The 265,233-nt window shown below is 41.6% G+C and overlaps 2 protein-coding genes and 2 long non-coding RNA genes across 8 annotated transcripts; 1 reads left to right on the forward strand and 3 right to left on the reverse strand.

Annotated features, from left to right (window-relative positions):
* Positions 1-24,618: 24,618 nt before the first annotated feature.
* On the forward strand, positions 24,619-140,655 carry KCNJ6 (potassium inwardly rectifying channel subfamily J member 6). Of its 3 annotated transcripts, XM_088667908.1 has the most exons (4): positions 24,619-28,771; positions 78,169-78,231; positions 119,069-119,986; positions 136,165-140,655. In XM_088667908.1, the coding sequence occupies exons 2-4, from the start codon at positions 78,207-78,209 to the stop codon at positions 136,488-136,490; spliced, it is 1,269 nt and encodes a 422-aa protein (XP_088524034.1). In that variant the 5' UTR covers positions 24,619-28,771; positions 78,169-78,206; the 3' UTR covers positions 136,491-140,655. The 3 variants fall into 3 exon arrangements, with proteins under 3 accessions (XP_088524034.1, XP_088524035.1, XP_088524033.1); XM_088667909.1 differs by lacking the exon at positions 78,169-78,231; XM_088667907.1 differs by lacking the exon at positions 24,619-28,771 and having other exon boundaries at positions 77,952-78,231.
* On the reverse strand, positions 57,480-59,600 carry LOC148685943 (uncharacterized). The gene is made up of 2 exons (XR_015949568.1): positions 58,474-59,600; positions 57,480-58,242 (listed from the first exon to the last, which is right to left on the reverse strand). It is a non-coding gene; the product is annotated as an uncharacterized LOC148685943 (long non-coding RNA).
* LOC148685944 (uncharacterized) lies at positions 61,475-83,153 on the reverse strand. Of its 2 annotated transcripts, XR_015949567.1 has the most exons (3): positions 82,962-83,153; positions 75,492-75,671; positions 61,475-61,932 (listed from the first exon to the last, which is right to left on the reverse strand). It is a non-coding gene; the product is annotated as an uncharacterized LOC148685944 (long non-coding RNA). The 2 variants fall into 2 exon arrangements; XR_015949566.1 differs by lacking the exon at positions 75,492-75,671.
* Positions 140,656-157,705: 17,050 nt separating the features above from the next.
* On the reverse strand, positions 157,706-261,602 carry DYRK1A (dual specificity tyrosine phosphorylation regulated kinase 1A). Of its 2 annotated transcripts, none has more exons than XM_035116837.3 (12): positions 260,904-261,602; positions 220,994-221,075; positions 174,074-174,273; positions 168,094-168,186; positions 167,499-167,687; positions 166,868-167,015; positions 165,341-165,627; positions 164,467-164,613; positions 164,071-164,211; positions 162,667-162,973; positions 162,187-162,311; positions 157,706-160,948 (listed from the first exon to the last, which is right to left on the reverse strand). In XM_035116837.3, the coding sequence occupies exons 2-12, from the start codon at positions 221,001-221,003 to the stop codon at positions 160,328-160,330; spliced, it is 2,268 nt and encodes a 755-aa protein (XP_034972728.1). In that variant the 5' UTR covers positions 221,004-221,075; positions 260,904-261,602; the 3' UTR covers positions 157,706-160,327. The 2 variants fall into 2 exon arrangements, with proteins under 2 accessions (XP_034972728.1, XP_034972729.1); XM_035116838.3 differs by lacking the exon at positions 260,904-261,602 and adding an exon at positions 246,814-246,832.
* Positions 261,603-265,233: the final 3,631 nt, after the last annotated feature.

The following is a 265,233-nucleotide window of genomic DNA, read 5'->3' on the forward strand; positions in this document are numbered from 1 at the left end:
TTTTTGTATTTTATAAAACTGAAAATAATAGAAACCTTGCATAGGGTAAGCAGTGATCAATTATGCAGGAGAGACAACTAACAATCAATCTTTAGAATCACGAATGCTAACGCAATACTTCTTTATCGCTGGACTAAGGCAGTTAACACAAACAATTAATTAACAGCTATAAATAATTAGAGAACAGAGAAACAGATGAACCTGACACCTTTTAATTACTTGACAAAAGTATTGTCAAGATTATTCATTACTAATTGGATAGCAGACAGTCTCTATAGGAGAAAGTGTTTTAATAGTTCCTTTTCTCCTGTTCCATGTCCATAGTTCTTATTTCTGATGGTCTTGCTCTGTTTTCTTCTCATCACCTTCTCTCATCACCTTCTCTCACACATTCAAGGGTCGACAAATTTGGGCTGCCCTTGGTCACCAGAACATAGCTGCCAAGTTATCCCTTATTTTAAGGGATTTTCTCTTATGCTGAATAGGCTTCCTCGCGAGAAAAGGGAAAACTTGGCAGCTATGCACCAGAACTATCTCCTTTCCTCTTGTTCCCCAGCTCACAGTATCTCTCCCAACACAGTGTGAATTCAGAGATAATCCCCTACTAAGCTTGAAGCTGAGGAGAGGGGGGCAGAGAGCTCCCCACAATGCAACACAAAATTCTTTTCTTCCCTATAGTGCAGGTGTGGGAAAGCTTTGGCCCTCCATATGTTGCTGAACTACATTTCATGTCAGCCCCAGTAAGCCAACAGTCACATATGATGGAACTTGTAGCCCAGCAACATCCATAGGGGGGAAGGATCCCCCATACCTGCTATAGTGAATCAGATCTCATCTCTGCCATCACCTATGCTGGTTCGGCTTCAGCAAGGCTTATTCTTCTATATGCTTAGTTACTTTATCATTCTTCCACCCACACCTGGCTCTCCTTCCTAAGCCCCATGCCCTGATAGCCCCAGATCACTCTGGGCTTCACAACCCAACTTGAACAATACCTGGATTTCACTTGAATCAGCCCTACTAAAAAACTAGATTTAATGCTATCTGTTGATAATATTGTAGAGCTCCACATGTGTACTCTGAACATTGTAACTCTTGAGGATATATTTATATGGTTCAGAATATTCAGGTTGGAATGTGACTCATATCTATAATGACAGCTTTTCCTGTTCAGCTGCTCTGTAATATGAGTGTCAGGTATCCATTCCAGACTAATAATTGTAGTCTTGCAGCAAGACATAAAGGAATACAGTGACTTGTGTCTGTGCATCCAAACAATATTGTGTAGTGAGCAAATCCCTATTCAGCAACCTAAATCTTGAATCCCATGTAGCACTAAGAAACTGTTGGGAATTTGATATAAGATAAACACACAGTGGGGACGCGGGTGGCACTGTGGGTTAAACCACAGAGCCTAGCGCTTGCCAATCAGAAGGTTGGCGGTTCGAATCCCCGCGATGGGGTGAGCTCCCGTTGCTCGGTCCCAGCTCCTGCCAACCTAGCAGTTCGAAAGCATGTCAAAGTGCAAGTAGATAAATAGGTACCGCTACAGCGGGAAGGTAAATGTCATTTCCATGTGCTGCTCTGGTTCACCAGAAGCGGCTTTGTCATGCTGGCCACATGACCTAGAAGCTGTACGCTGGCTCCCTCAGCCAATAACGTGAGATGAGCGCCACAACCCCAGAGTCAGTCACAACTGGACCTAATGGTCAGGGATACCTTTACCTTTACACACACAATAGAAGTTGGATCTCGCTTGCAGTACCAGCCATCACACACAAGCAGAAGTTGTAGAAGTAATAGGCCCAGCGAACTGTTGTTGTAGAAGTAATAGACTCAGCAAACTGCTTGTAGGCTTTTTGGATACAGATTTATATACATATATGCAGAGACGAAGTATCCCTGTTGCTCTAACTGACATCTGCCAACCAAGACACAACACTGAGCAACTGAACTAGCTGACATATATTAATCACAAATATAGTCAGGGCTCTGAGTCGTTACTACAGCAACTGGCTCCTTTGACCTTGCACCTCTGATTACCTCGTCCATAGCATGATTTATGCTTATGAAGGAAAACAACCCATTCCTATGTCCAGCTACGCCAACAGTAACTTCTTCCAATAGTGCAAGGATTGGGCCTCAGCACCCATGTGCCCCCTAAATCTGTGCATGCACACACACACACCTCTCCATCATCCCGACCAGCAAGCCATTGTCCCAGTACAGGGACACATTCCAGGCCAATAAAAACCTGTGAAGGGAAAGGAAGGGAGTGGCCTCAAGAGGTGTGGCCTAGAGTCCTAAGACTTGGAGGAATGCATGGCCTCTGTCAGGCCTCATATTCCACACCCCTTCTTGCCCTTGAAATTCTAGTCTAAGCTCTGGGTCCTCACAGTCTTTGCCTGCAAAGTCTTTCTTAATGCACAGCAGTAGAAAAGAAACAGATGGCAGAACACTCAATAACTGTGATGCACTGAGATGAACTGAGTAGTGGCATTATTGTGCCAAGATAAAAACTTTATACTATCCAGTTATACTTTGTTCTATTTAGGAGCAAAGCCAATGTGAAATAAATCCACTTCTCATTATGGATGACACTGGTGCATAATTTCCTGAATAATATACCCAGGAAAGAAGTACAACTTCATTTATTAAGATCATTGTTGTAATGTTGCCTGAGCCAAACCAGGTTAGTTTCCGCCAGAGAAAAGAATTTAGCAGCACATAAAGCCTGTTTAGTGGTAATTGAGAACCTTGATTTATTCTGAACCATGGCTCCTGTTCAAAATAAGAAGAAATGGCCAAAAGGCATTGTATGGTTGTATGATTATTATTCTTACCATGATAAACATCCACCTTTCAATGCAGGAAAATTCTTATTTGTGTTCTTTGGCCTAAGAGGGGACTTCAAATGAATGCATAAACTTTTTGAAGATATACCGCTGAGAGTTTCCTTAATATGGAGGCAGTGTTAATTGCCTCCCCCATGTGAAAATAATAATAATAATCCTATATACCACTGACAGGCTAGCTTTCTACAAGCCTGGATTTTTTGGCAAGGAGAAGCAGTCAAGCTTCCAGTGCTGTAACTGCGATCAGAAGTAGTCTGGTGCTAGAAGCGACATACCACATAATAACCCTCTATTTGTAGCTTGGATCCTATATTGTGGATTCTAAAGTGGGCCTCTACCAGTACAAAAAATTATATGCACACTGCCCATTGTATATTTCTTTTGTGCGTGTAACTTCAGATGTGTTGTAGTCATAGAAAAGCACATAAGAAGATGTGTTTTAGTGAGAACAAGATCTTCTATCTCTTTCTACCACTCTCTTCTATCATTTATCACTATAAGAGATAAACAACCAGTATGGTTCCTCATCCCACCCAACCAAGACCTTTAGCAGGAAGAAGAGGAAGAGGAAGGAGAAGAATGCTAAAAGTTCCCTTTTTGGTACTCAAGCTTAGCCAGAGGCTGAGATACAGAATTCTCAAATTGGTTGTCTGTATTATCTAAATATCTTTCTTATTAATTAGACAAGGCTTACACACAATCTGCAGTACATGCTTAGCATTCGATTGGTAGTTACAGGAAACTAGAAGCTTCAGTCTCAGAAGAGCAAACCATACATTGTTCACCGGCTCAAGACTGCCGGATAAATAATAAATCATAAGGCACATAGACTCTCACGTCACCATGTTTGCTTATTTAAGCCCATGTCACATTTACTGAAGCAATAAATTATATTTAAATTATTGGCTATCAAGCACTAGTGCCTAGATTTTATGTTTCTGCAGTTTGTAGCATATCTGCAGCTACTGAATCCCTAAACTATATTCAGAGATGCTTCATACTTTGGGATGCCTTTAAAGGATACGGGTTCAGATGTCAATTTGTCCATTGCTACTCTGGAGTTATGTAAACAAATGGTCCTCCTTGCACTGAGAGTTACCAGGATTGTCAAAGGCAAGTGGTTGTTTATCCTGAAAGCCTATGATCACGCTGTTCCCATTAAAATAACAACTTGTCGTAAGAAGACTATAGCCACACACTTCCCAGGCAGTTGCTAACACCCTGTCAGTCATTCTATCTGCTGCTTCCAAAAACGGCTTATAACCATGGAGAAAGAAATCAAATCTTAGGTATTGAGCCCCTTTTGAGAATGTATCCTGGTGACTTCTTTAATCAAAATATGCTCCACATCGGTGGAGAATAAAATCAAGAATGGCAGGATGATGTGTTGAATCACTGTTGGGAAAAAAAACAGTTTCTTCCAAAGGATAGGCAGTGTAAACCTTGCTACTCCTGAGTTGTGGAACTGAAATTAAAGCCTTCCGAGCCAGGTTTTTATCCACATTCATGTCCCTGGTTATCACTTCATGGATGAGATAATCTGTCCATGCAAAGTGTTTCCCCACATCTATGGATAATATTCATATGTTTGTTTTGTTTTGTTTTGTAAGTGTTGTTGTTGTTTAGTCGTTTAGTCGTGTCCGACTCTTCGTGACCCCATGGACCATAGCACGCCAGGCACTCCTGTCTTGCACTGCCTCCCGCAGTTTGGTCAAACTCATGTCCGTAGCTTCGAGAACACTGTCCAACCATCTCATCCTCTGTTGTCCCCTTCTCCTTGTGCCCTCAATTTTTCCCAACAGCAGGGTCTTTTCCAGGGAGTCTTGTCTTCTCATGAGGTGGCCAAAGTATTGGAGCCTCAGCTTCACGATCTGTCCTTCCAGTGAGCACTCAGGGCTGATTTCCTGAAGAATGGATAGGTTTGATCTTCTTGCAGTCCATAGGACTGTGTATCCTGCCACATATAATTCATGCAATAATAGTGGTGGATTTATACTGAACCGTCCACACACTATTCCAGTTTATTAGTTGTCCTATGATGCTTCTCCAACTTTATCACATCTGGAGGTACACTCTTGCACTCTGATACTAAAACAAAAGCAGGATGAAAATAAATAAACCAAGACATTAGCCAATAATGCGAGATGAGCGCGCAACCCCAGAGTCGGTCACGACTGGACCTAATGGTCAGGGGTCCCTTCACCTTTACCTTTTAAGTTACTATTATCTCATTACAAACTCATGCTGCTGCATTTGTCAGACAAACCAATGACTTGCACCCAGAATATAGGAACTCCTTCTGTTGAGTAAGAAGTCATGACTCTGATGTTGCATCTGTAGTTTCACACATTCAGGTCATCCCTTGAGGCTGTAATCACATACCGGTATGTGTGAATTCACCCTCAGTACTTAAAGCACATCAGAGTGATGAGGGGGGAAAGGTAGATCTTGCCAGATTTTGCAGCTGAAAACAATTGACTCTTTGTCTTCCCACCCACCTATTCCAAAACGTGAATCAGGGACTTGTGTTCTTTGTACCATCAATCAACAATGCCAGCACTGATGTAACCTTTCCTGTGATTTCATGTTTGTGGGAGTGGGAGCAGAGTGTGGCATCTCCATTTTTCAGGTCTGCATCTGGGATTCAGGTTTCACTACCAACAGTTCTGAACCAACGGCAGGTTTATATAGTACCATAATGGGTACTAAACGAGAAGAAATATGCAAGCCAAGCCAGCGGTAATTAAATCAGGCATCTAACATATACAACAGAACCTCACTAATCCCTTTTAATGGGTGGAGGATGAATTGCAAATGGCTTATCTTGTAAATTGCTGAATAAACGGTCAAGAAATAAGCAACTGTAATGCGACACATAATGTACTTTGCTCCTTTCTTGTGACAGCCATTGTTTAGCTTTGCTATTTATGTCACTTATCTAGAAGACTATTCTAAAAAGCACAACATAGCACATTTCATTTTTAACTATTTTAAACGATAGACCTCTTGTTGCTATCATAATGTTTTGTTACATGTGGGGAAAAGTAGCCTGGAGGCCTCCTTAGGTGGTACCGCAGGAGATGTTTGGGGCAAGTGTGCCTCCCCACCCCACAAGTGTCCCATTAAAAGATGTGTAACAAGTTAGCCATGACTACATTGCCCCATTGTTTTCAGTCCTAGCAATACTTATCCAGGTGTAATCCCAGTTGAACACACTGAGACTTACTTCCAAGTAAACACCACCAACCATATGCATATTTCCTCAGAAGCAATCCCAGTACAGTGGTACCTCTACTTATGAATAACTCTACTTACGAATGTTTCTACTTACGAATAGAGCTCCGTCCGCCATCTTGGATGCGATTTAGATAGGATTTTTTCTACTTACGAATTTTTAGATAGGGTTGCTTCTACTTACGAATTTTTTCTCCCGATGCATTCCTATGGGATTCGACTTACAATTTTTTTTGACTTACAAATGTGCGTTCGGAATGCATTAAATTCATAAGTAGAGTTACCACTGTATGTTAAATGGGGATTGTACCCAAGCAAGTGATGCATAGAATTGCCACCTTAACCATAACTAACTTGAACTGGATTGGGGTTATCCAGTTCACTAGCTCTGAAAAGTTTCAAAACTAGAAAAACTTCTACCTGCAGTTAATCTTATACTTACAACACAGCAATAAGCGCGGAGGTATTTAGCTGCCACTGTATTCATTTACCAACAGCTTTCATTACCTCACTTTAAGGTGAATGTGTTACAAATTGCTGTAATATTCTGCACCTCCCACACTGTAAACCGAGATACTCTGAAGACTTTGTTTGTTTTTCCACTTCCCACAGCCACATGTTGACCTCAATAAGTTAGCAAAGCAGTATTAAAGTTGGTAAATCATCACTGGCAATAAAGACACTATGTAATTAGTAATTCTAGACGGTTTGTGAGCAGCAGATGTTTAATCTCCTATGAATTTATCCATTGGCTAAGATTCTCACTTAAGTCTGGCTCTGAGCCAAGGTCTTCATCTCAGCTATTTCACCACTTTGTGCGACATATCCTAAAGATCAAATTCAATTTCTAGGGAGAGAGGGGTTATTGCCTTTTAAATTCCAGGTAGCCAAGTATTTCCTCCATTTTTTTTAAAGGGCTTGACACTTCAGTTGGTGGGTTGGCAGGCCATAGCCATTTGCTGGTGTTCCCAGGACAGAATCCTCCTGGGAATTATACTAAGATATGATGCAGCATCATTATGATGTAAGGCGTTATTAGAAGCAGGGAAGGGGCGGCTTCTTCCACAGGACATATTAAGCTCAGGGCCATTTTGGGCCCCATATCATTCTCTCAAAAAACCATTTTGAGACACTAAGCTGAATTCAGAAAGCATGAACTGCGTAGGCACTGTGCTGAATGGCACTGCCTCCAATGTCATACAGTTCTGCTTGAGCTTGGGGCTCACAGGGGAGGGAGAAGCAAGGAAAGGTGGGGTATAAATGCAATAAAGAATAAGCAACAGGTCAACTAGGTCAAGTCCAATCAGACAAACAGGTCAGATCAGATCAGGCAAAAAGTATCAAAGTTAGCCCATGCAAAAGGTCAAGGCAAGTCTCTCTAAACAGATCAGGACCTTGGAGAGTTCCCTGTTGGCTAGGCATTGCTACACATTGACTGAGCCAAGAGCTGGGGCCATCTGAGGCCTTATGTAGGCTGGCAAGGCTTCTATTAGGGTTTTCTTGGGTCAGCATGGGCTACAACCAGGCCTGTGCAGAGCTTGTCTGACACCCAGGGTGGAAGTCTTGTTCTTGGCATGACAGTGTAAATCCAGCAGGCCCCTGGCAGGGCCCCCCAGCTGGCTTAGCCCTCCAAGGCCCAGGGCAAGGGTACCACCCCGCACAGGCCTGACTACAACTCTCATCAATCCCAGCCAGTTTAGTCAATGGTCAGGGATTACAGGAGCTGTACTCCAACACCATCTGAAGATCCAAGCTGAATAACACTGGCCTATACTACCACATCAGCAAGGTCAAGAAGAGGGAGGTCTTGTTGTCTGGGCAGCCCAGAACCTCTATACACATTGCCCAGGCTTGCACCCCAGGGAGAACACTTCAGTGCTACTATCACAGTGGTTTGACTTAATCCCCAGAGGCACACTCCACTTTCTCTCGAGACAGACAGATGCCAACAACAATTCTACAGTGGACTCCACTTCTTTGAAATGCCAACCGTGCTGACTTAAAAGGACCCTTCCCTGATTCCACAGACACTGACTTCTGCAGTGGTAATTGATGGGGTTGCTATTGGGGTTTGTGTATGAGGCAAGTGGTAGAGCTATATCTCCTGGCTAGGAGAGCCCAGGGGATAGTGCTGAGGAGCAGCTTGTATTTCCTTCTCATCTGTATCTTCCCCAGGGTAAGGGACAGTTGTGTGAGTTACTGGTCACGACAAATGTCCCTGCCTGCTCCACCCCAGCTTTTCCCTGTTGATATTTAGTGGCTGAAGGGGATTGCTAAGTGTGATGAGACAGGGTTGCTAATGATAGTGAGGCTTTTAAGCTTCCGACCAAATGCACTTAGAAGCCCCCTTCAGAGTTTCTTGTTCAGTGGTGGAGGTGGCAGGCATGGGGACAGTGGGGTCAGAGTGGCATTTGACCAAATGAATGGGCAGGGCTTATTTCATCAGGAACAAGATGAGACCTGCCCTCAGTCCCCTTGCTATTTGCCACTTCTCCTGCTGGAATAAAGGAATGTGCCTTATATTGAGTCAGACCATTGGTCCATCTAGCTCAATATTGCCTGCACTCGCTGGCGGTGGCTCTCCCAAGATTTCAGGGAAGGTTCTTCCGCAGCACTACCTGAAGATGCCAAGAATTGAACATGGGACCCTTCTCCATACAAGGCAAGATGATCTACCATTGAACTACAACTGCCACACACCCACACCCCAATAATGGCTGCCTCCAGGATGCAAGCATGTTGCAAAGGGGGAGAGAAGCAGGCCAGGATTCTGCCTTGGCTTGAGACAAGATGTATCTTTGCACTCTCCAGGCTCCACCTCCTGCTCTGCTACCCGTGTCACCATGACACCAGCATCTCTGCTCTGCTCCTCGTGTTTCTGCTGGCTCTCAATTCCCACCCAAACATATGCTGTGACATTGAAAGATGTGGCAGACAGGACCAAAGAGGCAGCAGAAATGCAAGGAACAGGGGACGGGGAAGAAAGAAATTTTATATATATAATCGCTGAAATGTGGAAAAAAGCAACGTGCCTATTTAATCTAGTTTTAACCTTGTTAAAAGAGCAGAAAGAAGATTTAACACTGAACACTGAGTCAGACAGCTGGGGGCAGCCGGTTTCTGCAGCTGCTGTTTTCCCTGTCTTGCTGCCTACACATAGATTTGAATTTTAGACATGTGAAACTTTCTGATTTTAATAGTCCAAGTAACAATACTTTGAGAAAAAACAATCATTAAAAGAAAAACCCATCTTCCCACAGCAGGCTGCTCTTCCTAATTTGAACTTTGTTTACTTTTATTTGTTTGGGATCTCATTTTTGTTCTAGCTGACAAATACGTAACAGGGACAACCATATCTTTTGCTATGTCTTATGCATAAGCTTCATAAATGCTTACCAGAAAACACACAATTGTATTGGTACCACTCCAGTCCCAGTTGGAGCTGGATGTTTCCAAGCTAATGAGAGTTGGCTTCCAAGAGATATGCCATTATTTTTTTCCCTTCCAAACGTTTGGAACTCTGTTGTTTATTGCAGTGTGAAATTTTCAGCACTGGAAATCTAATTCATAAATTAGATTCATAAACATCAGCTTTCCAGTAACTTTGTAAAATGTGTACAATATATGCTCAAAAAAGTACTATAGGTCCCATTTCATGAAGGTGGGGTGGTAAATGCTTCTGCATTGTGTAAGAAAACAAGTTTTTATGACTTTCCTCTGGGATCTGCAGCCTTTACTTTCCTCACAAGTTTGTTGATAGCTCTTCTCAAATCTGTTTCTTGTATTCCAGAGTTAGCCAATGTGATGCTCTCCAACTAGAGCCACCATCACTCCTGTCCATTGGCTGATGCTGCCTGAGGCTGATGGGAGTTGTAGTCAACACCAACTGGCACACACCACATTGCTTATCCCTGTTATATTCTGTTCTAACATGAGCACAACTAGGGGCCCCTCCAGACTGTCAATATTTTGCAAGAACAATTCAAATATATACTGGGAAATTTTGGTTTGCACAGTTAAAGTGGATTAAAGTGGTCTGTCATCCTAGCACAAGAAATCCACTTTAAAGAAGAAACTTCTTGCCATTAGGAAAATGACGGGGAAATGCATTGAAAAGGTTGGAATGATTAATGGGAAGACTTTGAAACACCTACAAGCAGATGAATGCAGGATGAATGCTCACTGCCATATAACTGTCCTGCAAACAAATCAGATCAAGTCCTCAATAAAGAGCAAATATAATCTAACCTCCACAGAGTTGTGCAATCAAATTGAGTGCTCAGCAAACAGGTCACCTGGAGGGGTCCTAAGTCAATCAAGCTTTCACACCATAGTCTCATTTTGGTTGATGTCACACCCTCCCGAAGAAGATGCTGGTTTCTCTTTGCAATGATAAGACAAGTGGTGGATTAACTGGCGAGGTTTCAGTTTCCTCCCAGCTTCACAGTGTGCAGACATCCACACCAAGCAATCATATGCTAAGTCATCTGTCAGTCTCATCCCTCCCACCCACCCATGGTTCATGCAGGCTGAACTTTTTTTGCTTTTAAAAACACCAAACGAACATTTATGCATGTGTTTCTTCATATATCAGCAGAGTAATTTCAATTAGGAAATGTTTTTAAAGTACAAAACTGCTGCAGGGATTGGGGAGTTCACATCACAAGGACCTACCAACCAGTGCTGCATTGCCAGTTTTTGCTTTAAATTGTGTCAGGCTGTTGGTCCACCAAGCTCAGTATTGTCTACACTGGCAGCATCTCTCCCGGTCCTATTTACACCCCAGCCACTCTGAATGGCTTCCAGAAGGATGTTAAAATACAACAATCTATTAAATATTAAAAGCTTCCTGGGCTGCCTTCAGATGTCTTCTAAAAGTCTGGTAGTTGTTTTTCTCTTTGACATCTGGTGGGAGGGTGTTCCACAGGGCGGGTGCCACTACCGGAAAGGCCCTCTGCCTGGTTCCCTGTAGCTTGGCTTTTCATAGTGAGGGAACCGCCAGAAGGCCCTCGGTGCTGGACCTCAGTGTCCGGACAGAACGATGGGGGTGGAGACACTCCTTCAGGTATACTGGACCAAGCCTGTTTAGGGCTTTAAAGGTCAGCCGTCTGCTTGCAAGGCAGATGTTCTGCCACTGAGCTGTGGCCCTTCCTTATGGAGTTGCCTGCTTGTGTGCAGCCTGCACTTGAACAGCTGCTTGCAAATAGGCATGTCAGAGAATTCTGATGGAAACAGGAGCAGAAATTGATACTCTTAGTTTTTTTTATCCATGTCTGGAATGAAAATCAATCCAATGAATGCAATCAGTATTCACTGTTGATGCTGTTTACAGCCTACAGACAATATGTAATTGATTACCCCACCACCACCACAATGCATTGTGTTTTCCTTTGAATGAATGGTGTGAGGTAGCATAATGATGAATGGCATCACCTTTGTCAGAAGCCAAACTGCAGCAGAATGGAAACAGCACTTCATGCAAAGAAACTGATTCCTTCTTACATCCCTTGCAGTTGTTTTATTTGCAGGTGGCCACAGAAATGTGTGTATATCTAGAGGGGCCAGACAGTATGCTAAACACTAGGCGCAGCACCAGGAGCCTGGTCCTGCTAACCAGCACTAGCATTATGCCCCCTTTATAAGATGTGAAGAGAGCTATTTCCCTTTATTGGGCATGGGGAGCTCCATGCCGTTGCCACTGTATGAGGTGAGAGAAGCGTTCCTTACTGTATATTGAGGCGGGGGGGGGTGAAGACTTGCATCTGGTTAGCCACTCTGTAAATCCTGCTATGGTTCTTAACCTTTAAAGGTGTTCTTATCTAATTTATTGTATTGGCTCTTTATCCCATTGACTTCTGTGACTGATATGTTATGCACTCTCAAAGAGAGAGAGAGAGTGAGCCTTACTAGAAAAGAGGATGTTTTAAATCCTGGCTGAAGATTGAAAGTTAAATTTTTAATTCTGTGCTCTCTCGCATTGGGTATTATTTTTATTACTGCTGTAAAAAAAAGTTTCCTTCTTTTTCCTGACTAGAGCATATGTCTAAACATGCTTTACAATGTGCACATTTACAATCAGCAAAATGACATGTTTCCATATAAGCATTTCTTTAATTACAGGCACACTTATGCTGAATACAGTGGTACCTCGGTTTGCGAACACAATCCGTTCCGCGGAGGCATTCACTCACCGAAGGTATGCTTCTGTGCGTGTGCGAAGCACTGATAGAGCGCTTCAGCGCGCGCACACGCTGCTAAGATCACTTCTGCGCATGTGCGAGCTGCACAGATCGCGTCTGCACATCTGATGCCGCAGAACCCGGATGTAAACACTTCCGAGTCTGCGGCGTTCGTAAATGGAGGCGTTCCTAAATGGAGGTAGTGGTAAACCGAGGTTCCACTGTATGGATTTCAAGACTAAGAAACATTAGTGACCCCTTGCTCAAATGAATCCATAGGAGAGAGCCAGTGTGGTATAGTGGCCATGGTATTGGGAGACCAGGGGTTCAAATCCCCACTCATCAATGAAGCTCAGTTGGTGACCTTGCACCAGTCCCTGCCTCGCAGCCTAACCTAGCACACAGGGTTGTGAGGATATAAATAGTGTTCTTCTTCCACTGTTTAAGGCAATATACCTCTGAAAGCCATGTTCTGGGAATCACAAGTGAAGAGAGGATTGATGCATTCAGGTCCTGCTTGTGAGCTTCCTGCAGGCATCTGGTTGGTGATAGTGAGAACAGGATGCTGGGCTAGGTGGACGATTGGCCTGATCCAGCAGGGCTCTTATGTGGAGAGGGAAGCCCACGAACACCACCTTGAGCTTCTTGGAGCAATGGTGGGATAGAAAAGTATTAGATTAATTAATTAAGGGCAAATGAAAATTGTGGCCTTATTATTGACATGTTGATAATGATGGTAGTCAGAACTCTAAAGCTCTATAGGGAAAGGGTGAAGCTTAAAAGCTAAAGGTCTTCAAGAAAATTCCCTTCTGCTGCTGGGGATCAATCTGAAACTGCCGGTCCTTTCTTGCAACAACAAGAAAAACCAGCATATAGATAAGATTCTATTTCAAATAACCCTTTTTTTTGTTTCAAATTACATTTCTAAAGCCAAAGTTGAACAAATTGTGTTACTGAAACGATCCATAAAATCTTTGACAAAAGTGGAGCCAATAAACCCTCTATTTTTATGTAAACACACTCTGTGGTTCTGATTCTGCTGTCAATAATGCAGAAGACTTTCAGCACAAGAGTTGCAGAGGGACCACTATAAATCTTTCCTTGTATGATAACAGGAATACAGGATTAATATATGGGAGGAAAAGAAACAGCCTAATAGCATTGTGTAATTTAATTGCTAGGGCTCTATTTACATGAAACACAGCCCTGGAAGCAATCAGATTTAATCAAGCTGAATCACGAGTGGCTCTCATTTTATATGCCAAAGGTAATTAACAGGGGAAATGATATATAGATTCATGCTTTCGGGAATTCAAAATGTTCAAATATCAAGCTGAGCATTTAGCAGTTTAAATAGGTTTTCTAATCTTCTTTAAATAGGGAATCGCATATTTTCAGCCTAATTCAGTTGGAAACCTCATCCTTATGCAATACAATCAATGGCGATGAAATTCTGAGAACTACCTTATCTTTATTTACATAAAAACAGAAATGTAGATGAGATTTGTGGGGTGAGTGCTTTGCAGACCCACTTCAGTTGAAAATGTTCCCCATCAACCCTCTTTGCACACATTCCCTGTGGTTGTTGTTTTTGTTTAAAATAGACAGTCAAAAAGAAATGAACTAAGAATAGTCTTCTCAGTGTTTTGTTCCCATTCTACAGTCTAATTAGTATAACCTTAGTAACAGAAGACCAACACTGATATGAATGCAAAATTCCTATGGTGATCATTAGGATAAAATCTGGCACTGTCCCTAACAGTCAGTCACAAACATTTAAAAGCTGGTATATTCCCCTCCAATAGGGTGTGAAATGTCTCATACTCAAATCAAGTACAGCAAAATAAAGATGTTAAATAAATGGCAATTTGTGTATGAAAGGCTGTGTCATTTGGGGTAATTGGAGCTGGCAAGCAATTCCCCTTGGTATATCCAGTTAACAAAAGGGAAAATAATTCAGTTTTCATTCACTATGTATATGACAGTAAATCCACAAGGACTACGTGTTAACATTGCATATGAACATTTATTTATTTCCAACTACAATTTATTTCAAACGACCATTTCAGAAAATAAGAAATAGATTGCATACACATACTGAGCAATTCAGCATTGTCATTGTGACTCAATATCTGTTATGTAACAATCTTGTATCTTCCATTTTAATGGAAGCTCATAGCAGCAGGGGTGAAACAAATTTTTGCTGCAACTTAAAATTCGTTATCTGGTGGATATTGTCCCTGGGAGACTCTGCTGGGTGGGTTGTTGGTATCAACCAATCTTAGCAATGATGCAGTGTTGGGTGACCAGGAGTTTGCAGCCAAAGATTTCACTGATTATTCTCAGATAAATATGTGAATGCTAGCCTCCTCCCTTCAGCGCCTTGTGATGTGTACCTCTTTATTCTGGCCATTCCCTCTCCCTGTGATGGCCTTAGGCACTGAATTAGACATCAACTCAAAGGACAAGCAAGCACCATCTCCACTTCCCAGCCCATACCAGGGCTCCAATTTGGAAGACTAATTTGGAAGACTCCATGACTGCATTCACATGACAGCTTATTCCATTTCCCCAATGTTTCCCTGCCTGTTAATTTCTGCATTATATGTGAGCTTTCACATGATATAAAAGCTACTTCTGGATACATAGTGCAAATTTAGAGCTCATTTCTGCATTACTTGCCCCCAGAAACTTTCTATTTGCAAATAACACAGAAATTAACACCCAATGTGCTATATTCTGTTACATTTCCAGAAGAGATTTTTACATTACATGAAAGCTCACATATAATGGGGAAATTAACTGTTAGGGAAACACTAGGGAAATGGAATAAACTGTCATGTGAATGCAGCCTGTCATTCTCGTCTACCTCCACAGTCACAAAGAGGCTTGTCACTGGGGTGTAACATTTTACCTGTTCATTTGTTTAGTTATTTCCATTCATTAATTGCTTCTCATAAAATACCTCAAAGCAACTGCACACAAAAAATGCACTAGCTATAACAACAATTATACTATTTTATAAAAACAATTCTAACAACTTAAAGCAATAAAAATATTCATATGTAAAAACAATTAAAGGCAATTTTCTTTGTAAGAGCAAATTCAAATCCAATATTGATTTGGACTGGAATAAAGATCTCCACTTCAAAGGCTTGGTGAAGAAGGAAGGTCTTCAACAGACAAAAAAAACCCAACAACACAGACAGTACCTTTCTGATAAGTATCTGGAGGGAGTTCCAAACGATGGATGCTATCAGATTAAAGGCCTGATTTCTGGACCTGTTGAGGAGATGGCATCTGCAGGAGAATTTCTTCTGAAGAGCATAGTGATCAGTTGGGTATTTAAGAGGTGAGACAATATTTTAGGTATCCTGGTCACATTCAAAGAGGGCTGCCATTCAGTTATGGGTGCTTAATGAAGTTTATTAGAGTTTTAGCCTTAATAATTTTGGTGCTGTATGTTTGGGTTGTGCTGCTACATTCAACTCTCTACAAGCAGTTCCATTTTTAAAACAGAAGAACCCAAGCCCCCCCCCCTAACAATCGCTTTCGTAATGGAGGCTGCCCCTCTGAATGAATTGTTTGAACATTGTTATCTGGGTAGAAATGAAGTTTGGAAACAGCTCAGGAAAAGATTGTTTCTGAAGTGAAGCTCCCACCAAACCACAGATTGTAGGCACATTTGAAGTCTGTGAAGGAGGCTGAATCCATAGCTGGAACAGACACAGCCTCTTCTTAAGAGATGGGGTGAAACGCCAGTGACTAGAAGTTCAACTCTACAGAAAAGGTCAAAGAAACGGATGAGAGCAAAGCAATAAACCCAGCTAAAAAGGAAAGCTGCTTCCCATATTACAGTTTAGAAGGCAAAGTTACACTCTCAAGAGTTTTATGTGCCTAAAAACCATGGCAACCTCATGCCAGGCCTGTGAAAAATCTGTCTATTATGTCTGTAAGACTCCAGAATTAACTCTACATTTTCTCACAGGAGTAATTCATGAGTGCATAGCAGAATCACTTATGCCAATTCTACACATGGGGCACCAACACATGCACATTTGCCCATTCGTTTCAATGCTCCTTTCAAAGAGCTTTGAAGGCACCACTGATCTACTGCTCAACGGTGCCAGAAACCCCCTTTTTGGCCCATGTATGATGTCATGGGCTGAGCGGGTGGGTGTGGCTTGTCCAAAATGGCCTAGAGGGTCAAATGGAGGATCCAGGTGGGCCTAATTTGGCCTGCCAGCTGGAGTTTCTCCAGCCCTGCCCTAGAAGGACTGTACAGCTATGCAGCCATATTTAGTCTGCTGCAGCAGAAACAATAAAGAACCTTGTGGCACCTTAAAGACTAACAGACTTTATTATGGCATAAACCTTTCATGGACTGTAGCCTTGAGGCATGCATGAGCCCCAAGATTTGCCTTGTATTCATATCTGTATGTGTGCAGGAGGGCTTTAAATTCCCATCTGTTTCTGAGTTGCTCTTAGCAGTCTCCACTTCTATTTGTCCTCTATGTTCCAAGCCACTTTATGTTTAATGAAGTTCACTATAATGAGGAATCTTCAAACTACTATATATATTTTCCCTTTTGACCAAACTGGATAAACTTTACAGGCACAGGAGTCCCCCCCCCCCCATAGTGGATGAAACCTGCCAGATTGCTGGCAAATAGGTCCTGGGGCTTTTTGCAGGAAAAGAAAAAGGAATTCACTCTCCTACAATCCCTCATGGGAAGGGGTAGCCGGGGGGGGGGGGTTGTCTCTATTATGTATTCAGTGGTCTGTGTTTGCCTGAGCTTGAGTCTGGACTAAGGAATCTGAGCCCCTGTGTTCTGATTTGATACATGATATCCAATCACAGAACATTTCAGGCCCTTAAGCTCTGAGTTGTGATTCACAGTTTGGGAGTTTAGACAGCCAATCACTTTGACAGTGGGAGTGGCCCAGGCCTTCAGAAATGTATATAAGCAATTGCTTTGCCCCTGTTGTCCAGTTCTGTTAGTTCAGTAAAGGTTCTTGCTGTTACCACTGTGTCTTGCTTTGAGGGAACCCACCTACACTTCAGTCTCTTTCTTACCTTAGATAGGTAATATTTAAAACCTGCCTGAGTGTTGTGCAGCTCACACCAGCCTTTCTTTCTGATGTTTGTTTGTTACAGGTCTCTAACAGGCCTTACAACATGAGGCTGTCTAGAATGCTGCCCAATGAGTTCTTAAGAGCTCTGGGCTTTGCTTAATTTTTGTTAAAGCAGAGCAATGTAGGCTTCTGAAAGCTTTTTAAGAAGCTTAAATGGTGCCTTTGACTTCATTTCAGTGCTTTATCAACAACAACAACAACAACAACAACAACAACAAATCCAGAGATCTTATGTGCATCAGCAACATTTTGGACAGCCTCACTTCTTCCACAGGCCTAAATAAACATAGATATATATGAGAAACAGAGTGGTGAGTTGCCCTGGGGCTTTGTGAAGCTCTGATCCATAGATGTTTATTGGCATCATATTTCAACTCAGAAAGGAGAGAGGCTCCCCCATCACCCCAATTTTCCTCATTTAGCTAACACAGAGAGCCAAATGCACACACCTACTGAAGTCCACTTCATTTGATGTATTTCATGTGACCACAATCCATGAATATGATGAAAAGTCCATGGAAGCTTACTACAAGTCCTGCAATTGTCTGCTTCCCCCACCCTCTTACCATTGCTTAGCCTCATGCTGCACAGAAAAGCTCTGCAAAGCGCCCACTAAAGAACTGCAAATGAGAAAAACAACAAAAGCAACTGCTCGCATCCTTCCGAGCGATTCGCATGATTGAAAAATCAATACGAGGATTGTCTTGGAGGTCTCCTTCATGATGGCTTGGAGGGCCACTCAGGTGCTTTTTGCAGGCCATCGCAAATGAATCAAGCAAACAGAAAGCTGAAACCTGAAAAGTTGAAAGCAAGCAAATGGGTTTTTGAGAGAGATTGCATTCACCAGCAGCCTGTAGCAGGCATATTGCAGCACTGTGTGGGCGGCTGCCTGGCTGGCTGCCTCTTTTGCTTTCCTGCCATCCCTCACACACAAGCTGTACAATTCAAAGTCCCTAATACAAGGTACTCATGCTGAGTGACAGAGATTGTTACAGACTTCAAGGAACCTGTACAGCTTCACTGGGCTGGTAGACAGTTTGCGTGTCTCTGTGCAGCTGATTTGGCCTGCATTTTTATATAACCTCATTGATGAGGCTTCTGCTTTTTTAAAAAAATAATGGCTTTGCTCAAAGGAAGTAAAAATAGTACTTCATTTCCAGGAGAGAAAGGAACATTGCAATAAGAAAACATTATTTTTGCAACACTATAGCTTTCTTATAGTTGGCACTGGAAGACTAAAGTGTTCCCATTATGAGACATTTGCAGCATTACAGCTCCTCCTACTTAGGTTTTCACAGACACGCAGAGAATGGTATTATGACTAATTCAAACACAATGAACCAAAGAACGGCCCCTATTGGATCAGGCCAAGTTCTATCTAGTCTACCGTTCCATCTCTGATAGTGGTTGGCTCAGTGCTTCTGGACTCCTAGTGAAGTGTGTGTTGGTGATGGTGGTTACTTCTTCTTATTTACTCCCAAGTACAGTATGTGATTGTGCAAATCTGCCCTATGAATACATTTGCCAAAAAGCCCTGTGTTACCCATTTTTAAGGAAGGGGTGATAGAAATTCCTACCCTAGCTTCTAACATGAAAAGCTATGAGATTTCAGTTCATCCTTATTTTCCCATAGTAAAGCTGTCTTGGGATGTATCTCACATACAGTGAAATCTAATATTTAACACATCTGGGAAAACATCCCTCCCCTACATGCAATGTCGGGCATAAGAAAGCCCATCTACAGGCTCTGCTCAGTTTACATTTAGCAGGCTCCCATGCATAGTAAGGGAAGAAGTAGCAAAGGAGAAAGAAAATGCAGATCCCTCTCTCCAAGGTAGCACTTAACCCTTGTCTCACACAGGATGGAGACTCTTCCAGCTCTCACCTGGGAGCTTTCCCAATCTCTCACCCTGGGAGCTCTTCCCCTCCCTGCCTCTCACTCATGGTCCTTCACCAACCATCCACTACTTTCCTATGTGTTTGTGTGTTGACCTGCACACAGACTATAGAGCCAGAGGAGAGCTCTAGGAGTTCATGATTCTCAGGAGCGCCAGGGAAGGAGTCTAAAACACCAGAACGATCAGTTCTAATGCTTTATTAAAGAAGAGAAATAGACTTACAGCATCATTAATTTTTCCGGCACCCCCAGAAAAGCGGTGTGGGATTCTTGTGCAAATAGGGTTTTGATCTACAAAACCCTCTCTTCCGAAGTAGTGTGGAGGGGGAGGAGAGATCCCCTTGAACTAAGGCTCACATTCTGAAGCACAATGAGCACACGAGTTATTTGGACAATGAAGTGTGTGAACCGTTTGATGTGCTTCTTTTTCAGTAAGGCTAAATGAAGGCTTTCCATCACTGGAGCCATCAGTCTCTCCTCCTCTGGAACTCATTTGGAAGGAGAGAAGGCTGCTGATAGCTCTCAGTGATCTTTGACCATGCCACTTTGAGTTTGTGATACCTGCGGAAGGGAGAGTGAGATCATCCTATCCCTCTCAGCTATGGGTGGGGAAGAAATTCGGTTCGGTTCACATTTTAAGGCAAATTTGCCCCAATGAATCCTCCCTGAAATGACACAAAATGCAGCCATCCTTCAAAAGGGGCACTTCTCCAAATTTGGCAGGGCCAAGTCGTGTCTACCAAAATTCATATGCTAGGAGAAAGCATGCATAAAAACATGTATCTTAGTGAAAATAGCGTCCCAAAATGCATTATAGTAGGGGAAATTGCTGGAAAAAACATGCATATTATGCAGAACTGAATTCAAGCTAAATTCAAACTAAAATGATGAATTTTCCTGAGGGGTGTGTGTGTGTGTGTAAATGTGGAGAACTGAACTTACGATTGTAAAAATGAGAAGCAGGCTGCATACGCAACCATACATTTAAAGCACATTGCTTCCCCCACCCCATTGTTGGAATTATAGTTTATTAAGGGTGCTGGGAATTGTAGCTCTGTGAGGGGTAAACTACAATTCCCAGGATTCTTTGGGGAAAGCAGTGTGTTTTAAGTGTGCTTTCAATGTTTCATGTGGATGGCACCATGGAGAGAAACCAAAACTGACAGATTTGCTCACCCCTACCCTCAAGACATATGCACATTGTTAAATGTTAGAGCAGATGAACCTGTTGTTTCTGAATTGATCTGGTGGCCAAAAAAGAGAGAGAGAGAGAGAGAGAGAGAGATTAGGAAGAATGAACTGGATAAAATTGCCATAAATCGTAAGGGGGATTTGGAAGTCTAAACTGAAACTCAGTTAGTGTAGCCATGGCCGTATCCCTGTTATTGATTATCTCGCAACATACGGTCACTGTTTTTATTTGCAGCTGTTTGAGTTCTATTTTAAGCCAATTGTATGGATTTGTCATGGCCTGTGGCAAGTACAATCCATTTATTGATGATGATTACCTGACTTTTGAATTAGCCCTCTCACCAGTCCCTTGGTGGTCTAACTGGGATGCTTAAACCCATTTTTCCACTTGCCTTGAACATTTCATAAGGTTGGCTGGGAGCAATCCCATCATGTGCATTTTTACTGCATTGTGCAATACAGTGGAGAAGAGAAGTAATCAGCTCTGGCTGCCTCACAGCTGCTTTGGGGTGCAGAACCTCTGGAGCTCAAAGGCTAGTCTCATTCAGGAATGTTTCTGGGCTGGCTTTCCTTTTGCTTGGCTCAGGACTTAGGGAGGGGAAAAGATCACAATGAAATTACTATAACAAGTGGTAGGAAGAGAGGACATGTAATGAAAGGGTCAAGCGTGAACATCCCCAGCTATGTCACCTGCATGAAACAATGACTCCCTCCCTTCCACCAAAGCAATTTCCCCATTTAAAAAAATTAAATCTAAATCCAATTCAGATTTTATGTGGGCTATTTGCTTTAATTGAAATGCCCACATGAAGCCTGAATGCCAAATGGCCCACATAAAACCTGAAAGGAACTGCTGCAAGTTTGCAGAGGGCTCCTCATTCAACACATACCGTGCTTGTTGAGTTAGATCAGGGGTCAGCAAACTTTTTCAGCAGGGGGCCGGTCCACTGTCCTTCAGACCCTCTGGGGGGCGGGACTATTTTGGGGGGGGTGAATGAATTCCTATGCCACACAAATAACCCTGAGATGCACTTTAAATAAAAGGACACGTTCTATTCATGTAAAAACACGCTGATTCCTGGACCATCCATGGGCTGGATTTAGAAGGCAATTGGACTGGATCCGGCCCCCGGGCCTTAGTTTGCCTATCCTTGAGTTAGATGGTTGGGGTGTTTGCAAAGGGAACTGTAATGTGTGTTTTTTTACGCTGCGATCACATGCCTCTGTGTGCATATATGCCTGTACTGTTCATGAGTGTGTGGGCACAAGGGGGTGGGGGGGTGGCAACACCAACTGAGGTCATGTGGTCCCCAAATGGTTGGCCAAGGGTGAATGTGGCCCTAGGCCTGGGGAGTGGGAGGTTAGCCACCTCTGAGCTAGACAGTATATATAGCAGAAGTAATTTCAGGTTTAGGAATGGTTTTTACTTTTTTCCAAGGGGGTGTGCGGCGGTCATCCCTCACCCTAACCCCAAGGCTTCATCCCATGATCCTCCAATAAATTTAGAGTAAAAGGGGTGGCAGGAAAGGAACTAACTATAAGGTTGCCCAGCACCGCCCACCAAGAGTAGAATGCCTTACTCCAGGAGGGAGATAATTGGCACAGGAAGGAACAACTTTGTTGGCTCAGCCCATGTGATCTCCAATTCTAAGTTTACCAGGGAACAGGAATATTGAGCTAAGGAGGCATTATCAGGCATGCCAGTCTATGACGTAACAACTAGCCCATAGTGACTAGTCAAGCCATTATGGACTCTGGTGAAGTCTTTCCCTATAACAGAGAATACAGCAGGATGCAAGCTGATGGATTCCTTCTGGGTAAGTATTAGCTTATCCTACATCAGGCATCCCCAAACTTCGGCCCTCCAGATGTTTTGGACTACAATTCCCATCTTCCCCGACCACTGGTCCTGTTAACTAGGGATCATGGGAGTTGTAGGCCAAAACATCTGGAGGGCCGCAGTTTGGGGGTGCCTGTCCTACATAATGTTTCAGATATGTTTGTGCATGCTATTTCTTTTTGAATCAAATAAAACACTCGAACCATATCTTCTTACATCATCTATTATATACTTGGAGCCTCACCAAGAAAAGGAAATAAGTTTCCAAGTTTTATGTGGCAACAGATTAGTGGAAGGGTGAAAGGTAGCTGCTTAAAAGCATAATTATCTGTTTTGACTGCTTTCTAATTGCTACATTTGAGGCACTGCTTATGCAGTAATTCCTTTTATTATTGATTTCAGATTTCCTGGTGGTTAGAAAAAGAGGCTGTTTTGATAAGGTGTGCACTATCTGTGGTTTCGCACACATCTGATAACAATTTTAAAAAGTAGGTGGCAGTGGTGGCAGCCCAATGATCTGTGTGTTTATTTGGAAGCACATTGCAGTGAGTTCGACAGAGTTTACCACCAAGCTGGGGAAGGTGCCATTAAGAAGACATGCAGTGCACCAAACAGCCATCTTGGGGGCAAATCACCACCATCATCCAATGAATGCAGTGAGTATTAGTAGTTGTATTTTAATTTTATTCTTTTTTCAATGTGGCAGGCAGGACCTAAGGCTTTGAGCCCCCACTGTTAATATGCTAGTGCATGATGAACCACAGAACAAGAAATTAAGTTGGGGGGTGTGAATGTCTGGGAGTCAATAAATTAAAGGCGAATAGATTTGGGGGGAATAAATGGGAAATTGAATTGGGAGGGTTTGAGTGGGATCTGAATGTTGTGAGGGTTAAACTAGCAGAAAGTGGATAGCTATGGGAGATCTGGTGGGCTCTGAATGCTTTAGATACAATTTATTGGAAAGAACTTTGTTGGTGGCTTAGGGAAAATATTTGGGAGCATCTAGATGGGCTTTGAATGGTCTGGTGTAAATTGATTGAAGGGGAATTGATTTTGGAGTTTGGAACTCGGATGCAGCATTAAACTTGCCCTCAGTTTATGATTCCGTTTCAAACAAGTAACCAGCAGATGCCTCTAGGACACTGACAATAATGGCATGAAGGCACCTAGTATACCCCCCATTCAGTGATCTACTGCCCCTGATCGTGAGTGGCAATATTTTGCTATCATGATGGTGAAGCCAGAGAGAGCCATAATGGGGATTTCAACTGAGAAGTTACAGTAAGAACAGGTAAGTTGAGAGAGAGAGACAGTTAGATAGGGAGCTGCAGAATTAGTACTGAATAGTCAATAATAATAATAATAATAATAATAATAATAATAATATATTATTTATACCCCGCCCATCTGGCCGAGGCTCCCCTGCCATTCTGGGTGGCTTCCAACAAACATCAAAATACATTAAAAAACCACAGACTAAAAACTTCCCTAAACAGAGCTGCCTTTAGGTATTTTCTAAATGTCAGGTACAGTAGTTGTTTATCTCTCTGACCTCTGATGGGAGGGCATTCCACAGGGTGGGTGCCACTACCAAGAAGGCTTTCTGCCTGGTTCCCTGTAGCTTTGCTTCTCGCAGTGAGGGAACCGCCAGAAGGCCCTCGGCGCTGGATCTCAGTGTCCGGGCTTAACGATGGGGCTGGAGACGCTCCTTCAGGTATAGAGGACCGAGGCTATGACTTAGTGGACTTCAATAAAGTTTATAGGGAGCGGGGATGCTGCAGTTAGGAATCTAGCTACAGAATAATGAACCAATGCACCCTAAATGTGCACACTCTTCCGGCATTCACATCATCTTTGTAACAATTGGACAAGATGAGATTTTTGATAATTCATTCTGGTTACAGATTCTGATCAACAGGGTTATTTTCTCCCTCCCTCTCCCCCATATAGGTTAATGAGGTTGTAAATTAGGGAGACAACATAATCTGATTATCATATATCATAAAGCAGTCGCATGGCACAGCAAAGCATAGTGGCAACATTTACAGCTGCCTTTCATGGGAGAGATGAGCCAAGCATCCAGAAAGCGGTGAAAATGGAGGCAGTAAAATCAAAGCAATTTGGCGTTTTCTGTTGAACGATGATAGCCATTGAACACTACAGCCCACAACCATCTCCCTACATATTGCCCAGTCAAATTCATTATTGAACACAAGATCTAAGCCAAACACCTGCCATTTAGAATGAGATGACATGATGCAAGGAAAAGCAACACAAGGGCAGGGGGCTGATATAAAAGGAATGTTTCATTGTGAAGTTCATATGTAAATATATGGGAAAATATGGGAAAAGTTGTGTACTGGATTTAACATAGGAGAGAGGGAAAACAAAGAAAGATTTATTCTAGACATCAGATAGATTTTTGCAGTTGAATTACAGCAACAACTCCACAACCTTTTACACACAGAGAACCTTTAGTTAACCAGAGGGTTTCCCCTCTCCCCTATTATTCCATATATCCAAATGCAGCAGTCCTAAATGTAGACCCTGGCAGCTGTTTAAAAATTGAGGATTTGTGATAATTACATATCTTAATTAATGTCTGGAAGAATAAAGGCTGTAATGCAATTTATTGTTTGCTACATAAGTCATTCTGAGCAGCACCTCCTTGGGATTCCTGACTTAAAACCTCTCAGCCTTGGAAGTCTAGCTGCCAAATACCACAGCAGCTGGAAAAGAAATACTGAAGGAAGGACAAGGGGAATTTCCCTCTGGTGTGACTCAAATAACAAAGCTTATTTAGCTAGTTTCCACCCACTGCTGTCTTTGTTCCCCTTTCTGGGTCTGCAGCTTGCTCTGAAAATTTTCCAAACAGATGGCATCTCATCTCCACGAGGCATAAAATATTCTCCACAATAGCAGAATCTGGCCCTTTAAATATCATATGTAAAAGTTGCTTGCCATTTTAATTCCTTGTCAATTTTGAAAGGGAACTAAACATGGCACTATTAGAGGTACTGATGAATGGCAGCATTTAAAAAAAAAACCTGTCACACTTTCTTTCAGTGCAGTGGAACGCGAGTATTATTTGCAATCAGAGAAGAATCTTGTTCAAAACCCCGTGCTTTTCATCTGAGCAAAAATAAAGAACTTGTGGGTCAAGTCCCAAGGCTAATACAATGTTGTAAGATAATAAAGGCAGTGATCACTCTTCGTTTATCATGAAAAGACCAATTCAACATGTAATAGAGCATCTCGGCTAGTCTCTAAGGAGCGTTGGTGGAATATCAATCTTGGGTTGTATTATGTTCATGTTTTCCTATTAAAAGGTCCAGATTTGCTGTTGAAAATCTCCCCTTTGAATGCACAAATCTCAGAGCCAGCTCACTCAGCCAAACAGTTGCTGCATGAAAATGTGGGAAGATGGACCTGTACAGAGTTCAGTGCATGGTGAAATAAAGGTGAATATGTGAGCCACTTTGCAGCACACTTTTGTGAGTACGGCAGCCAATAGTGCAACAAATGTAAGTTGCGGCAAGCGGGATGTGTGTGTGTGTGCGTGCAGCAAATTCACTGGACTCACATTTATGTTCTTAACATGCCACTTGAGTCATGTGAATTGGCTGTTCATATTACTGATATCCAACTGAGATGCATTTTCCAAACACTCATTTTAACCATCCTTTCAATGTCAAATATTTTAGCTAGGGACTGTGGTCGCTGGTCATATAAGCCAACATTCTCCCTGACCTCCTAACTAACAGAAACTCTGCTTTACTATATTACTAAAACCAGAGAAAAGCATCAGAAGCCTGTAGACAACACTTTCCCAAGTGTCTTTTTTTTTTTAAGCCATTACTGTTTAGAAATTGCAGGTCTCTAGTTCCCGAGCTGCATGTCAGCGCTACATGCTGGATGTAATCAAGGCCCAGAAACATCCCACATGGACTATAACAAAGATCAAATCCAGGGTTCACTGTACCGATTCATTGACATAAATACTAGACTTAGGCCAAATTTACTCAAATATTCTTCCCCATTTTTCCGCTAATAAAGTGAAGACCAAGACAGTGGTATTTGTTAGCTGCAAATATACTGCACACCTCCTTCAGGAAGCTTGGAGTTAATTACATGGAATCACAGGGCAGTTTCCCATCTAGAATTTGCCGGTATTAGAAGTGTCCGGCTTTCACAGTGTGGCAGTTTCATGTGCTCTCGGACCATGCCCTGGGCTCAGAAGTCTCTTTTGGTCTTGTTTAAGCAATGGAGAAGAATAAACAGGAATATGAAAGAGCAAGTCTGGTGGTGGTCAAGCATACACACACACACACACAGAGAGAGAGAGAGAGAGAGAGAGAGAGAGAGAGAGAGAGAGAGATATGCCTCCACATTAAGAACAGGATGCTAGCCTGCAATGGTCATCCACTAACCCCTGTAGAGCAACAGCTTTGGCTGAAGCAGTCAACACACCGTCAATAATTGCCTTGCTGAATATAGTGAAGGACCAGTTGGGTCCAGAGTCAAGTGAAGCTTGCCCTACCAGTCACAATGAGCATGAGCCACCACTGGGCTTGCCTCTCTTCAACCAACCTCAGACAGCCACCCTTTGGAAACTCATGAAGCATGATGGAGCTCACCAATCTTGCTTGTTGCTTGTCCCCACCCAGTATCCGGTGATCAGAGATGCACTGTCACCAGGGACATTGCTAAGGGGTGGCTTGGGGGAAGGCTGAGCCCCAGGTCTTTTGCAGTGGCCCATAGATCTGCTGTCCCTTGCCCCAAACATTTCATCTTTTTTTGTAAATAAAAAATAAAAAAAATGCTTGCAGTGTAGTTAGGCCTACCTCAAAGTGCTGCACTAGTGAGGACCCCCCCACACACACAGACACCATATTGATTTGCCCAGAGGGTAATACATGTCATGGGCTTCCACTCCACATCTGTTAAGTTCCTACCAAGATCACTAAACATGGGGGGGGCCCTCTATCCTCATCTGTACCCCCCAGATTAGAATCCCAACAGCTGATATCATTAGGGAAAGGACCATGGCCCAGGGGGTGGAGCACAGGTCTTGCATGCCCACGGCCGCAGGTTCAACACCCAACACCTGAAACCCTGGAGAGCTGCTGCCAGCCAGTGGAGACAAAACTGAGCTAGAATGGTGGATAATTTGACTCAGTATAAGGCAGCTTCCAATGTTCCTGTATCATTTTTTGAATCTACACCACTTTGCCCTACAAAGTCTCATTACTATCTTCTCCTTTTATAGCCAGAAGCTTTCTCTAAATTCCCCATTTATAGCCAGAAGCTTTCTCTAAAATTCTTGCTTGTTGTTATTCAATGTGGACCTTGTCAAGTCAAGCAAAGCTTCAAAATCCTACCACACAGCGTGCAATTCGCCACAGCCAATGTGCTTATGTCTCTCAATTTCTTTATCCTTGCCAAAAATGTTCCTTTTTTCTTTGCCAAAAGGGATAATCCACACAGCCTTTTTCAGAAAGAGAGAGAGAAAAAGAGGAAGGAAGGAAGGAAGGAAGGAAGGAAGGAAGGAAGGAAGGAAGGAAGGAAGGAAGGAAGGAAGGAAGGAAGGAAGGAAGGAAGGAAGGAAGGAAGGAAGGAAGGAAGGAAGGAAGGAAGGAAGGAAGGAAACTCTCTATGAATTCCACATGTCCCCCTCCTACTTCAAGGAATCTAGCGTCTGTCCTCCTTTGCCTCAGCTCAGGAAAATAAAAACCTGCTCCCAGGAAACGGAGCAGGTTGGTTGCACACGCAGTAAAGTTTCCATTTAGTCTCTTCTAAGCTGAAAAGGAAACAATCTCCACTCTTTAAAAAAAAAAAAAAAGCGGTCGTGGGGAGAACCTGCCATAGCTTGTACTTCTTCGGTTCGGCACTAGATGGCGCTGAACGAAGTTTTATCTGCTCTTGTTTTGTTCCAGTGACTGGAAACCCAGGCTGGGATCGAGCGGAATTCATTGAAGCTGCGGGCTTTCGTGACGTGTCCCTGAGCGCTCCATTACTTTGCTCGCTGCCAGCGCTTTATTGTTCTTGCTCCACTCCGATCTTCTTCTTCTTATTCCGCCTCCCCACCTTCCCTCGTGGTGCCCATCGGATGCCTTCGCCATCCCTCTGAACTCCGCCTGGGCGACGAGCGGGCGCCCGCTCAACTCCAGCCCTCTCGCCCGGCTGCGCGTGTGGAGAAAACCACAGGGATCCAGAGGCAGGTGAGCAGCGCGCAGGATGGGCGCCGCGGAGAGCAGCGCGGGACCGCTGTAGACGCGGGACGCCTCGCCTGCCCTTTCCTTGGAGACGGGCTCGAAATCGACCTTCCATCCTCAAGTGAGCGACCAGCTTCCCCAAAAAAGCCACCCACCCGCGCCCACCCTGCTCGATCTCGGAGGGAGGAATCATGATCGAGTGAGCGAAGCCGTGCGCCGAACAGGTAAGGCAATGCAGCTTTCTTCATTCTCGCCGTGCGCGAAGCCCAGGAGGGATCAGCCCTCGCCCCTCCCCCCTCTGCCCTTGCCCACCCGAGCAGATCCCGTCCCAAAGTTGTGCTTTTGGGAGACGGAGGTGCCAACGGCATGGCAACAAAGGGACAGTCCGTTTCGCATCCTCTTCTTGCTTCGCCGGTGAAAAACCTGGAAAGGCTTGGCGAGGTGATGGAGGGAGGCTTGAAACGCAGCCGGCCACTTCTTCCAGATCTGTTTCTCTCTCCCTTTGGGTCGGAACTCTGGGTACGTTGGTGGAGAAGGCTGTGGGGAAGGCGTGTGTGTCAATTGTTCTCTGATCCTGTTTACCAGAAAGAGAGGGAAGGGGCGGGTATCTTCGTTGGCTTGGTTTCTGTCCATGCAGCCAGATGTGCTTCGGGAGGAGAGCAATAATTGGATAGTAAAAGTCACCCAGCCCCGAGATCCTTGAAAGTTGTGTCTCTCTTCTCCCTTCCCTAGCAAAAACCTCTTGGCTGAAATCAGACAAGTTACGAGGCTGTGGTGGATTTTTAAGAATAACCACATCTGGAGAACCTATTTGGATCTATTTGTTTGTTTACTAAGAACAAAGGATTGCTAGTTTGTTTCATGACGACAGGGAGACAAACCATTATCTAATTATGTAACTGAGCAGGGTACTTAATCCCACATTTCAAGCTCTGCGAGGCTGGTGTGGAGAACAGTAGAATGCTCCAAACAAAGACCTGCATGGCAGCATCCAGGATATATGGAGAGAATATTCCCACGAAGCTTGAACGGGGAAAGGCAGGGCTGAGAGTGCCAGCTGAAACCCATGGCAGGATTCTGCCTGATTTCACTGGCGCTGGATGGCACCCTGAATTTGCATCATAGCAGAGCAATGGTCACATTAGAGTGGGGGGTGTCATTAAAAGAACAAGAGATCTGTGGCACTGTGACGCAATGTCACACAGTCATGCGGTGCCACCCATTTCCCTCCTGAATCTTTTGAGGAGCAAGAGAGTTCTGTGATGTGCAAAGCAGCAAGCGAAAGAAGTCTTTAGGCTAATGAGGTGATGCCTAATTTGTCTTGCTCGAAGGAACAGAGCTCACTATCACCATGGCGACTCAGGGAATATTAACTTCAGTTCCATAGAACATGTGGAGTGGGGGGTATCTTTCCCAGTTGTAAGTGGGGGGCGGGGTGGTATAATGAAAGGCTTGCCACCACTGATTTAATAGAGAAAGTTTGTGGCTTTGGGATGATGTCTTGCAGCAAGATCAAGTTGCCCGCCCTCTCTCTTAAACTGAGCATAGGATGCATAAACCATGCATGCATCAGCACCATGGACAGTGCAACATGGAACAGCCACTCGATTCAGCCCTGTGAATGTGGTGTTGCTTCCTGAAACTTTTCCAACTCTCTTTGGTCAGTTTAAAAGTTAGCATTCTAGTGAAAGGTGTGAAGTGGGGGAAGAGAGAGGCTTATTGTACATATTACAGCATGCAAGTCCTTTTTGTCGGGGGGGGGGGGGGTAGTCTGCTTTGTGCATAGCAATGCAGCATCAGAAGAGTTTTTGGGAATGAAGAGCAGCTCCAGTAGCTGGAAAGTGGAAACAATAAAGCAATTTTTAAAAGTGATAGGAAGAGAAATGGAGCTGTTTTTTCCCATGCTGGCTTATCTCTTGAACTTTTCAGGGCCCAATATAATAGTGAAGAAATAGTTTTGCGGCATGCACTGTACAGACATAGTGCAGTCTGCATAAAAAGCACAGCTCTGCCCCAGTCTGGAAGATGAAAAGGGTAAGTGGGTACCACTTAGTTAAGTTCATGAACGCCCAGAACTGGAAAACTTACATTTTGCTTTTATTCGGTAGTTGTAGAGCAACGCCACTAATTGGATGGTGCTAAAATGACAGTTCCACAGGGCTAGGAGGGACTCTAATGTATTCTATTCTTAAACCATTGCATCTGGGATGGGACGGAAACTCTCTGTCCAATATACCTCACATCAAAGTCGCTAACATTTATATTACACTCTCCCACAGGTAGCAATCTTGACCTGACAAAAGTGTGCTATAGATGAATTCCTAAAGAAGAAGGATCACAAAGTGTGAAGCACTAATTAAGGCTTGCAAAGAGCCTGTGTATGGTTTCCCAAGTGTGAAAATGGAATAGAATCATAGAATCTTAGAGTTGGAAGGGATCCAAGGGTCATTTAGTCCAGCCCCCTGCAATGCAGGAATCTCAGCTAAAACATCCATGACAGATGGCCATCCAACCTCTGCTTAAAAACCTCCAAGGAAGGAGAGTCCACCACCTCTCATGGGAGTCAGTTCCACTGCTGAACAGCTCTTACCTGTCAGAAGGTTTTTCCAAATGTTTAGTCGGAATCTCCTTTCTCGCAACTTGAAGCCATTGTTTCGAGTCTTACCCTCCAGAGCAGGAGAAAACAAGCATGCTCCCTCCTCCATGTGACAGACCTTAATATATTTGAAGATGGCTATCATTTTCCAGGCTAAACATACCTATCTCGTTGTTGTTTTCCCTTTAGGAGTTCTAACAGACCTTTTGAAGCAATAGACTTCAAAAGCAATAAACCCATTCTCATTCCCAAGGTTTACTTGTTGACAGTTACAGGCATAACATCCTAACAGAGCAAACCTCTACTCACCTCACACACAGATCAGAGACACATTGGTGCTCTGCTGGCAGATTGGCTTAATGACATCAAATGCAGGCTCAGCCTGACTTTTTTTTAAAAAAAATGCATAAATGTTTCCAGGATCCTGTACCCACTAGTAAGGGACTGGGCTGGCAATGGAGCCCAACCTGACACCCACATCAGAGAAAGCTAACAACTCCTGCACACTTTTGCCTGTGACATAAGGGCGGAGTGCGTAAAACATGGGAGACTTCTGTAGCAGTTAGGCAGGACACACACACACCCCTTCCCTTGCTTAGCCATACGGGATGCTCTGTTCTGGTACTCCCAGAACTTCCCTCTGATATTTGTATGAAGGGTGGTATACAAATTTAATAGATCATCAGCATCAGCACCAGTTGTTGGAGTGGAATTTGGTATTATGTGTTTGTGTGTGGAGGAAGTCAAGAGCAGGATGCCTATAAGAGATCTAACGAGGCTAGCCTGCTTTGCCCAGAGTGCTCCCTTTGTGTGCAATGTATCCTTTCTCCATAGTTTCTCATCCCCAGAGTTCCCTTTGTGAACCCTTAAGTGTGTGCAATATGGGGCCACACACTGCATCCTATCACCTCAGTTATGGTCTCCCTGTGTGGGGTTTATAGACGGGTGGTAGTGTGGTTGGGTGCTGAGTTACATCATAACCTGTGCTTTGTCACTGTGATGTGTGTGGGGCCATCACTGATGTAGGGTTAGCTATTTTTTTAAAGAAAAAAATATCACCCCACTGAAATCAATGGGAGGAGTTGCACTGTCAATGAGTTGAAGAGGTAGAGAGGATGCAGCATAAATGTGCTCCTGCTGTGTGCTGCCACCCATGCCCCACCCACAATGCTACCCTGTTTTAGCCATTATACCAGCATGACCTGTCATGGCAGTTGCATATCAGATGTTCCTCCAACATTGCTGTGCCCCTGTCAAATACTTTAGCCCCTCATTCAAGGATTTGTCAGTACAGAATTGTGCCCTGAAAGTAATCAAAATGAAACCACCATTTCATTTTGGTGTCCTCTAGACAGTGGCAGACCTTGGGGTCTCAAATTTCAGCAGCACCCCCTGCCTCTTGTGCCCTATTCTAAATCATAGTTGCCGTGTCCCCTGCAGCACCCCCGAGGCTCCACACCCAGGGTGGCCAAACCGGTCACGCTCTCCCTAATCCACCTCTGCACCAGACTGGGGCTGATGGGCGTTGTAGTCCCGCAAATCTGGAGGGCAACAGATTGGCGAAAGCTGCAATAGTATTTTATACAAATGGGAAAGGTGGGTGGAATGGTGGGCATGTTTGGGGGACTGCAGCTACAGTCTGCAAAGCAATCTCATTCCAGCACCACAGAAATCTAAAGAAATCTATGGCCACACCTACTCCAGATTTAGCATCTTACGAATAAACTAAAGGGCCTTCTGGCACAGATTAAACATTGAATGTCAAACAGTTATCAAGTGGCATATGCAATTGGATCAAAGATTGCAGCCATAATCCTTCGTACACTGAATTTGGAGTAACTTCCAAGTAACTCTGCACTGGGTCACTCAACAAAACTGTTTGGTTGGTGACTGCTCTCAAGTGGTGACAAGAAGCAGGAGATGGTAGCAGGAAGAAAGGCAAATAAATGATCTTCATGGATTTCCAAAGCGCTAGTGCGTACTCTGTTCTGCATACGATTTGAGAGCCTCCCTAAAATACAGCCGTGTACATAAGTATCATTTCACATTGACATTGCTAGTTCTATTTCTGTTTCTTGCTACCATTATTTCTATCTATTGTTAGATATACAAGACAATCAAGAACAGAAAGGAAAACAAGAAAATAATAGTGTTCAGTTAGGAAAGAAATCTTTCGATGAGTCATTTTGATTCTGTTCCCTGTGCAAATGCATGTGCGTGTATTGTTTTGTTTTTTACATTTCACAAACACACTGCCTTTTAGTACTTTACGTAGTCTTCAACAGACAACAAGCAGTAAATACACATATTTTTTTGTGGAGGGGGGAATAAACTGAAGATTTATATACCTGGAGAAAAATTTAAAATATGTATTTGTAATCAAATGTCTTGTTTTTATAGGTCATTAAGTTATCTCACCCTGTAACTTAGTGAAAATAATCGAAGACGCAGGGAGGGAGGGAAAAAGAGGTGGTGGGGCAATCAACTAGAGACTACACATGTCCTTGTCTGTAGAAAATAATGAATTCTGTAGAATATTGCAAGTAGAAACTCCAGATTCTATGACCAGATTATAGTGTGTATATTAGTTACACATAATTCCGACAACAGAATATATATTTTTTCAGATCATGGAATTTGGAGGAAATGGTGAGGATTAAGGTGAAAGGAGGAATCGGGATTTAAAATGCATTTGGGCAGCAGAATCAAAAGGAAGAATTACTGCATCTTCTCACTGTCCGCAAGTGCTTGTCTATCTGTGACTGCTGACCAGCTTTTCCCAATGAACTCTGGTTTTTCTGTGACACCTTATGCAATAGCAGAATGATCGAGCCCGGAGGGATGTTGCTTATGCCCCGTCAGTTCTTCATCCCACACTCTGCCGAGACCAAAGAATGCAAGTCAACGTTTTGATTTGACTAAAATCAATGTCACACAACAGTCCTGGTCATCCTCAGAAACATGCACAATCAACTGGGTTGGTGGTGGGGTGATGAAATGCTCACATTGCACACAACAACACATACCTCAATGTAGTGCAATGTCAGGATTCCTGGGGGGTTTTCCCATTTGTACCCCACCCTTTCTCAAAAAGACTGAGTAGCTTACAGATGGTTCCCTGGTAGTCTCACATCCAGGCAGTTGCCAAGGCCAGGTATGTTCATGCTGTCCAGCACACTTGTGTAAATCCAAGATTCAGTTCCTTACAGCAATATAATTTCTGCATCAGCATAGCAGGTATAACCAGTGCTTTTTTTCCGGGGGGACGCAGGGATATGCATACCCCTAAACATTTTGTGGGTCTAAGTTTGGTCTCATTGAGGGGCAGCATTTCAATATGAATAGGAAAATAAGAGTACCCCTTAAAAAAGGGCTGGGTATAACAAGGGAAGGAGCAGAAGCCAGCACAGCATTTAACCACACCAGATCCATACATTGCTTTGGAAGGGGAAATTGGCCAAAGCTTAGTTGTGGGGGGTGAGGGGTTAAGGATTCATCTTCTAACACTGTCATGGGTATTAAATCTCTGCTGCCCCTCCGCATAAACTAGGTTGTTCCCTGCAAGAAATAAAGAAACAAACAGAAAATAGCACTTTAGGCAGATTCTGGGGCCTAAATCCCTCCCCAACCCAGTCCAACATATGGACCTATACCTGCCAGCCAACAGGACTGGGCTGCCCAAAGTTTGAAATCGATATTGCTAGCACAGTTTGTTACTTCCTTTATAGAAAGCTAACAGTTTGCACCTCAAAGGTACTGAGAACATGAAACTGCTGTCTGTAAGCCTAATTATTTGGTACTGAACAGCGTGTCTTCTTGTGTATGAAAGGGGTGGGTGGGAAAGAGATAAGACACAGCAGCTAAAAATATTGGTCTAGAAGATATTGGTTCCCATGGCCTCCCTCTCCATAGAAGCTTGAAAAATGAGAATGAAAAAGAGCCGTCATAAGCACTGATAACAAAACTATTCAGCATATGTGAGAATGTTTATTGTTACATAAGCTAATAGGCCAGTGACAAAAATTATTCAAATACAGTTTAAATGCTATTGAAATGGAGGAAGGGAGGAAATAAATTGCTTTAGCCATCCAACCTCCAAACTGGATGATGGGCAGAATTCACTGATACTTTTCTTTAGGGGGGGGGGAATGTTTTTGATAAGTCCAGCATTTTAACTTTCCAAGATAGGAATGATATTTCACCCTCCTACAGATGTTCAAATCTCTTTTCAAAATGAAATCTTATTACACTGTTCATTCGGTGAGAAATTAGGATTCATTTCTGGAGACAAATCACTCCAAAGACAAAACAATTAAAATTATGTCTGAGAAATAGATTTCACCTCGTCTAAATCTCTTAACATTGCCCTCACATCAGATCATCAGATGCTTGGCCAGATGAGAACTAAATGAAAATTATACTCTGTTTCGGTTAACTATATTAATCATAATAATAAAAAAAATCCTTCCAGTAGCACCTTAGAGACCAACTACGGTACGTTTGTCGTTGGTATGAGCTTTCGTGTGCATGCACGATACCTGAAGAACTACGGCAGACCAACACGGCTACCTACCTGTATACCTACCTGTATATTAATCATGTCTGTAAGGGTCAGATGGCACAGTGTACCATTAAAACATCACACTTACCCAGGAATTATTTCCATGTTTTGAATGATAACTACCGTATCTGAAATGAGAGGTAAATGTCACTTCCCATTGAAAGTAATAGTAATAAAGTAAGCTTTGCTTTGAACAATTTTAGTATCACAAACGTTTGATAGAAGGTGCTTTAATTTTTTTATTATCAATTGCTGATGTTTTACATCTTTAATTAGCTTTTATTGTTTTATTGTTTGTGTGTATATTTATTTTTAATAGTAATAGTAATAGTAATGTTCTGTTATTAGCCACCATGGAAATTTCATACTCAAAGGAGAAGTATAAGTAAAATAAAAATAAGATAAATAAAATAAACAAACCAATTTATTACAATTGGTGAGTGGTGAGAGGAGCAGGCAAGTTGTGGCCCCTGTAGCAACTTTCTGGACAGTTTATAGACAGTTTCTACCATCTCTTATTTTCTCCTGTGAAATGCTTCAGGGGGGGGGGGAGTGGAGTAAACTCTGACCAAAGCTATATGAGCTTCTGTGACATTATAAGACTGCTCTGTAGTAAAGGGGCTAAGTGGGAGAGAAATTACCACCTCAGGGAGAAATTGCCATACTCTTGTCTCACCACAAAATTGTGGGGGACAAGGGCAGGGTAATTTCCTACAAAATTCCCACAAAATAGGTGGGAGGTTGTGCCACAGCCAGCAAATCAGCATGGCTTTTACTGGGTTGGAAATTGATTTCTTACTTATTTAATGCATTTTCATTATGCTCTTCAGCCAAAAAAAGGAGGGAGGGGCATCAGACCACTTACAAATGTCAAGACAGCCCTCAGGCTCATAATCTAAAAATACCCGGCACAAAAGGGAAATGGATTGGGAGGGAGGAGGAAAAAAACAAACCTCTGGCACTATATTGGAATGACCAACTGGAATGAAAATATTTCAAGGTGGAGAGAAACTAAAAGTTGCTAGTATTTTGACAGAGCTGGTAGACATGCCATACAATTCTATCTCTGCCCCGCTCCTATATGGAATGGATGCAGTAGATGATAGCTGAGGAAGGAGCAGGGCCATCTTTAGCAGATGCGGCGCTGGGGTGCAAATATCCACCCAGTGACCCCCAAATTACCACGGATAGTGGGGGGGCGAAGCTGCACACTGCCAGCCATCGGGGAGCGCAACTCTCCCCCATGCCGCTGTGGGAGAGCAATCCCCACAGAGGCTTGGGAAGGAAGCTGCACCCCAGCAATCATATGGCTGCCAGATATGCAGCTTCCCTCCCAAGCCTCTGCGGGAGGATAGCGCAGCCTAAGCCTCTGTGGGGATCACTCCTCCCACGGAGGCTTGGGAAGAAAGCTACACGCCCGCCAGCCATATAGTTGACGGGGCGCAGCTTCCATCCTAAGCCTCTACAAGGATCGCTCTCCTCCTGCAGATGCTTGGGAGGCAAGCTGGTGGGCATGCATGGAAAGGCAAAACCATGCAGCTCCCCCACTCGCTGGAGCGCCCTTGAGAGGCCGGCGCCCTGGCGTGATGCACCACTAAGCCCTATGGGAAAGACGGCTCTGGGAAGGAGCCTGGTGGAGCCAGTGTTTCAGCAGAGCAGATAAAGAGGCCTTGCAACGGGTTCAGGGAAAAGCAAGTACCAATGGCAGGTCATTCCAGAACAAAAGTGGAAGTAGGTGAATGAGGACATCCAAATCTGGTTCTAAGAGGGAAAAACAGCCTGCAGATGCTCAGAACAGAGAATGCCTTTCCCCCTCACCCATAGATGCTGAGTGCCTTCTTTCCTGCTGAATTTCCCATATGTTTCTTCCTATAGAAACAATGATGTATAGATTGAAAGAAGAAAGCCGAAGGCTGGAAGGAAAAACAAAATGACAAGAAAACGAGCTGCTAATTCAATGGTGTAATCAACTGTGTTCTGCAGTATTTAATCAGAGGATCCCTCCATTCATTTATCCAGCTCGGGCTTGTGCTGCAGCATTGCAGGACATCTTCTGCCCCCCCCCACCTCCCCATGAGGAGAAGAATTTTTTCAGTCACATAAGAAAAAGGGAAATTATGAGGACCATTTCATACATTACACAGAAACATACCTGGGTTTGCCACTGCAGATCTGTGTCACAGGAATCAACCGCCAATTATGGTTTAGACTTGCATGATACACATTTGCTGTTGTCACCTCCCCACCTTACGTATTTACAACTACTGCACTAAAGCTTCTTAGGAAACAGAGCTGTGTATCAACCCTCGGTATGTGATTCTTCCTAGATTTAACCCTATTAAGGGCCCTTTCAGCTCATTGAAATTTAAGGGCCAAAACAGATCTGAATAAGGATATAATGGATTACGATCTCCTGTGGTTCTTATGTTGCTATTGGGCTGCCTTCAGAAGATTTGCTTTGAGGATCAAGGAGATGGTGCTCTGAGAGAGGGTGAGTCACCTTTTCCTTCACTGCCCTTTACCAGATATGACTCCACCAATACCCTAAGCATCTGTCAATGTGTTTTCTCCCTGACAGCACTAATAGCAGCTCTGGGAAAATAATTCTATAGGCTCCTTGACTTCTCTCTGACCTAGCTGCTTGGGGGAAAGATCCATTGCTATGATATAATTGCATGTCCCTGTGAGCACCTTCGTTGGGGAGAGCCTGGCTGAAGGGGGACCATCTCAATCAGAAATAGCAGGTTGCTCCCCTTCCCCATCCTCTGTGGAGGTGGCTGAGGCCAGAGCCATGCCATGCATCTCCAGCACATGTGTATGACATTCCCCAAAGAATCCTGGGAACTTCCCCCTCACAGAGCTGCAGTTCTCAACTCCAAGGGTTCTTTTGTGGGGATTAATATGCTTTGGATGTGATTTAAATGTATGGTGTTGATTGGCCCTCTGGGGCATTTCCTGCCAGATCCTTGTGTTCCCTGTCTGCATGGGAGAATCCAGAAAAATGAAGTGGGGTCCAGATGACCTCCTCTGGTCTAGGGTCCTGTCTTCTGGTGAGCCACAATCTTGTAGCTGTGGCCAATAAGCCAGTGCCTTCATTATTGCAGTTGAGCATGTTGAATCCGAAGTTGTTCTTCTATTTGTGGAAGGAGTTTTCCCTGAGTAAAAGGACCCAATAATCTAATTTGGATCCAGACCTGGACATTTTGTGATCATCCCTTGGTCTCCAGCCATCTGTGGAGGACAATAAAGATTCCAGCTTCTTTCTTGCAGGATTATGTTGGAGAGGTTGTAGTGAGCAAGCATTAAAAACAAGAAAAACCTCATTTAAAATATTATTTCCCTTTTAATCTTGCTGTATTTTGATATCTGAATATTAACTGTTATTCAAGGCTCATGTAGTAACTTTGTTTTGTGCTAAAATTCTCATTGGATAGAAACTTGGCCAAAAAAAATCAAAGCTTGAGTGAAAAGATTTTGGGGGCAGTGTTTGTCTCTAGGTGTTTTACACTATATTTTGTGAATAGTTCTCTAATTTGGGATTTTGCCTGACAGAGAGGAAACCTAGCCTAGCTTTCAGATTTTACTATCTATTCTAGAGAAAAGGTACCTGCTTTTTTAAAAAAGCCTTTTAGTTTATATGATAGACAGGTGACAATTAAGATGCAGAAAGTCTTGTTTAGTCACTACCAAACAGGGCAACTGAATTGCTGTGTAAATGGTCCCTTAATAAAGGCATGCAATCTCCCCCGACTTTGATTTACTAGTGGTCCTTGCGCGACAGCTTTCTAAAGAACGGAAATCAGTTCCATCAGCTGTCACCCAGTGTCATTTTGCTGTTGTGCTAGAAAGCTTTTCATTGACTTATACTGACATTGTAGTAGCTCTGCAGAAACTTCTGCTATGTCCAGTCAATCAAAGAGGGGCAGCAATGTCAGGACCTCTACACAGCTCTTGCTAGTTGCCTTTGGCTTCTCCCTGTTCCCTCGCCACAGTAGCCTCTGTCTAGATCACTCTGAAGATGACGCTGAGGACCAGCTCAAATTTATACACTTCCTTCTGGATTTCATTGTGCAATCTGTCCTGGATGTCTTCGTCCAGGGCCGTCTTAAGCTCATTGGGCGCCCTGGTGCAGGGATCCCTCGGGCGCACCCCCCCTTAAAAAAAAGGAAAAAGGAAAGTTCTTACCTTCCCTGGAGGCGCTCACGCCGGAAGGCCTCAGGGCTTCCCGGAGCCCTCCCGCCGGCAGTGGAGGCCAGATGGTCACGCCATGGAGCCAGCAGAGAGAGCCTCCCTGGCACAGCGTTAGGGCCTGGCATGCCGGGTGGCGGGGGGGCCTCATGGCGGCCCCCGCACCTCACAGCGGGGCCGCGCTGTGCCAGAGGCCACCCAGCAGCTTCTCATGGCCCTGTCTGTCTCCCGTGGGGCCGGAGATGCCAGATTGAGTGGGGGAGGGGGCGCCACTGCTCCACACTGCCTTCTTCCCTTCTCCCAGTGGGCCGGGGTGCCTGGGCAGGCCCGGGCCGCACCAGGGCCTTCCCGGCCTTCTCCTGCGACTCCGGTGCTTGCTGGGTCCACGTGGCCTCCCCACTTCTGTGGGTGGGCCACAGGGGCCGGGTGGGTCCGGGCAGTGGCAGGAGGCCTCCTGGCTGTTTCCTTGTGCCAACAGGGCACGGTGTTCCTTCCCGCCAACAGGGCGCTGCATTTCATTGGTAGAGCTGCTGCCATGTGGTGTCGCCTCGACCAATGAAACGCAGCGCCGGGGTGAGGGATGACCCTGGCGCTGCAGAGCGGAACAGGGTCCTAGTGCCCCTGTTCCCTGCTCTCCCCTGAGCGGCGCGGTTAGCAGGTGTGCAAGACTCAGAGGAGGGAGGCCGCCGCGCAGCTCCTCCAGTTGCTGGGGCGCCCCTGAGCGCCCTGGCGCCCTGGTGCCCCGCACCACTTGAGCCAATGGGCGAGCCGGCCCTGTCTTCATCTGCAGCAGAGATGTGGAATCTGTGGCTCTGTCAGTGTCACTAGACTGCATTTCCCATCATCCATGACTGTTAGCCATGCTGGCTGATGGGAACTGAAGGCCAATACCATCTGAGGGGGGACAGGTTCCTCACTTTTGGGCTATAAGATTGCCTGGAGATTATTATATGCTGCTGTTTCATTATATTACTTTTGTGGCTTGGAAAATGTGTTATGCTAGTAGTCTTGCATATTATTCAAGGGTATGTGTGTGTTATTTAGTAAGTTTTCTTATGGTGCTGAATTATGGTGCATTGTGTTGTCTTTATTCTATAGTTCTCAGCTTCCTTGACCAGGAAATTAACATGGATCATAGGTATTGATAGACCTACCCTCTATTAATTTGTCAAATCCCATTTTTCTCCAACTCAGAAGTCATCATCACATCTTGTGCCAGCAAACCACACAGTGTTTGATTGACTATTAAGTTAAGCATGCATTCTATGAAGACATGATTTCTTTTGTCCATCAGTTTCGTTAGATAATCCAGAATTCTAGTGTTATGAGAGAAGGAGGTGTTTCCCCCCTCCCTCTACCCACTTTCCACACATCATCATTTTAGTAATATCTTTAGTTGTTGTTGTTTTTCTACATTAGAGAGCCTCTAATGCTTTATCCTCCTCCAATCTGAGCATTTTGGCTGCCCCATTTCTGCAACTTTTCCAGTTCTACCATATTCACTGAGATGGGGAAATTAGAGATGCAAAAAAGAGTAATGGCATTTTTTTCCAACACTTTTTGCTGCTCACCCAGCACCAAATTTTCCTTTGTCACATCCACTGCACACTGAGTTCACATTTTCATTGAGATCTCCACTGTGACCACAATATGGTTGTCCCAGTTAGTCACACTTCAGACACCATCAATTTATATGTTGTATATCCCCCAATTTGCATAGTTTTACACTGAAGTTACACTGGACCTAACTAGCCGTCTTGGTGCCTAGTCAGCCAGTGGAGAAATCCTGTTGCAATTCTTCCCTCTCTGCTTGGGTTTTCACCAACCTATTTCCATATAATCTGCAAACCTGGGACCCTACGAGCCATACCATTTTCACCCTGACTGCAGTCCATTTGTACACAAAATACTTTGTTATTTAAAGTCATGTCATCCTGCTCTTCAGCTCAAAATTATTCCCAGAGCAACTTACAAGGATCCATAATAATACAGTCTCTGATCACAGGTTGACAATGTAAAAGGAATGGCACAAAAGGAAATGGAATTGGGAGGGAAGAAGAAGAAAAGGCAGCACCAGGTGCTACTGGTAGGTCTTGGTTACAAGAAGGAGGGAAGTGAGCTCCTTGAGCTGGATGGAGGGGGGCAGGCTGGCCTCCCCCTTGCAATTTTGTTATTCCCTGGAGGCAAGGGAAGGAACCTAACAGTGATCCTCCTTCCTCCAGCCAATGGTAGAGGCCAGAGCGTGCTTCCCTTCAGCTTTGCAGTCCCTGGCGCAAATTAAATAGCACCAGCCCCAACACAGGGCTTTGAGGTGGGGGGGGGGAATGCTTTTCTGCTTCTTCAGGAACTGTCCATTTAGTCCGGCCATTCAACCAATACCTTATTCTCAAAAGAGGAGCTGTCCCTTAACCCCCGGCTGTAAACATTGCAGGTGAGGGATTTCATTGAAAGCTTTTTGGAACCCCAAGTATGTAATGTCTTTGGGTTGAGAGAACATGTTTGTTCCCTATATTACGGACCATCTGGACATGTTGTCCTAACAAGCAATCCAAGGCAGGTGACTGACTCAGGAGGACTCATTTTAATTGTCACACTCCCAAGCTGAATTTGTGTTTGTGAAACGGTGCGAATTGCTTTGGTTCTGCTACTGCCTCCCTCTTCCTCCTCCTCCTCCTCCTCCTCCTCCTCCTCCTCCTCCTCCTCCTCCTCCTCCTTTTCCTCTACATGCTGTGCTGCTGCACCATTATATAACCAGCCATGTGTGGAAGCTGCATGCAGAAGCTTAAGAGCCAAGATTAACTTGTTAGTTCAGTGCAACAGAAGCAGAGCAGGAAGCTTTTCTTTAAAATATAAGGAGGTGGAAGCCAGCAGCCACCCACTGACCTTCACTCACTGTAAAGTAATGATGTTGGCATTCTGTAGGATTGATATCCTGCTGTCTGACATCTTGTGCCAGTATTTACTAGAACCACAATATTCTTAAATCAGAAGAGTATGCACTGCATGAAATAGAAAAAAATGACAAGCCCATGTTCTGATATAACACACACACACCCCTGATTTTGATGGACATATAGGTAGTCAACAAATCAGTCATAAGGATAAATTAATTTTCTGGCCAATTTAAATGTTTTCCTCAGTTCATTTAAAATAGGATTTCAGACATCTATATTAACACTATATTAATGCTTGAGGGGCAGAATGATCACTCTGGAGAATCATAAGAATGTTCAAAGTACAGAAATATGTCATTTTGGGGGAATATGGACATTGATCCCACATTAAAGAACTCCGCTCTGATCTACCAATGCAAGTGGGTAATTTACCAATCTAGCAGCGCAATCCTATGCATCCCACTCAGAAGTAAAGCCAACAGGATTTGCTCCCATGTAACTGTGTAGGACTGCAGCCTGCATTCTTTCAAAGCTTATGGGAGATGTTAACATCAACCTCTTACTGATAAGGATATATATGTTTTCAGTGTGGTAAGCTCCTCTCCATTCCTCATTTTACAATTTTATTAGTTATCCATTTAAAGCATTTTTTTATGCATTCATTGCCAAAGGCACCCAAACTAATGCATGGTTAAAATGTCATACAAACCTAGTTTAAACAAAAAATAAAAAAAATTCCTTCCAGTAGCCCCTTAGAGACCAACTAAGTTTGTCATTGGTATGAGCTTTCATGTGCATGCACACGAAAGCTCATACCAATGACAAACTTAGTTGGTCTCTAAGGGGCTACTGGAAGGATTTATTTATTTATTTATTGTTTCGACTACGCCAGACCAACACGGCTACCTACCTGAAACCTAGTTTACTTTTTCATACTCACAATTTATTTTCAAACTTGGGTTGCTCAAAGCAAAATCATAGATCTTCCTTCACCCAACTCATATTTATTATGTTCTCCTGTTTCTTTCCTCAGCTTTTCTTATTTTTGAAATGAATTGGCATTTAGAACATGAATGACATGCAGCACCATTGTACAGTATATATGTCTACCCAGAAGGCCCAGGGATTTCAATGGGACTTGGTCCTAAGTACATGTATAGAACAGGATCGGGGAACCTCAGACCCAGAAGGGCTCTTCAGCCCTCTCTGTTTGGCCCTCAGGATTCTTCCTCAGGATTCTCCCACATTCTTGGCCACACCCCTTTCTTGGCCACCCACCTTCCCCAGACCTTACCCTTCACTGGACCTGGCCCATGCCAACTTTATATGCTTTTTGTCTGGCTGGAATGATTCTGTGGACTGTGATCCTTCCTCTAGCTTGCTTGGATGGAGAAACTTGTGTGCATGCCAAAACCTTTGACTTTCATGTGGGGTGGGATGTAGCTTACCCTACAAAGGCGAGACCACAGGCATTGCTCTGCTCACTTTTGACTCTGATCTTGCCCACCACAGGCTTGCAAGGGGCCCTGGAAGGTTGCCCATGAGGAAATTCGGCCTTCAGGCTGAAAAATGTTCCCCACCCTTGGTGAATAGGACTGCCGCCTTGCAGTGCAATTGTATGCATGTTGACTCAGAATTAAGTCAGTATAAGATTCCTATGCTCCTAATGTTGCCTACTTCCTAGCAGGCATGTTCAGGATTGGAACCGCCATCAATTACAAATGAGGAAAAGGTTTTGTAGAATATATTACATGTGCTCTTGATATCCTTCTCTGCTAGAGTGTGGCCTGAGGCTTGAGTTGAAAGCCCCACCAATGCATCCCTTCCCACCATCCTGGGATGTAAATAGACCAGACAGGCACTTGCTTATTAGGACAAGAATGATTTATTCTCTGTATATATTCATGCTTTGCCTCTCTACAGAGCCTTCCAACAAAGCAAGCTCTGCTAGGCTCAGAAGTAGGATGAGATAATTCAACACATTTAACTTAAAATCAATCTTAGGTAGGGGGGGCTTTAGATATCACAGCCAAGGGAGATCACGTTCTGTAGAAGCAGTCTGGTTAAATCTAAACTAAGTATCTAAAACCATAAATATGGAACTCCTGATTATTTCTGTACCATGCATACTACTGGAACTCAAAAGTCGCAATCTGATTTTCTCTCTACCAAGCTATATAATTTGCTGGCTCAAGTAACTTCATCTGCCCTCCAGGCCACATAGTCACCTAATTTGGGAGGATGAACCATGTCTGCAGTGAATCAAAGTGTTCAAGTAAAGCTTTCCATCACTTCACACCTCTTATCCTTGCATAACAGCATCACCGATAAAACACACATGCAAACCCAAAGGCACTCTTTGACCATATACTGGGAAATAAAGTCGGCTAGGGAGTGTTCTATTGGCAGCGTTCTTCGACCTTAGATTCTATTCAGAAATACTCAGAAATAAACCCCAGTAGGTTTAGTGGAACATACTCCCAGGTAAGAGAGTATATGACTGCAGACTCAGGGGGAAAGCATTATGAACTGATGTTTAGTCAAGCATCAGTACTCCTTGCACAGAATCCTCATAATGGAAGTCAGTGAGGGGTTCTATTCCAGTGGTCACATTGTCTAATTTGCCCCAGTGGCCCAAGAGAGCTGAGCATCATTCAGTGAAAACATGGCGTGGCCCAGGAAGCAAGGTTTCCCCTCACACACTCCAAAATCCTTTTCCCTTATGGTGTCCTTTTCCATCTTGCTCATTTGTTTCTTCTTGTATCATCAGCATTTCTTTTACAAATGCATTTATGAGAGAGTCCAAGCAGAGTTTGGGAAGGCAAGGAAAGTCATTTACAGGAAAGGAGCGAGGAAAACAGAAATCTGGTGCCTGTGAATTAAAACTAAAACAGCGATTGACAAGTTACAGTAGCGTGTGGTGTTATCTGCATCCACAAGCAATATAAAATCAGCAGCCATTGCAATTTCCTGATTGCAGTGCCTCGATGTTGTCACTCGTGATTGCTAGATCCTTATAGTTCCCCTTGAGGCAAATGGGAAACATGAAGAGTGTAATTGGATTCAATAGGGCCACAGCTTTATTTGGGTGGAATCTGATCTGCCAAAAGCTTCCACAGCTACCTCCCATGGCAGATCTGCCATTTCATAGCACTCTCCATCTAAAAGCTCCTGCACCTGCTTTTGACTCTTGTGTCTAAGGACCTTTCATTTATTAGTTGAAATATGCCACTTTTGAGTTATGCAAGGCTTATGGAAGTCTCCATGTATTTTTGCCTATTTTGCTAGATTTTTTTTCTAACTAAAAAAAGGGGGCTCTTCAGGTATGCACCGAGAGTTATCAACTCCTTTCTGATAGGCTAATGAACAAGAAAAATCATATGGTCCACAAAAATATATCATGAACTTAGCCTCTTCACAGAGCTCCCAAAGGGACTGTCAATTGGGCAATGTTCCAGAATTATACAGGCATGTTCACTCCTTGTGAATATATTTTTAAAAAAAAAAAAAGAGGAGAGGGGAAATTCCCCAACAACTGTTGTAATGTAAAATCCACCTCACAGAAGCTTTATGCAGAGAGATCACAACTTGTTTTGGTAAAATGAATGTTCTAAAGGAAAATAAAAAAAGATCAGGGCATGTAACGCACGCTGGGTATATTTTAAGGGTCTGTCTTTCTAAACACCCATGCTGAGCCATAATGGAAGCACAGCTAGTTAAGGACCCTACCAAGAGCTTATTGAAATCAATGAAAAAATCTCCCATTGATTTCAATGAGCTACTCATTTTTTATTTTTTATTTATGCATGTGAGGGCAATGCACCGGTGAATTAAGTATCACCAGGACTCAAAGAGTGACAGTCCGGGATTTAATAACTAAAGAAATTGTTGAATTGGAAAATAAGCATAAAAGAACAGTCAGCAACAGAATATATAGGAAGCTTATCAGCAAGAGGCAGGAATTACAGGTAAATAAAAATTAACATAACCATGGCCAATAAATACTATGCATTTGGGAATAGACATCCTAAGCCAATGCTATAAAATGAAAACATTTTTTAAAATACTGTAAAGAAAAAAAAGGTCTGTAGCCTCCATAAGTGGAAAGAAAGTGTACACTGCCAAAAACATCAATACAGAATTATTCACCCAGTTGGTACTTCAGATGCACCTGATGATAGGGATAGCCAAGCTTATTCACACAAGGCATGGGTACAGCCTTTAAAACCCAAGCACTGTACTTTCTTCTGTAAAAAAACAACCCACCAAGAAAGTGAATGAATTCTTTCCAAACTTAAAAAATCAAAAATCACCAGGGGCTCTTCTATTTTAAAAAATACATGTGTATTAGTCTCACATATGGCTTATGCTGGAAAGTGGGTAGAACCCAGAAACTCAAGGCCGATGATAGTGCCGAAAGCTGGGCAAGATCCAGAAAATGTGTGGGTGTACAGGCCTATATAGCTGTTCAGCCAGTTTCATGGCACCCTTGCAACTACACCAGGGGTAGCCAACATGGTGATCACGAGATGTTGTTGGACTACAACACCCATCAGTCCAAGCTAGCATGAGCAAAGGCCAGGGATGATGGGCATTGTAGTTCAACAGCATCTAGAGGACATCACGTTGGCAACCGCTGACTGAGAGCAAGTCGTTTTATCTCACACTATGTGCAAGCTGAACAAAACGGCTTTATACCAGATAGAAAGATTGTGAATCCTCTAAGACAAATGTCCTGAATGCCAGTAATGCAGAAAAGGGGGAATATGCTAGTTTTTGTCTTTAGATGCCCACAAAGTAATCACCTAGAATGGTATTTCTTACTGACAATGCTAAACAAAATGAAGAGGGTGGAAGCAAAGCTGTATGAGAAGAAGCACATCTCTATTAGGGACCTGCAGCAGTGATCAGAATGAATACCATGAACTCTTTTTGTCATGCAGGGGAATGAAAGAAGACAGCCTCTTGTCTCCACTTTTGTGTGCACTCTCTCTGGAGCCCCTAGCAGACACACTTGGAATTAGACATTGTGCTGACATTCAAGAGGTTAACATCAACCGGAAAGGCTCTGCTCATCAGAAGGTTTGCATGTGACACTGCACGCATCATCATATCCAACCCAAATAAGGCAGCCTTGGTGCAATTTTGCAGGTGGGATTCATGCCAGTAAATCCAGGTTGTACAACTAAACTGGTTTTGGTGCTCTTGCACAACAAGCTGCTTCCCTAAAAGATACCTGACTTTTTGAAGAAAGGAAAGTGATGGGGGGGAGCACTGGGTGCTTGTTGTTTAGTCGTTTAGTCGTGTCCGACTCTTCGTGACCCCATGGACCATAGCACGCCAGGCACTCCTGTCTTGCACTGCCTCCCGCAGTTTGGTCAAACTCATGTTTGTAGCTTCGAGAACACTGTCCAACCATCTTGTCCTCTGTCGTCCCCTTCTCCTAGTGCCCTCAATCTTTCCCAACATCAGGGTCTTTTCCAAGGATTCTTCTCTTCTCATGAGGTGGCCAAAGTATTGGAGCCTCAGCTTCAGGATCTGTCCTTCCAGTGAGCGCTCAGGGCTGATTTCCTTAAGAATGGATAGGTTTGATCTTCTTGTAGTCCATGGGACTATGACATCATATAACCTTCCCATGAACAAAACAGCTGTCATAGTATCACCTCCATGCAAATAATTAGTCAGAAAGCAGCAGGCAGTGCATATTAAAATATCTAGGGATGCATTTTCCCAAGAATCCCAGCCCCTGCATCCTTGCTGTGAGACATGTCTGCCTCCATCCCATTCAGGAAAGACATCACTAGTCTCTTGGTATGGGGTCAGCTTTATAAGCCATCCACACCACATCCCCTTTACCTAGCTTGGCACTCCACCCCTTTTGCAGAATGGGAATAGCCAGCTGCCATTAGGAGCTGAGTAGGAATTTTGGGGTGGTCTCCAATTGGCCTTTGAGACCATCCTTTCCCACCTACTCCATACAGCCAATCAAAAATGTCATGTGAAGTCAGGAATGGTGGGACTTGTAATCTAATAACATCTGCAGAGCTGCAAGTTGCCCATCCCTGGCTTATACCAGAATTATTATTTTTTAATTTCTATATTTAGTATACTACTTATATGCCAAAATGGCTTCTAATCAATGCGTTGGCTTTGTAAACTTTGTTGTTTTTGCTACAACAGACGAACACAGGCACCCCTTTGGAATTTGTGGCTTTATTGATTCATTTCACCTGACCGGCAATTCTTCTCTGCTATTGTGCCGTTGTTCTGTTGTTTTAGCCTTCTTATCTCCTGCTCCAACATCCTGGAAATCTCAAGCTTGCTGCAGCATTCTGGCAGGGGAATGAATTGTCTTCCTCAAACCTAGGTATGTCATGCTAGTCAGAAAGCAGAAGCAAAAACAATGGCAAATGTATTCAGCATCTTAAATACAGACAGTGCAAACACTCAAATAAATGACACGCCGTACGGTATCCTTCTCAGCCATTATTAAAGTAGCTCTCTACAGGAATCAGCCATTAGGAAACAAGACAGGTAAAGAAACAAAGGCCAGCAATTCAGAATTAGAAATATGCAGATTGCTGTGCCTTGGCAAGGGGAAACACAACTCTTCGGTTGAGCAAGCATCAAAAAAAAAACAAAGCTGTTGTGCTGTTTATTCTCATAGCCCTCCTGCATGTCCTATTTGGATTCAGTACATGCATTCATGTGTCTCCCTTAGCAACATAGGAAGCTGCCTTATACTGAGTCAGACCACTGGCCCATCCAGAGCCGTATTGTCTACACTGAATGGCAGCAGCTCACCGGGGTTCTGGACATTTACAGCCCTACCTGGAGATGCTGCGGACTGAACTTAGGACCAGGCACTCTATCACTGAGCTACAACCCTTCCCCCTCATTACTAACAAAACAAATGTGAGCAAGTGCAGGGTGGCTTTTCCTGGTTTCCAAATAGGAAAGTTGGAGTTTATTGAAAACAGAGTACAGAAGCAAAGTCAACAATAGCTCTTTCCTTCAAACGCATCCAATTATTATCACCAAAAAGGGGAGCGGGTAGTCAGGTTACTAGGTATTCAGGTTACTAGACAATGCATTCATGTTATATAGATGTAGAGTAGAGAAAAGGAGAGGAAATGTTTGTTTGATCTATGTTTAGCCAGTCATGTCTAATCTTTACAAGCCTGTCTATATTTGGCAACAAATGAACACGTAGGGACATTGGCTCAAAAGCTTTATAGATTGTTTTGTGTGTTCGCTAATTTAGAAGCTAGGAATAGACCCAAGGGAGATGGAGTCTGGGTTTGGTGTTTCTCCTATAGTCTCTAATATAAGCCACTGTGTTGCTTTTCAGTACCATTTACTAATGGTAAACCCACTATGGAGACTTAGGATGAAGGGTGGGCAATTAATAATAACAATAAATATTATCAAATCCCCTAAAGACACTGAGTGCAGGGCAGCTCATGAATAAAACTCACCGGACCCTATCTGTAAACTCTCAACCTCAAACAAGTTAAAGAATTGCCAGAGACAGTTGGTCTATACTACCTCAACTACTTATTCCCATAATGATTACTCACCCGAGGAACCTGCTGCAGATCTAGCACTTGCTTCCAGCCACATGCTCAATGGTATTTGCTCCATGGTTCAGAATATTTGCATACAAGGAACAGTGCTGGATTTATGTATAGGCTAAGTAGGCTGAAACCTAGGGCCTCTAAAGCTAGGGGGCCTCGCCAGCCCTCCCACTCCACAGCGGGCAGTCTCCCCTTTCCCAAAGTTGCAAACCCAATACTTCATGTGAGGACAGGACAACTTGGGCCTCTAAATCTAGGGCGCCTTGCCAGCCTGCCCACTCCCCAGTGCCGCAGTCAGGGCCGGCTCTAGGTAGAGTCCTGGTGGCGCGGAGTGCAAGGGCGCCGGGCCGGCAGGTGGGGCGCTGCGCGGCAAAGCCGCGCGGAAGCCATACTACACGCTGCGAGGGCGGGGGCGCCGGAGCGATCTCCGCCCCTCAGCGGCTCGAGACTGCCCTGGCCGCAGTCTCCCTTCTCCCAAAATTGTAAACTCAAGACTTCATGCAAGGGCAGGGCGACTCAGGCCCAGCAACTATTAGACTCAGGGCTAGCCAGTGGGGCCCAATTTGAAGCAGTGGGGCGCAACTTGAATTATTTTTTTTGCAGGGCCCCAGTTCACAGCCAAAGTCTGCAAAATCTTATAGATATAAATAAAATCCATCTAGATTGCCCTGGTGCAGGGGGCCCCCTAGGAGCGGCCCACGGGGCCCAATTTGGCCCCATTGCCTTAAGGTCAGCCCTGATGAGACTGCGCAGGTGTTGGACTGACAAGCCCTGCATCTTCTAGGTCCCTGGTGTCACCATTCAGAGTACAGACTCAAGGACTTGTTATGGAAATAAAGGGGGGACACTTATTGGAAATCAGTTTTGTCACTTCTTCCCACCCAAACCCCAAGACAATGAGCCCAGCCACCTTTTATTCACAGTCGCATAAGCCCTACACTACAGCATGGCCATAAACCTGTACGTTCAACTCCTGAAATATACACCCAATATGTAGCAATTGAGATTTATGTTACTGCTTTATGAATGAATGCCGCGTTTTATGAATGGACTCTGTATTTTGTGAATTACCTAAGAGCCACCAATAGGGAGCTCTAGAATCTGACAGCTAACCGATTGGGTACTACCAAACAGTGACCCCTATTGCTGAAAGCAGGTAACCAGCAGGGAATGCTTCAGCTCAGCCTTTGCACTGTTGATTGAACACCCCCTGGTGTGCAGATAATGGAGAAAGCTCATAAATTGTATCCCTTCTGGAATCCTGGCCAATTTTATAGTGCTGGTGTAAGCCCTGGTGCACCAGAAGCACAGAATAGCAGCAAATAAAATCCACTCATACATCAGCAACTGATAAGACTCGTCAACCAGTTCTTCCAAAGTCTTCCTAAATTATAAAGCTCCAAAATACAGGCCAAAAGAGAGCAGGTCTGGGAAGAGCGAGGCATACAATGGGTACCACCAGTGAAAAGGCCCTGCTCCATGTAACACCTGCCCTGTCATTTGATAGAGTGCCCACTTGCCCTCCTTCTTGACATGGAATGCTCTCTATTGGAGTCTCCAGGTCCAGTACAAAGACCATAAGAAGGGAGAGCAGGGACCTTGAAGTTCCCAACAGCTGTTAATCAAGCAAGCAAGCACACAGGTCACCTTTGTCACAGTCAGGACGCCTATGTCCTCCCCAGGCCTGCACCCAATCTTGTTTTTGTACAAATTTGTTTGTCCTCAGTAACCAAAATTATATTATAAACATAAACAAGCAGTAAAGTTATTTTCCTTCATTTGCAAGGAATCGTACAAAACAAAGTGGCACTAATAAAGAAAAGTTCCAGAGTAGCAACAGAAAGCAAACTAAAAATGCTTTTGCAGTTCATCAAAACTATCCAGCAATATCAAGTTATAGGAAAACTGGTGCTATTAACAGTAATCCTTCTACAGTAGTTGGTTAATTGGTTCGGCAACTTCCATGCACATGACGTCTGATGTTAATTATTTCCCCCAAGAGCTATGTGATTCAGTTGAGGGCCAGATGCCTTGTCAATCCCAGCAGGTATGTAAGAAGACGACCCAGAACTCCTTTTTTAAACTTAAACACCTTTGCAATGTTCATTTCTAAGTTGTTATCAACAGACTCCACTATACTTATTGGGTTAACAGCAGAGTAGGGGTGTCAGAGGAATTCACTGAAAATGGACTGTCAAGCAGATTGCCTTCTATCTGCCCCCTTCACAGCAGAGACTCTTGATACAAATGCTCTATGCCAGGCATCCCCAAACTGCGGCCCTCCAGATGTTTTGGCCTACAACTCCCATGATCCCTAGCTAACAGGACCAGTGGTCAGGGAAGATGGGAATTGTAGTCCAAAACATCTGGAGGGCTGCAGTTTGGGGGTGCCTGCTCTATGCCTTTGTTCTGTACAGCAAAACGTTTTTCACACAAACACATTATACATAAATACATAGGTAAATCGCTTTCCAATATACACATTCCATTGGTGAATCTTGAAAACCAATGGAATGCATTGTTGCCCCACTCCCAGCCAAATCCCCATTGCTTTCCTCCCACCACCACCGCACCCTGAAATTTTGTTGACTTATGTTGTTCTTTTCTAGAGGCAGCCCTTAGTAGAACACATTGTTCTTTTTCACACAAAAAGAATACATTGGCACAAACAAAACAGAATTGAAAACTGTCAAACACTAAATCATGTTTACTACAAACATTTAAACATAAATTAGCTGGAGCAAACACACACAGACGACCTCCTTCTGAAAAAATAAATGTTTATGAAAGAATATGTTGCCATGAAAAAAAGGACTTTTATGTGCTTGAGTGGCACTACACTGAGTGAAGAAGTGGTTCCTGCCATCCAGGACACAAAGAGCAAAATATCAACAGGGTGTCAAACTGTTCCTCCTTGATGCCTGAATGAAGAGTGACAAATTTCTACTGGAATCAACCTGCAACCATAACCCCACTTACCTGGGACTTAGCCCTGCTGAGGCTTACTTCTGAGTAGACTCAGTTAGAACTGCATTCATAGATGACTTTGTGATAATGGGACATTAGTCGCTTCATTAACTTTGGCATTAAGATGCCACAAGATAATTTGCCATTTTTGGTGCAAAAGTCTAACAGGGCTACCCCTCTGGAAATTCATTAACTTTGAAAGTGAACACAAAGAGACGATAATTGATCTGTAAATGTCTGTTGGTGGCTGAATAAAAAATATGTATACGTCAACATCAGCAGATGACGAAATGGAAAAAAAAGACTAGTGCAAAATAAACCCATGGCCGCGGAATGGAAAATGCCAAATCAAAGAATGAACAACTGTTGGAAAAGTTCTAGCTTTGTCCTCTAAGCTGTCTGTGACACAGCCCAAGGAAAGGAAGTCAAGTGCAGTTAGGGTTTGGCTTTTGAAGTTTGTTGAAAGGTTCTGGGTGAAAAGGCCAATGCCTATGATCTTCAACCATCACCGCTGCCATGAGGAAGTGTAAACAGCTCAGTGTTCTGTCAAAGGGACTAAACCCAAAGCTTAAACCCAATTTTTGAATTAAACTGGGTTATGGGCTGGATCCTAAGGTTGTACAACTGCCACCTTGGCCCACAGCAAGTTCTGAATGCGAGTGATGTCAAGGCTTGAGCAGCCATCTAGCTCTAATCAGAAGAGGAAGTGACAGGGAAATCAGCCTGTGGGGAAAGGAAATCGCTTTTTTAAAAAACAAAAAACTTTTATTTATGCAATTTTAACAGCCTTTATACACACATTGTACAGTATCCACCACTTATCTCTTTTCCTAAGACCTCCCAATCCAACTCTCTGTGGAATTCTAGGGGAAAGAAATATAACTGCTATTCACTGCAGGTCCCAGAGGTATGAAAGCTTCCAGGTCAGATTAGCTTAAAAGAAACAAAAAGAGCCTGCTCTGTGTTTTCCACATAGGAGATCACCCTCATCTCTGTCTCCTGCTAGCTGTGGCAGGAAGCCGGTCTGACAAACAGAACCTGAAGCACGAACTCATCTGACGACGCTTGCTCCACTCATTAGATTCCAGATTCATCTAGTACACTGCTTGCTTCATTTACATACACCTCTGCTGTTAGGATGACTCAAAGGAATTACTTTAACAGAACTTCAAAGTATTGCAAAAATTGACAATTTAGGGAAACAAATTGATACCATGGGATTATACTACAGGTGGAGTAGAGACAGTGTTGCTATCATTTCCTCTGTCAGGCATATCAAACAGTCACAATCAATACTCAGCCTTTTACAGTAACATCTTCATTAGCTGGTGCGTTCAAATAGATCAGTTTTGGCACCTCAACAGAGATGTTCACATCTACTGACTCCAAACTGTAACATTTTTCCAACTCTATTATTTTGCAGTGCCAAATTCTGGGTAAGGTATGCATATATTCTGGCCCTGTAGGGAGCCTTCGTGCCCAGTTGAAGCTTGGTATAATCAGCTCCGACAGCACAGTTTACCTATTGGGAAGGGGTAGAAATTTTTTTATTCACTGTTTTCGTATGGCCACCCAACAGAATAAAACACAATATTAAAAATATAACACAGAACAATAAAAGCAGCACCAAAGCCTGATATTTTGGGCAGGTATGTGTGAAGTCCAGATTTAGCTGTTAGAAAGCTCTGGGTGAATAAAAGGATCTTGAACTGAGGTTGAGAATACCATAAAGATGGCGCCATGCAAGCCACTCTAAGGCTGCTGTTCAATAACTAGGGTGCCACCACCAAAAGGCCCTCTCCTGCCTGTCTCAATTCATTTGGCAGGTGCACTCAGCAGTGGTCTAATGAGGATCCGGCAGGTAGGCAATTTTTCATGTAACCTGTCCCAATTAGTTTCAGGCTTTAAAGGTTAAAACCAGCACTTTAAAGTAGGCCCTGGCTGGGAGAGCATCTGAGTCTCTCTGCTGTGCTTTAGCACCATTAGAGAACTGCTTCTCTTCAGAATCTCCACGACGTACTCTCTCTTCTCTGCATCTGCCTCAAAATTCCTTATCCATGCCCTGGTTGTTTCTCACCTTTTTTTAAAAAAAAATACAAAATACATTTTTGCAAAACATGCACAAATGCCAAATAAAAAATTGTCCGAGCAAACATATTTCTGCTAGGGCTGTAAAAAACAGTGATTTAACAAAAAAAAAATGCACAAAACTGACCCACTAATAGAAGGGAGAGATGAATGAAATTGTCCTTGCAGCTTAGTTTCACTGAATCATTTTGCTGATTTATCAGCATATTTATTGGGGAACAAATCCCATTTAACTCAGTAGTAGCTAGACTCTAATCCTAGCCCCATTTACCTGGAATTATCCCCACTGAATTCAACAGGATTTATCTCAGAGTAGACATGGTTGGGATTGTGCAGCTACTTCTGATTAGACATTCACAGGGCTTAATCTCTGCTTTCCCCTTCACACTCACACCAAAAATAGCATGGGATGCATAATAAACCTTTGTCTTTGCTTTTTGAATAAAGCATCTGGGGTTTTGCAAGACTTTTCTTATTTTTAAAATGTAAATATGAAAAATTGTAGCATTTCAGATTTAAAAATAGAATTGCATACAATGGCACACTGCTAGTTAATATTTTTAGAAGGTTGCTTCAATTAGTGGTCTTTCTTTGGACAAGTATTCAACACTGTACCTCTTGAGTATAATGAGCTAATTAAACTACAGTTCGTCCATATAATGAGCTACTTGAGGTACAATTCTTCCATTCTGTAAAAGCACCATATGTATTCAGTTGCTGTCCAATAAAATGATAACCCATCACACACACACACCCCAGTAAGTGGCAAAGGAGGCAGATTTTTTTTAATGAATTTTCCAAAATTCCAAAAAGTACCTAAGAGCTGGGCATCCTGGCAGAAAAAAAGGCAACATGCCAGGTGCTCTGATTCCATTTCCTACAAAAGAGTTTTAGCTCATTCACCAAGATACAGCCAAAAACCAAGCAACTCATTTCCAGGTGAGTGAAAAAGTTGAGAAATGGCCATTCTCTGTTTATTATACTTGTAATTTCCACATATTAAGGCAACGTGTGGGAAAATATAACTCTGGTGTCTCCTAGCTCTCCACCTCCTCAAACCATACAATTTACCAAAGATCAAGGCAGGAAGCCTTTGGACCTCATAACACAGAGATCACATAGGATTCCATCTATGGTTCCAGGAACCTGACAGCTCTCGTCTCACTGAACTATGCCAGGGCTCAGTCTCAGAACACAGAAAGCAGGAAGAGGTGAAACTGCCCCCTGAGCAGCTATCTGGTAGAGGACTGAAAATAAAAGATATAGTTCTTCATGCAGTGCATCATCTAATGGAATCTGCTGCTGCCACAACATGTAGCAATGGTCAACTTAAATGACTTTAAAAATGGGTTGTAATTGAGGAGAAGCATGTCAGGGACCTCTGAAGTTCAAAGGTCATATGCCTCTGTGAATAGCAATTGCTGGGGGGGGTAGCCAAGGGGAATGGTAATTGTCTTTCTGCCCTGATTGTGGGCGTAGAAGAGATATCTGGTTGGCTACTGTGGCAACTAGAATGGTAGATTTGATAGGTTCTTCTTCTTAGAGCAGTGTTTCTCAACCAGTGTGCCTCCAGATGTTTTGGGACTACAACTCCCATCATCCCTAGCTAGCAAGACCAGTGGTCAGGAATGATGGGAGTTGTAGTCCCAAAACATCTGGAGGCACACTGGTTGAGAAACACTGTCTTAGAGTGCACTTCACAGGTAACTATAGTTGCAGACAAAACTCAGTTTTCGATTGTCCCAGCTGCCGAATGTTTAGGAAGCCAAACGGCAAAAACCCGGACGTGAATGCTTCCGTTTTCGAACGCACCTCAGAAGTCAAATGGCTTCTGAGGTGTGTTTCTCCATATTTTTTTCCAGTGGATTTTGCTGCCAGCCCTTTGATCCTCGGTTTCTGAACGTTTCGGAAGTCAAACAGACTTCCGGAACAGATTACGTTTGAAAACCAGTACTATAATCTGCACGTATAAGAGATTAAGAAATAATACTTCTAGATAGGTGACATTTTCCTCAGGCAGCTGAACTCCAGCATTGTTTTTCTAGAAATTAAGCACACTGCTTACATTCCACAACTGAATTCCACATTTATTCAAGGGAAATTCAAGGGCATAATATTTTTAAAGGATAATGATACACTACGTGGACTGCAGAGTATACATTACACTTTTCTGAAGTGGTGCTTTGACATGATATATCCATTAGTTTTCTAACTCTACTAATTGTAGATTCTATCACGCTGAAGTGATTATGAGAGCCAATTTTAATAATATCTTCCCCCCTTTTATGCATAATAAGCAATTTTAGAAATCATTAATAACTTGTGAATAAAGTGAAATGAAGCCCATAAACATTAAAGAAGAGTCACAACTGGGCAAAGGACTAAAAATAGTTCCAAGCCACTGGATGTCACAACGGATTGGTAATGAAATAGAACCCCACTTTTATAGGATCTGGCCAGCTGAACTGAAAGCAATTACAGCTTGACAGCTTGCTAGGTACATAATGAAATGGTGGATTTTTACGGGCAGGTGTCAGCATTAGGAAAACTGTCAGTTTGGCGCTAATTGGTACCCTGGATGGAACTCTCATTAAAGAGAGATAGGAGAGCATGGCCAGGGTGCTGCTAGTGATGAAAACTGCTCACACATTCATTTTAACATGCAGGTTTGGTTTTTCCCTTTAGGGTCTCTAACAGGAGGTAGAGATGACCGTGATGAGAGATCATTCCCTGTGAAGAAGAGGCTACGTTATCTTTGTATAGCTTTGCTCATGTACAGGCTGAAAAGGAATGACACAGCTGCTGCAGCCAGCTCAAGAGTACCCTGTTTCTCATATTTTAAGACATACCCATAAAATAAGCCATAGCAGGATTTTTAAGCATTCAAGGAATATAAGCCATACCCCGAAAATAAGACATAGTGATAGGCGCAGCAGCAATGCTGGCCACGGCAGGAGGAGGAGGAAAAAAATAAGACATCCCTTGAAAATAAGCCATAGTGTGTGTTTTTGAGGAAAAAATAAATATAAGACATGTATTATAATATGAGAAACACAGTATCTCATCCTTAAGCAGACAGAATCATAATGGGCACCCAGCACTCTTGTTCGCATGTGAGGGCAAGCCAAGCCATGGCTTCACACAACTGAGCAAATGTTTGGGCTTCTGGAGAGCAGACTGCGGCTCCTTTGCTCCTCCCTGGCCATTTTGAGGCAATGCTCTGCTCAGCCATAGTTTGCCTGGATCCCTAGCTAACAGTGGTCAGGGATGATGGGAGTTGTAGTCCCAAAACATCTGGAGGGCCGAGTTTGCCTATGCCTGCCTTAGTGTGTCTGAACCTGGGATTTGGCTCTCTCCAAGACAAACCATAAGCTGTAACACCAAGACTTGTCCTTATAGTTTACAGGTCATGTGAATGGAGGGGATAAAACCCATCAACCCAGGTTTGGCCAACACACTAAGCCAATCCATAGCTTAGCAAGATGACCATGGAGGAGCAAAGCAGCTGCTTTCTCCTCTCAGGAAGCCTGCGTGTTTGATCATTAGCACTAAGCTGTGCTTTGGCTTATTAGCATTGCATCCAAACCAGATCAATATATGCCGGTATCAGTCCCAGACATGCTCCCCACTGCTAGGACTGATTTGTCCTCCTAAATCTCTAGTGTCTGCTCTGACTTGGAGTTCCTCTCCAGAGTCTTAGGCACAGGCCTTTCCCATAACTTGCTTTCTTTGCTTAGGCATTTGTAGTTTGCTCGTTGTCAATACTATGTGAGATGACATAATGTTTCTGTAGTTTTAACCAGTTGGCTTAGTCATATATTTATCTGCTCTCGTTTTTAGATTATCATGCTTATGCTATTTTTATTTTTACTGTGCCATGCCCTGGAGTAACTTACAGTAAATGGTGGCTTAGCAATATTTTAAAGAAATAAAGAAATTACTTGCTACCTGTTCTGTTTAACAGGATATGGCAGGGATTGAAGCTAGGACTTTTTGCAAGCAATGCATTTGCTCTGCCCCTGAGCTATCTGTGACCCCTCTCCTAAGAAGTAAGTGGCAGCAACACCAGCCAAGCCAAAACAAAAACAAAAACATGAAAGGTAGTGGTACAGCGTTTCTGATTCAGCTTCCACCTCTCCACACAATTTGGATGCATGCCAGGGGGGGCAGTAAGATGGTGGAAAGGGCCCCAGCCTCCCTCCCCCACTTCCATAGCTCCAGCACTTTTCAAGTAGGGAAGGGGTGAGAGATTGACAGCATCTCTAAGATGGTCTTGACTCGTAAGCCACCAGCTGCCAAACACTATTCTAGGGTATTATGCAGATTAAATAGGACAATCACATGTTTCTCGATAGTCCTGTCTTAAAGCAGTCCAAATAACAACTCAGATGATTGAATAAATGAGCAGTGTGGTTTTCACATCAACGTGAGATGATTCAAACTGATGCTAATAATAATGGCCCCACAGTACAACCATCCGATGACTAACTACTGTTGCTGGTAAAAATCTGTTATGATATTTAGCATCTGTATCCTTAACCCACAAGAGAAATACTATTTACCAATACAGAGCAGAAGCTAAAAACTCCCTGAGGACACTAGGCACAGTTCTACGTAACCAACCAACAACGGCAGAGTCAGTTGCAGTTCAGCAATTTAAAAAAAACACAGTATCGTGAATTTAACTCTATTCAAAGAAACCAAAACAGAGCAGGCCTAGTGATCCCAACAACTTTTCCCAGTAGGTCTTGCTCCAATGAGGCAGTTGTGAGGACTGAAGGTCCCCAACTTCCCCCAACTTCTTAGTCCACTCCTTTCCCCACGCAGTCATAGACTGTGTCTGCACACAATCTCTCCTCTGTTCTTTCCATTTCTCTGTGTGTTCTAGGAGACCAGGGGGGAGGGGAGTTGGTCGCAGCATAAGGGGGAGACTCCCTGGATTCTTCAGCAGCCTGCCTCATCACTGCCTCTTGCCCCCCCTCCTCTCCAGCCTCCTCTTCTGCCTCTGGTTCTGGACTTATTCTGCCACAGCCCCTTCCTGCTCACTAAACCCTGTTGCCCCTTCAGTTTCTGATACCTCCTCCCAGTCTTCTCCCTCTTCTTCCTCTGACCACTCATCACCAGTCCCCTAGCTCTGAGCCTTCTTCCCCTGGGGGTTCATGTGGGGGTTCCCAGCTGGTGCCTTCCATCACTACTCTGCGTCCAGCCAGTCCATGACAACCTTTTTGGTGCTGGCAAGTGGAGATGGAGTTCTACATACAATCACCATTCTAAGCGAAATAAAAAAATTCCTTCAGTCTTTAAGTTGGTCTTTAAGGTGCTACTGAAGGAATTTTTTTATTTTGTTTCGACTCAGACCAACACGGCTACCTACCTGTAACATTCTAAGCGAGTTTCAGTTTGATTTATGCCTGTGGCGATTTCCCATATTAGCTGACTGTAGAACCTGAGATTGATGCCTTTAGGGGGAACTAAGGAATGGTATTTGGGACTGCTTGAAAACAATAAATTGACTCTTGTTATTTTGTGGAGAATTGTGGGCCATGCATGTCTGTTCTTGTAACTTGCATTTTCTAAATGCGTACATCTTGAAACAAGACCCGCCTGGCCAGTCCGATGACCCCAAAGATGCAGAGGATGCCAGTGGCATTTGATGGGCTAGAGTTGGAATAAAATTCTCCATTTTCAGCTCAATTCCAGCATAATCCAAATTCTCTCTTTATGAACAAATAACTATTGGTGTTTTAGTGCCTTGGCAATTAATTGGATGAAATGTGACAGCAGAGACTTGCCTCATGTACTGACCATTTGCCTCTGACCGCTAAGTACCGTATTTCAGAGTACTATCAATCTAATTAATTGAAAGGCTGAACAGCACCCTGTAGACACCTTTGGCCTTCTTTATGAAGTAGACAGCCTGGAGCCCTTACTACAAAATGGCATATTTAGTTTGTAGCAGCAGCAGCAGCATAGATGCCTCCTGTTTTGATTCATGTTGGTTCCCACTCTTGAGCTCCCCTGGAAACTCCACTTTATTAATGCCATAAATCTCCATATACAGAGCAACCTATTTATTACCACAGAATATAACTGTCTTACAACACCATGAAATGTTGATTTCCTCTAAGTTCAGGCTGAAGCTATAAATCCGCCTCCAACATTGTAAAGATCAGGCTAGGTTTACTGTTACGTCTTCTAGGGTGTCCTCCTGTATTGGTCCTCGAGTTATGAGGGATTCATAAGATCTCCAGCAAACTAACGCTGACAATAGGAATCCTTGAAGGCATCGTGAGCTTTAGATAGATTTCATGAACCAAGGTTGTGGTGGCCTCTAGATATCATTCCTCTTTGTCAGTGACGTTCTTTTCACCACCACTGGTGCTGAGGACCACATAGGCAGGGGGAAAGGAAGGAAGCATGAGAATTTCAGGCTTGGCCGTAAGGGAAGTCGTTGCATTAGAAGATTTATCTATTGGATGGATTTGTATTCTGATAACTTCAACTCTTCGTGTTCCTAGGTCAGCAAACAATAAAAACAACAAAAACAAAAACATTCAAGAATTAATTACAATAACAACAACCAAAAAAAATCTCAACAACAACAATAAATCCTGCTGCTCTGGTTTTTGCTTTTGTTTAGTTTGTTTTTAACTGACAGAGATGATAAAAGTAGCAAATCCCAGAGAGAATGAAGACATCTTAACTGGGCACCAAAAAGACATCAGCATAAGTAGCAGCAGTTTAGCTGGGGAAAATATTCCAAAGGCAGAGGCCACCACTGAAAAGGCATTGTCTCTCTATTTCTCTGTTTCTCTTCATCTCATAGCAATTGGTCGCCTAATGAGAGTTTCAGGGATCGAGCTAGATCGAGCTAGATGTGATGTTAAACATGTATTGCATTTAAAATCCATATTTTATTTTATTTTAAATGCAGTTAGAAACTGTGTGTAAAGGATAATTATTTAGATCACAGTAGGGAGGGAGGGGGAGTTTTTCCTCCCCAGCTGTAATCCTGAAAATGTTGGGGGGGTATAAATCACCCAGTGGCAGCTTTAGAGATACAAATTTTGTCAGAACTGAAGTATTGAGAGGGATGGGTTAAACTCCCCTGCTCATCTGCTGCAGTCGTGATATCAGCCCCTGCTGCCCACTCCAGCAGGTGCTGGTTGCCTTTTAAAGTGGTACCTCGGTTTGCAAACGCAATCCGTTCTGCGGAGGCGTTCGCTCGCTGAAGTGTTCGCTCACCGAAGGCACGCTTCTGCGCATGCACGCGCTGCACAGATTGCTTCTGCACATGCGCGAGCTGCACAGGTCGTGCCTGCACATCCAACGCCGCGGAACCCGGATGTAAACACTTCGTTCGTAAACGGAGGCTTTCGTAAACAGAGGTAGGCATAAACCGAGGTTCCACTGTATGTGTGTTAAATGCAAGGACCCATTGGGGGTCACTTCTCATTTGATCTTCGGATGGAGATCTCAGTGACCGGGTGAATCGCAGAGTTCATCCCTGTGATTCTTGAGCAATCCAAACACACATATGGCTGGGTATTTTGATAGCAAAGTTGTTATTTTATGATTTGGCAAGGAACTGTTTTATATATGCTATAGGGAAGCAATTTGAAATCGAACGTTTTAGAAACAGTTAAAACAAAAAACTTTTGTTAGCTTATATGGTATCTTTGTTACTAAAGAATGTACAAAACAGCAACTGTTGTTAGCTGTTGGATAATTTCGAAGCTCAGTGAGCTGTACAGATTCATAGTAATCTTCTTGCTTCAATCCAGACTTTTCCCTAGCCATCTAGCCTCCCATTAACAAGTGTAGCCTAAGGTGGGGATCCAAATGTTAATAGACTCCATCTCCCATTATCCCTTGGCGATGCTGGCAGAGACTGATGGGAGTTGGAGTCCCAAAAAGGATTTGAAAATACTTGAAAGTTGAGGCAAAGGCATATTTTAAACTAAATTCTTTCAACATCTTTTTGTAAGTTATGCTCATGGTCACATGACCAAAGAATCCATCATATTTTGCCTTTCCAGAATTGTTGAAATCCCTGTTGTAGGAAACCCTGCAAGAAATTACAGAAATGAGAGGCTTCATCCATCAAGGAGCAGAAGCATCTATACTCATCAACATGGCATTGTCTAGGGAAGAGTGAGATGTTTTCTATGTTTTGACAAGAGCAGATGTGAGCATATTCACACAATATTACAAGGGCCTTGGGGCATCAGACTGAACCTCCAGGTGTTACTAGGGCTTTGGGGATAACCAAATAAAGGTTCTCTTTCACAGCAAAGACACAACTACAGTGGTACCTCGGTTTACCAACACAATTGGTTCTGGAAGTCTGTACTTAACCTGAAGCAAACTTTCCCATTGAAAGTAATGGAAAGTGGATTAATCCGTTCCAGACGGGTCCACGGAGTACTCAACCTGAAGCGTACTTAACCCGAGGTATGACTGTAATTGGTTCCGGAAGTCCATACTTAACCTGAAGCGAACTTAACCTGAAGTGAACTTTTCCATTGAAAGTAATGGAAAGTGGATTAATACGTTCCAGACAGGTCCGCGGAGTACTTAAACTGAAAACACTCAAACCGAGGCGTACTTAAACCGAGGTATGACTGTAAATGCATCTGTTTTTTAAAAAAGGAAAAGGCGTGATCATGTATATTTTAAAACTTTTGTTTTTTTCTCCCTATTCTGCATCATATAACTTCTCAGTCATCTTCCAACAGGTAACCTTGACTATTTCCTTTTAAGTTCTTTTAAATTTGTTGGCTTCAGAATCATGCAGGCTTGTATGTTTACTCAGAAGTCAGTCCAGTTCAATGTGGCTTACTCACTAGTAAATGCATTTAGGAATGCATTCTGCTTTTACCATGCCAAAGTCTCTAATTTTATGCCCATGAAGGGCATCCCAGTCACCATTCATTTACAGTAACCAGTGTGTTGGCTGGGCCTGATGGGTGTTATAGTCCAAAACATATGGAAGGCATCCGGTTAGAAAGGGCTTATAAACACACATCCAAAGAAAGTCTCTTCCACCATTATTTCCTGTGATATTTCTGTGAAAAGTGGGCCATTTTCAGGGTCATAAAAAAAACATTTGCTTTGTACTTTTGCTAGCATACAGTGTGGGTAAATGCCAGGATCTGTCCAGGTCTTCTTAGGCCCCTATGCCTGGGCAGGACGTCTGGAACACCTTCAGCATACACCCGGGAATCATGGACTCATAACTGGGCTTTATGAGCACCAAATCAGCAGTGAACAGCAGAAGCATTTGTAGAGGTTTCAAAACATTCCTCATTTATTTCTATTAACTACTGCATATTTACAGATCTGGCTTTGTGAGTGTTACAGCCTCTCACTTAGCCATCTTGTCTACAGAAGATATTAAACTGCACACAGCACACAGCAGAGAGCAGAGTCAGGAATGAAAAACAACAAAGTAACAATTCCTAACTGTTCCCTCCCAACAGCAGATATCACCAGATTTTCAGAATGGGAGGGGTGAAAATGCTCACAACCTCCCCCTTTTCATTCTGACCATTATGAAAATCTAGCACAAAAGCAATTTCTTTACATATATACCAAGTTGTTCCTTATTAACAGCTTTAGTCAAAGCATCAGCAGGTATTTCTTTCCCTGGCATATATGAGACTTTTACAACTCCTTTCTGAATGCATTCTCTGGCACGGTGCAATTTGATTAGCAAATGTTTTGTTCTTTGCTTGCACCCTTCTGAATGGATTAGTTCTATGCAGGCTTTGTTGTCCTGATAAACTTGAACTGGACAACAAATTTTTACTCTCATATCCTCACATAGTTGCAACAACCACTCTACATTCATGAGGGAAAAATTTAAAGCGTTGAGTTCTGCTTCACATGAACTCATGCTTATTGTTGCCTGTTTCTTACAAGACCAATCAAATAGGCACTGATTGTACAAATAACACACACCTGAGGTGCTCTTGCCATCAGTTGTATCACTACCAAAACTGGCATCGGCATAGATCTCAAGACCTCCAGATTTTTGGCTAGTAAGCTTCAACCTGTAATGCATAGTGCCTTTTAAATACCTAACTATGCGTTTCAGTGCCTTCCAGTCTTGCACTGTAGGTTGATTTACATATCTGCTGAGCAAATTTACGCTAACAGCAATGTCTGGTCTTGTGCACCTTGCTATAAAACTAAGTTTACCCAAAACACTTCTGAACAATGTAGTGTCAGGAAAAACATTAGCATTAGTATCATGTTGGTACCCTGTGACCATGGGGGTGTCTACAGAATTGGCATCTGTCAGATTTAATTTTTCAATCACATCATTGATCTTACGTGATTGATGCAGCAAAACATCACCTTGCTTATTTCTCTCTACTTCCAGTGAGAGATAATTGCTGACTTCCCCTAGGTCTTTCATATCAAAATGCTTTTGCAGTTTTGCAAGAGTGGTTTTGTAAATATTTGCATCCTTCCAGAAAAACAAAATATCATCCACAAAACAAATGCAGTACAATTTGTGCTGGTTAGATTCTTTAACAAAAACACAAGAATCAGCCTTTCCTTGCTGGAAACCTAAGGAAAACAGCACTTCTGTCAGCTTAGTGTGCCAGCATCGAGCACTTTGTTTTAGACCATACAGGGATTTTTTTAATTTACACACCATTCCCTTTTTTATCTGCACTCCGTCTGGCGGTGACATGTAAATACTCTCATTGAGAATTCCGTACAAAAACGCAGTATTTACGTCGTGATGAGATATGGTCATGCCCTCTTCTGCAGCAATTTTCATCAACAGCCTAACTGTCTCAAATTTGACTGTCGGTGAATATGTCTCATGATAGTCCTGATCAGGAACTTGAGAAAAACCACGTGCAACTAATCTGGCTTTATATCTGACCACTTTACCAGTCTGATCAGTCTTGGTTTTGTAAATCCACCTGCTGTCTACAAGTTTCATGCCTGGTTCTACTGGAACCAATTCCCACGTGTCATTTTGCTTTAGGGAATTCAATTCAGCTTTCATGGCATTAAGCCAAGGTTCGGCATCTTTTTCAGGTAAATTTTGAACCTCTTTGTAGTTAGTTGGTTCAAAAACTGAGTTTGGATTGCTAGTGGCAGCCATATCTGAAATAGCAGCTTTAGCAAATTCTTTAGAAAATCGTTTAGGTGCTTGTCCCTTGGTAGTTCTCTCAGATCTACGCAATACTCTGGGATCCTCTGGGTCTGGTTCCTCCTCCTTGGGAGAATGGTGACCTGTATCTGGCAAAGATTCTACCTCTAGATCAGTGTCAGACCCATCTGATTTCTTAAAAGAGGTCTTTTCATTCTGATCATCTGTATCAGTGTCAGAATCTGTGCTACCATCAGCATCAATTACAGGTTTTGCCTCTTTGTTAATTGGTTTCACCACCTCATCATCTGAAATGGGATGACATTGAAAAATGCCAACTTTGTCCCATTTTGGATTACAATCCATGCTTCTGGTCAGCCTAATTGTGTTTGTGTCTGTCATCAGCACACGATAAGAACCTTTTTCATAACCTAGAAAAATGCCATGTTGACCAGATTTGCTCAGTTTGTCACCTTGCAGAGTGTGCACCCAAACTTCAGAACCGAAAATTTTTAAATGTTTTACAAACGGTTTCCTTTTGAACAGCATTTCGTATGGGGTGCAATCAATGGCTGATTGATATCTGCGGTTGTAAATATAGGTGAAACACGATAGAGCTTCAGCCCAAAAGGGGTTGGGTAGGCCTGAATCATGCAACAGAGTTTTAATTCCTTGTTGCAAGGTCTGGTTTACTCTTTCACATAAACCATTCTGCCATGGAGATCTGGGCGTGGCAGTCATGTGCTCTATGCCCTGTTCTGCAGTAAAGTTTTCAAACTGTTCTGAACAAAATTCTCCACCCCTGTCAGTGAAAAGACAACGTACATGCTCATCGTGAACATTCCTGAGCCATGCACAAAATTTTTGAAACTTAGAGAAGGCTTCAGACTTCTTTTGTAACATATAGACCCAAACATATCTAGAATAGGCATCTATCAGAACCAAAAAATAACATGAGTTTCCTCTAGAGAGCGCTAGAGGTCCAACCAAGTCTGCATGCACAATCTCATAAGGTTTCTTAACCTCCCTCCCAGATTTTGTACCTTTGGGAGCTTGCTTAATTTTGTTCTCTGCACATGAGACACATTTCATATGATAAGGACACTTTTGAACTTTCATGCCCTCAACCATATTTTGCATTTTACCTACTGCCTGGAAATGCAAATGACCAAACAAACGATGATAATCATGAATACAATGGTTATGCAATTTCTCATTCTTATCTACTGATATATTACAGCACGCCTTTTCAGTTTCTTTAGTTGCTCCAGCAGCTGTACCTGTAACAAAAGGCAATACATATAAACCATCAACACACTTAGCATAAAGAATGAGTTTGTTGTCTCGAAGAATTTCACACCGAGAGTTTGCAAACACCACTTTAAATCCTTGAGCGTCTAGCTGAGAAACACTCAAGAGATTATCCTGCAAATGAGGAGCATACATAACATTTTTAACTGTTGCATTAAGGCTCTGCAAAGAAACCGTTCCCTGAGCCAAACTTTTAATAGTCGTTCCATCCGCTTGATGAATTGCTCCTCCCTGTTTCTCAAGATGAAGAAAGAGATTTTTATCATTGGCCACGTGCCTTGTGGCTCCTGAGTCGACAACAAAAACAGAACGTGTGAGTTGATTAGAACTGCGTGAAATCAAAGCCTTTGATGCAGCTGGCCCTTGGGGTTTTCGGCCTCCTCCCCCTTTGCCTTTGAAGTTGCCCTTCTTCTTTGAAGAGTTTTTACACTGATTTTTAAAATGGCCGACCTCTCCGCAAGAAAAACAGCGGCGCATTTTAAGAGCTTTTGCAACACTTTCACTTTCCCCTGTTGAAGGCTTGTAGGCATTTCCAACAGCCTTGTCCCTGCTTTCTCTAGCAGTCTGTCTGCGATCCCACTCATTCAAGAGCACGCTAGACACATAATCTTCTGTTAGACGGTCATTGGGCAAAGACGACAATTGAGCAGCTACAGCATCATAAGATTCATCCAAACTGTTTATGATAAGCATTGCAAAAACAGCTTCTGAAATATTTAAGTCTCGCTGGACAAGATCCTGTCTGAGACGTTTTAATTGGGCTAGATGGCTGGGCAAATCACCATCTTTCTGCAATTCCAGCCTACACAGCTTTTTAAAGAAAAGCACACTGGATCCTGCATTTTGTCTTAGATGCATATCTCGAAGTTTATTCCAAACAGCCCGTGCAGTCTGCTGGTTCTCCAAGTTGACCAACAACTGGTCCTGGACACTCAGAATAATTGTCCCCCTGGCTCTCATGTCTGCCTCATGCCACGCTGGCCATCCATCATCATCCTCATTAGGGGGGTCATCTTCTATAATATGGTAAAGCTTTTCCCTTTGTAAAAGTGCTTTCATTTTGACCTGCCATGTAGGATAGGTCTCTGGTGTAAGGAGAGGAAAAGATAGAGACATCTGGCCAGAATGTGCAGAAGCCATGCCTGTGTTTAGTTAACAGCAAGACACTTCCCTTCATGCACCCCAAATACTCTTGACTCTCTCAGCAACTTCTCTCCCCACTCAGCACAATTAACAGGCAAACTGGAAAAGCGTCTCTGCTGTCTTCCTGGCAGCCAGCAACATACCTTTCTGTAAATCAAACAGCAGCTTGAAAAACAGCTTCAGCTCACAGCTCAACTCCGATGTGCAGCATCAGATGGAAATGGATCAGAAACATCCAATTATCCAACCATCAATAGCCATCTGCAACCACCAGTCTGCTACCAGCAACCATCCGCCTGCTACCATATGTGGGTAAATGCCAGGATCTGTCCAGGTCTTCTTAGGCCCCTATGCCTGGGCAGGACGTCTGGAACACCTTCAGCATACACCCGGGAATCATGGACTCATAACTGGGCTTTATGAGCACCAAATCAGCAGTGAACAGCAGAAGCATTTGTAGAGGTTTCAAAACATTCCTCATTTATTTCTATTAACTACTGCATATTTACAGATCTGGCTTTGTGAGTGTTACAGCCTCTCACTTAGCCATCTTGTCTACAGAAGATATTAAACTGCACACAGCACACAGCAGAGAGCAGAGTCAGGAATGAAAAACAACAAAGTAACAATTCCTAACTGTTCCCTCCCAACAGCAGATATCACCAGATTTTCAGAATGGGAGGGGTGAAAATGCTCACATACAGGACAGGGAGAACAATATGTACTGAAAATAATAATTACAAACTTTGGATCAATAAAAGCACACTCAAATCCACCCTCTATGTTGCAGGATCAGAAAATGCTACTTGCAGTAGAAAATGAGTATATTTAAAGGTATCTAGCAATGAAAGAGGAGCTATATAAATTGATATAGAAAACAATTTCAACCCAATCACTTAACTCAATGTTGAAGTCAGGAAGACTGCAACGAGCTGTCAAAAGGTATTTCTAAATTATATTTTGTCACTTTCTGGACAGTGCACTTGGTTCCCCTCTTTAATTTAAAGATAAGAGAAAATCTCCAGGTTTGATTTTAAAAAGGGTTTGCAGCTTACTGTAATCAGATCTTGCTTGGAATTATTGCCGATGTCAAGACTTCCAACTTTGTAAATAAATACAGTGGTTTACTCCCTATATACAAGATGCGGCTATTGCCTCTTATTTATTTTTTGAGCAGTGTAGTGGTGTCTTCATCATCCTCATCATCTAAAGCCTTGCATGCAATGGACATATCAAGTTGTGTGTACCTCCACTGGCTCTATGCACCAGTGGAGCTTGGTGCCAACTGAGTCTAGTGGGGTGGAAGGCAGATAAGCCAACAGTAGGTGGAGTGTTAGGGGAGGTGTAGTACCTTTGCTGGGGGACATGTCGTGCTGCTTCTGGGGTAGTTTGTCCATCTTTGGTCCTCACACTGTACTCAGCTCTCACCTGTGTGCTCCTAGAAGCTGTCAGTATGTGACAGCGGCCACACCCCAGGAAATAGTTTTGACTGGCTGGCTAAACCAGGTGAGGAGAGCTGATGGGTCTCAAACCCTTGGTGAGTTAGGGACTTCCCCTGCATGCAAAGACAGGATCCAGCAGATTGAGCGGACTAGACCATTAGTGGATCCAATGGTCAAGAAGGCAGTTTCTGAACATGTTGTAGAGGGACATGAGGAGCAGATGAGGCTCATCAACGTGGGAAGATAGCCCATCTAGGAGAAGGAAAACTCTAATCCTAAATCTCCTCTGCCTTGTGAGGTATCTTAGGGAGAAAAAAAGGCTAAGGAATAACCCTACACAAATCTGGGGTAGAATCCCTAAGGTGGTTGGCTGGTGCCTTGTACACCTCCTTCTGGCATCTCCTGGCAACAGCTGGTACCAAATGTATTGCTCTGCTTCCTTTTGGACCACATCAACAAAGTTGAGAGAGGAGTCTTGTTGTCTGTGGAGCCCAGGACCTCCATACACACTGCCCAGGCTTGCCACCTAGGCAGGTCACTTCGGTGCTCCTAACTCAGTGGTTTGACTTCACCCTCAGAGATGTGCACTCCATTGTCTCTGGTCGTATCCAAGAAGCCTCTTCTCATAAACGCCCATAGTATTTGGTTTTTCTTTCACTATTCACAGCCATCTAAAAATGTAATGTTCTCCTGTCCTTCCCCACCCCGATGTCCAAATTGGAAATGAGATATTCTTTGGCAGTATATTAGAAATCATAATTATGGTACCATATTTGGGGGGGGGGCAACCTAATAGCTTAGCCAAAATCTTCTCCTACTCAAATAGGGCTTTACTTTCTACAGCTGTGTGTAGGCTATTGCTGAGTAAGACATAATGATGACCGTTGCATTTGCCTACACACCGTCACTGAACATTCTCTATCAAATTTGTTATAAGTAAGTATTTAAGGATATCTTGAGCTTGAAAGCTGCTATATAACATGAAACTCTATTATTCTCTCCTGATAGCATATCAAGCATAACACCATTTCCATGCAGTTTAAGAAGCAATTTAAAAATCCCAAGACAGTGTTTTGTGCAATAACATTTCACAGGAGTCTCTCTTCTTGCTACAAACCATATCAAATTAGAAGCTAGTGGTTGAATTCATATTGCCAGAGAGAACATCCATGGAATGACAGGGCATTTGCATTAAAATTGCTTTGGAAAGTAACTAAACTACATACTGACTGGAAAACATATATTCATTCCCAGACCTTGAAGTTCCTGAACAGTAGTCAGTTGAGGGAATATCGTTCAGAAGCTTTAGCGCTGCATGTTTACAAGGCAACCTCCAGCTGTTTAGACCATCTCTAGATGCTGGATAAATCCTATCATGACATATGTATCATTTTATGCATTATCTAACCAATCCTTCTACACAACCTGCATGGCAGTAAATCTCACTGAAATCAACAGGATTGCATGGTGTGGGTTGTAGTCACAGTGTTCTAAACTGCTAATTCTAAAGTAAGAAGAAAGCTTTATATTCTTGCAAATAATGTTATTGTTTTACATACTTCTGCTTTACATTGCCATCGCGATGGCAAAGAGGGCTTATGTCATCTTTGCCAGTATAAACAGTGGAGTAATGAGTAGGTGTTCGGGGGAAATTATTTTATCTCTACATGGCACTAGTTAAATTGTTGCTGGAATAATACATTCTGTATTAGCAAGCACAGTATGAAAAAGAATGTTGGAATATGGGGCTGAGAAAAGAAAGCAGTTGCAGGAATAAAATGTTGGAGGGGGAGAAGGCTTGTGCTGAGAGAATGAAGGAGCTTGGTATTTTTAAATGCTGTTAAGTATTGTTAAGTGAGCTTATTGGGTAATGCTGAAAAACATAGGAAGGTGCCTTTTACTGGTAGTGCATCTTGCACAGTCTTTTTCACACTGACTGGAAGTGGTTTTTCAGGGTTTCAGCACTCCCTGGAAATGCTAGGTATTAAAGTTGGGATTTTCTGTGTGCAAATCATGTGCTTGTCTACTGCAAATACTGTGTGCGAACCATGTGCTTGTCCACCAAGCTTAAAAGCATGGAGAGACCTGGTCTGAATAAAGACATTAGATTCTTATCTCATTATACATGATAAAGCTTTCTTCAGCCATCTCACCCCTTGCTTTTTCCTGCAAGACCAATTGCAGTCATTAACAGTCATTAACAGTTGTCAACAGGTTTACCACTCCTATCAGCCAATCACCTATTCCCATCACCCTTCTGAGTAATACCCCTCCCCACCCTCTGACTATACATAAGGGTGTGGTGACTTCTGTTTCAGTGTATCTGAAGAAGTGTGCATGCACACGAAAGCTCATACCTATGACAAACTTAGTTGGTCTCTAAGGTGCTACAGGAAGGAATTTTTTTATTTTTTGTTTTGGAGTGGGAATGTTATGCTTGCTGTTAAACAAAGAATTCACCGAGGATAGGCTTAAGAGCTCTGTAGTGGGAGGAAACACCTGCTTCCCATAATCCAATATCAACTGCAATGCACTTCATTTAGAAGGCTACAGTCATATGGATATAGTCATGCTACTGTGAATAGGATATACCCAGGCAAGCATTCTGCAAGTGGTTAAGAGCCTGAGCTACAAACCAGGAAATTCCTGGTTAATTCTCACCTCAGCTATAAACTCACTTGGTACATTGGGGCTTCTTGTATATGTGAGAGGTCCAGCATGCGCATGAAGGTCCTGAGCTTGTGCAATCTAGGGAAAGCATCCCGAAACACTGCCATCAATGTGAGGGACATGTTCAATGAGAGATCTTGGGGTACATTGGACCACCCAGCCTTTGATCAAACTGACCAAAACTTTATTGCAAGCTTACGTTGGGAGCATTGTTTTATTTCTTTTCATTGATAAGTTGTTGAAACGAAAATATTGAGCGTCTCCAAGTCAGAATCTTCATAAATGATTGCGCAGTTTAAATTCCAACAGCTGAATGAAATTAAAGATCTGGTAGCCAAACAACTTTTATCTGACATTCATTTACTATGCTAGAAAGCTCAATCGCTGCTGTGCAAGGATTTATGAAGGAAATCTTAATTATTTTCTGTAAATGTAAGAAACAAGTTTACCACATAAAACATTCCTAAGGAGTGGTGAAATTGATATAAATTCCACAATAATGCCAGTGTCTTGTGAGTAATGCCCCCTACTCCAGGCAACTCTTTGTTACACTATAATGAAGCTACCCACAACATCGTTGCAGCAAAACATACTTTTTGTATTCATAAAAACAGTCCACCTTCTTAATCTGTCCAAACATTATCAGGCCCATCGCCAGGAGGCAGCACCATAGGGCTCCCAGGAGGACCCACTGCTTGAACCACACAGGCCCTGTGGTCCTTTTAGCACTAGACTTGCTAGCTAGACCACCTTTTTGCTACTGTGCCTTCTGTTGCCTACCTTGAGGGATGATTACCATCATGAAGAGGCCCCATCAAGCCTGATATTGACCCAGAATATGATCAAGTCTCCAGTTAGAAATATCTATGCCTTTCTTTGGGACCCAGGTGGCGCTGTGGTTAAACCACTGAGCCTAGGGCTTGCTGATCAGAAGGTCGGCGGTTCGAATCCCTGTGACGGGGTGAGCTCCCGTTGCTTGGTCCCAGATCCTGCCAACCTAGCAGTTCGAAAGCACGTCAAAATGCAAGTAGATAAATAGGAACCGTTACAGCGGGAAAGTAAACGGTGTTTCCATGTGCTGCTCTGGTTTGCCAGAAGCGGCTTTGTCATACTGGCCACATGACCTGGAAGTTATACGCCGGCTCCCTTGGCCAATAATGCGAGATGAGTGCGCAACCCCAGAGTCGGTCACGACTGGACCTAATGGTCAGGGGTCCCTTTACCTTTACCTTTATGCCTTTCTTTATCACTGTTGATACAGCATTTGAACATGAATTACAGCATACCCATGCCCTTCTGTATTTTCAATACAGAAAATGTCATCATTAAATAAAATTAAAAAACTTTAATAGTTTACATCACTGTTTACTCTGTGTTCTGGACTTTAGCCAAAGCAAGAAAAGGTCACCCCATTGTACTGAATCTGAGTCTAGGAATGATAATCCCATTGTATCCACCCACTGCCCCCCGTGGAAAAACTACCATGGAAAAATAATCACACTGAAGTGCAAAAACCACACTGATGGAAGCAGAAGGCTTTTACTGCTTGGGCAGCAGAGCAAAGAACACTTTAAAAATGTTTCAGACACAGTGCAAATACTTCTTCTGCTCTGTATCCACAGGTCAGGAAATCAATACATCCAGCAGTTACTTGATGCTTATGACAGGAAAAGGTTTTTGCAGTGTATTTCATGCATCATAATGTACACAATTCTTCGTCTCTGTGTATATTTTTTGTCCAATTCTCCTTACATGCGTATCTTTCTCAGATCCCTGAAGGTTTTCCATTCCGATGCAGCGCTTTTCAGGTTAATTCCTCCACCAGGATTCCCACACAGTGGGAAAACATTACATCACAACCAAGACTTTGTTTTGTAGCAGGGCTACAAATAAAGTGAATCTCTTAATAATGTACAAACATGACCCCCGGAATTCTGACAAGGAAAGGGAGTACAAGGAAGGGTTCTATCTGTGGTGGACATTGCTGAGCTGTTTTTGTTTCCATACTTTGCTTACAGTGAAACATTTTGCTCCCGAGGGGCCAGGCTTCACTTCAGCCAAACTTCAGGGGGAATTTCTAAATTCCTTTTTATCTCATACCATACTTTTTCATAATTATCTTTATACACATTTATGTTTCTTGTTGTTAGCCATATCCCTAGATATTTTACTTTTTATGGATTTCTATCTCAATACTTTGCACCAAGTCTTTTTTCTCTTCCTCTTTTAGATTTTTAACTAATAATTTGGTTTTATTTCTATTTAATTTGAATCCTGCCACTTCCCCAACTTCTTGAATTTTCTCTATCACCTTAGGGAGAGAATTTTTCGGGTCTTCTACTGTAATTACTAAATCATCAGCAAAGGCTTTCAATTTAAATTCACACTTACCCAAGCAATTTTTTCATGAAATCCCAGAACACATTGTCAAAAGCTTTTTCAGCATCTATAAAAATCATTGTCGCTTTGTGGGTTAAACCACTGAGCCAAGGGCTTGCTGATCAGAATGTTGTCAGTTTGAATTCCCACGATGGGCTGAGCTCCCGTTGCTCGGTCCCTACTCCTGCCAACCTAGAAGTTTGAAAGCACATAGTGCAAGTATATAAATAGGTACCACTCCGGCGGGAAGGTAAATGGTGTTTCCGTGTGCTGCTCTGGTTCGCCAGAAGCAGCTTAGTCATGCTGGCCACATGACCCAGGAGCAGTACACTGGCTCCCTCGGCCAGTAAAGCGAGATGAGCGCTGCAACCCCAGAGTCGTCCGCGACTAGAGCTAATGGTCAGGGGTCCCTTTACCATTACCTATTTTATCACATTTAGAATATTTCTTATATTCTCCTTCATTTGTCTACCTGGGAGAAACCCTGCTTGATCCTGATGTATATATTCACCTAAAATTCTTTTCATTCTATTAGCCAAAATGTTTGACCCAGTTCAAGTGTATTTTAATGCAGCAAACAAATGAGTGAAAGAGAGGGAAGGTTGGGTGCAGTGAATGTTCTATTGTGTACCACGTTTTTTTAAAAAAAGATTCGTCACTTTCAGTACTTTGGTTATGTTTTCAGATAATAAGCCACCCACGCAAGCTGCCATATTAATTGAATTGCCCTTATAAACAAAGCACTGTCATGGGGAGTGCCTTTCAAGAGGAGAAAGGCTTTCTCTCGCAACATAAACCTGGCAGAACAGTACAATTACTGAAGCTAAACTAATATCCATATCTGCTCGGCTTCTGTGTTAAAAGATAAGAGCAAACCAGAGATTAGGGAATGAGATCCCAAAAGGAAAGCTGGTTAACAGGAAGGGAAAAAACCCTAAACCATTCTGAAAAGGTTTTGCAGTTTATAAAGATGCAGGCAATGTCATTTGTTTCTCCTGACTCAGAAAATGGTCTGGAGACACCTGGTGTAATTCTTAGTGGATCTGGCCCTGCAAGCTGCCTGCATAGGAAACCTAATGTTAGTGAGAAAAAAATATTAAAAGCAGAATCCTTATCCTACATTTGAATCCCTTTTATTCCACTTTTAACAGCCATGACTTTCCCGCCATCAAATCCTAGGAACGGTATTTATCACAGAGGTACCACTCCAAACACCCCAAAAAAATTAAAGTTCCCATGGTTCTTGTAGGGGTAGGAGGAGCCATGACTGTGGAAGTGATATAAAAGTAATTTAAATAGATGGAATGGATGTGACAATAGAGCATGGTACAAGTGTAATAAATAAATGTAAAAAAGTAGATGACAGAGTAAAATACACCACTGCCTTAGACCACAATCACACCATTCATTTAAAGCACACTTTAAAAATGATTGGTTATCCCCCAAGAATTCTGGGAGCTGTCATTTATTAACGGTGCTGAGACCTATTAAGAGACCCCTATTCCCCTCCCAGAGCTACAAATCCCAGACAATTTGACCATCAATTCCTCTTCACAGGGAACTCTAGGAATTGTAGCTCTTGGAGGAGAATAGGGGTCTCCTAACAACTCTCAGCACCCTTTGGAAACTGCAGCTCCCAGGATTTGTGGGGTGAGAGCCAGGAGTGTTCAAAATGGTACCATGGTGCTTTAAATATATGGTGTGAATGTGGCCTTACTTCCATTCACTGTGACAAAGATTGTTTGGGAGCAGGGTTATAACCCAGTGGCATATGGGGTTGAGCCAAGCAAAAGCCATGGTCAGACAAAGAATCATAGACATTGAGAGACAACAGGACTGCTCAAGATGCCCCGAATACAAAATTGGAGAAACTGAGAGATATATAGCCGCTCCAGCAGCTTATCTCTCCTTTCTCTTAGCCAAGAACGCAAGAAGGGCTTTCACACTTGCCAGAAGCTCGGCCCTGCCCACGCCTGTCCTGGAAGGATCTTACAAAAAAGTGCCATATGCTCAAAGACTCTGTGCCTGCTCATTGGGGGAAATAGGAAGCCCAGAGCACCTTTTCTTTAGATGTCCCTTCTATGAAGAGGCACGTAGGGAGACCTTGGATTCCATACTGGTGAGGTTAGTTGACCTCCTGGAAAAGCAAATATATGACCTGCTCCTGTTAGGCAAAGACCAGAAGACAACCTGGACGGTCACCAGATTCTGTGTCCAGATCTGCAGACATAGACCTTCCCCTGAGACAAACCAGCTTGTTTGAAAGTCCCTAATTCTGATTCCCCGAGCAACCCAAGGCCAGTTCTTCGTGGCAGCTTTTTTAAAAGTTTTAAGTAGTTTTATGCTCGTTGCATTTATAAATATTAATTTTATTCTTGTATTAAGTTTTGTATATATGTTTTGCATTTTGGGATTGTCCTCCCAAATGTGTTTTTCTTCGACAGTAATAAAATTATTCATTCATTCATTCATTCATTCAACCCAGTGGTATAGTTCTTTATTAGCATGTAAAAAGCCCACATTACATCCTTGGCATCTCCAGGCAGGGCAAGGCATGCCCCCTGTCTGAAGTCCTGGAGAGTTATGTTGCCAGTTAGTGACTGAGCTAGATGGACCAATGGTCTTACTCAGTATAAGGCAGCTTCCGGTATGCATATATTATTTTTTATTATTTTGTGTCTTTCTCCAGGAGAAGCTCAAGAGAGAGGGAGAGAGAGAGACAGAGAGATGGCCAAATTAACAGAGTCAATGAGTGAGTACAAATAGGAAGTTCAACTTCTTGGCTTTTTCTGCCCATTTCTTCTCCTCCTCCTCCTCCTCCTTCTTTAGAAAAGATTCCTTCCTGCAGGCAGTCTTCATCCAGGTTTTACTTCACTCTCACTTCCATTAAATGAATCATGCCTCCCCTCACAAAGGCTGGTGTCCTGCTCTCAGTTATATGTGTGCTGTGACTAAATTCTAAAACGATAAAAAGTTCTGGAGTTCAAAGATATGTGGGAGTCACATGTCCTCATCCAAAATGGAGGCAGACTGGCTGTAGCTACAAAATAGTTAGCAGTGAAGCTACTCTGACACATTCACAGAAGACGTACCAGTATCTGTACTGGGGGTGCAACATTGTGCAATCAAATATGATGGGATTCCCCTTCCTCTCCTCACCAAGCAGTCTCTGTGCACCCCTTATCTTCTCAGGAGGGGATGCACAGGGATTTCAGGGGGAGTCCTGCTTCTTCAAGTGGAAGTCCATTGCACAATTAGGACACCACAATTAGATACAGTGGTACCTCGAGTTACAGACGCTTCAGGTTACAGACTCCGCTAGCCCATGAATAGTACCTCGGGTTAAGAACTTTGCTTCAGGATGAGAACAGAAATCACGTGGCGGTGGAGTGACAGCAGCAGGAGGCCCCATTAGCTAAAGTGGTACCTCAGGTTAAGAACAGTTTCAGGTTAAGAACGGACCTCCAGAACGAATTAAGTTCTTAACCCAGGGTACCACTGTAACTAATCTGCAATACCAGAGCAAAACAGTCACAATACATGTTCTGGGACTTTCTCATTCTTTCTGGGACCTGACTCAAATTCACTATAAATGACTTTGGTTTATATTATTATTTTTTATTACTTTAACGCATGTGTCATTCTAAGGATGGGGGAGAAATTCAATTCAAGTCTCATTTGAAGGTGAACCTATCAAATTCACACTTGCTGAAGCAATATGTGAGCTGAAACACATCAAACTTTCAAAATTCACACTTACCTGAATTTTGTTGTTCAGTTCTCCAACCGAAAAGTATTTACAAAAATGCATATATTAGGGCAAGGGGTGCATAAAAACGATTATATTGGTGTAAATAACACACACATAAATGCATTATATTAGGGAAGGATGCTTGCAAAAATGTGTGCTTTAGTTAAAGTGGCATATTAAAATCTGTTTGAGAAATTCACACTAAGGTATGCTGGTTATTTTCATGAGGATTTTCGCAAATTGCTGCAAAATGTAGAGAACTGAGAAACAGAGAGAGCAGAAATTGACAGGTCCTTCCAGCCCTTTTCACCACACTACAGTAAAACACAGAGCTGTTAGCTTCACAGACAACAAAAAAAAAGATGTTTCACAGTTGATGGATGCCTTAGTGAGAACTTCTTTGTCTTCATTCCATCCTGAAAATTTCAGGATGACTGATAGAACTCACAGAGCTGTGTGCATCTATTGTATGAAACAAGAAGAGCAAGATCTCAAATGAGGAGTGTTTTGAATTAAGTTAAAGCCAATTTGCAATGACAGGGGATGTGTGAGAGAACTATGGACTAGCTAGACAAGCATTCATATCATTCATATCAGCAAAATGAGGGAAACTGGTCCCAAAGACAGGATTTAACTCAGGTTTTTTGTTTTTCCTTGCAAGGCAAGAGCAGTCCTAAAACCACTTAAGCCATTGAAGCTGCACAGAAGTTAATGCAGCTCCATTGATGCACACAGTCTCAGAATCACTCTCTAAATTGTGGCATTTAGAAGGTAATTCAGTTGAAACATTAGCTTTTGCCTGAACACGTTGAGCTCTTGCTTTCAGCATGTTATGTTCAAGCTGTTGACTTCTCTTTGGAACTGAGCTAGAACACAGAGTGATTTTTAACAATCATTTTTACTCCTTGCAAAAAGCACCCTCCCCCTTTTGAAGATTCCTCCCCCCCCCAAAAAAAGGCTGTAAAAAGTGAGGAAGAAAGTAGTCACAGCATGGCAGCCCTTCCCAACAATCCCCATTCAGAGCGAAGCAAGGCTTTTCCTTTCTTCTGAATTGACTTTGCAATGTCGCCATGCAAACAAATCTGACAAGCTAAGTCTATGCGGTGCCACAGCAAACTTCCATGCAATATTCTGAATGTATTTACAATTTTGCCGACTTTATTACTTTTACAGGGACATCGAAAATATTGGATTTTGGTCACAGAAGATAAATGAAGCAAGACAAATTATATGGTAGGGAGGAATGATTTTGAAAGAAGCATTTTTGATATGCAGAACAGCTGCTCAGTGTGGATTAGTGCAGAAGTATAATCATTATGCAAGCTCTCACTCGGAGATAATATGAGCTGAAAGATACTCATGAATCGATAGCAGCAAAAATTTCCTCATAAGAACTGGTGACTAAAGAGCAGTTTTCCCACTGTACTTTAAATACATATAGAAAACTTGACTGCATGATTTAATACTTCTGGCAAGACCAGACAAGCATCACTGCAATATATTACAGATTTTATAAAAAATGATAAACCATATCCACTTTAATAACCTGAATTGGAATAACACTTTCCCCCATCACAAGATTCTACCTTGCTATGTTGATTCTGTTATGCCAGTTCAAGTTAGGAGTTTATTCGGCTGGTTGGCATGTTTCAGTGCTAAGAGTGATATTGAAAGCATATCAAGATCATTAAAACGACAGCTGATGAGTTGGATTATTATTATTATTATTATTTATTTATTTATACCCTGCCCATCTGACTGGGTTTTCCCCGCCACTATGGGCGGCTTCCAACAAATACCAAAATACATTAAAATATCACAGATTAAAGACTTCCCTAAACAGGGCTGCCTTTTTTCTAAATGTCAGGTAGTTGTTTATCTCCTTGACCTCCGATGGGAGGGCGTTCCACAGGGCAGGCGCCACTACCAAGAAGGCCCTCTTGCCTGGTTCCCTGTAGCTTTGCTTCTCGCAGCGAGGGAACCGCCAGCAGAAGGCCCTCGGCGCTGGACCTCAGTGTCCGGGCAGAACAATGGGGGTGGAGACGCTCCTTCAGGTATATAGGACCGAGGCCGTTTAGGGCTTTAAAGGTCAGCACCAACACTTTGAATTGTGCTCGGAAACGTGGATGCAGATCCAGTCATGTTTAGACTCATTTACTGCAATAGTCTAAGCAAGATTAAGTCTAGATCCAACCTAATGTGTATATTTGAATTCTATCTGCATATCTGCATTTTCATGTCATGTGACCAGAGGAGAACTTCTCACTGTAAGGGGCGGAGCATGAAGTCATTCACATTTTCTAACGTAACTCATGCCTAGATAATGCCCATGACTAATTGAGAAAAATAAAGGGTTGGATCCTGTGCTGCTCAAGTGGTGTTCCACTCCCATGATGCGATTTCCCCTTCCTCTCCTCTGCCCATGTGCCCCCAAAATCTTCTCCAGTCCCCCAACTCTCGACTTTATACATAGAATCAAATATAAGAGTTGATGGAAAGAAAATTAAAATATCAGGAATCTTATCTTGAATTTTATCACAAGCAGATACCAATATTGTGCATCCAGATGTTATTGGTACAACTGCCATAATTCCTGACCATTCGCCATGCTAGCTGGACCTACATACACAAAACTAGATGTGATTCACCCAGGATAATTGTCTCTGTCTGGTGGCTGCTGCTGCTCTTGTTTGCTTAGATATATAGAAAGACAGATATTTAAGATATTTTAAAAATCCCTTTAACTTTTCATCATCCAAATTGGTGACAGCAGATCATTGAAATCTTGACGGATTGCTTTAAATTTACTGTTTTCAGGTTATGAAATAATAACAGCAGTAGTAACAATAACAACAACAACAACAACAACAACAATTTAAATCTCGCCCTTCCTCCCCAAAAGCCCAAATATGTGTGATAATTTAAATTATTGGTTTGATGATTCAAGCAGAAGAATGACTTTGCCAGCAAGTGATATTTGCAGAATTTATGCAACCCAAGTTTCAAATTCAAAGGAAGCAGCTATTAAAATAACTGATGTGATGGAAGCACAAGTCTCAATTAAGCACAGTTTAATTCTCTCCCCCCCCCCTGCCCCCTTGAATTACTGTATTATTTATTGGAATTTTTTAGAAGGTCAGAATGTCATTCTAATGGGGCAAAGTTTTGCAATGTGGTCAAATCTTTTTTTATATAAAAAGAATCACATTTTGGTGGCTAAAAACCTTGTGTAAAGATTACAGTTTTAAATTAAGCCAGTATCCCGTGTTACTATAGAAACCCCCATTTATGACATGTTTGCAGGCAAAAAGTCAAACGATGCATTTTAATGAGGGAATCGGGAGAACATTCCTTCTATGGAGAGAAAAAAATTTTTTTTAAGAACCACAGAATTTCTTAATGATCTGGGAAAGGCAAGCTAATTAATAGTCCTGTAAAACTGACATTAAATCCTGAAATGACATGTGCCATGTTAATTTTAAACAGTAGTCTCCACCTTGCAGATTATGTCTTAGGTACTGCAGGAGGTTGATGGATTGAGAAACATGTTTCCATGGAGATATATGCTGCTTTACTGGTATTCCCTACAGAAAGTAAAGGGTTTCTTTGCCCCCTTCTCAGTTAGACAAATTAGCTATATATAGCAAGAGATGTTAGAAAACTGAAAACAGCAGTCTGCTGGGGTGAGGGGGGAGTGGAAAACTAGCATTTGTGAGTCTAAAGAAGCTTACCACGTAACAGACTTGTTCAGGAGGATGGAGCAAGGAACGAAGTATATATCATTTATTTATAAGCTATTTCTTCCTTCTTGAATGAAGAACAGCAGCAGCAGAGAAAAGGCAGCTTTGCCTAAGAGAGCATTGCAGCTTCCAGTGGTTTATTCTGCATGAGCTGGTTTATAGCTGGAAGCAATGCTAACAGCCAAAAACTTCTCAAGTGGGTAAAGAACAATGGAATGGCCTGGGGGGCAGAATTATCCATGTAAATCACAGCTTCAGTTCGAAATGCAAGCACAGCCTCCGCCCTGCCCCGCCCCCCATCCTGGAATTTTTGTTTCTAGCATTCTAAGAACAATGGGTTGCATTCCTAAACCAACTTACTAGGAAATCTATTCATGAACACAGTGGGGTTATTCCTGGGCATTTGTTGGTTTTACTTGTTTATTACATTTATATTCCCCCCCTTTTGTCCAAGAAGCTTGAGGTGGCATACATACATCTCTTCCTCTCCATCTTACCCTCACAACAACCCTGTGAGGTAGGTCAGGCTGAGAAGCAGTGCCCGGCCCAAGGTCACCCAGTGAGTTTCATGCCAAGTGGGGATTTGAACTCGGATCTCTCCTAGTCTGACACTCTAACCACTACACCACACTGGCTGCTAGTTGCACCTAAGTCCCATGACTTAGACTGAATTCAACCCAGCATCAGCACCACCCCGGCATCCTTTTTAATGTGCACTAGCAGGGAATGCCTAGCACTGCCTGGGAATTAAAAGAAAAAACCCATAATTGTGTTTTTAAAATGGATGGTGTGTGTGTGTGTGTGTGTGTGTGTGCCATTCCCAAGACTTTATGTGGTGGGGGAGATGTGCTTTAAATGTACATATGGTGTGTACACAACCTTAGAAACATGAGAAGGAAATGGCCTTACACCAAACCAGACTGTCAACATGTTGAGCTCAGTATTCTCTGGATTGGACTGGCAGCAGCTCTCAGCTCAGTTGGGTAGAGCATGGTGCTGATAACGCCAAGGTTTCAGGTTCGATTCCTGTCTTGGTCCAGACGCATATTACTCCATTGCAGGCGGTTGGATTAGATGACCTTTGTGGGCCCTTCCAACACTACAATTCTATGTTTCTATGATTCTGCAGGGTCTCAGACAAAGGCCTTTCCTAGTCCTATCTGGAGATGTCAACAGTTGAACCACAGACCTTATGCTGAAAAAGCATGTGCTGTACAACTGAGCTAAAAGGGAGAGGGAAGAACTGTGAGGCTGCCTCCTTAGTGGGTAATTCAGGTCAGCAATAGGCACTGTATAAGCAATGGAGATTAGTGGGAGGGATAAAGGTACCATGAGTCTCCCATGCTCGCTCTCATCCAAATGAAAGAATGCAAATAACAATAACACAGGGGTTTTTTTCCTAGATCTTTCTTATGCCCAAGTGCACAACAGGTAACATACGTTCAAAATGCCCCATTGTTTTATATAGTCTCTTGTTGTTTCAAACATTTAGAAATATTCCTACATTTTCTTGTAGAAAATAATGTTCAGCTCAGAGAGAAGATCACAAAATGTGGTTACTACAGACACACACACACACACACACACACACACACACATTTCAGTAAGGCACTTTTGAAGAAACCCTTAAATTTGGCTGTTTCCAAAGAGATAGACAGAACTGAAATCCAAATGTACACAATAAGGGGGAAAGGCACAGCATCTGCATAAAAATAGCAGCAGTTTGCATAATGTGACATGTTGGCATCATCTTGGCACAGAATTTAAGCTTTCTCGAGGCAGAGAACTCAGCCCTTGTGTCGGGTTGTGGAAGTGGGAATTATGAGGTCTGCCAGTTGAACAAATACTTGATCAAGGAAATCATCATCAATTATTTGATCAGGAGCTGTTCCAGAGGAATAAAGTGGCTGAGAGCAAAGGTTTTACAGCAATAGCAGTAGATCCGGGGCGGGGGGGGGGCGGCAGAGAGACTACTGAGGGATTTAAGGTCGGACTTTTTTCTGATCAGAAAATGTTTGAGTATTTAACTGTGCCATGAACCCATCTGGGACCCAGCACTTTGAAAGCAGGCACGCCAAATTGCAAGACACCACTGAGAAAAATCACAACATTTCCATTTCCAGAACCAGCTGTTAGGCAATGTGCTATATTAGGCTCTGTCCGTTTGGTAACGGAGACATATCAGTATGTCCCCACAGTGTCACTTCCCAGGAAAGAGTCAAAAGAAAATAAAAATATCACCAGCACGAATCTGGATGTGATGTGTGATCCCCCCCCCTCCACTCAAATCAATGAGCATCCTCCACTCCTCCACTAATGATCAGCAGGAGATAGAAAAGATTGCTTTTCCTTGAAGCAAAGCAGTTCTAAAAACCAGCTCATATATTTTGGTGCATATGGATTCTTGCAATGCCACTTGGAAACTGTAGTGCCGGGGCTGGTGAGCTGGCAGTGGCACCTTGCCTAAACATCTGTGCAACAGTCCTGTGTGTCATCAATCCTGGCAGCCCAGCTTGTGATTGCCTGGTGGGACATGGAGGAAGAGATGCCCGCAGCTCCAGCAGCATTGGCAGAAGCAGCCATCTCACCCACCAGGCATCAGATGGCAGCTTCCCACACTCACCCCAGATAAAATGTACGTGCTCCACTCATTCCCCCACCCCACCCCAAGTCTCATTATCAATTACGAACCAAGTAAGAGTTACAAAATCTGTTTGCAAATTTCACCAGCCTCTCCAGTTAATTCATGGCTCAAGAAGCACTCATACAGCAGGCATTCACAGTGCAGAAACGAAAGAATGTCTGCCATCCCGATGTCTTTTTCCCACTACAAGCCCAGAGAAAGTTATTAGAAGGGTGACCTTTATTGAACCCTCATAATTAGGAATCAATTTTGAGTTCTTGCCTATTTGGGATCATTAGAATTTGTAATCTGTCATGTAGATTGTTCTTTGGAAGTGAAGTATTGACTGGCTAGATAAAGAGAATAGACAGAAGTGTGGGCAGTTCCCAGTTCAAAAATCATTGTCCGTGGGCAGTAGTCACTTTCCAATTGTTTCAAGGTTTAATTTATCTTCCTTATAAAATCCAGAAAGCTAATCTTTGGCAGAGGCGATAAAATGCGTGAACCATTTATTTTCTATGTAAAGGTATTTGGAAACAAAGGGGGAGGGAATGCATTCATTTGTGTTTGGTGTGTTCCTAATACTTGTTGTGCTGGTTATAAGTTTTAGTGGGGAAATACCAGTGTGTTTAAGAGCTGAGCAAAATGGGCAGAGAAGAAAGAAACTAGCTAGGCACAATAAATCTATTTGTGAATAGTCTGTTAAGAACCCATACATTTTAGAGTTCCTGTTTTAGAGTTCCTGTGTGTGCAGTTTTCCCAAAGCTTCTTGACTAGAACCCCTCTAGGTATATGCTTGTTGACACTCTCAAAGGACACAAAAGAATGTTGCAAGCCTTAGTGCTCATGTTTTACATAATTCCTGTTCAGATATATATCTACTAGTTCCTGCTTATATATTTTGTGTTTTTAATTCGGAGCTTTGGGGTGAGAGCAGATTTGCACAAAACCTCAATATTTTTTTTAAAAAAACTTTTAAGAATTAAAAGACTGATATACGTACAGCAAATACCTCCTCCAGCATGCAGTACGCCTCCAGCATGCAGCAGTAAGTGGAAACAGACACACCATCTTCATTTGGACCACCAAAAACAAAATGTCCAGGTTGTGCTCAGGCAAGGAGCAAACAGGAGGGGATGAGGCGATAGAGAACATTGGTGTGTGGGGGAGGGGGTGATGTTCTCGATCACTGAGATTATATATATATATATATATATATATATATATATATATATATATATATATATTTCTTATTATTTTAATGTAAACTGTGTACACACACACACACACACACCACTTAAAATATTTTAAAATCTCTCAGCAGTTTACATTAAAATAATAAGAAATATAATAACATTTAATCAGTGCTTTTTTTCTGGGGAGGACGCAGGGATACGCATACCAACATTTTGTGAATCTAAGTTTGGCCTCATTGAGAGGCACTATCTCATTATGAGTAGGAGAATGAGAGTACCCCTAAACTTTTTTTTATAAAAAAGCACTGCATTTAATACACTTTCCTAAATATTTGATAAAAATGAAGAAGAAATGATTGTCACAAATAAAATGGACAAAAAAGTAAGAGTTGGCATCCAGAATAGCTTGGGTAAACATAGAAAGTTTTAAAGAGGTGTAATTACTGTTTCCATGTCCTGAATTACGCGAGGGAGGACATTCCAGAGTCTGGGTGCTATAACTGAGAAGGCCCACCTCTGTGTTGTCACCACGTGACAGTGAAGAACCACCCACCAAAACATTGTGTGACACTGTGCCCACACTTGCACTGCCTGCAATTTGAAATTGGATTTATTTTCCTTATTGAATTAGAACATGAACTTCTGGATTAAATGTGGGGGGTTGGACAGGCATTACGATGAGGTAGATAATATGTGGACAGAACAAAAAGCATAAACACATGAGTAGCAGAGAATCCACAATAAAGCTCAGCATGGACAAGCCCTAAATATTTCAAATAAAGCCCTAACTGCACTTCCATTGCCTAGAAGTAGACACCAGTGCCAGAGCTGACCGATCTCACCCAGCCAAATCACTAAAGGAACACCCATTAACTTGCCCAGTCCGGGCACTCCAGCCATTTAACGTGCTAAAGTGGTGCCTGCCCCGCTCTTCAAAAGAAAGGTTGATTTATCATCCTGGTCCGTCCTTACCGATGGCTTTTGCCTCTCATGCACCCACTGATTCCTGTGACCCCTGACTTGACTTATGTACCAATCTGATCTAAAAATAAAAGTTTTGGGGAAAACCGAAGTTGGGAGTTCCAGTTCATCACCTGCTGGGGGGAGCCAGGACAGGAGAGAAAAACTAGATCTATTTTTACATAATCTTCCATGTCACACTTAAAAGGAATGAGACTGGTTCTAATCACTTCTGGGTTGTTGTTGTTGTTTTGTTGTTGTTTTGTTTTGTTTTTTTAAAAAAAGACAAGAAAAAAATAATTCAGGGGCAACATGTTTAATATGACATTGTGGTACTTCAACAGCACTGGTATTTTAGAAAGACTAAAGTGATACAACTTTCATCTAGAGAAAAGCAATTTGCATATTTGGTTTTTTTTTAACTCTGTAGCATTTTTGACAATATTGACTATTGAATATCCACCCAAACTATCTATGGGGCCTAGAAGGATCATTTCAGTTGTAACGTGGCATGTTATTTGATGCTGCTGTGATGAGCATTTGATCTGTCCAATCTAGTAACTGCCGGTAAGGTGAGGTGGAGCTACAGAGCTGCTGTTCCAACACTGGTGTTTCTGCAGCTTCCCTGAATGGGGCAGGAGTGGCACAGGGTGCTGGCAAGGTCAGGTCTCCATGGACACACTAGTGGGAGTGTCAGATTGACTCCACCCATGTGCACATGCAGCCCCTATTTCACCATCGCCCTAACCCCAGCCACGTCCACTTGCGAAACTGCTTGCAGATTGTGACCAAATGATCAAATCCTGTGTGCATTTGCTTAAAAGCTATTTTAGGAACCTTGCTTCCCCCAAAAATGTGCTTTGGATCAAGGGATTGCTGCCTTCGGATCTGTTTACGCTGTTGTCCCATGCTGAACCTTACTTTGAATTTTCTCTTTATTCTTCCCGTGATGCTCTTTGTTCTAGTTCTGCACCTTCTGTGACACACACAAAGTACAGGAGTAATAAAGGGGAAAGAGTTATGAGAATTGGCCGGGGGGGGGGGAGTAGGCTGGAATGCCATTTTTCACATGTAAATTTCCCCCTGGATAAAGGCTCCAGCCCGATTCTTGAAATGGGAGCCTAAGGTGCTTATTCATGAGCTGGCGTCCTAGCAAATGCCCTCATGCTGCTATTTCAAGTGGCAAGACAGCAGAGACTATGGTGTGCCTCGCAATGCCTGTGCAGGTGACACAAGGAATTTTGATGTAAAATTAGTGTGTAGTTGATATGATATTGAACTAGAACTTGGAGATAGAACATTCACCATAGGACCCGGTGCAGATTGTACTAGCATGTCAGTGAATCCTAAGCATAGCTGTATTTACAGTGCAATCCTGTGCACGTTTATTCACAAGAAATGGCGTCAACAGAGCCTGCTCCCAAGCCAGCGTGCACAGGATTGTAGCTTTCATTCTGTGACCTTCTGTTGAAACAAGAGTCCTCTTGTGGTGGCTAACTGAATCGATTTCAAAATGTAATATTTGACTGCTGCCACCTAAATATAAGAAGCTGCTCAGAGAGAACATGGCATTAGTGATCACCCAAGACAGACACGTTTGCCTCCAAGGTCATGCCATGCTCATATCTTTCTGTATACTCTTTTTAAAGAGCAGCTAAATTATTTCCTGAGAGTTTCTCTAGTGTTCTGCCTTGGTCTATCATTAGCCATTAGGCTTGGCTGCCTACTTTAAACAAAGTATTTGTCAAAGAATCTTAGTGGCTCTAGCCACTCTCAAGAAAAGAATGTAACACGACATTCCTTGCTAACTTTTATCATACCAAGGCATTGCTGTCATAGGCCATATAACAGAGGACAGGTTTTTCATCTGTGGTGTAGTGGAGAGGGAATGTGGGGAAGCAGCTCTTGAGAGAGCCAGGAATGATGGTGTGATCTGTTGACACACCGGGGTAATTGATGGACTTTTCTTGCTCTGGCTAGTCAATGATGTACACATATTTTTCCATTCTTTGCAATAGATGGGCATAGAGAATAAGGGGACTGAGCAGAGGTTGGATACGTCTTTCCTTTTCTTTGATTGCATTCCGATCTCAGACTAGCTGTTTAAACTGTAACTTTTTTGCAATGTGTTTTTCTTTTTGCTTGCTTGTTTTTGCATTCCCAATGAGAAACTAAAGAGGTTGCATTTTAACTGGCAAGAAATCTACTGTTAAGGCTCAGTGTGCTTTAAAAGTTGCACCTATGCAATCAGAAGAACGTAGCAACAAGTTCAAAGGACCTTATTCCCAAGAAATATGGATAACACTGCAGTCATAACAACCCCAGTCAACTATGCATAGAATGACCTGATAAACTGGTCATTCTGCTATGTGCCGCTTCTATTCGTGGTGTGTGTTTCGGGGGGCAGGGGGAAGGGGAGGTTTCGATACAGCTGCTTGCATTTTTGGACTCCTCTTAGGGTGTAGCTATAGGGCTGTCATGATAAGCTCCTGGGAACTTTAAAACATACACACACACAAACCTCTACAACACTGTAAGTTATATAACAAGCGGAAAAGGAGATCACAGTTCAGTGAGAATCTTTGAGGCGTATGTCAAGTAAAGCACCATACATTCTGACGGGGTATATTTTGCAATCAGATATGTTTGTTATATACCCATGGCACCTTCAGCTTGGGTAATTGGGACAAAGTAACTGCTTTTGGGTTGCTGGGAAATCTGGTTCATCCTATGGGGAGGGTGAAATATTTCAATAAAGTCAAATATTCCAGATGACAGGAAGTTAAAATTCTGGCAGTGTGAGCACATGAACTAATCTGGGCTCCATGTGAGCTGCTGTGTTCCCTTTGGCAGCGCAAGTGCCTAAGAGCATTAAAGGTAATACATTGTTGCAACTGACGTCCAAGCCTGCAGGAGCATTTGTTTAATTAGGCAGGAGAATGAGCAAAGCCAGAGAGATAGAGGCTGCTCTCTTAGATGGCTTGCCTGCTGGGTTTTGATATTTAGAATTGATTTTTCTCCTTTAATGAAAAGTTAAGCATTTTGTGAAAGGGGGAGAGCAGGGAGGGGAGGAAATTATATCCCCTCTCCCCTTGATTCCACAGCAGGCCATCAGTAGGCAGAGTGCTTATTCATATGCTTAGGGGGAAGCATTCATAGGCTGGTTCCTTCAGGGATTGCCTGCTTCTACATGCACCTCGTTGTATAATTTGAATGTAGATATGTGCCTTACAAAACTTAATAGCGGGGCTAGGTCCATTGTGGTGCTGAATATTCTACGTAACATGTGGTAGCTGATTAAGCAGAGTTATTCAAGATCATATCTACCTAGAGACAAGTCCCTTGTAGGGTTGGGTGCAGACCAAGGAAGTACAAATTCCAGAGGTGAAGAACACGGTAGCATTGCTTGTTTCTGTGTTTTTATATCCAGGTGTTTTATAGTCCAATAAGACTTATTAATTGATTGCCCAAATTATCTTCCATGGAGAGGACACAGGGAACCTATGGAGAGATAGCAGTCATACACACCTGCCAAACTCCATTTCAACTATGGGAAAAGCAACGGGTGTACTTGACTGTGCTGAGCTCAGTTCATGCTAAAACGTTTTTCTAAATATACTCAACACCCTTATTCCCCCTTTGCTGGGGTGAAAATTACTATAAGGAATGTTGTTCCACGGTTCAACAATGCATATAATCCAGTGGTTCTCAATTAGCTAAGTACTGTGGACCCCCTTGTTTTCCAAAAGCCAACCCACGGACCCCCTACTTCGGAAAATTCTGATAGTTTCCATGGTTGTTTTTGTTATGCGAATGGTGTTGCAGACCCCTTGGGTGGGTTATGTGGGGTCCGCTGTCCACCAGTTGGGAACCACTGAATTGTAATCAAACACAACTGTCCCTCCTTATAAGAAAAGGCAGCTTCAGAGTGGGAGAATTGGAACAGAGAAACAGTGGGATAAAACAGGTCCTTTCATCCTATCCCTGTCTACCAATTTCCTGCTGCAGTTCCCTTTTAAGATTTTTGCAAGATTCCAGGCTCACTTGTGGAACCCAGCAGTGAGGGGACCAGCTTGCGACATGCAGCACAGAGTGGAGGGCTGGGAAAGGGTCAAGCATCTCTCTGCTTCCCACTGCTGCTACCCCTTTGAAGAAGGGACTGCCTCGGGGCTTTGCCACACGTAGTCTATGTAACATGTAGTTCAGACTTAGCCTTCACAAGCACATATTGCAGCACAGGCTTGGCCCTGGAAAGATGCATCTGGAAAGAAAACGAATCACCCTCCCCCTGGTGGAGTCTTCTTTCTGCGTAGCTTTGAAATTAAACATATACATCATGTTGTGTTAGTGGATCTGAAACACAAGGCATTAGTAGAACGGCTTTATTTGAATAAATTGCTACCTTGCCTTCCTTCCTCACTCCCCTCATTATACTCTTCCGTGAGACCAATGACTCTCTAATTTCATTAGTCATGGATGATGGAATGGGGCAACAGTTCTGCTAATTTTCCGAGCGTAAGAATACTACTTGCATTACTTTTAAGTTTCAGAACTTCACTGTGTGGCTGCTTCTGTGCAGCTCCAGACACATAATGGATTGAGAAATAAATTGGCTTTAGCTTATTTGCCGTAGTGTTAAATTAGGCCAAATATGCTTTGCAAAAGTACCCATGAAAATGGACTCGCAGGATGCTCAAGGTTTGCTTTCTAATTGGAGGCTCAGTAATCCACATGACTGGCCACCACAGGAGACCCTCTCGCTCCAGGCTGATACCTTCCCACATTGTAATATTTACACATGTAGAGAAATCAAGAGGCTATGAGATGGAACACTTATTTAATTTCCATAGTTTGATAGGCTATGGAAAATGAGTCTTGTGTTCTGTTCATACAATTCAAAATTACCCTTCTCGTTTATACACCGTACATATGCACAAATTACTATTCTGAATTCTATGGCTGAAACTAATCATGGAATTGTAGTTCAGTTTATTATGTTAAATGCATCTGCTTTGAAAACCATTATATAGCCTATTATTTTACAGAGCAACAGAAGTAGCCTCCGGATATTACGCTATGTATTTATTTTGCTACCCCAAAACATCTTATTAAAAAAAAGGTTTGGAATGTGCTCTCGCATCTCAGATGCCTTCTGGTGTTTTCGGTTTTTAGATGGAGTATTTCGTTAAAATCTCATTTCTCACATGCTTTTATGGCTGCTGTACTATGAGTGTAAAAAGAAAAAAGACTGATTTGGTATAAAATTAAGGGTCCAATCCAACAGCGTTTTTTAACATGCAAAAAGGCAACTATTTTTTAATCCTTCTTCGCATGTCAAGAATATGTAAAGTTCTGGATGCTTTAATAGAAACAAAGAGCAAATGAATCAGAACTTGACTACACATTGCACTTATTTTGAGAACTGGCATCTTTGTAGTAAATTCTTAGAAACTGTCGAGGCATTTCTTTATTGGCTGCAGCCAGCAAAAAAATTGCAAGGATCTTAGCAAACTGTCTCCTAACTATATCCGAGGCTACCCTTCTTGAATCTCAAAATGGTTTTCGACCTTCTAGGGGGAAAGTGGACATGATTTTACTGCTTGGCAGCTTCAAGAAAAATGCAGAGAGCAAAACCAACCCCTGTATATGGCGTTTATTGACCTGCCTAAGCCCTTTGACACTGTAAATTGTAATGCCCTGTGGGCTGTCCTTCTGAAAATTGACTGCCCAGATAAAGCTATCAACATCCTTCAGCTCCTCCTTGATAATATGTCAACATCACAGATAACAATGGCTCTCAAAGTGAACCATTCACAGTGGGATCAGGTGTTCAGGGTTGTGTTATCGCCCCAACTCTTTTTATTATCTTCATTGCCATGATCCTACACATTGTCAAAGGGAAACTCCCCACTGTAGTAGAAATCACATATGGAACAGATGGAAAGTTCTTTAATCCGAGTAGGCTGAAAGCAACGAGTAGGGTTACCATAAATTCCACAACACAGCTTCAGTATGCTGATGACAACGTAATGTGTGCACACTCAGAGGATGACCTCCAAACCATCCTAAATATCTTCACAGAAGCTTACGAGAAGCTTGGCCTATCACTCAACATCAAAAAAAACAACCCACAAAGTTCTGCACCAACAACACAAAACAACCCCTCTGCAGTGCCACAAATTCAACTCAGTTGTGTAATATTGGAAAGTGTCCATAATTTCTCCTACATGGGCAGCTATCTTTCCACGAGAGCCGACATTGATGCTGAAATCCATCATCACCTGAGCTCTGCGAGTACAGCTTTCTCCCAATTGAAGTATTTGAGGACTGGGACATTTGCAGGGAAACCAAAATGTGTGTTTACAAAGCTATTGTACTACCAACCTTACTTGTGAAACATGGACCACTTATAAATGCCATCTTGCTCCAACTCCTCGAAAGATTCCATCAACAGTGTCTCCGAAATTTTTTACGTATCACTTGGGAAGAGAGGCGAACTAATGCAAGTGTACTGGTAGAAGCAAAAATCACCAGTGTTGAAGCAATAATTCTTCAACATCAACTTCGTTGGATTGGTCATGTTGTGTGGATGCCTGATTATCGTCTTCCAAAGCAGCTACTCTATTCCGAACTTAAAAATAGAAAGCATAATGCTGGTGGTCAACAAAAGAGGTTTAAAGACTCTCTCAAGGAAAATCTTTAAAAAATGTAGTATAAACACCGACAATTGGGAAACACTGGCCTGCGAGCGCTCCAGTTGGAGAACAGCCTTTACCAAAGGTGTCATGGACTTTGAAAACTCTCAAACTCAGGACGAATGGGAGTAATGTGCTAAGTAGAAGACGCTTGGCAAACCCTCACCATGATCAATTCCCACCCAGAAACATATGTCCCCACTGTGGAAGGATGTGTGGATCTAGAACTTGCCTCTACCTATGAACACACCATTGAAACCATGTTCATGGAAGATAATCTTACTCAGCTATGAGTGATCCCCAAAGAAGAAGAGTAAGTTCTCTGCCACCCTGCTGTATCATTATTGCAAAAGGTCGCCATGCGAATCCTGCCCATCATATACCATGTTTCCACATTGCAGCTAGTATTAACAGTAGCCACTGGCAGGGAAAATCACTATGTGTTTGCCAGGAGTCATGCGGTGAAATTTGCCACCAGGATGCCAATTCCTGCTGAACATGAAACATCTAGACAGCTATTATTTTCATTAGTGCATTACAAATTCTCCAGAGCTACACATTCTTTCTCTCATACAGTATCATGACATTTTTTTATAGAGGACAGCATCATTAGTTCATACGTTTGCCTGTTATTACAGTCATAAATAATGTGGTCTGCCAAACAGAGAGGAAACAATGAATTGAATTATATTTTGATTATCACACCACTGAACAGTCATATAAAATAATGACAAGAAAGGTCAGCACAAAAGGGATAAAATACAATGCAGAATTTATTATTTAACTCACTTGTTCATCTCTTGATGAACAACTTTTCAATTGACCAACCATCCAGCTAGTCTACAAAATCCGATACAAATTTTATCTCCGTGGTCTCTTGCTACCTGCCAAGCAAAATCGCCCACTTTCTTGCAGTTCCCTTCTTGCACTGACTTTTTATTAGTGACCACATGTTTCAGAGAATGGATTCTTGATCGTGGGCTGGTTTTTAGTGATTTGATAAATGGCCTTATGAAGAAGGGTCTACAGCTGTGGTGAGAAACCTGTGGCCCTCAAGCTGTTCTTGGACTCTGATGCCCATCAGCACTGCCCAGCATGGCCAATGGTCAGGAATGATGGGAGTTGTAGCCCACAAAAAACACCAGGAAGGCAGTGGCAGAGGAAGGGGGTGCAGGGATGCAGGCAGCCTCGGGTGCCATCACTGAGGGAAGTGACAAAATGACAAAAATATGAGTTTTAAAAAATAAAAATAAAAAATTGGGCTCATGAAACTTTTTAGTTCAGTCAACAAACGTAACGAAAGGCGGCTGGAACTGGGCGCTGCACCACAGAGGCTGGCACTTACCACAGGGCCTGCAGTGTGCCCAAGCCACGCGTCTCTCCTGGGAGTGACAGGGTGGCTTGGGTGCCTGCAGGCGCCGCACTGCCTGAAACGGCAGCATGGGACATGTGTCTGCCCTCCACCTCTCCCTCCGCTGCCCTACAGCTGAGGGGGAGGCGGCGGAGAGGCTCCACACAGTGTGCCCCACCCCATGGGCAGCTCGACCTGCCCCTGGCTGCAGGATGCACACGCTGCACCCGGCGCCCGAGTGGCTAGCTACGCCGCTGCAGGAAGGTCACAGCTTCCTCATCCTTAGCCTACAGAAAGTGTCTTTATAGAATCATCCTCAATAGGATGTCCCAAGATTTATGGAGACCTCTTATCCCAGCTACAATGTAATTATGAATATGAATTAAATATTTGTTCAGATTTTTAAGTAACATTTTAATTTGATCTTTAATTACCGGTAAAGTGTTGGGTAGTCCAGTGGTCAGTGCACAAAGAGTTCAGGCGAGACCTGGATCCCAGTGTTAGTCAGTCAAGGCACAAAATCTCCTAGTAAAATAAAAATTGAAGAACACTATGGTGCTTGTCTGAGAACATATGCTGTCTAGCATTTGGCACATTAAATGCCACACAAAACAACATTTTGCATCCAGTGACGCAGGGCTCCATTGTTATATCACTGAGATAGAGGTTACTTTGAAAGGGAATGCTGCAAAGCTAATCTTCCCTTTAACAGCCAAGTATGTGAACTAAATGTAGCTCATTTCTTTGTGTCATTTGGAATTGTTTGTTCCAGAGGCACATGTCCAAGATTCATGTGCTCTCTCAATGTGGCACATGGCAATCCATATTGGGCAGGTCGCTCCTTAAGGGAATATTGAATTAATCGTTCTGCCCTGAAGTGCCTTTAGGGGGCCCAAGATACTGCCCCAGCTGCAGTCTTCTGAGCTGTATTCAAAGACAGCCTACCAGGAACATTGCCGGGGGGGGGGGGGGGCAGGGAGATAGGGAGATGACTCCCTTCATCAACACATGGTGGCAGCCGTCTTTTTTCTGCAAAACTACCCAGAGAGGGACTGAATGTCATGACATTTTTCAAAGTGGGAGGTGGATGCAATACTTTATAACTTCTCCAAGTGACTAAAAGGAAAAGAGGGGCGGAGTGAATTAAAGGCAGTACTTGGACCACCTCGTAAGCTGTTAGAATTGAAGTGTGTGGCAAAAAAGATCCATAAACTGTGGGCCAATTCACATAGCTCTAATCTGCGCACTGCTCCAGAAAGTATGGATCAGATACATCTGATCTAAAATTAGGAATGAATGAACAAAATCAGCAAGTGTCCGTTTTGTCAGGTGTGGCTACCTTGTGCCCCTGCAGATGTTTCTGGACCACAACTCCCATCCTTCTAGGCCACTGGCTATGCTTACTGGGCCTGATGGGAGTTGTGATTCAGCAACATCTGCAGGGGGACAGGTTAGCCCATACAGACTTATGCCTCCAACCAGATCAGGCCGCAGATAATTTAAATGATTCCTGCAAAGCTATTCACAGGCTGGCCAACATGATGTCTTACCTGTATCTATCAATCTTTATTACACAAACCTTAAAAAGGAACAGAGTCAGAACTATTTGTGTGACTCTCACAACATATAAAACAAATTTCAGGCATTCATCTTTTTCTATTAAAAATTCCCAGTCTCTAAAGGGGGGTGCTGCTTTTCTTTTTTTAAAAAAAAAAAGTCAGACATAGGGTTGAAACTGATGAGGACTTAAGGAACACAGAAATTCTGGTCACTTTCCTATTCCATTCTCCTTTAGATGGGTATTGATTACACTCTTATGATTTATTGCTTTGTACTGGAATGTTTTCATTAGGACAAACTGCAGCTCATTCAGAATTCAGAAATTCTGTTACTGATCCTGTCTTAAAACTAGGAATGAGTTTTTTCAATCTTAAATTCAGCTCTCCACATTTCCACATGAACATTCATCAGCATTTTAGTGCCGATTTATCCTGCTGTACACATTTTTGTATAGCATTTTTTTTCTGATATACCAATTTTTGAAAGACATTTTCCCGAATGTAACAAATTATTGTATGTCATTTTCACTATATGCATTTTAATGCACACTTCACCCCAGTACATGCAATTTCCTACACATTACTTGGCTGGAGAACTGCTTTGCAAAATTCAGAGAAGTGTGAATTTTGAAGGCTGTCTGTGTTTCAGTTTGGGTATTGCTTTGGATAGTGCAAACCAGGAAAGTTCACCTTTAAATATGATCTGCATCAAATGTCTCCCCCACCTCCCACTTAAAACTTGCCATTTCGCCCAGTAATTTTCTGGCTGCTAAAGCATAGCTTTGTTATAATGTTTTATTAGCTGCAAAAATTGTTGTGTTTGAAATCTTTAATACGTGGATTCTTCTCTATTATATTTATACGGTGTGAAGTACTCTGGTGTTATTCATACAAAGGGTATCATAAAAAATATTCTAGATAAATAAGCAAATACTAACATAGTGACCCTTGTCCTGACTTTGTATAACTATTCATTCCAGCTTTGTCACTCATCTGTGTTGTTATTTTTACAGTGGTACCTTGTTTTGTGACCAGGATCTGTTCCGGAGCCCCGGTCGCTGGCCAAAAAGGACGCTGGACAAAGAGCCGCGTCTGCTCACACGTATGGAGCGGTTTGCACTTCTGCACATGCGTGAAGCACGATTTAGTCTTCTGCGCATGCGTGAGCGGCAAACCCGGAAGTAACCCGTTCCGGTACTTCTGGGTTTGTTGCGGACATTTGATGGAACGGGCGCTCAACGAGGTGGATGCTAGACGAGTTACCACTGTACAGATCAGCTTCACTATATGGTTGTTTTCTTTCCTTTTTTTATTTCACATGATATCATGATTTGGGGGGAGCACTATTGCATAGACACTTGGCTGCCACCAAATTTGTTGCCTGTTTGGCACCAAGGGAGGACAATTTTAGTCTCCTGAGCTTTTAAGTAGGTAATTTAATTTCTGCAGTTTCTTGTTTTATTGCTGGTTCTACTTCTGATTTTAGCTGTTGTTTGTACTGTTGCATGAATTTCAATGAGCTTGACACTAATTTGCTGGATCTTTGTTTTAATGTATTGCTTGATACCCTGAAGTGTTAGCTGAAAGGCAGCCCCGATACCATTTTAATGAATATGAAATAAATAATATAATGTAAAACCATGCACACTGGAAAAGCAGACACAGCCATCTTTAGAAACTTCACTTTACATACCGGTACACTCAATTGCAAACCCATCAAATAGATCAGGGGAAAGGGAACGTTTCTTAGGAAGAGGAACACATTTCCTGTTCAGCAACCTTTCCAAGGAGAAATGAGCACATGTGACCAGTGATGGACAAGGCCAGAAGTAAAACTGGGCAAAGCAAGTAATATGAATTTTACCTTTGTACAGTAGGCTAGTTTCTGCACATACTCTGTTTATCCAGGCAAGCAAGAAGCATTACCTGAATTCAAGGACACATTTCAACCAAGCAAAAATAGTCAAAGTGTGGGCAGGCCCAGTAAAGGGCATGGCCTGGGAAGAAGGGTCATGATCTCAGGACAGTCCCACAGATCAGATTTAAGAAGTCTGGAGGGCTGTATTTGACACTCGCCCCCCTGGCCTGCACCCTGTTTTCCCTGAAATAGAAGCTATGGGGAAATGTAGTCCTTTGTTGTTGTTGTTTTGCTGATAGGATTGAGATAATACAAAGTGCTTGTTTTACAATCAAGAACATGGAATTTACTCTTAAAAAAAGAAATCTGGCCAGGATCCAGGTGAATATCCATAAATTGATCTGCATTAGCAACCCAACCTAAGGGAATACTTGTATTCACTCATTTTTGTAATCATACAAGAGGCTCATCTGGAATGCTAACGTAATACGAATATTCCATTTGAGAGCTCAACAATCTTGCCAGGTATTAAATATACGGGGGACGGGGGAAATCACTTTGGAAGCCAATTTGGACAGAACTGCAGGAAATATTGATAAAGTCTAGGTGAATTCTACTTTTTGCAATTCAGGAAGAACACTGTCTGAGAGATTCTCCCCTTCATCTATAGCAGCTTTCGGAATAAATGTGACTGGGGGGGGGGATGTTACACAGAACTGTAAAAATTAAAAAAAATTATTGTGTCCATTATGTCCCTAACAGATCAACCCATATAATGCAGTCTATTACTGAACCAACTTATATTCTGCTGAAGTGTTGGGGTATTTTTAAGGATCAAGATGTATTGATGCCTGTGGGCCTAGTTGCAAGCATTCCAAACTGCAGAAGAATGAATACTCTTAATGGAGCCTGACAAAGCCATAGTCACCAAACCATAAATAGATTGTCTGGCATATTTTGTGGACTTTAAGGGGCTTGACAAACCACCTGGCTTCCTTTGTTTTGAACACCTTAGTTCAGCTTTTCACTCATTTGGGCCAGAAAAGGTTTGCTTAAGTATGGAAAGAATACGAGATTGTGTTCTTCCTGAACTTGTCTCAACAGGAAGCATAGAATCATTGTTGGCACTGCCATACATTAATTCAGCTGCAGAGTGTTACATTATAATCGTTTTTCTCCTGAAATGAGTGAAAAATCTCTTTTGGCTTTATTGCAATATGTCCACACGAGGTATTAATCTCTGTAAGATGAAAATCGATGTTGTCACCAAACTGCCCATCCCATTTATTATTTTAAACTGCAGTTTGCTTTTATAATGTACCCTGAATCACAAGCAGTACAAGCAATAAAGTATTGTCATTTAATTTCAGGAGTTAAACCAGCTTATAGTGGGGTTTTTTAGTTTCTACGAATAGAAGGCCCAGACTGAAGGAACATGCCCACCAGCAAATGGAGGGCATGTGCCACTAAACTTACCTCCATCTTGCTGAATCACTGCACTCTACTGGAATAGAGAGGGGGAAGAGCATGGCAGTCAGGTCAGCGAGGTGCAGACACACCAGCGGAGCCAATCCCGTGTCCTGCCAGCACATTTACAAGATGTCAACCTCACTTCCACCACAACTGTCCTGGCATCCTGCAGCTACTCAGTCATATACAGGTCAGGTGAACTGAGCAACCCCATCCCACCATCCATTACTGAATGGGCCATAACTTTATTTAAAGCAACACTTCAGTAGAAAACCGAGACACAGAGGACTAAGTATGCAAAAATACACTGTGAAAACAGGAGATTCCAGATTGACAGCTGACCATAAGTACAGTGGAACCTTGGTTCCCGAACTCAATCCATTCCGGGAGTCTGTTCGATTCCCGAAACAGTTTCAACAAAGGTGCGGCTTCTGATTGGCTGCAGCAGCATCCTGCAGCCAATCAGAAGCTGCGCTGGGCGTTTGGCTTCCAAAGAATGTTCAAAAACTGGAACAATTACTTCTGGTTTCCGTTCATTCGGTAGCCAGAACGTTCGACTCCCAAGGCATTCAGGAACCGAGGTTCCACTGTAAAAAGAAGGCACTTGCTAGACAGGAACACTTATTTAGGCTTTTCCACATGATCAAACAAAGCATTCCCCAATTATATTTTATTTACCACATGCCTTTATTAATTATTATTAATCATAATTTGTAACCTGCCCTTCAGCATGAGGTCCCAGGGTAAGTCATAACCATGTAAAATACCATATTATTGTGGCCTGACTGCACAGGTTGGGAAGGAGGTGGCATAACCTTGACACTGGGAGATGGACATTTTTGTCCACTTCTCCATCTAATGATGCTGAACAGTGGAGGGTTCAGAGCAGACAAAAGCAAGTACTTTACATGCTGGACTAGATAGGCCTTTGGTCTGATCCAGCAGGTTTCTTATGTTCTTATAAAACTTGCTAGATATGCAGCTTAGCAAGGGGGAAGGGAAAATCTCCAAAGAGCTTTTTTGAAAAGAAAAGATCCACAAACTGACAGGGAACAGGGTGAACCTTGCTACTCATTTCTAAAAAATAAATTTTCCTGGATGAACACTCTAGCATAGGAGTTGCCCAGTAGGGGAATACAAACAACAGAAGTTGGGGGAGGTGGTATTTTGTTTTTATGCTTTCAAAGCGATGCTTGCAGAAAAGAGGGTTCCATTGCTCATCACATGCATCAGTGACATTCACCTTGCTTGCCACAACGTGTTGATTACACTGTAAACTGACCACACAAAGCACTTCTAGCCCCACCTCTATGACCTAAGAGAACAGAGAGTAGAAAGAAACTGCCCAGGTTTCTTCGCAATTTTCTGGCGCACATCGGAGCAGGTGGAGAGTAGCACCTGACAAATGCTCAGGATAAAGCATGAAATCCCCTAAAGACCTGGAAGGATATTAAATTCCGATTTAATACCCAACATCGCAAGTCCTTGGTGCACACAAGTCAATGGGAAGGTTTGCAGATTAAAGTGCTTAGCAAAAGTCACTTTTTAGTAGTTCAGTTCCCCCACCCCTGCCACAGCAGTAGGCATGAGATGAGCAGTTATAAGATTAATAATACCTTAGTTATGATCAGGAAATGTTTATAGAGATGAACAATAATGGAGAAGAGCAGAGAAGGCTAGATAATATTGTTTGGGGAAGTCAAAGTTTTCCTTATAAGGCTACATTGCTTGAGCTCAGGTTTTTAACAGCATCAATAATATTGCATTACCAAGCTCCACAGACTGAATGCATCACACCCAGTCCCTAAACTAATTTTCCATTGAGGCATATTCAAAAGGCACAATAAGATCATCTGCCTATAAATATGCCCCAATTCTGGTTCCTTTCTGTCCTTGCAATCTCTTGATTTTCTGCAGTTTTTAAATGTACAGCTTTTGAAGCAAGTGGCCTTGCTATTACAGTATAGTGGTATGTGCTCCCCAGTTGCCCAAAGACATATTTGCAATATCTGGTTCACTTACAGATAAACAACTACACAGTGGCACCAACTCCAGGGGGCTCTGGGGGCCGGGCACCCACAAATTATTTTTTGCTATGGGTGCCCGGCCAATCTGCTGCTTTGCATCAGATCCCCAGAGGGATGCACCCTAGAATATCTCCAGCCTTCAGCTAGTCTTAGCCTGCTCCCTCTGCCTTTGCCCTCACAGTATAAACCATAGTATTGTTGCACGCCACTCCAATCTCCAAGTGGTGTGATATTCCAGGGGTTCCAGTCAGATGCTTACCCAGGGTTTGTGCTTCCTTTGGAAATGAGGCACAGAAAAGACTGTGGTGTCTTTATGATTTATGGTTTATTTACACATAGATACAACCTAAGCCTATGATGGTGGGCTTCACAGCCTTAACATCTCCAAAGAGTCTTGTTTCTCCCATAGCCGCAGCCTTGGATTTAAACAGACATCGAACATTGTTCAGCCGGTCACATTGCTGCAATTTCTAGAACTCTTTGGGGAAAACCATGACAATTATACTTCTATTCAACCAATGTAGGTTTGTAGTGTAGAGCTGTCTCAGTTCAATAGCACTGAATAATTCTTTACCAGAGGGCTTTTAGCACAGCCACCCTTTTAAAAAGTTAATTCAATAATTTCGTTTTGATGAACCGTTTCATCTTGATTTTAACCCTTTCTTTTTTCAAATCTTTCATCTTTGTTGCTATAGAACCCTGTTAATGTTCCCTACCAGGGCCGGCTCTAGGTAGAGTCCCGGTGGCACGGAGCGATCTCCACCCCTCAGCGCCAGGGCGCGCGACCTGCTCGAGACTGCCCTGTTCCCTACTCTGGAATGTTCGTGTTTATTTTAGGCATGATGAAATCATTTCACTGCTGACTGTTCATCTCAGTCCATGAAGCTGCTAAATATCTGATCTGAAAGGAAGCCTGACAGAATTCATACAGCATGCAAAAAAAAATTTTGCCAACCTAACAATTCTAGGTCCTAATTCCAGACAACACTTTATGGCACACTTGGAGAAACAAAAACAAAATAAAATCCCAGGTTTCACCTCAGTTGAATCTCCAATTAAGTTATTGCTCATTTTCTCCTGCAAGCTGTTCTCTGCCTGTGATTAAAAGTGTGTATAACAGAGATTTAAGAACCTTGCCCAGTTTTGCTTATCTATTAAGGCACAAAGGTGCCTTACCAGTAGTTGCTCAGGTTTTGTTTGTTGTTGTTTTTAAGCATTTGAGCAGAACAGTTTAACTCCTTAGCAGCCAAAAAGGTATATCAGGGAACAGAAACCAAATGAATGGTATTTTTTGTAGAAAAGCTTTCTGAAGCATGGAACTAACGTTTAGACCTTGATTAATGAGATTACCAAAGGAAAGAGAGGAAGAGAGGGCATGTGTGTCACATTTATTCTGTCTCTTTTGTATCAAACATGCTGTAAAGACCAAAAGTAGGTACAAACATATAAAGAGAAATGTTCAGTTTTAGTCCATTATTCAAAGGACAGTAAAGAAACCAGCAGGGTATAAAAATGAATTATGATTTCTTTCACTTCAGAGTTACTGGATGTTCAAATCTAGTAAAAAGCATTTTTATAAAAAAATATATTATCATTTAATAAAATTGTGTGGATGATCCAGTCTTTTTCCTTCTTTGGATTTTCCTATACTGTCTGGTTCATGAATACATTAAAAACCAGGATAGCAGGTGCAAAGGCAGACAAGGCTTTCATACATTTGCCATTTCAGTAGAAGAGGGGATTCTTGCCAGGTTGTCATGCAAAGAGGTGAAAAGCTGCTCCAGCTGATTTGCCCTCGTCTATCATAATATTAAAGGTACAGAACACCTGTCCAGTTTGCATCTGGTCACTTTACTAAAAATATCATTATGTTGCTTGCGAAAGGAAGTCAGCTACATCATTACCAAAATAGTATCTTTTCTGAACAGAAAGTTTCCCAGTTTAATTCTTGTCTAAACAGATAGTCGCAATCATACTGGTTGGATTTATGTTAGTAGTTGCCAGGTTACTTGTAGCAAAAGGGTGTGAACAACTGTTCACTGGAAGCATGGCATCAAAAATTATGATGCTTAGAAGTGAAAGAAAAGCTTGCCTCATTATCATATGAGACTAATCAGGAAAACCAGAACCAGACACATTTTTCCCCTTTACTATTTGGCATAGTTTTATGCAACTAAAAAGGAGGGAGGCTGCCACCATCGTATCTCCACAGTACATTTACCTTACAAAGGGTACATTTGTTCAAGAACGTTTGGCACCACCACCTTCCCCAACCTGGAGCCCTCCAGATGGACTACACCTCCAATGATAGCTAGGGCTGATGGGGGTTGTAGTCCAAAGTATCTGAAGGGCATTTGGGTGGGAAGGTTGTGCTAAACATTCTTGAACAGGACTACTCTTTGTAAGATAAATTGACTGTACTTTCCAATAAAAGCAATAAGATGTCTGCTGATTTTGCTTGTGTATTTGTGTTTTGTGAAACAACCAAAAACAATGAACTGAATAATTTTTCATCTATGTTTATGATACTGTTTATGAAATGAGTGTTCCTTGCATAAACCATGGCTTCCTAGGACCTAGGGGAACCTACACAAGCCCCTCCATCAATCTCAGCCCTTACAGAAATGCTGAGTATTTATTCTGAGGTTTGGAACTTCTCAAGTTCATTTTTTGTGTGTGTCTTATTTAAACATGATGTCATGTTCTGCAGTGTACAATTCACAAGTGTACCCTCTGCCATGACTAATCTACAGTTAAAGGCTTGCTCTTCTAAAAATCTCATTGCTGTAGATTGAAATGGACTAGCATTTTATGTATTTTCCATAGATCCTTCAGCGCTTTATGAAAAAAATGAAAGCAAATTTTTGCTGGACAGTTTCCAGAGAATCATTTATAGTCAACTCAACAAGAAGTCAGTAAATACCACAAGATTAGAGTTTATACATTTTGCACATAGCAGGATTAATACTGGACCCATGACAAACACTTTAAAAGTACTATGAACTTATCATGGAAGCTGTACAATGATATAGGTGGTATCTCAGGTGTAGGATAGACTGCCAAGGTGCAACCTAGAGATTCACTCTGTCCCTTTCAGCTATCTTAGGCCCAATATTTCCCTGGTCCTTTTTGTCCATTTCCTCTCTGTGTCTTTCTCATTAGTTGTACAGAGAGGATGAAAGTCATCTCCTGCATAATTGTTAATTTCAAAGGAACAGAGTATATATCCAGGTTGCTTCTGGCAAACCTATCAACAGGACCCATAAGAGATAACACTGGGTTTGGTATTTTCCATACACAGACATATGCCTCTCTGGGAAAATGAAACCTCAACTCAGGAGCTGAGTCTCTAAACATTAGCGGACCTGAAGGAACAGTGGACCCTGGAGCCCATATCAAAACCTGCTGGGCAGGAGAGGATTCCAGGGCAGGGAGAGGACAGGTGGACCTGTCCACTCACTTTCTTTGGAGGCAGGAACAGGCTGGCGAAAGGTAAAGTAGTCTCATGATGACCAAGAACAGCTCCTGATCATCACGAACCTTTGGGGGAAGATATTGGGCTGCTCTCAGCCATCATGAGATTGAAATACCTCTCAGCCATCGTGAAATTGAAATACCTGGCTATTTATTTATTTTATGCCTTAGTTCTCTGCACAACGTACAGCACAATAAAAAGGATTAAACTATAAAATACAATTCTAAAAAAAATAGCAATAAAGAAATCAATATGAAACAGAAAGAAAACTCAAATAATACTAGCATTGAACAACCATGTATCAAAGGGTCAGCTTTAAAAGGCCTGTAAGAATTTTTTAAAACTGGCACCAGAAGGACTATCACAAGACTTGGCTAGTAGATGTTGGGTTATACTAGGCTTCTCTCCCCTTAAAGGACTAGGAAGGTATGTGTTTTCTTTCATGTTGTCTAGAGATCAAGATTTCCTCCCCCAACACTGATCCCACATGATCATTTATTGATTGTAAATAAGAAGGTTGTTGTTGTTGTTTAGTCGTTTAGTCGTGTCCGACTCTTCGTGACCCCATGGACCATAGCACACCAGGCACTCCTGTCTTGCACTGCCTCCCGCAGTTTGGTCAGACTCATGTTGGTAGCTTCGAGAACACTATCCAACCATCTTGTCCTCTGTCGTCCCCTTCTCCTTGTGCCCTCCATCTTTCCCAACATCAGGGTCTTTTCCAGGGAGTCTTCTCTTCTCATGAGGTGGCCAAAGTATTGGAGCCTCAGCTTCACGATCTGTCCTTCCAGGGAGCACTCAGGACTGATTTCCTTCAGAATGGATAGGTTTGATCTTCTAGCAGTCCGTGGGACTCTTAAGAGTCTCCTACAGAAAGTTATGACCAAATTTAACCTCAGGCTCAGTGACCCCCCTTCTTTCTTGCTAGCTGCAAGAACTCTGTTGCCACAACCCTTATTCAAATGAACAAGACACGACCTTGTAGTTTGTCATAATGTTTTGAAGAAACCACATATCTTTTGCTTTAAACAATGAGAGCCAGTCTGAAAAAGTTCAGACTATATGAATTGCCATGTTAGATCATCAGACCAAATGTCCATGTCATCCAGCACATTCACAAACAAGCAGGGCAGTTTGGAGATCAGTCATCCGCACCCTTGTTTCTTTCCAATGTTTGGTCATCAGAGATAGCCTACCTGTGAATGTGGAAGTTCTAGTCTGAGCTAATGCCACTGAGAGATCTCAAACCCATTATTAAAGCCACATCTGTTCCCATGACCCCCTCCCTTTTTAGAAAAAGAGGGAAATTCAGAAGGAAAGCAATCAAGCATAGCAAAATTGTTACAACTGATCAAATAAATTAAAAGCAAAAGGTTGCTCATTTAACTACAGTACAGTGCTACTTCAACATGAACTTGTCTGAAATTTCCATGTGAATGAGATTGAGAGTTTGATTGCCCAATATCAGGTCAACCATGTAATGCTAAAGTCAGTTGCAGCGAATAGAAATTTATCACAGTCAGCTGTTCTATTAATGGCTTGCCAGATGTTGTTTGCAGAGCTCACACACACACTGCAACCAAGGTGTGCCAAATGACATTTTGCTGAGAACACCATCTGTTCTTATCTTCCTGGCCTCTCTCTTTGTCTTTCAGAAGGCAAAGACTGGTGGCAGATTACATTTTCTTGGGATTGTAGCACCAGATTACCAGCCTGTCATAACTTCAACTAAGAATAAATTAGCTGAACATGTAGATTGATACTTAATATCTGGAGAATAAGGGGGCAAAAGTGAAAAGAAATGCAACAAAAACATAAATGGGTACTATTTTCTGAACCTCACTGCAAACACCAGGTTCTACATTTCCACACCTTCAGTTGGGGATGGGAATCTGAACACATTGTTCCTTAAAATTTAAGTAGCACATATATTTTTTGCAAGTCCCTTGACCCCAAGCAAAGTACTGAGAAACTTTTTAAAAGGAAAACTAGTATTTCCTATCTAGAATTCATAAAGCTGTGGAAGCTTTGGATTATTTGTGCCCCTGCTGGGCTGCACTAGATATCTCTTAAAATGTATTGGCTAAGCAGGTTTTAAAAAAGCCATGCATCAATATGAAATGAAGATGATTCCCAAATAGATCGGTTCACCCAGTTCTCCTGTGTGTGAAAAAGTTGATTTGCTCCCAGGGAAAGGGGACTATTTTTAGAAAAACCAAGAGACTGTGCCCTTTTAGTTTGGGCACATATTATAACTGTTTGGTTCCTCTTGTCTCCCTGGCCTATTTTTACACTGAGCCTGCTAGTGTGGTAAAGTGGTTAGACAGGGGTTGCCATCGTTTTACGACCAGGGGGCACATTTTGACTTCTGAGGGGAGATTCTAGCCACAAAATGGGTGCCATAGGGTGTAGAATAACACAAAATGGCTGCCATCCATGGTGTAACACCAGAGCTTTTTTCAGCTGGAACTCACCAGAACTCAGTTCCAGCACCTCTCAGGTGGGGCCACTGCCTGAACCTCTTTTTCTAGAAAAATAACACTACATAACGCATTATAGAAAATACAATCAAGGTAAACTTTCCCCCGCGCCATAATTGTATTTCTATATGAGAAAAGACAACCTGGTGAATTTGTTGTTGTTGTTGTTGTTGTTGTTGTTGTTGTTGTTGTTGTTTATACCCCACCCACCTGTCTGGGTTTCCCCGGTCACTCTGGACAGTTTGCAGCATGTACAAAACTTAGTAAAACATCAAACATAAAAAACAGAGCAGGAAAAGTGCTTTAAAGTGGAGGGGGAAACAGCAGCAATTGAAACCCTATTGCTTGGTGTCAAAACAACTCACTTATCACAGCTCTAACTTCAATAATCGCTGGCTAAAAACACTGACAGGCAGAAGTAGCCAGGCTGGCTTATTTCACAGAAATTACTTAGAAAGCTACCTACACATTTTGCTTTGTAGCTTTATTTGTAGGAGGGCTAACAACTTGCTTTTAAAAAATGTACACTCAGAGCCTGGGGCTCCTGCCTGCGGGTACGAACAAAGGCCTTTGCAGGTGTCATGGTGCTGACAGGCACTGGGTTGGTGACCTCTGGGAAGTTGGACTAGGGTTTGCAGACCAGAATGCAGATCCTTGTTCAGCCATGAAGCTCATTGGATGGCCTTGGGTCAGTCACAGTCTCTCAGCTTAACCTACTTCACAGCGTAGTTGTGACAATAAAAGGGAGAAGGGCAGGACTGAGATATACTTTTCCTTATTAAGAAAGGATAAGTAAGTGCAAATTCAGAATATCCATGTGGAACAGCCCTCTTGAGACTACATCAGTTCAAAATGCTGATAGGAAGCTATATCCCTTGAGTTACAGTCATACCTTGGGTTAAGTATGCTTCAGTCTGAGTACTTTCAGTTTAAGTACTCCGCGGACCCAGAAGTGTTTACTTCCGGGTTCCGCCGCACGCGTATGCACAGATGCGCTCTATCAGCGCTTCATGCACACGCACTATCGCTGCTTGGATTAAGTACTTTTCGGGGTGCGAATGGCACACCAGAACCAATTAGGCACTTAACCCGAGGTACCACTGTACTGGTTGATTGTGTGACTGCAGAAATGGATAAAAGCCCCCCATCCAAACTGACTATCATCAGTGAACATAAGAAAAACAAGTAAATGTTAATTTTTTTTCCATCTAAAATACTGTCTTATTTATTTTATAGTACAGTACATAGATTATTGCCTTCATTTTATGGATCAGTGGTCTCCTTAGACAGTAAAATTTGTGTTAAATTGCTGTTTTAGGGGGTGTTTTTCATCGTCTGGAATGGATTAATCCACTTTCCATTACTTTCAATGGGAAAGTTCGCTTCAGGTTAAGTACGCTTCAGGTTAAGTACGGACGTCCGGAACCAATTAAGTACTTAACCCAAGGTACCACTGTACTCTTCCATGGCCAAAATGTCATGCCAATGTCCCACTGGCATGTCAAGAAGATGAATTCTAACTTTAACATTCTTCCTAATGAGCTCCTTTTCTACATGGAGGATTTTCCTGGACAAGTATTCAGACCTGAGGTTCCACCTGCATATAAATTATGGTACAATTCAAGTAGAAGCATGGGGTTGCTGAACGCATAGCTTGGCTATTGCATTACTGCTTATGCATGCATAGCGGATCATAATGCTGTAAATTATATTTCATTTCTCTACTGATTTCCCTAGCAAGAAACAAACAAACACAACAGCATCCTTCCAAAGATAAATGTATTTCAGACTTGGGAAAAAAGAGTTTGCTTTCCCTGCATCTTTAGAACGCCGGGCAAATAATAATTGCACACTACTTTCTCTTACTTCTCATTGTACACAGAAAGCAGATAAGCTCCTGTAGACATATGCAATATGCATTAGCAACCTTTACACACAGAGAGATAATAGGTATTGTTCTTATTAAACAAATCCAGTTGGTAGCTCTGGTTCTCCACCCAGCCCAGCAACTTCCTAGATTGGCTTTAAAGAAGCACAAGGCATATCTGCCTTCTTCTCATACCCAGCTAAGACCAATGAGCATTTTGCTGTGCTCCTGAGAATGAGATTCATTAGCAGCTAATACGTACTCACTTCCCCCCAAACTGGATGTAAATGCTAATGCTGAATCACGAAGCAATTGTTGTCAGAATAAACTTGTGGGTAAGGATTCTGTGACTTGATTGTGGGGTTTTGTGGTTGTTGTGGTGGTTGTGGTTTATTTGTTAAGATTGGATCCCAGTTCAGCTTCCTCTGGAGCAACAGAAAACAAATTTCTGTCACATTTCAGATACCTGAAGATGGTTATCATATTTCCTCTTTGTCATCTCTTCTTCTCCAGGCTAAACATACCTAGTTCCTCATAGGACTTGGTCTCCAGGCTTTTTGACACCTTTGACACCCTTCTCTGGAGATGTTCCAGTTTGTTAATAACCTTCTTAAAGTGCAGTACCTAGCACTGGTCCCACTTATGAGTTTTCTGGGGACATCCAGCTGGTGACTGGGGAGACAGAATACAGAACTAGATAAGCATTTGTGGTTTGACCAAGAGGTCAGTTTTTACGTTCACCCATGTCTAGTTCATTTTACATAATTTTTGTGAAAAGATGGATTCCTATATATTGTTGATCCAAAGCTTTGTGGATAGACTGGATAACATTTCCCATGCAGTACAGAAGATGATTAAAGTTCAGTTAATCTTATCCATGGGTAATTTCACCACTTTGATATGTTGTTGATTCCTATTTTCTTTCTCTGAACAAGTCCACAAGACTGGGTTAGCAAATCATTGATATGATGAAATAGGACTAAATCCCTAATAGACATATTTTGTGTTTATCCATTCTTATAACTTGAAGGAATGAAAAATGAGGATCTCTCTTTAGCCTGCTAGTGATTAAGAGTGATATAACTCATTGGCACATGATTCATTAAACAGAATACATCTAGGAGTCTTGGATTTAGGTGTGCTTTGATCTGGTACAAATCATGTCCACCAAATTAGACTGAAAATAATTGGAAGGTTAAATATTTAAGCACTGTTATCAGGTGTTTTTTTTAAGGGAGTAAAATTGGCTTCCACATGAGACAGTAGGCATTAAACTCCTATTTCCATAAAATGTACAATATTGATTACAGGAACATAAGAAGCTGTTTTATACTATCCAGCTCAGTAATGTTTATACAAACTGGCAGAGACTGGCTACCCAAACTGCCTTCAGACTTCAAAGTCTTTCCCAGCTCCACCAAGAGATGCCAGAGACCAAACCTGGCGTCTTTTGCAAGCAAAGCAGAGGCTCTAGCCCAAGACTCATATTCCCCATTTCTCAAAGCTGAAGCAGCTGAAATGAGATAAAACATCATAAGCTAATCTGTTGGATAAATGGCGAGTTAACAAGCCAGTAATTAAAACTTTAAAATAAATACATACTATACTTGGTGCTCTATGTCAAAATGCAGGATAAGAGTAGGTTATAAATAAATAAAAACTTAATTGGCAGGTCCTCAGCTATCATGAGATTGAAGGAGAGAGCCATGTAAGATTATTACCTTAATTTTTTGTAATTGTTTTGCTGGCAAACTACAGATATAGAGCTCATGGGTCGCTCATTGATGGATTTGGTCCAAGTTAATTTTGGAGGTGAGGCCCAGAGGAGAAAGAGATCTTCTTAACTGGCTGTGCTGATTGTCTGGAACGCAGAGCTGAAGCTCACATGTGAGGCTACTTGACTGGTAGGGTTGCCAGACTCAATAGAGGACAGGACTTCTGTGCCTTTAATTGTCCTGCTCTCTTTTGAGTCTGGAAACCTTAAAGAGAAACAAGTGGACCCTTTGTTTAATTTCCAAGCAAAGGGTCTGCTGGTTTCTCTTTAAGGTTTCCAGACTCAAAAGAGAGCAGGGCAATTAAAGGCACAGAAGTCCTGTCCACTATTGAGTCTGGCAATCCTATTGACAGGTTTGGTTCAAGTGCTATCCAGGAGACATCAACCCCAAACAAGTGACCTTTAAAAGCTTGAGGCAGGTTATCCTATGGCATTCAATCACTTTGTAGCAGGTGGCCTAGTGTGGTAGCATCACTCACCTGGCCTCCAGTCAGTTGTGTCACTGCTGGTTACCAGGCAATAAAGGGGGAGGTGTGAGGCAGTAGCGAGGTGGGTGTGGTGAAAACCCACTGGCAGAGTCAATGTGGCCCTCCTGCTAGTGCTTTTGCAACATCACAACAGCCTCACTTCTCACTTCTAATTCCTGGGAAGCAGCATCACAATGGGCAACCAGAGGATCAAGTGAGCGACAGAGCCCCACCAAATCCTTGGCATTAGTACTAGAAGTGGTAGTATTACCTGCATTTCAGTAGATAGGTTTTTCACATTGTTTGAATTCCATACAAAAAAAAAATTCCTTCAGTAGCACCTTAAAGACCAACTAAGTTAGTTGGTCTTTAAGGTGCTGCTGAAGGATTTTTTTTATTTTGTTTCGACTCAGACCAACACGGCTACCTACCTGTAACTTTGAATTCCATAGTTAGTTTAATTACTTTTACACAATAAATTTTTGTATGTTTTTAACTATGTATGTTTTATTTGGATTTGTTTTAATTTTTGTGAACCACCTTGAAAAGGTGGGATTTAAAGAAATCATGATATCATCATGTGGCTTGGACCACGTGCTAAAAAACACCTGGAGCTATTGTTCTGCAAAAACATCTGTCTCTGCTTATGACCTATTGTGATGGGGATTTCTCAAGTTGACATGGGACAAAGTTAATGTGTAGATTGCTTTGCTGCAAAGTGAGGACTTTGGTTGCGAATCCACCTTGGAGTTGCTATCATTCTCTCTTTCTCCCATTCATTCCCAGTCTGTTTCAGTGGATGAGGGGCAAATCCAACTGAAAAATCATACACTTTGCACATTCACTCATTATGGAGTTTCACATAATTAATGGCCACTTATAAAAACACACACACACACACTGCTTTTCACACAGTGTGGCAAGGATTCATATTTGAGATTCCCAAATTAAATCTACCATACTAATGCTGCAAATTAGCCTTGGAAATACCAGTTCTAAAGCAAACATTACATCTTACAAAGTAGGTTACAGCAATACCCTAATTTTGTCTCTGGAGCATTCAGTTCAACAACTTAAAGGTAATTCCCTAGCATAGCTGCCAAGTTATCCCTTTTTTAAAGGGATTTTCCATTATGCTGAATAGGCTTCCTCGCGAGAAAAGGGAAAACTTGGCAGCTATGTTCCCTAGCAAAATTGTGGTCTACAGATTTAGACCCCCTGTAGATCCTTGTCCCCCTTAATTATTTGCCTCATTTCTAGTCATCCTCGGTCTCATCAGAGAGAACTGGGCTGAAATGGACTGATAAGGATACCCTGGATCAAAAAATGTCTCTCTACATACCACTAAGGCCTGACTAGGAGGGGTGCGGTAGTGGTGGGTGGAACTGCAAAGGAATTTCAGCATAATCATTCTCAAGAAACTAACCACAAAGAGCAAAACTAAAAACTATATAGTCAGAGGTGTCAAAGCCCAAATGTTTCAGAAGATTGTCACATCTGCTTCTGCTTCTTTTTAAAAACTCCTCTGTGCATTCACTAAAGTTGACAAGTTGTTTTTGGACTCTAAACCCACCTGAAACAGGTGCACCACCCTAATACAAGCCCAGCTGAGGAACTCCTACAAAGCTAGCGTGTGACTTTGGGATCTGAGACTGCCCTGGGGAACTGCCAAGAGGCACCACATGGCTAATATGTCCTGCACCTGGAAGCCCATCTTGCTGCAGCAGAGTAGCCACTGATTGGCGACTGAGGAAATACTCCTGGACTATGCTGCTAGAAGGAGCGCAGAAGAGATTTTCTTTTTTTAAATGAGCTTTTCTCAAGGGGGATGCTAGGAAACAGCTCAATTTTGCCTGTCCCAAGATACCTTTGTTTCCTGATTCTAGCTCCTCGTAATGGGGGGGGAGGATGTGGCCCACTAGGTGCCCCGAGCATCTGGCCTCCTGCACTCTCCCAAAGCCCCTTCCCTCTCCATCCCTGTTCTGGACATCAGGCTGATGGAGCAGAGTGAACTATCCCTGCTCTGTACGCCCCATTGGCTTCCATACTGGCCACATAGGAAGTGAATATGCCACTTGAGGGCACACTATGCCAGTTGTCTGCGCTAGTAAACCAGCAGAAGAGCTTTCCATTTCACCAGACTGTGACTTCTGAAGAAAGGCCATCTTTGGGGGGGGGGTTTCTCCTAAAAATGTGATCTTGGTAAGATCACCTTTAAATGCAAAAAAGAATTGAATTTTGCCCCATCCCTATCAGAGAGATAGCTAGAAGGATTATTTATTTTATTTTATTTTATTTATTTATTTTAGAGCAGAGACTAAGAGAGGGACAGAAAGCTCTCTTTGGGAATCTAATGCAGGATTAGTAGTACTGCTTTAGAAGCTGGTCCTTCTTGTGTTCTTAGTATGCAGTGCCTATTCTGATAATCTTCGTACAATTTTAGATAGAAATTATGTAGCAGGAAATGTAATTGGGGTGGAGGGAACCTACAACAGGAGGTGGTACAGACATGACAGATAAATTCCTGAGTTACTTCAGAGCCATAGCTCCACATTTTAATCCCCGTGCCCTACTATTTTGTTATATTGGGGAAAGACAAGAGATGTGAATTCATTATTCCATTTCATTATCCAATGTGGAGTACTGGGTAATCTAGGTAGGTAGCTTTGTTACCAAATGTTGTAAAGACCTCACTGTAAGGGCACTTTTGTTTGTCCCGTGATTTATCCTGTTTTCCCCCGATTTCTAGGCATGGATCTGATAGTTACAGTATTCGTTTTTGGGTATGTCCCACTCCTTTCCCTGGGAAAACCCAATGCTTACTGCTGAATTGGAACAACCATCAATCTGCAAAAAAAAAAAAAACCCAACCCCAATTTACATTTGTTCCAGTTCAGCAGTAAACATTAGCGGCAGGATGAATTGGACCCATGGTAGAAATTATGGGACAAGTGGCAGTGTGGGTGAACCCTCAGAGCTGCTTTGCCAATCCTAATAATCCCTCATGAAAGTGTCCTATGAGTTGATAGACCCAAACACAGAAATATTACTGCATTCTGAGGTGTTAGACCTCACTTTGAAATAAACGACGGTTTGGGAAAGGAAGTACATGCTTGATAGCTAGAAAAGTTCTGAGACAATGGAAAGCTGAGAGTGTGTTCTTTGGGAAGCATTTTGCCTCCATCTAGACATTTTAACAAGTCTACTACAAAGAAACCAACGTCACAAAAGAAAAACAACATTCAGACATCTGTCCGCTTAGTATCCAACATGTTATAGAGAACAGAGTACTGATATTTCATATGTTTACTACAGAACAAACACACCTTTTAAGTTTGTTTGTTTTTGTCCTTTCAAAGCTATATGATGCATCCCTGTTTTATCTATTTTGAAAGAGAGATTTGAAAAAGGCTGCTGTTAAACTCTGAAGCAGTGGCACTTTTAGAGTCAGAATACCAGCACACAGGGCCTGGCCCTAGTCCAAAAGGAACCAACATGACTGGGCCATACCAGCAGTTGCCGGAACATCTTTTCTTTATTTTTAAAAATCTTCATACAGAGCTGACACACTTCAGACAGCTCTGCCTCCCACCTTCATTTTCCCAGAGTGCCCCATGTGCAGCATTCCTACTTAGTTTTAACTAGGTTGGGTTTTTCCTGACATTGTGGAGCTTGTCGCCACCTGTACCAGGTGACAGGGTGAAAGGCTGGACCAGGGAGCTGGAAAGGAATGAATGGGTTCCCCTTTTCCAAATGTTTTTACAGGGGTTGCTGTACACACTTGAGCCAGCATACCTGGCAACCTTCTTAAAACATTTTGGGAAGATTTTTTAAAACGAGATCCAACTATTCCTTTCTCACTGTCTAGTAAGTCGGGGAGGGGGAAGCAACAGTAAGTAAGTCATGATGGGAAAGAAATTGGTTCCTTTTTTTATCTCCCACACACCAACGAAACTTTTCACAGAAGTTGGAGGAGAAAAAGAAACCTATTTGTTCCCTTCCCAATGCCAATGCCTGTTGAACAGGGAGAATTGTCCAGAGCAGGCATCCCCAAACTGCGGCCCTCCAGATGTTTTGGCGTACAACTCCCATGATCCCTAGCTAACAGGACCAGTGGTCGGGGAAGATGGGAATTGTAGTCCAAAACATCTGGAGGGCCGAAGTTTGGGGATGCCTGGTCCAGAGTAATCTGGGAGAGGAAAGGAACATTAGCGGTCTGAAGTCTCGAGGGCTGTGTTCCTATGAGCTTGGCATTGTGGAGCTCAATCATGGCAGCAGAAAAGGCTTGGCTGCACAACCACAAAATTCTTTATTGGCCATAAAAGTGGTACCCTATCTACCAGACGTCCCTGCCTATTTCAGTAATTAGTGTTTGTGAGCGTTTCACCTTTACCCTGGAATGGTACATTTCAGGTTTACCAACCCAGGTGGAATTTATGAGAACTAGGTTGTTGTTGTTGTTGTTGTTTAGTCGTTTAGTCGTGTCCGACTCTTCGTGACCCCATGGACCATAGCACGCCAGGCACTCCTGTCTTGCACTGCCTCCCGCAATTTGGTCAAACTCATGTTCGTAGCTTCGAGAACACTGTCCAACCATCTTGTCCTCTGTCGTCCCCTTCTCCTAGTGCCCTCAATCTTTCCCAACATCAGGGTCTTTTCCAAGGATTCTTCTCTTCTCATGAGGTGGCCAAAGTATTGGAGCCTGAGCTTCATGATCTGTCCTTCCAGGGAGCACTCAGGGCTGATTTCCTTAAGAATGGATAGGTTTGATCTTCTTGCAGTCCATGGGACTCTCAAGAGTCTCCTCCAGCACCATAATTCAAAAGCATCAATTCTTCGGCGATCAGCCTTCTTTATGGTCCAACTCTCACTTCCATACATCACTACTGGGAAAACCATAGCTTTAACTATACGGACCTTTGTCGGCAAGGTGATGTCTCTGCTTTTTAAGATGCTGTCTAGGTTTGTCATTGCTTTTCTCCCAAGAAGCAGGCGTCTTTTAATTTCGTGACTGCTGTCACCATCTGCAGTGATCAAGGAGCCCAAGAAAGTAAAATCTCTCACTGCCTCCATTTCTTCCCCTTCTATTTGCCAGGAGGTGATGGGACCAGTGGCCATGATCTTGGTTTTTTTGATGTTGAGCTTCAGACCATATTTTGCGCTCTCCTCTTTCACCCTCATTAAAAGGTTCTTTAATTCCTCCTCGCTTTCTGCCATCAAGGTTGTGTCATCTGCATATCTGAGGTTGTTGATATTTCTTCCGGCAATCTTAATTCCGGCTTGGGATTCATCTAGTCCAGCCTTTCGCATGATGAATTCTGCATATAAGTTAAATAAGCAGGGAGACAATATACAACCTTGTCGTACTCCTTTCCCAATTTTGAACCACTCAGTTGTTCCATATCCAGTTCTAACTGTAGCTTCTTGTCCCACATAGAGATTTCTCAGGAGACAGATGAGGTGATCAGGCACTCCCATTTCTTTAAGAACTTGCCATAGTTTGCTGTGGTCGACACAGTCAAAGGCTTTTGCATAGTCAATGAAGCAGAAGTAGACGTTTTTCTGGAACTCTCTAGCTTTCTCCATAATCCAGCGCATGTTTGCTATTTGGTCTCTGGTTCCTCTGCCCTTTCGAAATCCAGCTTGCACTTCTGGGAGTTCTCGGTCCACATACTGCCTAAGCCTGCCTTGTAGAATTTTAAGCATAACCTTGCTAGCGTGTGAAATGAGCGCAATTGTGCGGTAGTTGGAGCATTCTTTGGCACTGCCCTTCTTTGGAATTGGGATGTAGACTGATCTTCTCCAAGAACTAGGTATGTTTATATATAAACATATATAAGAACTAGGTATGTTTATATATATGAATGCCTGTGCATAGGATGTATGCATAGGAAATGGGAGAAAGAAGTGATTCCCGTATATGTAGGTGGTAAGCATGCTTATTTATTTTTTTGGCAGTCTGTGATGCAGGTGCAATAAAAAAAAGGACTAATGCAATTTCAGACAGGATTTCAGCAGGAAGTCACTGATTGAAAACAAAGTAATAAGGCCACCTCATAAATTTTGCAGGTGCAAACAGTATGGAAAGTGGGTTCAAGTATAACCGCCCTGATGCTATAATGAGCGCAAATCATCTTGAATGCACAATTAAATGAATGCACGGAAGGATCCTTAGTTATCAATGACAAAAACATTGGTTGTTTCATGCAAGGATGTATTGTGAATATCAAGGTGCTGCTTAATCAAGTTTATGTGTGCACATCAGTATTTATGCTCTCTTTTTTCTTTCATGTCAGCTAATGTGCTGGAAGGAGACTCAATGGAGCAGGACGTGGAGAGCCCTGTTACAATCCATCCGCCTAAGTTGCCCAAACAAGCCAGGGAAGATCTGCCGAAGCACTTAAAAGAATGTACCAAGAGGAAAATCCAGAGGTATGTTAGGAAAGATGGAAAATGCAACGTCCACCATGGAAATGTGAGAGAGACTTATCGTTACCTGACTGACATCTTCACAACCTTGGTTGACCTCAAATGGAGATTCAACCTTTTTATTTTTGTCATGGTTTATACTGTGACGTGGCTTTTCTTTGGATTCATCTGGTGGCTAATTGCTTACATCCGAGGAGATTTGGAACATATAGGGGATAAGAAATGGACCCCATGTGTCAGTAACCTCAATGGGTTTGTTTCCGCCTTTTTATTCTCCATAGAGACAGAAACCACCATTGGGTATGGTTTTCGGGTCATCACAGACAAATGTCCTGAAGGAATTATCCTGCTTTTAGTTCAGTCTGTTTTAGGATCTATAGTCAATGCTTTCATGGTTGGCTGCATGTTTGTGAAAATATCCCAGCCCAAGAAGAGGGCAGAAACCTTGGTGTTTTCTACCAATGCCGTAATTTCCATGCGAGACGGAAAGCTGTGTCTGATGTTCCGTGTTGGGGACCTTAGAAATTCACACATTGTGGAAGCATCAATACGAGCCAAGTTGATCAAGTCGAAACAGACAAAGGAGGGGGAATTTATACCACTCAACCAGACAGATATTAATGTAGGTTATTATACAGGGGACGATCGTCTGTTTTTGGTTTCACCACTGATCATCAGCCATGAAATAAATCAACAGAGTCCATTCTGGGAGATTTCCAAAGCTCAACTGCCCAAAGAAGAATTAGAAATAGTGGTCATCCTAGAAGGCATGGTGGAAGCAACAGGTAATGTTTTCTCAGGTTCAACTTTTTCATAACATATTATTTTTTAAAAGGTGCATAAGCATTATGAAAGTTTTGTCCCAGTGAGTGTCTTCAGGCCTCCAAAAAATGTAGGTTGAGCAAAAGGTTCAGTTTGGAATATTCATTCTTAAAAGGTGGTGATGCAAGCAGGAAAAAAACAACCCGGAGTAGGCTTTAGATGGCACTGGATCTTTTTGAAGTCCCAAAGCAAATGGAGTGTATGGTGGGGGGGGGGAGTTGCTTCTTTCTTCCCCAAGAGGTGCAATCCACCCATCACGGTTTGATGCTCTGACTCATTGCCCGGTGAGGACAAATTCTAGGAGAGATTCAGGGCAGCAAATTACCGGTAGCTTTCTTTGAGAACTGTTGTGCTAAATTATTTGCTGATGCCCATCTGGTGGTTCATTCTGCCAGGAAAAGAAAAGCATTGCTTTAACTTCACTTCATCACAGGAATCAGATACTCTTTTGCTACAGACTCTGCATTATTAAGTTTAGAATCCAAAGCATGCTCTGGTTAATTGCAAGCTCAGGTCAATTCAATATTCACATTTGGTTTAATCTCGGTTCAAAGAGGGAATCACATTTTCGGACATTTCCATATTTAGGTACCCCCCTCCCCCCAAACACATATGGAAATCCCTAAACAGTAGATCCCAGATCCAGTTTCCAGCATGACCAAGATGAAATATTTCCAGTAGTATGCATGAGGAGTTTTTGTTTGTTTGTTTGTTTGTTTGTTTGTTTGTTTGTTTAAAATGATTGTAAAGGTGGTGGTGGTGATAGATAAAACATTAAAACTTCCCTAAACAGGGATGCCTTCAGATGTCTTCTAAAAGTCAGATAGTTGTTTATTTTCTTGAAATCTGCTGGGAGGGCGTTCCACAGTGAAGCCTCAGGTAGCTGCTGCCACTCAGAGTAGCAAATGGTTCTGGGCTGGAGGGAAAATGCATATATTCATATTCTTCTGTAAGACAGACTTCCATGTCCATGCCCTCAAACTGTGGCACCCTGGATTGCATGGGCTTTGGATTGCATGGGCTTTGGATTGCATGGGCTTTGGATTGCATGGGCTGATCCTTGGAGATGGGTGGACTATATGGCCTGATGGCTCCTTTCGAGCCTTGGCCCCATAAGAGCAGAAACCACAGTTGCAGTGGGGGGTGCTGACTTAAAGCCCAGAGCAGATTTCTAAGCCATAGCCCTTCTCTTGCTCACCAGACAGCCACCACATGTAGTTCATGTCATGCTTCCATTTCATGGCATTAAGAAAAACATGGGTGCCATAGCAAGAATGCTTCTTCCATTATTATTATTGTTGTTGTTGTTGTTGTTGTTGTTGTTGTTACAGAATCACAACTGCCATCTTCAGGAAGAAGTAGGCTAACTTTACCCCCTAGGGAAACTCAATTTGATGAGCCATACAGCCTACTGATTATGTCAGAGAAAGAGGCGCATTTGCAAACAAGAAAGAAAACCAAGTGGCCAAAGTCATATAGGGAGAGGCTGGTCTGAATAGACGGATGGATCTGACATTGCGAAAAACAGGAGGCACAGCCAGGGCCACTGCAAACTGTTCTCTCCAAATAAAAGACATTAATAGGCATTGGGAACCCAGAAGTGCATTTCATCAAAAATTCATCAAGGCAGAGCGCAGGAGAATAATGGCACAAACCAGGTGTGTGCACAGTAAAAGGAAAGGCAGCTACAAACAAACCCTGCTAAATGTCAAGGCAAAGGCACGGGTGACTAGTCAAGATAGGCATATTGCAAATCCATGTTGCTTTGAGAACATTGGCAGCAAGAAATAAAATACAATCCTAAACCTGTAGCTCGGAAATGTTGATGATGATTACCATGAACTATAATGATGAAATGGAAATAATTCTTTGATGGCTTATGTAACATAAGACCTATAATAAAACTGGGAAGGCGTGAATAATAAAGTTTACAACAAGATGTCTTATCCATTTAAATCATGCACAATTAAAGCAGATTAAACAGACTAACAACCCAACCCCAACACCTTCACAAGTTATCCTGTGAAGTGGAATATTAATACAGTTGTCTGCTTGTTTGTCTGTCAAACGAAGGCAGTCTTCCAGGCCCTGCTGGTACTACTTACAAATAGTTCAATTTTTCAAAAAAATAAAATAAAAATGCAAACTTGAATAGAACACATTTATCTTTTGGACTGGCAACCCCACAGAGAAGCTCAGCTGGACAGGGGTGGGTCTATCCTCCTAATTGTCTGGTTCAGTAAGGTTTGGCAGACTTCATTAGAGAGTAATCTACCTTGAATATAATGGGAAGCCAAACTTCGGCTTAGCATGAATGAGCGAGCGTGCACTGCTGGTGCACAGTGGGACAATACTGACCACTTTGTTCCTTTCCCACTCCTGCTGTTGCCATGCTACCAGGAGCTCAGTCATAGTTTGGGCTTAGTGTTATGTCCGGCCCAGGTTCATGGTTTGTCTCATTCCAAAGAAGGTTAGAATGAGACAAACCATGAGTTCAGACATAATGCTAAGTCAGATCATGGCTCAGCTCCCTAGCACACATGGCTTCAGTGAGAGGACTGCTTAGCATGTTCACACTTGTGTGTTGCTTGCAACCAAATCAGTCCAATCGAGTAATCCAAGAGTGCAAAGTTTTTGTCATCAGCAATGGAACTGGAAGCTGATGTGTGTGCCTGCCATCCACCAACTAAAGCAACCAAGTTTTGTTGTGGTTCCACATGTGAGAATTTGAACCATGTGGTAGCCACAGGGGGTTATGGACACACTTTCCACCCTGCTTTCCATGCTATGTCAAAAACCATCATGTTTGCTAAAAAATAAGATAATTACATGTGAGATTTTTTTTAAAGGCTCACAATTACTCTTTTTTTAAAAGAAACTGTATAAAAGTAATTTCTTTATAGCTAATCATATAAATCTGTTTGAAATTTCATTTATGTTTCTGACAGATGAACAGCCCGAGAGTAATGTTTGTAGAAGGGTTTGCGGTTACATAAAAAGCATGCTCACCAGCTGTGGAAAATGTGTTTGGAAAGCAGTAAACTGTGCACACAGACCGTTATTTAGATACCAAATGAGGCTATCAAATAGATTGCCACCTTACAAAGCTGGCTTAACTCTTAACTATCACCCTGTTGACTGATGGATTATTGTCCCTTTAACAGTGTGCTAATGAATGACTTCAGTTGTTCTCTACCATCAGAGCTATGTGTCCTCTGTGCTTTAAAAAGCCATAAAGTTTTATGTTAAGGTAATTCAAATTCTATAATTTGTATGCGGTTAAGCACAATTTCACATTTGCATAACGACCCCCTGAGGGTCATCTAGTTCAACCCCCTGCAATTCAGGAACTCTTAGCTAGATCATAGAATTATAGAGCAAAAAGCTATGTAGAACACTGAAACCCTTCCCAATGGATACTGAAATTCCCACAAATTTGGGAGGTTCTCCATACTGTGCCTATTTTCCTACCAATAAAAATGAGAAACCTGCACTTTTTAAAAAGAGAAAGTAGAGTCTCACAGTATACAAAAATTCTGTACCAACAGTAAGTTCAACTTTTTTCTGCACAGAAATATAATGCATGCACATCTTAAGATACCTCTCCCCACTAAGAATTGCCCATCCTGGCACCCAACTTTTCAATCAGATCTATTCTAACTATAGTAAACTATAAAATCTTTGGCAGACCTGACTTATCACATTATTATTTTCATGGAATTAGATATAAAGAACACCATGATTATGACGGTACAATGAATAGCAGACAGTCTTAAAAACATGGAACATGTCCAGAGGAGGGCAACCAAAATGGTCAAAGGCCTGGAAACAATGCCTTATAAGGAACGGCTTAGGGAGCTGGGTATGTTTAGCCTGGAGAAGAGAAGGTTAAGGGGTGATATGATAGCCATGTTCAAATATATAAAAGGATGTCATATAGAGGAGGGTGAAAGGTTGTTTTCTGCTGCTCCAGAGAAGCGGACACGGAGCAATGGATTCAAATTACAAGAAAGAAGCTTCCACCTAAACATTAGGAAGAACTTCCTGACAGTAAGAGCTGTTCGACAGTGGAATTTGCTGCCAAGAAGTGTGGTGGAGTCTCCGTCTTTAAGCAGAGGCTTGACAGCCATATGTCAAGAATGCTTTGATGGTGTTTCCTACTTGGCAGGGGGTTGGACTGGATGGCCCTTGTGGTCTCTTCCAACTCTATGATTCTATGAACATAAAGTGTGGATGAGAAAACCTTTTCTTATTATCCATGCTTGCTGGGGCTGATGGGAGCTGGAGTCCAACAACATCTTGAGGGGCACCAAATTCCCATCCCTGAATTCTAAACCAGTACTTAGGCTTGCGGCCCTCATGTTTCAAATCTGATCCTGTATTATCACTGTTTGAAGTATGTCTTTTTGTGGATCCTGTTACTTCAACATTCAGTGTTCTTGCAACATTCTTTTGAATTTGAAGAACTGGCAGTGTTTATTTCAACTTTGTGACATGCCAAATAGCATAGCTATTGATTAATAATACTGTGATATAAATGGCTTAGCAACAGCAACAGCAAGAAAAACAACAACTTATCTTTCTCTTCCACCAAGGAACTTAAAGACAAGTTAATTTTGCTACCAAATTTAAAGGTCATAAATACAGATATTCTGGTGAAAGCATGTGGATTAGAAACCGAAAGAAGAAGAAAACCTTCTAGAATATATCCAGAGCAGCAGAATTTTTTCACTGATTTAAGTATCGGTATTTAAACACTGCATATCTGAAACCCAAACAGTGCAAGTGGAGTGAATTAATGTGAAAAGATTCAGGTCACTTTTTCAGAGGAACATTTTAAAGTAAGAAAATAAACTGCCATTTCAGAAGTGTGTGTTGATTATAACTATTAAAAAAAATTGACTTATGAAATTGCTAAGCAGAGCACTGGTCAGGTGGCTTGAATGCAGCCATCTGCACCCACAAATGAGCCTGCTCAGCATAGCTGCCAAGTTATCCCTTTTTTTCAGGGATTTTCCATTATGCTGAATAGGCTTCCTCGCGAGAAAAGGGAAAACTTGGCAGCTATGCTGCTCAGGTATAGCAAGCATCTGGAAGGGTGGACATCTATTAATAGGTAGCTTAAGAGAGCTGGTAGCATCCAGAACAGAATGTTTGGTGAGCTGGAGTGGACCTCACTGGGAAAGGCATGACACCCACAATTTTGCCTATTGCCAGCAGAGGAAAACAAAGTCCTGGGAGGAGAGGCAGAAGTAGACTCCTAGCTGTGAAGACTGGGAATACATTCTTAGAAACTGACAGGGCATAGGCTAAAGAAAAGGTCTTTCCTGTAATGGAACAAGGCGCTTATCCTTCCCCCCCAATACCCATGAGATCAATCTCCCATTGCTATTTTGCCTGATAGGCTAGCCCCACTGGGTAGCACACAACACTGTGCCTGAGAGCATTTCCAAGGACATGGGGGCAGTTAATGTCACTGTCCCACCATTGTTGTATTTTCTTCCTATCTATCTTCCCTTCCCCAGCTACCGTAAGCTGATTTAGGATTCTGCAGCCATTCCACCAGCATAACAGCAGCAATGCCGGGCACCATCAACAACATCTTTCTGGCACAAAGTTAAAACGTATCTCTTCTCCCAGGCATTTGACAGATCATGACAAGTTGGTTGATGGCCCGCTAGATGAAATGTTCTTGCTGCTGAGGTCTTAGTTGTTTTTCTGCTGGGTTTGTTTGTGGCTCTTTGGGAAAGCTTTGTTGAAATGTGTTGCTTTTTAGCTTTTAACATTATGCAAATCACTTAAAGGCCTCAGAGCACACACAAATTGTAGGTAGCCATGAAATAAAACGAAAAAGCGACAATATGGTAAAACCTGATTGAAATGTACTAGAATTTTATTCTGACTTAATGCCATCAGGAAAAAATTTTCCCTCCACAAAACAAGGGGGGTGCACTCTGTGTTTCAAACATATTTTGTTTCAAAGGTGAGCAGAACCCACTTTGTTTGACAATTTCTTTCAAAAAGCTTTTACTGCAGGTAAAAGATAATTGAGGTGTTTAAGAGCTAGAGCAAGACAGTAAGTTCTGATTGATTGTGACAGAGATTTGGCTCTGAGCTTTTCCTGATAGGCAGTGACGGATTTCAAAGTCCCATTAAGTTTATAGAAAGGAAAAACTTTAAGTTTATATTTTATTTTATTTTGCGTAATCCCATTTAAATCTTATGGTCCATTTACACCCTGTAGATTTCCTTGGATTTGAAATGTGGGTAATCAAATCAAATAACAAATCTGCCATTTAAATCAATGATAACATTTTCAATACCATTGTATCATAAATATGGGCCCCCCTCCAAATTAAAAATAAAATTCTGGGATTTCAGATTTTTCACACTGCTACTCTGAGTGGTACAAAATTCCAGAGATTCCAGGCTCTTACCCAGGGTTCATGTTTCCTTTGGAATGAGGGACAGCGGAGGCTGAGGCATCTTTATGATATGTGGTTTATTTACACTTATATACAACTTGAGCCTGGAGAGGTTCACAGCATTAACACCCCAAGAGGATCTTGCTTCTCCCACAGCCACAGCCTTAGATTCCAGCAGAAATCAGGCATAGCTTTGTCTCCCCGCTGCCCAGCCTGCAGCCTTGCTTCTATCTTCTAGTTCTCATAACTCAAACTCTCAACTCTGGCCTTTGTCTTTCTAACTACCAGTAAATACCGTGTTTCCCCTATTTTAAGACGTAGTCATTATATAAGCCATAGCAGGATTTTAAGCGTTCAGGAAATACAAGCCATACCCCGAAAATAAGCCATACCTCCGAGGAGCGAGACCGCTGAGGGAAGAGGAGGCGAAGGAGGCGCGCTCAGTGCTGTGGGGGCTGAGGCATGGTGCAGTGCCCCGAGCCTCTGGGAGCCGGCAAGAGCAGGAGGCGGCTTGCCAGGTCGGCATCCAGCAGTGTGCGCGGAGCACCCCGAGCCTCTGAGAGCCAGCAGAACGAGGAGGAGGCTTGCCGGGTCGTCGCCCAGCAGCGCGCGCGGAGCGCCCCGAGCCTCTGGGATTGTTGTTGCTGCTGCTGGCTGCCGGAGGCTCGGGGCGCTCCGCGCGCGCTGCTGGACGACGACCCGGCAAGCCTCCTCCTCGTCCTGCTGGCTCTCAGAGGCTCGGGGTGCTCCGCGCGCCCGAGCCAGCAGCCTAGCTTCTCTTTTTTTCCCTGCCCGAGGCAGCCTGCCGCCCCGCTACCGGAACTGGCGGCTGCAGAGCGGAGCGCTCCGCAGCGCCAGGCGGAGCGCAGCGGCCTGGCCTCTTTTTTTTCTTTTTTGCCTGCCGCCCCGCCACCGGAACCGGCAGCTGCAAAGAGGAGCGCTCCGCAGTGCCAAGCGCTCGGAGCGCCCTGCAGCGCTGGGCGGAGCGCAGCAGCCTGGCCTCTCTTTTTTTTTTTGTCTGCCGCCCGCCACCGCAACCGGCAGCTGCAAAGAGGAGCGCTCCGCAGCGCCAAGCGCTTGGAGCGCCCTGCAGCGCTGGGCGGAGCGCAGCAGCCTGGCCTCTTTTTTTTTTTGTCTGCCGCCCGCCACCGCAACCGGCAGCTGCAGAGAGGAGCGCTCCGCGATCGCTCCTCTAGACCACCTTGCCGAGAGCCTCCAGCCTTTCAAGCGGCAATGCTCAGGCGCCCGAATGGGAAGAGAGACCCCCCCTTGCCAGATTCTGAGCGCTCCCTGCTCCCCGATGGATTGGGCAAAATCCGGCGCACAGCGCAGGCGCGGGATGAAAGGCACGATCCAGCCTCGGCAGCCCTAGCGACGGCGAGGGGGGCGTTGCGAGCCATTTAAAGCTGTGGCCGTTGCTTCACTGCTTTTTAGCCCCCTGTCCGGCAGCTTTCTGTGTCCTTTTTGTGGTGCGTGAGGAGCGCTGCTATCGGGCTGCGCTCCGGCTGCCTTTCTACCCCCCCCCAGTTGTTTAGTGGCTTTTGCGGCACATGAGGAGCACTGCCATTAGGTGAGGAGGAGCACTGCCATTGGGACGCGCTCCGGACGTTTTTTCTAAACCCCCCAGCGGTCTGGCTGGCTTCTCCTGACTTCGCGGGGTGCTGCCAGCCCAGCAGCAGCAACGCCGGCCGCGGCAGGAGGAGGCAGGAACCACTAAGACACCCCCGAAAATAAGCCATAGGCTTATTTTCTTGAGTAAAATCATTATAAGACGGTGTCTTAAAATGTGGGAAACACGGTAGAAGGAGGGAGACTCATCCATTTGCTGTCATTTCCTTTGTTACTTAATGCTCCATAGTTAGAGGACCATTACCTCACCAGAAAGCTAGCCTGGCTATTCTAGAAATGTGGAAGGCGGCTAGAATTTAAGTAAATCACAATCTAAGGAAGAGGAAGAAGAAACTTTTTCAATGAATTATTGTCCCACCGACTTAAAGACATCTCAACTGCCTTATGGTCATGCTAGAAATGTGTGCCTTTGCAGAACAAGTGGAGTGTGTGTGTGTGTGTGTGTGTGTGTGAGAGAGAGAGAGAGAGAGAGAGAGAGAGAGAGAGAGAGAGAGAGAGAGAGAGAGAGATGTCTTCATTCTCATTTTATGGCTTCTGGGCACCATTTTTATTTAGCCTAGCTGTAACTAGGCTCCCAGACTGTAGTGTGACAATGAATTAAGGCCTAGATTCATAGTTGGCAATACCTTCCTAATAAGAACTCCAGACTTTCTGGAAGAGAATATTAAACGTGTTAGAAGCACAATCTTTTAAAAAAATATATTATAGTATTCCTTTTCCACCTACCCAACATCCACCTTAATCATCTTACACCCACATAACTGGCTCGACTTCAATGACACTGTCTCCTCTGTTAGCTTAAGAAACTGTTATATATTTCCATGATAGCTGAAAATGAACAATTTTCAAGTTGTTAAATTCTACATGCTTGGAACAGTGTGTGGGTGTTGTACGGATTGGCATAGAGGACTGAAGAAATCAAACACACACACACCAGGTGCATACACACACACACACACACACACACACACACACACACACTTCTGATGACAAACCGCTTGTTTACTTATAGACTTGAATAAAGGCTTTTACTGCATAGCAGTCTTTGGCTAAGAAAATTGTATGTAACATCATGAAATAGTTTCCAATGCAATTTAAAAGTTCAGTGGGATCGATAGGATGCAACTGTCCCCATGGATCCCTAGACAAAGATATGCAAATGTGCCAAAGTTGGAACTCAGGCTCAGTAGTATTGTTAATTTATGCCAGCTATGTTTGAAACGTAGAAGCAGTCAGATGCGTTGGGCCAACAAAATGGTGACTTCCATTGACAGTGTTTCTTTCCAGGCCACTTCTACGTAGTTAATCTCTTTTGAACATTATCGGCACTGGGGTGGGAGCAACCACACTATGGTTACCAAAGTGTGAGGGGTATTTTAATGACTCCCAATCTGTTAACTTTAGTGGTTTGGATGCTGGGTTGCCCTTCCATGAAGAGCTCCTTCTGTTTACAGAAGGGTTCTAATCCACCAGAGGCTGCTATCTGTGGCATGTGGAAACTGGTTTTTGCTAATTTCTCCTCCGTAGCATCACTATCCATGCTGTTCTGGGGGGTTCCCTGGCCCCCTGGAGCAGATCTGCAGAAGAGAAAGGGGAAAATTGGTAAATAGCCCATCCCCTCATTTGATCCGGAGCATAATTCCAGTCACAGAAACCTGGATTCCAAGCCATTGTCTTAATACCACCGGCCTCTGTTCTAATTGTGTTTGTTTTTATTACACTGCTTATAGTCTATTGTTAGCTAACTTGAAACATTCATCAAAAGGCAGAATATAAACCCTTAAATAAATAAATAGCCATTGATATAGCCATTGAGGGTACAGTGGTATCTTGGTTCCCAAACGGCTTGGGTCCTGAACAAATCGGCTCCTGAATGGGAAGTAAGTGTTCTGGTTTGCAAATGTTTTTCAGAAGCCGAATGTCCGACATGGCTTACGCGGCTTCTGATTGAGTGCAGGAAGCTCCTGCAGCCAATCAGAAGCCACGCCTTGTTTTTCGAACTGTTTCGGGAGTTGAACGGACTCCCGGAATGGATAAAGTTCGAGAACCAAGGTTCTACTGTTGGTGAGAGCCAATTGGTACCTGCTTGCTTGCAGAGTAAACCCAATACTGTATTATTAAATAGCATCAAATGAAACTGATGTTCTGATTATTTCTGCATCAGAAGTCATGACACAACTGACTAGAGTTGTGTGTAGTATGGAACAAATCAATAGCATGCCATCATGTTGGAGTTTTTGTCCCTGATTTCCCAACGATATGCTCTGTAAGTGGCATTAAAGCAACACATGAAACATTGCTATAATACGCATTGCTATAATACGCAAAATTCACACAATTTGCTAATAAATGTTGATCACACAACAATAACTGGAAATTTCTCCTTCAAAAGTATGGGTAACATCATCTTAAGCAGAAGATCTTATAAGGCTGGTATTAAACCGTTCTCACTGCTTTGTTCACATAATCTCAGCAGACAGCACATCAGCATCTCATGGTAATTTGTTGTTCAGTTTCACCATGTGCTTATTATAGTCTGGTCTGATCTATCCATCATTTCCTACTTATTCTCTTGCAACTATGTCTTAACTGTCCCACTGCTTCTCTGAAATTTGCTAATTGTCTCCTCCCTGCTGACAGTTACATTTCGTTCACCACCCCTCAGATGACAAAGGTAATTTTCACGTTATGATAATCTGTCCATGTCACTAACTACGGGGAAAGACCAAATAAGTTCTATGGTATAGTTCAGATTATAGGAAGTCATTATTTTAGCTAAACTGTAGTTCCAAAAATTCCAGGTCTTTTTGTCCACTAAGGATTCCTGAAGTCCTGAAAGCACAATTTCAGTAACAATGGAATCCAGTGCCAAAGTTCAATGAAATTTCATGGGATACAGAAAACTCTACTGTCTGTCTTCATGCATCCATTAGCCATTTACTGTAACAACAGAGAATGCCTGTAATTATTCTAACTGTTAAGAGAGGAAACAGTTGACAATAGGATCATCCTGTGAAACTGATTGGCAGTTTCCCCTTATAAAGTGCAAATCTTCTTCTTCTTCTTCTTCTTCTTCTTCTTCTTCTTCTTCTTCTTCTTCTTCTTCTTCTTCTTCTTCTTCTTCTTCTTCTTCTTCTTCTTCTTCTTCTTCCTCCTCCTCCTCCTCCTCCTCCTCTTCTTCTATCACACTGAGGAATTTTTAATCAAAGAACAACACTTTAATCAATTAACCACACCAATCAATTCATTAAATCTTGCAGCCCTTTTATTTTCACATAGTGCTGACAGGATAATGTCAGGATAATGAAAAATAGACAAGTTCAGCCATGGGTTCAGAATGCCAACCCCTATATCAACACATCCCAAATTAGCATTGCTTTGGCAACAATAATAAAAGCACAGAGAAAGATACTATGCAATTGCTTGACTTCTGTTATCATTAAGAACAATGCTGTCTGGAGTTGGGTTGTGAGGCACTTTCTTTCTTCAGAAAATAAAGGAATAGCATGGAAAGCATAATAAATACTAGCTAGCACCAAAAAAGAGGACAATGTTTTCTCTTACGCCTTCTCTGTTAAGTACTGCTAATAACCGTCAAGTTGACTCTCCCAAGCCCTGCTCAGTTTGAGTGAGTGTTGCAGGTGGAAGTGCTGTCTAGTATACTCAACACACACACATGTTATTTGTATGCAGCCTTTCCATAGGTACAACCTATTAGCTTGCATTTAGAAAGGATAAACACAAGCGTCAAGTCCTTAAGACTGAAGACTGGCTTGAAAGTGTGTGAGCAATTGATGATGAAATCTCAGGAAGGCAGGGGAAGTGGGAGAAGGCAAGCAAGACTAGCAGTAACATTTCCCCCCCACTGCATCCTAGCTGCTTCTATTCATTTTTGGTGGCAAAACTGAGACTAGTGATAGGGTGAAGTTTCTCAAATTGCTTTTGACTCAGTTTTTGGGGGGGTGGCGGAGTTTGGGTCCCCAAAGGTAAGGTGGTGGGGAAAGCAAATTTCTTAAAGGATTCATAAAGGGCAGCTTTACCATTGCCAACAAGGCAAGGGTGAGTTCTTCCCCTCCCCACTGCACCCTCAAATTCACACAACACTCTCGAGCACCTTCAGGTTGTAGAGGCATCTCTCTTTCAGAGAGGCTTTCCCACTGATCTGCTCAGTGAGCAGAGGCTAGTAATCTTCAAGCTGCTGAGGCTCCTGCTAGACACTTTTTGAAAACCAGTGTACCAGATGGTTCCCTTTCCTTCATTCTCTTCCTTTGCTTATGCCTCTCCTTGCTCCACCTCCCTGGGGAACGCCGGCTTCCCACACTGCTGCTCTGTGTGATCATTTCTGAGCACACACCTCTTTGTCGTTCATTTCCCGCACTTTAAAGCCACAGCGTTGCCTCTGCGCTGAATGACTGACCCTACTAAATGGCAAATTTCACCGCTTGCCATGTATCCAAATGATCTAGGGCGGAAGAGCACGTCTTTGCTTTATGCTACATTTCCAGACATCATGTCTCATTAACATCTGTCTGGTTGAACAAAGCACTTCACTCCACAGAATTTATGAAAGCCAGGCAGGGGCTCCAGCAGCGTCCTGAACCACAAACAGAAGAGGCAGCAGCCATGATGTGACACTAAGCTGAGGGTGCGTCTCTGGCTATTGATCTACAGTGGCCTCTTTAAACTAAGCGCTCTTAGTTCCTGCATGCAGATTTATACAGGTGTGGAATCCACCTGTATGATATAATGAATTTGACATCTTGTCAACCCTCTCAGTCACCGTGTGCCACAAATGTAAAAATGCTATTTAAAATAAAGGCAGCTGTAGCTACATACCATTTATTTAGTTATATTTTAATTTTTTTTAAAAAACACCCTACACCTTTCATAGGTGTCAGTACAAAACATACTGTATTATATATCTCATCATTTCCCCCTAACAAAATATTTAACCATTTTCCCAGGACTTTTTTGTAAGCTCATGCTGATCTGTTTTATAGAGTTGCTGGTTTTAGTTCTTTCTCTTTTTTTAAGTATTCATTACTTAATAGTGTTTTTAAGTTTATTGCAAACAGTTCTGATAATAGTTACAGGTAGGTAGCTGTGTTGGTCTGACGTAGTCGAAACAAAAAATAAAAAAAAAAATCCTTCCAGTAGCACCTTTAGAGACCAACTAAGATTGTCATTGGTATGCATGCATGGTCTCTGAAGAAGTGTGCATGCACACAAAAGCTCATACCAATGACAATCTTAGTTGGTCTCTAAAGGTGCTACTGGAAGGAATTTTTTTATTTTCAGTTCTGATGTTTTATTTTAATTATGAGGTAGGAATCTAAATAATAAATAACTGTGCCAAGATTACATTAAATCGATTTAAAGTGCTATTTAAAGTGCTCCCTTCTCCAAGGTATATTAACTCGGTTTTAAAAAAAAAGTTTAATTTAATCTAGAAATAACAGGGCAACATGACAATCTCTAAAGAGTGACAGAAGTTACAGCTGAGTTGAAACAACTCATCCATGTTTGTGTCCTGTTTTACCAAGTGCACCCATTGTAGCAGAGCTCGCCATGTGTACTACTTTACAAAGGGCAGGCCTCCATTTTAGAGGGCTCAGTCAGAGGACAATCCTCTCTTTGTAGGAGTTCTCTGGTTAGGTTTGTCCAGTCCAAGTCCAGTTTAAAGAATCAGAAGAAGGGAGACAAGGGCCTTGAATTTGCCTGTCAGCAGACTGAAGAGAGAACATGGCACCTAGTCACAGTCTTCTCCACTCAGGGGAGATGAGCAATCATTTCTAAATGTGCATCTTTATATATGTCACCTAATGCAGAACTGGTCCATCTTTAAATGGTGGTGGATAAGTAGCCAGCCCAATTGTGGCCCCTATTTTGGACACATCTCAAAATGTCCATCTGTTTATGGTGGTGAAATCCAGTGACATTATATGTGTTTACATAATCACACAGAGATCTCTGTATTCTCTGATTCATTGTCTTGGCCCACTTGACTTTGTTCACTCCACAACAATGATAGGAACATAGGAAGCTGCTTTATACTGAGTCAGACTATTGGTCCATCTACCTTGGTATTGTCTACAGTAGCTAGTGGTGGCTCCTCCAAGGTTGCAGGGAAGGGACATTCCTAGCCCTGTCCAGAGATGCTGGGATCTGACTGCCTGCAAATAAGGTGCTCTACCACTGAGGTACGGCCCTTCCCCATGTAACTATGACAGTTGTCATCAGGTCACATCACAACACATTCAGCATGGAGTATTGTTGGCTTCATACCCTCACAGGAAATTGTAGAGAAGTCATTGTCAGTCGTGAAGTTCAGAGGTGATGGCGGCAGCAGTTCTTTGAAACCTATTTGGCAATAACTCCTCCGTGACCTTATCACCATCCATTGGCAGATGCAGCTATGTTAGACACGAAGATGGATTTTAAGGGAACACTGGACATTTACTCTCTCCCCCCTTAAAAAAACAGAATCTTTGATTTGAAAGAGGAGACACAAAAAATACCATAGTACTAATAGAAATATATCATTTAGTAAGATTATTCTTCCTGGCATCTCTAGCTAAATATTTCCTCAAGCTAGCACTCTTCTGCATCTGGGGCTTTGAAATGACAGTTATCTCACCACATTTTGCCTTCTGTATTTTCTTTTTCTCTTCTTCTTTGGAGTTCTTCAAAATGACTCCAGATCTCATCCTGAATACATGAACCTGAAGTCCCGTTTGTTTGTTTGTTTCTCCCCACTGCTTTTCATTCCAGATGAGTTGGTTCAAAGGAAAATATATATTTGTTTATTCTCCAGGCCTTGCGAGGCAACATTTTTTTTCTTCCACGGGATCACTTTAGGAGGAATATACACAAAGGATGATGTGTCAGGACTCAAAATCCACATGGATTTTTCAGGGGGGGGGGAAGCAGATGTAACTTACCTGAGGAAAGTTCCACTTTGAGGTGACAATGTATCTGAGATCTTATCCTGATGTCTGTTCCTGAGATCATGCTCCTTTAGGTTTTAGAAATAGCAAGGCAGGAGTAATATGCTGCTGATCACACCCATTAAAACATTAAAACGAGCGTACCCGCCATATATTTAAAGCGCATTGAAAGCACATTTCCTCCCCAAATAATCCTGGGAACTGTAGTTTGCCCCTCACAGAGCTACAATTCCCAGAGTTTTCTGCATGCATATCCAGGCATACTCAGTTCCAGGATACATTCCAGTCAGGCAAAACCACTCAAGGGTGCACAGTGGAGCCAGCTAGGGACATGATTTAGGAAGGAGCATGGTTTGAGAAGAAGCCAAAGGCTGGCTAGACAGGCCTGGGCCTGGCTCCTGCCAAAGAACAATGACAGATGTACTGTCTTGTAAGTGAGGAAGCCAAGTTTTAGTCTAGCAAAGTGCCAGCATATAATCAGCAATGGGAGAAGAGCAGAAATTAGTGCAGTTGCCCAAGGAGCCCATAATGAAGCAAGAATCAAGCCAATTCCAGAGAGGGGCTTCCGGGTTCCTGAAATGTTTATCGGGGAGAAGGCCTGGGCTCAGGATTCTGGGCTCAGGAGCAGCAATCAGGTCACATGAGCATGAAGTTGTTCCAACAGTTGGCCCTGCCTACCCACCCACCCGCCTGCCTGCCTGCCAGCGTTTAAATGCTGGGCTCCATTTTCACTTCTATAATAATTCTTTTGAACGCATTACTTGAGCGTCTATTTCAGTCCAAAGACCAAAGACACCAGAATGGTTGTTTTGGAACCCATTAGGAATCCTGTGTTAAAATTTTGGATGCTAATGTGTCCTCAAGATTTTCTGGCGCAACCTTTCAAAGTTGTCGGATTCTGTAACTTTGAGGTTGCCTGTCCATTGACAGGCCTTTTGAAACAATGACTGATACAACATGTGAGAGGAAATGTGAGAGGAAATAATGCAAGCTATACTTAGAATAAAAGTTTTAATTTTTATACTTTTTAGAAGGTACGGCTATAGCCATCATAGCTACGGTATGTGTGTGTGGCTTTAACATACAACAGACCTGCTAGGAGCCATGTTGCTTCTGATTTCTCTTTCCTTTCTTCCCCAGGGATGACGTGTCAAGCCCGAAGTTCTTATGTTACCAGTGAGATCCTGTGGGGTTACCGTTTTACACCTGTTCTCACGCTAGAGGACGGATTTTATGAAGTTGATTACAATAGCTTTCATGATACATATGAGACCAACACACCATCTTATAGTGCCAAAGAACTGGCAGAGATTGCTAGCCGAGCAGAATTACCCCTCACTTGGTCTGTGTCCAGCCAATTAGACCAGCGTGCCGAAATGGATACTGAAGAGGAGACCAAGGACAACGAAGAACAAACTGAAAGGAATGGTGATGTGGCCAACTTAGAGAATGAGTCCAAAGTTTAGAACTTAACAGTGGGGACAGAGAACCACTAATCTTCCTTTAAAGGGGGATTGAGGGAGGACCGATTAAGGTGTGACATGCCTCCCTGCCTGTAAGGCAAGCAAAGATTTGGGTTAAAGCTGCAATATCCCTGCAATGTTGCCATGTAACCTGTTATCCTTGTTCTATTTTTTCAGCTGGAGAACTCAGTGTTCACACATGGCAGGTGTCTGGTTCGGGGCTGGTTTCTAAGAGAAAGGGCAGAAATTTGTTAACCTGGGCCAAAAGCAAAACACAGTGACTGTAAGTGAAGTCCATTCACGTCCTGAGCTTTAACTCCAGTTTTTATATAAGGTATTCCAAGACAGTTTTGAATGAGATGCCTACGTTGCAGTTTGAAGACCCAAGGAGCTGAAGAGAAAGGTCTGAAATTCAATGAGATACTGTACATATGCCTTATGTATTTTCTTTCTCTTTCAGTTTAGTAATAAACCCAGCATGTACAAAAGTACTGTAGTAAAGAACCTCTAAATAATGTACATACATGTGTAATTAATGTAGGTTTAGAGATATAATTTAGAAAATAATGGGATGCAAAAAAAAAAAAACCAACCACCTATCATGAGGAAGGCAGTTCTCTTCTAACACCAGACATTTATTAGAGTTTGGCACCCATTTATAACTGCCCCATGAATGCATGTCTATTTCCTCATTGTACCAGACTGCCAGCTGTTTAGAGTACCTCACTGTTTTCTTAAGCGATGATTTAGCTGACTCTAAAAAGCCATAGGTCTGGGGTGGGGGTGGGATAAGGGCAGAGAAATTACAACACGATTCCTGATAAACTGTGAAACTGTTTACAAAAAAAATGTTTTCTTTGTAATGTTATATGGTTAAAAAAAACCACTTCTGGTTACTTGGGCAGGACAGCTAGAATTTAACTGTGGCAGATTCTTGTCCAAGGAAAGGATTCCTTTTGTATGACATTTGTCTATCAGAGATTTTGTGTCGGGCTATTAACCTTTTAAGTGCAATACTTTGGGAAACTTTGGTTTTCAAAACCATTCAGCTAAACAAAAAAAAGTGTGTAATTTGCTATATCTATAGCTATATAACCTATATAAGCCATGAAAAGTTTTGAATGTTATACCATAGTTCAGCAGAGAACATTTCCAGCTGATGTTCTGTCTGAAAGAAAACAACTGGACTTCAGCTGGATTTTATTATCGTAATAGGTACTTCATATGTCTTGAATACTCCCTGCAAAGATCTGCCAGCATGTCAGCCTTGCACATGTGTCGTTTCTGTGATGTCAATGAGCACAATCTGTAGGCCTCATTCTGCCATCTTTACTTATAATGAGTAGTGCCTTAAGTGCTTTCCAGTGTTACATTCTCCCAGTGGTTGACAACTGCAAATGAGTAGATACAACAGGTATACAGCTATACAGCATTCCTGACCCAACTGCCACCAGTTCATGCATTCAAAGCTGAATTATCTCCTGGGGAAATAGGTGGGATTATTTTGGTCCTCATCACATACTTACTTTACTTACTTACTTGCTTACTTACTTACTGCCCATCTGACTGGGTTGCCCCAGCCACTCTGGGCAGTTCCCAACAAAAAAAAAAGAGTAAAAACACCATACAGTACTGTGTTCATCCTCGTGGCTCAGATCAGCATTTTAGCCATGACAAAAACAAAAAAAACCAAACAGAAGAGGTCTTAATTCTGTTTCCATAGTATTTTCTTGAAGAAAATTTTTTTACAAAGATTTTCCACCAAAAAATCTTTCAGGCTATCATGCAGAGAATAGACCTAATAAAATGTTAATAATAATAATAATAATAATAATAATAATAATTTATACCCCGCCCATCTGGCTGGGTTTCCCCAGCCACTCTGGGCGGCTTCCAACAGAAAAATAAAATAATCGATTAAAGATTAAAAGCCTCCCTAAACAGGGCTGCCTTCAGATGTCTTCTAAAAATCTGGTAGCTGTTTTTTCATTTGACATCTGGTGGGGGGGGGCATTCCACAGGGCGGGCGCCACTACCGAGAAGGCCCTCTGCCTGGTTCCCTGCAACTTGGCTTCTCGCAGCGAGGGAACCGCCAGAAGGCCCTCAGTGTCTGGGCAGAACGATGGGGGTGGAGACGCTCCTTCAGGTATACTGGACTGAGGCCATTTAGGGCTTTAAAGGTCAGTACCAACTTTGAAATGTTCTTGGAAACGTACTGGGAGCCAATGTAGATCGTTCAAGACTGGTGTTATGTGGTCTCAGCGGCCGCTCCCAGTCATCAGTCTAGCTGCTGCATTCTGGATTAGTTGTAGTTTCCGGGTCACCTTCAAAGGTAGCCCCATGTAGAGCACATTGCAGTAGTCCAAGCGGGAGATAACTAGAGCATGCACCACTCTAGCGAGACAGCCTGCAGGCAGGTAGGGTCTCAGCCTGTGTACCACATGGAGCTGATAAACAGCTGCCCTGGACATAGAATTGACCTGCGCCTCCATGGACAGCTGTGAGTCCAAAATTACTCCCAGGCTGCGCACCTGGTCCTTTAGGGGGACAGTTACCCCATTCAGGACCAGGGAGTCCTCCATACCTGCCCGCCTCCTGTCCCCCACAAACAGTACTTCTGTCTTGTCAGGATTCAACCTCAATCTGTTAGCTACCGTACCTATCCATGGATTCATAGCTAAGAGAGCAATCCGCTGTGGCAAGCCATTAATATACTACCAGATAAGAACATTGTAACATATACATAGACATTGATTTAATCATTGAGCTACCCCATCCCCAAAGTTCTTTATTATTGTTTGGTCATTAGGAAAACTTACCAAGTACTATCTTGGCACCCAAATCCCAATTAAATATGGATAGCATCACGCACCAACATTATCAGAATAGCATATTCAGGAAACTACTTCAAACGTTTACATGGCAAGTGTGTTACATCAATCCATATGTATGTCAGGTGGGATTAGCCTTTTTCATTTATTATGGATTAATGCATCAATACTAATCCTATTCTAACCATTTATGCCTTGCCCTCACCATAAGTAGACCTTGAGCACTGCAGGGTTGCTGAGCAATTTTGCATGGCAACATAATGGCCAGGTATGTCGCACATCACAGTAAACCATAGTCTGAACCAAGCAATGACTTACCATGAATAAGTAGTGTGGCGGTGTGTGCCGAGTAAATCACACCTCTCTGTTCCTCACTTTGCCAAGCCAGGATGAGGCCAACCCCAGTGCTGGCTTAGTACCACATGAGAACCATCACTAGTGGTTTGCGTCTCTTCAAACCAATCAGATCAGAAGGCAAGATTTGTTATGGGCAGTTCTTGGCTCACTGCTTGTGATTTGTTTGGAGAGAAACAAATGCTAAACTAGACATGTAGTTCATTCCCCTTCCAGCTCGGTGGGGTGGGCACAGGATAGCACCAAAGTAAACTTGCTGCTCATTTACGGTACACCATGGTTTGTTTCAGACCATGGCGTACCATGATCTATGAATGGGGCTAAAGCAGCATTTATTGATGGTCACATCTGCTGGTGGCATAATGGTACATTGACATAACTTGCTGCATGGTACACATTTAGTTGCTAAGGCAGTGAGACTAGGATAGATTTTTTTGTCAAGGATAGATTACAGCTCCCAGAGGAACCCACATCGTGTAATTTGTGCATGTGGAAATCTCGCTGTAGAAATAAAGTAGTGCAATTCAAATCAAAACCATTTATCCTGAACTGACTCTGCTGAATTTGGTAGCATCCTGAGTATATTACTGCTCAGTCAGAGTAAGGTTGGCAGAAGGTTGGCAGTGTAAATGGAGGACAATGGTTGTAACTTCGTAGTACAAATGCCCTTTCAAACAAAACAAACTACAGCCTTAATTTTGTGTTTATGCCTGCCTAATCTGAAAATTAAAAGTACATTGAGAAGTTCAAAAAAAAATTGTATGAAAATATATATAATCATGTTTTAAAATACATGACTCAGGAGAAATCTAGTACCGGAGGCAGGTAGAAATTTTGCACTGTGATAGATTCTTCACATTTAGTTTGCATCAATGTGCTGATTTTCTCTTAATGCCATTCCAGTTATTTAAGTTTTATGGAGTTATGACAAAATATGTCATTTGCACTTCCCAGGAGCTGTGTTCACTTCTAGCCGAAGATGTTGTGCCACTGAGCTGGATTGATAAAACCAGCTGCACTTATACTTATTAGAATTGGAAAAATATTTCCTGGTCACTTTCACAAAAAGAAGTGCCCTCCATATGGTTTTCACTGCTCTGGCCGTTCCCCAAAAGGTGTGTGTGTGTGTGGTTGACAAGTATCACCAGGAAGATATAGCATTGCTACTTCCTTTCATTTCCACTTTTGGAAGCTAGTTTCATTGTAGATGATGTTAATATGTAGTCATAAGTCCTTTGTATGCCGTCACTGTGTTGGAATATGAAAGTTATTTATGCTTATATAGCTCACCCGGATCCAACACTAGTAGCACTTTGCTATGTGCAACCTGGAGCCCCAGGTGCAGGTATATATCCCAGGTGACGCATCCATATTGGATTCAGTGGAATGGGTGAGCATCCCAATCACAGCCACAGCCACACACCTTGTGGGTCTCCCTTGCTGGATGGAGCCCCTGTCTATCAGGCTGAGTTTGCATGACAGAAGAAATTGCTGGCTAAGTTCACATAAACCATTTAGCTTGGTAGCTCACCCAGTAGAGCCTGAGACTTGTGGGTTCAAGCCCCATGTTGGGCCAAAGATTCCTGCATTGCAGGGGGTTGGACTAGATGACCCTTGTAGTCCTTTCCAACTCTACAGTTCTATAATTCTATGAAACCTGTTGACTCTTGATGAAGAATGGTATAGAAATATAATAATAATAATAATAATAATAATAATAATAATAATAATAATAATAATAATGGGGTTGTTATAGCCCCAGCCATGCCCCCACACTATGGGGAGAGGGCCCAGAGCAGGGGTCAGCAAACTTTTTCAGCAGGGGGCCAGTCCACTGTCCCTCAGACCTTGGGGGGGCAGACTATATTTTAGGGGGGGGAGGGAATGAATGAATTTCTATGCCCCACAAATAACCCAGAGATGCATTTTAAATAAAAGGACACAATCTGCTCATGTAAAAACACCAGGCAGGCCCCACAAATAACCCAGAACACATTCTACTCATGTAAAAACATGCTGATTCCCGGACTGCCTGTAGGCCGGATTGAGAAGGCGATTGGGCCGCATCTGGCCCCCGGGCCTTAGTTTGCCTACCCATGGCCCAGAGTGTAGAAAAAGTGGACATTTTTGTTTGTCTTAAATATTTTTTGACAAGCGTGGCTTGGTTTAGCCCTCTCCCTCCGGCCACAACTCTTGAGGACTAAGAGTGAAATTTCCATAAAATTTCATGGTGGTGTATTAACATACATCAGAGCTGGCCTTATAACAGAGAATCTACAGGAGAAAGAACTGTGGAAAGCTCCAACAAGGTTATACTAAAGATCCAACTTACTCTACTAATGAGAATGCATGAGAAAGATTTTTGCTCTTGTGGTTTTGAGGTCCTTTCTGTAATCAATTGTGGCAGGTTTAGTAAGGTTTGTTTTGTTTGAAAAAAGATTAAAAGCGTGCCATATGAAAATTCGGTCTGAAGGTCCTCTTAGAGCTTTCTTTGCAACCTTTAGCACATAAAGTGAAGCTGCATCATTCTGACACATGCATGTGTAAGCTGTAATGTTGTGAGTAGGGCACAAAGCTTAAAAGTCTCTCTCAAATTGTCTCTGTTATTATCAATGACGCATCCAATGTAAAGTTTACGGAATCTCGTTTTTGTAATATAAGCTTAAAACTCAAAGCTTCCGATGCTTTCAACGGGGAGGCATCACCCAAATTTTGTACTAAGAATGTCCCACACACTTCTATTTTTCTACAATGACTGATTAAGAAGTTTAACAATGTATTTTGTGTCAATTATTTCCACTGAAATGTTGAAAAGCAGAGAAGAATGGAATGCTGTTAATTAACAATGGATATTCAAAGCCAATCAACAATGAGTAGTGTTTTTCATTCTTTCGCTACATGCACACCGATCCAGAAATTTGTCATAATTAATTTACTTTTATGTTCTTTATTTAAGTATTCATATTCTGCCTTTTGGCCCCACATCTTCCCTCACACAAGGAGCTCACAACATAAATGAAAAGCAATATACAGCCCCCTCCCCCCAAAAGCTAGAAACCAGAAACCAGATATTAAAATCACATAAATGGAGGGGGAGAGAATTAAGTGTTTGGCAGTCTTTGGTTATTAAATAACAGGGTGGATTTTCTGACCAATAACACTTGTGGGATCTTGCTGTTTAATTGGGATGACTACACTGTCTAAGGCAGCAATCCTGTACATCTTTATTGGGAGTAAACCCTACTGAGCACAGTGGGACTTACTTCTGAGTCGACATGCACTGCCTTGTACCAACCCAGACAAAATTTCAGAAGCATATAGACATGCTTTTCATATGCAGCTGCTAAAATGCATGCCTCAAGTTCCAGCTGAAATTCCTATATGTGTATTTCCTGTATATTTCCATTTCCCTGCCTCAAATCATCTCCCACAATTTTAGAAGCAAAGGGGCAATTCATGTGCCGCCAGGTGCAATTCACTGTGTACCACTACTGTGCAGCTTTCATTTCAATGCTGCTGCGTACAGACCCTTTCTAGAGAAAAGCATCTTCGTCATACCTGAATGGAACGTGTGCAGGTTTTCATCTTTCTGTGGCCCCTGGTGGAATAAAAACCATCAAGGGAAGTCTGCTGTTGACTTTAATGGAACCAGAATTACATGAATTAACTGCAATTAATGCCCACCATTAATTTCATGTTCTATGGTTAAGTAAGCTCTGGCCATGAGCAAAAAAAAAAGTTACATCAGTACTAAAACTAATCCCTAAACGATCTTGATCAATAGTGTTGCAAAGATTTATGCATGTAAATAACTTACCCGCTTAGAGTATGAAAACCACTTGCATAAATCAAGTCCCACCTGGGCTTAAATGCATGCAGGTTTAGGATTTTTCTCAATACATACCAATGATCTGGAAGGTTCACTGGCGCCCTCTACAAACAAAAAATCAGTACTACAAGAACCAAATTTCTGGCTCCAATGCATATGTTATTGCTGCTTAGTGAAGTTCCTACTTAAATATGTCATCAATTACTTTTAACATGTAACCAGTTTGTCTGACACTCAAAAGGACAGAATTTTAATTTAACTGAAGTTCAGTGAAATTCCTTTTTGAATGGTGCAGTTGGCTCTGAGGGTCTCCAATCGTTTCCTTTTGGGAATTGTTTCTTTTCTTTTCTTTTAAAGCCAATCGCTCATACACTTTGGTCGCAATCCACCAGGAACATTCACCTAGAGCCCTGGAATAGCTCCATTTGTTTCCACTGGAGAATGCCTTCCTGGTCTGCACCTTATTTGGTTTGGTCCATTTCTAGGAAAGTTTGCATTGTGGATTTGATGTCATTTCCGACAATTCTCATAACTAAAATTCAGGAATTGTAGGTGTCTCACACCATCATTTCATGCACAAATATTCAGGGTGAGAAGCAAACTAGCAAGTTCAAGAAAGGGTTTCAGTTGTTCAGTTTAAATTATTCTGTTCAATGCCCCTGTGCAATGCCACTTAAATTCCTTCTTAAGAAGATACTGTAAATCACCCTTATTTTGCAGATCTAGTTTCCTTTTCACGTCACAAGCACAACAGGAGCAAAACAGTACCCTAAACTGCTGCATCCCTGTGGATTTCTGCATACATTTACTTAATTTACAACCTATACTGACATGCAGTTTGCAACAGCCATTCTGATAACTTAGGCTGCATGTCAAACTCCACTTACCTCAATTCAAGTATGACACTTCTGAGTATACATGGCTATGATTATGCTCTTCCTAACTATGTGATGATGAAGAAGAAATTACATAAGTAAAGAACACATTGTCTTGTCATTTCAATATCCCCACTATGAAAGAAAAGTGAAAACACAGATTCAGATATGTATTGTATTATTTTTTCATGACATGGTCAGCATTATTCACCAACCCTTTTTTCAACAGATACTGCCTTTACGTCAGGATTGAGAACCTGTGCCCAGGAAGCCTGACCCATTAAGGCAGACAGCAACCTCAGCAACCTCAGTCTGCCATCAGCCAGCCCCCAGCTGCCTGCCTTCTTACTTGCACTCAGTTCCCAGCATGCCAATGCCTGTCACCTTCCTCCTCTTTAACCTCACAGGGTTGCCTTTGTAGAACTCATCAGGGTGAAGGGTCATTGGCTCTGGCCATAGGTGCCAATTCCTTGGGGCCCTGGGTGCCCAAGCACCCACAGAATTCCCCATGAAGGGTCCCGTGCACCCACAAATTTTGGTGCCAGGGCCATGCACACTGCATGGCACCCACGGCCCAGGCATCCACGGCCGCAGGGTCAAGCTGGCACTTCTGACTCTAGCTCTATCTACTGTTGGCCTGTCTTCCACCCTGCTGGGCTCGATGGAACTAACAATGTCTACTGTGATACCCCATAGCAGACAATGAAAGATGAAGGTCCAGGGAACTGACAGGCCGCTGGGCTGGGAAACACAAAGACCGCTCCCTCTCTTCAGGAACCCTCAATGTATTAATTATAAGTAAGGGCTCTGGCACGGTAGTCCCAAGTCACTGATTAAAAGTTTTTCCAATATATTTACAAGTGTTGTTGTTTTTCTAATTCTGTGTTGCTCCAAGTGTTTTTCCTCTAAGAGATATTAACAGGATGTAGTTATTATATTTATCTCTATAGCACAAGTCAGTTCCTCAACTGAGGCCTGAATTTCCTAGTGTTTTAAAACATTTGCCACAGAGACTTTGAGAGATATTATTCAGATTGCAAAGTGTTGGTGGCAAGGAAAAAATTAAAATCACAAAACATGCAGAAAAGTACAGTATGGAAATATAGTCTGTTAGACCTTTTAAATATGCACTTGTGAGCTTCTTCCAGAATTACCCTCTTCCCTTAATATAGAAAAAGACCAGATGTATAGTAAGTCAAAAATGGTTTACTTACAACCTTTCCAAAGGTCAGATTCATGTACTTTTCCATATAGCAGTCAGAAAACACAGGCAGTAAATCTTGGCTTAGTTACAGTAAAGTTCCTAAATTATTATATAGGAACTCAGGGAAGGCTGGTTAGAGCCATGCAGTCTGAACTGGGGCAACCAGCACAGGCCTTCTCACATTGAGCTTCTCAGATAGACTAAGAGGTGAACAATAAGCTTGATTACATTCCTCCCAAGGTGAGGGGAAATGATCTTCATGCATTGATTAGACTTAAGCATGTTGGTTATATGAAGCTGGTTATCCCACCCACACAAAGGAAGACAGACCTTTTAAAATAAAATGCAATCTACTATAGTAGAGCAGTTGACCTTTTTTAATAAAATAAAATAAAATATCTTTGTCCAATTACCAAGTTTTCAATGGACCAAATAACCATTAAAAAACAACTAGATGAGCCCTTCCAACTCTACAATTCTATGATTCACATACATTTTGATACTGCAGCACCTTGATGAAACTGTTTTTCAGTTGTTCTTGTGTAAAAATCTCAGCCTTAAAAAAATATTGGCCAGCAATTTGTCACAATCCAGCCAGAGTTAGATTACAAATTCTTGATGAAAGCAATGGAATGGTACTCAGTCACACTCCCAAGTAAAGATGCAAAGGATAGTATTGTAAGCCAAACCCCCCCACCCCACCCCAAAAAACCCAGTTACTCAAGCCCCAATGAACTCAGGGGAAGTTACTCTCTCACAATGCCAATTCGGATTGCAACCCTACTTCAGATTTGTGAAGCAGGCAATCTATTGACACTCTCTGAGTTCAACTGAGTCTTCATGGAACAGGAAGTGCGATGGTTCTGTTCTCCCAGCCAGCTGGTGTTCTTCAATTATGAATTTAAAACACGTGGGTGGCGCTGTGGGTTAAACCACAGAGCCTAGGGCTTGCTGATCAGAAGGTTGGCGGTTCGAATCCCCGCGACGGGGTAAGCTCCCGTTGCTTGGTCCCTGCTCCTGCCAACCTAGCAGTTCGAAAGCACGTCAAAGTGCAAGTAGATAAATAGGTACGGCGGGAAGGTTAAATGGCATTTCCGTGCATTGCTCTGGTTTGCCAGAAGCGGCTTAGTCATGTTGGCCACATGACCTGGAAGCTCTCTCGGCCAATAAAGCGAGATGAGCGCCGCAACCCCAGAGTCGTCCACCACTGGACCTAACGGTCAGGGGTCCCTTTAATTTTACCTTTAATGTATCAATGCTGGCAAAGCCAAGGGACATATTCAAGCTTTCAGTGCTCAAGTCCCTTTCACAGGGCATTGATGCGGCTAGGAATTTTGTCACGTACGCCATATTAAACCACACCTTTTGGAGCACCAAGAGAATTGCATAGAGCTCCCCATGCATTTTAGAACCTCAGAAAAATGGGGTTTATAAACATGCAGTAAATGTCCAAAGGTACAGAAGCATCCTCACTTCACACATGGAGAGCACCTCCTAGGACAGTGATGGCGAACCTATGAAACGTGTGTCAGATGTGACACGCAGAGCCCTCACTGCTAGCACGCACCCCATCAGCCCATTCGCGCTGTTGTTTTTTGTTTTTCCCCCATTTTTTCTCCCGCTCCTCCTCACGTTACAGCTTGTCTCTGCGGTTAAAACTCCGCTGTTAAAACCTGGATCCCTTTTTATTGTTGTTGCTGCTGGTAGCCAGAGATTGATTTTTAACCCTTTCTGTGCTGTTTTTTCTGGCACTTTGGCAGACGATGATTGGGTGTAACAGCGTTCATTTTTAACCCATTCTGTGCTGGGGTTTTTTGGCGCTCTGGCAGACTATGTCAGTGCTGCGTGTTAGTTCCAGAAAAGGTATTATTTGTCATTTATTTCTGTTCTCTTTCCCCCCCAAAAAAAGCGCAGCAGCTTTGGGGCACCCCCCCCCAAAAAAAGCAAAGCAACTTTTGCACTCCCCAAAAAAACTTCCAAAACTTTGATCAGCAGCTCCCCCCCAAAAGCTCAACAACTCTGGGCACTTTGTGATAAATAAGGGGTTTTTGGTTTGGTTAAATAATTAGTTTTTTGTTTATTAAATACAGTTATATACAGTGGAACCTCGGTTTATGAACACCTCGGTTTATGAATTTTCAGTTTATGAACGCCGCAGACCCATCTGGAACGGATTAATTCACTTTCCATTACTTTTAATGGGAAAGTTCGCTTCAGTTTATGAACGCTTCAGTTTATGAACAGACTTCCGAAACCAATTACACCCATGTTTCAGTTTATGAACGCTTCAGTTTAAGTACTTCACGGACCCGTCTGGAACGGATTAATCCACTTTCCATTACTTTCAATGGAAAAGTTCGCTTCAATTTATGAACGGTTACTCCACGGACCGTCTGGAACGGATTAATCCACTTTCCATTACTTTCAATGGGAAAGTTCGCTTCAGTTTATGAACGCTTCAGTTTATGAACAGACTTCCGGAACCAATTGTGTTCATAAACCGAGGTACCACTGTATTACAATTATACATTTTTGTTTTTTAAACTATAAATATTGTGAAATTATGTTTTTTTTTTCCCAAAGTGACGCACCACCCGAGTTATGCTCAGTTTTTTGGCGAATTTTGACACACCAAGCTCAAAAGCTTGCCCATCACTGTCCTAGGATGACAAGGGAGGGTGGAGTTAGCATGCTTGAGCAAACACCACCACTACCCTGAATGATTTCTGTACCTGGTGAGAAGATGCTTCAACAGAGCTAGAATGAGGTGGCTACTTTTGGCGGTGGGTGTTGGCAGGAACAGAGGAAGGGGTGTGTTCTGGGTGCAGGTCGCCCTAGGTGTCACCACTGAGGGGGGTGACAAAATGTTGGGCGGCACTCACCACGGGGCCTGCAGCACGCCCCAGCCACGTGTCTCTCCTGGGAAACAGTAGTTTGGGCGCCCACAGGCTCCACGCTGCCCCAAACAGTCCGCCTGCTGCCTCCCCCCCCCCAGCTGTAGGGCAGCTGAGTGGGAGGAGGCAGGCAGGCAGACTCTGGAGGCCCCGTGATGTGCCCCACCCCTATGGGTGACTCATCCCGCCCCAGGTGCGCTGCCCCAGGCACTTGAGCAACTTCCTCCACCGCTGGGTGTTGGAACACCCCTCATATAATATATCAAAGAAACAGGGTCCCCCAAATGCCAATAAGCGATGCTTTAGTGGAGAGAGAGAAAGAGAAAGAGAAAGAGAAAGAGAGTATCATCTATCTATATATCTATCATCTATCTATCTATCTATCTATCTATCTATCTATCTATCTATCTATCTATCTATCTATCTATCCATCTATCATCTATCTATCATCTATCTGTTTTGAAATGAACAGGAGAATATGAAGGAAGTGAGCATTTGTACTACAAACAAGTGGATTTTAAGAAAGCCATTATTGCCTCTTGCTAAACTTCAGATGGCTCTGTTGCCTTTATTTGTTTTGTGCACAAATATTACATTTTTGTTTGTTAAAACTTGTCCCTTGAAATACTTGGAACAAAATTTCTTAATAAAGCTGAAGGGAAATTATGGTCAAATTACATTGTAGATTACTAAAATCCTGTAAAAGGAGTCAAACTCCCATGTATGCTTGTCCATGCAAAGCTAAACAGGAAAATTCATTTTTACCACATTTATTGTGGTATCAGGGCAAAATGCATACCACATTTATTGTGGTATCAGGTCAATTCACACACCTTTTCCTTTTTTTCTTTCTTTTTTTGCTGCTGGTTGGTTGGTTTGCTTGCTTGCTTGTTTGTTCTGGGGGGATGCTAATGTGTGGTTGCGCTGTTAAAGAGTTATGGGGGTCCACAAGTGTTCCTATATATTTTTATTGCCACCCACCCCAACCCTATCAAATTAAACAATGGATTGATACAGTTAAATATGACTCTTCTGCAAGACTTCAGTAAGTGATGTTTGTTCTTTCATTCTTGTACACTTCTGGTTGGAAATATTTTAAAAGTTGTACCCCCAATACAGAAAAAAAGTAGTGGAGGGCAAGAAATAATGACTGACGGGAGGGATTTTTATTTTTATTATTATTTTTAACCAGTCTGATGTGAAAGGCAAACAGCAGAACAGCAATGAATATTTGTGAGTGAATAAATGGAAAGGATGTGGTTTCATTTAGATGTTAAACAAAAGAGGGACAAGACGGAACCGTGTGGCACCCCACCCCACAACGGCCATGGGGCAGGGCAGAATTCCCCTAATCCTGCCTTCTGGAACCAATCCTGGAGATGGGAGCAAAATCACTGCAACAGTGTACCCCAATTCCCATCCTAAAGAGCTGGTCCAGCAAGATATCATGATGAATTTTATAAAAAGCTGTTGGGAGAGTGTGGCGAACTAGGAGGGTTGCTCTCCTCCTTCCCGTCTCTTTCCCAAAGCAGCTGATCCATCAAAGTGACCAAGGCTGTTTAAACCCCAGCCTGAACCCTGACTGGGAAGGGTCTATATAAAATGCTTCCTCCAATGATGTCTAAAGCTGACCAACTAGCACTCTCTCGAGCACCTTGCTCAAGAAGGGGTTAATTGGTGGTGGTAATTGCCATAATATAGAATCACCTGAAATTTGGCAGGGTTAATTTCCTCTTGAGGAGCTATCAAGTCTGCAAATTTCATGTACCTAGCCGGGGGTGGTGGGTGGAGAGATAGAATGGGATTTCTGAAGGGTTGTATTTATGAATCTGAATCATAGCTGCCAAGTTTTCCATTTTCTCGCGAGGAAGCCTATTCAGCATAAGGGAATTTCCCTTAAAAAAAGGGAGAACTTGGCAGCTATGATCTGAATCATGTTGGATCATGTCCTGATCAATCCAAAGTGAATTGAGCTGGATCTGGGTCACCAAATCAAGTCCCAAATTGAAGGGGCGGGGGCTTGCACAGAATATGTCTCCAGCATGGCTTGAAATGGGTTCCTTGTGAGAAAAAGGTTAGACATGAAGAGAAATGCAGCAGGCTATAGTAGAAAAAGTTATGACAAAAGCTTAAATTTACCTGAGAGGAAGTCCCGTTGGTTTCAGTAAGATGAATTTCCCAGTTAATATCCATATGATCAGAGTACGAACCCCATTGAAATCAATGTGACTTAAGATAAGCCTTTACTTCCTTCCTTAGATTTCCATGAGACTCAGTCACACCTAACCTTTTCTGGCTTCTTTCTATTAAACGTGATCTCAAAAATGATACAAAACACTAAGATGCTAGGAACTAGTACCTGAACATGGAGTTTGATTGCATCTGTAGTCAGTTAAACCACTTTGAGGTTTCATCACAATTAAGCAATTCACAATAATAAATTTTGTGAAATAAAATTAATGGCTTAGCATTACCTCTGAAGGCAGTCTATATGAACCAGTGCTTGTTGATGGATTGCACAAACTGTAATCTTCAGTTCCGAAATCCAGTTGAGGGCCCAACTAGACATGATGTGGGAGACATACAATATATTCCCCAACATTTTCCTTTAAAAAACATTTATACATCCCCAGGAGAAAGCAAATTTAATCAGAGCAGCTGAGGAGCAAGATGATGTTTAACTCTTTCTCTGTAGGATGTTTGCTCGCTAAAAATCCAGTACATATTGCTAATACCTTACATATATATAAAAAATCCCCGCCACCCCTTTTATTAGATGATGGAAATTTTGTATATTTGCAGATTTGAATATTGGCTTTTGCATTATTATGCAAACCAAGGCAAAGGTACTGCAGTGCTGTAAGTGATTCAGTCCTGTTCTGGCAACATAAATTGAACATATTTTGACATGTACTCATAATGCTGTCAGTAACTTTTCTAACATCCTTCCTCTTTTATAAGAGAGAACTAGATACATTTATACCACCTGTTATTAGTAAAAGTCTATCATTCTGCCTGCCATCGTTATCAGCACTCACATAAAGCTCTATGCATGCACACACATTGGATGGATCCTGAGTCCTGTGGAAACATCTGATGGTGAAAGGCAAGATGGAGGCCATCTCCACCATGTCCCACTTCTCTCACAGGTCCCAGAGCCAGCTCCTGTGCTGTTCTGTAGGGTAACCCCATAATCTGAAGACATTCAGGGATTGTAGGCGCCTACAGTGAGAAGGAGGTGAAAATTCCCTCCCTCTGTTCCACCAGTGGGAACACCCCATGATCAGAGAATATTGTAGAGAAGAGCCATAGCTCAGTGACAATAGCTTGTTTCGTCTGCAGAAAGCCCCAGGTTCAATGTGAGGCATCTTCTGGTAAGAATGGGAATATTCCTCATCTGAAACTGCAGAGAGCTGCAGCAAAACTGTAGACAACATTGAGCTAGAAGGACCAAAGGCCCAAGTCAGCGTAAGGCATCTTACTATGTTCCTGTGCATGACACAAGGGAACTCATCCAAGCCGTTGTATTTTAGTTCATACAAGGAGCTCTTTGGTAGCCAAGTGAAAGTGTCATTCTCTTTGAACAGCTTGGCTCTTTTGCCACGTCACAATGTTGTCGTGACATTCCAGATAGCATATTTGGGGGGGGGGTGTCCTGCTGTTCAAAAAGAACAAGTATTATTCTCCTTTGTGATTGTCGAATCAGGGTTCTCTGGATTCATGCCTATATAGAAATAAAGGAGCATTTACTGAATAGGATAAGATGTGAGAATGAAAACACTTTAGACTGACCAAGAGAGCTGAAACCACCAGAAAAAGGATTACATATCCAGTTTGTCAGACAAAAACAATTGGGGGAGGGGTCACTTCCATCATAAACTACGTCAATAGACACAAGGCTTATTTCTTAAGCCTCTGCTTGCTTAAGACTGCCTTTAAGCAGCAGCACTTTTAATTCTTGCAAATATTAAAAGCAAAAAATAAAAAGGGGCTTGGGGCTTGGCCTGACACAATCTGTTAATGGAAGCTGCCTTTGGGACTCCATGCTTCTCCATCTCTGGGAAATGTAGTTAGAGGAGGACCTAATTTGTACGGTGCTTGTGTTAGAAGTGGGAAACCTTAAAACTCAAGAACATGAAATTCAAATTTAGGAACATAAGAAGCTGCCCTAGACCAGAACAAAGAATTTGCAGTCTTCCCCAGTGCTATTCTATTCTGACTCACAGAAGCTCTCCATCGGCCCATGCAATATGTCTCCCACAGCAAGAGTTGCCACCCCAAATTTATGCTTTTGTGGGAAGAAGAAGAAGAAGAAGAAGAAGAAGAAGAAGAAGAAGAAGAAGAAGAAGAAGAAGAAGAAGAAGAAGAAGAAGAAGAAATGATGATGATGATGATGATGATGATGATGATGATGATGATGATGATGCATTTGTTGTTAGAGCTAGCATGGAAAATTGTATTACTGAAATAATTAATTCAGACTGCAATTCAGTATTTTTCAAAACAGCAACTAAAGAACTCCTCTTGAGAGTCCCCTTTATTGTTCCTGTTCTTCTAGAAAATTCTAATTTGAAACATTTTGTGTATTTCACTGTCTCCCTCCAAGTATTTATAGCTCCAGTCATCCAGCATCCAGCTGATTTCTCAATAGTACATAGCAAACCAACGAGTGCAGCCTGCAGAGATCACAGGCAAAGGTAATCCTTGGAAGTCTGCTCCTTTTCCATCCGATCAGTTTGGTCCCATCCCATAGCTAGGCCATCAACCACCAACTGCCTTGTTGGAAGGATCCCGATTGGGTGTTGTACTTAAAACATGTATTTTTATCATTGGGTCTTGATTTTACTTGTAAACTGCTTTGGTAGATTTTTAAACCCACCAATTTCAACTCTGGGATGCATTACGAGCAATAGAATTTGCACAATTTAAAACCTACATCCTCTCATTTTAGACATATTTTAGGTTCCACTGGGTATTAGAATGATAAAAGATACTATTATTTCCAAATCAGTAAGAGTAATGAAAATGATAATTAAACTCCAGTAACCTCACTTAATGCCTACAAGTCCCTTCATTCCCTTTTTCCACAGCACAAGTAAAAAAAAAACAGGTTTTCTCAAATGCCCTAAATAACTCAATAAATCTTAAATTTTAAAAAAGTATCTCAAGAAATCAACATTAGGGACAGGAATTGTTTTATTTAAAACCTAACCAATCAAACTGCCAGCTCTCCTTGCTTGTAATGCATCACTGATAATCTCTCCTGCCATCCAAAATGCTTATATAGTAATCCTTTAATTTGAAATAATGCCATAATAGCATCTAATGTGTCTCATATTTTTGAATTCATCCAGTGGCTTAGACAACATGTCACAATGACGATAACGGAATAATTTCATGTGGTGGGGGGAGACTGCGTGTGTAAAAAGGGATTCATTAAACTGCTTCCTTCAAAAAAATATTTTGCTAAATATCCTTTCCATGTAACAGCAAAGTGTCTTTTACCCAGTTTTCCTCACAACTTCCCCATAAAATAGGCATCCATTATAGCTACAGGAACCTGAAGCATAGACTGCAATAGTCTGCCCATAACTCTGACTAAACTAAATCTAGATCTCTGGCCAGATTTTTTTTCTATCAAACAAATTTTATTGTTGAAACCATAGGCCACATTATAAAAAAATGCAATCCATTCAGAAAGATGACTAAAACATCATAAATGTAATAAAGTAGTACATCTTCTTCCTTACCATGACCAAAACCATTTTAGCATCTATGAATTTCTGATGCAGTTTAGCTGCCACTACAGCAAAAATGGACACTGTCAGCACTATAATAAAGGGTAAAAAAAAAATCTGCTATAGAGGCCAGCAGATAAGCTGTTTTTTATTGAAACAAACCATAGTTGAAGTATCAGTATCAGTTTTGTCTGGTTTGCTGGTGAAAACCACATCACACCATTTTTATGTACTCTCATGCGCTATGAATCACCCACCTCTAGATGGCAGTAGCAAGGAAGCACAGAATAAATTCTCTTAATAGGAAAGTGAATGCTGAAAAAATAGATTTCTGAAAAATTGAAATCCTTCTCTTAAAAAATAATGCTGAGGCTAGTTCCATAGTGAAACAACTTCAGAATCTAATTCCTTTACATTAGGGGTAAATATTTCATCAATATTGATAGTCACAATTTAGCTTACATTTTCTTATTAGAGTGGGTGGAAATAACCTGTGGTGCTCCAGACGTAGGCAGAATGGCCAGCCGTCAGAGATGATGGGTTTTGGAAGTCTATAAACTTGGACCCTACATTCCCCGGCCCTGCAATCTTGCGTATGCATTGCTCCATCACTTAAGAGTACAAGGGCAAAGTCCCTTTCACTTGAACACTGGAAGCAGAAATGGAAAAGTTGGTTTACCCAAGTTAGGTGGCTCCCTATGCTCATTCTGGAACAGCAACAACTTTAACAATAAAAACTCACTGCTAAAATGTTTGTTGGCTCCTTTGGTGGATTTGGAAAGCACGTTCAGTTTAATTGCGTTTTTAATGTCAATTGTGATTACACGGTTGTATTATTTTTTATATATAAAAAATTCTGCCCTGGGAAATATTTGTATACTGTTACAATAGCATTAAACAATAAAATAATGTGCATAACACATCATATTTGTATTAATGCCGGTGGTTTTTAAAAGACCAATTCTGCAAATTGGTCACACACTGGCAAGTTGTGTATTCAGTCCTCTAAATCAGATCTAATTCTAAGTGAGAATTATTAAACTATCGTTCTGCAATTTCTTTTGCTGCAGGTAAGCCAGGGGGGATTTTATGTGCTCGCACACATTAGCACATGCATGGTGGAAAATGAGATTTCTAGTGTTATGTTTTGCATTATGTTGCCGATTGTCCAATATGCACTTTCTTTTAACAGTAAGAGTTGTGCTGGCCTTTACTTCTGTCTTATTTAAATAAATTGTAATAGAAAAGCTGAGTAACTTTTTAGAAACTTCTGTCCTGTGCTGACCTAAAAAGTCAAAGGAGGCACAAAGTATATGCAAACTTGGGAGACAGCACCTTCATGCAGTTATAGTTATGCCACAATCTGGCTTACTGTGATGTGCGATCCAGACCATTGAAGGTTTACTCTACGTATTCCTATGTCTGTCTCTAAGCCTATGCATACAGTTAGCAGTGTGTAGGATGTTAATTAACTCAATACTTACTGAGTTTGTGTAGATTACAGCTTTGCAAATTTTGAGGGAACAATGCAGAGCTTTGAGTGTACTTTCTATTTTTGGGTGCCCCAGTATACTGTTGCGTTTTGTACATTTTTATAATCTCTTGAACTGTAAACATTGAAAAGTCAAAATTGACCCAAATAAGGAAAATGAATGGAACTAGATTACCGTACCTTCGGTTGTGACACCAGTTCCCATGTACCATGTTCAAACTTCTGTTGAGTACATAAAAGGATGAGCACTCTAAACATTTATGTAGACTTTACAACAATTAAGATACTCAACCTAGCAGTGAGGAACTAGGTCTGTGCATATATGCAAAGTGAAGAATTTGGGTTTTTTCAGCTTGGATAATCACTAGGACAAGATGTGGGATCATGAAAAAGAAATTCCATCAGGAATGACTGGAAGTATTTGATCTAGAAGCTTGGGTTTCATTTATTTCACTTTGCAACTGTTCCATAAATCTATCCTTTTTTACTGTGGTCTTCATGGCAAATGCATTGATAATACCTGCTGGGCTGTCAATGGGAAATTGCTAAAAAATAAAACACAATATATGTGGACTTCTCCAATTACTAGTTTCTAGTTACATTTCCAATTGTAACTAACATGATCACTAACTTTTAGTTGCATTTCCAGTTCCTACTCATCGTGCATAGCACAAATAAGGCAAACTAGCTTTACTAACACTAGATGATCAAGAAATGTTGCAATGACAAGCAAATGATCAAAACTCTTGAAGAAGCTATACATCATACACAAATTATTGAATAGGGCCGCATGCTCTATCTGGGGCATGTGATAATGCAATACTATAGCAATTTTGAGATTGAATTAATGCCCAGACCAAAGGGAGGCCTGCTTAGAATGGAAGTAAAATGTAACTCTGGAAATATTTCAAAAAGGTGCCGTTAGAAAAGGACAATTGCATGAAGAACTGAAAAAGAAAAGAGGACAAAGATGGCTCAAAGGTATAAGGCACAAAAGCACAATACAGAGCCAGTGCTGAAAGAAAATGCATCAGCTGACTTTGCTGGAAGCAAGAAAACAGAAGTAATTGTGGCGATCCAAATGAAACCTGGAACTTCCTATTGTATACCAAACTGAATAAAAAGGCAATGAGAGTTCAGCTGCAGGTATGGGGAGTTGCACTGCTGGACTGGATATGGACAGCCCTTCCCCCAATCCTTGCCGCCTCTCCCCTTTCTGCAACTCATTCAAGGGCTGTGCCATGCCTTCTGCATGCTAGAATCTACTCAGCTACCAAGATCAAAACCTGTCCTTCTAACATAATCCAGCCCTAATACAGGTATAGCTGCATGGAAGGACCAGCAACACTCTCAGTACAGCTTGTTTGAGTCAACTCTCCAAGGCAAACACACACGCCACCATGGGAATAGGATTCATACAGTCTCTACCCGTATCCCCATCTTGCTTATCTGGCTGCAAAGAAAAGATTGATGGGGACAGAGAGAGTCGCATGTGTCTCCTAATTCTTGGTATTGGCACGAGCATGAGACTACAAGCTTGAGGGTTCGCAGAGCTCCATCAAGCCCTTTGCCAATTCCTCCAAGTCGACTGAACCTTTATGGGGATGGATTGTGCCCTTAGTCTAGTCCCAGCTTCAGATCTGGAGTACTGAGTACAGATATAACCTGCTTTATGAACTAAGTTAGACAAAAGGAAATAGTGGATGCAAAACTGAATACAATTTGCAAACTAAAAATAATACTGCCTTTCAATATGAAGGTGTGAGCATTTCATTAGTACCTTGCTATTTCAATTAAAAACTCAAAATAATGTATTCTGCCTCCAACATTTAATTCTATAATCCTTAAAATTCTGTGTCAAATGTATCTATGATGACATGTTGATTATAATCATACCTAGCAGACCAGGCCTTAAAGTAGGTTAATTGCATAGGAAGATTTTACTATGTTTACATTTTTTCTTAAATTATTTTTTAAAGCACAGTAAAGAGTCTGAGGACAAATTATTCAACTGTTTATCATACATAAGACTGCATGACTATAATACAAAGGGCTTGTCTTTTCATTTAACGTTACAATATACACAGCAAGTCCGGACTAGATCTTACAATCTGAACACAGGTATTTAACCTTTTCCATGCTGTTTATGTTTACAATGCACAGAAGTCCTGTAACCAAACTGTGTAGTAAAGCACACAAAACTGGACTGTAACATAACACAGTATGCAGAAGCATTGGAGTTTATGATTTTTGATTATGTAGGTTTAAAAACAGTATTAGTTTTTGGTGCTTGCTAAGGTGTGGCAACCAGCACAGGAAAAAAAAGTTACCCATATTTGATACCCTTATATTCCTGGACAGCAGTAAGTACTGGATTCCTTTTTGCATTGCTAAGCTCAGTGTTCCATTTCTAAGGTGACAGCCTTTCACTCACCAAACATCTTTGAACTACAAAAGTTCAAAAATACTTTAACTCACATGCTTGACATTTCAGTACAAAAGAAATATGGATCCCTTGATAAAAAAATTGATTTACAAAAATGGTTTAATTCCCAAAGCATTCTTTCACACTTGCACTGTATTCAGCCTCTCTGCTGCCATTGTGAGGACTGGTTTTTGTTTTTTTAGTTTTTTAGTTTTTAAAAAAACACCTTTTGTTCAGAAGACCTGACCTAGTTGGTCATGTGAAACTGACCAGTATGAAGTAGATGGTTTTCTGCTGAATGACCTTTTAAAAACTAGTTTACTGGCAGAGGTAGATTACTGCTTTTGTTAACACATAAAGGGCAAACAGTGTTAAGGAAAGATAATCACTTAATTACCCCAATCCCTCAATTTTATTCACTGTGTTTTAATCCATAATTTTAGTATTTTATGTGGGTCCACAAATTTAGCAACTGCCAAGCTGACTGTGTTATATTAAGGCAGCAGAACCCAAAAATTAGGCACCTGTTAAGTACAGCCTGCTAACCTCAGGTCTCACGAGCTTTTTGCTTTACTCATACTAATGTTTTGGACCTGTTCATGCAATCAAGGTCTTGCCTTCAAGTTTACATTTATGCTAATAAGGAATACAAGAATCAACTGCTGGTTTCATAGCTTCTGGATCTAGTGTCCCTTTTACTTTCAGAAGCCTGAACACATTTATAATGTAACAGATGTTGTTATAGTCTTGAATTAGATGTCAAATCTATCATGTTCAGTACACAGTTTGCTGTAAATGTATTGGCTATGAATTCAACAACAGTTCCAGTTTTGTTTAAGCAATAGTACAGCCATAATTTTCAACTGACATTTAAAAATGGTCTAGTTACACCTTGTGTCAAAGTGCAGAACTGCTACATTATTGGTTACAGACATCTATGTGCTATAAAAACAGCTTTGGTACAATAAATTATCAAAAAAGAAAATAATTTTTGTAAAATTCACAGCATAATTGTGAGGCAAAAAAGCAGTCACATAAAATTCTGCATTTTTAAAAATGTTCAAGATGAACAGAAGACATCTTTGTGCAGAAGTAATGGTGGAGAAACCACGTGCCCAGAAAAAGCAAAACAAAACAAAAAAGTAAAAAGCAGGGAGGGACACAGTTGTAGCTATTTCCATCAAAAGCAAACCACTACTCCTGTGACCTTCAACCAATAAGGAAGTCAACTTTATGACACACGCAAAGTGACCTTGCAATACCTTACAATAAGTGGGTCACAAAAGTCTATTTTAAAAGAAAGGCCTCTTGAATTACCCATTCTGTGTTTTCAGCATTAAGGACTGTCTGCAAAAGCATGTCCAAAAGTGATTGCATCTGAAATGGTAGGCTCCTCTAACTTAAGAGTCCAAATCCATAAGGCCAAAGGTTATCCCAAAGACCACCACTTAAACTTCCCCCTGGACTGGCCAAGACCAACCTGTTGATTGCTTCTCAGTGCACCTTAGTTACAAGACCAGCCATATTTCAATACTAGCTGATTGTGGTCTCAAAATATGAGACACACAGAATCCCATTATAATTGCTGCTTTGATTCTCAGTAGGTTCAGATAAGGAGAATCCTGATCACCGCCACTTAGCATGCTCAATGTGCCTCATGAACACCATTACAACCGTCCCTTCTTTTTTAAAAAACAGATGAAGACTGTATTTTGTAATCTGAAGGTCCCTCTTCCTCACAGTACTGCCTTTTCGTGCTCATGTGTGTTCGGAAAATTAAAATTCATATGACTCTCTCCCACCCTCTCTATTTTTTTATTTTTTATTTAAAAAAAAACACTCCCCAAAAGCCCATTAATATGATCCTGGGCAGTGCCTTTAAAAAGCTGTTTGCAACTAAGACCAACATTTTACTCCTGTTGAATGGGTGGGGGGAAGGAATCTATGACTTGGTTCTGGTAATTAAAATAGGGGCAGCAAGGTGAGACATCACCTCAAAGCTATCTAGGATACGTATCATGGCTCTAAAAACTTTACTGTCCCTTTGCAATCTGTTCAAGTTTAAAAAAATAATCAGCTTTGCCCTTCTGTAGCGGTTCAGTTAGTCTATCTCCTTCTGATTCAAGCAGCTTTGCACTTTTTTTGGAAAAACACCACTTCTATAAAAACACACAAGAAACAAATTTGTTTCAGTTTAGTCACGAGCTAGCCACAGGACTTTGCTGAACACAAACTCCTGTCATGGGAGACTCTTCTCTATCAATTCCCTGCCTCATTGCAAGGTGTCCTTCAGTCATGTAATGAGCAGGACCTGTATTAGCAGAAAATTGGTATGTTGGATGTCCTGCTATGCCAGTTTCTTGGCGTGGATTAGAGTAGACTGTTAAATTGACGTCCATAGCTCCATTTTGTCCAAAGTCCAATGAATTAGCAGCCACTGGGCGGTTCTGATAGGCTTGATTGCCTTGATTACCAGTTGAGGAGGAAGATGTGGAGGAAGAAGTAGTTGAGGAAGACAGGGATGTCATGGAGTGGTGAGTATGAACCACCTCCATAGAATCCTGGGTAGAGGAGCTGTTTGTTGGAGAATTGTAGACCCTTGGCCTGGTCCGGCTACCCATGGCCTGCTGTCCATGATGGTGGTGGTGGTGATGGTGGTGGTGATGGTGGGAGGTGTTTCCATGGTGATGGTGTAATGCATTCTGTTGCTGAGGGGTTACGTGGAAGGAAGTTTCTTGAACTGGATGGGTTTCAACAGTGACTTGTGTAGGAGCTTCAGTGCCTGTCCAACCCAGAGGAGGAGGAAACTGCTGACGAACCTATAATTAAAAAAATAAAAATAAAATCCTTCCATTTTATGTCATACCCTTCAAGCTAAATATAAAAAACTAGCTTTTTAAACATAACATGTTGACCCTTATTTGACACTTTGTTTTTTCAAAGAAAAAATATAAAAGCAAACTTTAGTATGAACATTCAAAAGTGAAACACTGTTGCAATCATAACAGGAGGGAAACTCTGTCAGCTGGAATTAATATTAAAACTACTGCATCAATCCTAAATTAAACATATACATTAATATAGGCAGACCATACTTCCAAATAGGTATCTAAACAAGTCTGGCATTTGTATACCATACATTCAAACACAAAAAGGGCAGTAAAATTTCAGATTACAGATTAAAAAATTAGAAGTGATACACTTTGCTGCACTAATCACTAGTTTCCTTGTTCTGCAATACACGTAAGTTCTAGTTCAGACTAGCAGATCTGCATTTTAAAATGCATACAATGAACATTCACATATTCCTAGGTGTCACAGGGTGGCTTAAATGGTAGTAGTTTAACAAGTTATTGACCTAGGATTAATTATTATTTATCCTGGCAATAATTTGTGTCAAAGTACATAGATAATGAAACAAGCTGCAGATGTGAACAAGGTCATTGGTGTATATTAAACAAATACTAATCTAAGACCTTGATAACTGATTTGACACTTGCAAAGCCTCATGTGGAAGTTTACTGTGCAATAATCTAGATAGCTCACTTCGGGAATAATGTTGCCCAATTAAGGATTAGATATGAGAACATATAAATTGAACTGGATTTGAATGTAGGAGGCCCTCATTTAAATCTCCATACTGCCACTAGCTCATAGAGAGAGGAATTCAATGTTGCGCTAAGGCAATAATTCTATCAGGGCAAACATTTTAACTTGCCAGACAGAACAAGCACTGTTCTGGGAGTTCCTCCTAAGCCCTCCCCCCAACACTCCACCTGCCAGAAACAATTTCGGAGGGCATGGGTCCTTGCATGGGACTTCTGCTGATAGGATTCATTAGCTGAATTACACCCAAAGTGGCAAGGGTACTTCACTATTTTTCACAGCCTAACCTAGATGCAAAGGAATTCAGAACAAGAAAAGAGGTGGGAGAGAACAGGCCAGCCTGAGGTATAGCCCAACAAACTATTATGTGTCTGAAATGACCATTTGGTCAGTTCCATTATTTGAAATCAGAAGAGTCTGAAAGAGAGAGAGTTCCTTTCAAGAGTCTTACCTGTGGACTATGTGTTTCACAATCCATAGCTTGTACAGCAGCAGTGAAGTGTCCACCACTATGTCGATGCTGATGTGTAGGATCTGACCGTGCCCTTCCACTGTTGCTTGTCCCAGAAGAGCCACCTTTTAAATTTAAGCAGAACAAATGTTTGGAAAATGCTATTAACATGATAATTAAGACATCCATAATGAGTCAAGAAAGCAAGGCTCCAACTAAAAATGAGTTTCTGATATACAGTCAGCTAAGAGTTTGCTGTTGCCATTGAAAGGAAACTAAAGCAATGTCTAAAATCTTTTAGGAGGTTTAAGATTAGAGAAAATAATGCCATTTTATTCAGACAGCAAATATTCTGACAAAAGCTTAGGGTGGTTATCTAACTAAGTTACTTGTCAATTTATTTCAGTGGCTCTATAGTGAGCATGATGAACATTGGATATTTTTAGCTTTTTTCCCCTAAATGTGATAATCAGAACGTACCTGAGCTTGAAGATGTGCTAGAAGTGGTTCCTGAAGACTGTGACTGCTCCATAGCTGGACTTGTTGACACGCTGTTGCTTGTGTTTGTACCTTCATCTGCTGTTTTCTTAAAGAAACTGTGCTGCAGGGCATAATAAGGTTGAATTCGAGTTTTCGGATCATAGTCAAGCATCCTTAAGATGAGGTCTTTGAACTTCAAGTAGTCAGCCACAGTATGACCCGATTCCCCAGCACGACGTCCCCCTGGGCCTCCTGTTTCAACTCCAAGTATATTGTGAAGTTTACGAGTTCCAGGTGGTTTATACTCCTGTTAAGAAATTAGAAATTCCTCAAGCTATCAGTTCTCAAAATATTGTTGACAATATTCTAATATTAAGTATTTTAATTTTACTTTCATTGAACTTAAAAGACTCTCTTTGTAAGATGAATATAAGCACCACATATTTTATGATATAATAGTGTGATTTACACAGAATGCTATACCGTGGTTTGTTTAGCTGGTGTGATTTGTTTGAACTTCTGAACGCAATCTTGGTTGTCTTCTGGTAACCAGCCACAATCTAAAGTCATGGTTTGCTGTTGGCTTACAAACAATTGTTTGCTTTAACTATTATTTTGTGTTACTTCTGAACCCTACCATATTGTTTAACCACTGAGTGTATGGCCACCTCACCCCAGATGTTTGACAGCCTCCAAAGGCATGAGGCAAAACCAGCTGGAAAGCACACTAAGCTCCTGACTTGTTTGCTTACTTATGAGATGACTTGTGGTTTGTTGAACAAACCATAACTGAAAGAAACTATGGCTGAGAATTGGTAACAGACCAATATCAAATGCCAAATTTGCAGGATCAGGATGGAGGACATTATTCTGATAGGGATAGTTTCCCACTGGTGTTTACAAGCATGGTCCTGAATAGTCGCCTGCTTCTTCTCCAGCAGACATCCCACTCACCACTCACCACAATGACCCTGCTTACAGTTGGTGGTAGTTGGGTTAGACTTGCTCTCTCCAGGTTTCTTGTCCTGGCATTTTTATTCTATAAAGTTGAGCCTCAAATCTGAGTGTGTGGACCTATAGCATGTTTGTGTTTCTTTCCCTTCCATTCAGCTTGTTTTATTCCTGAATTGGAGTTTCCCTCACAATCTTAGCCAGTTGGTCTGGTGGGTGCAATAGCCCCTTCTCCCCTGGGTAGGAGGCAGAAGGCTGTTTAGGAACTGCCTGCTGTCTCCAGAAGAAGGCATCACCCGATCAGAGGAATGTCCACCATCTTGGTCCATGAACAGAAATATATGGTAAGACAAATTCCCATGGTCTCTTCCTTAGAAATACTGTAGTTATCTTTAAATCAACGGGAGCTATAAACAAATTTGTATAAGACTGAGGTTCAAATTAGCAACTTACCCTTTTTCCATCTTTGGTCTTCTTTAAGTTCCAAGTTCCATCAGGCAACTTCTCAAAGAACTTTCTTGCTTTTGGTGCTTGGTCAAGAATGTGAGCGGGTGCAATACCTAAAACTTCCACTATTTTATTCATCTGATCCACCTGTTTAGGAAACAGAAGAAACCAGTTAGGAAAGGGGGGAAATCTAAGAAGATAAAATAGTAAGCAACACCATGTAACATCAGTGCATGTGGAGGTTAACTTAAACCCTGCATTCTAGACTGCATTCCAAGATACCAAATAAGGATTAATTCACACAATCATTTATACTGTCTGTTCCAGATAACATTAAGCCTTTGCTTTACACAACATTAAAAAGTTCCATAAGATTATCCCCACCTTTTTGGAATTACATACCTCATTTGCACCACTGAAGAGGGGTTCTCCAGTGTGCATTTCTACTAAGATACAACCAAGGGACCACATGTCAATTGCAAGATCATAAGGCATTCCCAATAGCACCTCTGGTGATCGATAAAAGCGACTCTGGATATACTGGTATATCTGTATTGTAAAAACAATGTTATTAGATAAGTCCATTCTTACTTTAGGTGTTAAATCATTTACAGCCAAGCATTGTTATCTGAAGTACAAGATACGAGGGAAACAATAAGAACTATTTGCAAAAAAGCTTGGCAGTTATTTAAAAACTACAGAGAAATCTCAAGGTGACCAATGTGATAGGTATTAGAATAAACATTACAAAATATTTTGTTTTAGTAAACATTGTAAGATCATTTTGCTATTGCACTCGAAAACTGAAAATCCAATTTTATGTTAAAATTATAACTTTAGAAAAGGTAGTTCTGATCAACTTTTCAAAAACCAAATACTTCATATATTAAACTGCTGCAGCTTCCCTTTCTTCCCTGCAAAAAATGGAAGTACTTTGGCATGTTAACCACATATTCAAGATTTATTGAATGCCATGTTAACACATTAACTAATATTTTTATGAAAGCAAAGTATTTACATACTGGTCATAACAAAAGCAGTGAATCATTTTAAATTCTTAGGATTTGCTTAGGGGGGAAATGCAAAAGATCTGGCACTCCTTTTTTAACTGCTGAATAACTTATTTAAATCCTTTCCCCATACAAATTATGGATCTAACATCTGTTTTGTTTATACAGATTTTTATAAACAAAAAGATTTATTGAAATATCCTGAAATTTATACTGCTTTTCAAGTTGCCCTGCATCAAATGTTTACACACTTTATAAATACTCACCCTCTGCCCAAGTTGGCAAGAACTGCCAAAATCAACTATCTTGATAGCGCTTCGTTTGGGGTTACAGAGCAAGATATTCTCAGGTTTTAGGTCACAGTGAATGATGCTAAGTTCAGGAGTTGCAAGAAAAAGCAGTGCAGTGCACATCTGTTGTGCAAACTTTCGTGTCAAGTTCAGTGAAACCCCTCTGAAGTTCGTATTCCGCAACAGGTCATAAAGATTGTAGGAGAGCATTTCAAAAACTAGACAAAGATGGTTTCGGAACATAAAATGACGCTTCAAATGTACTAAAAGAAGAAAACAATGTAATTACAAACGTATTCTCATAAGTGAAAACCATAAATACAAAATTGTCAGCTGCTAAGGTAATTTATTTCCATAAATTTTCATGCTTTAAAGCTTTGAGCATCCTACATCATGTATGTCGATATACATATTATTCAGTGATCCAGATGATAAGAGTATTGATGACAAGTCAGCAGAGCACAAAGTTTCCTAAAGTTTGCATCAATGTGATCTAAGGGAAGTGTTAGAAACCCACTTCACTAGGAGGTATAAGCAGATATGATTTGTTGTAAGTGAAGACAGGAGGTGATTATTATTTTTCGGGGGGGAGGCGTAGAAATCAGCAACTGATATGTTCAACAAATACACTGGAAAGAGGGTGCTTTGTTGTTGTTGTTGTTTTTTAAAAATAATAAACCTACTGGAAGTTCCCCAGGCCATTAGTTCTACCCTAAAAACCCCAATTTTACTACTGGAAAGGAGGTGGATTGACCCAACAGCTCACTCATAAAAATTGTGTTTGCTGAGCTACCATTAGCAACTGGTCTACAGAACTGAGGTGGTCATTTAGGATGTTAGTTGCTGAGAAAACTCTATGCAAAATGTGGTTTGAAATTGTTTCCAGATACACAAGCAACATTGTCCCTTTTGGATTTGACTAGTGAGGAGTTTTAACTGCCAGCCAGCTGAGTTAGCAAAGCAGCAATGTAAATGTGTCTGAATTTGGGCAAAGTCAAGCTTTGGCTACTAATATCAAGCTTCTGCCAAAATATAATTACTATTAGAACAACCTAAAATGAGCAATCAACACAAATTGATAGTTGTTTAAATAGCTACATATTATATAGCTGTCAAAAGTTCCACACTTGGAGCAATAATGAGGAACGATTTGGCAACAACTTTGGATACATTTGTACAAGTAGATAAATAGGTAACACTACAGCGGGAAGGTAAACGGCGTTTCTGTGTGCTGCTCTAGTTCGCCAGAAGAGGCTTTGTCATGCTGGCCACATGACCTGGAAGCTGTACGCCAGCTCCCTCGGCCAATAACGTGAGATGAGCGCCGCAACCCCAGAGTCGGTCATGACTGGACCTAATGATCAGGGGTCCCTTTACCTTTACATATTAGCGAAGATGTACTAATTTCTTCCTATTAAAAATTGAACTATTTAAAAAAGAAAATGCAAATGCAATGCTTCATCATTGTGATAAAGATGCAGATATAAAGTTCTCCAGTAATACCTATATAATATTTCATTTCCGTGTCATGTTTGTTCATAAGCTCAAGAAGTCGCACTTCAATCTGGGCTTGATTTAGGAAAGCCTTTTTGTTCTTTATAATTTTAATAGCCACAAACTCTTGCTCCACGCGGTCATATGCCTTTACAACCTGAAAATGAAAATACATATAATCTCACATATGCTTATTAAAATCTCTATAGCACAAAAATCATTATCTATATAAAATATTTCTTCAAAGCAATAGAATCTCTCAAAGATGCTGTTTGAACAATGAACCAAGGATCCCTCATAGCTTTACTTTGGACGGGGCATATCAAATGCTGAGTCAACCTGATAAAACTAATAATGTGTGGGATTCACCTAATGAGCCCCATCGGTGTAAGCCGTGTGCAATGACTTCTGCTTGCACAACAGAGCTTTCCCCCGTCATGCAGGGAAATGAGAGGTGGGATCATTCCATCTGGGAAGCATCAATGCTTGTGCAGACAGAGGATTCATCAAAGTGCAGCGCTGAATGCCACCCATATTTTTCCCATTGGTAGCCCTGATTATATATAAATGGTGAAGCAGCTTGTGCACACAGTGGCTACAACTTGTCATAGCCGAACGATGAGGTGCTTAGGTTGCTTACCTGTCCAAATGAACCTTTGCCTATTAAAGAGTCAATTTCATAGCGATCCATCCACTTTTCCCCATTTTTCACAATGTAGTCATAGTTATCATCATCATATCCATCGTTGTAAACCTTTCGCTCCTTTTTGTGACTCGAATCATCACCCTGGCCCTGTTGGTGTCGCCGTTTCTTTTTTGCATAGTAAACCTGAAGTTACAAACCATAATTACATGAACCAATCACCAGACAATGTTTTGTTGTTTTAAAACACTACTGTATTTTCTTATAAAAACCTAAATTCAGGGAAATTGTACTAATGAAGTACAACTTATGCCTTCTAATACTGACCTAGTGGCCCCATGCCAATCACTCTGAAAGCAAGACACCACCAAAATGACTACTGAAAAGAAAAGATTACCTTTTGCTGGTAATCTTTAAAGCCAACAGGAACCCACCACCTTGTTAGAGTAAGACTATACAACTCAATTAGCATCTTAGTATTAGGAAATGCATCATGTACAGAAAACACAAAGCCTGTTAAGATGCTACTTATAATAAATAAAACCATTTGTGTGCAAATAAAATGCAGCTGGGTGAATTATGTAAATTTTACCTCATTAATATGTTTGTAAGTTTTGATCAAATCCACAGATAGTTTCCTCAGAGGAGCAGTTGCTGGATCACGGAAAGTTTGGGGCATCCGCCTCTGTAAAATGACAATATCAAATATTACCTTAAGCAAATGTGGAGAGACTAACACAGTATCTAAAATGAATGAATGATATCTATCCTCCTCAAAAGAAGATTACAGTGGTACCTCGGGTTACAAACGCCTCGGGTTACAAACTCCGCTAACCCAGAAGTAGTACCTTGGGTAATGAACTTTGCCCCAGGATGAGAACGGAAATCGGGCAGGGGCAGCAGCGAGAGGCCCCATTAGTGAAAGCATGCCTCAGGTTGAGAACTGTTTCAGGTTAAGAACAGACCTCCAGAACGAATTAAGTTCGTAACCCGAGGTACCACTGTAACTTTTTTAAAAAAATCCAAAATCTGTACTCTATTACAGTGTAAATACTAGTATCACATTTCCTTCAAAGTTGAAATCACCACAATTAGATAGCTGGATGACTCCCAATAGGATTTGCGGGGGTTTTAAAGGCTATATTAATAGTGGCTGCAATCCCACATCACACTACTAAACTATGTTTCAGTACAAGCTATAGCCACAGTGGGCCTTTGGTTTGACATTCTCCCATCAGCCACATGACTGGGAGGAGGAATTCGGGAGCTTTGGCTTTTACTTTCTGAGAACTGTGGTTTCCATGTGCTGCTCTGGTTTGCCAGAAGCAGCTTTGTCATGCTGGCCACATGACCTGGAAGCTGTACGCCGGCTCCCTCGGCCAATAACGCGACATGAGCACCGCAACCTGAGTCACACGACTGGACCTAATGGTCAGGGGTCCCTTTCCCTTTCCCTTTACCTTAATGATGACTGGCTACCCAGGTTATCAAGAACTACATTGTATCACTTCTCAAGCTTCTATTTTAGTTACGCCTATATCACTTCAATGAGGACCTGGCTTGGATGTTAATAACTACCCACTACACTATTACCTTACCCAAAAAAGGTAAAAATATTACTTGGGTCCTCTTACTGATTTTTCACTGGATTTTCTAGTCTGAATTTAACAACTGAATTTAACTATGTTACTTGAAACTTAAAGAGACTTTGTGAAGTCATATTACGGAGCATATATATTTCTGTATTCTGGTATTTTGAAAAATTCAAAGTATGTTTAGGTGGCTTGGGTTTGTTTTTTCCTTTGAAGGTTTGTGAACATGAATTGACTATGTATCTGAAGGAGTGTTGAGCCATTCCAAAAAGATGTACATGGATACCCATCACAAACAGAATGCAAAATAGCAGTTGTCATCTGCTCTGGCTACTGCTCATGTATCACTTGTCCCAAGTATATCAGACATATGCACCTGCCCATATACCTTGCATAAATGCAAGATTTTTAAATATACTGAATTCAAAATGCTTTGGAATTTCAAAGGTTTATTTTTTCAAGTTCACATTTTAATAGTTCTATATTTATAGATGCCGATATAAACTGACGTGAGATAGGCAGAAAGACAGATAAATAAATAAAAACTGGTTGTTGTCCACCTTTTTCTGTATCCCAGCCACTTATTGAGCTGCTGTGATGTTATGGGATATTCACAAATGTTAAAGCTACTTAGGATAAAAGAAGTGGAAATAAAGTTGTGGACATAGAACACAGGCATACAGGAAAGTGAAAACCAGGCATAGGCAACCTTGGCTCTCCAGATGTTTTGGAACTACAACTCTCATGATACCTAGCTAACAGGGCCAGTGGTCGGGGATCATGGGAGTTGTAGTTGCAAAACATCTGGAGAGCCAAGGTTGCCTATGCCTGGTGAAAACCTTCTGGCAGGAAAGTGAAAACTTTATTTGAATGAGTAAAACTAGAGGCAAATGGGGCTACTTTCTATTGACTTAAAGTTTGTGGCAGAAACAACGGATACTGGGTTAAGAGATTTTGTTATTTTAAGTGAATCTTCCCAAGTTTTTAAATCCCCTATAACAGCAAAATAAATATAATTGCTAGCAATAGCTGTGAACCTGAACTATGTGTTGCAATTTTATCTGGCCAGCAGATGGAGCCTAAAGCCTGTAAAACAAGTTGTCAAATGGTTTTAACATATTCCTTGTGAGTGATAACACAATTTTCCAACAAAAAATGAAAGAGGGAGAAATCTTCATAGTCTGGCTCACTAAGACACCTTAAAACCAAATGATTCCTGAAGATTCATCCTACAAGCTTTTCAGTTGTAATCATATTTGCAACATCCACATAGGACTAGAATATAAGGAGTGCAACTCCTTCACAAGACAACAATGCTGATAGAATTGTGGATGTTGGACAACTAGATAAAACAAAGACTGAAAGGATTATTGAAAGAAGATGGGGAGATTGCAGAGTTCAATGCATTCATTGTGTATTATTTTTAACAGCAAAAGATACTGGTCAGAAGATACCCATGCTTGAAGTGATGTGTTTTTGTTTTGTTTTTTAGCACTGTAGCAGAAGACAAATCAAAGTGATGAAAGGTAAAGTTCCAGAGAAAATGAAATGAACATTAACAGGCCAGCAGATCCAGATGGTATATTGATTTCCTTACACAAATCTGCAATTTGTCACTAGAATTGGCTTCTGTACTGGAAGTTTGACTACCCATTAATGTAACAACAGTGTTGTTGTTTTAAAAAGTAAGGGTATTGGAGAGGAGCCAGGAAGTTCCAGGCCACTTAGTCTGTATTAGCTGGGAATATTAGGCACTATTAGTCTCATACCTGGTGCTGCTCAGGAATTCTAAGAAGCTAAAAAAATCAGTGCAGTAAAGGTTCAGTCCAATATATTGATTCAAAATTGTGTTCAATTGTATCCAAACACAATTAAGAACCTGGTCTTTGATCTCAGGAACCATCATGCAAAAGATGGTTGTGGTATCTTAAGAGGTGTCAAAATGCACAGCAAACAGGCCACTTTCCAAAATATATATATAATGAATATAGAAGAACTAGCCACACTGAAGGAGAATCATGATTTTTTTCTGTGAAGGGAAGTTCTGCATCACCAAACGTTTCACATTATTTAAGAGAACTAACATGTGGATGTAGCTGACATATTCTACATATGGATTTCAAAAAAGTTTTTGAAAAAGTTCACAACCAACATCTCCTGCACAATCTTAGCAATTAGTGATGGTTAAAGAACAGGAGCAGAACACAGAAGTAAACAGATAGTTTTTACAATAGGAAGGTAAGCAATAGGGATAGGTTCTATTTAATTTATTCACCAATGACATGCAATTGGGGTAAGAAGTAAGTTGGCTAAACTTTTGATGACTACAAATTACAGCTGGTGACCATTTTAAGAGCATCCAATTGATGTGTGATTGCCAGCACACAGGTCCTTATTGACTCAGAAGTGGGTGGGGCTCCACCAACATGGAGGGGGGAGGGAACAGAAGCCCCGTGTGAAATGGTCGCCACCTGTATTCAGAATAGCAGAAGCTCAAGAAGACTGTGAAGAGCAAACCAAAATAACTTTTCTAAATAGCAAATTAAGTTTGGTGTAAGGAAGTGAAATGTAAGGAAATGAAGATTTAAAACAGGAGATGAGTGACTAAAAGAATATAAAAGAAAAGCCCCCAGGGCCGTCTTAAGCATATCTGGCGCCGTGGTGCGAAGATCCCTCCAGCGCCCCCTCCTTCCCCCCCCCCCGTTTCCCAGCGCGGCACCCCCTGGCGGCCCGGTGCCCTGGCGCTTTGCACCACCCAGCCTTGCCTTACAGCCGGCCCTGAAAGCCCCACTAAATCAGATTGATATTCTAGCTAGTCTACAATCTCATTCCATCAGAGGTCAGCCAAATGTTCTAGGAAAACTATGAACAGGATGTGAAGGCCTCAAGAATGAAGAATATAGAAATGATAATAGATAGAAATACTGGATGAGATCCAACATTGTATGAATAGATGTCTACTAGCACAATGGGGTTTCTTGGTCTCCCCTTCTATTTCCACCCCTCCCCATACACCTCAAATATTTTCCAGGCGGTTGGGGGAACCCGCATAGCAGATCTGGGGATGGGTGGATTGGAGGAAAGAAAGTACAAGTTCTGTTTCACTATTGGAGTTACTCTTGCACAAGTGGGAAGACATAACTGCATCTCATTCACTGAGACCATATGTTGGAAATCTTATGCAGCAAAGATGTCTAATAAATTATTACCATTTGAAGAGAATTTGTTTCTGAAGTAGAAACTTTAGAACTATTTATTTTAGGCTTGATTTTAAACAGTTAAACAATAAAATGTCAATTAGCATAGAGTTAGGATACATCAGGCATCCCCAAACGGAGGCCCTCCAGATGTTTTGGCCTACAACTCTCATGATCCTTAGCTAATAAGACCAGTGGTCGGGGAAGATGGGAATTGTAGTCCAAAGTTTGGGGGTGCCTGGGATACATCCTAAATGCACTCTTACCAGTAGAGGCCAGTGGTAGGCTGTAAGACTGCACAATTTACTAGTTGGTAGACTTAGCTCCTGGTTCCTTTGCTTGAATGCACCAATTATCAAATATTTTAAACTGCTTAATTCCATACCATAAATGGGTTGAAAGTATATTCAACTTTCTACTTTCAAGTATCATCTAGGTCAGTGGTCCTCAACCTTGGGCCTCCAGATGTTTTGAGACTACAATTCCCATCATCCCTGACCACTGGTCCTGCTAGCTAGAGATCATGGGAGTTGTAGGCCAAAAACATCTGGAGGCCCAAGGTTGAGGACCGCTGATCTAGGTGGTGAAGGAAGTGTAATTTGTAGTTATAGATAGGCTAGTTTAACAAACACTTGGCTTTGGGTACCCAAATGAAGACTGCAGATGCAAGAACACCTTGTGTAATAGAGAGGTGGAACCACAAAGGAATAGACAAGGAAACTTTTGGGGTAGACTTTTCTGAGTTGATGAAGTAGCTCCTCAGGAATAATATCATGAGGAATAATATCATTTAGAGACTACACTACACTTTTAAAAAAAACACCATGCTACTACTATAATCACAGTGGATTAATGATTGTGGGAAGAAGAATCTGGTATTAGTTACATAGAAAATCAGTGAATGCAAAGTCAGGACTGGAGTTTCCATCCCATGTAAAATTTTAAAAATCTAATTATTGTAATTCCTGAATACAGAATGCAATACATATATTCAGTGCTTTTTTTTCTAAAAAAATGTTTGGGGGTACTCTTAATTTTCCTACTCATATTGAAATACTGCCCCTCAATGAGGTCAAACTTAAGATTCACAAAATGTTTAGGGGTATGCATATCCCTGTGTCCACCCACCCACCCACCCCACAAAGAAAAAAGCACTGCATATATTGCTTACTATCAGCATCTTTCTCCCCCTCAACCCATCCCTATCTATATTACGGGTTCTATCTATATAAGTTATAGATTATTATAATTATCTCTATGTTGCACATAAATGTGGCTTGTCTAAGGCCACTCAGGTTTAGTACGAATGTAGCATTTGATACATGACCATGGTTAAGAAATCAAGAGAGAGAATCTTTCTTCCCCACTCGCATACCTCCACCCTCCAAACCCCACAACCCTTGTTGACTTACTACAACCAGCCTAAACCATGAGTTATTGTCAGCAACACATTACATGATTAAAGCTAACCCAGCTCCTTGCCTTAACCAAGAACTAAACAAAGTTCCAAGCACAATTAACAGGAATAGTTAAGCTATCAGCAACATTATGCATACTTTTAGTAAGTTAATGGCTGCGGTGAGATATGAAAAAAGGCATTTTCCCACTCATATTTTTATACTAGAATCATGTGTTACCATCAAATGCCTAGCTGCCACTCTGCAGTGAAGAAGTGGAGTCAGGTGGGAGTGATGTGAACTATTAGAGGGAGGGTCTGGAACTCCAGACTGATGTGCATGAGCACTATCTCAGCTTAAATATTTATTTCCTAAATGTCACATACCTGGTTGGTGAGAGGCTGTTGAATCTGGTCAGCATATGATAAGGCAGAAACTTGTTGGTCATTTAAGTTTTGCTGCCGACGATCGCTGTACTGCTGATGCGAATGGGACATCTGTCCAGCCATCTGAAGGCCAGCAGCATGGAATGAAAATGACGGTGCAAGCCGAACAGATGAAGGTTTGCATGCTGAAGTCTCTCCTCCTAGAAAGGACAGCACAAGAATTTAGTATAGCTTTCTTAATTCCATTGAGCTTTACCTTCATGTCAAACATACAAAAGGGGGGAGGAATTTTTCCAGTATGCATCAGTTTTCATTTAGGTTTTTTAAAAAATAAATAAATAAACCACACACAAACAAACAAACACACACACACACACACACACACATACCTGGATTATGGGTGAGTCAAAAAGTTTCTAAAAACTGTTGATGAACCTCATTGAGGAAATTACATATGTCTGTATATTTATTTTCTTGTGTGTGTGCGTGTGTATGCATTGACTGATTTTATTATATGGATACAGATATATAATTTACAGATACACCTTTCTACTGACTAGATTTTACATCAACATTTCCTTTCTTCAGCCTTTTCAATAACCGATATGGCCAGTCCAACCAGTGGTGCAGAGTCTACATGTGGGGAGTTTCCATGGGGCTCAATAGGGGCCCATTTTCCCTTCCTACCTTGGTCATGTTCAAAAGCTTGTGGGCCATAACAAGGAAAGGAAGACCTGGGGTATCTTGCACCTTCACCCTGTCTGCTGCCTGTAGATACCAGCCCTTGTTGCCTGAAAGTTAGTGTGCTTTGCCAGTGCCCTTTTATATATAAACCTTTGAAATAAAAATAGTTTGTTTGTTATATGTGGTTGACTTCTAATAATGTGGTGAGCAGAGAATGCATATATGCAATTTCCTAAAATAAAATAAATGTTAGTTTAACAGTGCAATACTAACCACTCCAATGATGAGACTTTCTCCCTGACTGTGTTCAGAGCGTATTTAGCTGTAAATATTCATTAAACAATAAATATGTATGTTTGTTTAAGAATTGTGTGGAGTATAAAAGGGAAACTTAATTTAAATAAATTATAAAATATTCTTTCCCACAAAACAAGCAGGGGATAAGGGAGACACCTTTAATGAACACTTTAAAAATATATTTATATTATGACAATATTTTATGGCTTTGCTTCTGTTGTTTATATATAGCATAGTTATAGACTGTTTTTAACTGCCTTTAACTGTTCTTTGTTCTTTAGTAACTGCTTTATGGAGTTCTGTTATCAGTTTTGACAAATAAAAATTATATAAAGTGTCGTGAAATTTCAATGCCATACTATGATATGTACCAAAAAGACACTAAGATTTTTCAGCTCGGAGTAAGTCCCCTTAACTCAATGATATATACTTGTGAGCAGACATACATAGGATTGCACCTTAATTGTTAATATAACTTTGAAACTCTAAAAAAAGTTATTTGTAATGGTTCTACTTCTGTTTTATTTAGAATGATGATATAAATACTGTGAGTCATAGTGTAGATGAGGTCTAAACACTTCTAGAAGTCCAAGTCTATTCAGATACTAATGTCAAACACCTGAACTGGCATCCATTCCAAGACCAGTGAGATAAGTATAAACATATGAAAGACATCCTTGCTACAATTTTTCAACAATAACATTCTCCTGCCACTATGGGGGGGTGAAGATGCAAGATACCAGTACAGTACTGTAATCTCATGACCACCATTAAAACTGGAGATGTTTCTACATATGTAAAACTATATAATACAGAGTGTTTCTACCTACCTACCTACCTACCTACCTACCTACCTACCTACCTATCTATTGTTGCATATCTGTTGGTATCTGATAATTCCTAAACCAATTTCTGTTTTTAGATAATACTGTAAATGTCCATATTGCAGCAGGCACCATCTTTTTGTAAGGAAGTTTTGTTTGTTTGTTTGTTTTACAGATTTATAAATCACATCATAGCCTGAAGCCATCATACTGCTGTGCAAAAGAGAGAGAGATAAACATAAGATACTGCAAGGGTTGTAAATAATAGGAGTATTTTTGACAACATTATTTTGTTTGTTTCTGGTAAGTAACTTACTGTTTTCCATCAAGTAAAAGTTTGCATCTTACTAGAAGCAAGCTTAGTTGTTTTGCTTGATGGAAAATAGCAATGTATACCCACCTTTACAAAACTCTACAAAATTTCAACTAGGAAACTGCTCTGTAAAATTAATGCACACACTGGAGTTCATTAAAATATTTAGAGAAAGCTTACACTTACATGGCTCATGTATTAACACAGGTAGAAAAGCTAACATGCATATGGGAAAACTGAAAGCAGCATGTGGATTGGTACATGTTAACATATATGCTAAACATATATGCTAGTATTTCTATTTGAAAAGATACTAAGAACTCAAAACTACCAATTGCAGTTGAGTAACTACAATTGAGGGTGCAACCAGTAGTAGTAACACACAACTCTTCTTCAAAATTCTTGATCATTCCTTGGCTGGAAAAATTTGGTGCTAAACTCTCCATTCAAGCCTGGATTCTCCAAGACCGTTTTATAGTAAAACTGGCAGGCAATGTCCAGTTCAGATCTTTGAAACAGCAAAAGATTGTTGGCAAAACGACTCCTATTATAACCCTTGCAGTATAAACCTATACATGCAGGGGGGGAACTCTTCTGAGTCCAGTAAGACTTACTCCCAAGTATGCATGCATAGAAATACAATGCCTTGCTATTAGGAGGTTTTAAAATATTAATGTTCTCTCAGTTCATAACTATAATTCCAGGAAAAGGGGTATTCTAGTCCCAATGCATTTTTCCATCTAGGTTGAGATCGAATAAAAACCTAACACTGGTGCAGGCTGGGATGGACACTGTAACTCCAAGAATAGGACCAGAACTCTGAATTAACCATGCTAAATCTCTTATAGGAAATCAATGAGTGGTAGATTAAATGCAAAACTGTTACATCAAAACCCTCAGGAGATACAGTCACTAAACTGGAATTAGAACAAAAATGTGCCCCTTAAGAAATTATTAGCCAGGGGTGGGGGCTTCTTCAAAGAAGAATCACATGTGAGTGACAACCAATGAAAGCTCCATGCAGTTGTCTTAGGAGCACCCAAGCAGCAGCACCATCACCATCTGCTACTTCCTTCAGCATGTTGCTCCTAGTAAAACAGCTGGTAGAACCACTGAATGCCACTTTAACCCCTCAATTTGGGAATTCTTGGACCAGGGGGGTTAAGAGGCAGCAGTTGTTCTCTGTGCCTGCTCCCCCAAAACCAGAGGTTAGACACAGAAACAAAGCCTTGATTGGAGTTGAACAGGAACAAGTGGCAGGGCACATGTTCCTTTCCAACCTGATGCAGCAATGTTCAGTCAATAGTGCTGATCAGCATGGAGGTTTAGGAGGAAGAGTAAGTGAACAGCAGCTGCCTACTCTTTTGTTTCCAGCTTAACCTACACGAACTCCCTTCTTAGCACATTTAACTGCATGAGGTTCCCAAAGCTACCGGTAACATTTGTTTCAGGACCACAGTAATAACTACCCAATAAAGGAGAAAATTATTTTACCCCATTAAAAGTGATCTGTAATTACTCAGTTGCTTCTCTCCATATCCTGCAATCAGAAATAGGTGCATTTCCCAAAGTAATCATACCAAATGAAGAATTCTAAAACTTGTGCATCCCACAGACCTGTTTTTATCAGCACTCTAACCCACACTTCTGGGCGCAAAACTGAAAGTACGGTAATACTAAATTCAGTGTCAAAACTTAAGTTGCAAAATTAAACAGGGTTTGACTTTTATAAGTATTATGTTTCCTAGATGACAGAAGTAAACAGTCACTCATCAACACTCTATAAAATTTAGCTTCTACTTAGAGGCAATGTGCTACTTAAATGGAGTGTACAGTACTATCATTCTGCAGTAGGATGGGAAATTATGAGTAATGGAAAATTTCCCGCTACAGATCAGTCATATCTTACACAGGGGTACTAACGTTCCAGTGATAGCGTGTAAAGCCGAAATTGCATATAGTCAAAACAATCAATTGGAACTGACCCTATGTGAGCAATCTTACCTTCTAAAGCTGACACACTGAACAGATCTTACCCCACCCAAGCAAGGCACAGATATCTGAAGCTCTTGCTTACCAAGCTCTGGGAGGCTCTCACAAGATTTCACAGGGCCATCCAAGATCTTGCAAGAGCCTCCCAGAGCCCAATAAGCCAATTTAGGAGCTTCAGAGCACCTTCTGCACTGGGAAAACTCTCTACCTTCCATGTACCGTATCTTATTTCAACCAGCCAGCTTTCAACAGTGTAAAGTTGAATTTGAACATGTTAAACACACGTTAAATTGAGAATCAAGTGTACTATATTTTCCTACAGAACAAATTCTAAACTGAAAGAATTATTTCATAAAAATAAAACATAATTAACATTACTAATGGGGACACGGGTGGCGCTGTAGGTTAAACCACAGAGCCTAGGGCTTGCCGATCAGAAGGTCGGCGGTTTGAATCCCTGCGACGGGGTGAGCTCCCGTTGCTTGGTCTCTGCTCCTGCCAACCTAGCAGTTCGAAAGCACGTCAAAGTGCAAGTAGATAAATAGGTACCGCTCTGGCAGGAAGGTAAATGAAGTTTCTGTGCGCTGCTCTGGTTCACCAGAAGCGGCTTAGTTATGCTGGCCACATGACCTGGAAGTTGTACACCAGCTCCCTCGGCCAATAAAGCGAGATGAGCACCGCAACCCCAGAGTTGGTCACAACTGGACCTAATGGTCAGGGGTCCCTTTTACCTTTACCTAACATTCCTAATAACCAATGAAATTGCCATACTTTTTTCAGTATCCCTAGGAAGTCTATATAAGAGAAACAGTCTGAGTGCAAGACAGGCATCCCAAGACTAATCAGGTCTAATTGTAAAGGTGGCAAGAAATACACAATCCACATGTGCTAAATCAGATCCTATTCTAACTTACTGAAAAGGGGGGGAAAACCCTCCAGAATTTATGAGAAGACATACATGACTGGATTCTGTAAGGATTCCAACTACATGCATACTGAATATTCTTTATCTCTTTGCATGAATGTATAGGTAATAAAATAACCATAATTGCAGAATCAGAAAAATCATACCACCTCGTCATGCCCCCATGGGCACACAAACAACACAGCACATTGTCCATTACTTGAAATGCTAGGACTTCCTGCTCCTAGTACAGTAATCACCAGTATGCTGTGATGCATGTGCAACAGGGAATATGGAGAAAGGACAGCGGGCTCCATAAGGCCCCATGAGAAAATTCGCCCCATATTTTTTTAGGCATGCTTTACTTTTAATGTTTGGGATGAATCTCCCCCAATAATCTTACCTAGTATATCTGAAAGAGTTATTAAGTCCTAGAATCCCCCCCCCTTTACAATAAGGAAGAGACTTCAGAGAAGAGCTCTCTGAGAAACATATTAAACAAAAATGGTACATGTATAAACTATTACGTACCATGTCAAAATCTAACTTTATTTTATTATTTTTGAGTTGTCACAGCACATTGGTGGTAGCAAATCTATCACAATCTCTCATTCAAATTCTATATCCAAAGGAAGGGGAGTATAGGTCCCCCCCCCCCAAGTCTTGCTCTAGAGCAGGGGCTGAGAACCTGTAACCCTCCAGGTGATGCTGGACTACAACCCTCATCATCCCTGAATATTTGCCATGCTAGTTAGTGATGCTGGGAGTTCACTAACAACTAGCCTAGTGGTTCTTGCAGGGTGTGGCATGCCACACTGGTGTGACTGTAGAGGATAGAAAGTGTGGCTGGAAGATTCAAGGACAATCAAAGAAACTTGTTTATAATTATATTTTGGGAATGATTAATGTTCTTATGTAGGTGCCTTCCTTTATTCTGTCTAGATGTCCCATGATCATATTATAAAGTAATTGTGTTCTATGTTATAAATAAAGTACTGCTAGGATTTGTTTATTTTTGTTTTCCAATGTATTTCTTATCAATAAGATAAGACGCGAGTAAATTTTTATTCTGAAAGTGTGGCCCAGGAAAAAAATGTATAACTACTGATCTAGACAGTCACCGGTTCACCCCTTACTCCATAGGTAGTCACGATTTAACACAATTCGTTAATTAGAGTGAAATACAGAATTGATGCTTTTGAATTATGGTGCTGGAGGAGACTGTTGAGAGTCCCATGGACTGCAAGAAGATCAAACCTATCCATTCTTAAGGAAATCAGCCCTGAGTGCTCCCTGGAAGGACAGATCGTGAAGCTGAGGCTCCAATACTTTGGCCACCTCATGAGAAGAGAAGAATCCTTGGAAAAGACCCTGATGTTGGGAAAGATTGAGGGCACTAGGAGAAGGGGACAACAGAGGACAAGATGGTTGGACAGTGTTCTCGAAGCTACGAACATGAGTTTGACCAAACTGCGGGAGGCAGTGCAAGACAGGAGTGCCTGGCGTGCTATGGTCCATGGGGTCACGAAGAGTCGGACACGACTAAACGACTAAACAATAACAACAATACAGATTGATCTAGATAAAGGTTATGAAAGAAAAAATGCTTTTTGAACATCCCTACATGTATGTAACTCGAAAAAATTTCAAGCGTCTGCCAAAGAAACTCAGCCATGTATTATTTGTTGTAGCTGGAATTGGAGATAAAGAAAATGTGGCATCAGTAATGCATTCCTTTTTTTATATGAGTTTACAGTACAAACTAAAACGAAATTGCAAGGGTGGGGAACAAAATCCAACCAACTAGCTGGATCCTTAGTTCCCCCAACCCCATGGGCCAAATTCAACAAGCGGCCAGGGTCAGTCACTTGTCATGCACCTGATGTCAGCTTGACAGTATGTGACCCATTTTTGTTTGATGTCACAGCCTGACATCAAATTCTGCAGGCGGAGGCACAACCGATTGGCAGTGCCTACAAACACTACTTTCAAGTGTAAAGCATTATCCTACACCTGGGGTCATACATTGGATAAAGTGGACATGTGGGTCACATGGAGAGGCCTGGTGGACCTATATATTTTATTATAATTTTTATTAAATTTCTATCTTGTCCCAACTCTCAAAAGAGCTCAGGGTGCTAAATAGACCTATGGGGAACCAGTTCCCCACTGGAAGCATGTTGAAATTATCTATAACTATTTCCTCTAAAGATATCATATGTTGCTGCATAAGAAACAGTATATCATCTGCATGTATATTCTAGTTTCCTTTCTAATCTGTTATTTGAGTGTTTCATCAGAAAGAAACAATAAGAGAAAATGAATAGTTCTGACTAGTACTTCTATTCCAGTTTATAGCATGTTTGCCTTACAAAACACCTTGATCCCATTCTCAAAATTAGGAATTATATTGGATCTCTCCATAACTGAAAAATACCATAACCCCATCTGTTGAAAGTTTTTTCAAAAGCTAGTAGCTTAAAATTTAAAATGCACAATTATGCAAAAACTAATATATAAAAAACTGTATATAAAGCAATGCACATCAGCTTTTTTATATAAAGAAAACATAACTAATTTACTCATTTTTTATCAATTAATTTTGCAAGCAACACTATGGTTAAAAGAAGAGAGCATGGGTAATCATTTGACTTCCTATAATTCCTGAACAATCTAGAATTAGTAGTGAGTAATGAGGGGGCCAAGTTTGCTGATGATACTAAATTGTTCATGGTTGGGTTTTTTTAAAAATGGAGATTGTGAAGAGCTCCAAAAGGACTTGACTGGATGAGTAGCAAAAATGGCAAATGCAATTCACATAGCTGCCAAGTTATCCCTTTTTTAAAGGGATTTTCCCTTATGCTGAATAGGCTTCCTCGCGAGAAAAGGGAAAACTTGGCAGCTATGAATTCAACGTAAATAAATGAAAAGTGATCCATGTTGGAGTGAAAGAATACTTCATATGTAAGTTCATGAAGTTTCAACAGGATGTGATTGACCAGGATTGACCAGGATGTGATTGATTGGGGTCATAACAGAAAGCTTAAAGAAAATACCAACCTAGTGCATGGCACCTGTGAAAAATCTAACCCAAACTATAGGTCATTAGGAAAAGTACAGAAAGCAAAACTGCTGGTGAGAAAATGCCGCTATGAAAATTTATGCATTTATGCAACCACATTTGGAATACTGTGTACAGTTCTGGTGACCTCACCTCAAAAATGGTAGAGTTGGAAAAGGTTCAGAAAAGGACAACCAAAATTATCAGGGAAATGGAGAAACTCCCCTACAAAGAAAGATTGCAGTGTTTGGTACTTTTTAGTTTAGAGAAAAGAGGTGACATGACTGAAGTTTATAAAATTATGCATAGAGAAAAGTTTTCTCTCTCATAACACTAGAACTTGTGGACATCCAGTGAAACTGAATGCTGGAAGATACAGGACACTTATTCACACAGTGCATACCGGAGTTTGCTCCCACAAGAGACAGTGATGGCTACTGACTTGGATGGCTCCTGAATATGCTCCTGAATATCAGTTGCTCCTGACTATCAGTTGCTGGGAAGTGCAGGAGGGGAGAGAGATATTGTGCTCAGGTTCGTCTTGCATGTTTCCCACCTGCATCTAGTTGCCCACTTTGAGAATAGGATGCTGGACTAGATGAGCCATTGGCTGGATGCAGCAGGCTCTTCTTATGTATTTCTCTTATTAAGAATTGTCCAAAAAGAAATGTGCAAAATAGTAATGCAAACTTTAGAAGAGTGCACATGACTATAAGACATAGCAGATAGCTGAAATCTGTTTTCTAGACACATAATTTGGTTTGCTTCTACATGAAGGAGATCAGGATATGTATGCTTACTCTTTGACACTGTGCACAGAGTACCAGGCTATTCAATGACCATTACTTAAATATGCTGTTGGTATTTTTATATTGCCATGTGATCTTCAGATGAAGGGTGTTAATCCAAATTTAATAAATAATTATAATAAAAAGAATTGCCTTGAGTACAAACTTTATTTTACCATAATTTATTATCAGTGACATATAATTTTCAATATTTCAGGCTGTAAAATACAGAGGAAATGATTATGCACAGTACAAACACAGGCAGTGGTGCCCCTGAAGACACCCTCTGGTGCCCATGAAGCTTCTGCATATATACACCATGGCTCACTGTCTCATTCTTCTTGAGGTGGTTAGCTTTGTTTCTAATGTTAAATGTTCATAGAGCTTAAGAAGGAAGCTGAAGGAAGATGATGTTCTTTCCTACTTCCTCTTTCAGCTCTATTTGCTTTCAACAGCTGAACAAAAGCAGTTTGACTGGGGTGGGAGAGAAAAACAGAATGGACAGGAGGGAGGAAGTAGGGTTCCACAGGAATCAGGAGACAGAATGCATGTGCACATAAGCTGAATCCAGTAAAAAGGGTTCCTCCTGAAATTGTTTCTTTTTTGTTTCTCACCACCACCACCACCACACAAAAACTAATATCAACTCACAGATCTGCCATGGATTTTGCATTTAGTCAATGCTACCATGATTTTTTAAAAGGATGTCTTCAGAACTATCATCAAATCATAGGTCTACTCTGTGTCCATAGATGTGATATGTTGGTGGGCTTTCTGATCATCCTATCTAAAAGGAGGGGGGACCATGAGAATCTGTGCCATCAGTCAATATTTTTGTGGTGCTGGAAACATTAGATCTATGGATTTTACTGTGCGGTCTACTCTAAGCTTTAATTTGTAAGTGCTTTTAGAGGACCACATGCAGAACTATGTGAACTCAAGAGGTTATGGATCCAACTAGCATCTATATACCTTGTAAAAGAGGTCTCTGTGTGTCAATGCATTCTCTCTGCCTGTTTGAGAGGGGAAGGGGAAGGGGAAGAGTGATAAGGGAAAACAAGCAACCAGAGGGAATTATTGCACTCTCAAAAGTCTAATGCTCTCACAGGATCAAAATGGTTGGCAACCCCTGGTTTAGAACTTGGGATAAAACTTGCTGATACCAAGTACAGCTCACATTGATGTAAACATGCTGTTTACCACTGAATAGGTCTGCAGCAATTACTAGCATACCTGCCCACATCCACATATGTGTCAGACATTTGTGGCATATTTTGCTAGTCCAAAAGAAAACAGCAATTCTCTTCCAACTGACAAAGTTTCCTTCAATGGCTGCCTGGAAGCAATTCATACTCACCATAGGCAACCACCAAGTTATCCTTCCAAGTGAGGATTATTGCATAAAGTATACTCTGTCAGAGGGCAGTGTACAATTATCTCATTATGAATGCTCTTGAACCAATGGAATTATTATTTTTTTAAAAATCAAGTCGTGAATTGACTTTTTTGTTGGCCTTGTTCCATTAAACACTATATTGTACAAGTGTGCTAAAAATAAATGTGTGATTCTACTCTACTATTTTACTTCTGTGTTCAAACACAATCAAACTTTAATTCCTTTCCTTCTACTGATATATCCAAAATATTTTTGTAGTGCATCCCTAAATCAATGCAACTCCAATACTACTAATAAGGGTAGAGATGCATAGTCATATTCTGCTTCTTAAATTGCGTGTATGTGTAGAAAATCATTGCCACACATTATAGACTGCTCTGTCCTATCTAATCAAATAACTGCAAGCTCATTATGACATAAAGGTAATAAATTTAACATTCTTAGTACAAATTAAGAGCAAATATAAGATAACCCAATGATTATTAGTATCATGCAAGAAAGATGACAGTCATTGATCAGCAGATGAGAAAAAAGGCAGGACAAGTAAAATTTGATAGATGGCTAGCTAGTGCATATAACTGGAGATGACAGGAAATAACACAGCGTAGGACTTCTATTGCATGGGGAAACAACCCACATTTTTCTTAAAGCACAGAACTATGTACAGTATATTATGAACCCCTTTATGAATATCCATGAAATAATATATTTTTAAAAGAGCCATTTTTTCCACACATAACCATCCGTACACAAATATATCACAAATCACATCTATTTCAAACAGAATCCTCAAGCACTTGTTTCTGTCTTTTAAGTATCCCAGGTTTTAATATTGCATTAGAATTCTCAAATACAGTAATAGCCTTAATCTCGTATCCGTAAATAGTAGCAAAGATAAAACTGCAATACTCTTCTCCCTGGAAAGCACCAAACACTGTTCTTCTAAACACAAAATCCTATAAAATGCACATTTAATGGTAAATATTTTGTCTGCATAAAAATCTTAGCATAAAGATTTAAAATATCTGTGTTTTTCAATGTAGGTAGGTAAGAGAAATTAAATCCTTATTTCTACTTCTGTTCTAAAATCTGTGTCTGCCTGCAGTCAGTGGAAACTGCTGCAGATCATTAAATACTCATTTATCAATGTCTCTCACCAGGCAACACAATGCAGCAGAACAGCACACAGAAACCACCCTGAACCCCAGCAACAGCAGCTAATTAGCATAGCCTACCACTAAAACGACACCGTATGATTGGAAGAGTTAGTCAGAGAGCTGGCCAATCAAAGCAGGTTATGCAAATAGCAAGCTTTAGTTGCCAGGGTAGAGCTGCTTCCCATTGTCCAATAGGAAAACAAGCAATAAACAAGAAATGAAATTGAGCTTTGTCACATTTTCAAGTTGTTGTTAACACTTTCAAGTTTACAGCGAAATTAGCCACAACCGCACAGGATTAGAATAGCGTTCTAAATTTCACCACCCCAAAGAAAGGGCAGTGCAATGCAATAATGCTACACAAGAATTTGAGCTAATTACTGCATTAGGAGTTAGATTTCTTTTCACAATACAGCTGTATTACAGCAGGTTTGCTGGATATTTTAGAGCATTTAATTAGCCTTAGAGGTGTCAAAATATTTGTCAATAATTATTAAGATAAATAAAACACTTAAGTCTAAGGAGAACAGAGGAGAAATAGAGACCATAGCTTGTTCTTGTGAAGAAAAAGAGTAATTAAAAACTCAGAAAACATACAAGAAATTATGCTGCTGGCAATCCACTACTTTTAAGTTGTCTCTCTTCAATCTATAAGCAATCCAGAATTACTAAGAAACAATAATATTGGGAATACTCATACATCAACTTCATATAAAAGGAAAACATTCAACATGATTGGGTTTTTATTATGAGGTAGCAAAAAATAGTATGTAAAGACAAGCACAAATGCATTGCATTTCAAAGTGCAAATGGGCAATAAAACGTGATTAAGTATAAATATAGATGTGATACATATAGATGCACAATATGCATAAAACCAAAAAATATTGTGACCATCAGTATTTCTTATGAGAATTATGAAATAATAATAATAATAATAACAATAATAATATATTATTTATACCCCGCCCATCTGGCTGGGTTTCCCCAGCCACTCTGGGCGGCTTCCAACAGAAAAATGAAATAAAATAATCTATTAAACATTAAAAGCCTCCCTAAACAGGGCTGCCTTCAGATGTCTTCTAGAAATCTGGTAGCTGTTTATCTCTTTGACATCTGATGGGGAGGGCGTTCCACAGGGCAGGCGCCACTACCGAGAAGGCCCTCTGCCTGGTTCCCTGCAACTTGGCTTCTCGCAATGAGGGAACCGCCAGAAGGCCCTTGGTACTGGACCTCAGTGTCCGGGCAGAACGATGTGGGTGGAGACGCTCCTTCAGGTATACTGGACCTAGGCCATTGATATGTTTGAAATATTATGAAATATTGATATGTTTCCTAACAGAGTGCCCCAAAAGTCTTATCACAAGACACAAATACTAATTTCTACTTTCAAAGCATAACCTCTTACAGAACAAGTGCAATGCAGCTGCAGCGCTCCACATCAGGCTGAAAACTAAAGTGATATTCAGGTGTTTCAATGTATTTAAAAGGAGGGAGGATCTGAGAGCAGTCAAACATATTATTAAATCATTACAAGCAAATTCAACTCACTTAATCTATGTTGTTTCATTACTCCCTCGCCTAAATACAGTACCTGTGAAAAGCATCAGACAGTCATAGAAAATGTTTAGAATGTTTGGCTATTTTGTTTATGTATTTGAAATGTTGTTTGTTTGCTGCCCTTGGTTCCTTCAGGAAAAAGGGTGGGATATAAATTTGATTCAAACTATCAAATCATATCAACAGTTGCTGCTGAATTGTAAGAGAAAGGTACAAATAATAGCTTAAAAGTCTTGATGAAACACCCTATCCACCTCAGACATTTGCACATGCTTACAGAAATATTGGTCCATTTCCAATAGAATCATAGAGTTGGAAGGGACCCTGGGGATCATCTGGTCCAACCCCCTGCAATACAGAAATATGCAGCACCACACTCTAACCGAGAAGCATTTCATTCAGTAAGGGAGATGCGGAGGATCTGTACTATGTTGCATCCCCAAACTCCTAAATTATGAAATTTGGGAGTATGTTAACTATCAACTACATATTTTTATTTCCCAATTTCCTCCTAGGAACTTCAAAATAGTAACAAATTCAGTCAATTAGTGTCAAGAGCACCATAATTAGAACTGATAGCTTGTCACATATATTAAAAAACCCTCACAGAATTTAACAACATGTAACAGCTGACACAGAATCCAAAGACATCCAGCTTTAGTTTTAAAACAAGTTTCTAGCCCTCACTATTGGAAAGAAATAATGCAGGCAGTGCCTGCCAACAATGCAGTGATAACATTTATCTTTGTGAAGATAATGTGAAGTTCTATAAAGTATCATACTATTGGCAAGAAGCTAGAATATCTGCAACAACTCATTTGTAAATCAACAAACTGTACCGGGGCAAGAGACACCATTCTTGTCTCAGCCTCACCACATTTCTGCAACATGCAAAGCACAGCATCTACCAGGAAGCAATAACAGAATGCACAGTCACTGCTGTGTTCCTACCTACATAAGACACTTCCCATAGGAGGTTGCAAGTACAGAAGGGGTTGGGGGAATGAAATGTAGTTGGAATTGTAGCTTCTGCCCTGGTCTATGGGTTCTATCTTCTCTGGTGAAGCTACACTGTCCTACCCCACACACTATGAACAGGAGAGTGTTCCTACTGTATGGAAATTAAGACCGGGACAACAAAAATGGGCTCTACGTGCCCTAATGGTGGCCAAGAGACTGATACTGATGGAATAATACACTTTAATCAATGTACTGACAATATGATAACACTTGCAAATTATGAACAGACTGCTTACAGATGTAGACTTTGTTTGGATAAATACAACAGCATTTGGACTGAGTTTATACAGAATGTAGAAGGCTACTAACATCAAAATATGTATTAGGATAATAACACTGTATCAATTTATATAAGAATGTATGGAAGTATATTGCCATGCATTTTTGTATATTGTTTTTCCCCTTTCTTATACACATCTTTGTACTCCCCCCCACACACACACTTTCCCCTTTTTTCTTTGTTAAAAAAAGGAGTGTGTGAGCAGAAGTATGCAAATGGTGCTCCTTTCCATAACATGTTCCCCTCCTATTCATAATACTGTACATCAATGTGAGCACACAAAATCTACACACAAACAAAATATCTAAATGGTATAGAAAATCTAGCAGCAAGTTCATAAAAAGGCTTTTTGGGGGCCAGGGATAGCTGCAATGAGAAGAAAGATATGGGGGGAATCATACCATGATTTTCCTTAACCTTGGTGCAGATATGCTTTAAACTCACCACCTCTTTCCAAAAAATAACCTGATGCATGCCAAGAAAATCCTTATTCAAGCCAGGAAAATGCAAATTGTTCAGTTTAACAGAATGTATAAATGTGCACATATGGTCTCAAATGGTATGTTCCAGGGCAGTGATGGGCAACCTTTTGAGCTTGGTGTGTCAAAATTATCCAAAAAACTGAGCATAACTCAGGTGGTGTGTCACTTCAAGAAAAAAACCATAATTTTGCGATATTTGCAGTTTAAATAACAAAAATGTATAATTGTAATATATAACTGTATTTAATAAACCAAAAACTAATTATTTAACCTAACCTAACCAAAAAAAACCCTTATTTACCACAAAGTGCCCAGAGTTGTTGAGCTTTTTGGGGGGAGCTGCTGACCAAAGTTTTGGAGGTTTTGGGGGGGGGCAAAAGTTGCTTTGCTTTTGGGGATGTCCCAAAGCTGCTGTGCTTTTGGGGGGGGGAAGAGAACAGAAATAAATGACAAATAATACCTTCGCTGGAACTAACACGCAGCACCGACATAGTCTGCCAAAGCGCCAGAAAAACAGCACAGAAAGGGTTAAAAAACCAATCTCTGGCTACCAGCAGCAGCAGCAGCAACAACAACAACAACAAAGGATCCAGGTGAGGAGGAGCAGGAGAACAAATGGGGGGGGGCAACAACAACAGCGCGAATGCCAGCAGTGAGGGCTCTGTGTGTCATGTCTGACACGCGTGTCATAGACTCGCCTTCACTGTTCTAGGGGCACAGGCAGGGTAGGAAACTATCAATTCATTAGCTGACTCGCCTTATCTCAGGATCCAAGTGCATAACTTCTTCTTTTCTTTCTTTCTTTTTTTATAAACTCTACAGTTCTGTATGACTGTGCAATTAACATTAAACAACATCCTGATTTATTTTGTTTGGTTGGGTTTAAAGCAGCTCTGCAGTTAGGTTTCCATGGGACGGTGACTAGCACATTACCCTTCTCTCCTTGCCACTACAGGACAGCAGCACTAAGTTTCCTTGTACAGGCAGGATACAAGTGCTTTATTTTCCCAAGTTGGAGAAAGAGTTGGTCATTACAGAGTGAATACACCTAGGTACTGTACCACTGTACTCCCCTCCCTCTCTGGCCTAAACAGTGTGGATTGGGGAGACTAGCCATAGTATTCTTATACTTCACTCACAGCAAAGCACTATGGCAGCTGTTCCTAGGACTCTTTTGTCATCTTGTTTTTTAAAAAAGTTGAAGGCCAGAGCATACCACGGCTACTGGCATTATAGTGTTGTGCTTCAGTTCGCTGTTACATACAGTCATGGGAGAAAAAAAGTGCACCCTCTTTGAATTCTGTGGTTTTACATATGAAGTCATAATACCAATCATCTGTTCCTTAGGTGGTCTTAAAATTAGGTAAATGCAACCTCAGATGAACAACACATGACATATTACACCATGTCATGATTTATTTAACAGAAATAAAGCCAAAAATGGAAAAGCCATGTGTGAAAATCTGTACATAGCACAGCACTATAATACCTGTGGCTGTGGTATGCTCTGGCCTTCAGAGTGAACTGTAACAGTGAACAGCACTATGGCAGCCACAGGAGTGCAAGTATGTAAAATGTATGACCCAATCACTTGTTTTAGACAACATTAGATAAATATCAGTGGCACATGCTCAATTAAAAGATAAGCATAGCTAAATGGGAATAGTAATATGTACATATTATTTATTGTTCAGTATTTGGGATTTGTTTTCTAAAATATTCAAACTAGAGACGTGCAGTGGAAAAATTGCCAATGCTTTATATTTCTGTGTAACAGTAGTGGTGGTGGTGATAATTCTATTGTTTGTTTGTTTGTCACCCATGTGCTTGCTGTTTGCCACTCTGGGCTGCTTTGGGAGGATGGGAAGGTTATAAATCTTACAAATAAAAACCTAAACCAATGAATGATTAAATAAGACTATAAACAGCTTGGCAGTAATTAAACAGTCTAGTTAAAAACTATAAATAAAAAACAATGGCAATAAAACAATGATACACCAAATTTAAATACCCAAATAAAACCACATTGTGCCTGGCATTACAAATTTGTGAGAATAAGCATGAAGTACAGAGACCTAGGGAGGGTGTTCCACACGTTTGGTGCCACTACAAAAAAGACTTGTCTACCAAGTCTAACATTAGTGACCAGGGGAAAACCTCAGATTATTTTAAAGGAATGTTAAAGTTCATTACATCACTGGTTCAGAGCACAAATTTATCTAGCTTGTTTCATTCGTATCTACGTATTACAAATCAAGCATAATTCAATTATTCCCGCACCACCCCAAGTTCTTCTGCAGCTTAGAATATAAAAAGCAAGCCTGCAGATATATGGTCCATGTTCAGCTTGACCAAGCTACTTTGCAGGCGTTAGCCATACTCTGAAGTGAAACCTGCTGTGAACTTTGTAACCAGACCACCCAACCAAGCAGCCTTTTATTTAGTAAGGTTGATCAATTTTCTTGAATATTTTCTTGCTAATGTTTTACATGGCTACGGTTCTGCCCCCAAGTTCAAAACCCTCTTGATCTTAGATATATTTGCTTGGAGGGAGGGAGGGAGCAGGGAGGCTGCAGAATTCCCAGGAATCTTCCTGTTACAGTTGGCAGTATGAGTTGTGTGCCGAGTATGTGAAACTGAGCTACAATCTCTAGGGGACAATATGGTAATCCACATAAATATGGCACCATTTACACGAATGTACAAATACTCAAGTGATGTGGTGATATCCCTAAATGTGTACCTAAAATCAGCGATGCACTGGATGAATAAACTCAAGCTCAATCAACGAAAAATGTGGGTCTCAAACCCACAAGCCTGAGATTTAGAGTCTCATGCTGTACCGACTGAGCCATCTCAGTCCATTATCATATACTGTGCATTTTGACATCTATGTTGTCTGCCATTCATTATTGGGCTCTGTTTAAGGTAGTGGCCTTAGTGCTGATAATCTTAGGCGATGTCTCCACCTGCATGAAACCCTGGCGCTTACTCTCTGATAAGACTTCTCCAGATTCTAACTTTCAGAGAGGATACATTTGCCTCTACGAGACACAGAGGTCTTCTCATTGGCAGCCCTGATACTGTTGTGTTCTCTCATGAAAGAGGAATATATAGCCTCCTCCTTGCTGTCTTTTTTGAAGGTAGACTAAGCATTATCTAATTCAAAAATCCTTTTTTTGCTGACCGGATGTTTCTGTGCTTGCTTTTTCATTATTATTCTCATAGAGAAGAAACATTTTATTTTGCTTTAGTATTGTTATTTAACATTATTATTAAACTGTCTGTAAGCCACTGTGAAGTTTCTATTAATAGCATATTATTTTTAAATACACATCACAAGCAAACTTGATGAACCAAAAGAAAACATAGTAGCTTTTTCAAAGAATTTCCCAACAAACATTTTAAATACCAAGCTGACTCCAAAGAAAGTTGAGTTGAGTTCACCTATCACTAATTTGAAACCACTTAAACTTACAGTTTACCCCTTAAAGCTGGGTGGTCCAAAGTGTGGCCCTTGAGGCTTTTTGGCAGCCCTCAGCAACATTTGAACCCCGCCCCCAGCAATGTTAGAAACTGGGATAGAAAAGCTAGGAACCAAATGACTTCTTGGGCGTGGGTTGTGGGCACCAAAACAGAATGTGTAGTCCCCACCGGGGGGGGGGGGAAGAGTCAGCAACACTTTTTATTTATTATTTTGATAAGCATGAACTAATAGGCAATTCACATAAGTGACACATTGTTAATATCACATTTTAGCTGAAATTGTTATTACATGTTTAATTTGGTGTCTACCAAAAGCACTCAAAACACTCTCCCTCTTTATGGTTAAACTCCTTAACATATTGTCTATCTTTAACATATACTTTGAGCCTTCAAAGAACATACATTTTAGTCATACGTGAGTGTCAGCCAGGTGCAAAAAAAAAAAAAATGGCACCCAGACTATTTGAGGTACTCGCAAATGTACCTCAAATCTTTAGGTGCAAAATGCACCTGGCACCCTAATTTCGAACCCTGCCCTCAAGCCCTCGCACTGCCTTCCCAAAGCTTAGCAAGCAATGCACTGGGTTTGGGAAGGAGGTGTATGGGCTCCAGGACCCTGCCAGAGTCTTGTGCATTTTCGCAAAGCCCAGCGCCTTGCTTACCCACCTTTAAGAAGAGGTGTGCATGCAAACGAAAGCTCATACCAATGACAAACTTAGTTGGTCTCTAAGGTGCTACTGGAAGGATTTTTTTTTTGTTCCACCTATAAGAAGGCAGTGTGAGGGCTGGGGGAGAAGTCAAATTTTGACTTTGTGCTCCCCATGCAACAATGAAGTGTGCAGCCCCCAGGTTCCATGTCAAAGTACTATTTTGGCCCACTTGGTATGTGCAAGTGCAAGGATACTTTGGTCATGCACAAATACTTGCATGAACAAATTCTTATTAGGTGCAACACACAAGCTGAACTGTGCAATATAGTATTTCTTTCATGCTGACCAAGGACAGGAGTAGCAGTGAGTGAGTTTGTATCAAATCCAAAATTAAGATCCTCAGTGTCAACATGTTAATGCATTTGTACTGAACTGTTCAAATAGCTCTTCTGGACAGTAAGTTTTATTACTTTAAAAAAAACGGCAATAAATTAAAAACCTTGTTCTGAATATTTAGTGTCAAATTATTACATTTCATCATATTGTTTCAATATGTGTGTTGGTATTCACCATCCTAAGCATTTATGTGCTGGTTCAGTAAGTCTTAGGATGTGGCTACTAGCAGCTTTAATTCTGCTGCAATATTTTATCTAGTGAAGATATGACTCATTTTTAATTAGAAAGGGAGTAGGCATATGAGCGTCTCAGGGGTAAAAGTTCCTGAATAAACGCTTTATCCCTGTATTAAGCATATATACAATAAAAAGGACAGGATTGGGGACACTCCTAGCCACCTTAAACTTAGGTGTAAGTTTTGAACTTAGGTGTAAAAATGAAATGGATAATGCACACCATCTCAAGTTTCCATGGTAAATATTGCATTACAATATACTTTTATTTTCTCTGCACCACCACTGAAAAAAGGTATGCTGGCCAAAAAAATGTTTAACATCAACTGGAAAATTATTGTTATTATACTGCAAATACTAGGCTGGCTATCTAAAGAACTTTTGACTGAGTTAAGATTTAAAAGGGATATGTACAAAAAATGGAAAAGGGGGGAAATCTCCAGAGAGGAATTCAAACATATAGCCAGCACGTGTAGAGACAAAGTCAGAAAAGCTAAAGCACAGAATGAACTCAGGCTCGCCAGAGAGGTTAAAAGCAACAAAAAGGGCTTTTATGGGTATGTCCGTAGCAAAAGGAAAAACAAGGAAACAGTGGGGTCACTCAGAGGAGAAGATGGTGAAATGCAAACAGGGGACAGAGAAAGGGCAGAACTCCTCAATGCCTTCTTTGCCTCAGTCTTCAAGAAAGAAAAAAACGCCCGACCTGAAGAATATGGAGCAGATGATTCAGCAGGGGAAACACAGCCCAGGATAAGTAAGGAGGTAGTACAAGAATACTTGGCTAGTTTAGATGTATTCAAGTCTCCAGGGCCAGACGAACTACATCCAAGAGTATTAAAAGAACTGGCAGAGGTGATTTCAGAACCACTGGCAATAATCTTTGAAAATTCCTGGAGAACAGGCGAAGTTCCAGCAGACTGGAGGAGGGCAAATGTTGTCCCTATTTTCAAAAAGGGGAAAAGAGAGGACCCAAACAATTACCGCCCAGTCAGCCTGACATCAATACCAGGAAAGATTCTAGAGCAGATCATTAAGCAAACAGTCTGTGAGCACCTAGAAAGAAACTCTGTGATCACTAAAAGTCAGCATGGGTTCCTGAAAAATAAGTCATGTCAGACTAATCTGATCTCATTTTTTGACAGAATTACAAGCCTGGTAGATGAAGGGAACGCTGTGGATGTAGCCTATCTTGATTTCAGCAAGGCCTTTGACAAGGTGCCCCATGATATTCTTGTAAAGAAGCTGGTAAAATGTGGGCTAGACAATGCTACCATTCAGTGGATTTGTAGCTGGCTTACTGACCGAACCCAAAGGGTGCTCATCAATGGCTCCTCCTCATCCTGGAGAGTAGTGACTAGTGGGGTGCCACAGGGTTCTGTCTTGGGCCCAGTCTTGTTCAACATCTTTATCAATGACTTGGATGATGGGCTTGAGGGAATCCTGAGCAAGTTTGCAGATGACACCAAATTGGGAGGGGTGGCTAACACCCCAGAGGACAGGATCACACTTCAGAATGACCTTAACAGATTAGACAACTGGGCCAAAGCAAACAAGATGAATTTTAACAAGGAGAAATGTAAAGTACTACACTTGGGCAAAAAAAAATGAAAGGCACAAATACAGGATGGGAGACACCTGGCTTGAGAGCAGTACATGTGAAAAGGATCTAGGAGTTTTGGTTGACCACAAACTTGACATGAGTCAGCAGTGTGATGCAGCAGCTAAAAAAGCCAATGCAATTCTGGGCTGCATCAATAGGAGTATAGCATCTAGATCAAGGGAAGTAATAGTACCACTGTATTCTGCTCTGGTCAGACCTCACCTGGAGTATTGTGTCCAGTTCTGGGCACCACAGTTCAAGAAGGATACTGATAAGCTGGAACGTGTCCAGAAGAGGGCAACCAAAATGGTCAAAGGCCTGGAAACGATGCCTTATGAGGAACGGCTTAGGGAGCTGGGTATGTTTAGCCTGGAGAAGAGAAGGTTAAGGGGTGATATGATAACCATGTTCAAATATATAAAAGGATGTCATATAGAGGAGGGAGAAAGGTTGTTTTCTGCTGCTCCAGAGAAGCGGACACGGAGCAACGGATTCAAACTACAAGAAAGAAAATTCCACCTAAACATTAGGAAGAACTTCCTGACAGTAAGAGCTGTTCGGCAGTGGAATTTGCTGCCAAGGAGTGTGGTGGAGTCTCCTTCTTTGGAGGTCTTTAAGCAGAGGCTTGACAGCCATCTGTCAGGAATGCTTTGATGGTGTTTCCTGCTTGGCAGGGGGTTGGACTGGATGGCCCTTGTGGTCTCTTCCAACTCTATGATTCTATGATTCTATGATTCTACTATACACAGCAGGATCATACCAAAGACCTATCTAGCATGGCATCCTGTTTCCCACAGTGGCCAACCAGATGCCTCAGAGAAGCCCACAAGCACAACATGAAGGCAATAACTACTTTTAAGGTAGCACTGACTCCCATTACTGATATTCAGAACCATGGTGTCTCTGGTCCTGGATGGCCATTATGATCAACAGGAATCAATAGCTATCTTATCCATGAATTTGTCATCTACTTTTATAAAGTCATGTAAGCTGGTTACCATCACCACATCTTGAAGCAAATTTTAACTGTTGGAAGAAGTATGGCATATACACCACATTTCATAATGAACTCTCAAACTTAAAATTAGTTATTATATTGAGATGTGTTCTACATCTTTCCTACCTGCTTTCAAAATTGTTGCACTAGCTGACCTGGGGTTCATCTTTGAAATAGAAAAACTTTTCACACCATATTTCATCCCAATGCCTCAATCTTCATAGCCAATATTGCATTCTGCTACATCTTACATTTTCCTTTCCATTTTGAACAGGAGATGCAGGGATGATTACATTGATATTCAACCATGAAACACAGAATTGTATTTTGGATGTTTGTACCAAATTTCTTTATGATATTTCAACATTCAGGGAGGAATTCAATGTCACACTCTTCTTATTGTTCCATCAGCACAAGCATTTCTGCTTGCCAGACAAACTTACCCCCCACCCTCCTCCTCCTACCTACACGCTGTTCTAGGCATTCTCCTGACCATCTACAGTGGATTGGGGGTATGCATGAGGAGAAGAGGGGAAGCCCTGGAGTTCTATTAGAAGCTGTGTCAGAGTTAATAGTGGTACAAACAGATTGACAAATAAACCTATAAATGGAACATCAAATGCACATGTAAAACCAAAAACCTCACACTGTGCAGCAAATTAATATATTAGTTTGTTTTCTTTAGATACAATTCCTTTTACTTGACCTAGGAATGATTGAAATTATGATGTTTGGTACCCTAGTCAATCTAGGAGAGGTAGCATTGCATGTCTTTCCTCTCTCTAAAAGATCAGGGCTGCAGCCTAGCCATGCTCCTGGACTTTAGTTGCTCTGAGGGGATCATTTTGTGGCAGTGGCCAGGAGTACTTTTTCCAGTTCTATCTGAGATGTCAACCAAGTCACTTTCCCCAGGAATAAGTATTTTTCAACAGGAAAGAGTACATACTAATTCCCCTTTAAGGACTGTCCTAGGAGACTGTTCAGAAGTTTCATGTGGTACAAAACACAGAAGTATGCCTCTTTTCAGGGGTTCAAAGCAAGCAGTCCCTGTGTTTGTTGCTACTGTGTTTCCAAGCTTGATTCACTGTGTTGTCAATGACCTAGAAAAGTCTGCACAGACTAGGCTCAGCATTCTTGAGACATTTTTCTCCCTCATGAATCCACACCTTCATGCTTTGGGAATGACTTCTAACTGCCCTGAGACACAAGAGGCGGGCAGATGATAGCCTTATCAGCTGTCCACTACCCTCCTCTTGCAAGTTGAATTGGGGCTCAGAAGAGAGCATTCTCTGGGATAGAATTTCCTACTAAAAAAGAGACCTGCCTTTCTCATGTTCATTTTCTTATTAATATTAAGGATTTACATAGGTAAAGGTAAAGGGACCCCTGACCATTAGGTCCAGTCGTGACCGACTCTGGGGTTGCGCGCTCATCTCGCATTATTGGCCGTGGGAGCCAGCGTACAGCTTCCAGGTCATGTGGCCAGCATGACAAAGCCGCTTCTGGCAAACCAGAGCAGCACATGGAAACGCCGTTTACCTTCCCGCTGTAGCGGTTCCTATTTATCTACTTGCATTTTGATGTGCTTTCGAACTGCTAGGTTGGCAGGAGCTGGGACCAAGCAACGGGAGCTCATCCCGTCACAGGAATTCGAACCGCCGACCTTCTGATCAGCAAGCCCTAGGCTCAGTGGTTTAACCACAGCGCCACCTGGGTCCCCAAGGATTTACATACTGCCCTTCAATCAAAATGATCCCCAACAAAATTCCAAAACATAAGAAAACAATTTTAAAACACGCAAAGCAAAAAAACAAAGGGGGCAAAATATATAAGATCAGCAAATAAAACAGCCAAGATAAAGAGCGATTAAAAGATCTGAGAAATTTAAAAGGTCTTTGCCTGGCACCAAAATTATATTAAGGTAGACACTAGGCAAACACTCCCAAGGAGAATATTCCACAATCAGAAAGTCATCACTGAGAAGACCTTCTCCCAAGAAACCCCGTAACGTATCTCAGATGGCAGTTGCACCCAAATAATCGCCTCTGCAGAAAAAATGGAAATTGGTACTTAATTTCTGTTTACTGGTTGAGCTGGAAGATGTTCTGTGAATAAGATGACACTTTCCTCTGAACACAATAAACATTGTCTTAAAAAAAAAAGCTTTCTATTCCAGAGAGAGAAGTTGTCCTACCCTCCGGACCCAACTAGAAGAGCAGAAATGACTTCTGAACCCCCAACTAATCAAACCCTCTAGAACTCCAACAACTCCATTAGCTCATAAAAAGGGGGAAATACAAGACCCCCAAAAAGCAGGCTTCAAATAACTCACAACACTGATAAAAAGCTGACTTTTCTCCCTAAGGAACAAAAGACCTGGCCTAAATCTCCTGAAGAAGGTAAGATCTGCAGGGCAGGACGATTCCTTCCATTGAAGAGGAGGCAAAGTATTTTTTTAAAAAAAACCTGCCTATCATGTTCAGAGGGAAGAAGAGAAGAAGAAGAAGAAGAAGAAGAAGAAGAAGAAGAAGAAGAAGAAGAAGAAGAAGAAGAAGAAGAAGAAGAAGAAGAAGAAGAAGAAGAAGAAGAGGAGGAGGAGTTTGGATTTGATATCCCGCTTTATCACTACCCGAAGGAGTCTCAAAGCGGCTAACAATCTCCTTTCCCCTCCTCCCCCACAACAAACACCCTGTGAGGTGGGTGGGGCTGAGAGACTTCAAAGAAGTGTGAGTAGCCCAAGGTCACCCAGCAGCTGCATGTGGAGGAGCGGAGACACGAACCCGGTTCCCCAGATTACAAGTCTACCGCTCCTAACCACTACACCATACTGGCGTCACCTTATTCACAGAATGTCCTCCAATTCAACCAGGTAAATTTTGGTTTACAGACAAGCACAGGTGAAGACAGGCCCATGATTAAAATACTTCAAAGGGTTAAGCTGTGACTCTGAATTGGGCCGAGAATGAGCAGAGTGTCAGCTCAGTTAGTGAAGCACCAATGCAATATCATTACACCCAGTCCCAATTAGCTCAGAATGCAGCTGATAGTTTGCTGGCTGCAGTTTCCAAACTGTCTTCAAAAGGCAGCTCCAAACAGGAGCAGCCAGCAGGGCTGGCTGGCACTGCCAAGCTGAGCAGCAAACAGTGGCATTGCTGCTGCTTATGGAGATGGTGTAGGGGCAAAAGGTCAGGGTGGCTGAATGAACCTGCTCCTTCAGTTGGAGTACACAGTCATATCCAAAACAGAGTAAATACAATACTTTTTATTAATGGAATAAAAACTTTGTTTTGTCATTTGGTAAACAGTTGGCTACTTTATGCATTTACTGCTTTGTTTTTAAGTTAATTTGATGATGCAGATGTTTTGCTCTGCTTTAAGTACATTTAAGCTAATTTAATGTTTTGTATGCAGCTGTGGCCAGTTCAGGCAGTTGGTCCGGGCTTCATAAGCTAATATTTCCTAAAAGCTGGGAAAGGACATTGGGGCTGAATGTTCCTTCCCTTGTACACTACTGTACATTGGCACTTTCCTGTATTTCTGACTTGTATTAATCCATAATTTCCCTGGCTTTCCATTCTGGCTTCCTAACTGGGATTTTACCAGAGTTCTCCAGTACTGCTACAGCACTACAGTCAAGAACTCTCGCTTAATACAAGCCAGAAAAAAAACACCAAAGCAGCTCATGAGGTGGGGGAAGGGAGTGAGGGTGCACATTCCCAGCCTCACAAACCATGGTTCATGAAATCTGAGATTAATGTCCAATCAGGTTACAAAGGCAAATCTAAAAGGCAGGATATAAATTGGAAATACTGCATAAATGTATAACTGTTACAACTGTTTGAAACAAAATATATATAAAAAAATCCTTCCAGGAGCACCTTAGAGACCAGCTAAGTTTGTCATTTGTATGAGCATTCATGTGCATGCACACTTCTTCGGATACCTGAAGAAGTGTGCATGCACACGAAAGCTCATACCAATTTTTTTATTTTGTTTCGACTATGGCAGACCAACACGGCTACCTACCTGTAACTGTTAACAGGTTGTTCAATTCTCTATTCTAAATGGCTGAATTTAAATTAACACATAAATACAGGTGAAACTCGGAAAATTAGAATATCGTCGAAAAGTACATTTATTTCAGTAATTCAACTTAAAAGGTGAAACCAATATATGAGATAGATGCATGACATGCAAAGCAAAATATGTCAAGCCTTTATTTGTTGTAATTGTAATTATTTGCCGTTAGCGGGTCAATTATAAATGGAATGTAATTAATGAAATGTAATAGCAAAGTTTATTTTTGTTTTTTTGTATTATTGTAACTATTTGTTTTATTACTGTGGAATTTCCAAAAGAAAGCATTTGTAAAAATTAAAATAAAAAATAATAAGTTGCATTACTGAAATAAATGCACTTTTTGGCGATATTCTAATTTTTCGAGTTTTACCTGTATATACTCTTTTGTGGGCAATAAATAGTGCTTTTTAGTTTGCACTTTGCAACTTTAATTAAAAGCATTTGAACTTTCTATTCAAAAGCTTTCTTAGTCCTCAATTCAAATTAAGATTTTTCTTACCTATGCGTGTAAATTCTCAACAAAAGTCAATAAATTAAATCAAGCCATTTCTCACTTGTAGATGCAAAGACATAAGATGTATCTGAACAGTTGGTAGAAAAAAATGGCAAGCATCTACCCTATCAATGTACAGCAAGCATGCCAAACCATTACAGCAAGAGCTAAACAAGGGATGAATACATCATGTGCAATACCCACATTACATAAACCATTTAATACTCTCTTCCATAAAACAGTCCAGAGACTGGGGAAAATCCATGAGTGAGTATAGAAAAATTGTGATAAGCAAGCGATATGTTATATTGCATTCTTGTTTGAAATTTGCTTTCTAAAATTTGAGTATATTGAAACTATGTCATCCTTCAAATTGCTTCCACTTAAATGAATTCTGTTAATATCATTCTGTTGTTCTTGGCTGTTGTTGTTGTTGTTTAGTCATGTCCGATTCTTCGTGACCCCATGGACCAGAGCACGCCAGGCACTCCTGTCTTCCACTGCCTCCCGCAGTTTGGTCAGACTCATGTTGGTGGCTTTGAGAACACTATCCAACCATCTCGTCCTCTGTCGTACCCTTCTCCTTGTGCCCTCCATCTTTCCCAACATCAAGGTCTTTTCCAGGGAGTCTTCTCTTCTCATGAGGTGGCCAAAGTATTGGAGCCTCAGCTTCACGATCTGTCCTTCCAGTGAGCACTCATGGTTGATTTCCTTAAGAATGGATAGGTTTGATCTTCTTGCAGTCCATGGGACTCTCAGGAGTCTCCTCCAGCACCATAATTCAAAAGCATCAATTCTTCGGCGCATAATGCTCAACCATACTTTTATCATACCCCTCACCTCCTCTGGTATGGCAGTGAGAAGACAGAAGCTTTGACTTCTGTTTTCTACTAACAGCCGTCTCTTGTTTTGTCTGTTATGTGAGTCATGTCCCTTATTTTTTGTTTCTTTTAAAACTGTCATAGCTACTCACCATCTTGATCAATTTCAGGGCAGTACACTACAATATAATAAAAACATCATTCACAGGGGCAATCCTACCATTAGGCAAAGTGAGGTGAGTGCCTCAGGCAGCATATGCTGGGAGGCAGTGGTGACCATCAGCTCTTCCTCCCAAACTTCCTGGCCATACCTTGGAGAAGAAAGCTGTGTGACATGCACCTAGCCCTCCACCTTTATGGCTACCCTGCTGATCACTCTCAGAGGCAGTGTAATGCCCCTTTGCTAGTATTAAGTAGAATTTGCTACTCTATGTGGAATAAGTGCATGTGTGTGCCATTTTGGCCTTGCCTCAGGCAAAGAAATGTATTGGACCAGAATTGATCCTTCAAATAACACTAAAAACTGAGAGGCAATACATTCTAAAACATATCACATACAGAAAGTATTCACAAAATTTCCAATAAATAATTCTTTTTCTATTTATAAAATAATTGAATAGTAAAAAAATTGCATAGTTATTTACTACTCCATCAATCCTCCTATGAACAAATGTGTCCCCAACAACATTTCCCCCCACAGATAAATGAAGGCATTGAAGCAACATTAACAAGGTCTGGGTGTTTGTACAGTTCAGTCTCATATTTCATTTGGAACCCAATAACAACGAATTTTCAGGATCTATCACTTTATAACATACAGTATTAGTTTGTAAAGTAAACATTGGAGTAAAAATAAGTTTTACCTAGTAATCTAAATGCAGTGAAACACCAATAAAGAAACACCATCCATATGCATTTTCTGGAGCTAGGAAAGATGCCACTGGGAGGATCATTCTAATATATGATACTAGTGAATAGAAACCAAACTGGATAAACTAAACCTAAATTGGTATCATTCACTGCTGGGCATTAGAAAGATCACTTGATAGTGGTAAAACATAAAAATCTTTGAAGCTTCTCTTGATGAGCATGTGAATACAGGTTACAAAACAACACAAAACTCTTTGTACAAGATTGTACAAAGATTAAAGAAATGGTCCTGTAAGCAATCTTCTCACTTGTGTGCCTGGCTTTGGGAATTTTAAATGAATATATCTAGGCTTCGTAGTAACTTGTTAGTTCACAAAGAGTAGAAATTCACTTAGTGTAAAATCTATACTTCTATAAGACTAGAGGACCACCTTTTTTAAGTGGAAGAATCTCCTTTCAACTCCACTCCTGGATCCAATGCAAAAGAGAAATGTGTACTGAGTACCTGAACTAGCACAAGGATTCACACTAGCACAATGGGCTTTCCCTTTCTCCTCCTCCGACAAGCAACCTGTACCATCTCCAAATCTCCTCCTGAGGGTTGAAGGGAAACCCAGAACATATGGGGGCATAGGAGAAGAGAGAGGGAGACTGTTCAGTTGTGCAGGGTGATATCTTTATGCTGACAGAACAATCTGTTTTAATGCTACTCTGAATGCAACCCATAGTGTTTAGTGCATATTGCATATTGATGATGCCCAAGAGTGAAAGATTCAGGAGAAATTGTAGGATTGCAGTTCCAAAGGAGCCAGGCCTAAAACATATTGAAACAGATCCAGATAATCAGCTTCATCCAAGAGTATAAGATAGGTGGTAATTATCTTCTACATAATTATGTGTCCCTACTTTAATCCAAACTGTGCTGGAAGAAATTGGATCTGTCCCAATTTACTGGACATGAATTTTTTGGGGGAGGGGAGATACTCTATTCCCCAACAAAGCCTGTATGGTTCAAGTTAGAAGAGATCTGACATACAGAAGGTTTTAAGAAATATTTTGGATTTTTTATCTCAAAAGCTCTTTTTTAGAGCTACCACGTTTTCACCACCACAAATAAAAAATCTTATTCATGTACAGTGGTACCTCGGGTTACAGACGCTTCAGGTTACAGACACTTCAGGTTACAGACTCCGCTAACCCAAAAATAGTACCTCGGGTTAAGAACTTTGCTTCAGGATGAGAACAGAAATCATGCGGCGGCAGTGCGAGGCCCCATTAGCTAAAGTGGTACCTTAGGTTAAGAACAGTTTCAGGTTAAGAACGGACTTCCAATTCTTAACCTGAGGTACCACTGTACTCTATCATTAATGAATCTGAAACAAACAGTGTAGCAATGGTTAGATCCAACAATGAGACATGAGACAAGGCTGAGTTCCACAAAGACCAACCTCAGGCAAAGCTCAGGGGTCTGTATTTATTAGCAGCAGCTTTGACAGGTAAACATTAACTCACGATGTAACTTCCAGCCAATCACAGAGCAAACCTCATGCATAAACATGTACAGGTACAGGTCACTTCCTGCCAACACCCTAACTTCTCCGCCATAGAGGAAGTGGCTAGTGGCACATCTCTCACATCCCATACCTGTCACATGTCCCTCTCATCAAACATCCCCCTCCTCTCAGTCTTGTGATCCTCAGTAACTTTCCAAACTCCCCATAAGGATTCATTGTGCTCTTCTCACCTCAGCATGACCCATCCCGATCTTTCCCTGTCAGGCTAGATCCAACCAGTTCGAACCAAACCTTTCCAGGTGCATCCAGCCTCCCCCAGCACAGTTGACCCATACCTCACCTTCCTATCTCTCACACTGTACTGGTTTGCCAGTATTACTCTAGCTAAACCTAACGATTAGCGGGTTTGCCACGCTACTATCATACACCAACCCCACAAAACAGTGATTCACATTCTCAGTTCCTTCATGAGCATGTTAGACATTAGCAGTCCTTAAAAATATTGACTATAAGTATCATAATGTGGCTAAAGATTGTTAAGTTATGGATATTCGTTGTCTGAAATATGAGCCCTTAATCGCACCTCTCCTGGATTTGACTTATGATTAATAGTCATCATGTATACATGATTTTTTAAAATCACTCCAGGTAATAGAATATGAAATATGCCTGCGACTGGATGAAACCCCATGTAGCAATCATGCTGACAAATCCATTATTTTCAAATTCAGGACAGCTTCCATGGAATTTCCTGACGCAATATAAATTCCACTGGAACTGAATGGCATACCAATGTCCCTAGGCTCTTTGATTAGCTGGGCTTCACTAGGCCTTTGAAGAGGCTTCTAGGCAGCAGTGTGCACTGACTATATACAAACTGAAACTTCAGAAGCCTTGAACGCTCCAGTGCATGAGCAGCGATGGGCAATGGGAATAGGTCTCATGAATCTATGCTACCTTGAATTCACTTAACAACTACAGAAGGCATTTATGGCTTCTGATCAACCATGGTAATCTTCTGGGTCACCTGTTGGGATCAGGCTTAGGAGACATTGTTATACAACAGTTCCGCTCCTTCCAGGATGATAAAACTTAGAAGGTGACAGAGCCTATGGCTTGCAGAGCCTCATAGTCTATGGCTTGCAGAGTCCCTCAGGCCTCTAATTTGTCCTTCATGCTTCTCAACGTCTACATGATACCACTGGGGTAAGTAATCTGAAGATCACCAGTATGTTAAGATTCAGCTTTACCTTCCTCTTCCTTTTCAGGTTCCAGGGAGGCTGTTGAAATCCTGAACTAGTGCTGGTCAGTTTTAGAGTGGATGTGAACAAACTAGTTGAAGTAGAATCTGAGCAATAAAGAGGTGCTGTGCATGCCTCAGCTCCAGAAGGCAGTTTACAAGCTGGGCTGGTACTCCCCCCAAAAGTATTAAGTATGCAGTTAGGAATGCCCCTGGATCCAGTGAAGACATCAGTAGCAAGGTATTTTTAAATAATACTGTACCAGTTTTGGCTATTATGCCAATTGTGACCCGATCTGGAGAGGGTTGATCTTGACTCAGTGGTCTATACTCTGGTCATGTCAAGAAAAGACTATTGCAATGACCTCTATATGGGGTTGCCTTTAAATAAATTTCAGCTAATCCAGTATGTGGCTGGACAATCAGCATCTGTAACATTTTTAATTATCAGCTGCACAGCATTTCCAGGCAAAAATATTTTGGACTCCAGCTATTTACTAGACAGTCTGCACCTTCCTGCCCATACTTTAAGATCTGCTTCAGAGCCTCTCTTGGGGTGTTTAACCCTATGTTGGCAAGGTAGGTGACCATAAGGAAAAGGTCCGTCTCTATAGTGGCCCTACAACTTTGGAAATCCTTTCCATCAGACTGATGTCAATTTTGATATTGCTGAGTTTCTGGAAAGCACTGAAGACCTTTCCTTTTCTATGGGTCTTCCATGTGTGATGTCTTATAGGCTGTGGTTTGGCTTCGTTGAGTTGTTTTTTATGGCTCTTAATATTTTCATGAGGAGCTTTACTAAGTCACTGTTTTTAAGCTTATGTATTATTGTTTGCCTTTTCTCTTATTGTTTTATGTTTATAAGCCACTTTGGATGAGTATTGCCTAAAAAGTAGCCTTAAAGTATTTATATATACAGTAAATAAAACAGAGGCTAGTACTATCTCTAAAATCTGGAAATGCATCACTCAGAACCAGGTACAGCTGTGACATATTTTGGTAAACCCTTTCCTATGCCACCCCACATTTAATCACAGTTTGTACCCAAGCAAAGCTCCAATACACTACAACATTATGTTTTAGGAGAACACTTGAACAATATTTTTTACATTCTTTATTGATCTGTGTTACTGGATTGGTAAACTTTGGGGACACAAGACCTTTTCAGGGGTGATGCTGCTCCATAGGAACTTCCTTCCTAGGGAAATATGTATGTTATTGTTGGTCTTCAAGAGAATGTCAAAATATATTTTGTTCCAGTCTGTGTTTTGTTAATTACTGTATAATGTGATGTGCTTTTAAATTTTTATTGTTGTTACTTACAAATTATTAAGTTGATGGAATATTTCATTTTATGGTGGGATTTAAATTCTCATAAACTGCCTTGTGAGGGCAGTGTACCTGCAAGTCAGGTTTAAAAATGTATGAAAAAGTTATTTTATTTACTCAGGATATTGCCATTGTCTTGACCAAAGTGGCTAAGCAGATGTAATACTACAAAATAAGCCTGATCCAGAAAAAAAGACTGTAGATCAAATCAATGGAAAGCATTTAGGCATTTCTTAGTACTGTAATTATTAATTTTTTATGACAGCAATGCCTTCTCACAACTCCTAAGCGGTTAAAATCAACTTAGAGCCAGAGATTTAGTGCACAGTACACACAGACTTCAGTATTTTCACACATCACATACTTAGTACAATATTGTGGCACCGTGCAACAACTTCATAACATATTGATGTAGCACCCGCCTCAATTGTGCACCAATGGCATCAGTTGCAACAGACAAAAAGATGTGACAGGAAGTTGAGAAGCTACAAGGAAATAATCAGGAACAATTAACAGCACATAATTGGAAAGAAATTTCAAATTCCTAGGTATCATCAAGCTATGAGAAGTTTGATATTATGGGCATCTGGCATGACTCAGCCACAATTAGGGGCTACAGCTTGTCCAATGAACAAAGTCCAAATAAGACCCACATAAACTGGCATTCCCAAATGCATCCCATGCCTTCTGCTCAGAATCCATTGATATCACAGCATTGGCAGGAAAATAGCCTTGGCTTTTATCATCAATTTTCCCCACTGCTTTGCTTCCTATATCCAATCTGTCACCAAATCCTGCTGCTTCTCCCTATATAGCATTGCCTTATAATACCATTTAAGCTCCGACTCATGCTCTACAGTGGTACCTCAGTTTAAGTATTTAATTGGTTCCAGGGTGCCATTTGCTCCCTGAAAAGTACTTAAATTGAGCGGTGATAGCGCATGTGCGCAAAGTGCCAATAGAGCACTTCTGCGCATGCCGCATAGATCGCTTCTGCGCATGCGTGTGTGGCAGAACCCGGAAGTAAACACTTCCGGGTCCGCGGAGTACTTAAACTGAAAGTACTCAAACTGCAGCATCCTTAAACTGAGGTATGACTTGTTACCACTTCTATTTTCTTTTCTGAGCTTCCATTGTCACACCCATCTTCTCAAAGCTTATGCAGCCTCAAATTGTTTTAGTGGCTTTCTGTCTTCCATATCCAATGCAAACTCCTTGTCCTGATCATTAAAGAACTCAATCTACTTGTCTAGTTCTATCTTTCTGCTTTTGGTTTTTATATAAATCTGCTCAAAACCTTCAGTCTTCCAGATTGTCAACCATTCAAAGGTCTCGAGCTCTTCTATAAAGCTTTGTTTGTTCTCTCTTGCTGCCTGCTTAAACTTTAAATGATTTGAATTCCCTCTCAGAACTACCTACTACCACCTCCCTCTACCTTCAAGTCTCTCCTAAAATGCACCTTTTCCATAAAGCCTCTTTTGCAGTTCTCATCTACAAACAAAATAAAGTCTAAGTATGTACAGTTACATTTGATCTCATTCATCGCTCAAAAGTCTTGCCTCTATCTCAGCTACAATATTCAGAACAGATAAAAGAAAGTACTTCTTCATGCAACACATAGTTAAACTATGGCACTCGCTTCCACAGGAAGCAATGATGGCCACAAACCTGGATGACTTTAAAAGAGGACTGGACAAATTCATGGAGGGAAGGCTATCAACGGCTACTAACCACAAAAAAAATATTTTCTGTCTCCACTGTTAGAGCCATATGCCTCTGAATACCAGTTGCCGGGAACTGTGGGTGGGCAGAGTGCTGTTGTGCTCCTGTCCAGTTTGCAGGCTTCCCATGGGCATTTATTTGGCTGGCCACTGTGAGAACAGGATGCTAAACAACCCTGTTTCCCCTTTTTTAATACATAGTCATAAAGTAAGCCATGGCAGGGTTTTTAAGCATTTGAGAAATATAACACATACCCCGAAAATAAGCCATACTTCTGCGCCACGGAAACCAACCCCCACAGGCACCTCCACTCACAGAGTCACTCCATGCGGCCAGCACTGCAGGAGCACGATCGGCTGTGAAGCGGTGCTCCAAGAGCGCCGCTTAACAGCTGATCGCGCTCCCGCCTTGCTGGCTGCATCCCCGCACTCCGCCTTCTCGTCCACCGCCGTCCATGCTGCTTCCGTGCTTGCCGCCACCGCTGGGCTCACTGCTTCTTCCTTGCCTGGCCCGGCCAAGGAGCTTGGAGCGCCCTGCAGCGGCGGGTGGAGCGCCTGAACCGGTGGCTGCTGCAGCGCCGAGCACTCAAGAGAGCCCACCAGCGCCCTGAGCCGTAAAAACCGTACCGGTAATTAAAAAAATAAGACATCCCACCGAAAGTAAGCCACCCTGTAAGTTATAAGACGGTGCCTTAAAAAGGGGGAAACATGGAAGATGCAGCACTCTGGGATTACAGAACAAATATCAGGACATCTTAAGAGAATGAAGTAACCCAGGCATCCCCAAACCATAGCTGCCAAGTTTTCCCTTTTCTCACGAGGAAGCCTATTCAGCATAAGGGAATTTCCCTTAAAAAAAGGGAGAACTTGGCAGCTATGCCCCAAACTCAGCCCTCCAGATGTTTTGGCACTACAATTCCCATCATCCCTGACCACTGGTCCTGTTAGCTAGGGATGATGGGAGTTGTAGTCCCAAAACATCTGGAGGGCCAAGTTTGGGGATGCCTAAAGTAACCTATCCACTTGATGAAAAAATGGGGGGATTTCAAACCCCAGTTACTAGTCAATGTGCCTGTCAAACATTAGCAAGTTCACTTATCTGAAGCCAAAACATTGATAATACATGCACTGCTACAAATTGATTTTAAAAAAATATCTACATGATATCCTCTTTAACGAAGACACAGAAGTTATTTTCAAAACAGAGTGTCGTTTTAGAAGAGACACCAATAACAGTTATCAATAGATTTGCCTGTCAATTTTTAAAATAAGTGTTAATCTCTGATTGCCAACTGCTTTCAGTATTAAATACCGTATTGGCCTGAATATAAGCCGCACTTTTTTTCCCCAGATTCCGACCGTGAAAAGTTAAAGTGTGGCTTAAATGTGCGACCTTACAAAAATTGGCTTTTACGATATCTCTGCTGAAACAGACATACGGTAAAATGGAACAAAAACTGTTTTATTGCTGATTTGCAAGCTTGAAACTGTTGTGCACTTAATTTCTAATGTCTTTCATCGCTTTCACTTGCGGGTCCTCTCTAATACCCATAGGATTTTCTTCTACATTTGCCATTTACGGGTGTGAGTGCCTGCGGAATTTTAAGGGAGCAACTTATATTTGGGTATTGTCCTTTTTCCCTTGAATTTTAAAGGTGTGACTTATTTGCGGCTGCGGCTTATATTCAGGTCAATACGGTAATGACTATCCTGTGCAGAATTGGCAGAGGGTGCTTGGCTGTCATTCCCTATCTTTCACCCTTCTTTTCTCACAGTGCTAGACTGATTAGTGTAGGATTTTGTAGTGAGATCTTGAATTAGATCTTGAATTAGAAACTTTCAGCAGACATCCTATTACCCTGTTTAAAGATATGTATTTATTAAGTCCACCAATTGAATAAGTATACAAAGAAACTGATTCTTGCATGTACTGATCTCTTAGCTTGCCTGGAAAAGAGACCTCCAACTTTGCCTCAAGTGTTCCAGCCTAGATCTTCTGGGCCCTGATATACTCACGTTTCCTTTATTTTTCTGCCTCATGCTAGCTGCTTTTCATCACTTTCACTTTCTCAATTCAAATTCTGGAGAGCCTTTTATAACTGGCTCCCTATATTTTGTCTTCCCCTGGTGACAACTTCTTGCCCTGATGTTGCTTTTTCCCAGACAAGAACCCAGCGCATCATGCATTCCCAGTTCCTCCCCATACCTATACAATTGCCAGGCTGTTATGCTAAAGACCTGTGTTCACTAATTCTTTATTTTAACACTATGACCTATGACTTATATCTGCCAAACCTCTTTTCTGCTAATTTCATGGCTTTTAAACTGCTTTTAGTTATGATTTTGTGTAAGCCCTCATATTACCTTCTTTATATGTATAATTATAATAATAATATATTATTATTAATTATTATTTATACCCCGCCCATCTGGCTGGGTTTCCCCAGCCACTCTGGGCTGCTTCCAACAGAAAAATAAAATAAAATAGTTGATTAAACATTAAAAGCCTCCCTAAACAGGGCTGCATTCAGATGTCCTCTAAAAGTCTGGTAGTTATTTTTCTTTTTGACATCTGGTAGGAGGGCGTTCCACAGGGCGGGTGCCACTACCGAGAAGGCCCTCTGCCTGGTTCCCTGTAACTTGGCTTCTCGCAGCAAGGGAACCGCCAGAAGGCCCTCGGCACTGGACCTCAGTATCCGGGCACAGCGCTGGAGGTGGAGACGCTCCTTCAGGTATACTGGACCGAGGCTGTTTAGGGCTTTAAAGGTCAGCACCAACACTATGAATTGTGCTCGGTAACGTACTGGGAGCCAATGCAGGTCTTTCAAGACTCGTGTTATGTGGTCTCGGCAGCTGCTCCCAGTCACCAGTCTAGCTGCCGCATTCTGGATTAATTGTAGTTTCCGGGTCACCTTCAAAGGTAGCCCCACATAGAGCGCATTGCAGTAGTCCAAACGAGAGATAACTAGAGCATGCACCACTCTGGCGAGACAGAAGAGTCTTCTTCAGATATCTACTTCAGTAAGTTGGTGCACCCCAATTAAACCTAGAGCTCTTGAACTAAATATAACTTCCCATTTTGCCTGAATTAGGAAACAGTGGTTACCAGTTTTACAAGAAGCCTAATCTTAAACCACAGCTTGAAGTTAAAGATCCTAGTTTCTTCCAAATGTTGTAACCATAGATTCCTGATTTGGAGGGAATCAGGAAATTATGGTTAGTTGCCATCTTCTAGGTTTAACATTTTAACTAAGTAACAGAAGGGGGGGTGACCGACATTGGATGTTAACACTAAACCATAATTTGTTTTAACATTCTTTGCTAAACAAGCCAGGACCAGGCTCATTCAAACAAGCCATGTTTTGTTTTGCTTAATGTTGGGTTGTTTTACTACCATTTCCTATGAACACCTAGTTGCTATACTGAGGACCTTTGCAAAGTCAAGCTATCACCGTATCATCAGTTCTATCACATTAATTAGCCACAGAAATGGTGTGGGAAATTATCAACCACTATTGGCATGCCCCTAAGCCAGTGTTTCCCAACCAGTGTGCCTCCAGATGTTTTGGGACTACAACTCCCATCATCCCTAGCTAGCAAGACCAGTGGTCAGGAATGATGGGAGTTGTAGTCCCAAAACATCTGGAGGCACACTGGTTGGGAAACACTGCCCTAAGCAACATGCCATCCTAAGGGTTTCTCCCACTTCTCCCACTACTAAATACCTCACAAAGGCTTGATAGCTCCCTTTGTGAAGCCTTTTCTCCCAAACCCCTTGCCCAGAAAACAAATGTATTTCTCACTGAGGTCATTCTTGAAATGAAGACCCTGTTACGTTTCAGTTCTGTACTAAATTTCACTCATAAGTTGCAAAAACAAGGCTGTTAGGAATAACTTGGGTCCTTAGGATATGAAAGTGGGTGGGTGGGTGGATTGTTAACAAAAACAGAATATAACAGGAATAGAGTATGGCTGGTGGACACTTTTACAAACAAAAACAAAAACCTGTGCAACTGCATTTCCTAAGAACGTCAGAAGAACCTGCTGCATTCCCTTCCAGGTTCTTTACTTTGCCCCAATAGATGACCCTCTGCCTCTAGTCTCCCCTCTCTAGTAACTAGGTATATGAGCCAGGTAGCAATGTAATGTATGATGCATTATTAGCTCTTTCTAGTCTGTATGTTTCTCTATTTATGATATTTCTTGACTGTCCTTTACCATAAGGTCCCAAGATATGTTATAAAAATGAAAGACACAATTATAAAATGCTTACAACCATAGAACAAGAAAATTGTAAAAACAAACAAATCCATATATAAAACAATTAAATACAATTCTATACATAAAAGCAATTTAAAAAGATCCAATACAGATGCAGACTAGCATAAAGATATCCACATAAAAGGCTTATTCAACATGGAAGTTACTTTGTAGGCACCAAGAAGGCAGCATAATATGTCAAAGATAACCTGACCCAGTGAGTAGTCAAGACATCACATTTCACACTACGTGCAGATTCCGGGCCAACCTCAACAGCAGCCCCACATAAGAGTGCATTGCAATAAACCAAGCAGAGCATAGAATACAGTGGACAGGCACTCCAGGTCTGGAAACAGCCATAGATAAGCTCTCTTACCAGCCAAAGGTGGTAAAATTCACTCATAGCCACTGAGGTCACCTGGACCTCTAACAACAGATGGATTCAAGAGCACCCCCAGATTGTGAACCTGCTCTTTCAGCAAGAGTACAACCCCATTCAAAACAGGCAATTGACCATATATCCAGACTTGTGAACCACCCATTCACAAGGGCTGCCATCTTGCCCAGATTGAGACTCTGGTTGTAGGCCCTAATCCAGTCCACCACTGAGTCCAGGCACTGGTTGGCCAGCATTTGCATGGCCTCTACTAATTCAGATGTTACACAGAAATATGCTAATGACACTTTGACCCAAAACTGCTAAAGACCACTCCCAATACAGATGTTAAATAGCATTGGAAACAAAAAGCTATCCTGTGGCACTCCCCAGCACAACAGCCAGGAGACCAAAATACAACCACTCAGTTGCATTACCAAAACAGTTCCTGGACATAGTGAGATTATTATCTTAGGTTGGTTGGAAAACTAAGTCAGCTCAGGAGAATGTCAAGGTTAAGGGTATCAAAAGCCATCAAGAGATAAAGTAAGAATAATAGTCCCACTCCTGCCATCCTTCTCCCAATAAAGGTCAGAGTGACCAAGGAAAAAGAGTACAGTATTTGCAATTATTGCACTACAACCCTATTTACCACCTTACCCCACAAAAGTGGTACAGTAAGTCTGCAACTTATGCAGGAGTTACATTCCAGAGATTGCACCTAAAGTCAAAATCACACAAAGTCAAAACACACTGGGATTGCCAATGACTTTTTTCCTGGATGCCTTGTCCCCTTTCTGCCCATTTTTATTTATTTTTTAATTGTTAAAATGCCAAGCATGTAAAGCTGAACATGCACAAGTTAAATCAGGCATCCCCAAACTGCGGCCCTCCAGATGTTTTGGCCTACAACTACCATAATCCCTAGCTAACAGAACCACTGGTCAGGGATGATGGGAATTGTAGTCCAAAACATCTGGAGGGCCAAAGTTTGGGGATGCCTGAGTTAAATGCACACAAGTTGCAGGCTTACTGTATTTGCAAATGGACAAATAGTTGCTATGAATGAATGGGTCCAGGTTAGGCTTTTTCAGGAGCTGCTGGATGACCATCTCTTTCAAGGCCGTTGGGATCCCTTACTTCTGCAAAGACACATTGACCACACCCTGGATCCACATAGCCTTACCAACTGGCAAGAGACAATGGTCTGCTTGTCTGGGCAGTTGGAGGAAGTAGAAGGAGAAAAGAAACAAATTGGGAGAACAACCCAAATAGCAGCCAGAGTAACAAAGGAGAGACAAGACCAACCATACACCTACATGGGAGGTGCGGGAGGAGGCCATACCAGACCCCATTCACATACACAGGCAGATTAGAAGGGGGCGGGGAATGGAAAAACAAGCCTTAATAGAGGAAAAGCTTGAGAGAAAACAACAAATCAAGCAGGAAAGACAGACCTGCCTATGTCAAAGCAAGAACATGACAGACTGAAGTGAAATGGTGTATCCTGGGAGTCACCTGCTTCCTAAGACATTGTACCTGCCTTTAGTCACTTGGCAGGGCCCTAAAGCCCAACCCGACTGGGTCCCTACATGCTAGCTTTTCTGTGAGTACATGTGCATGCATATGTGCATATAGAAACATTAGCAGACCCGGAATCAGTAGTTAGTTAGCCTGGTTGGGTTCAGATGTCTAAAACAATCCAGTGTTGAGCTAAACCATTGGGTTTTCAACTTTTGGATCAGAACTCTTTTTCAGGTCCTAGCCTGTTTCAAGACCCAGCAGCACTACCACCACTGCAAATATATAGTGAAAAATTAAGAAATTGGTCCCCAACTGATTGTCTGGATAAAGATTGGGCCCTAGATCTGAAACGGTTGGAGACTATTGAGCTAACAAAGCATGGTTTAGTATTACATCTGAATGTCGGCAAGTGCCTTGGTTGGTTTTCATGGAGCAGGCACTTCAATGAAAGGCATTTTAGCAAGTAAAACATGTCATGGTACTGTAGAATGTGCAGTACATTTTAATACACTGTCAGAAATAATGGCTGCTATAGCTTCTCTTTCTCATGTTGGCAGTAATACTTTGGTCAACAATTTCAAAATAACGAACTATTATTATGCTGTCTGAGTTTCAAAATAGAAATAACTTTTAAAAGTCACACAGCTGCTCAGAAATTTCCAACTCTCAACATTCCAGACATCTATCATTCCACAGTTTGTCATCTCCAGCTATAATCAAAATATTGTCACGAACATTGAATGAAATGCAATTTTTAAATGATCTATACTTTGATTTCTTTGTTAGCCACATGCATCTCAGAAAGGAAAACTTTACTCCTGGAAGTACCCTAATGGAAACAAGTATCACCTCAGTCCACCTACACCTTCCACAAGAGCTAGCATAGTTTTATTACAGTCATACCTCGGTTTGCGACCGCAATTTGTTCCAGGGAGCCGGCTGCTCCCCAAGTTCGCCGTAAACCGGGGGGCTCTTCTGCGCATGCATGAAGCGCCGATAGAGCACCTCTGAGCATGCGCACGCTGTGCAGATCGCTTCTGCGCACCCATGCGCCGTGAAACCCGGATGTAAACACTTCCGGGTCCGCGGTGGTCGCAAACCAATCAGTCGCAAAAGGAGGTGGTCGCAAACCGAGGTATCACTGTACTTGTTTTCCAATAGCTTTTTTCACTTTCAGTTAAGCATACTTATACATATGACCTCGACATTTACTTTCAGTATTTAAATAAAAATATTTTGAAGCTCATAATCCACCTTGGGCACCTAGAGCTATTTTATTTATTACATTTTGAGACTGCTTTTATATATACATTATATATACATGGCCCTCAAATGTTTTACAATAAAAAAATGAAATAAAAAACTTGAAGTATAAAAAACATTTGATTACACAATTCAGTTAACATAGCTTTCCAACCCACAATTTTTATCATAATTAATATATCTTGTTAAACACATAGAAAGTAAATACAGTTAGACAATAAGTAAAAATATTTATCCATCCAGTTCCAGTTCCAAAGCTCTAAAAAACAATATAGGTTTAACTAGTTTTCTGAACAAAATAAGTGAGTGGGATGGCAAGCAATCCTAGAAAGCAAGCACTGTTTTTAAAATCCTTACTCCTACTAGGCTAGCCTCTATGGAATATAGCTGGCTAATTAGAGGCATCAGATTGTTAGGAGTTCAAATATGAAATGTCCAAGCTGTATGGTACGTGCTTGCTACACGGAATACCATGATGTGTAATGGTCCCTGCATTTTGGTTGGTCTTTGCAACCAAATTTATGGTCTTTGGGATATCCTTATAAGAACATAAGAAGAGCCTGCTGGAACAGGCCAATGGCCCAACTACTCCAAAATCCTAGTCTTACAGTGGCCAAACAAATGCCTGTGGGAAACCTGCAAATAGGATTCGAGCACAAGAGCACTCTCTCTTCCTGTGGTTTCCTGTGGTTTCCAACAACTGTATTCAAAAGCACTGCTGTCTCCAACTGTGGAAGCAGAGTACAGCTAATAGCCATTCTCCATGAATTTGTCTAATCCTCTTTTAAAGCCATCTAGGTTGATGGCCATCACTGACTCCTGTGTGAGCGAGTGCCATAGTTTGACAATGCACTACATGAAAAAGTCATTTCTATTATCTGTCGTGAATCTTCCAACTTTCAGCTTTATTGGATATCTATGGGTTCTTTTCTCTAAACTAAAAATTCCCAAATACTGCTACCGTATCTTTTCCCATCCCCTTGATCATTTTGGTTGCCCTTTTCTACAACCTTTTCCTCCTCTATCTACAATACCATTTTTAAGATGAGACAACCAAAACTATACACAGTATTCTGAATGTAGTTGCATAACAACAATATATCAGCAGTTTGATTTCACTGGTTGGTGTTGGGAAATAAGCACGAATGAACAGTGTGCAATTCAATGGATGTGAGGTGACTTGTAATGTGTTGTCATAGGGTAAATGATTCTCCACCTAGATTCATGAGCTGAGTGGAATTATTAACTCTTAGTGATGAAGAGGCATTTTTTGCTGGCATTATATAGATGCAAAAATATTTCAACCATCTCTAAAGGTCTGCAACTAGCCTTCTATAGAAACAGGAAGCTTGGCTAACTAGAGACTTGTCTCGCACAACAAGGCTTTATTTTATTATCTAATATGCATAGATACTTTAATAATAATTATTTGCAATATTTATTATCAGCATGTGGAAAAAACAGTATTTTTCTTCTACATTCTCAGCTAGGTATTTTGAATTTGAGCTTCTACCAAATAAAGGATAAAGCATGACGCTTTTTAAGAGCAGCCTATTCTCTTACTGCTGCAAGCATGGCCCTATATTCTATGGGAATGCACTGATTTACAATAACCAATGAAAACGAAGTCTAAATGATAGTTCTGCCAATAAGCTAAGTGGCTAAGGGCTGCAATCCTATATATATGTACCCATTAGGCCTTACTCCAATGTAAGTAGGTACAGGATTACAGCCTAAATCATAATCTAAAGATAAATTTACATTTTATAATTTAGATCAGGAATTGTCTAACTATTTGTTTCTCAAACAGTCAAAATAAAACAAAAAGTATGTATTGAGGAGAAAAAAATATTTATTGTGTTGCTTGTTTCATTTAAATATAACCTGTAAAGCTGTTTCTGCATGAAGGACTAGTGCAACCAAGAATTGTCAATCAGGAGATCGTTGGCATGCATGCATAAATCCCTCTATCTTCCTCCTTCCCTCAATTAAATATGCATAGGTTTTTAACAGAAGCAAACAAATCTGAAGACCTGCCATGGGATGTGAGACACTGGTATTTACAGCTTTGACAGATTCATATTCTTCTGAATTTCATATTATATTTAAGTAAAGCCTTAATATCAAGTATCAAAATGAATTATATTAAGATAAAGCTTACTGTCAGTACAATCTGTCATAACTGAAGTCATAAATGCTCAAATTTAGGATTTTATATATTAAGTTTATTAAGTAACCAATGTCTTATTGTGCATTAGTCAACTTACACTTAATAAACTGTTAGTTTTGTTACCTCTCAATGAGCACAAATACCAAACACGTCACAGTAGGAAGTTTCCCCTCCTTTAAAGATAGCAAATGTATGAAGCTGAAACAATCAAGTACAGTCATTACTTTTGATACTTGACTTAAAGTAAAATAAAAAAAATTCCTTCAGTAGCACCTTAAAGACCAACTAAGTTTTTATTTTGGTATGAGCTTTCGTGTGCATGTGTGCATGCACACGAAAGCTCATACCAAAATAAAAACTTAGTTGGTCTTTAAGGTGCTACTGAAGGAATTTTTTTTATTTTACTTCGATCCAGACCAACACGGCTACCTACCTGTAACCTGACTTAAAGTACTACCACCATTGCCAGCTGATGAGTTTTCTCTCACCAACAACACTTGGAAATAAATAAATTCTGAATAAAACAATATTTCTGAAGTGTCTAACAGCCAAAGCATTCTTATTTTTTTGAATTAAATTTAGAAGAATATTTCACTCTAACCTGCTCTCTACAGAGGAGTAATGATTACCCTTTCTTTAAGAGTCCATCCACTAAGTAAATGAACCTCTGGTCTTGGCGAGCCTCCTTACAGGAAAGAAGCAAACACAGAACATGCAGCCATATCTTTAGATGAGTACTGGTAATTTTGGTTTATAGGAGCCTCTATTTTCATTAATTTCTTTCTTGGGACACACTAAGTTCTCCAAGGACACAGTGTTTGGAGCTGACTGTCCCAAACTTTAAACAGCAAAAGCAAGGTCTGTACCTTTTTTTATCGCAAAATGCTTCACCTACCCGAGGATTATAAACACAGCAACAGACCTATAGCCTATAGCCCAAAAATACGTAGTAGAAAAATGGAACAAGGAAATTAGGTCTTCTGTGGAAGTAGTAGGGCTGCAAGCACTAGTTAATGTATGATCAGCTAATTAAAGCATTAAACAAAGACTATTTTTCTATGTAAAAGGAAAAATGGTAGGAAATATCTGGCTTTTGAGGACAAGTATTTATATATGTAAAATATGGATACATACACAAAATATGAAGGCAGAGATATGTAAAATATGAAAAAAATATGTAGTTCTTATAGTTATCATACTGGCTTTCTACTGGACCCAGTCAATAAATCCCAAACTTTCTGTCCTGTATCTCATTAGGATTATCAAACAAATTCACCTGAGCAATTATCTATTATCTGCCCTCTACCTGGGTTCTGAAAATAAGTTCAGTTTGAAAGTTCTGGCCAATCTTACACCTAACTCCATCCATACTGACTTGAAAATATGCACTACTTAGTCAAATGGTTCATGTTTCCAAGTAAATGCACATAGAATTACAGCACTAGACTTCAAATAAGTGATCTTGCTTAGTGCCCTTGCAAGTACACAGAAAAAGGCAAACAAAAATCTATTAATTTCATGATTGCCCTCACTTACGATACAATTCTGAAATCATGTGGAAAAGGGAGATGGACTGAGTGATAATATATTTTCAATTATCAGTCTAGTTAGAGCCTTTATTCCACTTATTTGAAAACCAATTTCAAAATGGGAAACATGGTTTCTCTCTCTTAATGATAGCCTTTTAAAATTAAAATTACTTTAAAATTCATTCACCCTGTTTGCAAGGTACTCAAATTTTTCATTGCTGGTCTTCCTTTTTAGTGAGGTCTTTCCTTCCACCTTGAAGAATAGCCAGCAAGCAAGACTCTGTTATGACTAGTACTGTAGTTCTAGCCGACAGCTCCAAAGGCGAGAAGTATCTCCCCAAGAATCAGCTACAGTTTCAACAAGAGGTTAGACCAGGTGTGCCTAACAGGTGGCTGATAGGCCACATCTGGCCCCCAAGAGCTTTTCTGTGGCCAGGAGCTCAATGAATTTGTCATTAAAAAAATTAAATAATTACTTTTAAAAAAATGTTGACTGCTCCACTGTGATGATGCCAATCACTGCCTTGTGTGTTCAAGTTCACCTTTGTCCATCTGATGCTTCAAGAAGTGTGGACACTTTTTAAACACACTTTTAAGCAAAAGAAAAAGGTGGAGAAGAGGTAAGTGGAAAAGATGTGAGAAAACCCAGCTTGTTAATTTAAAAAATATATATCCAATATTCCAGGTAATGGTTAAAGGTAAATCTCAAGACAGCAAAGACTGAAGACTCCACTGCAAACTATATATACAAAAACACAAGATAATCAATGAACCACAAAGTTTTTCAGTTCTGCACTATTCCCCAAAAGCACACTTCATTTGTCTTCTCATTATGAATTGTTTTATAAACTAGAACTTTAGCTAAACAAAAAAGCTTTATAATATTCAGAACTCTAAAGGGGGGATTGTGATGGTTGAAACAATTTTTTTGTACAATATATAGTTTATACATTTACAGTAGAGGTAGGTAACCTTTGGCCTTCCACATGCAGTTGATCTAGAGCTGCCATCATCCCTGACCAATGGCCATGCTGATTGCAGTTGAGGGGAATGCCCTTTATTTTCACTATAAAAAAATGCAGTACAAAACTATCTGAAAAGTAATAATCTTTGCCAACATTATTCTATAAGCCATGTTACTGGGGAGAAAACTATTGTGGTTCACAAGCTGATTAAACTCTGAATAACATGAAACCATTTTTCCATTCTTTTACAAGATGCCAAACTTGCCATTTTAATATATTTTTATCTAAGTTATGCCTCTCAAGCAAGAGTTTCTGATTTACCTGCCCACAACATGCAGCAGAATGAAATGGTAGCACACAGATACAATATAACAGAACATACAACTTCAGACCAATCAGTACCCTAATTAAAAATGTTTTATGTAAGTGGAACAGAACAGTAAATGGTTGAGCTAGAACTTTTCAACCTCATGTGCTAGTTTATTGAAACATGTATCCTGCCATGGTTTCCATGGTGGGTGGAATATAAAGGTAACTAAACACATAAAACTATTCTATTTACAAGTCTGACTTAATAAAATCAAAGTATACAGCGATTAATATAAATAAGGAAACTTATAGGTACTTTGAAACTTAAAGAGTTACCTGTATGCATCGTCTTCTTTCAAATATCATACCATCCTGTGGGGTGGGGGGTGGGGACGTGGGGAGAGGCCAGCAGCAAACACTGTGAACACAAAAAAACATTCGTTACCTGTGTGGATTCAGACACAATCTAATGGGGTAAGAACACAGGAACCTGCCTTATCCCAGGTCAGAGTACAGTGGTACCTCTACTTACGAATATCTCTACTTATGAATGTTTCTACTTACGAACCGAGCTCCATCCGCCATCTTGGATGCGGTTTAGATAGGATTTTTTCTACTTACGAATTTTTAGATAGGGTTGCTTCGACTTACGTATTTTTTCTCCCAATGCATTCCTATGGGATTCGACTTACAATTTTTTTGACTTACAAATGTGCGTTCGGAACGCATTAAATTCGTAAGTAGAAGTACCACTGTATCTAGACCAGTATTGATTAGAGCTGTTCAAAACCTTCAATTCCCTTTCTTTTAACCATTTGAGAAGTGGAGGACACAGAACAGAATGGCCATTCTCTATTACAGTCAGGTGATTTAGTACAGTGTGGCCAATGACCAGCACATTGATATAGCTGCAAACAATTCTGTGTGCAATGGTTCGAAATCTTGGTCAGAGCATTTGAAATCCACACATCAAGAAAACTATCTAAATCATATAGAGAGTTTCAACGCCAACAACATGCATTCTTCTCCACAATAAGTGCAATACACAGTAAAAGTGGCTTTCAGAAATTATGGTTTTCACATGGAGCTGCTGTCATATTGAAATACTTCAGCCATCTCCAAGTGGTAACAACATTATAGTCGGCCTATGCAGGATTCTTTCTATTAACAACAGCTATATAATTTCCTGAATCGACTTACTACCTTAATCCATAGATTCAGAAGGGTCATTTATGTTGCTTTGTACAATGTAACTTATTTTTCCACACTCTGCTTCTTTGTCTACTTCCTATGTCTGCTTACCAAACTGTAGACCAAGCACATTCCTTTGTCATGAGTAGCGCTGGGCGATATCTGGTTTTCAACATCATGATATATCACAAGCTAAATATCATTATATACCGATATATCAACAGTGTCTGAAATAAGGATGGAGTTATGTAGAGGCACTGGCTGGCTTCCCACATTGTGATTTTTGCATAGCGCACACACACACACACCATGATTTGCATTATCTTGCCATGTAAAAAATTATGATACTGATATCACCATATGGATTTCAAACAGGTTTTGGATGATACATCAATATATCACCCAGCCCTAGTCATGAGAACAGACCAAAATCCTGGCTGAACTCTACCATCTTATGAATTCAAGCTCACCTTGATCACCCTTCAGTTAATAAAGTCACTAGCTTAGAGACTAGAAGAATAGGGCAAAAATATAAAGGCACAACAGAATGAAACCAATTCCTCATTAGACATGGACTAACAAATATCTATTATATTATACTCACTTTCTCCTGAAAGTGTTTGTCATACATGAGATCTCAGTCACAGGGACTTTAAAAATAAATAAATTCAAGTACTGTATACATAGTGCCTACTAAAATGAAATCCTCACTGATTTGCAAAAACTCTTATAGGCTTCCTTCATAAAAAAGGGACCCCTGACCATTGGGTTCAGTCATGACCGACTCTGGGGTTGCGCGCTCATCTCGCGTTATTGGCCGAGGGAGCCGACGTACAGCTTCCAGGTCATGTGGCTAGCATGACAAAGCCACTTCTGGCGAATGAGAGCAGTTCACAGAATAATAATAATAATAATAATAATAATAATAATAATAATAATAATAATAATAATTTATTATTTATACCCCGCCCATCTGGCCGGGTTCCCCCAGCCACTCTGGGCGGCTTCCAACAAAACAGAAATTCTAAAATACAGAAATCCATCAAACATTAAAATACAGAGATCCATCAAACATTAAAAGCTTCTCTAAACAGGGCTGCCTTGAGATGCCTTCTAAAGGTCTGGTAATTGTTGTTCTCTTTGACCTCTAGTGGGAGGGCATTCCACAGGGTGGGAGCCACTACCGAAAAGGCCCTCTGCCTGGTTCCCTGTAACTTGGCTTCTCGTAGTGAGGGGACCGCCAGAAGGCCCTCGGAGCTGGACCTCAGTGTCCGGGCAGAACGATGGGGGTGGAGACGCTCCTTCAGGTATACCGGACCGAGGCCGTTTAGGGCTTTAAAGGTCAACACCAACACTTTGAATTGTGCTCGGAAACGTACTGGGAGCCAATGTAGGTCTTTCAGGACCGGTGTTATGTGGTCTCGGCGGCCGCTCCCAGTCACCAGTCTAGCTGCCGCATTCTGGATTAGTTGTAGTTTCCGGGTCACCTTCAAAGGTAGCCCCACATAGAGCGCATTGCAGTAGTCCAAGCGGGAGATAACTAGAGCATGCACCACTCTGGAGAGACAGTCAGTGGGCAGGTAGGGACTCAGCCTGCGTACCAGGTGGAGCTGATAAACAGCTGCCTTGGACACAGAGTTGACCTGTGCCTCCATGGACAGCTGTGAGTCTAAAATGACTCCCAGGCTGCGCACCTGGTCTTTCAGGGGCACAGTTACCCCATTCAGGACCAGGGAGTCCTCCATACCTGCCTGCCTCCTGTCCCCCACAAACAGTACTTCTGTCTTGTCAGGATTCAATCTCAATCTGTTAGCCGCCATCCATCCTCCAACCGCCTCCAAGCACTCACACAGGACCTTCACCGCCTTCACTGGTTCTGATTTAAAAGAGAGGTAGAGCTGGGTATCATCAGCATACTGATGGACACCCAGCCCAAACCCCCTGATGATCTCTCCCAGCGGCTGCATATAGATGTTAAAAAGCATGGGGGAGAGGACAGAACCCTGAGGCACCCCACAAGTGAGAGCCCAGGGGTCTGAACACTCATCCCCCACCACCACTTTCTGAACACGGCCCAGGAGGAAGGAGCGGAACCACTGCATAACAGTGCCCCCAGCTCCCAAGCCCTCTAGACGGTCCAGAAGGATGTTATGGTCGATGGTGTCAAAAGCCGCTGAGAGATCCAGCAGAACAAGGAAACAGCTCTTACCTTTGTCCCTAGCCCGCCGGAGATCATCGACCAGTGCGACCAAGGCAGTTTCAGTCCCATGATGAGGCCTGAATCCTGACTGGAAGGGATCCAAATGGTCCGCTTCTTCCAGGCGTGCCTGGAGTTGTTCAGCAACCACTCGCTCAATCACCTTGCCCAAGAATGGAAGATTTGAGACTGGGCGATAGTTGGCCATATTGGCCGGATCTAAAGATGGTTTTTTAAGAAGCGGTTTAATAACCGCCTCTTTCAGCGGGTCTGGGAAGACTCCCTCATGGAGAGAAGCATTTACCAACCCGCGAAGCCCATCGCCCAGCCCTTCCCGGCTAGCTTTTATAAGCCAGGATGGGCAAGGATCAAGGAGACAGGTGGTTGGTTTCACTCGTCCAAGCAGCCTGTCCACATCCTCGGAGGTAACAGATTGAAATTGATCCCACAAAGCTTGACTAGACAGGACTCTAGCACTCCCCCGCCCCGGCCCTGCTCCCACGGTGGAGTCTACCTCTTCCCGAATCTGAGCGACTTTATCTGCAAAAAACTTTGCAAAATCATTGCAGGAGATCATGTGGCCCATACTGGGCCCGGATGGAGCAGGTGGTTCCGCTAAATTGCGAACCACCTGGAAGAGTCTCCTGCTGCTGTTTTCTGCAGATGCGATGGAGACGGTGAAGAAGGTCCTCTTCGCCGTCGCCATTGCCACTTGGTAGGCTCGAAGTTGAGCTCTAGCCCGTGTCCGGTCTGATTCAAAATGAGTTTTCCGCCACCGGCGCTCTAGCCGTCTCAATGACTGTTTCATCACCCTCAGCGCCGGGGAAAACCACGGGGCTGTCCGGGCTCCATGCAATCTGAGAGGGCGCTTCGGAGCCAGACAGTCAATAGCGCTGGTTAACTCCGCATTCCAGCGGGCCACCAGGGAATCAGCTGAAAGGCCATCGACATGGGATAAAACATCCCCTACCACTCTCTGGAAGCCAATTGGATCCATTAAGTAGCGGGGGCGGACCATCCGAATCGGTCCCACCTCCCTGCAGAGGGGAAGAGTTGCGGAGAAGTCCAGTTGCACCAGAAAGTGATCTGACCATGGCACTTCTTTTGTTTCACTTTTACTTAATGTCAGATCACCAACATCCATAGAGGTAAACACCAAGTCCAAGGCATGTCCGCGGCTATGAGTTGGGCCAGACTTATTCAGGGACAGCCCCATGGTGGCCATGCTTTCCACGAAGTCCCGAGCGGCTCCTTGTAAGGTCGTGTCGGCATGGATGTTAAAATCCCCTAAGACAACCAAGCTAGGTGTCTCCAGGAGCACATCCGACACGACCTGAAGCAGCTCGGGCAGGGAATCCTTGGTGCAGCGGGGAGGTCGGTACACCAAAAGGAATCCTGTACTGCCCCTATTGCCCAACTTCCAGAACATGCACTCAGAAAACTCCATCTTACCAATAGGACGCCTGGTGCAAACTAATGACTTCCTAAAAATCACTGCAACCCCCCCTCCCCGCCCAGATGGCCTGGGTTGCTGTGCATAAGAGAAACCTGGTGGACAAGCAGCGCCAAGAACGGGCCCATCGGCTTCATCCAACCAGGTCTCTGTCACACATGCCAGGTCAAATCCTCCATCCACAATCAGGTCGTGAATGGCAGTGGTCTTATTCATCATCGACCTGGCATTGCACAGCAGCACCTTCAGGTCATGTGGGTATCCCTTGCTGATTCCAATATCCGTCCGGTCAGGACCAGACCCGGAGGCAGGGATAGTCTTCAGACAACGACTAAGTCTGCCTCCTCGGTAATGACATGGTCTGGTCTTAGCGTAACTCCTCCTCCTACCCGTGACCACTGAGATCGGTTGTCCCAGTGCATCCCCCCCCTGTGGAATCTGCCCCAGCCATTTTGCTTGCTGGGACCCCCTCCCGGGCAGCCCTGACCCCTCCCCTTAAAAACAAAATAAAACCTCTGTAAAAAACAGCAAGAACGGAACAAAAGAAAAACACAATAAACACAATAAAACAATAAAACCAAAAACAATAAAAATTACAATACACCAAAATTTAACATATTCCCACACCCAACTAAAAATCCCTCCCACCTACCACCCCAAAGAAAATACCCTCCCACCTACCACCCCAAGAAAATAAAAACATAAAAATTCTTTAAAAAGCATTTTAAAAAGAACTCTGTGCTGTTTTAAGTTCCCCTGGGCAGCACCAGGAGCAGAGCAGCGGCGGCAGTCCTTATGAGGCCCTCCAGTCCCCGCCCTAGACCAGGTGGAAGGAGGCAGGGACAGGGCCTGTGGGCACTCACAGCAGGAGAGAGTCCTGGGCAGCACCCACCACACAAAAAACACAATAAGACAATACTAACCAAGAAACAAAAATCACAGAAGTAACAAAATTTAAAAAATTCCCAGACCCAAGTAAATAACCAACCCCCCAACATAATGTGTTTAAAATGATAAAAGGAGAATTTAAAACATTTTTAAAAGAACTCTGCACAGTTCAGAGTCCTCCTGGACAGCAACAGCGCTGGGGGCAATAGTCCCCAGCAGGGCCGCCAGGCCCCGCCCTAGGCCAGGTGGTGAGAGGCAGGGACAGGACCTGCAGGCACTCACGACAGGGGAGTCCTCCTGGGCAGCAGCAGCAGTGGAAGCAGCAGACCTATTTGAGGCCTGCCAGGCCCCGCCCTAGGCCAGGTGGTGAGAGGCAGGGCCAGGACCTGCAGGCACTCACGACAGGGGAGTCCTCCTGGGCAGCAGCAGCAGTGGAAGCAGCAGACCTATTTGAGGCCTGCCAGGCCCCGCCCTAGGCCAGGTGGTGAGAGGCAGGGCCAGGACCTGCAGGCACTCACGACAGGGGAGTCCTCCTGGGCAGCAGCAGCAGTGGAAGCAGCAGACCTATTTGAGGCCTGCCAGGCCCCGCCCTAGGCCAGGTGGTGAGAGGCAGGGCCAGGACCTGCAGGCACTCACGACAGGGGAGTCCTCCTGGGCAGCAGCAGCAGTGGAAGCAGCAGACCTATTTGAGGCCTGCCAGGCCCCGCCCTAGGCCAGGTGGTGAGAGGCAGGGCCAGGACCTGCAGGCACTCACGACAGGGGAGTCCTCCTGGGCAGCAGCAGCAGTGGAAGCAGCAGACCTATTTGAGGCCTGCCAGGCCCCGCCCTAGGCCAGGTGGTGAGAGGCAGGGACAGGACCTGCAGGCACTCACGACAGGGGACACCGTTTACCTTCCCTATTTATCTACTTGCACTTTGATGTGCTTTCGAACTGCTAGGTTGGCAGGAACTGGGACCGAGCAACGGGAGCTCACCCCGTCGCAGGGATTCGAAGCGCCGACCTTCTGATCAGCAAGCCCTAGGCTCTGTGGTTTAACCCACAGCGCCACCTGCGTCCCAGGCTACCATCATAGTACTTAGGTATTTAGCAAGAACTTAGGTAGCTGCTTAATTAAGCAAATGAAGCTTCCTTCTTATTTATGGCGTTTCTAAGAAAATTACATTTTATCACTCTCCTGTATCGGTCTCTACACTCACAGCACACAGTGTAACCTTCCAACAGTTTGACTTCACCCCCAAAGGTGTGTTCCTCCATTGTCTCTCAATACAGAGGGATGCCAACAACATTTTATCACATGTGCATGCTAATATACTCAGCTAAACTATAGACTTTGAATCTGATTTTCCTCTTAAGTTATAATTTATTGTCTAGAACTCTCACTTTTACTAGAATGCAGATTGGGGACCTGTGGCCCTCCAGATTTTGTTCAACTCCCATAAGCTCCACAATGAGAGTTGTATGAGTTGCTTAAACAAACTATAACACACTCTCGGTGAACTCCAAAATATTAGTTATCACTATGAATAGGAAAATTAATTGATAAAATGTGGATGCTAGATAAACAAACCAAATCAAGCTTATGTCATAGTCAGTTAATTACTCATTAGACCTATTTTACACAGAAAGGGATGATATCCAACTAACTTGTTCCATCAGTGCAAGAATCTACACATGTGCAACAAAACTTCCCCCTCTCCTCTCTTCATACATGTCTTTTGTCCCAGATCTGTTGCAGAGGACTGGGGAGGGGGGAACCCAGGACAGATTTAGGAGGCACACAGGGGGATAAGAGAAGGAAGATCCATTGTGCAAGTGTAAACCTTTGCACTGATTAGACAAGTTAACTGGATACTGACCAAAATGCTTTAAGTCATATCACACAGTCTACAGAAGACACCTTTTCTGTTGGATTTAAAATAAATTACAAGCCTACAAACCTAATGGTACTGAGCAACAAAGGATATGTAACATCTTTTCACTATACTATAACAACAGTAGATTGGTGGTAGAAGAAGCTGAAGAGCTGAACATATCCAGTGGATTAATTTTTTTAAAACCTTTGAATGGCAAACCCTATGGCATGTAGTGAAGAGTGTATATATATATTTTAAAACCTTCAATTTTGAAATACATTCACAGTGTGGAATACAGGAGGAGAAAGTGGGGGCTGCTGTTCAAGAAAAACAAGTCTAAATCTCCCTCTGGCACATGGAAATAGTTGTACAGTGGCACCTCGGTTTAAGTACACAATTGGTTCCGGAAGTCTGTACTTAACCTGAAGCGTACTTAACCTGAAGCGAATTTTCCCACTGAAAGTAATGGAAAGTGGATTAATCCGTTCCAGGCGGGTCCACAGAGTACTCAACCTGAAGCGTACTTAACCCGAAGTATGAGTGTAATTGGTTCTGGTAGTCCGTACTTAACCTGAAGCATACTTAACCTGAAGCGAACTTTCCCATTGAAAGTAATGAAAAGTGGATTGATCCGTTCCAAAGCGTACTTAACCCGAAGTATGAGTGTAATTGGTTCTGGTAGTCCGTACTTAACCTGAAGCATACTTAACCTGAAGCGAACTTTCCCATTGAAAGTAATGAAAAGTGGATTGATCCGTTCCAGACGGGTCCACGGAGTACTTAAACTGAAAGTACTGAAACCGAAGCGTACTTTAACTGAGGTATGACTTTATACTTCTTTGGATTCAGGACAATCTGGTCCCAGTCCTTCCTAACAAACTTACTTTTAGTAAGAAGTCCATGCAGCATGCTACAAACAACAGCATGCTTAATTCTTTTGTGTTTATAATTGCAAGATTTATTTTACTGGCATTTTCAGTAGTTTATGTTTTGCCAGACAACAGCCTTTATATTATGATAAACTTTCTAAGAGCTATAGTTGGAAGGTATTGATTATTCAAAATATGTAACACCAATGAAATAGTACTACAACTTCTAAAAAGCTTTACCTACATGCCAAGACAAAGAAATTTAGAAAAAGTTGAAAAAGCTAGTGAATTTTTAAACAGATCCAACTCAAAATACAGTCCATAACACTAAACATTTTACACCAGGAATGGGGAGCCTTTGGGACTCCAGATGTTGCTGAACTACAGCCGCCAGAAGATTATGTGAGCTGTAATTCAGCAATATCTGTAGAGCCAAAGGTTCCTCACAACTGTTTCACACTGTTGAAAACAATTATAAAAACAAACTCACAATTATGATATACCCCCCCAAAAAAATACTAGCCCACCTTCCCACTCATACCTATCAATTTTTTTTTTACTCAAAATGGAGAACTGAACAACTTGTGCAAAGTTTAACTTCCTGGATATATAGAAAGCATTCTTACCACAGGTGATCAGATAGATTGTTATATAAATGTTTGTACAAAATAAGATATTAAACAGTTTTCTGCTTTTGAACACGGAGCAACGGATTCAAACTACAAGAAAGAAAATTCCACCTAAACATTAGGAAGAACTTCCTGACAGTAAGAGCTGTTCGGCAGTGGAATTTGCTGCCAAGGAGTGTGGTGGAGTCTCCTTCTTTGGAGGTCTTTAAGCAGAGGCTTGACAGCCATCTGTCAGGAATGCTTTGATGGTGTTTCCTGCTTGGCAGGGGGTTGGACTGGATGGCCCTTGTGGTCTCTTCCAACTCTATGATTCTATGATTCTGTGATTCTATGATTCTACTGTATATTAAATCCTTGATTTAAAATGATCAAAAAGCAACACCAGCATTGTAATGACGTTTGTTTCCTTTAAAGCAAGTGAAAATTCTTCAACCAACCACAGCTGATCACAAGCCAGAAGGGTCTCATGAATGCAGAATTAAATTCCCATGATAGAAAGATCACACATTCACAGGAACTAAAGTGGGAGAAAGTACTCAATAATAGTAACAAAAATGAGGAAATAAAAGTTTAAAATAATGGTTGAAACCAAACACCAAGGCTACTACAACATAGACTTCCTTCAATATTAAACACCATTTAACTCACAATTTAACTATGCATGGGATTAAGGTTTCTTGCAGAAAGTCTAATCCAAGTAAGGCTATTTGCACACTTACACAGAGGAAGTAGCAATTACTGAAACACAATGGATGTTGTTGTTCTGTCACTTTTTAAATGGCACAATGCAAGCACATGCAAGCGTAATAGCACCAATGCTATTTTTAGATTTTCAGCGCTAAAATTTTAGATTTTTCAAGTGCTGTGAGAATACTGTTCACAACTGTAAAAGTGTGTTGTTTCCACTCTGAGGCTCCTTAATTTAAGCAGCCAAATTCCATGCAACCTGAAAGCCTCTTTGCGCTGCTCTCAACTAAAACAGGAAAACGGTGATAAGCAACAAGACCACAAAATGCCCCAAGTAAAGATCAGTAGATAAGAAATACCAATGCTCCACTATTATGATCATGATCTGTAAACATGCACTTCCCTCATGCCACCGTGAAATATATCTGGCAAGAGGACAGCATACATGCACTAGAGTCCAGAAGGGGTGGGGGACTTGTTAGGGTTGAGAAAATTTGATTTCTATTATGCCACTACAAAGAGTCAATGGGATATTTTGTATTATCCCATCTACCAATTTCATGAAAAAGGGTTGACAGGAAAGAAAAGTGGGCTACTTCTAAACCCAAACTTCTCTCCTTCAGCACCAAAGGACAGCAGAGATCACATTCACTACTGTAAAAATCAGAGGGTTTTGTCTGAGGGCATATGCTACAGGGCTTCTCCAATCAAAGCGTAACACATCCGTGCTCACCACCCAGATTCTTTTGGTAGCAAATGCTGTCTCTTCTCACTGTATATTTGAACAGGGGGTTATTTGCCTCTCAGCCTGGTTCACAGAACATCCATGTGCAAATCCAAAGGGCACAAACCATGCAAAGGTAAATGCTGTGAAAGTGAAAAATCCATATACAAAACCTAACGTTTCTGTGCTTGAGTTCATGGCACTTCATGAATAAGTTTATCAAACTTATTAAATATTGAAGGACCAAACAACTAACAAAGTCAAAGGTGCAGTCTGGCATCATATTTAAAATCATATGTAGCATCCATTGCACTCACCAGGATTGTGGCAATGGGAAGAGTAATTCTTTCTACCCACACCATTGTCCCAAAATCCTCTATCCTGAGATTGCTATTTGACGCAAGAGGAAAGTTAGTAGGGAACAGATAAGTGTGATTAGACTACCCTGTCCAGGAGCAGTTGCAGTAAGTGAACCAGCCATAGCTGGTGAAAGACACTCCATGGGGCAGAAATAACTGAGAATCTACGGTAGCCCACAAATCTCAAACCTGCTCATTTCAAAGGAAAGCAACTAACTGAAAGTGTGATCCATCTGCTCACAGCAACTTAATTTTGTCATTATTCAGGTTGTGTTTACTGATTAGAACAACCAAAAATATCCCTGATCAAGTAACACAGAGACCTAGTTCAGAAACCATTGTTTCCTGTTCTGGGAATATGCCAAAATGAGCCTTGGCTCACATTCTACCCTCCTTCATACAGGAGGGGAGGATATTTGTAACACTTCCTTTTGCAGTTTGGAACAACCCAGTTTCCCACTGCTTTCAAAACAGGAAAGTGATTTGTTCAAACCACAGTTAGCTAGAAAGAATAATATTCAGATGGAGTCCATGGGGAGAATCAGCAGAGAACAAAAGTACAGCAAGGAAACAGTACCACGGACAGCTCTGAGTGAAGCTGGGAGTGATTCAAGGTGGAGACTAGTCAAACCTCGGTTTGCGACCGCCTGTTTGCGACTGCTTCGGTTTCCGACCACCGCGGACCCGGACTCCATCTGGGTTCCGCTTGGATGTGCAGAAGCGATCTGCACAGCTCACGCATGCGCAGAAGCGCTCTATCGGCGCTTCGCACACACGTAGAAGTGTGCCTCGGGGAGCGACGAACTCAGGGAGCGACCGGCTCCCCGGAACCAATTGTGGTCGTAAAGGGAGCCTGTATTTGCAAAGAAGGGCAAGAGTTCAGGCAGGGAAGCACAGATAGCTCCAAGTGAGACTGGGCAAAGCTCAAGCTGGATGCAAAGCATCCCAAAGCAACCAACTGGAAGTATTACTCAAGCAGAGATCTGGAATCAACTAAGTTGAGGCTTCCTGTAAGGCTTGTTGCCCCTAACTCCACCATCTGCTGAGAAAATGGCTCCTCAAATGCTAACTTCAGCTGGACTAGAAATCATTATCTCTGTCAAATATCTGGAAGCAAAATACTGATAATCTAGAATGGAGGCAGGACTGACTCCTGGGGCTCTTCTCACATAAGACTATCTGGCATAGTAATTTCTTCTGAGGCCTATTGTGAAGATACATTGGCACTTAGCCTTTGCCCTCGTCAGTCCCTTTAATTCAGGGGCCCCCAACCTTTCTGGGCCTGAGGCACATCTGAAAATATAAAAAGTTGCTGTGGACACAACAAAATACCCATTTCACAGAAGAAAAACTGTTGCAAAACATCTACACCCCACTCCGAAATAAGCAGGCAACATCTCTCCTACAAGCAAGTGTCACACTCATCAAATAAAAGCAAAACGCAGGAAGCAAAAAATACCTCAATTTCTTAAAAAAAAATAGAAAAGGAAGCATGACAAGGACCAAGTGGGATGTCTGAGAGCTTTGTGTTGTCCATGGGCAACATGTTACTCACTTAGGAACCTCAGCAGCCTGACTAGGGCCTGCAATTTTCATAACGTGGTGTTGGCTTTGATAATGCAAGTGCTAAATGAAAAAAAGTAAATGTTAATATACACAACATACAAAACATGTATGAATTATGAGAAACACATAATATAAGGGAAACTGATTTTATTTTATACCAAAATAAAAACTTAGTTGGTCTTTAAGGTGCTACTGAAGGATTTTTTTTCTATTTTGCTTTGACTCAGACCAACACGGCTACCTACTTGTAACTAGAACTATGGAAGGCACCACATTGAGCCGCATGAAATGGAAGTCCATCAATTTATACCAAAATAAAAACTTAGTTGGTGCTACTGAAGGAATTTCTTTCTATTTTAATCACTGAGGTTATATACCATTCCTTTAAAGCTGAAGTGTGATATACTGTATATTCCTGCGTATAAGACTACTTTTTAACACAGGGAAATATTCTCAAAAGTCGGGGGTCGTCTTATACGCCAGGTCGTATTTCTTATACAGCGAGTATGTCCCAGACTCTATATTTTAACTGGAAAAGTTATAGGCCCAGTTGTCTTATACGCCGGAATATACGGTAGTCTCTATTTGGAAGCTCTGACTAATTTTGCTGCTATAAAAAGGCTACTATTAACTCCAAAAATTTCCTTCTTGTAACTCCATTAAGACACCTAGTAGTTTTGTTTAGCTAAGTTATAACCTCTTCCCAGAAACTGTTTTGGGGTTTGTTATTTGTTTACAAGTACATCATGGGTGAGTGAAATTGGGATCATTTCCTCAACATTTCCAACCAATATTGCTAACTACAAGGTATATAGTTGCTATTTTTGTGGTGCCATGTATATACAATATAAAATATTTGGGGAAAATTCTTTTATATTAATAAAAAGGGAGTTGCTGGATCCTTTACAAAAAATCTATTTCTACTGATCATATGAAAAGGTTTATACAGCCCCCCAGGTCTCCAGCAATTTTCAAGTGGTACACACCAGACGTTTTCAACCTTTTTGAGTCCACAACTCCCTTGACCAACCACATTCTTTCTGTGGCACCCCTGTGGGGCTCAGGAGCTCAGTTATGTCACCCCTTGCCTGCAGAGCTGGCTGCCTCTCACTCTTTTTAGAACACCCTCCCTTGCGGAATGTTCCCCCAGCCTCCTCTCCTTTCCTCTCCTCTCCCCTTGGGAGTCCCCTGGGCAGCTGCTGCTGCCGCCTCTGGTATCTGAGCTGCCCCAAAGAGAAGTGCTTTGTCACACTGTCCCACAGGGGCCTGAGAAGAGGATACCCCTTGCCTTAGTGCCCCAACGGAGACTGGCCAAAGGTGAATGTGAGGTCAGAACCTTAACTTGGGAGGCAGCAGCGGGCACTGCTAGGCCTGCATAGCAGAAAGGCTCCCCTTTGGCACCAGGCACTCAGCTCCCAGGCAGGCCTTGCACACAGCAAGCACAAGAAAGGCCAGAGCAGCACTTGCCTGCCTGCCCGGCCTCCCACTTGTCCATCCATTCTCAACAGCTAGCGCTGGTGGACTGGCTGGCTGGGCTCCCTTGCCCACTTGCTTGCTTACTCTGAGGCCGCTTCAGCTTCTGGCAACCAGCATCCCTTGGCCAGCCCGAGGCAGCATTCGCCTGGAGAGCTTGTAGCCAGGGCTACTGCAACAAACAGCTGTGGAAGCCTTTGGGAAGCAGAGAAGGCATCAGAGGAGGGAGGAAAGGAAAGAGGTATGGAGGCCAGTGCTGCCCACAGCATGCCTGACTATTATTCAAAGAGACCTTCCTTTCTGGAAACTGGGCTCACAACATATATTAGAGAGAGAAAGTTGATGCCAACTACATAGTGAGCCCCTGATCATTTTTCAAAAACTGCTTTGCACTGTGCCAGAATAAAGAGAAACCCATTTGCACTGAATCATTAGGGTGGGGTAAGAAGTAGGCTAAGAAAGGAAGTGAAGGGTGAATAGAGTCAATTGAAGCAGAAGGAAGGGAAAGCAGAGAAAGCAGCCCAGAGTGGACAGATAGAAGGATAAATCAGAGGAAGCAAACACTACGAACAGCTTACTTTAGTTTCAATCTCTCTGAATGAAGCAGGGATTCACTCCCCACTTTCCTAAATACAGCACCAGCCATTATTCCCATCCTCCCTTTCCACCAGATGTCTCTCTTTCTGCTCTTTCTCCTGAGCTCGGCACTGAATGTGGAGTCCCTATTTCACCCACAAATTCTACAAAAGGAGTCAGCTCAGCTTTCTGCTGCTGATTCTCAGGCTCTGTAGCCACACTGAAAGTGAGTCTGTTGGTTTGGAGATTCTCAGGGTATGATATTGATTTGGGGGAATAGCAACCAAAGTACAAAATATGGTCTAAGACGTGGGAAAGGAAGTAGTCCAGAAGAATGGGATGAAGTCAAGAAGGAGGTGTTTGAGAAGAGTGAGAAATGGGCAGAGAAGCATTGCACATTACCAAGAAGCTACAGAGGCAGAGAAGATATTGATTTGAAATTGTTAGCCGAATCTTATGCTGCAGGTCTTTCTCTATGTTCCATGCAATGGAAAATACAGGAGCCAATAGACACCAGAAACTTGAACTTGAAAACAGCCTGACCAATGAAAAAGACATTCCCTGAGGAAGGAAAAATCTGATAGCAGTATCAGATAAACTGATGTTACAGACTCTTGTGGATTTTGTTTGTCCTCATCTAAGCCTTTGGCTCAAATTAAATTATACCTTGTAAAACAGCAGAGGCAATGAACCCAATATGAAGGCTGAACACAATACAATGCCTTCGTCCAGTCAGAGAAGTATGGTGAAATGATGTGAAAGAAGCACCTACCAGGAAAAAGTCATGAGATGAACTAAAAACAAATGAAACTTTTAAGGAAAAAGTAAGGTACCTCCACTACCTAGGAAATTAAGAGTGCTTATTCTGGGGGAAGCTGAAAATAAGTTGCTCTCAAAAATTATTTCACAGCAACCCAACTTCATTCCTTTTCACCCAAGCTCCTGCTTACCTATGCTATATGACCTGCTGTTTTCCTTAACTGTTAATGAGCTCCCTTTCCCTGCTTTATATTTCTGCTACTGATACTAATAAGAAAATGGACACAATGATACAACAGCAGAGTCAGTTGCAATGGTCAACGTAACAAAAGCCAGTTGTGCACAGGAATTAAAGACAGAAAGAACTCCATCTGGAAATTATGCCATTCCAAAAAAGGAAGAAAATGCTTCCAGTTCTGTAGCTTTCAGACACCCAAGATCAAAATTAATGTTCTATATAGAAATAAATCTAGCTTAAACTATATATTACTTAAATATTGCTGTTATGTGGAAATATAGACAAATATACAGAGGAATCCTAGAGAAGAGTTTTTCAAAACCACTGGCTATGAAGCATCCCAAATAACAAACAATGTTATTTAAAATATTTATATTCCACCTTTTAAATATAAGATCCCTCAAGGCAGCTAGACATGAGAACATTCAGAATACAATCCTATGCACATTTACATGGAAGCAGCTTCCACTAAAAGCTTCTCTTCTGACTGCATACTATTTGATATTGCTAGTAGGTAGGGATCTCAGAATGTGAATAAGTGCATGATGGAAAGGAAGTCAATATAATAAAATGCACAATGTTTGCATATTTTATATGCCTTGATATGAATTTGCAGGACTTTTCTAGGTACAGAACTTTGCATTTTCACTTGAAAAACACGTGCACTACTGTCTGCAAGATTGAATGATTAAATTGCCATTACAAACTTTGCCAGCACAAGCAGGGAAGTATCATATCAGAGCTAATGCAGCCTTTAACTGCTTTGACAATTTTTAACCATTCCTTATAGTGCTAAAGTACAGTAATTTACACTACATACTCTGTTCCACTACTATTTTTACAAACAATGTATTTTACAAATTAGTTTTTACTAAGTTCTAAATTACAAAACACATATTCTTCAGGGTGGATAAAAGTTGGGACAATTTACAAAATAAAAATTCGATTAAAAAAAAGTTTAAATCAGTTTTAAAAGTTCTAAAATAACCATCTGTTGGCAGGTGAGGCGGATTACCATCTGCCATGTATAATCTAGTTGAGATCCCTGCATTGCAGGGGGTTGGAATTCCAACTCTACAATTCTATGAGGTCAACTGCATCCTGAGAGCTCTGGGACAAATAATAAAACTTTTGTGCCAGTCCTCTACCATTCAGTACTCCAAGTATTCCTCAACCATCACAAGGTGCAAATTTCCATATAAAATTTTAATAAATCTAGTTAAAAATTGATGTTTTCATTCTTTTAACTTTTGAAGCTATTTCTACCCCATAGGAAAACTGAGAAAACTGAAAAACAATGAACATAAAGTGCTCGGAGTCAAAGTGACCTTGCACAGCGCCCTTTAAATTCTTCAGTTACTCTTCATGTATATACTGTATATTCCTGCGTATAAGACTACTTTTTAACCCAGGAAAATCTTCTCAAAAGTCGGGGGTCGTCTTATACACCAGATCGTATTTCTTATATGGCGAGTATATCCCAAACTCTATATTTTAACTGGAAAACTTGGAGGTTGTCATATACACCCAGTCGTCTTATACACAGGAATATACGGTACATTCTTAGGATAAAACCTGTTTTTAATGATTTTTCTCACAAGAAACAGACAGGGTGAAAAAGCAAAATAGACAAATTACTTACCATATACATTACCGTATATGGTATTATGGGTCAATAGCACACCAAGGAATTACAAAATCCCTGTACAAACCTGAATTTATAAAATGCTTCTCTAATGGGAATGTCTCCTTTGGCCTACCCCCGATCCTAGCTATCATTTTGCTTACTGCTTACTAATTCAGCTTTTGGGTTCACTGCATCTGCATTTGATTGCAAACATCCTGCATCCTCAGCCCTGCAGGTAACCAGACACAGAAAACTGCCTTATACAAGTCATACCAATTGGTCCACCTTGCATAGTACTATCTACAGCACACTGGATGGTATTTCATTACCTGTTGTTGAGAGCAGACCCACTTAAATTAATGAACATAACTTGCTGCCATGGACCAATGTGCAATGCACAAGGAAGATAACTGTGCAGAAGTGAAGGGGTAGAGACCCATCCTCCCTGGAATTCATCGAGTGGCCAAAGCACTTGAAAACAATTGGTTGTTGCGAGGTGGGGCTTCCTTGTGGTGCTCACTCTGCACAGCAGCTTTTTCCAAATAATTTAATTATCTTTAAATTTGAGATAAAACCATATCTAATACATTTAGCAGGATTGTTTGGTGTATGTGAACTTTTCTTCTGCTACTTGCGTTACATACAAATGCAGGACAGGGTGTGGATGAAATGAAACAAATTAGGTCAGCTACTTAAGAGGGGGCCTTTTCAGTAATGATACTCCACCTACCTTTAAGTTTCAAAAATGCCTAGCAAATCTATACACTTCAACAGCATACAAGGAAGAAGGAAGGAAAACAATATAACTGAATTAATATTAAAAGTAAACATACACACAAAACGCAAATTTGGGTCATTTTGTTCACAATCCCTGGAAATTATTAGTAGTAGTACTGGAATTGGGGGTAGTACGGTAACATTCCCTCCCCCCAGCTTAATTATTTTATTTTATTACATATAACAATACAAATCCCCTTTTGAAATAACATTTATTTATTTAAAAAAAATTATACTGCTTGTAAACATCTAAACGGTTTACAAGAAATATTAAAATTAACAGAAAAACAGTTAATTAAAATTAATAGTTAAAAATATTAAAAGATGTAAATGTTTTATTATAATAATGGTAGTTAGCATTGCTAATAGAAGCAGTTGCATATCTGTATTTTTTTATTCTTTTTGTCAATCAGGAGATTTACAATAGCATTACAGTGGTACCTCGGTTTATGAACACAATTGGTTCCGGAAGTCTGTTCATAAACTGAAGCGAACTTTCCCATTGAAAGTAATAGAAAGTGAATTAATCCGTTCCAGACGGTCCGCGGAGTAAGCGTTCATAAACTGAAGCAAACTTTCCCATTGAAAGTAATGGAAAATGGATTAATCCGTTCCAGATGGGTCCGCGGAGTACTTAAACTGAAGCGTTCATAAACTGAAGCATGGGTGTAATTGGTTCCGGAAGTCTGTTCATAAACTGAAGCGTTCATAAACTGAAGCAAACTTTCCCATTGAAAATAATGGAAAATGAATTAATCCGTTCCAGATGGGTCCGCGGCGTTCATAAACCGAAAATTCATAAACCGAGGTGTTCATAAACCGAGGTTCCACTGTACTCTCAAATAGTGAAGCTAACTTGGACAACTGAGGTTTTGTGTGCCCTGGCCTTGAGAAATAGGAACTGGAAAAAGGAGGGAATTAGAAACAGAATATCACCTGTCTCTGTGGTCCTTCCCTTGCCAGCATGTGATACAATTGTTGCACAATGTAGATTTGTTGCATCTGGAGGACACCACATTTGCTACCTCTGATGTATAGCCAGTATTATAACTTGCCAAAACCCCTCTCGAATTTTGGGATACCAAGGGTTTAAAAGAATAGTTCTTATTTATATATAACAATAAGAAACATTTTGCTAACAATCAGCCCTACTGGGCAATTTTAAAAAAACTGATCTAATGAAGCAGATTTAAGTGCCTGTAAGGGCACATGTATTGCCACAACTCTGCACTGTGCTCATGAGCCCCTTAACTAATTAATAACCAAAATTCCATGAAATTAAAATGTCAATATGTTTCCAAGATTAGGACTTGAAAAACTACCAATAACTTCCAAGCCATAGTTCCAGGTTCTTATATAACAAATACTATTGCTTGCTTTAATTGATTATGTCAACATAATTTTTGAGGTTGCTGGCTGGGATTATTTTTAAGCCCCACATTGGACAAAAGATTTCTGCATGGCAGGGAGTTGGACTATATGACTCACATGATCCCTTCCAACTCAAAATTCTATGAAAAATACACTTTACACACTTATTTAGGCATCCACAAATCTATTCACCAGCTCTCCAAGGATGAGTGCTCCTTGCCCTCTAGTATGGACACTCAGAAGCCCCTAACCGACTCAAATTTGTGCTACAGTTTGGGAAAAGCTAAGACTCATGCTGTTTCTTAGCTGTTTATAACCTAACACAAGAAAGAAATATGCTTGATTTTCTCTAAGGCCATCTGCACATGCCAGAGGACTTTGCATGTGTAGAGGGGAGTTTAAGTAGTGAGGACTGAAAGAGCCTGGCTAGTAATAGAAGCAAATACTTCTGGGACACAGAACCTGTTGTTAGGACATCAAAACTGGACCATATGAATCTGCTGTGCATTGCACAAAAGTGAAATCCTATATATGTCTACTGAGAAGTAGACACCATTAAGTTCAATATAGTATGCAACTGTAGTCTTAAAGATTAATTCATTAATTTTAAAACTAACTTAATTACCACTGAATTTAACTTGGAATTTCAATTTTACTATTATAATACAATAAAGAGGGGTGATCAGTGTATCAATTATTTTGCAGTGCTTATCAGCAGGTTTCACAAACTGTTTTCATGGGAGAGCAGGTATAAGAGAAGAAGGAGCAAGGATTATCTAGTACATGTTTCTTTACCAAGACCTCTGTCAATCCCAAACTACTTTTTAAGCTTTGCACATGTTTAAGTATGAACTGACTTAGACCCTACAATCATCATCTGAGACCCTTCTGCAAGACGTCCGGAGGGCAACAACACAAGAATGGGCCTTTTCTACAGTTGCTCCCTGCTTATAATAAATAATAATAATAATAAATTTTATTTATACCCCGCCCTCCCCAGCCAAGGCCGGGCTCAGGGCGGTTAACATTAGATATAAAACAACTGATTAAAATACAACTTAAGAACAAGAATACATTAAATTAAAATTATAATTAAAATGCAGCCTCATACGGAAGAAAAAGGGAAAGGGGGGAGGGGATCAGGTTGGCTCCAGGCCAAATGCCAGGCGGAACAGCTCTGTCTTACAGGCCCTAAGGAAAGAAATCAGGTCCTGCAGGGCCCTGGTCTCAAGAGACACAGCGTTCCACCAGGTCAGGGCCAGTGTTGAGAAGGCCCTGGTTCTAGTTGAGGCTAATCTAGAGGCTAATTTGTGATGATCTCCCCAGGGAGGCTCACCTGGTGCCTTAATTACATACCTTTAGGCACCAAACAAAAGAATTCCTCTTCTACCAAGCCTCTGGCTAATTAAACAATCTTAAAGTCTTTTAAACTGTCTGTGGGCTGTTGTTTTTGTTTGTTATTATTGTAAATGTTGTTGCTGTTATTATTTTTATATTGTAAACCACTCTGTGATCTTCAGATGAAAAGCGGTATAGAAATTTAATGTTTAATAATAAGCAGTAGAAGTAGCTGTTTTTTGTGATCTACCAATAGAAAAGGAAACCACTAAATTAGGTAAGCAGCACCACACAAGTACTTTTATATTCTGCACATAGTCATTAACATACAATTAGAATACATATTTTGAAAAAATAGTGTAATAGAGATCATCTACTTATTCAGTGGACTACTTTTTCTAATGAGCACCAATTAAAAATAACTGCTCCTTATATTTAAAAAGTCCAAATGTCTACTTCTGTTTCCATTTATGTGTTTATTTAATCTTAGAAAATTAAAGCTTGGTTAATACTGTCAAACTAATAGCAATAAATTTTGCTAAGAGTACTGAGCAGACATTCCTCAGAACCAAAATCATTTTTGAAGTTTTCTGAAATCAATCAACCCTTATCACTTCCACTGTTCTGGTCAAACACATTCTTTCACTTTCACTTTCTTTAGCACATATTGCAAAGACATTTAACAGGTTTTTTTAGTGTTGCAATTACCATTGAACCTGACCCTTTCAGTTTATGCTAGAGTTCCAATGGTGTCTCTAAGCACTACACTGGCATCAGAATTTAAATGGTAGCAAGAACTCCTTTCAGGAGCCAAAATTACTTCTATGCCCTAACTAATTTCTCATTCTCCAGTGCTGCAATCTACACACGTACTCAGTACATGCAGAAAGAAAGTGAAGACAGTACAGAAGAGGAATCATTACAAGACACAGAAGCAAAGTAAAAAAAAAGAACCCTCATGAATAGAATCAGATGTCACTTCAAGGGAAAAACGTGTGAATTCAATCATGACTAGAGTAAAGAATACAGCAGCAAAAAAAGGAGGAACTTAACTATTCACATCATGAAAATCTAATATCAGAAATGAAGACAATTCATCAAATGCTGCAATCCTACACACTTACTTGGAAGTAATCCCCCATGAAAATGGGACACTACAAGTAAACCTATATCATATCAGGCTTCAACACATGGATAAGTGAAAGACAGTAGAACTAGCCTTTTTGAAGCAGATTTAAATTTTTAAAAATTCACCACTGAGGTACTTTTAAGCAAGATGTTCTCTTAGCCAGCACACTTCTGGATAGCATAATATACAGATCAGCCTTACTAGCCAGGCAAATAAGAGATTGCTTTTTTGCTTGGCATGCACACTTTGCAAAAGATGTTATTTCATATGCACTGGAATGTAAAGAGAAATTATAACAATGAAGCAGTATTCCACCATTATTAGTTTTTGTTTTTTATGAGCAAAATGCAGATGGCGACAGCAGTCACGAAATTAAAAGACGCCTGCTTCTTGGGAGAAAAGCAATGACAAACCTAGACAGCATCTTAAAAAGCAGAGACATCACCTTGCCGACAAAGGTCCGTATAGTTAAAACTATGGTTTTCCCAGTAGTGATGTATGGAAGTGAGAGCTGGACCATAAAGAAGGCTGATCGCCGAAGAATTGATGCTTTTGAATTATGGTGTTGGAGGAGACTCTTGAGAGTCCCATGGACTGCAAGAAGATCAAACCTATCCATTCTTAAGGAAATCATCCCTGAGTGCTCACTGGAAGGACAGATCCTGAAGCTGAGGCTCCAATACTTTGGCCACCTCATGAGAAGAGAAGACTCCCTGGAAAAGACCCTGATGTTGGGAAAGATGGAGGGCACAAGGAGAAGGGGACAACAGAGGACGAGATGGTTGGACAGTGTTCTCGAAGCTACGAACATGAGTTTGACCAAACTGCGGGAGGCAGTGGAAGACAGGAGTGCCTGGCGTGCTATGGTCCATGGGGTCACGAAGAGTCGGACCCGACTAAACAACAACAACATGAGCAAAATATATATTACGCTGTGCTGTTGCGACATGTTATCTTTAAATGTGAATGCATGAGTTTGGACAGATACAAAAAGAAAATTTGCTGCTTCCTCTCTAAGCACTGACTTAACCTAAATGGTGAGGTTACTGTAGAAAACTACTTCAGTGTTTTATAAAACAATTTTAAAATGCAGTGTAATGGTACTTGGAATGTAGGAATAACTGAATATCATGATATTGGTAGCAGTGTTATAACTCTACTCCTGTGTCTTGGTTCAAAAGCTGAAAGGGGCAGTAAAAAAAAAGTCTGTGAGGGCAGTGGGTTGCCCCTCCCTAAATAATGGAACTTGCAAGGGTCAGAAGCAGCAATGGGATGGACTTCCAGGGGAGAAACATGGCAGACTCAATGTCTTCTGTCGGCAGGTTGCCGATGAAATAATTATATGGTGATTGATTATATCCAAGACATAAATATATAGAATTCACTCTGGAGATAAGAGTGAACAGGGGATTAACATCTGAGGCTCAGAAAAAAAGCTGTTTTCTATGTCTGGAGCCTGAGAAACTGTCTGGGATCTCGGATGGAGGTAAATGGCTTAGAGCGGAGGAATCAACATGCTGGCCAAAAGCCACGTAAGAGTCCTGAAAAAAAGTATTTTTAAAAAATGTTTCTCTGTTTGCCAGTTGAAATTTACATCAGGTGTGTGAGTTAATTGCTGGCTTTAAGAAGAGTCTATCATTAAAGAGCTGAAGACAGAAAAAAGTATGGTCTAATTATTTGAACCAAGAAAGTTTCAAACAATCATGAGAGTTCTGATGACTAAGAATCTTTATTTTTAATTCTGTTTTTCCAACAAAAGTGTTGCCTCAAAATCGAAAGTAATTTTGCCACTTCATATTTCCTCTGTGGGAAAGGAAAGTGTTTTGTTAAGAGATAATGCTGTGAAGATCATAAGGTGGAGACTAAATTGTTAAGATCAGTAACATTCAATGTAAGTTGTTTGACATTTCATTGACTGTTGGCATCCTTCAGCAATTGTTTGATGAGCAAATAAAAGTAAGTAGAGCTGAGACTGATGAAATGGGGAATAAAAGTGGACAAAAGGATGAAACCAAAAGTGGAATTAAAGATGACACAGGGATTTCAGAAAACAATATGGATGAAGGATTGCCAGAGCAGGGGGATAAAGTGGTAGAACTAGATCCAACATGGTGAAATGGAGAATTTCTTTATGCAGGTGTTTAGAAAAATGAAACAGCCAAATGACAGAGTTGTGGTGTTGCAAGAGTGGAATCAGGCCATGTATGAAGAAATGAAGAGACATCCTGAGCTGGGAGAGATAGAGCTTAGAGAGAAAGGACTCTGTGTACAACTTAAGAGTAAATTCAGAAGGAAAAAAAATCTATCAAACCTCTGGTGCTATTCTTGAAAAAAGAATGGAAGAAGCCTTTGCTAACTCCTTTGTCATGGGCAGATTGCCCTGATTAAAGATTTCCAGTTCCTGCTAACCTCTGTAGGGTGGAATATCAATCAATCCTGTTCTATATGTTCTGCCTCTTCCCTGCTCCACTGTATTAAGTACACCAAGGGAAGTGCTGCTTTAGGTACCACCACTAACAGTGTTATGGAATTCCCTTCCAACAGAAATCCATTAGGCCAACTCTATTAAAATGTTTGGATGTCTGATTAAAACTTTTTTTCTGCCAAGCTTCTGTCACCACAAAGGGTGTTGACATTAAAATTTTGCATTTGTTTTAAATTTTTCTGCTGGCTTTAATTATTAGGATTTTGCTGTTTAGCTTTTGATATGATTTTATATTATTACTTTGTAAGTTGCTTTGAAGGTCTTAGCAGAGGTTATGAGAAAGAGTTGTTTAAAAAAGGGGTATGCTGGTTGCTATCAAACCATGGTTTCAGACATCAGCAAGAAAAAGAGAAACATTAAGGTGTGCCACACCATAACTGCTTATTTCAGTCATTAATTGGCACAGATAAATTAGCCAATGTTTTTGACATGTAGAAGACACACCAAATAAATTCACTTTACCATAGAGAACACTCTAGTTTATGACAGAAATTCAATTTCCCCTTCTTCATATTGAAACTATTTCCTTTATATTAGCGTAAAACTAAAATGTACAAAGTAACTAATCTTTACTTGGCATATAAAACTACCGTATGTTATAGTATGTAACAGCTGTTTCAGTTATATACTGTAGTCAGAATACCCTACCCTGCTTTCCTTGTGAGATGTTGCAATCCTCTTTAAAACAAAACTACAGTCATACCTCGGTTTAAGTACGCTTCGGTTTGAGTACTTTCGGTTTAAGTACTCCGCGGACCCATCTGGAACGGATTAATCCACTTTCCATTACTTTCAATGGTAAAGTTTGCTTCAGGTTAAGTATGCTACAGGTTAAGTACAGACTTCCAGAACCAATTACACTCATACTTCGGGTTAAGTACGCTTCAGGTTGAGTACTCCGTGTACCCATCTGGAACGGATTGATCCACTTTCCATTACTTTCAATGGGAAAGTTTGCTTCAGGTTAAATACGCTTCAGTTTAAATACTCCGCGGACTGTCTGGAACGGATTAATCCACTTTCCATTACTTTCAATGGGAAAGTTCGCTTCAGGTTAAGTACAGACTTCCGGAACCAATTGTGTACTTAAACAGAGGTACCACTGTACAGTCAAACCTCGGTTTGTGACCGCCTCTGTTTGCAACCGCTTCAGTTTCCGACCACCGCGGACCCGGAAGTGTTTACATCCGGTTCCGCGGCACTCGGATGCGCAGAAGCGCTCTATCGGCGCTTTGCGCACGCGCAGAAACGAGGAGCCACGAACTCGGGGAGCAACCGGCTCCCCGGAACCAATTGTGGTCGTAAACGGAGGTATGACTGTATAATAAAACTCCTTGTGCAAACCGGAATCATGCCAAATCCATTTGGTGAATCAATGTACCTCCCTGCAGTCTAGCCAGGCATAGAAATTAAACAAGAACATACATGGGGCACAGGTTTTTAACACAGCAACCTTATTTTACCCTATCTTACATGGATAAAAATAGTTACCACAAGGTATAAAGGTAAAGGGACCCCTGACCATTAGGTCCAGTCGTGACCGACTCTGGGGTTGCGCGCTCATCTCGCATTATTGGCCGAGGGAGCCGGCGTATAGCTTCCAGGTCATGTGGCCAGCATGACAAAGCCGCTTCTGGCAAACCAGAGCAGCACATGGAAACGCCGTTTACCTTCCCGCTGTAGCGGTTCCTATTTATCTACTTGCATTTTGACGTGCTTTCGAACTGCTAGGTTGGCAGGAGCTGGGACCAAGCAACGGGAGCTCACCCCGTCACAGGGATTCGAACCGCCGACCTTCTGATCAGCAAGCCCTAGGCTCAGTGGTTTAACCACAGCGCCACCTGGGTCCCACATTTTATTAAATATTGATAATCCCAGATTAATGCTGTGGGTGTCTGAAAGCAGATATATTTACACAACAGTGAACCTCAAAAGTTTTGGAAGATTCAAATGCACAGAGACTTACCCCGAAGTAAGCAAACAGAGGAATCCTAATACAGTGGTACCTTGGTTCTCAAACGTAATCCATTCCGGAAGTCCATTCGACTTCTGAAACATTCGAAAACCAAGGCGCAGCTTCCAATTGGTGCAGGGGCCCTGAAAACAATAACCAACAGCTGCATCGGACATTCGGCTTCCGAAAAACATTCAAAAACCAGAACACTTACTTCCGGGTTTTTGCCGTTCAGGAGCCAATTTGTTCATCAACTAAGCCGTTTAAGAACCAAGGTTCCACTGTATATGAGATCAGAATGTAGGAGAAGTTAATATTAGTGAGTGAGTTGGGGGCGTCAGGGCTCAGCTATGCTAGAGAGCCGTTGCAACACCCAGACCAACAGGTGGAGGGGAGCAGGCAGCCCCTTCCAGCACCCGAATTAAGGCGCGCCACCAAACGTAAGGTCGGGGGGCATTTCGGGGTGCCCAAACTCTTATGCTGGGCACATAACAGGAAACGTCCACTCCCGGATTCTGCGAGTGACTGAGAGGTCATGTTTTCTGCTCTCTCTGCACTGCAAATACTATGCACAATAAAACTCTTAAAGACAGAGCGGACTCAGGCATCTTTACTCAAGAGTAGCCACAACAGCACCATTACACCTACCCATCTGACTAGGTTGCCGCAACCATTCTGGCAGTTTCCAACAAAGTATAAAGGAACACATTAAAGGATCAAACATTAAAAGCTTCCCGAAACACGGTTGCCTATATATGAAAGAATATCTGAAAATATTACATACAACTATTGTGTCAAGTAACAGTATCTGATATTAATCACCAGTTTACACCATCACCTAAATTCTAGATTAGATTTAGTAGATCCTACAGATTTAGGTTTAGGTGACAGGGAACAAGTTGCAGCAAAAGCTTATGGGCTTCCCTTTCCCTGCTTTTTTTATGTGCAAGAAGAAGAGTGAAAGCTTCCACTTTTACTCTAGAACTAACCACAATTCCATGTCACATTCAAATCTAGGGAACTGTGGCTTGTTCTGACCAAAGTTACTGAACAAACCAGGATATGAAATCACAATGTATTCTTAATTTATTTAAACTTTGGTTAAAACAAGGCATAATAACCCAAGCCCATGCATAATTTGGAACAGTGGTTTAATCTAAAATTGAAGCAGGAGCTTTCACTCTCTTTCTTGCATACACAGACAAGGAGGAGTGGTGAATGTATAAGCCCAGAGCTCATTACAGCTTACTTTTAATCACCCAAACATTGATTGCAAAGCATCTGAACCAGCATTACAAACTCAGATATGTAAGCTATTTGCCAAATGGCACCTTAAATCTAGGTTTCAGTTGCCACAATAGAATGTCTAGACACCTGGGGCGGTGGGGTGGGCAAGACTGCAAAACAATACAGTAAATTAATTGTGCACACCGTCAACGTTAATATATTTAACAATTCAGTTGCACATTTTACAAATTACAGGTCCCCCCCCAACACATGAATTAATACTGCAACTGTGAGGTGGGGGAGGGGAGGGGAGAGAGAGAGAGAAACGCCTCTAGAAATCTCCACTTTGTCGCAATTGGACCCATGCCAGTCACAAAACATGCCTGGGGCAGGGGTTCCCAACAAAATTTTCTCGAGGACCCCTCATCGAGCCGCTATTGTGACAAGGACCCCCATTAATTCCTAATCCTAAAATTAAAAAGTGAGAGCCAAATTAAGAGTCTTTTTATATTTTATATTTATACGTTTTTTACAGTTCTTCCTCTTCATCTGTAGGCCTTTGTCGTTTTAACGAACCACTTTTTAACCAACGGTCCATTTTTAACTACGCGAACTGTAGCTTCCACGAAAAACAACGCTTTGTTTACAAACACTGCTGTTTTGCAAAGAGGCAGCGCGCGCCAGGGAGGAGGGAGGGGAATGGAGAAGACAGGGTACCTGCGCAGTAGCGCACAAATGAAGCCGACGCGCGCAAAGCATCTTGGGGAGGTGAGCGTTAGTAAAATGTGCGCGCTGCCTCTTTGCAAAACAGTAGTGTTTGTAAAGCGCCACCTAACGGCATACAGCAGAACTACTGCCTCTATCTAATTCTAGTTTTGCGCTAGACTCTGCTTATGCAGGAAGCGGCCAAAACAAAAAATCTGTTATCATACGAAATATATTTAATATATTTTTTATTCTAATAGCATCTTGCGGACCCCTCTGGCATAGCTCGCGGACCCCTGGGGGTCCCCGGACCACCTGTTGGGAACCACTGGCCTGGGGAATTCTGAACACTGGTCTGAGCCAGACCATATATCGGTATCACCAGCTACAGAAAGATTCCCACAAAGAGCCTAAGTCCTGCTCTTTCCATGGGAAACTATAGGCCTCATAGAATCTTAAGAGTTGGTAGGGACTCAAGGGTCATCTAGTCCAGCCCCCTGCAATGCAGAAATCTCAGCTAAAGCATCCATGACAGATGATCATCCAACCTCTGCTTAAAAACCTCAAAGGAATAATAGTCCACCACCTCTCATGGGAGTCTGTTGCAATGCCGAACAGCTCTTATTGTCAGAAAGTTTTTTCAAATGTTTAGTCAGAATATCCCTTCTTGTAACTTGAAGACAATGCCTTGAGCTACCCTCAAGAGCAGGAGGTAATAAGCATGCTCCCTCTTCCATGTGACAGTCCTTAAGATATTTGAACATGACTATCATATCTCCTCTCAGTCTCCTCTTTTCCAGGCTAAACATACCCAGCTCCTTCACTTTCCTCATAAGGCTTTATTTCAGACCCTTGATCATCTTGGTTGCCCTCCTCTGCACATGTTCCAGCTTGTCAACATCCTTCTTAAGTTGTAGTGTCCAGAATTGGACACAGTATTCCAGGTGTCCTTATGCCAAAGTAGTTTTACTGGCTCTGCATCTTACTCCTATCCACTGTGAGTGACCGTGGCCCGATATAAACTTTCTCCTCTCATTAACAGACTCTGGCCTAATTCTCACCTAGGGAGTGTATCTGTATCTAGGCCATAGTACTTCACATAACGGAATGCTCCTCAATACTAAAGATTCCTTTCACAGAAAAACTGAACTATCAACATGCAAAGGGTTCTCGTGTATCAATGGAGGAGCAGGGTCATGTTGGTAGCTGCACCCTTAATATTTCATGACCAATATGTCTCCACCCCAAGCAGTGTTAGAAATTAGTCAGGCACCAGACAAGTTTTGCGGCTGGCACAAGTCCAATTGTGACCATGTAAAAATACACAGAGGAATTATACCAGAAAGATATGGAGGTCTCGTATACCCCAGGTAGTGTGGTTGCTGACCTTGAGCCAGACATCTTGGAGAGTGAAGTCAAATGGGCCTTAGAAAGCACTGCTAATAACAAGGCCAGTGGAAGTGATGATATTCCAGCTGAACTATTTAAAATTTTAAAAGATGATGCTGTTAAGGTGCTACACCCAATATGCCAGCAAGTTTGGAAAACTCAGCAATGGCCAGAGGATTGGAGAAGATCAGTCTACATCCCAATTCCAAAGAAGGGCAGTGCCAAAGAATGCTCCAACTACCGCACAATTGCCCTCATTTCACACGCTAGCAAGGTTATGCTTAAAATTTTACAAGGCAGGCTTAGGCAGTATGTGGACCGAGAACTCCCAGAAGTGCAAGCTGGATTTCGAAAGGGCAGAGGAACCAGAGACCAAATAGCAAACATGCGCTGGATTATGGAGAAAGCTAGAGAGTTCCAGAAAAACGTCTACTTCTGCTTCATTGACTATGCAAAAGCCTTTGACTGTGTCGACCACAGCAAACTATGGCAAGTTCTTAAAGAAATGGGAGTGCCTGATCACCTCATCTGTCTCCTGAGAAATCACTATGTGGGACAAGAAGCTACAGTTAGAACTGGATATGGAACAACGGATTGGTTCAAAATTGGGAAAGGAGTACGACAAGGTTGTATATTGTCTCCCTGCTTATTTAACTTATATGCAGAATTCATCATGCGAAAGGCTGGACTAGATGAATCCCAAGCAGGAATTAAGATTGCCGGAAGAAATATCAACAACCTCAGATATGCAGATGACACAACCTGGATGGCAGAAAGTGAGGAGGAATTAAAGAACCTTTTAATGAGGGTGAAAGAGGAGAGCGCAAAATATGGTCTGAAGCTCAACATCAAAAAAACCAAGATCATGGCCACTGGTCCCATCACCTCCTGGCAAATAGAAGGGGAAGAAATGGAGGCAGTGAGAGATTTTACTTTCTTGGGCTCCTTGATCACTGCAGATGGTGACAGCAGTCACGAAATTAAAAGACGCCTGCTTCTTGGGAGAAAAGCAATGACAAACCTAGACAGCATCTTAAAAAGCAGAGACATTACCTTGCCGACAAAGGTCCGTATAGTTAAAGCTATGGTTTTCCCAGTAGTGATGTATGGAAGTGAGAGCTGGACCATAAAGAAGGCTGATCGCCGAAGAATTGATGCTTTTGAATTATGGTGCTGGAGGAGACTCTTGAGAGTCCCATGGACTGCTAGAAGATCAAACCTATCCATTCTTAAGGAAATCAGCCCTGAGTGCTCCCTGGAAGGACAGATCGTGAAGCTGAGGCTCCAATACTTTGGCCACCTCATGAGAAGAGAAGAATCCTTGGAAAAGACCCTGATGTTGGGAAAGATTGAGGGCACTAGGAGAAGGGGACGACAGAGGACAAGATGGTTGGACAGTGTTCTCGAAGCTACGAACATGAGTTTGACCAAACTACGGGAGGCAGTGGAAGACAGGAGTGCCTGGCGTGCTATGGTCCATGGGGTCACGAAGAGTCGGACACGACTAAACGACTAAACAACAAAAAAATCTCTGGGTGACAGGCTGGTGACTAGGGAAAACAAAATGTCACTTAGAGAAGGATCTGAAATATTTTCCTTGAAGCCTGGGTTTGTTTTAGTCTAATTTTTTGATATTTTAAAATGTTGTAAACTGCTTTGAGATTTGTTCTTCAAAATATAAATCAGTGTAGAAATGAAATTAACAATACCGTAATGACAATAACAACACCCCATTGGGGGGAAAAATGGTGCCTATATATTCTATTGCGGTGACCATAACCCAGGTTTAAGGTGCCATTTGGCGATCAGATTATATATCTGAGTGTCTAACACTGACCCCAAGTGTCCATGCACTGAACACTTAAAGAGCAATACCTACACATGTGCTCACACTTAAAAGATAAACAGGTGCCACACATGGATGCTGGGAGGCAGAACTACTTCAGCTGCAAAATGCCAGGGCCACAAAAACAGCTACACTTTTCTAGTTCACAAGAGAATTATTCATACCAGTAATTGTGAACAAGAAGTATGCACCAGAGCAGAAGGCTCTACTAGTCTTTTCTTGCATCAATATTATGCAGCGTATAGTCCAGATAAAAGTTCTATCTAAGAAAGAAACAGCACTATGTGCCACCTACAACCACCTACTGCAGACAGCTCATATATTTTCCAACTCATTCTACTCAGGCCCATTCCTGCTTTGCTTCTTGACTCTGCAAAATTTCCCCAGTACATTACCTACTCCTCCCCCCTCATGAGTTGGAACTGCCTTTTGAAAAGTGATTTCTCTATAGCCAGCAATTTTGTCCCATAGATCAGCCACTTCACCCCAATCAGCTATCTAAAACAGACACAACTTTCAGAAGTTCCAGATCCACCTCCCCTCATGAACCTACAAGTAGTACATGAAATCCCTGCATGCATAACCTGATGTTTTTTGTTCACTAAACCCTGACATTTTTTGTTCACTAAAGCAGTCAGTTGTAAATTTGAATATTCAATAATAAGCAAGAAAAGTCACACAAGTTAAAGAGCAGTCAAGCTCATAAATGGACTTTTAAAAGCATTTTAGCAGCTATTACTGCTCATAATGAAGTAGTAAATAAATTTTCATAAAAATAATCAGTTACTGTTACTTTTGTCAAAATAAATTAAAACAATTCTTTAAAAAGATAGTTAAAAAGACTCTTTTTTAAAAACAAAAAACTACCTTAAAAGAACCAAGTCTTCAAAAAATTATATGATCCAAGAACATCTTTAAAAGAATCATTCCAAAAGAAAATTACAAAGTAGCACCTTAGAAACCAACTAAGTAGTTTTAGGTATAAGCTTTCCTGCACATGCACACTTTTGTTACTTTTGTGCAGCTTACATAAAACATAAAGCATGGTTGATCATAACTACATTCTATGTTTAGACAGAGCAACTACGGAAGTTTTTAATTCTTGCATTTGCCTGCCAGGGAACAAAGTTTCATTCATACTAAAGGGATGGACTGTCCTATGTCACTGGCCTTTCTCCAATTAACTAACTACAACTTGACATTCCCACTTTTGCATGTTGTCCCCAGGCAAAATGGGAATAAGAACTGGGATGGGGAGTGAGAAAAATAGCGGCAGTTTGCAAATGTGGAAGATGGGGGGGGGGGGTCCCTTGATGGTTAGAGTGAAGGGGAGAAAGAGAAGTGGAGCTGAGGCAGGGATAGAAAAATTAATAATTGTGAAGGAACAGAAACCCGGTAAAGGGACTTTGAATGTTTAGCGAGCATTTGTGTAAAGGAAAAGGAAAAGATAGACCACAAGTTGACTGGCAGGGTTTTAAAACGATCTGTTCTTTTCTAAAAATTAAAGTTTCAGTTAGATTCTCTCATACTCAGATTTTAAACATAATTCAAAGAAAATTCCTTTAAAAAAACTGCTTATAGCCTGATCATAAGAGCAGTACAGTCCATATAAGACAACATTCCTTTTCCACAGTGATCAGTCACATGCTTCCAGTAAGCTCATCAGCATAGAACAACTTGGAAGTTCCATTTTAGTATCATAGTCAATTGCTACTGATAGTGTATTGAATCTTCTTTTTAAACCATCTAAGGCAGTGGCCATAACTTAATACAGAATGATAGAATTGTAGAGTTGGGAGGGACCAAAAGGGTCATCTAGTACACCCCAGCAATGCGGAAATCACAGCTATATACAGAATCACATCAAAAACCACAATTCCAATTAAGTACAGTCGGACCTTGGTTCTCGAACGGAATGCGTCCGGGAGTCTGTTAAAAAACCAAGACATGGCTTCTGATAGGCTGCAGGAGCGTCCTGCAGCTAATCGGAAGCTGCAGAAGCCACACCAGATGTTCGGCTTCTGAAAATCGTTTGAAAACCGGAACACTCACTCCCGGTTTTCAATAGTTCAGGAGCCGAAACGTACGAGTTCCAAGGCATTCGGCAACCAAGGTACAACTTAAGGTCTTTAAGGCCTATCTCATATATATATATATATATATATATATATATATATATATATATATATATATAATATTCAATCCCCTTTTTCAACCCATGCACTTTATTTAAGCTCTACAATGTCATGTCCACATGTCATGTTCAACAACTGTTAAAAACAAAACATGGTTTAAAGTGAACACACAGCATGCCACTAGCGCACGTTGCTCAAGAGTTTTTCATTCTGCTGCTGTTCCACTCTTGCTACTCTGCACTGTTGAGAACAAGCCAGAGTCTGGCTTTGTGATTATATCTGAACTCAGACTTTCAGTTTGTTTCTCCCCAAACAAGCCACAAGCAATTATCAAGGTTTATTCCTGACTTACTGCTCACTGTTCATTTAGAGAGAGAAACTGAAAGCCTGGGTTCAGACATCACATATTTGTTTTCCAATGATGCAGTGTGAGTGGGATAGGAGCAGAGCAAGAGCTTTATTGGAGCATGTGCAAGTACGCTGCCCATTAACTACACCATGGTTTGTTTTTAGCTACATCTTAATACGCCATGCAGACGGGCCCACTGTATATTAACAAAAAATAATGGTAAATAACTTGTGAACTTAACTTGAACTCTACCATCTGAGATTAAAGGTCCATATAGTCCAGCTTCCCATATCCCACAGTGCACTGAGATGCCTCTTGGAATTCCAGAGCCAGGCTTAAAAGCAACAGCACTATCCCATTGATGCTCCTCAACAACAAATACTTAAACACATACTGTACCACTAATACTGGAAATTCCATACAGTATAGCCATCAATGACTAGTGGCCATTGACAGGCTTATACTCTATGAATTTGTCTAATCCCCTTTTATAGCTATCTAAGATAGTACCCAACCACATCTTGTGACAGCAAATTCTATAAATTAATTGTGCATTTTATGAAGTACTCTCATTCGTCTAGCTTGAATCTTTTGCAAACCCCTAGAATTAGGAGGGGAGAGAAGATTTCTTTCTATCCACTTCTTCAAACTATGAATGCTTTTATATAGATCCCCTTGGCCACCTTTTTTCTCAACTGAGAAGTCTGAAACATTGTAGCCTTTTCTCATAGTTAGTGTTAGAAATTCAGATATGCAGTATAAGCAAATCGCCAAATGGCACCTTCAACCTGGGTTATGGTTGTCACAACTAGACACCATCCCCCCAGTGATGTTTATTATGAATAATATTATTCATTTTATTTATATATTGCTTTGTATTTTAAAGTAAAATGTCTAAGTGGTTTACAATACATTAAAACATCAAATATAACAATCCAGAATAAAACAAATTCGAACTTCCAAAAAAATATTTCGGATCCTTCTCTAAGTGACATTTTGCTTTCCCCATGTTTATTTACCTACTTGATTTATATAGCTGCCCCATAACAGAAGTACCCTAGGAAGCCAGTGCGGTGTAGTGGTTAGAGTGTCAGATTAGGACCTTGGAGATCAGGATTCAAATCCCCACTCAGTCATGAAGCTCACTGAGCGACCCTGGAGTCAGCCACAGCCTCTTAACCTACCACACAGGGTCACTATAGGGATTAACTGAGGATCAGGATGGACCATGTACTCCTTAGAGGAAAAAGGTGGCCAATAAATGCAATAAATAAGCTATTCTGCTTACCTGCTTAAGCAAGCTGGAAAAGCCAGTCAGGTGGAGATATCTCTATGTGGTTGCAAAACACACCTGGCACCTGGCTAATTTCTAACACTGCTCATAGTAAATGAGTTCCAGCCCTCTGATCATTCTGGATGGCCTTTTTTGTACCTTTTCCAGCTTTACAGTATGGTTTTTGAAATGTGGTGGCCAAAACTGTACACAGTAATTCAAGTTTGGCCACAGCATACACAGTATAACTGCATTACAATAGTGGCTATCTTATTTTCAATCCCTTTCCTAACAACAAATAGCATGTAATTCACCCTTTTCATAGCTGCCGCACACTGGGTTGACATTTTCATTGAGCTACCTACCAGAACCCCACATTCCCTTTCCTGTTTAGTCACTACTACCAGTTTGAACATCCATCAGCATACAGCTGAGAGATAGCCAATTTAATCATAATCAGAGTAGACCTACTGAAAATTAGTGAAAATTTATGTGCTAACATGCATCATTTTACACTTAACTGAAAACTTTAGTTTGCTTCAAAATAGGGAAGGGTTCGGGCTCAGTGATAGAGCACCTGATTTCACACAGAAGGTCCTACTTTGAATCCCCGGGTGTCTCCAGATAGGGTTGGGAGAGAACCCTGCCTAAAACCCTGAAGAGCCACTGCCTCTCAAAATATATCAGGGATCAGCAACCTTTTTCAGTCGTGAGCCGGTCCACCGTCCCTCAGACCATGCAGTGGGCCGGACTATATTTTGAAGGGAAAAAATGAACGAATTCCTATGCCCCACAAATAACCCAGAGGTGCATTTTAAAATAAAAGCACACATTCTACTCATGTAAAAACACTAGGCAGGCCCCACAAATAACTTAGAGATGCATTTTAAATAAAAGGACACATTCTACTCATGTAAAAACAAGGACTGTCCGCGGGCCGGACTGAGAAGGCGATTGGGCCGCATCCGGCCCATGGGCCTGAGGTTGCCTACCCCTGGAGTAGATAATACTGAGCTAGATAACCAATGGCCAGACTTTGCCTTCCTGTGTATAATACTACAGTATTAAACTTCTGTCTGCAGTGCAAGTAAGACTTTATGACCACTGACTTTAAAGACCAATGATAAAGTCCAGAATTCTGACCACTGAAGTTTAGCATTAATAAGGTTGTTAAGCTCTTCTGAACTCCTAGCTGACAGCTAGAACCAGACCATGATTAAAGAAACTTTGGTTCACTTTCCTAAACTACCGTACTGAACATAGCACCTTGTGAGACACATGTCTATGTGTTCCTGATTTAATAATGCCAGACTTGACTTTTAAACCTCCATGAGCAATGTTTGTTCCGAAAGATCTGCAGGTAAATTTTTCTTGAAGCCAACATACACTGTCTTCAAAAGAAAATACTATTAGTTGTATACATTGAGGCTACAATACTATACTAACCCTACCAAGGAGTAAGTACTATCAAATGCAATGCAGCTGTCTTCTAAGTAGACATGTACAGGACTGAGTTCAGTAGAATTCACTGATTTCAACAGCATTCAACTTTATCTAACTTGTCAGTGACTACCATATTCTTCCATCTATAAGATGCCCCCATGTATGAGACGCCCCCTATTTTGGGGGACTCGGATTTAAGAAAATGGGGGGAGATGGCCCCATGTATAAGACGCCCCTTATTTTTGACATTCTTTTTTAGGGAAAAAAACTCTAGTCTTATACACAGGAAAATACGGTATACTGTGCACCTTCTACATAATTAGTAAGATAAATGTTATTAATTTTATTTATTACTCACCCTTTACCCTAAGGTCCCAGGGTGCGTCACAACAATTTAAAATGCAACATTAAAAAGTTTACAACCATTCAAAACTTTATAGCCACAGAAGTAGGGTGATTCCTAAAAATATACACCTTAGATATCAAATGTCAGGGTAAAAAGGTGTTTTCAGCATTGTCCAAAAACTGTATAGCAAAGGTACCAGACATACCTCTGTGGGACAGGAGTTCCACAATTTAGGGGCTTCCACAGAAAATGCCCCCTCCCCCAAGCTTCCGAGGACAACCAAACTACCAAGATGGCCCCCACTGCTGAGCTTAACACTCAAGAAGGTCTGTAGGGAAGGAAATCATCTCTGAGATACTTACTTTCATTAAGTTCTTAAAAAACAAAAAACAGTAATGCAAAATAAAACTGTTCCAAAATTATTGCATAAAACTAAGATACCTGTACAATTATATAATTTCATTCAATATCATAACCTCTTTTGTGTCATTATTACAAAAGTTAAAACTCATTTTCACAAGTTTCAATACCAAAATTACCAATACAGTACATAACGATATGTATTACAAATATCTACTAAGGATTAAGGCAAGGAAATTCCCAGTCATTAGAAAAACTATAGCCAGATTAAACCTGACAAAATCTCTTTGAAAGTAAACTAAGGACAAGAGTAGCAGCCAATTATAAGAACTTTCAAACTTTACTTTGTGCAACTGTTCTTAAAAAGGATATCGAGGCTGCAATCCTAAACATGCTTACCAGGGAGCAAGCCCCTCTGATCTCAGTGGGACTTATTTCTGAATAAACATGCACAGCATAGAGCTGTAAAAATAACTTTTCTTTATTCCATGTTTTTATCAATTTCATAATATTTTGAATTTCTGAACAGAACTTAGTTTGAAATAACTTAGTTTGAATACTACCACTCATGCAATGAAACTATCCCTTCCTCTCCTTCCTCCATAATAAACCTTCCCCTAATCTTCTCGGTGGGTTCCAGAGAGTTGCATGAAAATGTATTTTAGAAGATGGGCAGTCTAAATTACTGTATGGCATCACAATGCCAGTCTACTTTCTAACTTTCTTCTAACTGTCCTGTTCTGTGCAGGAAAACAACAACCATGACAATTTAACTCAGACTTAGAAGAGTTTAGAAGAATTGTCTAAACAGACATGTTAACTTTGGTTCAAAAGTTTACACACAGTATAACTGGGTTATACCATGCATTTTACCATGACATGCATTAGTTTTATAATTCTTGAAACAATACTATAGTCTGGCAAAGCAGAATGGAATTCCTTCCAAGACTCCAAAAGAAGACAGCTCCAAGTTAGGGTGCTATCCAACTAAGTTACACTCAGAGTAGACCCACTGAAATCAATTAAGTCCATTTACTTCAATGGGGCTACTTTGAATATGACTAACTAGACCTTTCACGTGCAATTTTAAACATACTTGCTGGGAAATAAACCACAATGAAAACAGCTAAACTTGCTTCTAAGTAAATATGAACAAGAATGCACTGTAATTCATTGATTTTAGACTTCAGTTACTGAAGCATCTAACGTCTGCAACCATGCTTTCACAAAATAAAAAAATTAAACAGAAATGAAAGAATTTAACTATAATTTAAAACTATATATAAATTGAATGAGTTTATATGAACTGTCTATGTGCTGTTCTTTATCTACTCATAAGCAAGTCTTTACTTCCCAGTAAGCATGGTTAGAATTGAAGCTTTTATAAGGCTGTGCAAAGTGAACTATTCTCCTAACTGATAGCACTGATACAGTACTGAAGGCTGTAGTTTTCAATACAGCTTCCTGGCTAAGAGTACACCCTTGACAACACAGTCAACATTAAAATTCAAAATCTGCAAAACATTGTGTTTTGTAGCATAAATTATTCTCTATTTAAATACAAAAATGAAACATTTCTCTATCAGAATAGTTCAGAACAATTTCTTGACATGTATAGCCTTCCTTACCTGTCAACACCACCTAACAGATTTTTTAAATATGCAAAGCATACAGTGCACCCCATCTGAAAAGTTGCTTTGCCAGCAAAGATCACAGGATGGGGCAAACTGAGTGCTCACAGCAACATCTTTCATGTCCTTCGGTCAACACAAGCAAATGTACTAGAGCAAGTTTATAAGCTTAAGGTGCCAACCTTTCTGGCAAGGAATGGGTTCTCTCTCTTAATAGTTTCAGGCAAGTTCTATGAAGAATCAGGTTCATATTAAACTAATTTTCTCCAGTGATGAGATTATCATCACAACATCTGTATGTCAACAATACAATCCCATGCATGTTTACTCAGAAGTTCCATTCAATTTAATGGGAAGTGTCCCACTTAATTCAATGGGACTTCCACCTTTGCATCCTGAGAGTTCAACTTCTTGTCTATGTGAAATCCAGAAATAGTATTCACTTAAAAATTGCTTTAGTGAATGTACATACCATATAGAGAATATACATAAGATTAACAAGTGAACTATATTAGTTAATCTCTAGGTTATCTTAACAGATTGTTTTTTGATAACTGAACAGTAACCAGACAGCTAATCAAAGGGTCTTGATAGGGAAACCCTTTACCCATTTAGTTAAGTATAGACTCAACTAAAATGTGCAGCATACTCATTTGGAAGCAAGTCCCTTTGCAATAAAATCTACTTCCTAGTGAAAGCAATTTGGGATCGGCATAAAATGCAATTAAAGAATGAGAACCTAATCATTTGGGAGATGCTTATTCTAGTTGGGATAACTGATTTCACCCCACCACCACATGTCAGTAGCATCCAATTCAGATGAATTATTTTTGCTCCTGGCGTCTTTGGCAAGGGAATGAAACCCTCCCTGAGTGACAGAGTACATGGTACAGTGACCCTGGCGTGACAGGAAACACCAGAGTTCCCATGGCCAAACCCGATTTCCATACCAGTCAACCAGGTACCTACTGAGGAGCACCTAAAAACCACCCGTATCCCTACAACAGGTGCTATCTGAGAGCTGCTGACTTTCCGCCACTTGCCCAGGGGGTTACGAAGGAAACTTCTTCCTTTCTCCCCTCTGCCATCCTGGCCCAGGTACCGGCGACGCCGGGCTCTCAGGACCAATCCCATAGCCAGGTGGGAAGGGTCTCGCAGGCCTCAGCCGTCACCTTCACGATTTAGAGCACGGACGGAGCTTGCCCTCGCCTTTCCAGGCCTAGCCGGAGAGTAACGGCGGGTGGAGGGAAAGCCGGCATCTGCCTTTCCTCCCGCTGGGTCGGCCACCTCCTTCTCCTCCCCACCGGGGTGGCCAAGATTCCCTCTTCAAAATGGCAGCGGCCCCTCTCCCTGTGCCGTTGAGTCGGCGGCCCCGCTGCCAGAGGCCCTGCCGCTTACCCGTGTGTGGGGCGGTGGCCGCCTCTAGTCCGCGTCCGGGGGCCGCAGTCGTCGTCCTGCCCCTGACCGAGGCCTCCTTTCTCGGGATGCAAGGAGGGAGGGGGCGGTCGGGGGCGGCAGCAGCAGCAAGCAGGAGCGGCGGGTGGTGGTGGTGGGTTCACTTCATTCCCCGCCTCAGCCAGCGGCCCAGCCCAGCCAACGTCTCCGCAGTCCTCCTCCTCCTCAGCCGGCTTGCCTCGCTTAGTCCGCCACGCTCGGGCCCTGTGCAGAAAGGGAGCAGAGCAGGGCCTCGGCCCCGGAGCGGAGCCCACAACCCACCTCCCTCTTGCGGGAGGAGGGCAGCCCGGCCGGGCGGGCGGATCCGCGGCGTTTCCTGGCCGGGCAGATTTTCTATCGCTCACAAAATGGCGCGCGTTCCAAACCTGCGCAGCGATCGGCAGCGGGGCCCGGACACGGCGCGGCGGCACCTCAGCTTCGTCTGCTGCTTGAGCCCAGGCCAAGCAGAGCGGAGAGCGCAAGAGCGGCGCGGGCGAGAAGGGGAGCGCAGCGCTGAACCGAGCCCCCGGGAACTCCTCGCTCTCCCTCTCTCGCTCTCGCTTGCTCGCTCCCTCTCCCTCGCGCCCCCTCCCTGCCTGCCAGCCAGTCAGTCAGTCAGCCCCCCGCTCTCCTCCCCCTCCCGAGCGCTGCTGCTGCTGATGCCGCCGAGCCGGCTTCTCTGGAACTGCACTTCGGAGCACTCCTGTCTACACGCACGCTCACCCCGCTTCGCCTCGCTACCGCGGCCCAAAGCGGGGTAATTCTTCCGCTTCCTCCCCGAAAAAATCCGAAAGGAGATGAACCAGTGTAAAGTTATAATTCGGGCGGGAAGGATTTTTTTTTTCAAAAAAAAAAAAGTCCAACTGACAAAATGGCGACGAGAAGAGCCTGTTACTATGGCAACTGTCAATCACGCCGAAAGAGCCCCGCCCCTCCCAGGCGGGAATCCGCGCTGATGGAGAGGAGGGGAACGGCCGAAGGCGGGGCTTGGTCGCCTTGGCGACTGCTGCTTCATTCCCTTCCCCGCCGTCCAGCGATATTATAAATTCCGAGGCACGCACCGCTCTTGCTGTCATTAGCGCCTTCTCGGAGAGGGCTCTGGCTCGCTGCAGTCTTTCTGGGGGAGTCCGTTCGGGAAAAGAGCCGGGGAGCGGCCCGATTCATTCTCGGAGACTGCTCCAAGGTTACAGGGAGGTCCGCGGGCCTCAGCGCTACCAAATCTGCGTTGCGAGGACCCAATAGGTTTGTGTTCGTCTGCTTTCGCATTTGGACCTGGCTCGGTGGGAAGCGGCCTCGGGAAGAATATACAGAACCATATGACAGAACCACAAGGCAGGAGGGTGCAGCGTATTCGGGATGTACGAGTCAATTGGCGAAGTGACCTGCAAGCTGGAGAGAAGGATGCCTAATTTCTATACATACAGGACGCTCTGGGCGCTTAAACAGATCTGTATTGCTGTTCTTGGCCAAATTAATGTCTAGTATAAGTTTCCGTGAGTTTCCAGACCTAATTGCTGGCCTACCTATGGATTGGCAAAACAAGAATGCCATACCTTCTCAGATGTTGGGAACAACCGGAAAGTGTGTGGCCAACTAATTTGACTTTTGTGCAGTCTTCTTTAAGTCCAAAAGGCTCCCTCCAATTTCTTAGATTTATCTCTTTTTTTTACAGAATGACATTCATAGTATAAATCATTTGAACGATTCATAGTCTTTTACTTTCTGCTCATAGGCCAATCTGCAATGCCTTCCTCCAATTAACTATTTTTTTATTTGCTTGCCAATTTTTTGGTGTGTAAATATCTTATGAACACAACTGATCCCTAATAAGACAGGCCATCAAATAAGTGCATGATGCATTAGACATCAGTTTCGCTCACTCCATCTGCAGCCAACACATTTTAGCCTGCATGTGAAGTAGTACAGTCATACCTCGGTTTGCGTCCACTACAGGTTGCGTTTTTCCAGGTTGCGAACGCGGCGGACCCAGAAGTGTTTACTTCTGGGTTTCCACCACGCGCGCATGCGCAGAAGTGTTCTGCGCACTTCGTGCATGCGCGGACACGTTCTGGGCACTTTGCACACACGCAGAAGCGTTCTGCGCACTTCATGCATGCATGAAAGCACTGCTCGGGGTGCGGAACAGATCGGGTCCGCAACCCGAGGTACCACTGTACTTTTGAACTTTAACTACAGTGAAGCAGAGCAACATATTGCTTCATGGTGTTTTAGAATCACTACCCCTAAAAACTTAAGAATTTAGTTGGTTAGTCTTAGCTAGATCTGCTATAACTAGGGTAATGTTTAAAGAAGAGAATGATAATGCAAGTTGAAGAATACATCGATTTAGGACAAAAAGTATATATTGGGGAGAGAAAATTAAACCGTGGAAATGAAGAGGAGAGTAAAACCATCATGGGCAGCCTTTGAAAAACTCAGCTTCATAATGAAACAAAAATATCTCCTTAGATGTTAAGGCTAAAGAGTTAAATATGTGTATATTACCTGTGATGTTACAGTGTGGAGAACTGGACCGTGACACAAAGAAATATGAACAGCTTAAGAACAACACCTAAGTTAAAAGATAATATATATAAGTGGAGTAAATAAGGCAGGAATGGGGAATCGGGGGTCTTTCAAATGTTGCCATGCAACTCCCAGCTGGTATGACTAATTGTCAAGGATGATGAATATTTTGGTCCCACAATGTCTAGTGGCCTGTAGAGTTCCCATCCCATTTAAAGGCTTTTGGCCAGAACCCAACAGGACTCTACATCTTAAATGCACAAGAATATATTTGTCAAATATTTTAGTGGAATTCATACTTTTGGGAGAGCTTGGACTAGTTGACCCACAAATCTCCTTTGCATTCTCTGTCTATTCTTCCTTTTCATTTGCACACCTGGCACAAATATTGCCTTATAGATGGATTACCAATATGTTCATCTAAAGTTCTGAAGTACCGGTATATTAAACCCTATTAAAATATATTATCAGATTAATCTGCTGCTAGTGCTAAGTAAGCCTACTTGTGTATTAAAAAAATGACCCAAGTGCCATTAACAACACAGTATACCACTTTATATCAACCAGCCATGAAATTCATGAAAAGAACATTCCATATGAAGTGTTCCAGTTCTTCAAGTCTGGTACTTGAAATACTTAATGTTTCCTTTGGAAGAGTTGAATGGTATACGGTAACTTAAATGGATAAAAACCATATAAATTGTGCTTTGCTACTATTTAGAAAACAAATTAGTAATGGTAGAACAAATAACTTGTTGTTTCATAAAGTTAAGGGGGTTGAAGTGTAGCAGAAGTCTCTGATAAATATTTTTAAAGTTAACATGTTAACTTTCAAGTGCATGCTTATTGGAAAGAAGTCCCATTGGATTCAGTGGGACTTTTCCAAATCTGATTAAGATTTGACTGCTATTCTTACATCAGGACAATGCTCCAACCCAAAGATTTATAACACCAAAAGTACCTACAATGAAGTATACCAACAATGTGCAAAATCACTATTCTGGCATTGCTGCATTGTATGATTCGGATCAAACTTGTATTTACTTAGAAGTAAGTCCATTTGAATTTAATAAGGTTGCTAAATCATGTTTCTGTTTAGTTAGATGTATCATTAAGTGTGATGACTTCACATAGATTGCAGCCTAACTCCAAAGTAGATATCCATAGGTCTGCAGCCATGCACTCAATCCTATTGATGTGTAGAAATATTCCACTAAGGTTCATATTTACCCCTTATTTTAAATTACTAGGGTTCTAGGTTAAATGTAATAATGGTCAGCAGTGAGAAACAGTGAAGGAATTTAATGTTACAGGGTTAACTTCAACAAAGTTTGTAACATTTTCATTTCCCCCCTTAATTCTTAAGATTAACATTGATACAACTGTATCAGGTGCAAAATGCTTTATTGCAATTGCTATCAAGCACACTCCACTGATTTGTAATAATGAGATTCATAATACTATAAAATGTTTTTAGCAACCTTACGTTAAATTATTGTGCCCAACATGCAAAGGATTCGTTCTTAAACGGCATTGAAATTCTTTTTTAAAGATTCAAACATGAAACAACCAATAGTCTGCCATTTGAAAAATACTAAATATGGAAATTTATGAGTCATCAACAGCTGTTCTTTCAAAACCTTTGGGAATCCAAGTAGTTTTGCAGCAGATATGGCACTCCAGTAATAATCCTGTTAAATGAAAGTGATTCCCATTTGAAAACATGGATTTGTCCCAAGCAAACCATTTGGTTTTCAAGTACAATTAA

This window comes from Zootoca vivipara, chromosome 4 (genome assembly GCF_965207765.1).
Source record: "Zootoca vivipara chromosome 4, rZooViv2.hap1.1, whole genome shotgun sequence".
NCBI lineage: Eukaryota > Metazoa > Chordata > Lepidosauria > Squamata > Lacertidae > Zootoca > Zootoca vivipara.

Excerpts from the sequence above, each read along its gene's own strand:
- KCNJ6 (XM_088667907.1), top strand. The coding sequence starts at position 78,129 with ATGCATATATTATTTTTTATTATTTTGTGTCTTTCTCCAGGAGAAGCT. Across the intron at positions 78,232-119,068 it reads CAAATTAACAGAGTCAATGA|CTAATGTGCTGGAAGGAGAC; the intron begins GTGAGTACAAAT and ends CTTTCATGTCAG. Across the intron at positions 119,987-136,164 it reads AGGCATGGTGGAAGCAACAG|GGATGACGTGTCAAGCCCGA; the intron begins GTAATGTTTTCT and ends TTTCTTCCCCAG.
- DYRK1A (XM_035116837.3), bottom strand. Across the intron at positions 168,187-174,073 it reads AACAGCCTCTCACCAACCAG|AGGCGGATGCCCCAAACTTT; the intron begins GTATGTGACATT and ends GTCATTTTACAG. Across the intron at positions 164,614-165,340 it reads CTTGCCAACTTGGGCAGAGG|ATATACCAGTATATCCAGAG; the intron begins GTGAGTATTTAT and ends TTTACAATACAG.